General features: G+C 39.8%; 2 protein-coding genes and 1 long non-coding RNA gene across 5 annotated transcripts; 1 reads left to right on the forward strand and 2 right to left on the reverse strand.

Annotated features, from left to right (window-relative positions):
• Positions 1-31,445: 31,445 nt before the first annotated feature.
• On the reverse strand, positions 31,446-210,130 carry hnf4a (hepatocyte nuclear factor 4, alpha). Of its 3 annotated transcripts, none has more exons than XM_072556602.1 (10): positions 210,033-210,130; positions 75,661-75,835; positions 67,268-67,362; positions 53,491-53,597; positions 47,415-47,570; positions 43,249-43,336; positions 42,961-43,113; positions 41,641-41,877; positions 37,240-37,362; positions 31,446-36,409 (listed from the first exon to the last, which is right to left on the reverse strand). In XM_072556602.1, exons 1-10 carry the CDS (start codon positions 210,079-210,081, stop codon positions 36,276-36,278), a joined length of 1,317 nt encoding a protein of 438 aa, XP_072412703.1. In that variant the 5' UTR covers positions 210,082-210,130; the 3' UTR covers positions 31,446-36,275. The 3 variants fall into 3 exon arrangements, with proteins under 3 accessions (XP_072412703.1, XP_072412702.1, XP_072412704.1); XM_072556601.1 differs by lacking the exon at positions 210,033-210,130 and adding an exon at positions 99,367-99,587; XM_072556603.1 differs by lacking the exon at positions 210,033-210,130 and adding an exon at positions 99,557-99,573.
• Positions 136,825-201,978, forward strand: LOC140463013 (uncharacterized). Its single transcript, XR_011954574.1, has 3 exons — positions 136,825-137,028; positions 190,828-190,932; positions 201,076-201,978. It is a non-coding gene; the product is annotated as an uncharacterized lncRNA (long non-coding RNA).
• Positions 210,131-248,519: 38,389 nt separating the features above from the next.
• LOC140463012 (peptidase inhibitor 15-like) lies at positions 248,520-264,317 on the reverse strand. The gene is made up of 6 exons (XM_072556604.1): positions 264,207-264,317; positions 263,713-264,008; positions 259,165-259,283; positions 257,274-257,406; positions 255,603-255,718; positions 248,520-254,774 (listed from the first exon to the last, which is right to left on the reverse strand). Exons 2-6 carry the CDS (start codon positions 263,983-263,985, stop codon positions 254,639-254,641), a joined length of 777 nt encoding a protein of 258 aa, XP_072412705.1. The 5' UTR covers positions 263,986-264,008; positions 264,207-264,317; the 3' UTR covers positions 248,520-254,638.
• Between the last annotated feature and the right edge of the window lie 24,041 nt (positions 264,318-288,358).

A 288,358-nucleotide genomic window follows, 5' to 3' on the forward strand; every position in this document is an offset into this window, starting at 1 on the left:
ACCGGAGCACCTGGAGGAAACCCACGCAGACATGGGGAGAACGTGCAAACTCCACACAGTCAGTCGCCTGAGGCGGGAATTGAACCCAGGTCTCTGGCGCTGTGAGGCAACAGTGCTAACCACTGTGCCACCGACTTGTGCCAAAATTGGAAAAGCCACTTTACTAGTCAAACACCAACCTAACATGGTTATACTCATGGAATCGTACATTACAGACAATGTCCCAGACACCATCGCAACCCTAGTTGTGTTCTATTCTACTACAGGACAAGCCAACCAGAGTAAACCCCTATCCCTTTCCTAGATGAGCCAAATCTGTGTATGCCAAATCCTGTTTCTCAGTTCTAAGCTTTGGAAAAAACCTACAACAATAACTTTTAAGATGAAGTCAATGGTAGGATTTATTATCAACAATACAGGGCAACCTCAATTATCCAAATGACATGGATGGGGAGTATTTTGTTCAGATAATCGAATGTTCAGATAACACAATTTATGCGTGCATGGGAACCTTGAGATCTTGTTCAGATAATCCGAAATTTGGACAATCAGTGTTCTGATAACCAAGGTTCAAACTGGGGGAGAATTTCTTTTCTACTTCATTTACACACACACAAGCATACAAGGTAGAAAGAAAAAGAGAAAGAAGCAAGTTACAAATGATAAATTGCTTTAAAAAAAAATCAAATATGTTGGTATTACCTTATGTGACCTAGTGTCCAGCAAGCCAATGTCCAACTGGGAGTCTGTCAGTTGACTGACCTTGTAGCAGGTCTTTTCCTGGGAGCTGTGATGCAGATAGATAGCAGTGGAAAGTGCAACAATATCTCTTGTACTTGGAGAATTTAGGCTAGCTCGAAAAATAAAGTTGGAGATTCTCTCTGGAAACAAAGTTTTTGAAAGAAGGAGAAATGGAGAGCATGCCTTCAAGATGCTATGATGTGGAGCGGCTCTTCTTGTGACTTTAAGACAGTAGCTGACTTAGAATCCCAGAATTGTAGATTTAAGCAATTCAACCAGCTGATTTGAGTCATGGAACAAAGACACACATAGATAATGTGCTGATGTTGGTTGAATAGTTTGCCTTTAAATTAACAATCTTCGAGGAGAAAGTGAGGACTGCAGATGCTGGAGATCAGAGCTGCAAATGTGTTGCTGGAAAAGCGCAGTAGGTCAGGCAGCATCCAAGGAGCAGGAGAATCGACGTTTCGGGCATGAGCCCTTCTTCAGATTTATTTCACCACTGGAATTAGATTTTTATTGTCACATGTACTCAGGTATAGAAATACATTAGAGTTTTCACTGTAAAGTTAAGGTAACTAAAGAATGATCAGTCATAGAGTCATAGAGATGTATAGCATGGAAATAGACCCATTGGTCCAACCCATCCATGCCGACCAGATATCCCAACCCAATCGAGTCCCACCTGCTCAGTAGCCGGCCCATATTCCTCCAAACCCTTCCTATTCATATACCCATCCAAATGCCTCTTAAATGTTGCAATTGTACCAGCCTCCACCACTTCCTCTGGCAGCTCATTCCATACAAGTACCACCCTCTGTGTGAAAAAGTTTCCCCTTAGGTCTCTTTTATATCTTTCCCCTCTCACCCTAAACCTATGTCCTCTAGTTCTGGACTGCTCCACCCAAGGGAAGAGACTTTGTCTATTTACCCTATCCATGCCCCTCATAATTTTGTAAACCTCTATAAGGTCACCCCTCAGTCTCCAACGCTCCAAGGAAAACAGTCCCAGCCTGTTCAGCCTCTCCCTGTAGCTCAAATCCTCCAACACTGGCAGCATCCTTGTAAATCTTTTCTGAACCCTTTCAAGTGCTGGTTGCAGCACGGTGGGCGGCACGGTGGCACAGTGGTTAGCACAGCTGCCTCACAGCGCCAGAAACCTGGGTTCAATTCCCGCCTCAGATGACTGACTGTGTGGAGTTTGCACATTCTCCCTGTGTCTGCGTGGGTTTCCTCCCACAGTCCAAAAATGTGCAGGTTAGGTGAATTGGCCATGCTAAGTTGCCCGTAGTGTTACGTGCAGGGGTAAATGTAGGGGAATGGGTCTGGGTGGGCGTGCTTCGGCGGGTTGGTGTGGACTTGTTGGGCCGAAGGGCCTGTTTCCACACTGTAAGTAATCTAATCTAAGTTTCACAACATTTTTTCGATAGGGAGGAGACCAGAATTGCGCGCAAAATGTGTCTCAATGTTTTCTCTTGGCCAGAGGTAACTGAAAGCAGTTCAAATCTAATTTTTTTAATGTCAGCTTTAGTTGAAATGTGAATGAGTTTCAGAAAGTCTGGAAGGTTTACTTCAAAGTTCAGGAAGGTTTACTTTAAAAATAAACAAAATTTCAACACAAAAATACAGATGAGAATGCAGTTTTCTTTAGGATTTCTCTTTGTGCCCTCTAGCCATCACACCTTGATCGATTCAAATTTTTGAAATGAATATGTTGTTTTCAAGTTTGGTTATTTGCCAACATAAGGAAGAGATTGTGTACTGTAACAATGGAGGCGATTATCCTGAGAGAGGTGCTCACGGACCATTCTATCTCTTTCTTTTTCTGGGTAATTTAAAATGACCAAAAGTGGAACGTCTGAAAAGTAATAATATAGCATGACTAACTTCTACTATAATATTATTCAAATAAAAAATGAGAAATATACTTTAATGCTATTTTACAAACTAGTCATCAGGTACACAGTAGAAAAACAAAATTTGTGCCAAAACTGCAGTGTCACATTTGTGTATCTAGGGTGTTCCCATTGATCACCAAAACAGACTTGCCTTTGAATCATACTTGGTTTTGTGAGCGTGAAGTATCAGAAAAACACAACACTTTTCACTTCGTGTTCCTCCAGCAGGTGGAACATGTTGGCTGTATTGATCTCTGTAAATCCCAGAAGTTAAATTTCAAGTTACCTCAGTCACTCTCAGACTATGACTTGGAAGTGCCGGTATTGGACTGGGGTGGACAAAGTTAAAAATCACACACACCAAGTTATAGTCCAAAAGGTCTGACAACGACCTGATGAAGGAGCGGTGCTCCGAAAGGTGGTGCTTCTAAATAAACATGATGGACCATAACCTGGTGTTGTGTGATTTTTAAATCTCAAACTAGTTACATAAGAGAAACAACCTTTTTATGATGTGTTGTGAACAGTGATAATGGACGAACAACAATGTGTATGTCGGAGGATAGAAATACATATGGAAAGCATGTTGAATTCTGTTCAGGCTTTATGTTGTACCCTTAGGAGTTTAACCATTAAATCAGACTTGTGGGGAAATTTTTCGGTCATGGAATAAAAGGTACCATAGCAATGTGAGTGCAAAATTGTTTGATAGGAAAAATTGTAATGACTAATGGACATTTTCAGACTGGAGTCAAATAGTATGGCACTGGAAAAGCACAACAGGTCAGGCAGCATCCAAAAAGCAGGGAATTCGATGTTTCGGGTATCAGGAATGTGATGAACTTTTCAAACCGGAGAAAAATTGTAGTGATTGATATTGGAACCCTTGTTTTTTCTGATGTACCTTAATGTACAGGAGACAAATTCAAAGTTTGCAGATGACACAAAACTTGGAAGAATTGTAAATTGTGAAGAGGACATTATAAAACTATAAAAGAAGACAAATTAGTGGAGTGTGCAGATAGGTGACAAGTAAACTTTAGGTTGAGTTGAAGGTTTTGGTAGAAAGAACAGGAGTCAAGGGTTCTACATATATATGTGCAAGACTATTGAAGATTGAAGGGTAGACAGCAGTGAATAAAGCAGATAATATTCTTTAGTTTTATTAATAGGGCATAGAGTACAAAAGCAAAGGTGATATTGAATTTGTACAAGACACTTGTTAGACCTTAGCTGAAGTATTGTATACAGTTCTGCATGCCACATTATGGGAACGATGTGAATATACTGGAGAGAATCCAGATGATTCCAAGGAAGAGAAACTTCAGTTTTGAGGATATATCGCAGAAGTTGAGACTATCCTACTTGAAAAGAAAAAAGCCTAGAGGAAACCTTGAGTGGACTGGATAGAATGAAAACAGAAATTGCTGGAAAGGCTCAGTAGGTCTGGCAGCATCTGTGGAGAGAAATCAGAGCTAATATTTAAGTGACTCTTCCACCGAAGTTCTGTGATTCTGTGAACCATGATGGTACAGAGTATCCTAAATCATCTGTTATGGTGTCTGTAGCTAAATCTTTTACAAACCTCAGTGATACTCCAAATCAAACTTAAGTTCATGTGATCTCTGAGCAAAACATGTCATCACACACCATTATGGGGAGGTGATGGCCTAGTGGTATTATCATAGACTATTAATCCAAAGATTCAGCTAATGGCAGGGGATCTAGGTTCAAATCTTGCTGTGGTAGATAGTGGAGTTTGAATTCAATAAAAATCTGGAATTAAAAGTCTACTGATGATCTTGAATCCATTGTTGATTGTCAGGAAAAAAACCCATCTGGTTCACTAATGTCCTTTAGGGAAGCAAGCTGCCATCCTTACCAGGTCTGGCCTACATGTGATTCCTGACCCACAGTGGTTGTCTCTTAAATGCACTCTGGGCAATCAGGGATGGGCAATAAATGTTGTCTTAGAAGTAACACTCGCATCACATGAATCAATAAAAAAAAACACTTCTGATAATCCTGATATACTGAATATTTCTGAATTATTCTCAGTTGACCTATTTGTTCATCAACAAGAGTGTAAATGTTTATATACAACATTTATAACAAAATACCTTTTAAAGTATTTTCCACAAGAACACTTGTTTGCTAACAGTTCTTCACCCCATGATGACAGGGTTTTCTGCATGTTCCAATCAGATGTCTTTAAAATTTAACAACAAAGGTCATCAAAGATTCTGAGAATTATATCTGAGGAATGCTAATTCACAGACTTTAGTTCCCTACCCTGATTAATAGACCACGTATTACAGCATTTGGCAGAACTTTGAAATACTCTGATAGATGGGTTGAATAGAAGAATGGAGAAAAAGTACATTAGGACATGGTCACAATATGAATTTGGTAGAGATGTAAGTGGGATGATCAACATGCTATGTAAGTCTTTATTTGAAGTGTAAATCCTAACCTTTATTTACCTTTCCTTCTAAGAAAGTTTATAAATTTGATTAACACAAGGTAACCATAATAATATCATGCGTTGCGTGAAGTGTGAGAGATTCTTCCACAACACTTTAAATTATTGATTAGAAGTATTAATGTTATTAAGTTTGCATCACATATTTTTAGAATAAGTTGCAAATCTCCTTCTTTGAATGATTTCCACAATGTTATCATTATATATTGCTAGCACGTTATGCAATAGTCCCAATCCATTTGCCACACCCAGACTGTGTATGTGGCAAATTAAAATGAGCTTTGTTCAGCCCAGTTATATTACATTGTGCTGGGAAATTTCTAAAGTATTACTATTGGGATGCCTATTGCTGCCGACCTGGGAGAAAGACTACATTATCTTTCATAAGGCTATTTTGGAAGAATGATTTTTATAGTTTGATTACTGATAATAGACTATTTATAATGAGTAGGCAGACTAAAGCAACATAAAGTAGAATTTAAAACTAGACAGCATCCAATAGACAAGCATTTTATGAGCCCTAATAAACATATTATCCTATGAATAATATTTTCCTGTGGCACACCGCCATAATAAATGGAAAATTTCAGTTGAAGAACATTTTGACATGCCCATTGATGGTTAATCATGATGATTGGCTCAAAATCTTTTATGTTTTAGTTTTAAGACATTGTAAAAATAGGTTTTTTTTGGTAAAATGCAGCCAATGGACAACCAGAAACCACTGCTCAACAAAACAGTCAAATTGCTGATTTTGGGCTGGATTTTAGTTGACACAACTGGGGTCTCTAGGAGAATAGGCAGAGTACACCTGTTAGTTCCAGCAAAGTGGCCTGACCATATTCAAACACTTAACATGGCCATCAATAGGTCTTCAGAAACCTGGTAGCAGAAGTCCTGAGCATAGTGAGCTGCTAGATATGTAGAGGCCATCAATTTTTCATTTGTTCACGTACTAACCCAAGGCCCAGGATCACCCAGGAATCCCTATGCCAAAACTGAGTCAAGGCGGGATGGGAATAGTGAGAGGGGGTGGGAACAGAGGCAGAGGCCGGGGAAAAGGGTAGTTTTCAGCACCCAATCCCCAACACCCACACCCCCACCCAATGCCAGCTCCCTAACAATACCTGGAAACCGAAAACAAAAACCCTCAAAGAGGCCAGGGAAAAACTTAACATCAATTTCTGGGCTACCATCAGAAAGTACAGGAAAGCTGTAGGTTCCTGATTTAATTCTTGAACAATCATTGTCATACAATAAGTTCAGGGATAAAAGGGTGTCAATTGGCTCATTTTTAATTCTTCAACCACCATTGTGTTACAGTGGGCTTGGGGATAAAGAGTGTGAATTGGCTCAATAATAAATTCTGTGGAATTTTATGTCTGCTTTCCGGGTTTGTTAAAGGGAGTTCCCTGCCCCCACAACAATGAGACAGGGCCTATTCCACAATTTCAGCATAAAACAAAGTTTCGGGAAAAAAATCCACAAGCTTATTAAGCAACTTCCAACAATTCCCCTCATCTAAACAACCTGCTTAACAGTCTGGATTTTAGGACTGACTTTTCTCACTCTTCATAGTTCATGATCATGATAAAGTAATTTTACTTTTTATATTTAGAAACTGCAGGGATACTTATTTTCCATCGGTTTTACCTTTCAGCTTCCAAGTGGTTTAAATTGCTCCCAGCCCCTAGTTCTAGACACTAATTTAGTAATCGTGATGTAATGAAAAGGCAGTGGACAAACGTTTGAGGGCAAAAGAATCTCTGTGTTTATTGATATTGAAAAAAGTAACCTAGCACTACAAGAAAGCAAACGCACTAATACAAGGAAGATAATAGAACAGTACAAGAAAAGTAACACAAAATACCACCCGCCTCCCACTACTAAATTGACTTTGGGGTCTCAGGATTATGCTCATCACTCCTATTGCAGTTTTGAAGTTCGTCAAATGCGATTGTTCTGGCTCTCCGTATCCCGAATGTGTTAGGGGACTGCTCAGGCTAGTTTGAATCTGCTCATGCAGTTAGGTGCATTTTGGATATATCGGGTCAGTACTTGGGTTTTCTCTATTTCTGCTGGTTTATTGAGCTTAGTCTTTGCCTCAGGACTTATAGTGTCACTCAGATTAGTTGGTACTTCCAATTTTGTTGGACTTAGTTTCTTTTTGGCGTGGTTGGTCACGATGTTTGTTGAGGCTTCCCATTGTTTTACAAACACACTCTCAGTGTTTCTGTCTTCTATTTCTGTATTCCCCGATGTAAGGTCAGGGCCTAGAGCTGTGGGGCCCACCCCAATCTCTGAGCCAGTCTCTGGGCCCATTGTCAATGTTTCTTCGTAGGCTTGATTGGCTTAATTGGATTTCTGATGCTTGGAAGAGATTTTGAATGATATTTGATTCTGTGCGATTGCAGCTGTTTTGGCTCCGCACTGTCTCCTTGGGTCAGTATCTTCTATAGGCTGTGTGGCCACAGGCTTGAAGACAGTTTTGCGGCTGGATTCCTTTGGTTTCGGGTTAATTGTCTCAGATTTACTTTGATTGTAAATGCAAAATGTTTAAGTCAATGTTCCCCGCTGGACAGTCATTTCTTTGTAGTTGCCTCTGGAATACTCACTGTTCGATCTCATCACCTGCTTGTGGTTTTTAGTCTTCTGCTGACCCAGTATAGTTTATTTTTAAAGGTCTTTAAAACTCCAAAGCTCTGTCCATAGATTTCTAACACTGGAGATTTTTGCATAATATTACAAAGACCAACTATAGAAAATAAATAATTTCTAAATAGAGATAAATTCGCACACACATACATTGATTCCAAATGATGTTGTACTCACAAATGACCATTGATTCATGAGCAGGAACTCCTTCCTGCCTTCCACACCATTTAGTAAGATCACAGCTGATGTAATTGTGGCTTAAATCATTTTTCTAAAGACCCTCCTTTGTTAGTCAAGAACCTTTCTACCTCTTCATTAAAAAAAATATTCTGTGGCTCTGCCTTCACTGCTTTCTGGGGAAGGGGTGCTAATTTTTCCAGCCATTAATTTGTGTCACTGCTAAAACTTAGGTCCTGCAATGTGTAGCAGATTGCAATTTGTCGGCATGAAAAAAACCCTTTGGCTTCAAAGCAGAAGTAAATGTTATTGGCCACATTGTTCCTGAGACAGCTTCCTTTTGAGTCCCCCTAACAGATGATGGTGGTAGTGCAGTAGCTTGTACAATTTTAAGGAATGTGCACATTTTTTAATGTCAATAATAGTGTCACCCTAGTATATATGCCCATCCTGCCGCAGTAATTACATGCTAATAAAAGAGGCAATTTCCAGTTGGGGTCACTGTTTTCTTTCTTAATTGTATTTCTAAGGATGGGTGATAACTTGCATGTATGAATAGAAGATTAATACTCATTCTTGATCATTAGGTAAAATCAAGACCAAGTGAATTGTAACCTGAGAACAGCAACAATGCTGTCACTATTGAGCAGTGTTAGCAAGAATCACTGAATTGCTATGGTGCAGAAGAAGACCATTCAGCCCATCATACCTGCACCAGCTCTTCAAATGAATATCATTACCTAGTGCTAGTCTCCTGCTTTTTCCCTGTACCCATACACATTACCCCTATGCAAATAATCATACAATGGCCTTTTGAATGCTCCAACTTAACCTGCCTCCACTACACTTCCAGGCAGCGCATTCCACACTCACTGAATGAAAAAGCCTTTTTTTCTTACATTACCCTTGCTGGTCATCAAGCAGACATCTTTCTCATAGTGATCTACCAAGAATCCATTATTGGTCTGTCTTACTCACCCACAAAATCATACAAAGAAACTACAAGCAAGAAGGAGGGACAGCCAGAAAAAAAAACAAGCTCTGAAATGCAGGCAAACAATGGTAGCTGACATATCTGCTCATGCTTTTATCTGGTGGTGAGGTCATGTTAATTTCTTCATGCAAAGAAATTTTAATGATATAAAATTAAGCATTCATTGTCTGGCTACGTTCATTTTCAAAGTACACCATTTTAGAGAACCAGAACTGGTGGGATTCAGCTATGCAGTGACAACAAAGACCATGAGCAACTCTATGGTACTTTAGTACATGGATATAATTCGATAGCTGACAACTGAATAAAAGGAATGTCTATTGGGGTAATGATATAAAACAATATAGTAGCACCAAGCTGTAAAGTAATGGCAGACCAGGAGCAGCAGAGTTGCTGTTGGACCTGAACAGGTAGAAATAGAATGGCTACTGTTGCATTGTTACATTATTGGACTCAGAATAAGACACATGGATTAATGATTCAAATTCCAGTCGAGCAGCTATATTCAGTTAGCTAAATCTGAAACTTAAGGAAGGAAAAGTACCTATAAAAACAGTCATAAAAGCCTCAAAGAAAGTTGTTGTTCTTATAGAGTCTGGCCTGCATATAATGTTCTCATCCACAGCAGTGTGGCTGGCTATTAACTGCACCCTAAAATGGCAGAATAAGTTACATTCAATAAGATGGTTCACCATAACCTTCTGAAATTAGAAATGGGACATAAGTGCTGATCTTACCAGTGATGCCATGTCCTGTAAATGGATTTTTTAAAAGTAGGATTTGTGGCAAAATTACTTACATGGAAAGTAATCATAAGATGGCAAAACTGCCACTGACTGCAAAACTGTCAGACTCATTGCAGGAATGTAAAAGTTGCTTATGTGTGCTTGTTTCCTAGACTGTGCAATAGAATCAAGGCAATCTTGCACAATCTCAAGTCTGAGATTCACAAAACTCAGACAAGTCTTTGAAGCCAAGCAACATAATTCTGGGAGTATTTTCAACGTGAAAAAGTACTTAGTACTGTAACTAATGCTTTAAAGAGTAGAGGTGTGGAATATTTTGATTTGATTTGAGGCAATCTGGCACAGGTATGTTGGACTGAATAGTCTCTTTATTTCATTCTGTATGAATCTATGATTTAATTTATTATGGCGATTGTTGTTCAAATTATAAACTTTGCCTTGAACGGTCAATACACGCTGGCACAGAAAAGATCTGCCTCAGCGATGTGACATCTCTCTCTATTTTATCAGAAACTTTATGGTTCTTTGCATGTGGGTGGTGTTTACAACTGTAATTGCTCTCAACCCAACCCTTTTTATTTGATAGAGTAATCTAAAATGATTACACTCCTTGCAATCAAATATGGCATCTCAGCTTTTTTTTGGAAATCCAGAAAATGGTTTCGTTAAATACACTTTTTTACTCACAGTTGTCTTTATATAACCTAGATATAACATATTTTGGCTGAACTGAGGGAACAGAAAGGAAAATAAAATAAAGCTGGGACATCCATTTATTGGCTGTACTGAAATCTATATTCAGGTATACAAAGTGAGTCAGAAGAGTATACGTCATTTCCAAGTTTTACCATTTTTGTAGTCTAATAACCATAGAAACATACAACATTGGCCCCATCAGGTCTGCACTGACCTATCTGCACTAATTCTACTTTCCACAATGTGGACCATAGCCTTGAATGTTCTGACATTTTAGTGCTCATCCACTTATCTTCAAAGGTTATGAAGTTTCCTGACACTGCTCCCTTCCAGGCAGTGCATTTCGTACTTACACCATCCTCTGGGAGACAACGCATTTTAGCAAGAGAGATTGGATAGATTCTGGTTGTCTCATATACCATCTTAACCCCTTATCAACCTTCCTTGCCATGTTCAGGGATCTAAGTATAAGAGCCCCAAGATCCCTCTGTTCTTTTGAGCTCCCCACTGTCACGCCATTCATTGAGTTCCCTTATTTTGCTACTTGTTCCAAAGAGCATCACCTCACACTTTTCAGGGTTAAATTCCATCTACCACTGATCTGCCCATTAGACCAAATCATCTATATCTTCCTGCAACCAAAGACCTTCTTCCTCAATATTAATTACCTGGTCAATCTTTGTGTCATCTGCAAACTTACTAATCATTACCAGCTCCCCTACCCCCCTTGCCACCCCACCCCAGACACACATACACAGACACACACATTCTCATCTATATAATTTATACATATCACAAACAGTAAGGGATCCAGCATTAACCCCAGGATTTGTCACTAGATTCTAGCCTTCAGTCACACAGACAACTTTCTACCACCACCATCTGTCTCTTATCGTGAAGCCAATTTTGGATCCATCTTGCTAAGTTACCCGAGATGCCATGTGCATTTACCAACATTATCAGTCTCCCATGTGGAACTGACTTTGCTGAAATTCAAACAAACTACATCAATTGCACTCTGCTCATCTATGCACTGATCACCTCCTCGAAAACGTCAATCAAATTTCTGAGGAATGACCTCCCGTTAACAAAGTCCTGTTGACAGATAGGGAATATCTATCACTGACTTAAAGTTTTAAAAATTATTTGTTCTTAAAATATGGGCAATGTAACGTCTTACTACCTTGAGAATATTTGTGATTAACTACATAATATTGGACTGCAGGCCGGATCAGATAAATGTTCTTAAGCTTTTTACAACATTGGTCAACATTTTACAATAAAATAACAACATTTGTGATAATTTCCATCAATTCCAAATGTTAATTCGCAAAGTGCTAAATTTATTAAATTTGAGTCTTGTGGCTTACAATCATAACTCTTTCAGACATGTTATCTAAGAGTCATTAATGCTGTAGAAAGAATAAAGGGTTATATAAAGGGTATGGGCGGCACGGTGGCACAGTGGTGAGCACTGCTGCCTCACAGCACCAGAGACCTGGGTTCAATTCCTGTCTCAGGCAACTGACTGTGTGGAGTTTGCACGTTCTCCCCGTGTCTGCGTGGGTTTCCTCCGGGTGCTCCGGTTTCCTCCCACAGTCAAAAGATGTGCAGGTCAGGTGAATTGGTCATGCTAAATTGCCCATAGTGTTAGGTAAGGGGTAAATGTAGGGGTAGGGGTATGGGTGGGTTGCACTTCAGCGGGTCGGTGTGGACTTGTTGGGCCGAAGGGCCTGTTTCCACACTGTAAGTAATCTAATCTAATCTAATCTAATCTAATCTTTGACTCTAAGCTCTGCATCACTTCATTCATTATTTCTGGTTTCCTCCCACACTCCAAAGATGTGTAGCTTAGGTGAATTGGCCATGAAAAATTGCCCATATTGTTCAGGGATGAATAGGTTAGGTGCATTAGTCAGGGGTAGTAGGGGAATAGGTCTGGGTGGGTTACTCTTCGGAGGATCAGTGTGGACTTGTTGGGCCAAATGGCCTGTTTCCACACTGTAGGAATTCTATGAATCTATGAAGTACATCAAAGCAGCCCCAATCTACTGGTGCAATTGTTTACTGTATAATATTTTAAAGTTGACAAAAATGAATAAATTCAAATAGACTTCTGTTCCCTGGCCAACAGTAGTTCATCGTGCAGTCTGATGAAGAGTCATTGGACTCTAAATGTTAACTCTGCTTTCTGTCCACTGATGCTGCTGAACCTGCTGAGTTTTGCCAGCAATTTCTGTTTTTGTTACAGTTCATCATGACCATTTTCTTCCAAGTAGTAATTCCTAATCATGTTTATTCAGGCAGCATTGCCATGGGATCTCCCAACCTCCCATTATAACTTCAGTGAAAATATTGAAAAAGTTTTGAAAAGTGATTTTATGCCATTTCTGTTAACAATTTACTAACTTTGATCTATGAATGAAACTTTAGAAATGTTGGTAGGAAGTTGTCTTTATGTTCTTTAATGCCTCAAACTCACTTTATAACAGCATAGGCAAGATATTTGTTATCCTGGTAAATTACCGATATGTTAAAAGTATTTTCAATCAATGAAAAAATATATTGAAGTTCAAGCTTTTTATGATGCCTTGTGCCATGCTGGAGGTAGATCCTGCATGCACACTGACAATGACACCAAACTGTTGAAGGCATGCCAAATCATCAGGTAACTCTCAGTGTAAACGCTCTCCAATTTTGCCTTATGGGTGACCCCATTGAAGTTCTCATGTGAGTCCTCTTAGAAGAACACATCTCTGACTGTACCCTTTTGGGAATTAACAAGTAACTTTCCTATCAGCTGACCTGACTGCAGCTGTTTGTGCCCTGTGACACACAATGTGCAGATCCTGAACCTACAATGTTGCCTAGACTACATGTTGTGCTAACATTTGAATTGGAGGCTGTCAGATCAAGTGAGTCCTTTTTCTGCACAGGGCAATTGCAGTTCTTGCCCTATTAAGGCTGAAATGGCTGACCAAGTGGCAGTGCTTGCATAGCTGAAAGCAGACCATGAGAAGAGGATTTGGATGTGGGAATGGGGATGAAGTGGAAATCAAATTATCCGTAATCACTACCATCTGCAGCTCTCACTTTATGCCACATTCGGATGAGGTGGCAGGAAAGGAGGGTCATACGGCAAAAAAAATCATCCTAAAAATACTCAATTGTATCAAATACAGCCATCTCTGTGATTAGCATCCTTATAATCCAAGAGTCAACTCCTGTGGACTTAGATGGTGCTGGAGGACCTCTAGTTCTGATTCTGCTCTGTGTAACCTGGACTTGAAAAACAGAGAAAAGAATATTAATAACTTTTCATGATGTATCTGCTATAACTGCATGTCGGAATGTATGTGGCACCATTGGAAGAAATGTGAGGGAAAGGTAGAGTATTCCCAATGTTAGCCTAATTCCTGACTGCTGGAGACTGCTCATAATTGGGGGTGTCAAGCATTGATGATGGTCAGAGTCCTGAGACACAATCGGTTGGTAACATCATATGAGTATGCATTCACTGACCTTCACCAACTGCATGAGGTCAATGAATTGCTGCCAGGGCCTTGGGATCACAATCTGGGATTGACGTCCCTGGTCACTATCTCCCATTCCATTTTGAAAGGAGTATCTTTTCCATTAGCTCCATCATTACCCTGAATGGAGGCATGGCTTCTGATTTAGTCTCTGGGCTAACACCTTCTGTCGTGAATGCAAGGATCTTCTTTGTGTGTTTCACCATTTAATGTCCTGTTTAAAGCCACTTGTACTAAAGAACAGCAGCTTCTGAAAAATGAATACAGCTCTTTTAACCCTGTTTAGCAGGTGTAGCTACCTAAAAAGTAGACAGGCTAATTGAAGTGTATGCTGCTCTGCTCTCCTTTAAACTAATTGGGTGTACTTGACAAATGCTACATTGAACTGAAGAAGCAACACAAAGGTTGTGCTGCTTGCCTTTATGGTTCTGGGTACAGGCTAATCCCCATCAAAATCACATAAAGAAAAGGAACAGAGAGGGATGTGAAGAGTTATTTTTAACAAATTATGTTATTTATTTCACATGACCACAGCATTATCAGTTCTAATTCTTGGTCAACAATATTGTTTCAGAAGCTCAAGTGCAGAAATTGGTCTTTCGTAAAGGCAAGAAACAGACTAGAGAATTAGTTTCTAAAGAAAGAAAATTGTAATGTAATGTAAAACTTGGCTGCTGAATCTCTATTGCCTGCTTTGCACTTTGCATCAAGCTTATCTTTTCTCTCCATGTGAGGTGCACTATTTCACTGGATAAGGTGAAGAATTTGCTCAAAGTCTGTGCCTGAGCCGTGGCAGTCACTAGAGCCGCCACCTATTTTATCTGAAGATCACTAGTGGACCATGTCTGCAAGGAAGACATTATTCTAATGTCTGTCATTGTGACTCTAGAAGCTGCATGTAGACTCGTAGGTATATATACATGCAAAGGTCCAAATTTTCACCCTGACACCTGGGCTTTCTGGCACTGTAGAAATAGCCAGAAGTTATAAGGTCTGCTCCACACACAGTACTTACCATTTTCACAAGAACGAGAGTGTTATTAAGCTGGGTTTTGTACATGCATGTTTACTGAAACAGCTGGCCACTTAAATCTCTAGCTGCTTCTTTTGAAGTGGGCTTTTGGCATCCCTGTAGCATGGAACCTATAGTATACATGCTCAGAGTATGTTTGAAATTTGTGGGTTCATTTGGGGAGCCAGGGTACCCTTTTGGAGCGATAGGTTACCCCAATGGACATGGTCTTGGCACAGACCAGATATCCTTTGGAGGTCGAGATGTGGTGGGGGAGTAGCTTTAAGATTTCCTTAGAGGGTATGGGCCAGGTATCCGTTGAGATTAGTAACAGCAGAGAAGATTGTGCAAAAAGGTGCATAAACCTGTTGAACAGTCAAATTGTGAAAGAAGTGGCAAACCTGTCAAGAACTGACAAAATGTATTTTTATGCATGAGAGTACTTTACTCAGTAGAGGTTAGTCTGCACTATTGGTTTGAAATTTTCAATCTGGGTATTAATCCCTATTTTTTAATGCAAATCAGACTAAAGATTGCTCACTACCCTTTGGAGGAGTTTTTCAGGTGAACTTCCAGGCCATATGAAACAGAATAGTTACGCCCACAAATCCATTCAAGTAGCAATGGTGTGGGTTTTCAAAGTTGTATTTTATTCACTCATGAAATGTGATCATCACTGGCTAGAGCAGTATTTATTGCCTGTCCGTGGTTGCCCTTAAATGTCATCTTGAATTGCTGCAGTCCATGTACTGCAGGTAGACTTACAATTCAATTAGGGAGGACATTTCAGGATTTTGACCAAGCAGCACTGAAGGAATGGCGGTAGATTTCCAAGTCAGGATGGTGAATGGCTTAGAGAGGATCTTGGAGGTGATGATGTTTCCATGTATCTGCTATCCTTGTTCTTCCAGATGGAAGTGGTTGGGGGTTTGTAATGTGCTGTCTAAGAATTTTCAGTGAATTTCAGCAGCGTATCCTGAAGATGGTACATACTGCTATGACTCATTTATAATGGTGGTGCGAATGGATGTTTGTGGATGTGTTGCCAATCAGGAGAGCTGCTTTGTCCTGGATGGTGTCAAGCTTCTTGAGTGTTGTTAGAGCTGCACCAAGGCAAATGGGGAGTATTCCATCACACTTTGACCTGTGCTTTGTAGATAGTGGACAGGCTTTGGTTACTCAGGAGGTGAGTTACTAGCTGCAGGATTCCTAGTTTCTGACTAGGTTTTGTAGTCATGTATTTATATAGCCAGTCCAATTCAGTTTCTGGTCAATTGTAATCCTCAGGATGTTGATAGTGGGAGATTCAGAGATGGTAACACCTTTAATTGCCAAGGAGTGGTGTTAAGATCGTTTCTTATTGGACATGGGGCAGCACGGTGGCAGAAGCAACATGGTGGCACAGTGGTTAGCACTGCTGCCTCACAGCACCAGAGACCCAGGTTCAATTCCCGCCTCAGGTGACTGTGTTTGGAGTTTGCACATTCTCCTCGTGTCTGTATGGGTTTCCTCCGGGTGCTCCGGTTTCCTCCCACAGTCCAAAAATTTGCGGGTTAGGTGAATTGGCCATGCTAAATTGCCTGCAGTGTTAGGTGATCTGGTAAATGTACGGGAATGGGTTTGGGTGGGTTGCGCTTTGGTGGGTCAGTGTGAAGTTGTTGGGCCGAAGGGCCTGTTTCCACACCGTAAGTAATCTAATCTAATGACCATTGCCTGACATTTGTGTGACATGAATGTTACTTCCTACTTTTCAGTCCAGGCCTGGATATTGTCCAAATCTTTCTGCATATGGCCATGGACTGCTTCAGTCTCTGAGGAATTGTGAATGGTGCTGAACATTGTGGACTCATCAGTGAACATCCCCATTTCTGATCTTAGGTTGGAAGAAAGGACACAGATGAATCAGCTGAAGATGGTTGAGGCTATGAAACTGTCCTAAGGAACTCCTGCAACAATATCCTGGAGCTGAGGTGACTGATTTTCAACACCTCCAACAATCTTACTTTGTGTCATGTTTTCCCTGTTATACCTAATGGCTCCAGTTTTGGTTGGGCTTCTTGATGCCATACTTAGTCAGGTGAGGCCTGATGTCAAGGCCATTCACTTTGTCTGACCTCACCTTTGGAATTCAGCTCTTTTATCCTTGTTTAAACCAAAGCTGCAATGACATCAGGAGATGAGGTGGCCCTGTCAAAACCCAAACTGGGTGTCACTGAGCAGGTTATTATTGAGTAGCTTTATGTGTAAAGGACACACCTAGTCCAAAAGTCTCCATTTGAATTATAGAATTTGGAACGTTCCAATGAAATTAAGTAAAACATTTTGTCAGGGAAAGTTAATTATTAAATAACCTAACTCCTGAGTAACTCTTCAACTAAACCCATGCTTACCTCATAACCCCACCCCACAACTATGCCTCCCCTAAACAATTACACCTTACAATTGCTGACCCAACATCACCCCAAGACCTGACCTTTGCTTCCCCTGCCACTGGACCTGATGTGAAACACTTCCCCTGCCTGCTGCAGTACCCAATGTCCCCCATTCCACTGCTGGAAATAACCAGGAACCCCACTTCACCCCCTCTCCCATTGCCAAAACTGACATGATCTTAGCTGGCATCTTACTCTGTCCTTTGACCAGACTTCAACTGAAACCCCACAACAACACTGGATCTGACTGACCTATACGCAACTGGAACAAAACCTCCCAGACCTGACAGTCATCCTCCCCGATCCAAATCTGGACCTGATTTCTCCCACTCAGCCTGATCTACTCTAAACGTTGCTTCACTTAGTTTGCCCCCTTGCCATCTTGCACCCTGGCAGAATACCCACTTTGCACAAGGCATCCTTCTCACTTGGCATCCTACCCAACCATTGCCCTATCCCCTTCCCAGCTGGCACTCTAATTACCTGGGACCTTACCCACTGGATACTCTATTCGCTAAACACACTACTCCCTGCTGTCAGAATGGAAACATGGCTGCTCATTTCTGAAGAAATGTGGAGATTCTCTAATTCTTAAATAAAGTAAGGCTGGAATAGCAATCTACACGACGCTGTCACTTGTCAAAAATCCAGTCCCTTATTTTTAAATTGTGATGCCTTATTCTCGATTCTTACACAAGAGAAGACATCCTCTCCACATCCACTCTATCAAAGCCCTCAGGATGTCATCTGTTTCAATCAAGTTGTTTCTTACCCTTCTAAAATCCAGCAGGTACAAGCGTTGTGTCTTATAAGAAAATGCACACATACCAGGAATAAAAGAGTCACGTTTGCTCTTTTCCAATCTAAAGGAATCTTTCCCAAATCTAGGGTATTCTGGAGAATTAAAGTCAACACAACAACTATTTAATTCCCTAGCTGTACTGTTCATTTCATGAATTATGATGATGTTTGAGTGATTGACTGCGCAATTTTGGTTCAGCAGCCAAAATTAGGTTCCACATTTGGATAGCAGTGAATGCAAATTGTGTAAATGATAACAATGCTCCACCCACTTGTTATGATCCCAGCTGAAGTTATTACTGGATTAGTCAGATCTCAGACTTAAATTTGGCTTGATAGCTCATATTTAGTTTTTTTTAGTTGTTTAACAGTATGGCCTTTCACTGAAATACAAGCAGGTAACACAAAGACTTGTTTTAAATATATCATAGAAATTTACTATGTAGAAGGAAAGAAGGTAAAATAGAACAAACCAAAACATTTACATGCAATATAATTTGAAAGATTTAAAAATACATAGCAAAAATATAAAGTTGCATCTATTTCACCAGTATCACTTTGCAATACTCAAATACCAGAGAGAATTCCCTTCTCTATTACATTGATCAGGTTTGATTCAATTGTTGCTTTCAATTCTCAGTCTTGAGAGTTTGATAGCTTCTTCCTCGAGTATTCAAACAACTGAGTTTAGACTTTCTCAGCTTCAAATAACCCCTTGTAGGTTCTATCCAAAGTTCTGGTATGGGAATGTTCAAACTAAAACCTCATGCTGAGGTAATCTATTTCTTCACCTTTCTGAACTAACTCCTTTATCTAGGAGAAATTGTTTCATACACCTAACCTCAATCAGGATGCCGGCAAACTGAAAACAAAAAAGTTTCAAACTCTTCATGTTTCCTCTAAGGAAAAGATCAAATCAACCCCTGATCCTTCAAACTGAAAGCAATGTTTACTCTGTGTTTTCATAAAATTCACCCAGTGCAAACAAATTCCCTTAACCACTCCAAGAAGGCTTTTTCTTATACTGGATTAAAACAAAACTTGCATCCAGAAATACTGACACGTCTTATGTCCTAACATTGATCCCAACAGCATCAGACTCAGCAATATCCTTGTTTTCAAGACTGTTTTTGCCATCTCCTCCCTTTTGCTTACTTCCTTAATTATTTACATGTCCATCCTTTCTTAACAGGTCTAAATATTTAGAATTAAGTTTTATTGTCACGTGTACTCAAGTACAGGAGTACAGTGAAAAATTTACAATGTCGCCATTCACAGCACTATCTTAGGTACAGTGTACCTAGGTACAAAATCTAAGGTAAAAAGTAGAAAAATAAAGAAATAAGTTAAAAGTTCAACATTATGGATATTATTAGTCTAATGTAATAAATAAGAAATAAACTTTAAAGTTCCAAATTACAATCCTGCAGTTGCTCCGTGCTGGGATATCCCTGTTAAGGATCGATCTTTCCCAGCACTGGGCTTGATCTCTCTCCCTACAATGGGCTTTGTCTCTCTCCACACTGGACTTGTTCTCTCCCTGGGTTTGATCTTTCTGCACATTGGGCTCCATTTCTCAATCCCCACACAATTGTGGGCGGGGGCACGGTGGCACAGTGGTTAGCACTGTTGCCTCACAGCGCCAGAGACCCGGGTTCAATTCCCGCCTCAGGCGACTGACTGTGTGGAGTTTGCACATTCTCCCTGTGTCTGCGTGGGTTTCCTCCGGGTTCTCCGGTTTCCTTCCACAATCCAAAAAATGTGCAGGTTAGGTGAATTGGCCATGCTAAATTGCCCGTAGTGTTAGGTGAAGGGGTAAATGTAGGGGAATGGGTCTGGGTGGGTTACGCTTCGGCAGGTCGGTGTGGACTTGAAGGGCCTGTTTCCACACTATAAGTAATCTAATCTAAAAATGCACTCCCTTCTCACTGCTGACTACCATCCAGGCTCACTAGCCACCTCACCACAGGCCACTGAAGCCTGTTCTGGTGCTGCTGCAGATCCCTAGCCAATTCCATGATGCTGCCAACCACCAGAGTTTGCCTGGGTCCACCAACCACCTCGTGGCTGACCGCCAAAGTCCCTGCTCTGGGTATTTAGCCGCTGCCACTACCACTCTGTCTCCACGGTTGAGCTCCCTTCACTTAAAAACTTCAAAAAGGAAAAACGTAACAAGAAAAGAAGCAAAACAAAAGCAGTCAGACCTCTTTTTCAAGGGTCCATACCTGAAACTTAAACTTGTATTGTTTGCACTGAACTGTTTATCTGCTGTCTTTCAATTTTTTGCATTAATTTAGATTTTGAGTACATAATAGCTTATTTTGATTCATTCATAGATATGAAGGGAGGATCCACTGACTGAATGAAAAAAAAGACCGAACAGTCTAGCAACCAGGAAAAGAGATGCATCCTGAAAGTGAAAGTGAATAAAGCAGAAGGCATTAGGTAAGCAAAAGAAAGACTTGCATTTATGTTGTACCTTTCACAATGTCAGGATATCTCAAAGTTAAAACTCACACCAGGTTATAGTCCAACAGGCTTATCTGGAAGCACTAGTTTTCGAAGTGCTTCTCCTTCATCAGATAGCTAGTGGGATAAGATCTTAGGACACAACATTTATAGTAAAAGATCAAAGTGTCAGACTGTGACAGACAGACTCAGAATACAGACAGATTGTAACCTCACATGTCTTTAATGAATTGTCTGAGCGGAGATGTCATCCTTTTTTATAAAACCTTAAGTTATCTTGGGAATGTGACTTGAAAGAAATTCTGGGATTTACATATTAATGAATCAAAACCTGCAACCCCTTCTAAGTGATTAAGACTTAACAACAATCTAGGTTTGTTCAATACATTTCATCAGTTGTATAATACATTAATCTTTTATTATTAATTCTGTATCCTATGATCCTTCCCCACTAGCTACCTGACAAAGGAACAGTGCTCCGAAAGCTTGTACTTCCAAATAAACCTGTTGACTATAACCTGGTGTTGTTGATTGTTAACTTTGTCCACCCCAGTCCAACAACAGCACCTCCATGTCAAGGATATCTCAAAACATTTTACAGCCAGTTAAGTACTTTTTTAGAAGTGTAGTCGCTGTTCTGGGTAAGAAACATGCATTCACATGCACACAATAAATAACAATGTACTAAGTATAACAAGCCATCCAGAAGCAGGTGGCAGCAGTGATGGACAGCACTTACTAGCTGGTTGTGTAGTGTTAATGCCACTAGACTAGTGATCCAAAAGCAAAAACAGATATTGCTGCAGAAACTCACTGGGTCCGGCAGCATCTGTGCAGAGAAAGCAAAGTTAACATTTCAGGTCCAAAGACCCTTCTTCAGGTGAAGAAAATGTGCTCCAACCATTTTCTAGGAGCCGCAACTGGAGAAGGGAGAGTGATGGCTGGATGCAGATTGCACTGGATGCTGCCAGCACTATGCACATCCTGGTTGCCAGATACCCCTCCCTTAGAACTTTCATTGTCCCTATCAACTCACACTACGCCAACAACGCATTTCAATCTGTCCCCACAATCTGGAGAGCCAAGACATTGAACTTTATTTCCAACTGTCCTCACTGCCCCAATTCCCTGCCATCACACCTTGCTCATGCCCACCTTGCTCCTTTATGCTGCCCCTGTGGAGGCCCTGGTGGTGGTCACTGGCAGTAATCCCCAACTTTTGTAGTCTACTAAGCTCTCTGATACAATCCAAATTCCCCCCATTCAACTTGAGATTGCATGCTGTCATATTCCTTGTCCCAGCATATCCCCTGCTTGCGCTGGCCTGAAAAGATTTACTGCTAAACATTTTCTGTTCCGTACTGGGATTAATCCTTGGTCTTGAAAGTTCCAAACTCATGGTTGATCCTGGCACAGCCTCTGGTGTCTGTATGCAGACAGTGCCTGTGACTAATAGTACTGGGGCCCTCAGACAGACAAGACAGACCCCCTCCCCTACCTCCAACTGGACTGAGGACAGTCTCCCTACCAGTTTACGACATGTTTATTTGATAGAATGACTGTCCAGTGTGCCTGTCGCACAGGCAGCTGGCACATGCTGGAGGCATTGGATCGTTTTTTTCAGTGTGCCATATAATAAGATGTCCCCAACCCTCTCCTGAAACATTCCAACATTGATAAGCAAGGCCTGCCTGTGTTTATGCACTGAAGAGCCCCTTAAAATGGCAGTAATGACAGTTCTCGGCTCTGCCTGAAGCACCAACATATTGAAAGGCATGGCACAGCATGGCAACGCACTGGAAAGGCATGAATGGTGTGAACATGCAGGTAGGTGCAAATGGGAGAGTGCTAAGAAAGCAAGCGAGCAACCTGGTGATATAGCGTGGTCTATTCCGTGACCCAGTCTATACAAGCAAAGTGTCCTTCCTGCAGCCTTCTCCATGCTAGTTGCTGCTGCACCCTGTGTCTTGTGAGCAGTCTACCAATGTATGGTAGAGATGCCCCTGATAGCTGTGATGGGTTGGCAGATGCTGGATGTTAGTGTCTGTAGATGAAGAGTTTGTGCAGCTCGTGCCCAGTGTCCAAAATGGAGATTATTTGGAGCAAGTGATAAGTGGAATCTGCCAGATTCATTATCAACTTTGGTTTTTGAATCTTACCAAATTTTAGCTTTTCTGATGAGTTTGGCAAGATGGGAGTCTGAATATTAATAAGAAGGCAGGTTGTGGTATTTTCAAGGTGTTTAATAATCAATAACAATTAATCACTGCCAAGTGAGAATCTTACCATGCCACTTGTAAAAAGCATAGTAACTGGAGTGAGATAATCTCAAAGTTGAGATGGGCCTGCTGCATTTGTGACCTGAATTTGCCGCACGTTTCACTATAGGCCATGTCACTCAAACCCGTATAAGAGTCAGCCCATAGGGACAGAAAAAAAAGAGGAAGATTGAAAAACTAAGTATTTGAGAAAGAAAAGGAGTGAAAGACAACAAAAGAAATAATCTTGTTTTTGTGGTCTGGAATGGAAGATAAATTGTGTTTTCATATGCATCATTTTTTTTATGGTGTCAACTTAGTTTATCCATAAAGAAGTTCAACAAAAATAAAACTTTTTTTTGGAGTAGTTCTTTTCTGCTTATGGAAAAAATATTCTGCAAGTTTGAATTGAGGAGTGGCAGGTGAAGTTTAATTTGGATAAATGTAAGATATTGTGTTTTGCTAAACCAAACAAGGGCAGGACATATACAATTAAAAGTAGAGCCTTGGGTAGTGTTGTAGAGCAGAGGGATCTAGGGGTTCAGTACGTAATTCTTTGACGTTTGCATCACGTGTAGATAGGGTGGTTACAAAGGCATTTAGCATGTTTGCCTTCATTGCTTAGATCATTGAATGCAGGAGTTGGGATGTCATGTTGAGATTGTGCAGAATGTTGGTGATGCCCTTTCTGGAGTATTGTGTGCAGTTTTGGTCACCCTATTATAGGAAAAATATTATTAAGCTGGAGAGGTTCGGAAAAGATTTTGCGTGATGTTGCTGGGAATGGAAGGTTTGAGTTATAGGGAGAGGTTGAAGTAGGCTGAGACTTCTTTCATTGAAGTATGGGGATTGACAGGTGACTTTATAGATTTTTTAAAATCATGGGGCGTATGGATGAGGTTAATGGCAGGTGTCTTTTCCCTAGGGTGGAGGGTTTCAAGACAAGGCATTTTTTAAGGTGAGAGGAGGAAGATTTAAAAATGACACTTACATAATCTTACTAAATATCAGAGCTGGAACAAATGACATATTTTTCCTCCCCATTTGTACGTTTGCATGTTCACCACCACCTCCATGGCACCCCCCAGCCACACCCAGTCCAAAACTTTTTGATGCCTCTCTCCTTCCTCTGTATTCTACACAGCAATTTAAAGATGGAGTGAAAATTGATGATAAGAATGGAAAAAGCTTAAGTAGAGTATAATTGACCAGTTAAGCCAAACGGCCTGTTTGTGTGCAATACCCATTGTTTCAAGATAAGATTTTGCTCCACTCGGCATCATTCTAGTTTTGGCATATATCCAGCAATGTCATTTACACAGAGTTTTGCACTTTGTATGTAACAAACTGCCAGAAGAAGTGGTGGATATGGGTACAGTTACAACATTTAAAAGACATTTGGATAAGTATATGAATAAGAAATAATTTGAAGGGATATGGCCAAGTGCAGGCAGGTGGAGCTAGTTTAGTTTGGGATTACGGTCAGCAGGGACTAGTTGGACCGAAGGGTCTGTTTCCGTGCTGTGTGACTCTGTTGATCATTAATTTTGTGGTGACTGATGAATATCTAGAAACTGCAATATGTCTTAGAATGGCAAGAATACATTCTCAGAATAGGTTAAACAATGCTGGGTTTTCATTGTGCAGAAGTTAGAGCCGATTCTTAAAAGCAGTTGCCAAATCTGTTTCAAACATGAATTAGCTTTTTATTCAAATAAATGGAAAATAAACTGGAAAAAGATGAACCAATTGTATCAGCAACTAAATGCAGGCACATTTTAGGATGTTCCAGATAGTCACATTTACTGACAAGATTGTGAAAATAAACTTAATTGGCTAATCATGTCATAAACAAATAAGCTCCATTAACTCTGTCGATGTGGCATTTGTTATAAATGTTATGCAGTGTAAGCATGTTAGCTCGGTCATTGACATTTTCTGCATGTACAACAGATAAGGCAACTCTGATTATCAGTGTTGGAAATTTCAAGCATAGCCTGGATATATGCCAAAACTAGAATGATGCCGAGTGGAGCAAAATCTTATCTTGAAACAATGGGTATTGCACACAAACAGGCCATTTGGCTTAACTGGTCAATTATACTCTACTTAAGCTTTTTCCATTCTTATAATCAATTTTCACTCCATCTTTAAATTGCTGTGTAGAATACAGAGGAAGGAGAGAGGCATCAAAAAGTTTTGGACTGGGTGTGGCTGGGGGTGCCATGGAGGTGGTGGTGAACATGCAAACGTACAAATGGGGAGGAAAAATATGTCATTTGTTCCAGCTCTGGTACTTAGTAAGATTATGGCTAGTCTGATTATGGCTTCAACTCCACATTTACACCTATCTCCATGGCTCTCCTGTTAGTTAATAATCTATCTATATCCATCTTAAAAATATTCAATCACTTTGCTTTTGCAATGCTCTAGGAAAAAGAGTTTTCCTCATCTCTGTCTTAAATATATGATCCTTTAATTTTAAACTAATTCTAGTTGCTCCTAGTCAGAGAAACATCCTTTCAATATCCACTGTCAGGATCTTGTATGTTTCAATAAGGTTACCTCCTATTCTTCTAAGCATCAATAGACCCAAGTCTAGCCTGTCCAACTTTGCCACCGAAGACAACTACCCACCGTCCCACATATCAGTTGAGTGAACCTTCTCTGAACTGATGGAGAAGAAGATCAGAGCTAAAGATAAGATGGGAATCGTACAGAACCAAAGACAAAATGAGGATGGATGGTGGGTTTGGAGCAGAACAGAGGAACCAAGGGTTGGTCAGGGGTGTAGTTTGGAAAAGTTGATGGGGTAATCAGAAAGGATTTTGAGATATTAGAAGGGTCATTGATGTCCAATCACAGAGGTTGATGAATCAAATAGACTGGGTATGGCAGGTAAGTGAAAAGGTAACTAACTGGGTCCAACTCAATCTCATTTCTCTGAACAGATTAATTTCCTAGAATTCAGAAAAATGAGCTGGCCAGAGGTAAGATTAAAGTGGTGGTTAATTGTGAGTCAGGAAGCTTTCTTTGAATTAAATTAGCAACTCCCTTCCTGGCAGTTCATTCCTTCAATTCTGACAATATCATTGTAAATATTTTCTGAAAACTTTCACATGCTTTAGTACTCTTTTCACAGTATTTTTTAATATTCTTTTTGATAGAGACTAGAAATAAAGCCCAATATTTTGTTTGAACTCATTCTGACCAATAACACAACTAATTTGAATTGCACTGCCTCCATTTCTTGTTTTAGCACAGTTACTGTCCACGTACTAAAAACAACATTGTAACTGCATATGTTCAGTCTAATTTTTAAACATAATACTGTATTGTCCATCCTATCTACTGGCCCTCCCAATCTTTGAACTCATCCTCTGTTGATCTGCCTCTCTGTCAACCACCTTACATCAACCAACTTGTTACTTCTCACTCAGCCCTTCTCTCTTTGGACCTTCCTCCTTGCTGTTTCATACTCTAGATCTCCTTCATTCCCTTATTCTGACAGCTTTGATCTCTCAACCCTCACTATGAGCGAGCGAGAGCTTAGGATAGGGCTGGCAAGTTGAAAGAAGGGATAAAGAAAAACCACTTTTTAAGTTCCCTCAAAGAGTTTAGCCATGTTGTTAAAATTCCAGACTAACAATTTTTGATATATTCTCCACTTCTGGTTGTTTGATTATTTAATCTTTTAAACAAAGGCTGTAGTATATTTCCTATTACTCTTGTAGCAATAACTAATTCATACTTTCCAAAAATTCTGTCTATTTTTGAAGATATTGCTATCCACCCATTTTCTGGCACTTTTTAAAATTTGAATGTCTATATAATAATATTGCTAAGCATCCTATCTCCCATCTCTAAGTTCTGATGAAAAGTCACCAAACTCGAAATGTTAACTCTGCTTTCTTCTCACAGATGCTGGCAGATGAGAGTTATGCCAGCAATTTCTTTCTTTGACTCTGGTTTCTTTCTTGGAAGTCTCCCACTTATCTATTATAACTTCATAGAAACCTCAAATGGAACGTCAAAACACAGAAACTGTGATCTTCAACATGTAGATTGTAATCAACTGGTCAACTGGTCTTTGGCAATCACCTCTTCACTTGCCCGTGTTCCCTTGCCATGCACATCTCTGATAGCTGATCTCACTGCCTGCTGCTCCATGACTTCTGCTTCAGGAAACCATGCAGCTAGGCAAAAAATGTATGTTCATAACAGGCTTTACCAGCTTGTTGCATCCTGCCTCACTTTGGTCCAGATGAACTATCATTGCAGTTAAGATACGTTTTGTGGTGGCAGTGCAAAAACATGAGTAAGAAAATATATTAAGAACTGATGTGTGAAGTATATTGCAGTACTAGGAACATAGGAGGCTATTCAGCCCATCATATCCATGCAAGCAGTCTGCAAGAGCAGCTCAACTAGTCCTGTTCTCTGTAGACCTAATAGGTCTGCACAGGCTGAAGAAAAATTATGAAGAATTCTGATGCACCCCAATCTATCAAGCAACATCTGACCAAGGTCCTGGAAACAAATCGTGACCACAGCAGTAACATCTGATGCCGCCACACTCGAAAGTAACCAATCATATTCTGAGGCCAATCTGCAGTGTGACCAGCAGCATAGTAACATCGCAAATACAAAATGAAGCAATGACAATGAGCAATGAACCTGGACAAGTTAAAAAGAAATCAGAAATGTCAAACTTCCATCAGGAATGGTAAAATGTATTTCTGTTCACAGCTAGGAAACATGGGAGTGTTCACTTTATATGTCACAAAGTATGTTGATGAATTAAAAAAGGAAGCTTTGAAAACATTATATTAGGATGCAAACTGATTTCAAGGATAGTTTCCCCTTGAACATCATGCTTTGTACAAGACAATTGATGAGCTAAATACTGTTTTGGAAACTCAACACTCATTTAAAAAAAAATTCAGCAACACATGTTTAAGGCCTGCACTGAAGCTTCCCAATGAAGGGCTCCGGCCCGAAACGTTGATTATCCTGCTCCTTGGATGCTGCCTGACCTGCTGTGCTTTTCCAGCAACACACACTCAACACTGAAACATTTCATATTTGCCATCTTCTGGCAATTCACAAGAAATCATTAATGAGTAGCAAAGTAATTAAAAAGCAATGACTGTGGTCGTTGATTCTTTATCGAAAGACTTTAAGACCAAAGAAGAAATAATGACAGCAATCCAGAACATGTCACCTGCTGCTTCCATGCTGGCAAAGGAGAAGAATTTTAGTCTGAAAATGCCTTTCAGCGGCCACAGCAAGATCTGAAGGATTGTGAATACTTCTCACTGCAGTTCAATGAATCTATCAACATGACCTCCACAACCAACTGATTGTTTTCGTGCATATGGGTTTAAAAGACAACTTAATAACAAGTAAAGAGGATCTTCTCAACCTTTTACTCTTCAAGAGAGAACAAAGTGTAAGGACAAGGGATGAGTTTACAAGAAAATCAAAAGGTATATGCTTGTGAAGAACACTCCAATTCAGAAACTGATTTCCACCACAACTGGTGGAAAACACATGCTTGCACAAATGTGGGCTTTGCTGTAGTTTGCAGAATTGATCCTGATTTCCCTTTTTTTGTCAATTACCTCTGTATGATTAAAGTAAAGTAATAGAATTTTCTCATGTAATGCAAGTTGTTGAGGTTATAAATTTGTTGTGAGCAGGAGTCATTTAGCACTGCTTGTTTAAACCCTTATTTGATAAATTTGATGCTGCCTATTGTGAGCTAATCTTCCATGCTAATGTGAGGAAGATTCTAGAAAAGAATGTTACAATCTGTTGCTTGAAATTGTCACTCTTCTTAATCAAGAAATGAAGTATGTAGTCAGCTGTCAGACAATATTTGGTTGTTCGACTTTGGGTTCCCTACAGACATAATGTCAAAGCTGAACAAACTGAACCATGGACTACAGGGAAAGAAAGGAGATATAGCACTTATCATTAGTGCTGTAAATTCAAACTAGACCAGTGGTCTTCCCAATTAAAAAATAAAATGCTGCCCGAGTCTGGAGAAAGTACGAGAAAAAAAAATCAAATGAAAAGAAAAATGACTCTGTGCACACCTGAAGAAGTTAGCAGAGGAATTCATCATTCTAATTTCAGGAATTAGCTGTGATAGAACTAACCTTCAAACCCGTCCCTACAAGTAGATGTTGCTGGTTTGGCTACCAAATTCCATCGGGTGTGTGATTTACAAAGCAAAGGAATTGATATGGACATAATTACTACGCAAAATGAGCTGAAAGTGAGATTGAAGGATACTGATTTTTAGGGTCTGAGAAATGGAGACAAATACCAGCTTCTATCGTTTTTAAATTGCAATCTTACTTTCATTCCACGTAGCTCGACGAGAAAGTGGTCTCCCGAATGAAGATAATCAGGTCCAAGTATCACACCCGACTCACAGATATCCATGTGATGGACTATGTAAAACTAACAGACTCAAACTACAACTCAGACTTCACGGCACTGGCAGATAATGTACAGTCTCTGATGTCATACTAAAATAGTGAGTAAAGAGCAAAACAAATTACTAGATATATTCGGTTTTATATTTATTTAGCATTAAAAATAAGCTGGTTTTTTCTGTAGTTTCTTAGAGATGGATCCTGGGCTGCATTTAAATTTAAAATGTGATCTTGTACTGAAAAAGATTAGATACCACAGCCCTAGAGAAATGTATTTTTTTATTTACATTTTTATTTTTATTTGTATACATTGATTTCCAGAGCTCTACTATTGCTGGATGAATAAAACAACCCTCAAAATTTATGTCACATGCCCTTATTGTCACTAAGGCCTAAATTATCCAATCTATGGTCAGCATGAACATGGTATGTCTGATTAAAGGGAACACCTTTCCCCAGGCTCATTATTTTCTCTTCCAGTGGTGGGTATACCCATTCAAAAATGGCTTATTCCAGAGGGAATCTAAGTGTAGGTCAAAGTTAGAACTCATGCATTCAAACTTTATATTTATCATTTGAGTAGCAGTAGATCATTCGCACTTTATAAACCCTACTCTAAATGAGACAGATTCTATGAGGACTGAATGATTTACTCTGCTAGATTACTGACCAGAAAGTGAAAACAAAACAGTAACCCCAAGTTTTCTATTTGTGAATTGGGTGTAGCACTTTACCAACCATAAACATTTGAAAAGCAGGTATCCACTCAATTTCAAAATGATTTTATATGAATAATGGGAATGATTGCTTTTAATTTCAAAACATTGTATAGTTTACTTTTGGGTAAGATCATTTTTATTGACATTAATAATGCAATATTACATCATTAAGTTGCAATCCAATAGGGATCATCAAGGTCAAATTGTCCTAATTAATCTCATTAGGAAAGTTCAAAAGTGTGGTGCTGGAAAAGCATAGCCGGTCAGGCAGCATCCGAGGAGCAGGACTTTTCGAGCATAAGCTCTTCATCAGGAATGTGGGGCTGAGAGATAAATCGGAGGGGGGTGGGACTGGGGGGATGGTAGCTGGGAATGCGATAGGTAGATGAAGGTTGGGATGATGGTTGGAGAGGAGAATGGGACGGATAGGTGGGAAGGAAGATGGACAGGTAGTACAGTTCAAGAGGGTGGTGCCAAGTTGGCGGGTTCTGTGATAAGGTGGGGAAAGGAGAGATGAGAAAACTGGTAAAATCAACATTGATCCCATATGGTTGGAAGGTCTCAAGATGGAAGATGAGGCATTCTTCCTCCAGGAGTCGGGTGGCTAGAATCTAGTGTGGAGGAGGCCCAGGATTTGCATGTTCTTCGAGGAGTGGGAAGGCAAGTTGAAATGTTCAGCTATAGGGCGGTGGGATTGATTGGTGTGTGTGTCCCAGAGATGTTCTCTGAAAAATTCCATAAGTTGGCGAGCTGTCTCCCCAGTGGAGAGGAATCAACACAGGGAGCAATGGACACAGTAGATGACTTGTGTGGAGGTGCAGTCCTGGGCCTCCTCACCTGATTCTAGCCACCCAATGCTTGGAGGAAGAACCTCTCCCTTGAGCCTCCCCCACATTCCTGATGAAGAGCTTACACTCACAACGTTGACTCTCCTGCTCCTCAGATGCTGCCTGACTGGTTGTGCTTTTCCAGCACCACACCTTTTGACTCTGATCTCTAGCATCTGCCATCCTCACTTTCTCCTCAATAGGAACATGTCCACACATTGAAATACCATAAGATACAAAATTCATGTACTAATGCACTTACACAGATCATTGATATTAATACTGATGTTATATCTCCAAAGTCTGTCATTAAAGGAATATTACACCATTGGATATGATTGGATAATTATAACTATTGATTCCCTTCTAGTAGCCAAAACAACATTTTCTCTAATGTTACACAATAAAAATAATGAAGTTACTGAAGAATACATCTGATAACTTAATACATCTTTTTATTTGCTGGTGATATTTGCTATGTCATATACTTCCAATGTAGTTCTGTCCAATCGCTGAGCTCTCCATTAAGATATATAGTGCAAATAGAAACAGTGAAAAATATAGAAAAAGATCTTATTTATTATTTCTGTTTTTACATGGTTTAAAGGAATAACAACAATACATTAATAACTACAGTATTCAGGACTGTGGCAGTGTACATTAGGGGCTTAAGGGAACTGTCTTCATTGCAATCAAATATCAATATCAATAGAAATACCTTACACAGTGAAAATTGCAAGGACAAAAATTATAAAATATGCAATGTACAGTTGTGCTAAAGAATTATGTTATTATCTTAATTGCTATTAATCAGTGATATGATTTACAAAAATAATGTCCATTCCATGAAAAATTATATCCATATTACAATAAATTAAGAGCAAATGTCATTATTTGTTCTATGTACACTTTAATGCTACCTGGCTGCAGGTAGATGAAGAACTATTTTCTTTTTTAGAACCTCCGGCAGTTTTGAGCACTAGAACCACACCCAGATGCTGTAAGCACTAAAATAGTTCCATATGTGAAGTGCAAAATCTACAGTTACAAATCTATTAATGTTTTATCATAGGCACTTTTGCTACAAGCAGATAAAAATCAAACTCCTTGTCAATATATGTTTTGCCACTATACTGGGTGGGAGATCAACCTTTTGATAACTGAACAGTGGTTTGTAAGAATATGCATATTATTATTATCAGGCAAGATGTATAAAAGACCATTTTTAAACTAAATTTAAAGTTCAACACATCAGAGAATGGAGAATGGTATATTTTGGAAATTAACATACATATTCAAGTTCTATGTTTTTACAATGGTATTGAGAATTGCTGTCAACCCTAAAGATAATTCTGAGGCTCGAGATAGAAACCTGCACCTGGGATAACATGAGATCATGTTAACTTTTCAGAAAGCTATTGTTTATGATGGGTTGTTTATTTTTGTATGTTAACATTACCACAAGTTTTCAGCTTGTGAATTTTGGCCATGTGTTAACTAACTGGCATTATCAGTCAATAATTTTCATTGAAAGACTATTTCTACTTAATGTACTGGAACATAGGATGCTCAAACATCTGTTGTTGAATGGCTGAGAACACCAGCACCCAAACTTCCAATGAATACCATAAAGTCACCATAGTTCTACTACACCATGTGACTGTCCTCTCATTAGAAAGAGAGACAGCTGGTGGTGGTTTGATCTGAGGGTAACCACACTTCAGGCAAGGGGTTGAGAAGGAGAGTCCTTCATGATAACCTCAGCCAGTGGCAGGAATTAAACCCATGATGTTTAAACCCATGACAAGCAGGTGTCCAGCCAACTGAGCTTAGAGTGTTAGGCACCTAGTAGAATTTTTGGTTTGAACCTCCACCACTCTTTTCCTTTGTGATTTCAGAGTTAACTGTCAGAGGCACATGAGCTGAACTATTGAAAGTGGATTTTCAGACTTTGATGGACAATTGACCCTGAGGGTTCAAGACAGCAATAACCTTCAGGCCATTCAGTCATTCCTGTACCAAATCTATATTTACAGATTTGGTAACTATGACTGTGCCTTTGCCAGGTCACTATCTTTTAGGATGTTCATGCGTTTGCATACTAGAACATCAATGGGCAACTTGCAACATGGTAAAATTTTGTGTACAGTATTTGTTGGATAAAACCACTTAGATTACATTACAAATATTCAATCCATAAATTGTTTAAAATACATGTTGTAAAGTAATGTAACATATTCAATCTAGAATATTTTAAACACTCTATTCATTATTCTATTATAACCGGTGTCTTTTAAATATACTCTTAACAATGCAGTAAAGATTTCGCCACAGTGCTATTAAAACCCTGTATATTAAATAGACCAAATGTTACCCCAGAATTATTTCACAAGAAGGAAAGTAGAGACTGAAGTAATGTGCAGTAGAGGCTTTTTTTTTACACAAAGAAAGAATCATCTTAGTTTAAATAAAATGGCACAAAATAAATATGTTTTTAAAACAAAAGTATTCTGCTAATAGACCTTAAGAAATTCAAAGCACAATCTAGCTGTAATGTCAGAAAGTATTCTTTGCTTTTTTAGTTTCAGTAAGTAGAATAACAATATTTGGGCATATTTGTAATTCCATTGACTGATAAAGCAAAGAATTATATCAAAAAAATTACATTTTGCTGGCATCTTCAGGTCATTTTAATATCTTAAGTTTTTTTAACTTTAAACAAATATGGGTTCCCAAAAAGAGCAAATCTGTTCAGTTTATAGAAAAAAAACAACCTGAATATCATTTGATGAGAGGATCTTTGTATTAAACAAAATATTCCTGAGGTAGTGCATTCTAAAAGGATGGATTAACCAGGGACAGTCAGCATAGGTTTGTTGAGGGAAGGTCATGTTTTACTAGCTGAATTTAATTTTTTGAAGAAATAACAAGGAAGATTGATGAAAGATTGCAATGGCCACAGAATACATAGATTTTAGTGTGGCATTTGACAGGGTCCCACAAGATATAGTTAGAAAAAATTACAACCCATGGGATACATGGGAATGTGTTGATTTTGATCCAAAATTAGCTCAGTAACAGGAATCAAAGGATAGTGGTTGATGGATGCTTTTGAGAATGTGGTTTCTCGCAGTGTTCCACAGGGCTCAATATTGGGCCCCTTGCTGATTATGGTGACAGTTAATGTTTTAGATTTGACTGTAGGAGGCATAATTGGGAAATTTGCTGAAGACAGAAAAATTGGGTAAAAAGGTACATAAATATATATTTATTTACTTATCCCAAACCTGTGTGGGTCCAAGTAACAAGTCTGGTGGAGGAGAAGATACAACAGAATTGTTTTTCATGTTTTTCAAAAGGTATATTTTTACTCTTGTTCATCTACTTGCATTTATTAATGCATTAATGTAATTGGTGACATGATGATAATATGCAAAACCCACATGTTAATGGTTTGTACTGCAAGAAAATATTGTAACCACAGTAACAGAAGTATCGCCTGTGCTCTTAAAGAGATCATAAAACCACCTGCTTCGGGGGTTATGCCCAAAATCCCACTTAAACTGTATTTCTGAGGTTTCTCTGATTGCCTGCTAAAGGAAAGAGGAACAGTTAGGAGAGTTCCCATAGATAGCCTCCTAAAGGTATACAAAAAATAAAAATACATGCAATTACATAGCATATTTCACAACTCCAGGACGTCTTAATCCTCACTTTGATAAAAATTACTTTTCATAAATAGTTTCCATTGTGATGTACAAAACATAAATTGGCAGTTTATTAGTCCTGGCTGTTTTTAATGCATGTGTGGTTTGTGTCTCTCTAGAATAAATGAAATGATACATCACTGCTGCTGTGTGGGGGTAAGTGGCATTTGAAAGCAGGACGTCCTATCTTGGTGTAGGATCCACTTACTGGAAGTTCAGGTAAGTGAGGCTGGCTTAAAACATTTGAATTTAGTGTGTATTGTACACATTCTTGTATCTGTTTGTATATGAAGAATAACTATAATTTACTTTCAGACCATTGGATGAAATTACAGGATCAGCAAATGTCAATACTTTGTATTTGTAGCAAGGAAAACAAATCGTTTAAGTAGACTAAACATTTTAAACATATAAAATCTTTTTTTTCATATGTACATCTACTTAAATTTCAACAATTGAAATGGTATAAAAGAGAATTTAAAAATATGGTACACAAACCTTTGCTAATACTAAATGAAAGGAAGGACATCCAAACTGAATTTATAGAAAAATTCAAAGACTACCAATTCATAAATATTAAAATTGTTTACAGTTCAATAACATAGGTCTGCTCATAATAGGTGTGCACTGAAAATTGCACTGCCAATCGTCACACTCAGAGTCAAAATATTGCAAATTAGTCCTGAGTTCATGTCAAAATCTAGTTCACAGTCGGTTGTGCATCCTGACCATATGTCAGATGCTGAACATTACTTAAGAGAGCCGAGTACAAATGCTTTATTCATATAAGTTTACCAGAAAAAGCTGCTTTTAACTTGATGAATGCTGTGGTGGATAGGATGCAGGGTAAGTGTGAGGTTGTCATGATGACTTCAGCATGAAATTAAGATTGTTTAAACAACCGGACCTCTTTTAGAATTACAGTCTGGTGGACATGACTGACATCAGGGTTGGAGGTTGGAACCAAACAAACTAAGGATTCAAAGGGATCATTTCTGAGATTAAATTGTGAGATGGTTTCATGGGGATATGGCACTAAGAACGAGAGCCAAAGCACAAATGAGAAGGCACAATAACTTGAATATAGTTTGGGGGACCCATACGTAATGTTCAAACAAGTTCAATTTAAAAACTTGACCTGGCCTTTTCACTGATTCCCACCAGATCCCATAGTTGGCTCTTAAGTCTTCCAGTTAAATTCGTGAAGTGATGTTTTTCATGACTGCTGTGTTCTGATGCTGTCTGATGCTCTTCAGTGTCTCAGATGAGTAAAGATTGAGTAGGGAACATCCATACATGCTATAAGCCCTCTACTGTCTTATACTCCATCATTATAATCCCCTTCCTCTGCAAATAACCACCAGGCAACCAGAGTTAAAATCAACTATTAAGTTAAAGGAAATGACTATTATGTATCTTGAATTCCAAATTATTAAATTAATTAATTCATTTTTTTCTATAGTGAAAAGCAGTCTCTTGGATACCTAGGGGTATGGTATTACAATGACAGTTTAACACATATTAACATTAATCTTTTACTTATCTATGAATTCATCTCTGTCATATTTTAAAATGGGACACAATTCTTATAAAAACGGTGTTATCATTAAACAGTTCTCTCATGGTGGTAAATCTGTCAAGTTTTTTACTGATGACTTTTGCTCTGAGATGTTTCCCATCTGTTAAATTGCCTCTTGTTTTGGAATGGTTTGCTGAGGAACTGATGTTGGCGGTTTTGATACAGAACCTGCTACCAGTTTGTATGGCTCTGATGCAGAACCTCCAGGTGGGGAAGGTAATGGAGTTTCAGGTGTGGCTGTGGTGCACATATAAAAGGAAGAGAAAAAAAGTTAGTAATTCTTTTAAGACAACATCAAAAATAAGACAAATTAAAGAAATATATATTTTTTAAAGTTGTCAAATCACGGTAATGATAAATAATAAACCATTATGAACCCTGTTAAACACATCAGAGCAATTGTCCTTATTGTCTTACTGTACCCTCAAGTGTGGGTCGGGTGAAGTGTCTAACAACTTAGCCTGTCTACCAACAGCATGCTAAAAATGTAATTCCTGCAGGTAAGTTAACTCAGTTGGTTAAAGTATGGTGCTTAATAACAATGATGGTGCACTTCACCTGACAAAGGAGCAGCACTCTGAAAGCTTGTGGTTTCAAATAAACTTATTGGACTAGAATCTAGTGTCGTGTCACTTCTGTCCTTGTCCGCCCCAGTCCAACACTGGCACCTCCACATCACAACTTTCCAAATGATCTCTATCCTGCTGTATCCTTTGATAATCTTCCTCACTATCCACAACTCCATCAGTTTTTCTGTTGTATGTAAACGTACTAAACAGCCCACCTATGTTTTCATCCAAATAATTTGTATATATATTACAAACAAGAGAGATCCCAGCACTGATCCTTGCGGAACTTCTTCTGGGACCTCACCCGTGGCTCAAGAGGATACATACAAAGATCCCTTTCATGAACATTTCTGATGAAATTGGTTGTTTTAACAAATCATAAAAACTAAATTAGAGAAGAATTGATATTAAAACATATGAAAAATACATTTTGAGCAGTATAAAATATAAAATAATACTACAGATTGTCCAGTTGTAATCTCAACTTTGAATACTTACAGATCTGCCCATTTTGTACTGGAGCAGGCATTGTGCTGGCTACTATCACATTACTTGCCAGGTGCTCCTGGACTAGATGAGGATGTAGTGAATGGTGTGTGTGTGGCGTCTCATTTGCAGTACCTGAAATATAAAGGATATTTGAGAATCTGGCAAAAAAAAAGAGACTGCTTAAACTTCTGTGGAACTTCTTTAGATTACTTGTTGAATTTCAGTGAAAGAGAAGTAGAAATTTAAATTGACCACTATCCCTCTCCCTTTCCTGCAACACCATTCCTTGCAAGTACAGAATATGTTATATATTAACTTTTACCTTTTCCTTTCTCATTATCAAAGGTCACCAACACTCTTTCCAGGGGATTGAATATTTAGTATTGAAATAACTTCACAGAGTCCATTACCCAGTCACCAAGTCGCCCTTTATTTATATATGCACAGTACACCCTTTATTTACATGTGCCCATTACATTGGCTGTGAGGCAGCAGTGTTAACCACTGCGCCACTGTTTTTTTTAAAAAAATTTTTTTCCACACTACCGCCTAACTGCAGTAGTGCTTATTTTCCCCAGCACCCACGTTGTGTGTGTGCAGGTGCGAGACACAGTGAAATACACAAAGTGCACGAATCTTTATTCATTTTCCACCACCAGGAAGAAAGGAAACACCCGAGTGGCCAGTGACAAGCAGTGCCCTTCACATCAAAGGGCAATGCTGTGTGATCAAACAGTGAAGGGGAGGGCAGGGATTAAGTCAAAATAGAGTTGGACGTGGGAAATAATGCACTCCACTCCCTGCGGCACCCACCTCCCCCTGAAAAACTCCAGAGTGTTGGTGGACACCACGTGCACCTTCTCCAGAGACACCTGGGCTCTAATGTAACCGCGGAAGAGGGGCAGGCAGTTGGCCTTAACGACCCCCTCCACGGACCTGTTTATGGCCAGTTTGATCTCCTGTTTAGATTACTTACAGTGTGGAAACAGGCCCTTTGGCCCAACAAGTCCACACCGACCCGCTGAAGCGCAACCCACCCAGACCCCAACATTTACCCCTTCACCGAGCACTATGGGCAATTTAGCATGGCCAATTCACCTGACCTGTGCATCTTTTGACTGTGGGAGGAAACCGGAGCACCCGGAGGAAACCCACACAGACACTGGGAGAATGTGCAAACTCCACACAGTCAGTCGCCTGAGGCGGGAATTGAATCCAGTTCTCTGGCGCTGTAAGGCAGCAGTGCTAACCACTGCGCCACTGTTTATTTTAAAAAAATTTTTTTTTACTTCCCAAGACAGGCAAAATACCTGAGTGGCCAGTGGCATGCAGTGCCCTTCTTTCCATTTTTTTTCTATTTAACCCCCACACTACTGCCTAACTGCGGTAGTGCTCGCCACTGTTTATATTTTTTTTCTTTTCTTTTTTTCTTCTTTCTTCTTTTCTGGGGAAAACACCCGAGTGGCCAGTGACAAGCAGTGGCCCTTCGCATCAAAGGGGCCACTGTTTATATTTGTTAGTCCAGGCATTCTGATTGGCTCAGGTTGAGGGCGGCACGGTGGCACAGTGGTTCTCCCCGTGTCTGCGTGGGTTTCCTCCGGGTGCTCCGGTTTCCTCCCACAGTCCAAAGATGTGCAGGTCAGGTGAATTGGCCATGCTAAATTGCCCGTAGTGTTAGGTAAGGGGTAGATGTAGGGGAATGGGTGGGTTGCGCTTCGGCGGGGCGGTGTGGACTTGTTGGGCCAAAGGGCCTGTTTCCACACTGTAAGTAATCTGAAAAACAACCCCAATCAAGGATCCCATAGTCAATAAGATCCACTGGTCAGTACAAGTATATTGTACATATTGTTCACAAGTTGATCCATGTTATATTATTTAGTAATTCATGGGTTCCAGGGGTTGCTGGCAAAGTCAGCATTTGTTGACCATCCCTAATTACACTCGAGAAGGTGATGGTGAACCACTTTCTGAACTGTTCCAATTCCTGTAATGTAGGTACACCTATAATGTTGTGAAGACAGGAGTCCTAGGGTTTGATCCAGTGGCAGTGAAAAAGTAATGATCTGGTTCAAACTCAGGTTGTTGTCTGACTCAGTGGAGAACTTGAAAATGGTGGTGTTCCAATATATCTGCTGTCCTGAAGCAGTAGGAAGCATGTCTGAAATAAAATGCCAATATGCTGAATCTATAACATAGGCCTGCATGCAGAATGGCAGAGCAACATGTTGTGCATAGAATTAAGTGATACCAACAGATCAGATCAAAACCCAGCAGTCTTGTTCATCTTGTTCTGAATGTTGGTGAGCAAGTAGAAAACTCAACAAATATCCACATCCTCAATGATGGTAGAGCCCAAGCTGTCAGTGCAAAAGGCACAGCTGAAGCATCTGCAAATATCTTCAGCTATTAGTACCACGTGAAAGATTAATTTCAGTGTCCTGGGGTCTCCAGTATGACAGAGAATGGTCTTTAGACAATATCGCCCACTACTCATGATATTAAGAAATGGCCAAAGAGAATTGATACACCAATGTCCATGTACTTTTACAATACTCAGGCTGTAGCACTATAAGATTTGTGCTATAGAATGAGAGCCAAAACTAGTCACCTTTTTTAAGTACAGTTATATCGATCCAGAAATGTTGAAAATTGCCCAAATTGTCCATTAAAAAAACAGGATAAATCCAATCTAGCCAATTGCCACTCTTAACCATTGGCAAAACGATAGATGGTGTCATTGACAGTGCGGTCAAGTAGCACTTACAGCATTAACATGTTTATCAATACTAATTTTTAATTTTGTTAAGGCAATATGGTTCTAGATCTTATTACAGCTTTGGTTCAAATATAAATAAGAGTTGACTTACAGATAGAGTTGAGAATAACTGCCTTTGGGTAGAATTTAAACCAGTGTGATATCAAGACACCCAAAAAAAAATTGAGGTTTATGGAAATGGGGAAAGATTTCCACTGTTGCAAGTCATACTGAGGAAAAAGCTGAAAAATGTGTTGCTGGAATAGCGCAGCAGGTCAGGCAGCATCCAAGGAGCAGGAGAATCGACGTTTCGGGCATAAGCACCAATTTTCCTGCTCCTTGGATGCTGCCTGACCTGCTGTGCTTTTTCAGCAACACATTTTTCAGCTCTGATCTCCAGCCTCTGCAGTCCTCACTTTCTCCATACTGAGGAAAAGGTGAGGTTGTGGAGGCCAATCATCTCAGCCCCAAGGCATTGACATTGCAGACTCTAAATCCAACCACCTTCAGCTGCTTTATCAGTGGGATTCTCCCCATTAAGAGGTTAGAGTGGGAATGTTCATGTAACACTGCACTGCGTTCAGTACCATTTGTAACTCTTCAGATACTTTCTGGTAACAGTGATGTCTCACTGTTGAAGTTCCAAGTGGAAAGTTACCCTACTTTGGTACCCTACATTTGAATTCTTCACTCTGCTCCCACGCTGATTTTGCTGCCACTGAGATCCAACAAAGCTCAGCAACAGCTCACGAATCAGAACCTCATCTTTTGACAGGTCAGTTTCAAATCTTTAGAACTCAAGATAAAGTTTAAAATAAAATTAGAATGTCAACTCTGCTATGATTTCGTTTTGGTTTTCTTGGTTGGTTTGGAGTCTTCTCATTTGTTTCTCTCTCATTTCCTTTGCTTTCAGATGGTAACTATATAGTAATCTGCCATTCACACCTTCCCAGCCACATCTTTCATTTCTCTTTTTGTCTCCTTACTACACCACTTCCACTTGTATCATGAAACCTTCGGTCATTTAATCTCTCCTGTCTTCCCTGTTATTGTTTTTGCTATCCTTTCCCTTTTGTTTATGTGTTAGAGGTAGTGGTTTAGTGGTAAAGTCACTGGCCTGGTAATCCAGAACCTCAGGCTAATGTTCAGAGGACATATGTTTGAATCCCACCATAGCCAATGGTGAAATTTGAACTCAAATCTAGAACATAAAAGAGGTGGACTAAGGATAATCAGATAACAACTGTTATTTGTTGCTGAAAACCCATCTGGTTCATAAGTTTCCTTTAGGAAATGAAGTTTGCTGCTTTTCTATGATCTGGTGTACATGTGACTCCAGACTCAGAACAAGGTGGATATCTCTTAACTATCTTCTGGGCAATTAGGGATGGACAATAAATGCAGTATCCCATGAGTGAATAATTTAAAAACTCTTCCCAGTTCATTTGAAAGGTCACAGAACTACTTTTCTCTCCACAGCTATTGCCCAGCATGATTATTCCCTGTATTTTCTGTTTATATCTGAGATTTCCAGCATCCAAAATATTTTATTTTTATGTCAATTCAAATCTTGTCCTAATCTTTGGTGTAGGTTCTTTTTTCATAAAACTGCTGTGTAAATCTCAGCGATGTATTGTATTTAAAACTTTCCTTACCTCCCAGCAGCATCTCTTGAAGGAGGTTATCAATTTTAGCCATTCCAAAGAGTTTAACAAACTGGATTTGTTCTATCATTTGCCAAGTGATGCTCTGTAGAGTGGGTAGCAATAGCAACAGCTCTCCAAATCGACCCCGAGAGTCATACTGTCTGTCATTAATATAGTCCTCCAAACTGACTTGCACCTGGAACCGCATACGTTTGATTTTGGCAGGGTTACTGAGTCCTTTGGCATCTGTGAACAGATGTTAATTCGTTATTTTAAAATTGCATTATTTCACCATATCTTTTGGTCTTGAATTCACAAATGAAAGGAAGATATTATCTTGACATAACGTTTTTGCATCTTCCTCAACTTAGGTATTTATTTCAATATATTTTTTGCATGTGTTAAGATATTTGCATTAATGCAACATGATTATGGCCATGGATTTTATGCTTAACCACTGGTGGATTTGAAGGTAGGTAAGGGGATGAAGTGTAAAACTAAATGTATGGCCTTCCTGCCATGTACTGATCTTCTCCTGAGCTCGCTGTAATTATAAGAGAGTGGATTTTGGGGATCAATGGCTCTTGGCTTATTGAGGCCCTGAAGTGTCAATCAGTGCTTGGTGAAAGCCCACGCAATGGCTTTAGCAGTGTGGGCCTACCTTGGACAAGGGTAGTGGGAATAACTCTGAGTGTGTCTTTGGGAGGCACACTCCAAAAATGCAGCAAAGGTGAATTAGAGCAGGACTTATACACTTAATGGTAAGGTCCTGGGGAGTGTTACTGAACAAAGAGACCTTGGAGGCAATGTTCATAGTTCCTTGAAAGGGGAGTCCCAGATAAATAGGATAGTGAAGAACGCATTTGGTATGCTTTCCTTTATTGGTCAGAGCATTGAGTATAGGAATTGGGAAGTCATGATGTGGCTGTACAGGACACAAAAGTGGTTAGACCACTTTTGGAATATTGTGTGCAATTCTGGTCTCCCTGCTATGGGAAGGATGTTGTGAAACTTGAAAGGGTTCAGAAAAGATTTACAAGGATGGTGCCAGGTTGGAGGATTTGAGCTATAGGGAGATGCTGAATAGGCTAGGGCTGTTTTCCGTGGAGCATCAGAGGCTGAGAGGTGACCTTAGAGAGGTTTATAAAATCATGAGGGGCATGGACAGGGTAAAGGTCTTTTCCCTGGACTGGGGGAGTATCATTTTCTCAGTTTGTGAAAAATCAAATATTATTTGCAAATGTCCATTACAAATATCATTTGTTTGAACACCTTATAGTTGCTAATCCATGCAATGGTCTATAATGCTGACATATGCCTGCTTCCCACCTGGATCAAAGAAAACGACTGCTTTCAGGCAGGCATATTCATTGTCATCGATCTGAAGCTCCTGAAATGTTTGCACCAGTTCATCCAGAATTCTAGTTGCTACACGGTTTATTTCCAGCTCTGGGCAATTGCGGGGAATGATGTAGTCATTGCCTTTCAAGATCAAAGCAAACAACATAGATTTTAGGGATATATTTTCAATACTTTGATCAGACTTTACTTTTTGTTTAATAAAGAAATTCAAAGATTCAATAACTCACATAAAGTGAACAAAATGAATGATTTTACCTAAGAGCAGAACATCTTTGTACATCATGGAACGCTTTGCTGCCCCAAGCAGTAAATGCTCCCCAGCATGGGCTCGTAATAAGGCAACCTATTCACATAAAGCACATGGCAATTAGTCATTCTTCATTCCTAATAAACAGCATTGCTGATTACTAAAAAAAAATTAATGAACCTTGTTCCTGAGTATCTCATTAGCTTCCTTGAATGCACATATAATCTATGATTAATTTCTCTTTAAATTATTTTATGGTCTTTGACTCACTAGGTTTTTAGGCAAAAACAATGACTGCAGGTGCTGGAAACCAGATTCTGGATTAGTGGTGCTGGAAGAGCACAGCAGTTCAGGCAGCATCCGAGGAGCAGTTCCTCACTAGGTTTTTAATCTAGGCATTTTAAAGTTAGAATTAGGCCATTCAGAGTGACATCAAAAAGGCACTTTTCACACAACTAACAGCAGAAATCTAGAACTTTCTTTCTCAAAAGACTTTGAAATGTGGTGTCAATTGAGATTTTCAAGGCTCAGGTCAGAAAATATTTTCTAGTTCAAGGGGATCAGGGAATAAGACGCATCGATGGATCAGGGACACATTAATTGAACAACAGAACAGGCTCGGACTGCTGCATTGCCAAATTCTATGCTTATTTTTCCATGAAAGTACAACATGCAACTTCCCACGAAATAGTACGGTGATATGGTATGAATCCATAAACTTTGCTAACTTTTCCCATTAATGCCAGTCTATATTCAATTTGACGTTCTATTAAAAATGAAATTAAAAAAAATCTCTCTCTCTCTCTTGGAACAGCCTGTGCTGAAACGTTGTCACTTTGGCTTCTTGGGAACAGATAGAGCATCTGTTGCAGCACAATCTGTACTAATTTGAGCTTCTTCCCAGTGCTGGCTCCACCCAAAGAACCGGCTCAGTTTGATCAATGCTGCAAATTGTTCTCCTGATTGAGGAATGAGCTGATGCAGAAATTTGTTTATGCAGTGACAAAAGCATTTGTGTTCACTCAGCATGGGTTTTCATCTTTAGCACCTGTTTTGAGATATCCTTTTCATACCATGTTAGATTGGAATGTTTGACAATGCAGTTATGGCATCTCATTTAAAAACTGGGCAGAATACTGCACATGCCAGCACATCTAACATTGTTGAAATATACTTTAGTCATCTCTATTCAGATTTATTTTTGTTAAAGACTGATTTTCTTTTCCAGTAAATAATTCAGACCCAACTTTTAAAGTTACATGATCTTCTTGTCTAAGCATGGCTACTAGTTTTGATCAAACTCTGAACTTGCTGGATCCAGGCCAGATGGGAAAAGAGAAATTACTGCATGATGTTTCTGACTGAATATGCTGGGTAGGAAAAGCAAAATCAATTTTATCTTTCAGTTATTTTGGGAATGAGGCTATTCATCAGTTAAGAGTGGCAAGTGACACAGAAGTGCATGTAATTCATATCTATGGGATGTTCAGATGATCAACTTAACTGTTTTTGTTAATTGTGATATAAATACTAAGATCAAAACTGAAAAAAAAATTGAAAAACAGATGAAAAGGCATAAAGTATAATGCAATAGTCTAACTTCAGGTGTTTCTAAACCCTGAAAGTATTGGATTAAGTCTAATGCATGAGTGGAATAGTTGGAAGTGTGACAAAATGATCCTTCTAGCCAGCAGGTGCACTATCTGAAAAGGTTAAAAAGATGTTTCAGGAAACTGGTGTTATCTAGTTTTTTGGAACAGAAATGCTGATGTGCTCAACAAATCATATGCTTAACAATGAGTGACTTAATACTTTATTTGTCCAGTGTTAATGTTTCTCACACTTGCATGAAGTTAACTGTTAATCTACAAACAATGTTGTGTACAACAACAAAACGCTTAAACATTAGCTCGAAGGAAAAAAAATGTTAATGAGGAAAGTTTTGCCTTCATAGTGAGTTTTCTATTAAGAACACCAATGATAGATTTAGTATTACCTGAGACCATAATTTTATTATTGTAAACTTGCCTTTTGGCTATTTCGACCAATCTTCAACTTAATTCACACTAACCTTTCTATTTCCTGACCTGGGGAACTTCAAGTACCTCAGCCTCCACAAATGTCACTATAAAACCAACTGTAAATGTGAAAGAGTAGTTCAGCATGCAACTAACATTGCCCCACAAATATGTGAGTGAATTTGGGAACTTAGCGGGGACACAGGAGTGAGAGGAACGGGGAAAAGGGGGTCTAAATCAAGCAGTGTCAGCCTAAAATTAATAGGACACTCCATCAACTTCTGTCAAACATTTACTATAGCTTCGTTATAACCTCCAAGCTCTTATAATTCCATTGAATATATTCTGATGCAGTAACATCTGGAACTCTAACAATTCTACTCATTGGAATTTAGAAGACTGAGAAGTGATCTGATTGAAACATATAGGATTCTTAAGAAGCTGGAGAGAATAAGTATTAAGAGGATGTTTCTACTCATGGGAGAGTCTAGGAGCAGAGGACATAGACTCAGAATTAAGGGATGTATTTGGAATTCCTTGCCACAGAGAGCTGTGAGGCAGAGACTTTATGTATATTGAAGGCTAAGATAAATAACTTCTTGATCATTAAGGGAGTCTACTGTTCTGCAGAGAATGCAGGAAAGTGGATATGAGAAATATTGCATCAACTATAATCCTATTGAGTGGAAGTGCCAAATGGCCTACTTATGTTCCTATTTCTTATGTCCTTTACACTCTATGCATTTTGCTTTTCATTGATTTCAAATCACTTCATCTTTGCAATATAATTGTTCTCCTCATACATTCTTCCATAATATCTATTATTTCTTCCTCCATGGGATATCCCAAAGCATCTTTAATCCTTGTATTTAACTGTCTGATTGCAGGCCAGAAAGAATGATATGGATTAACTTGGCTTCAGATATATCTTTTGTCACTACAAGAATGCTTCTGCTCTGTACCTTCACATGCTGTGTTTATGAAAATCACAAACGCAGGGAATAAACTTTTAGAGAACTTTTCTTGTACCTCTTTTTATTGATAGAGGCATGGAAAATTGTGTAATTATTGTCATTGAATTTCTGTGGCGTTTCTGTTAAAGTTAGTAAAGACCAATGGGAGAGCCCTCATGGAAATTCACCTTTTGTTTTAGGTAATCGATTAGTGATTCCATTTCTTGCTGCACTGTTGTATAATTGTTACGTCAATGGGTCACATCTTATTATGTTCATTGTTTTAGTCACCATTACTGAAGTTGAAACATCTTTCAGTTCTTTTTCGATGTAAATCTAGCCTGCATGGAATCCCTGTACACAAAGCACATCGCCTGAGATATAACTTTGAATTAAATATTTTGTCAGTTCAGCTCTGCATTTGTGTGGAAAAGTGAGTTCTGCCGCTATTAATAAGTTAAATCAAAATTCAGTTGAAGCTCAGGTGACTCGACTTTAAGTGAAACAAACACAGAAAATACTGGAGAAAATCAGCAGATCTGACAAGATCTATGAAAGAGAAACAGAGCTAACATTTCAAGTCTGGCATGGCTCTTCTTCAGAACGTCTCTCGCCACAGATTCTAACAGACCTGCTGAGTTTCTCCAGCATTCTCTGTGCTGATTTCAGATTTCCAGCATCCCCAGTATTTTGTCTTTATTTGAGTTTATGGAAGGTTGGGTATTAATGCTTTTCCACCAATGGTGGAACGGTGACTTTGTGGTTAGCACTGCTGCCTCACAGCGCCAGGGACCCAGGTTGAATTCCAGCTTCTAGCAATTGTGTGTGTGGAGTTTGCACATTGTCCCCGTGTCTGTGTGGGTTTCGTCCAGGTGCTCTGGTTTCCTCCCACAGTCCAAAGATATGCAGGTTAGGTGGATTGGCCATGCTAAATTGTCCTTAGTGTCCAGGGATGTGTAGGTTAGGTGGATTAGACATGGGAAATGCTTGGTAGGGAGGTGACTTTTTGGGCTGAATGCCTTTTTCCACACTGTAGAAATTCTAAGGTTCTATTATGAGTTATTGAGTGAAGAAAGTCAAGGTTCGTAATCAATAAACTGATGCAAAAGTCAGTACCACCAACATAACATTGTTCAATTGTAACATTTTGTAAATCTGACTAAAAATAACCATAAAACTGAGTTGATGAAAAGGATTACAAACCTGATCATCCAGTGGTAACTCACAGAAAGCTGGTATATATTTAGCCCACTCTACCAAGACCAAAAGTTGCTGTTTCATAGACTCGCATACATCACTGATTACTGCAATCTTTTTAGACCTGATGTCACAGTTTATCACTGAAACAGGAGATGAGATCTGGAACCACAGAGAATAAAAATGACCATTTAAAATATTAAGCCCAATGTTATGATTTTCTTCAGGATGAACAAAATATTTTCTTGATATCAATTTATATTATTTCACGTGAAAACTTTCTGGTTGCCTTCTTGATAAACATGACGAAGAACAGCCATTGCTTGTCACTTAGGAATGTTTAAATACAAAGTTTGAAAGGGTGTTAATAAATTATATCCAAATTATTGTCTTTCCAGAAACAAGCAGCCCAATTTATGGAAAGTCCACGTTTTAAAGTGAAAAACATTTTAATGAAAAATGGAGAGAGTTTCTTCTCCCTGTCACTATGAACCTGCAAACCACATTCTTAGAAATAATATAGAGTCATAGAGATGTACAGCATGGAAACAAAACCTTCGGTCCAACCCTTCCATGCCGACCAGATATCCCAACCCAACCTAGTCCCACCTGCCAGCACCTGGCCCATATCCCTCCAAACCCTTCCTATTCATATACCCATCCAAATGCCTCTTAACTGTTGCAATTGTACCAGTCTCCACCACATTCTCTGGCAGCTCATTCCATACATGTGCCAACCTCTGCATGAAAAGGTTGCCCCTCTTTTATATCTTTCCCCTCTCACCCTAAACCTATGCACTCTAGTTCCAACCTCAAGGAAAAGACTTTGCCTTTTAGTAATAATGATTACGGTGAGATTAAAAATGGGAGTCAAGATACTGCTATTACATTTGATTTGCTGAACTATGGCTTTTTTATTGAACAAAAAGAAGTGGAATGCTTTCTAAAATCTTTAGAATAATTGAAAGCATTATAGTACTTTTCAATATATTTTACCAGCAGTTTTTTTTTGAATGTTAGTTGAGAACTGATTGTGGTCTTGCTTAAAGCAATATTTCTGTTTGGTTCCTGTGTGAAGGTCTGTTCTGTATTCGTGAAGAACTGTTTTGGTTTGTGCAGAAAGTACTTGATTAATAGCTTGGCATGTGCAAGAAATGTCACTGTGCCTGAAGTGTTTGGGTTCCTATTGGCTTAATACTCAGCAGGTTTATTCGTTTCTTTTGAGATTTTTCAATGAAAATGTTAAAGGGGCCGGGAGAGGAAATTGTCTCAAATTCAAATTTTTTAAATTGGTTTTTAGGTAGTCGCTGCTTAGAATTATAACCATGTCAGTTTTTTTACTGAATTATTTTTGGCTTTTCTTTCTTCATTCACGGGATGTGGGTGTTGCTGGCTAGGCCAGCATTTATTGCCCATCTCTCATTACTCAGCAGGTAGTTCAGAGTTAGCCGTATTGCTGAGAGTCTGGAATCACATGGAGGCGAGACCAAATGAGGATGGTAATTTTCTTCCCTAAAGGACATCAGTGAACCAGATAGGTTATTCCTTATGATTGCATGATGCAATATATTTTCAAGGATTGATGAGTCTTTTTCATTGCTGAAAAGTTTTAGATGGAAGGAATATCTACACACATTGCATCTGTTTCATCTCAGCAACACAGGTAACAGTCGCTCTCTGGTTCATTTCTCAGGGCAATTCCTGACTAACTAAAGTCAATCTGCTGGGGTTTAAACTCAAACTAAACTTGTCAGTCATTATGAAAGTGGTGCATTCTTCATGGCAACATCTCTGCAAATCAGCATCCACTTGCCAGCTAAATAGTATTCTCTTCTCATGGAGTATAAACACGTTGACTTCTCCATATATTGATATTTCTCTTGACAATCAACCTGATGAATGCTAAACTAGAAGTTTCAACAAAACATGTATTTTATTTACCAAATCTCAAGTTCTGTGCTATTTATGACTACTTCTATTTCCAAATGAGATTATTCAGCACAAATAGGGATCCTCTTTGAAGTTTTGGTACCTTGGAGAAAGCATGGGAAAGCCACTTTTGTAGCTGATGCCACTGGTTAAAATTCCTTAAATTAATATTCCATTTTACAGTGTTTGATCACAGAGCTGGAATTTTAATGGAACTTTGATAGGACCCAAGAACAGGAACATTTCCTCCATTCCTTCTGAGTGGTCATCATTTTTGCTGTTAGGCCACGTTCAACCAAGTGTTTACAATGCTGTGCATGAGGGAGTTGAAGTCTTGGAAATTCCTACTGTTGGGTATTATTTCTCTTCAGCACAACTCCACATGACCTCAGTGACGTGGGCTGCATAAAGTGTGTCCCTGCCATGCTTTGGGTGGAAGGATATGTAGTGGAGAGAGAGGAGCTTGAACACCTTCCCAGCTCATTTATTGGCATCCTATCCACCATATGAAAATACATATTTACAGGTCAATTGAGCTGGTTAATAGCTTTCCAATTTAGTTTCAAGCTGATGTCAAGTAAAGTGAACCTCCAGGTAATCAGAATAGTGATGTTATCACATAGGGTAAATTGCCAATCAAATTAAAGTATTCTAACAGATAGTAAAGCAGGAAATAAAATGCATAATTATCTTTCAGTTTAATTAAAATTTTATAGCGAATAAAACAAATAATTTGTTGCATGTGGGGAATAAGGCTGAATCTGAGCTATGAAAACAAACTTTTAAAAGATATGTGTGTATTTATTATAACAATGTGTTCTACATGCAATCCTTCTGCTAGCCAGGATGTCCTTACTAGGCGAAAGTGAGGACTGCAGATGCTGGAGATTAGGGTCAAGAATGCTGTGCTGGAAAACCACAGCAGGTCAGGCAGCATCCGAGGAGCAGGAGAATTGTAGTGTCCAGAAGAGAAAGCTTCAAATTTTACAACTGTTATTAATACTACTGTAAATGCAGGATAATTGTTTATTATGGTGGGAGTTGGATAATGCGATAGAAAGGATCATGTTTTGGTTTAGTATGTAGTCCACTGGGAACACTTATATTGTCTGAAAATTATTTTGTTAATATTTCCTATCAAGAACCAAAAAACGCTTTTGGACTTAAAATATCATGACGGATATAAAAAACTTTAAAGCCAATTAATAAAACTGTGTGGCACAATCTCAGGTTACAACCTTTGGAATTGAAAGATAAATACTCAACATTTTTTCCATTTTCAAGCATGGCATTACAGTTGTTACAAATTACCTATCTTTGAAAGATACATACCACATTGATGGAAGCTTTGCAAAGGACTCAAAGCAGGCAAAACTTCATCTCAGAACATAACTTATTGGTTAAACACTCAGTTATTTAAGGCTGACTTAAATACGTCATGTGCAAAAAGCCTTAAAATGAATCACAAACCAGTGACCTCAGGAAATAATTTAAAAGTAAATGATTATTTATCTGGTTAATCTTATATCAATAGCCATCTTGAATGGCTATATCGACACTAATACATTGGGGAAAAAAAAGGCATGATAGTTTTGCCTAACATTGTCAATCTGAATTCCCCATCACTATTTGTTAATTTGCTAACATGTTCTACTTTGTTATTTGCAGTCAACAGTTTCAATTTCCACTATACTAAAAGTATAGTTTATTAATCATAAAGATGTGTCACTCATTTGGTAAACAATTGGAGTCAGTTATGTTAAGGACAATGACAGTCATTGTTCCTGAATCTTTTCACATCTAACAAACTATGGATGGAGCAGAACAGTCAGCTATAATAAAGGTGAGCAATTGAACAAGCATAACTCAGAAAGTTGTAGGGATACTTGCTAAATACTGATGGAGGAGTAACTGTAAACAGGCAGATTCTTCTTCTCCACATAAATGGAAAGGTTATCTTGTTGAATATTTGGAAAACTTCTGATTTAATATTGGCTGCAGCACAAATAGGTGGATGGTTCATTCAGCTGCAGGATTTATAATAGTGATATTTATGTCTTTGATTTAATATGTGCTACCATAGAAATTTCCAATACAGTTCTATTTTCAACAATTTAGGTTTCAGAAAAGTATGGCTTTAATTATAGCAGAGCTCTTAATCACTTTTTTTAGATCTAAACATCAAAAGAGCTAGAAATTTCCATCTGAGTACAGATGAGATTTGGTGAATACAAATTGAAAAATATACCAAGAATAAAAGGAATAATAAAAACAATTAGATCATTGAAAAAGATAAATGAAAATAGACAAGAAATCATTATTAAGGTGATAATTGCAAGTTTTGGATGTGGTGTACAGCAGTTGGCATTGGATCAGGCAGCTGCCCTATATCTCTCCAGATTTTCAATTCCACTGATATCATTCGGACTTGTCATTATCCCAGAGAAAAAACAGAGTGACAGGTATGGAATATTAAGGTATACTAAATATTAAATGGAGGAACTTTACAAGTTCACAAATGGATTAAGGTAAATTAGGCGAATGGTCCAAGGTTTTGCAGAGGGTATTTAATGTGAACAACTGAGAGATTATTTATTTTGGTTAGAAAGGCGACTTATTATCTAACTGGAGTGAAACTGCAAAATGCATTGCTGCAGAGGGATCTGGTGGCCCTCATGCATGAATTGCATAAAGCTAGAATGCTAGAATGGCAAATGGAATGGATTATAAAAGTAGGGAAATATTGTTACAACTGTATAAGACTTTGGTGAAACTGAGTCTGGAGTACTACAATCAGTTGACCCCTTATATGGGTAAGGATGTAATTGCAATGGAGGCAATTCAGAGAAGATTCACAACATTAATTTGAGAGATAAAAGTTTTGTCTTACGAGCAGTATATCCATTAGAGTTTCAGAAGAATGAGTGAAAATCTAATTGAGGTATATAAAATGCTAAAAGGGATTAAAAAGATAGACATAGAGCGAATGTTCCCTCTGGTGAGGCAATGTAGAATGAGAGGCCATCATTTTGGGCTAAGGGTGACAGATTTAAAACAGGGATGAGGCGGAATTACTTTTCTCAAACGGTTGTGAATCTGTGGGATTCACTATCTGGATTACAGTAGATACTTGTACACTGAATAAATTTAAGGAGGAAATTTTTAATTAGTAATGGGTCAAAATGTTATGAGGCGTGGGATAGGAAAGTGGAGCTGAGGCTGAGGTGAGATCAGCCATGGTTGTACTAAATGGCAGAGTAGGCTCAAGGGGCTGAATTACGCATTCTTATAGTTTTTATGTTCTAATTTTAAAAACAAATAAATAAACAAAGCATCAAATAGAAACCAACTTTTGTTTTACTCATGAAGAGAATGGAATTCATCAAAAGCTATTGCCATTGTATTAGAAACAACTGCAACAGATTTTCCCAAATTTTCAGATAAACATTGCAGTATGGCTCCATTGTTGTTCTGTTAAAGAATTGACTTTAAATATAGAAACTTATGTTTGTGGTACACTTTATTAAAGCAGTTTAAGCAAAAGAAGAAGGCAGGCCTCATGTGTTTACTCTTTGGTTAGTAAATAGAGATTTTGGCTACAAAACATATTTTTCAATTGCACCTAGGTTGGCACCAAATTCAGCTGAGTCAGAAAGTTGTGGATACAGATCCTATTCCAGAAGCTTGAGCATAAAAAGCTAGACTGCCACTTCTGTGCAGGACAAAGGAAGTACTGTACCGATGCAGGTGCCACCTTTTGGCTAAGACGTCCGAAATCTCAGGTTGATATAAAAGAACGTATCACTTTTTGAAGAAAAACATGGAATTTATCCTTGCTGGTGTGTTCAATCAAAAAGCATCAAAAACTATCAAAAAGCATCGCAAAAACATACTTCCCTGGTCATTATCATTTTACTGTTTTTTGGATTGTGCTGTGGATATATTAGCTGCCATGTGCCTTACATTGAGATACTGAATACTGTTTAAACAAATTGCACTTCATATGCTGTAAACACACATTAGAACGTCCCAATGTTTTGAATGGTGGTATAAACATATACATTGCTTTTCTTTTCATAGGTATCAACAATTATTCATAGGAAAAGATATCTATTTGATAAAATAACAGTTAGATAAGCTAAGATTACGGTACCTGACGAGAAAGAACCTCTGCTTGTATGAGTGCATTAATTGAAGGCAAACTGCTGTCCTCATAGCTGGACCGTCTCGTACTTATCCTGTCTCTTTCATTCTGCACAGCTAGAATGAAGATGATAACATTCAAGGCACTTGTACTTTATAGGTGTACATTTTAAATAATATTGTCTTGGAACAATTAAACATGTTGAAGTTTAGATTTAAAAATCAAAATGTTTGGCATTTGAAGTCATGTGTATATTATTGTATGTCTAAATATGATCAGGTTGAACAACATATTAAAGATTAAATAAATATTTTGACTGCTAAATATTTCAGAATATTTCTATCCTCATACTCGGTGATACTGGGTTGTAGAGTATATTTTATATGATCTGCCAGTGGTTTATAATATATGATGAAAAGCCTGAGGTTGAATATTGTTTAATCACAAAGTGGAAGGAAAGCTTTGGTCATTCATATAAATGCTTAATGAGTGATCTCAAAGTTTATGGAGTAATATTGTCCTTGGATATGACTAGAAAATTGGCAGCTCCGTATTAGCATCAAATTACATACACTGCCTAACCTTAAAGTTTTCATCAAAAATTTTTGAGATTAAATATCCCTTTACCTATTCCAACAGGATAAAAATACATTTTTCATCTATTCTCAACACTATCAACAGTGCTGCCTGCCCAGGTGTCCTGATGAAATCCTACCAGTAAGTGGGGGCCTGCAGTTGGCTTTGAAGGAAATTTGTACAGAAATGTTGCTTAAGTGGGGATAGAATGTCACTTAGAGGTGCCTGATAACTGCAGAAACAAGTAGTTTATGGAAGATCTTAGCTCTGATGGAGATTATCAGAATATAAATGTTCAAGCTGAAACAGAGTCTGGATAAATTGCAACCCTCATCAAAAATCTTTAAGACTTTTGCAAAGATCTCTTGGCAATTATTGACAGGAGCGTAGAGAAGCAGCATTAAGAAATGCAGAAAGGAAGTAAATGGGTTGAGAACCTAGACTATGCTGTCATTTGCATAAAGGCACTTGCAGGGACAAGTGGACGGAAACTAAGATTTGGCCAGAATAGTGGCAGTAAATCTTGTGCCTCATACTCATATTGTATCTGCTGCTATCCTATCCAGCTTGGACTGGGTATACAGAGGAAAATTCAGACCATCCAGTTTCTTCCCATTTGAAATGTGATACTTGTGGCTATTAGTGCCACCTGTAACAACCCAAAATTGTTGGAGGATGAATTGGACAACCCCAAAAGCAAACTTGATGATTGTGGTGCATGATGTCTATCAAATTGCCAAGCATTAACTTGCATGATTCCCAACCTATGGTTACACAGCGTTTAGACACTAAAGAAGAGTTTAGATGAATTATTAACCTAACCTAACCTAACCTTTCAGTTTAGGTTTCAGGTAAAGTTGACATGGGACCCTTTCTAAGTGAATTCTATACAGTCAATGGTACTGTAACATGGAAAATTCTGTAATCAATAGAAGGTGTGCAACATCGTATTTCTCACAAAAAAAAAGTGGCTAGCTCTCTTACAGTAGGGAACATCAACAACTCCCATATGCATCAGCAGATGGAAAACTGCAGTATTCTGGAAATACCTCTGGCTTCAGCCTGGATAGCACTCAAGACATACAAGTCTGTCACACAATCACCACCATTAACAATGGCAATACAGTCGTTGCCTTCATCTGGTGTTTCAGTTATAACTACCGCAAGTGATAAATTTTAGTGGTTACTGAAGCAATGAAATCTCAGGCATTGTTCCTCACTGAGGTTCAGGCATAGAATTGCTCCTCAAACAACCCGAGTGGATATATTTCCTTGCTGAGACCCCTTCTCCTTTCCTCCTCCTCTCTGTTCAGCAGCCTGTACTTTTTTTGCATGGTCTCTGTTCATTCTCCAAGTAATGCTGTGTTCCATAGGGAATGCTTACTAGTGCGCCCATGAGCAACCGATTTTTGTGGAAGTCTACGTGTCCATAAAAAGTCCTCTGGCACTCTTTGCTCTTTCTGTTGATTTTTGAAACATGAAACTATTACAAAAAGCACCAACCATTTGTAGATTTGTAGCAATAGCTAGAAATAATCAACTAATAGGGGCGGTATGGTGGCTAGCACTGCTGCCTCACAGCACCAGGGTCCCAGGTTCGATTCCAGCCTTGGGTGACTGTGTGGAGTTTGCACATTCTCCCCATGTCTGCATGGGTTTCCTCCGGATGCTCCGGTTTCCTCCCACAGTCCAAAGGTGTATAGGTCAGGTGAATTGGCCATGCTATATTTCCCATAATGTTAGATGCATTAGTCAGAAGGAAACGGGTCTGGGTGGGTTACTCTTTGTAGGGTCGGTGTGGATTTGTTGGGCCGAAGGGCCTGTTTCCACACTAGGGAACCTAATCTAATATGTGTAAGGGGTTGATGGTTCCTGTAAATAGTGCTGGTTGGAGGGGATTGGGGGTTGCACATGTTGTTGAAAGTGTTTCTAGCTACGTGAGGTAAAGAGAGGAAATGAGCTAGACTTTAGAGTTATCCAATTCCAATAAATTTTTTCAATGGTGCATAGGATCCATTTGCAAGTGTTGCTCTCCCATTTCAGCAGCTGTCAATTATTCTGGCCGTGGGAAGGAGAGCAGCCTTAAATACACAGACAATACATTCAAACTCAGCATTTAAGATTGGTGCTGAGTTTAAACAGACACAGTTTCTGCTGTTCAAAGAGCCTTAACTCTCATTGTGGAAGTCACAAATTTAGGAAATAAGAGTAATCTATCTTGCAGTATGGGAAAGGTCTGCTGAATTGTTATGATCTAAACTTGCTTAATCCCTAACTCTTTAGCAATAACAAGGAAGTGACAACTGTCGGCATAGCCTGGACTGGTTGGACTGAATGGTCTATTTCTGTGCTCTATGACTCAAATAAACGATGGCCCATTGCTGAAATATATCAATTAACAGGCACTTAGTGGAATTTGGAACAACTCACTACCATTTTTTCCTGCAATTTTAATAAATTTAATTGCTAATATTTTACATGGGTTATTATTTCAGCTGAGGCAAAAGTGAGGACTGCAAATGCTGGAGGTCAGAGTCAAGATTAGAGTGGTTCTGGAAAAGCACAGCAGGTCAGGCAGCATCTGAAGAATAGGAAAATTGATGTTTCGGGCAGGAGCCCTTCATCTTTCCTGATGAAGGGTTCCTGCCCGATACTTCAACTTGACTATTATTTCAGCTGAACACTCTATGAATGCTTAGGTGAGTTTCAAAATCTTGACATTAATTTATGTGAATGGAGTCTGAATTCAGATTTTAATTAACAATTCCAAACAAAAACTATTAAAGGATTAGCTGATTTTGGTGTGGCAAACCAGAGTTTATTTTGATAACTGATTGATTCCTTGAGGTGATTTAAAATCTTTGAACACATTTCATGAATGAGCTTTTTCAGTATTAAATGTGCATGAGTGAAAGCTTTCTTAGATTGCTAAAGGTTCACTTTTTTCATTTCTACATGACTTCTGAGGCCTGGATACTAGGAAGGTAGCTATGGAGGTGGGATGATGGGTGCGAGAAGTCATGGAGGTATCATGGAGATATGGAGATGACTTGTAGGTATGAGGTAGTATGGGGTATGTTAAGGCATTAAGGGTGAGTACGAGCTGGTCTGAATGACACACAACCTCAGTGAACCAAGCTGGGCTTTCTAACCAGCCCACACTGGCACTCTCCTGCCTCTATGGTAATCTTAAAATTGTCTCCAGAGCTTTTGGGCTCAACCTGCATATTGGTTGTTTTTCCATAGTTAGGTCTGCTGATTTCCCAAGTCGAACTTTCCACTTGATGATGAAAATATGGCCCAGCATTGGCTGGAAAATTGAGGTCAAAAATGGCACTGTAGGGGCTAATCAATGTTGCACCTTTATTGAGATCTTGTCTGACCTGTTGTGACATTCCTGGCAGATTTATTGAACAGAAGTTTAATGCTTGCACCAATATGGAATCCAGCATGGCTCTTTTCCACAAGTGTGCACACATGCAATGAACAGCATTTGGAGCTCCCATGGCATCCTTAACAGGGACAAATTAGTCCAATTTCTCACTCATAATTTCCAAGAGGACTATTGGCAGAATTCTGGGAGAGGATACAAAGTTTCAATTTAAAAAAAAAGGAAATCTTTCAGGAATGTATTGGTTAAATGTGATTCAAACCTGCTGCCATTGTTTGCGTAATATTTTTCATTGGTTATGCTCACAATAACAAATGCTTTTAAAAAGGACATTTCTTTCAAGAAGCTTTTTGGCTGAGCTCTAAACCCTCAGTTGTGGAAATTCCTCACAATCTTATTCATTAACGTGTAAAAACTTTCAGGCATTAAATATACACAAGCCACAAAATTTTGCAATAATAGACTTTGAATGATCGTTAGAAAATCTGTAACACTGATGCATGCAGGCTGTAATTTGAGCAGTGTTGTTGGATAAAGGAATAATTGGCACCATTATGGGTATTGCTGGCAACGGTAAAAAAATGAAAGTGACAAATGGCATATGAACATTTGTGTAGAAAATCGACATAAAATACCTACTTAAACTGGGCTTCAGATGACAGCGATGAATTATTTAAATTTTTCTCTTGTATAATTTGGGCCCTTTAGTCAGGTTACAGCTAGGTTATTAGTGAGGCATATAGTATGCACTATAAAATATCTTGAGTATTTACAAATAGCATTGGTTAATGACACATCAATCGCAAAATCCAGAATTGTTGTACATCTCTATAATGTGTATAAAAATGTAATCAGTTGGATACAATGAATAACTTTTATGAGAAAAACATAGGAGTGCAGTCAACTGTCATAAAAGCAGTTCTCAAGGTTATGCATTGGTTTATCAGTGGAGACACTGTGTTCAGTCACACAATGCTGCTTTCTGAATGTTTGCTCAGCACTAACTGGTCATGGACCTCAAGTAAAGTCTATTTAATATTAACAGATTTCGGAAAAGATTCCAACAGACACTGGAGATGTCTTACTTTCATTTCTTTAGCTTCTGCTGGACGAGGGGATACAATAATACCAAGGTGTAGAAATTGATTTGCAGCTGAAAGGTTTGTAGAAACCGGATGCAAGAAAGACTGCAGAGATTTCAAAAGTCATTTTATCAAAGTCTGCTAGCTACAGATCCATATTTCATGTGCTCACATGGCTTGTAGGTGAAATTGTAATGAACGTGGTGCCAGCTGGGGAATGAGTGCTCTTGGATGCAATTGCAACAGGAACCAGATCAAGGTTCAGCAGAGGTTTCAGGTATGGAAGAGAATATTGGTGCTCTTGGCTCCAAATCATGGAATGCATTTTAAAAATAAACCACTTCTCAAAAACCCTTTCCAAACAATTTATTTGAGGGTTGTGAGTTAGGCTACTAGTAGGCATGTTTTGGTCTAATACCTGCATGTACTTACTGCAAATTCATTTTTGGAATGCGTTCTAGACTGTAAACAGACATTAGATTGCTGATTAACATATTCAACAATTCCAATTTCTCCATTAAGTGGGAAATGGCACACTCACAATTCTCTCTCTCTCTCTCTCCTACCAGACAAGTTCCTGTATTGTTAGTGAAACACAATTACAAATAAAGTAACATCATTCATAGGTATCCACCAGTTCCCTTGTATAATTTTATATATAGACCAATCAATTCTATACTCCGGAAATGGAGGGTGCAAGGATAGAATTCAAGAAGATGGACTGTGAAGTTATTGAGCAGAAGCCAGGAAAGCATTGGAAGTTTTGCACATTTAGATAAAAGTAGATAAAGGAAGAGATCCTGGTCTGCTGTGGGAGATGAGAGAGGAAATTATGGGAGCCCTGACACAAATCTTTAAATCATCTCTGGCATAGGGAAAGTGCCAGATGACTTCAGAACAGCTGATATAGTTTCACTTTCCAAGAAATGGGATGGGATAGACCAGGGAACTATTGGAGAAAATAGTGAAAGAGAAAATTAATCTGCAGTTACCAAGACCAATTTGGCCAGGGATTGTCAGCATGACTTGTCAGAGAGACTTTGTCATGCCTAACAAATCTGGTGGAACATTTGAGGAAGTGACCAAGTGTTTGGATGAGAATAGGGTAATTGATGTAGTTTATATGAATTTCAGCAAAGCCTTTGACAAGTTCCCATATGGGAAACTTATAAAGAATAAAAACACACATGTGATCCATGGTAACTTGACAAGTTGGATTCAAAATTGGCTTCATGATAGGGGACAGAAAGCTGTTTGCATGACTGGAGCCCAGTGTACGGTGGTATTTCCCCAGGGATCAGTGTTGTGTCGCTTATTGTTTGTGATATTCAAAACTGATGTAGATTAGAATGTGCGGGGGTGGGGAGGGGGCGGGGTGGTCGGATGATAAGTAATTTTCCAGATGACACAAAGATTGGCTGGGTGGTTGACAGTGAAGAGGGAGGTGCTAGGTCCTGGTGAGTAGAAGAAATTAGCCAGATGGGCAAATCAATGGCAGATGAAATTTAACTCTGATAAGTGTGAGGTGATGTATTTTGGAAGAAGGAGCAAGACAAGGAAATACTCAGTGAATGGCAAGACACTAGGATGCTCAAAGGAACAGAATGATCTTGGGATGGTTGTCCACAGATGCCTTAAGGTGGCAAAACAGGTTAGAATCATAGAATCCCTACACTTTGGAAGTAGGCCATTTGCCCCATTGAGTCCACACCAACTCTCCAGAGAGCATCCCACCCAGTCCCTGCATTTCCCATAGCCAAGCCACCTAACCTGCAAGTCTTTGGACTGTGGGAGGAAACTGGAGCATCTGGAAAAAACCCACACAGACACAGGGAGAATATTGAATGTATAGGCGTAAAGTGAGGACACAGGCTGCTAAAGCTTGAGAAAATTATAGATTAGGAATCCTTAAACTGAAGACCATAATGAGGAGACCATTGGAAAAGTTGAAGTGCCCAGCAGTTGAGAAGATATTTGTGTCCGCAGTGAGCAATGTTTCATAGAAAAAATAAGATGTTTTAGTCATAGACCAGATTTCTGGAAGGATACTTGTTCAAGTTGATCAGTACATTAAAGTTCAATGCATTTAAACTTAGCAGAGATCAGTTGTGATGGAATCAATATTGATTAATTTTTTGAAGAATTATTTCATAGGATGTCTGGGCATCACTAGCTAGGTCAACATCTGCCACCCAGCATCTTGTAACTCTTTAGAAGTTGGTGGTAAATTATTTTGAATCCACAGCAGTTCAACTGTCCAAGGTGTAATGACTGTATTGAGGTCAGTCAGATGAACGTCATAGAGTATGAGTTCCCTAATTGGGACTGTTAATCTGGTCCAATCAGAGAACCCTGGCAGACAGGTGAAAATAGGAGTGTCACACATCCTGTTCACTCTGAGAGCTAAATCTGATGGAGCTGAGTCAGTGTCAAGGTCTCTCCACATGTAAATAAAGAGTATCTTGGTGATGGGATACTGGCCTCTGTGGGATTATTTCAGTAGATACACCAACAATGCTGTTAGGCAGGGAAAATTCTAGGCTTTTGCCTCAGCATTAGTGAAGATTTGTCGATATATCTACCAGTTAAGATGGTCTGCAGCTGAAGGGGAACTTGGAAGTGGTGGTCTTCCTATGTAGTTGGTAATATCAGGGAGCATTTTGTAGCATTGGAGTGATTGTAAAGGGAGCCTGTGTCGATGAAGAAATGGGTACAGCGTAGATAATGGAAAGTGGATGAGACAGAGAAAAATGTGAATTGGAAATGGGGGAGCTTGGATGAAGGGATCATGTCATTTTTTACTTTGAATACCATGAAAGCAATGTTGTTATAACATTAACAACAAGAGGAATCTGGTAGAAAGGTTAGAGATGTTGTGATGGATAAGGCAGTCAACTTTTAGGTCAGAGAGGAGTTATCTGAGCTTTTTGGGAAGATTAAAGACTGAGTACTGCATGGAGGTCAGGAATCATTCAAAGAGCAAGAGCTAAGGTCAATAAAGTTCAGGTGAAATATTGCACAATCCATAGAGATAATCAAAACTGATGAAGTTTTTTTGTTGACAACCTGAAAATTGGTTAGAAGACGGAGATCAATTTGAAAGGCTGATGTATTTTAAATGTTTGTGTATACATCGGTGTATGTGTGTGTGCATGGTTACAACTATAGCAAAATATGTTCATTTCATGACCTTGGTTAGAAGTGAAAATAATAAAAATATTTTGTTTATGGGAAGGATACAACCACTAATGATACAGTATTTAGTTTTCTTCATAGACCAACATATTTCACAATTTATCTGTATTTAAGTTAGGTTGAGATTTAGCAAATATTGGCAAAAGGTTGAAAGGAGTTGGACATGTTTAAAAGTTAGCACTAGGCATTGCTAACTTTAAAGAGAAGCATCTGTGTACAGGTACACAAATGATCTTTAGCAGTGCATACTGAACTACATAGACACAACAGAGGAGGAGGTCATTCTGGTAACAACTTAAAAGTGTCTCACATGTTACCATTGGGTAAACTAGTAACCATCATCTAATGAATTTTTATTCTGTTGAAGATTAGGAGATCTTGGCTCAGTGATCCAGTTATTGAAATGACTAAAAGATAAACATAAAAAGCCAATTTGATTGGTCTTGTGAGCCAAACGGCACATGTTTTAAATTATTTACCATAAGTCCAATTTAAATGTTGTCCTCACTCACAGAAATATGAGTCAAATTCCAAGTAAAATTAATTAGTACTTCAAAAATGGAGCTGAGGTGATGCAGCATAACATTTGTTGATTGGTTATGCATAACAGACAGATTCTGTTGTACGTGGTCTTGGAGTCATTACAATACAAAATGGTACAATTTAGCCCATTGAATCTATGCCAGAAATTGAGGGAACGAGACTAAAAACGTTGGTCAGAAAGGATTTATGCAGAATTTCTGCTCTCCATATATATAATAAGTGGGATAAAGACCATGACTTAAGATACCTAGTTCAGGATTCTCTAAGGTTAACATGCAGGTTCAGATGGCAGTTAGGAAGGAATGTTAGCGTTCATTCTGCAATAGCTTGAAAATGAGTGGGGACGAACAGCTAAGGCTGTACAAGGCTCTGGTTAGACCACATTTGGAATATTGCTAGCATCTTTGGGCCCTATATCTCTGGAAGGATGCATCGGCCTTGGAGGTAGCCCAGAGGAGGTTTGCAAGAATAATACTGGGGGAAGAAAGGCTGAGTTTACAAGGATGAAGGGGAATCTCATTGAAACTTACAGAATATTGAGAGACATAGATAGAGTGGATATGAAGGAGTTGTTTCCACTAGTAGGAGAGACTCGGACCTCAGAGTTAAGGGACAGCCCTTTAGAACTGACCTGCAGAGAAATTTCTTCAACCAGATGGTGGTGAAACTGTGCAACTCATTGTCACTGAAGGCTGTGGAGGTCAAGTCATTAAGTGCATTTAAGACAGAGGTGGCTAGGTTCTTAATGATTAAGGGGATAAAGGGATATGCAGAGAAGTCAGCAAAGTGAGTTTCAGAAAAATAGCAGCCATGCTCGAAAGGCAGAGCAGACTAATGGGCCAAATGACCTAAATCCACTTGTGTATCTCATGGTCTTGTGATAAGTATGGTTTGTGAAAGAACCAAGCCTCAGCCTAAATGCTTCTTATTTATTCCTGTTAGTCTCCTTCTCTGAATTTAATTTACATTCCTTTACTTTATACATATTAACTCCTTACAGGATCATCATTTCATGGACACACAAGCTGCTTTCTGATACTTTCCATCATTATCTATTCTGCATGCGTCAGCAAAATTGATGAGAGATGGGAGATGTTTTTCACCATGAAGGTAATTTAGAGCTACTGCTGCTAATCAGGAACGAGACCGTTCAATCATTTTTTTTTCTGTAACCTTAGATACTAATGCTAATTCTAATGCCTCTATTGAAGTCAATGATTACATAAATCAAGAAAAATATAAAATGGATTGCCAATTCACCATTATCCCTTTTCTCATACAGTGGCAAAATTGTATACTCCTGGATGTCTTCTCTAGATTAGTGAAGTGAGGAAGATAATTTCTGGCTGGGACATGTGAAATAATCACTTCTGAAGTTGAGGGCTCCAGATATTTAAAAAAAAATGCTCTTTTTAAATTCAGAATCAAAGTTCAGTTTTAATTTTTTCCAACTATTCTTTCTACTCGCAGCACTTCTTGAGCTCTGGCTTTCTTAAGCCTGAGAAAATTCAAGATATCTCTTTGCATAATTTCTGTGAATAGTTTGAACTCAAGCTGTATGAAGTAGAAGGTTATTAAAAAAATCTCTTTTCAATTGGAGATTTATTGGACTAGTTTAAATATATTTTCTTTATTTCAAGTTAGTGACAATAGCAACTGCTCAATGGGAATGTTGTACATGCAATCCTTCTGCTAGCCAGGATATCCTTACTAGGTGAAAGTGAGGACTGCAGATGCTGGAGATTAGAGTCAAGAGTGTGGTGCTGGAAAAGCACAGCAAGTCAGCGTCTGAGGAGCAGGAAAATTGATGTTTCGGGCAAAAGCCCTTCATCAGGAATGAGGCTGGGAGCCTCGACGGTAGAGAGATAAATGGGAGGGGTGAGGCTGGGGGCAAGGTAGCTGAGAGTGCAATAGGTGGATGGAGGTGGGGATGAAGGTGATAGTCAGAGGGGAGGGTGGAATGAATAGGTGGGTAAGAAGATATACAGATGGGATGGGTTATCCTTAATGTTCTTGTTGAATATAGAGTGCTTTGGATTACCATTCAGTACACATTTGGATTTGTTACTTATTTGTATAGAGTCATATAGTCACAGAGATGTACAGCAAGGGAATGGACCCTTCGATCCTATTCATCCATGCTGACCAGACATCCTAAACTAATCTAGTCCCATTTACCAGCACTTGGGCCATATCTCTCTAAACCCTTCCTATTTATATACCCATACAAATGCCTTTTAAATGTTGCTATTGTACCAGCCTCTGGCAGCTCATTCCATACACACACCACCCTCTGTGTGGAAAAGTTGCCCCTTAGATCCCTTTTAAATTTTTCCCCTCTCACCCTAAGCCTAAGGCAATAGTTCTGGACTCACCCACCCCAGAGAAAAGACCTTGTCTATTTATACTACCCATGCCCCTCATGAGTTTATAAACCTCTATAAGCTTGAAAAAACACAAAAGTTGTCAAATATCATAAGTCTTGCATATTTTTGTGTCTAGTTTACATTAGCAATTAGCAAAGTAGATTGTCCTTCCAATAATCTCATTCGAAGATCTGAATCATATTTTTGTTTGGGTCTTATCTGACTGGGCCCGGTGAACTGGCAGTGTGAATTTTGCTGCTTAAACGCAGCGTAGTATTTGGAAGGGTGGGAAACCTGGCAGAGAAGAAACTGATAATGGCCCAACTGTGTTACTTTAAAAGGAAATGTTGTAAAGGTAGAGAAGTCAATAAAGTAATTTATTTTACAATTGGAAAATTTAAACAAACTCCGAGTGACGAGTTCAAGTTAAAGAAATCTTCAAAGCTTACAAAATAACTTAGATAAAATGGTTGCCATACTTGTTTCCCTAAGTACTTCTTTTAAGTCGTGTTTGAACTGCACATTATAAGCTCTGATTGTCCATTTCTTGAGAGTGGGTCCTGATTATTTCTGGCCAGAGAAGTGGTCATCCATATCAAGACCCCTTGAAAACTAAAGTCTGGGTCTTGGCAGTATTTAGATTCTTGTTTTCCTTTAAACATTTTTCTTGCTACTATCCAGTTCATGTTAAAGAATGACATAAAACCTAGATAAACAGAAAAAAAGGACCCATTCCATTGATGTATGATTGCATCTGTGTTGGCTACTGGAATCAGGCTTTTGTCGGTATGTGGCATTGAACTATACAGTACTGCATACAGAAGGAAGCCATTCATCCTGTTATGCTTATGCCACCTCTTTGGTAGAGCTATCCAAGTAGCTGCACAGCCCAGCACTTTTCAAACAGCTCTACCTTTCTTTCACACATTCATCTAATTCCCATTCTGGAATATTGACCTAAATGTTCATCCTCCTCACACAGGTAGCGAGAGCCAAGAAAATTCCAACTTGATCCAGTTGCTTCAAGGGAAAGTGCTGACAAGGAGGGGATTTACATAAATGGGGTCAGAACAGGCTGTAGTCAGGCAGGCTGACTTGCAAAAGTGTTTGGAGGCAGCTATATGGTCTGCCAGCTGCGAAGGTGGTCTGTTTAAAATGCCCAAGTCAATGTCTTGGGACTTCACCCCAGTTATAACTAGAAGTTAGCCGAAAGGTGACAAACCTATTCAGACTTTCCAGGGTCACTTTTGCCTGTTTGTCCTGTGTCCAGTGTCTGGCCTCCTCAAGATGCATTTTGTCCATGAGAGGGTACGTTCTGAGCCAGCAGATGACCCTGGTTCCAAGGCTAGTCAGTAACCACAGTGGAAAAATATCCCTTATTTATTTGATTAAAGTTAGCTACTTTGCTTTAGCCTTCACTCCTTTATTCCTCACATATTGCCTACGCCTCTGTGCTAAGTTAAGCACCCCAACCCTCTCTCTATGACACTTCATGTCCCCACGTTGGTATTCCTATCCACCCCTATGCCTCCTCATAACATTAATGCCAAGCTATGGCACCTCCACTCATCAATTGTACTCTGCATAGAATTAATGAACTATAGGAACAGTGGGGCATGTAGGGAAAACCTTTGAAAATCATTCTTTCATTAATTTTCACTATGGGTAAATACATTCCTTTTATTCCAGGCCAATTATATTGCTAATCAACTAGACTCTTTTAAATTGTCAACAGTGGAAATTGTAATACATGAAACTTCTTTATTTTTTTGTAAATAATCTGTACAGTTGGCAGAAAAGATCAGAAAGCCAGAGAAGTCAATTAAATAACATTTTCTTTGGGGCTCAAATGGAAATCGAATAGGTGCCTGGGCAAGCGTTAATAAAATGAAACAAGATAAGGAGGACTTTTTACACTTCACAAAAACTTTAAGATGCTGCAAATGACAACTCTTTGAAGGGTTGACACAATTCCATGAAAATCATATAGGAGCAGGACAATGGAACCAGCCAGCTCAGGAATATACGGTGTGAGGTTGTGACCTGAACCAGAGCACACCTTTAAAAGGCCTTGGTGAACACTGGAAACCCAGAGAATAAAATTAGGAATCCAGAATTTGGCTATGGACTCCATTTCCGACTGGTCTCAGAGTCTCTCCCAATGCCATGTTGATCCAACTATTGCATTAGTGCCTTTACTTGAGACTAGCTGAACCTATAGCTGCAACTCCACTGAAATGCATAATTGTATGGTCCTGTAGGCTGTGCAACAAGTTTAGTAGAAATTTGCCAACCCCATGTTTCTGTCTTGCTGCAGATGCAAATTTAACATAAATCCTTTAGGGTAATCTCAAGCAGTAGTGCAATACCTGTGCCAATGTTTGTTCTGCTCTTCATTTTTCTCAAAAAAATAGTATTATGTGATGTAATGGAGCATTTTTCCATTGTTCCAATGAATGTGCAGTAACCAGAACCCAAACTTACATAAATGCTGCAGATTCTGGTTTTATTTGGAATAAGACTCACCAAAGTATTTCATTTGGGATTTGGTTTTGTCTTTCCAGCACAAGAGCATTTCTATATGATGTAAAGACTCCATTGCCAATGTAGCCTATTCTACTCGAGTTTCTTACCTTCCTTTTTCATTCCTGCTCTGAAGCACTTTTTTAATCTGCAGTATCTACATTGGTTTCGTTTGTCCTTATCTACAATACATTGTCTGTTAAACCTTGAAGAGAGCACAAAAAGGTCATATTGTTAGTACAGTGTATTTATAGATGAAGTGAGAGACTTCAAACACTCTTTACAGTTAAACATCAACACCTTTAGCTTGTGCTTTTCTCCACTTCAGCATGCTATAAATATAAGAATCTGACGTGAAACAAGTGTCCACTAACATTTTTAACAGCACAGAATGGAAAGGTAGGTCAGAGTGATATGGGGTGGAGGATGGGAGGGTGCATGTGAGAAGAGGCAGCATTTTGCTATCTATTACTCTATTTTATTGTCTCACTAAGGTTACAAAGACATGAATTATAGCTCCATATGTGTCTTTGAAATATTTTGCTGTGCGAGACACAGTGGGATTCTCAGTTCTTTTTTAGAACTTCAGCACTGAACCTCTGCTGAGAGATTAAATATACCCTGTTATTTGTGGTGGTTGTTCATTACAAGTTAAAAGTTTAATCCTTTTCAAAATAAATTACATTACGAATGGAAATAAACTAAAATCTTTCAACTAAAAGAATTCTTACTTTCTGACTTAATCATTCCTGTAAATTACAGAACAAATTTTTCATTTGAAAGTTTTTCTGTTTATACTCACAGTTCTTAAATAGGCAGGTGTAAGCTACTTTCTTGACAAAATTGATATAAGTATCAGTTACTCTACTACAAACTCACTGACTCCCACAACTGCCCCAACTATACTTCTTCACACCCTGCGTCCTGCAAGGACACCATTCCATTTTCCCAGTTTCTCCATCTCATCTATTCTGATGATACCATCTTTCACTCGAGTGCCTCTGATATGACCCCTTTTTCTTCAATGACAATCCTTCCCCACATTGGTTAACAGAACTCGCAACCAGGTCCAACTTATTTCCCAGACTTCTACCCTCACTCCTTCCCATCCCTGCCAGAAAATGATTGATTTCCCCTTATCCTTCTTTCCACCCCACTAGTCCCTGCATTTAAAAGATCCCTTTCTGCCACCTCTGCCACCTCCAGCAGGGTACCACCACCAAATACACCTTCCCTTCCCCTCCACTGATGGCATTCCACAGGAACGGTTCCCTCCAAGACACCCTGGTCCACTCCTTCATCACTCGTAACACTTCATCACTTCCCCCAATGGAGCTGTCCCATGCAATCACAAAAGATATAATGCCTACTCATTCATTTTCTCCCTCCTTATTGTCTAAGGCCCTAAACACAGCTTCCACGTGAAGCAGTATTTTACTCGTACTTCATTCACTCTAGCCTACTAGTTTGTTTCTCACAATGCAGTCTTCTTTACATAGTGCAACCAAATGTAAACAAGATGATCTCTTTACGGAACACTTCCACTCTCTCTGCAACAATAGCCCTGACCTCCATTTCCAGTGATTGCTATTTCAATGAACCGCCTTGCCTCCTGTGCCAACACATCTGTCCTAGGCCTGCTACAGTGTTTCACTGAAGCTCAATGCAAGTTCAAGGAACACTACCTCATTTTCTACTTCAAATCTTTAAATGCCCTAGGACTCAATATTGAGTTCCACAACTTCAGAATGTGACCTCTGTATTCTGTTTTTCTCACATCCTTACCCTCCCTGGCTGTGTGTTGTATATGTCTTGTCGGCTTTGCTCTCAGTGGATTAGACCCATTTTCTCCTTTTTACCATTAACATTTAAACTTATTTTAAATCTCTGTAATCTCCTTTACCGCTATTATTACTGCCTTTGTCTTTTGCTCTGGGCAAGCTCACTATCTGTTCCACTTGCTCCTCCTCCCCCTCTAGCATAACATTTTCCACCTCCTTTTAAATCAGCAGAAGAGTTATACTGGATTCGAATAAAAACTCCATTTCTCTCTCCGTACATGTTACCAGATCTACTGAGTTCTTCCAGGACTTTCTGTTTTTTTCTCATCTATTTTTCTAATCAACCTGTTCACTGATGTTACTATGCACCTCTGGAACAGGTGGGATTAGAACCTGAGCCTCTTTGTCCAGGGTTAGGGACCCTACCACTGCACCACAAGAGGGCTCCACTTGCTCTTTGGTGGAAATATTGTTATTCTTTAAAGGGAAGATGGAACTTATGCATTGAATCCAAGGTTTATGCTTGAGACACAAAAATAATTAATCATGTTTCAAATTTAATATTTTAGACTTTTGCTTTTCATCCATTTCCCATTAACAAGCTACTGTGAGCAACAATCCCTTTTAACAAAACAATAATGTAGACAACCGCAGCAAATTTCACTTTCCTTGCTTTGTTTCAAAATATTTAACATGTGTAAGATCCGGCTGGAAGTCGGCAAGACCTGCCTTTATTTTTTTTTGTTAATGATGTTAATTTTAATCGAACAGATTGAGATTCATACACTGATTCAACCATGATTGTGGCATGAGAGAGTGCACAAAACTTTAGTCACAGTTGTAACTTGGCAAGCAGTTAAGTAAATGTCATATTTTAGCCCTTCATGTCTGAACTGGTTACAAGAGAACCATCCAACATAATCCCATTTTCCAACTCTTGGTTCGCTTAGGCTTTGGCACTTCAAGTGCATATCCAAATACTTCTTCAATGTGATGAGAATTTCTGCCACTACCACGCTTTCAATTAGTGAGTTTTTAGATTAGATTAGATTACTTACAGTGTGGAAACAGGCCCTTTGGCCCAACAAGTCCACACCGCCCCGCCGAAGCGCAACCCACCCATACCCCTACATCTACCCCTTACCTAACACTATGGGCAATTTAGCATGGCCAATTCACCTGACCAGCACATCTTTGGAGTGTGGGAGGAAACCGGAGCACCCGGAGGAAACCCACGCAGACACGGGGAGAATGTGCAAACTCCACACAGAGAGTCGCCTGAGGCGGGAATTGAACCCAGGTCTCTGGCGCTGTGAGGCAGCAGTGCTAACCACTGTGCCACCGTGCCGCCCACAAGTTCTAGACACCTACTGCTTCAGGGTGAAAGTATTTCTCCTCAACTCTTACTACCAACAAGTTCTTGGCCAAGTTATTCACATCTTTGCTTGGAGAAGTAAGCCTGTCTTTTTCATGCTATTACAGGCCCTCACAATTTTCTTACCTCTATTAAGTCATCTTAGATTTCAGTCTTCTCTGTTTAAAATAAAATAAACCCTGCATACCCAATCTATTTCAAAGCTAAAACTTTACAATGCTGGGAGCATCTTTGTAAATCTGCATTACACCTTTTCTAATGTGATCATACTTATAGGCAAGGAGGATAGTATGGCAGGTAAAGAAAATATGGATTAATAAGTCATTCAACCCCTCGGGTCTATTTTTTTTCCACACATGAAGTACAATTTACCCTTTTATATTCAACCTACCTTATCATGGTTTCTATCTAGAATCCAATCTGTCAGGCAAAGACAAAAACTAAAACAGAAATTGCTGGAAAAGCTCAGCAGGTCTGGCAGCCTCTGTGGGGATAAATCAGAGTTAACGTTTTGGGTCAGGTGACCCTTCCTCAGAATCCCTGTCAGGCAAGGAGCTTGGTTGTGATGTACGTTGGTGAATGGACTGATGTTGTTAACGTTTAAACATGATTACCAACAAACTGAAGGAAGTACTATTGAAAAAGGAAAAAGATGAACATATTCTCTGAACTGCAAGAAAAGAATGAAAGTAGACTACTCCAAAAAGGTAATTTTAAACTACTCCATGATGATCCCTCTCGTGTATGGCAAGATTGAGTATTCTGTTATGTTGTTCTTTGCTAAACCCTCTGTGGGGAATATTAAAATAAATTAATTCAATAATGCATGCCTGCAGTCAAACAAGTATTCATGTTACTCAGTGCAAAACACAGCAATTCCCCAGCTGTGGGGAAAATTACTTCTCATTGCAGGCAGAGAAAGAAACCGTCAGTTACTAAAGTGGCCTAAATTGCTGTAGTTTCAATTGTTTTACTCAACGGTTCTGCAGAATCCAGAGGGCATTAAATTCAATTATTTACTTTGTTGTAGCTTTAATTGCTATTAGGTGCGTGATGGATAGCCACCAAAGACTAATAATTATGATGAAAAATGGAAAATGACTACACACATGGACAGTGAGCTATGTAGCACTGATGCCTTGCAAACCTGACTGTTGTTGAATTACAGTGATGAACTTTTACAGCATTCTGCTCAAATCAAAGGTTGAATCTCCCATTGCAAGCATGAATTGCTGTTCAGACATACAAAACTATCTTGTATTGTTCGTGGAAAACCAGTTGTTGGTATAATAATTTGAACTAGATGGTACCGTATTTAAATAATCATGTTTAACAATGATACACATTACAAATGCAAGAAAGAAGAAAATGAAACCATGCTGAATTGTCTTAATTTGAACTGATGTGAATTTCCTTTGTCTCTGTGTTAAACCAGTTTAATACCCTTTTATATTTTAATAATGTGGAGTATTTTTGTGTATTTCTGTGGCTGAGATTCTGAATGAAATTTCATATTTATGACTGTACAAACTACTTGCTGAGTAGATGGAGTTCTACCTTTATTTCACTACCCTGCAGCAAAATTGTTATAGAGTAATAATTAGTGCTAATCATTAACAGACTGGGGATCAAAGAAGGAAATTTGTCGACATAATTCTCTTAAAACTGAAACTAATCTTTGTAAAAGTCCTTAATTGCTATGGCAGAGTCTATTTAGTTGCTGAAATAAGCCACTATTATGTATCATAGACATATCATAAAGGTTTTATCAATGGAAACTCTTAGCAAAGTTGCCATCTTTGGCTGGCACTAGGTGCTAATAGTAACCTTAACTTGAATCAAGCCATTCCTCAAACACTGAAGTCTGCTTAAGATTATTTTGCATTTGGCAGAAAAATGTAACTGCTTCAAAGGTTAATTGATGTCTTGCACAGTTAACCTTAAGCAAGAAAATTTACATTTGAGTGAATGGAAATTTCTTGAGGTGAACATTTTTTATAAGCCTGTGATTTAATCTCCATTTCAGATCCATTTTGACCTTTGCACCCTGTCACTTAGTAGTGTAAAATAGTTAAGGTAGTGGAATCGGTGTGAGTATTGCTCTGTTTGTATGGGGAATAAAAAGCTTTTTGGAATAATTTGAATTTGAATTTTACAAATTTCTGATGAAGCATTCCACTATAACCAGACATCCAACTCAGAAGCTAAACAAAACAAAAATTCCTTTTCCATTGAACTCATTGAATATCTTGGACTGGGCTATTCTTTTCAGGGCAATTCGAGCCAGAACGTTGCTGTGTTTTGTTTTCATAATTTAGTTATCATAAATGGTTGAATAAGAACATTAGGGATAGCAATGGCCCATTCTCAAGCCTGGTCTGCTATTCAACAAGATCGTAGCCAAACTACACTTGCCCTATCCTTTTAATCTCTGCTTCTTTTAATACCCAAACATCTCTTGGTTTTGAACTCAAATTTAATCAATGATTGGCTATCCGTTACCCTCTGGGATAGAGAATTCCAATGATTCATAACCCTCTAAATAAAGTAATTTCTTTCATCTCAGTTCTAAATGCCTGATCCTTTTTCCTGAGACCATTATCCTTAGTTTTAGACCTTCTAGCCAGGGGAAACAGCCTGTTAAACCTTCTAAAGGTTTTATATGTATCAAAGAGATTACACTTATTATACTAAACCTTAGAAAAGATTGGCTCCTTCTACTCAATCTGTCCCTCTGAGATAACCTTCTCATTCCAAGAATCAATCTCATAAACATTAGTGGCATTGTCTATGGACAGGTATATCTTTTCATTGATTCAGAGATCAAAATTGTGCATGATACTCTAGTCAAGGTCTCTCAAAAACCTTATAGATTTGTGATAAGGTTTCCAAACTGCTATACATCAACTCCTTCCAAGAAATGTTTATATCTGAATTGCTTTCTGAATTGCTTGTATTAACTTCCTACTTGATGATCCCTGACTCCCTCAGAATATCAAAATTTACTAGTCTGTCTTTTAAAACATTGATCTGCTTTTTCATTCTTTTTAGTAAAATGTACAATTACACTATTTACATTTTATTCTATCTTCTACCTTATTGCTCAATCATTAAACTGATCTAGAGTTCATGATGGCTTCCTTGCATTCTCTTCACAGCTTCCCAATGCACAAATAGGATGGGGAGGAAGTGGGTTTGGATGGGATGCTCTACAGACAGTCTGTGTGGACTTGATGGGTCAAATGGCTTGTTTCCACACTAAAAAAATTGTATGATTCTATGATTTTGCTATCTCCACTATTTTAGTCGAGAAGTGTGCAGAGCAAATTTGTTTCAGTTAATTGAGTTTCAACAACCGGGCTATCCATTTGGAGACCTGAGGTGCCTCTGTGATTCTGATTCCTGTAAACCTCAGAAGTGGTCCAGTTGCCCTTAGAGTGTCATGTGTCCCTAATGTGTTCAGAGAGGCACCTTTTGGATTATTGAAAATAGGTGGGAATGAGCCAAGGAAGTGCATAAACCCAATGGAACTACTGAACTGCCAAAGAATTGTCAAACTGTCAAGGGATTTTCCATAAACATTTCTATTAACTGGATTAATACAGATTAATGGATCAGTGCTGCATTTCTGATTTCACAAGGATCCATTATGATAGTGGGGTGCCTTCCATTTCAGCCTGATTAACTGCTTCAAGTTGTTTTAGCCTCTTTGATTTAGGACTGTAATTCCAATACTTGGATATGAATTAAACATTTATTTTTCTGAGGCTTTAATGAAACAAAAGAATTCAAATGCATTAAATGTGATTTGTTTTTGTCAATGAGAGTTTCTTTTTACAGACTTAGAACATTATTTTTCTTTTCTGCCTTGGTTGGTCCTAATGTCTCGTGGGGGGCACGGTGGCACAGTGGTTAGCACTGCTGCCTCACAGCGCCAGAGACCTGGGTTCAATTCCCGCCTCAGGCGACTGACTGTGTGGAGTTTGCACATTCTCTCCGTGTCTGCGTGGGTTTCCTCCGGGTCCTCCGGTTTCCTCCCACAGTCCAAAAATGTGCAGGTCAGGTGAATTGGCCATGCTAAATTGCCCATAGTGTTAGGTAAGGGGTAAATGTAGGGGTATGGGTGGGTTGCGCTTCGGCGGGTCGGTGTGGAATTGTTGGGCCGAAGAGCCTGTTTCCACACTGTAAGTAATCTAATCTAGTCTGCTCATAGTGCATACTAGGTGAGTTGGCATGGGCAATGAAGGAGCAATGGTTGTGGTGAGTCCAGTCATACAATCCTGGGCTGGCATAAATTGGAACTGAGCTATCCTAGGGATTCCACAGCGCTGTTTGATAGACAGTGCCAGGTTTTTAACTCAAAAATAATGAAAAAACACAGAGTATTTGTCCAAGTCTAGATAGTTTGTGACTTGGGGAAAAATGTAGAGGTGTTAGTATTTGAAAGCATCTGCTACCCATGTTCTTCTAGCTGTGACTTTGAGAAGAGCTATAGCAGGAATCACTGTAAGATATTACAGTGCGCCTGGTAATTATGCACTTTGTAACAAACCTTCTCTCCTTAGTTCAGAGATTAAGAAGTTTTGCAAACATCAGACAGAATATTTTGACATTTATGCCAGATGCAGAAGGCATCCAGCACCATTCTTATAGACCCCAAGGCCCCAATATTTATTCAAAGTCATGAAAGAATCAGAAAATGAAAGTTGGATAATAAATCTGTCTGTGACTCCCACATCCCATGAATGAACAAAGAAATATATTAAAAAATCTAGAACATCTTTCTTTCCTAACTCCCTGATACCAACACCACACTGATTGTTTAAATTCCTCCATCCTGTAAGGACTTTCCATTCATTATGTGAGTTGTTGCTTATTTTAAAAGTAAGCTATTTCTCATTACTTCTGTCTTTCTCCCAAGCACAGTAACCAGATAATCATGTTACAACAAATTGGAATTGAGTTATGTATACTGCCGAATATAATTATCGTGGAATAATTTAAATTGAGGGCATGAAATTCTCTTTAACTAATTTGTTAATTTTAGTAATACAACCTAACCAAATAGTCCAAATGTTTGATTACACTGACTTCAATATGTCAAGTTAAGCTATATTTGGGGTATTGTCTTCATGTCATTATATCTATGCATGGGGATGATTAAGAAATAATGTTATTTTGCAGGTCGCATTAGTCAACAAGAACCAAGTTCCTCTTCTTTGCATTTTGTCATTCTTCAATATTAGTCTATAGTGCCAGTGAACACTGACCAATTTGCTGCAAGACCTTTGTGTGGTGCATAAGAAATAAATCACTCAAAGTACTGAAATAGTTTGAAGAATTTTACCTGCAGGAATACATGTGATTTTTTCGGACACTTCGTCTGAAGAACCCTTTGCAGCCATCACAACTGGATGCACCATAATGCTTTCCTGTAGCCCGATCGCCACAAATTGCACATAGAGCGCTCATCCCAATGTTGTTAGAAGAATTCATGTTGGTGGCTTCACTTGGAGATGTATCTAAGAACAAGAGCAGTACATACAGTATTTCTGAATAAAGCTCAAATGCAGTTTAAAAAAAAAGAAGAAAAAAAGGAAAGTTTATAATTTTATAAGTTATAAACTGGATATTCTACAATTTGGAAGGGAATGTGGCCTGTCCTTTGAATATGTTGATTGTCACCATCAAGATCAATATATTCTGGTCTGAAGTAGAGTAATAGGAGAAGAACAGTTCTTGAAAAATCATTTATTTTTGATGTTGTAACCAAGTTTGGGATTTGAACCTGAGCGTTTTGAATGGAAACCTAATGCTTGCAAATCATTTTTTTCTTAGAGTAACTTCAAATTATATAACGACTTGCAAAGAAAAAGCTTCCCCTCTATAATATTATGTGAATAAAATTACACAAAATATAGGTTGTATTTTAATGGAGTGGAGTACTATCAGTTTTCGTGTTAAACAATTTTCTTTCTAAGAACTTCTCTTCACAACTCATGCAGAGAGAATGAGGAAAGGGTTCTTTCATAGACAAAAAGAAGAAAATACAGAACTTAGTTGAAAAGGTTAATGGAATGAAAGAATGCTTCAGAAAGAATTATAGCAACAGTGGTAAAACATAATAGGAACATTTTATTCAGTAAGCAGACAGAGAAGAATAAAATTTACAAAGGATGCAAATAGAACATAATTGAGGACAAGGTGGAGGCAGTTAAATATTTAGAATGGTCATTTATGCAACCATTGAATAGTTCTAGCACAGAAGGAGGCTATCTGGCTGTATTGTCTGTGTATACATTTGTTGCTAAGTTTGGATGTACACTAGTTGTCACATTTGTGTGTACGTTTGTTGTCATGTCAGTGTATACACTTGCTGCATGTAAAACATTTCCCTGATGACACCGTTGGATTTTTTGCCATTCAATTTAAATCAGGTTCCACTGTTTCTTGACATTTTCTGCTCATGGGAGTTTCTCTCAATCTACTTTCTCTAGACCCCTCATGATTTTAATACTTCTCTCAAATCTCCTGTCTTGAAGGAGAACAACCACAGATTCTCTAAAGCATCCAGATAACTGAAGTCAATCATCTCTGAAACCATTTTTGTATATTTTTTCTATCTTCTCCAAAGCCTTCATAACATCTGTAGTGTGGAATTTAATGATTGCATCAAGATTCTTTGGAGAATTAGCAAGAGGCCATATGTCTACTTTTGTTTTTGGGAAAGGCTTACTGTATTAAGAGCACATCAGTTAGTTCAGTGGCCAGCATTGAACCTTTTCAAGATTAAGGAACTTGGAGGAAGCCATAGCTTGAAAGCTCTCCATTCACATCAGTGCCACTGAAAGTGGTGGCAGCTGCCATTCATCCACATACCAGAGGCCCAGAGTCAGTAAAGGATCACAACTAAAGATGTGAGGTCAAGAAAGGGGTTGTGAGCTGGGAATCATGGAATGGAAGTGTTGGATGGAAGGATAGGGGCATAGTACTTTGTACCCCCACCACCTTCACTTCCTTGACGCTGGCTTCCTCAATCAGGCAATGTGCACTTTTGGACAATGGATAGCATTTCTCCCCAGAAGCTCACAAGCAAACCCAAAACAGAAGGCAGATAGCAAATCCCCCACCCACTATTAGTTGATCGTTGGAAGCAGCTGGATAGCCTATTTGCTGAATGCACTGCATCCTTGCTGCAGCATTACAATGATAGTTGTTGGTTGAGCTCTAAAATACAGCTTTGGAGTGCAGAAGCATCCAGTCAGTAGACCAGGAGGGTTCTTGGAGGATGAAGCATGTTGAATGCCACTTCTGAGGGCATGGGTACATGTGGCTCATGCCCACAGAATGTGTCTTAAGATGCTGATGCTTGGTTTCCAACTTTGAGATCAGTTAGAGCAAGCAGCAAGCTGAATCCATTAGACATCCTCTCTGGTTTAATCGTTGAGTTTTTCTAACACTGAGATTGTTTTATTGGCAAGATGGGAGGCTGAGTATTAATGAGGCAAATTGGGCTATTAACCAGGTGTTTAACAAGCAACAGTCACTGTCACTTAACAACTTGCCACAGCCTAATGGGAATGCCACCAGGCTGTTTGTGAACGTTATAAGCTATGATGCAAAGAATGCTCTTGATGTCAAGATGGGCCATACTGCATTTGTAGGCCGATTTTTCACCACATCTCACCATAGTCTCATCACTGAAGCCGCTATAAAATTCCACCCCTGTATTCAGTGCTTGACCAGTCACAAGTATTCACCATGAACTCAAATTAGTTAAGTAAAATTCATATAGTTGATATCAATGAGATAAAGCCAAAGATAGGTTACCTTGGCTCAAAAGTGAGAAAAACAATTATAATCAGTATTATGACATTAATAGTAATCTGGAATGAAATGATAGGCCATGCCTGCCATTATGAAGGAGTCAATCGATATTAGAGAGGTATCACTTGGTTGGAGTTAGGCCAAATGTGCATATTCAAGAAGGGTTACAATCATGGGCACTGCATGCTAATTATCCTTGCCTCCATTCTGTGTAAAATAATGGATTAAATTATCGGGTGGAAGCTTAAAAATCATCTGCACAATAACCTATCGATAGTGTCATCATAGATTCACATATCATCATATCTAACCAAACTTTGAGGAATTAACAACCTATGTTGGTAGTAGAGGCTTCCAAAGGCATTATAAAAAGTCCCCTTTGTAAAGTTATTAGTTAAATTCAAAGGCATAAGATTAGTGTAAATCTTTGTGATGAATGAGAAACTGATTTTGCATGGCTCAGTTGAGCATGTTCAACACAGAATGTCTATCGTGTGCACTAATGATCTGAGAATATTGCAACATTCAAGGAAAAGGAAGTTCCAGCAGTTGCTATGTTCAGTTCTGTCTTATAGTTAAGGGTAGAGCTTGCTTTGAGGTTTTTAAAAAGTTGCTCAGAACAATTCAAGGGTTACTGAACTGTCAATTTTATTTAGTTAGATGAAGGCATTTGAAGGAGAAGTCTTTCAGGTTACTATCAGTCAGGTACTTTGGGGCAGGGATTAAAGGCTACATCTGAAATGGGTGTTACTTGAGCAAAGTCAAGATTAGAGTGGTGCTGGAAAAGTACAGCCGGTCAGGCAGCATCCAAAGAGCAGGAAATAGAAGTTTCGGGCAGGAGCCCTTCTTCAGGAAGGCATCAGGAAGGATTCCTGATGAAGGCCTCCTGCCTGAAACGTCAATTTTCCTGCTCCTCGGATGCTGCATGACCTGTTGTGCTTTTACAGCACCACTCTAATCTTGACTCTGATCTCCAGCATCTGCAGTCTTTGCTTTCACCTAGTTTCTTGAGCAAACTCTGAACAAAAGGATGCAGAAGAATTCCAAGGAGACAGTCGGTGTAGCTAAGTGCTGAGGCTAGGACTCAGAAGACAAAAAAACACTGAGATCTGTGGGGCCTCAGAATTTAATGCAACAGAGAATGGTGTGAATGAAGCCCAAGAGCAAAACTTTCTTGGTGCAGATGGGCATGATTTTGGAAAAAATGCAGAGGCAGAGCCAACTTGATGAAGAAGTTAGTTGTCTGAGAACAAACTGGAATTGTGCCCATGAAGTAGCTGCAGGAGTGCAGTTTCCAGAATCCAAGGGAGTGCAGTCTCATTAGGGAGAGTAAACCATAAGCACCTGAGCAGTCATCAAACCAGTCTACAATGGAACAGATTTGGAGGGAGCTCCAAAGCTATATCTTTGAAAGAGAAGAGTTGGAATCTCTTGTAAATTTTACATGAGATTTGATAACCCATGGAGTTACTAATGTCTGGGGGGAGGGAGGGAGCTTGTTGAGAAATCTATGGATTCTGTCTTGATCACATTTGCTATTTAATGTGCTTCGTGACTTTGTTGACCAGTTTATCTGTTATCTCATGTTCATTCTGGATGCTAGCATTTAAATTACATAGCTTTGTGAATTTTTAAAAAGTTCTCATGGGATGTGGGCATCGCTGTTTAGCCCAGCATTAATTGTCCATCCCTAGTAGCCCTTGAGAAGGTGGTAGAACATAGAACATAACAGTGCAGCACAGGCCCTTCTGCCCTTGATATTGCACTGACCTGTGGAACCATTCCGAAACCTATCTATCCTACACTATTCCATTCTCATTCATATGCTTATCCAATGACCTTTTAAATGCCCATAAAGTTAGCAAGTCTACCACTGTTGTAGGCAGTGCGTTCCATGCCCCTACTACTCTCTGAGTAAAGAAATGACCTCTGACATCTGTCCTATATCTTTCACCCCTCAATTTATAGCTACGTCCCCTTGTGCTAGCCATCACCATCCAAGGAAAAAGGTTCTCACTGTCCACCCTATCAAACCCTCTGATTATCTAATATGTCTCAATTAAGTCTCTTCTCAAAATTCTCTCTGATGAAAACAGCCTCAGACCCTCAGCCTTTCCTCATAATACCAGGCAACATCCTAGTAAATCTCCTCTGAACCCTTTTCAAAGCTTCCACATCCTTACTATAATGCGATAAACATATGAATGAGAATGGAATAGTGTAGGATAGATAGGTTTCAGATTGGTTCCACAGGTCAGTGCAATATCAAGTGCAGAAGGGCCTGTGCTGCACTGTTATGTTCTATGTTCTACCACCTTCTCAAGGGCTACTAGGGGTGGACAATTAATGCTGGGCTAAACAGCGATGCCCACATCCCATGAGAACTTTTAAAAAATTCACAAAGCTAAATAATTATGCAATATTCCAAGTGCAGCTGCAACAGAGTTTTGTACAGCTGCAGCATGACCTCATGGCTCTGAAACTCAATCCCTCTACCAATACAAGATAACACACCGTATGCCTTCTTAACAACCCTTAGGCTGCCTTCTTGAACTGTTTCCATCCATGTGATGTAGGCAATCCAACATAACTTTAACATTTTGTTTTACTTTTATAACATGGCAAAGTAAAATTTATTTTTGTTTGTTCAAAACCATGGAATCTTGCATTTTTTTTTCTTACAGTTAGTCCTGGGATCTTTATCTATTTAAAAAAAAGTATTAGTTACTACCAGATTGAAACGTAAGTTTGACAGTTTAGGCTGGAATTTTAACAGTTCACATATTCCTGAATTTGTTATAGGGTGAGAAACAATGAATGCTCATTAGAAGAGTTCTGAAACAGTGCAGGCAAATATTAATTGGGTTCCTCAAGTATTTACTGTGTCTAATTGACATTACAGTTGAGGACTATATTCAGAACCTCAATGCCATTTAATTGGATTTGATGATCAGACCAAACTGGGAGGAACTAGAGAAAGCTGTTCAAAATTGGAAACAAAAGTATTCTTGGCAGATAAAATTTAGTGCAGAAATGTGCAGACTATAATTCAAAACCAGTAGAAACAATACCATTGAACGCTGAACTGAATACAGAAGGTAGAGACTACATTAGCAGAAGTTGTGAACAAAACACACAATATTCTGGTCAGCTATCATTGGAAAAGTACTTTCAGTTTTAGGTCACCATGACATTCACATGATAGAAGCCAATGAAGAATAAAGGACGTGAAAACTAATCTCTATTAGCAGGCATTTAACACATTAAGGAAATTTTAAATGACTTGGGTATTTCAGGCTGGAAATGGAATCTCTAAGAGGAATTGGTTTACGGTATAGAAGATAATTAACGTCACAGAAGAAGAAGTCCAGAATATTCAATTCAGTTGTAGAAGTTGGAAAATAAGAAAGTTTTTTTCTAGGAAAAGATAACTTCAAGACTGATAACGATTATTTCCTTTCATGCAGTCAGTGTTCAATGTTAGGAATAGACATCTCGGTAGTGAACTGAACATAGAACCATTGCATGAATTTAAAAACATTACACTAATTCATCAATTCATCAGGATTATCATATGCCCCACTATGAATGAATTAATATGGACTATATGGTTTGCTTCATCCATTATAATCTATTGAACTTCTTTATCATCTTTACCATCTACCTATCCTATTTCTTACATTTGTATGTATCTTGGGATGCTTGAACCACCTGCCATCCATCTGGTTTCACTTGTGTATAAAACAGGCAGAAATTTAAGATAAAGCCTGCAATGAAATCCAGTGCAATTTGCAGCCTGGTAAATAAAACGTGTTATCACTAATGGAGGGTACGCAACATTGTGAAAAGTACTGAAAAGTAGTGAAGTAACCCTGTCCAAATATAAGCTGCAAATAAAAGCTGTTAAGAGAAAAAGAAAATCTCCTTGAACCTAATTCTAATTAGGCTGAGAGGTATAAAACTAACACCTGCCACTAGATTCTTATTGACTTATCTGTCATGTTAACTACATTAACCACATTAAAAGGTTAACATATTCAGTGACTTTCTTTCTGAATCACTGCCTATTCATTGCAACTAATTATGTACTTCAGTGAAAAGCATCTTTCTCTTCTACATTTGCAAAATATAGAGGTTAGTTTGTAATTCGTCTGCAAGTGGGCTTGCCATTTCAACTGTCAAATTTCTTGTTAGACAATTCTCTGTTTCATTGTCTCATACTTTGCTAATTTCAAAGACTTTAAAATATCTTATGTTCCATTCTAAAATTAATCAGACTGAAAGCTGGTCAGACATAGATAACTACAAACATACATTTTACATTACATATTATGAAATTAGTTTGGAACCAAATGTAAATTATCAAGAAAATATGGGAAATTATAATCTAAAACTGTACAACATTTTGCAAGCAATTTAATTACAATTAAATAAATATCCTTTTGAATGTGAGGATTGTATAAAGTAATTTTGTGGAGTGACAATCATAGAATAATTTAAATATTTTCAAGAGGAAAATAGCTTTGATAAAAGAAATTTGTTTTAATTTAAGATAACTGTTCAACCAAATTTTTCAGCTAATTTTGTTAATTTTCCCTTTCTCTAGCTCCTCTTTCTCCCTGATGAAGAATCCATTGTTATCTACCAGGCCAGTAATATATACTAGGAGGTTTGTAGTTATACTTTCAGTTGTTTCTAGTTGCAGTTATATTTTTTAAAATACAAACTTAACACTTGATAACTACCTGAGGAATGTTTCTAATCTAAAAGTGATGGTGATTCTTTTTTGTGCTAGTTAAGATGAAGAATAGCAGTATTTAACATGGAACATTGTTTTACTTTGGGGATTCAGTGCTATACTCAATAACTCAATAGCCAGATGTAATATAAAATTCCACAGAACATATATTCCTCTCACTGGTAAATATTTTGCCTTAAGATAAACAAATCTGGTTAGACCAACAAAAGTTTGTCTTTAGATTGCATTTTAATGCTAAAAGAGGAAGGGAAGAATACACCTCACAGTGACAACTCAGTCAGCCTGTTACAACTGGTTAGAAAAGCACAGACTTGGGCAAAATGAAATAATGGAAAAGTTAGAAGGAGATCATATGAGAAATAACTACGGAGCATCCTAACCTGGATGACTAGGCAAAGTGATGAGAAAGTAAGGAAACTAAAGGAGGCATATGATGCATAACAGAATAATGATAGTAATAAAAATCAGGAAGAGTATCTCAAATGCAAGAAGGAGACCAAGGCTAGAATAAGGAAGGCTAAGAGAAAATATGAGGAAAGGATGACAGGCTGCGCTAAGTCAAATAGTAAATGTTCTTTGAATACATTAATAGTAAAAGATTAGTTAAGGATAGAATGGGACCCTTAAGAAACTAGCACAGTAAGCTGCTCACTGAAGCAAAAGTTATGGCAGAAGTACTAATTTAATTCTTTGCTTCTGTCTTTACCAAACTAAAAGATGGTGACAACGGTCGAGTTGAAAATGTAGGGTTGAGCACCTGAATAGCATAGTGATAGATAAAGTAGAGGTGCTAAACAGGCTGGCAGCATTTCAGGTAGAGCAGCTGCCAAGTCCAAATGCATTGCATTCTAGATTGCTAAGAGAGGTAAAGGAGCAAATTGCAGAGCTGCTGACAAAAAATTTATAGGCCTCCCTGAACACAGGAAATCCCCTTCAGGACTGGATGATTGCAACTGTGACACCATTATTTAAGAAAGGAATAAAGGTTAACCCAGGAAATGACAGACCTTTCAGCTTGATGTCAATAATGGAGGCCATAATGTGGGATAAGGTAAATACATATTGAGTGAAAAATAAGTTAATACTGGATAGTCAAGAATAGATCATGCCTAACAAATTTGATTGAGTTCTTTTAAGGTAGGCATAGATGGGCATTATTCAGATTGGAGACTAGTTGAAAGTATTGTTCCCAGGGATCAGTATTGGGACGCTTGCATTTTCTGATTTATATAACAGATTTGGAAATAGATGTTGACGGAAAATCTCTAAATTTGCAGAGGGTATTAAGCTAGGAAGAATAGTGAATTGTGAAGATGATGATGACCAAGTTCAGAGGGACATTGACAAGTTGGCCAAATCAGCAGGCACCTGGCAGATGAAATTGGATTCAGAGAAATGGGAGGAAATGCATTTTGGTAAAAGAAACATGGAGAGACAATACAAGGTCAAGGGTCCAACTTTAAGAGAAATACAAGAACAAAGGTAACTTTAGGGTTCATGTGCATGATTATCTGAAGGTGACCAGGCAAGTTAAAACACTTGTTAAGAAGATGTGTAGGATCCTTCAGTTTATAATAGAGGCATAAAGCATAAAATCAAGCAAGAGATGCTACACCTCTAAAAATCATTTGGAGTATTGTGTTCAGTTTTGGGCACCTTGGAGAGTTAAGATTTGGAATGTGTTGCCTGGGAGAGTAGTGGAGGTGAATTTCATAGGAATTTTCAAAAGAGAGCTGGATAAATATTTGAAAGTAATGAGTTTAGAGAGTACAGAGATAGGACTAGAGAATGGGTAGCTGTTTCAGGAGTGGTACAGACACAGTGGGTTGACTGGCCTCCTTCGGTACTGTAAAATTCTATGATTCTATGGTCTTGGAAACAGGGTTAACACAAAGCTGGTAATCTCCTAATGGGTCATGTGCCTAACCATAAAACCACTCTTGAATTAAGATGGCAATCTCCTATAGAGGGGCCACAGGATGTCTGCAGTGGAAGATTGGAAAAATGTTGCTCTGATGTATTAGGAATGCTATTCTGAAATAGCGAAGAGGCATATCTTTAAGACACATATTTTAGGAGCATGGAGCTGTAATGTATGGGTTTATTAATTCAATGATGGGTGCCTAGTTTCCAGAACACAATGGCCGCTTGTTCTTGTTATTTGGTCTTGGGGCCCTGGAACTTGCACACGGTATCTATCACAGTTAAATAAGGCTAGTCATTGAAGGGTGAATTCAAACCCTGTGGTTTGAGTTTGTCTTTAGCGATTCTTATACTATGCGTCATAATAGAAGAAACCAAGTGTCGTATCATGATATTGAAGAATCTAGTAAATCGTCATTACAAATAACTATTGTATTGTACAAACATTGCATTCCTCAGGTATATAGCATTAAGCTTCGAGTCATATTTCGAGTGTTCCAAGGGAAGATGCAGAATGAGACCTTCTTACATTCAGGTCACAGCTATGAGATAGTGATGATATTATAAGAATGTCTCTTAAAGGCATACTCGCAATGAGACATAACACAACATCCTGTCCAAACACTTACAAATGTGCAATATGTGCAGAAATGATTGATGACCTGGAGTTGGAATCATTCCAAATACAAAGGAAGGTTATTTTGCTTGTTGGTGCTGAAAATTCGACAATCATCAGTGAACAAGCCCAATTCTGACTTTATGATGGAAGGAAGATAATTGATGAAATAGCTAAAGATGTTTAAGCTAGGTTACCTTGGATACCTTGGACTCCAATAATCACAACTATTTTCTTTTGTGCTCCATGTAACTTCAACAACAGAGATATTTCCTCCTGATTCCTTTTGACTGCAGTTCAAGGGCACCTTGATATCAAAAGCAGTCACTCTGATCCCATCCTGGGAGTTTAACTCTTTTGTCTATATTTGAATCAAGGCTATAAAGTGGTTAGGATCTGAATGGCCCTTATAGAACTCAAATTGAGAAACAATGAGCTGTTTATTAATTTGCAAATGCTACTTGATAGCACTGTCAATGGAGCAGTAATTTGATGGGTTATATTTGTCCTGTTTTCTGCAGCAGGACATACCTGAGGAATTTTCCACATTGCTGGGTAGATGCCAGTATTGTAACTGCATGGAAACAGCCTGATTAAGGACATGACTAGTCCTAGGGCTACGTACCATTGAAGAATGTGGCTATAGCAGTAGTTGATTCATTTGTGCTTATCTTCCAAAGTTCTTGAGATTCTAGAATGATTTCTGTAGATTGGAAGGGAGCAAATATCACCTCACTATTTAAGGAGGGAGCAAGGGAGAAAACAGAGAACTACAGACCTGTTAGCCTTACTTCTGTAGTAAGAAAAATGTTAGAATCTATTGGAAAGGATGGGATAGATGGACACCTGATTGATAATGATCTGATTGGGTATAGTTAACATAGTTTCGCAAATGGGAAATTGTGTTTGATGACTTTATTAGAGCTTTTTGAAGAAGCTACAAACAAAATTGATCAAAGGAGAGCCATTGGACATATTATATTTAGATTTTCAGATGACCTTTATAATCCCCACAGAGAGCTGGTTAGAAACATTATGGGATTCAACTTACTGACATGAATTAGTAATTGTTCTCTGTCTGTTATCTAGGGTCAGAATTGATTGGACATTCTCATGTTGGCAGGTTGTAACTAGTGGACTATCACAAGGATCAATACTTAGACCCCAGTTGTTCACAATATCTACTAGTGATTCGCAGTTGGGGTCAAATATAATATTTTCAAAATTTTGGATGATGCAAAGCTAAGTTGAAGAAGAAGCAAAACAGCTTTAGGATGATTTGGACAGGCTTAATGAATGGCTAATGGAATATAGTGTCGATAAACGTGAGGTTATCTACTTTAGTATGAGTTACAGAAATACAGATCATTACAGGCAGCACGGTAGATAAGGATAATAAAATGTTAGTTTTTATTGCAAGAGGATTTGAGTACAGGAGTGGTGAGGTTTGATTCAATTTTATAGGGATTTAATTAGACTACACCTGTAGCAATGTGTGCAGTTTAGGTCTCCTTTTCTCAGGAAAGACATTATTGCCATACATGGAGTGCAACCGAGGTTCATCAGACTAATTCTTGGGATAGCAGGGTCGTCCTGTGAGGATAGATTGAACAAACTCAGCTTAGATTCTCTAGAGTTTTGAAGTATACGAGATGATATCATTCAAACTTACAAAATACTAATAGGGAAAGACAGAGTGGATGTAAATAAAATGTTTCACCCGATTAGAGTCTAATACCCGGGAATATAATTTAAAAGTAAAGGGGATGTCCCTTATGTCCTAGAATCATAGAGCTATAGGGATATACAGCATGGAAACAGACCCTTTGGTTCAACTCGTCCATGCCAACCAGATATCCTAACCCAATCTAGTCCCATTTACCAGCATTTAGACCATATAACTCTAAACCCTTCCTATTCATAGACCCATCTAGATGCCTTTTAAATGTTGTAATTGTACCACTTCCTCTGGCAGTTCATTCCATACATGCACTATCTTTGTGAAAAACTTGTCCCTTAAGTCCTTTTTAAATCTTTCCGTTCTCAACTTAAACCAGTGCCCTTGGGTTTTGGACTCCTCCAACCCAGGGAAAAGACCTTGTCTATTTACCTTATCCGTGTCTCGCATGATTTTATAACTCTCTCTAAGGTCACCCTTCAGGCTCTGACACTCCAGGGAAAAAAAGCCCTAGCCTATTTAGCCGCTCCCTACAGCTCAAACTCTCCAATCCTGGCAACCTCCTTGTAAATCTTTTCTGAACAACCATGATTGTTCAGCAACACTCCCCATGACCTTACCATTAAGTGTATGAGTCCTGCACTGATTTGCCTTTCCAAGATGCAGCACCTCACATTAACTAAATTAAACTCCATCTGCCATTCCTCAGACCTTTGGCTCATCTGATCAAGATCCCATTGTACTCTGAGGTAACCTTCTTTGCTGTCCACTTCACCTCCAATTTTGGTGTCATCTGCAAACTGACTAACCATACCTCCTATATTTACATCCAAATCATTTATATAAATAACGAAAATCAGTGGTCCCAGAACCAATCCTTGTGGTACACCACTGGTCACAGGCATCCAGTCTGAAAAAGGAACCCTCCACTACCATCCGCTTTCTATCTTTGAGCCAGTTCTGCGTCCAAATAACTCCCCCTATTCTGTGTGATCTAACATTGCTAACCAGTCTACCGTGAGGAACCTTGTCGAATGCCTCACTGAAGTCCATATTGATCATGTCAATTCCTCTGCCCTCATCAATCTTCTTTGTTACATCTTCAAAAAACTCTCCTCGACAAAGAGGATTTATTTTTACTTGGAGGGTTGTGAACCTTTGGAATGATCTATCTCAGAGAGCTGTGGAAGCTTAAGGTAGAGAGTGATAGATTTTTGATTACCAATTGTGTACAGGATTGTGGGAATGGTTGGGTAAAAGGCATTGAAGTTTTCAATCAGCCAAGATTGTATTGATAACGTGGCAGGCTCAACAAACTGAATTACACGCTCCTTCCTGTCCTATGTTCCTATGTCTTCAGGACTATTATAAAATATTATCGGGGCCATCGCCTTTATTGTATTTAGTATCTTCAGCCATTTCCTGTTATCACATCAAGTGAATCAAATTGTTTAAAGATTAGCATCAGTGATGCTGGGGATCTTTGGAGCGCTCCATGGATGCCCAGTTTTGACATTATATTGGTTTGAATTCTGTCCAGTTTAGTGGTGTGGTAGCACCCCATAACATGATCTTTAGTGTAAAGTCAGGACTTTGTCTCCACAATGACTGTACAGTGGCTCCTCCTACAAATCATTGTCACGAACAGATGAATTGGTGATTGGTAAAGATGAAAATTTTCAAGTAAGCTTTTCATTCTGGTTGGTGCCCCCACTACCTGCAGCAGATGCAGTGTAACAATTATGTCCTTTTTCACTCAACCAGCTTGGTTTGCAGTGGTGCCACACAGGCACTCTTCACTACGGACATTGAGATCCCCAACATCCTTGTCAAACTCAGAACTTCGTCCGAGTGGTGATCAGCATGGAAAAGTACTGATTCATCAGCTGAGGGAAATTGACATAATTACTTGCAGGTGGTTTCCTTGCATATGTCAATCATGATGCCGTGAGGCTTCATTTTGATTTGATTTATTATTGTCATATGTACCAGATGCAGTGAAAAGTATTGTTTTGCATGCTAAGCAGACAGATCATACCTTACATAAGTAAATCAGGGTAATAGAACAGAATGTAGAATATAATGTTACAGCTACAGAGAAGGATCAGCTCTAGTATATGAGAGATCCATCCGTAAATCTGATTACAGCAGGGAAGAAGCTGTTTTTAAATTTGCTGGAACATGCTTTCAAACTTTTGTATCTTCTGTCTGATGGAAGAGAATATAACCAGGGTGAGATGGGTCTTATTTAGGCTGCTTTCCCAGTCTTAATGACAATTATTACATGGTCATCATAAGGCAAGAACTCTTAATGTCATTATCTGCCATAGTTGGATTAAATCCATGTCCCCAAAAAGTTAGTCTGGGACTCTGGATTGCTAGTCCAATGATATTACAACTATGCCATAACCTCCACAGAGTGACAACTATGAAATGGAAATAATCTAAAGATGGGTCTTGAAGATTTTGAGTGTTGGGGCTGTGACGATTTCCTTTGGCAGCTTGCTTCATTGTGGGATTGTACTTGAGCAGAAATACTGTTGTTATATTATCTTAGAAACAAATAGTCTTAATAGTATACGTGGATGGCTACCTCTTATTTTCTCATAGTTGGAGGGGCACCAGGTACTTCTGCCTGTCAATTCCGACCAGTTCATTTCATATTTTGTAGAACGTGGTCATTTTTCACCCTGCTTTGCTTTTTGACTCCCATTCCAAATTTTTGACCGAGGATGTGACACTGGAGTCTTTCTCATTTTGATTCATGCTAAATTGTGCAGCACCATTTCAAACTACAAAATCTGACTTCTGGTATGATTTTTGTCACATACCTATCTAAATGTTGTCTTTCATGTTTTTACTTTTGATCAGAAGAGTTCATTATTCTGCTTTTCACATTCAGACAGGGCAAGTGTTTTATCTCTTTACTAAGATCAACATCTCTGGGACACCCACATCAATCAACCACACTGCCCTGTGGCCCAACATTTCAACTCCCCCTCCCACTCTGCCAAGGACATGGAGGTCCTGGGCCTCCTTCACCGCCACTCCCTACCACCCAACGCCTGGAGGAAGAACACCTCATCTTCCGCCTCGGAACACTTCAACCCCAGGGCATCAATGTGGACCTCAACAGTTTCCTCATTTCCCCTTCCCCCACCTCACCCCAGCTCCAAACTTCCAGCTCAGCACTGTCCCCATGACTTGTCCTACCTGCCTATCTTCTTTTCCACCTATCCACTCCACCCTCCTCTCTGACCTATCACCTTCATCCCACCCCACCCACCCATTGTACTCTTTTCTACCTTCCCCCACCCTCCCCTCTGACCTATTGCCTTCATCCCCACCCCCAGTCACCTATTGTACTCTATGCTACTTTCTCCCCACCCCCCACCCTCCTCTCATTTATCTCTCCACTCTTCAGGATCTCTGCCTGTATTCCTGATGAAGGGCTTTTGCCCGAAACGTCGATTTTATTGCTCCTCGGATGCTGTCTGAACTGCTGTGCTTTTCCAGCACCACTAATCCAGAATCTGGTTTCCAGCATCTGTAGTCATTGTTTTTACCTATGATCATTACCTTTCGTTACATAATAACTTTGTCATTTCATCTCTCCTGCCTTCTGCCCTATCGCAGATCTTTCCTTTTTCTCTTCCTCACCTCTCACCTCTTTCAATGGCGTAAACCCATCATATTTCTGCCTTGTTTTAGCTCCGAGGAAGAGACCAATTGAACTCAAATTTAAGATTTTCTTTTTCTACAGATTCTGCCAAATCCTGCTGAATGTTTCCAGCATAAAGCATATGCTTAGTTTTTTTGTTAGTTTGTTTGGAAAGAGTTAAGGCATTCTGTTTGCAATACACTCTGAACCTACAGACTCAAATAGTGTGCAGGGCAATGACACATGGCCTAAATACTATACAAATAAATGGACACAAGTATAAATACTGAATATTACGCAAAACCTGTGTATTACTCATTAAGAAAATTGTAGCAACAATGTAGGCTCACTCTGAGTTTCTAAAATTTCATGTCAAATGAAGCTTCCAATTTTAACAGAAAATCCTTATTTGCAGAAACAGGTCCTCCTTTACAATGGGTTACAGTGTAAAGTGCAGCATCAACATACAGTTATAATTATAATTCAGAAATGCCTAAAATGAGTTTAAAATATTGCCAAATCTTGTTTTATTGTTTTACAGATGTTTTTAATAAATATCTCTAAAAACATATAAATATCTTTAAAAACATGTTTTAAGAAGTTTAAAGTTCTCCATTTTTAAATGTCTTTTTATATTTATTTTGGGGCGGCATGGTGGCTCAGTGGTTAGCCCTGCTGCCTCAGAGTGCCAGACACCCAGGTTCAATTCCCGCCTCAGGCAACTCTCTGTGTTGAGTTTGCACATTCTCCCCATGTCTGTGTGGGTTTCCTCCGGGTGCTCTGGTTTCCTCCCACAATCCAAAAATGTGCCGGTTAGGTGGATTGGCCATGCTAAATTGCCGGTAGTGGTAGGTGAAGGGGTAAATGTAGGGGAATGGGTCTGGGTGGGTTGCGCTTCGGCGCGTCGGTGAGGACTTGTTGGGCCGAAGGGCCTGTTTCCACACTAAGTAATCTAATCTAATCTAATATAATTTCTACATTGCCATAAAGCCGTATTAGCAAAATATTCTGAGAAGTACAGATCACACTGGCTGCAATCAATAAGCTTGGATAAAAATAAAAATTCCCAGTTCCCTGTTGTACTCCCACTAATTTATCTCAAATTGCCCCTTTCACTGTTTTGTTCCCTTTGTGATACAGTCCATTTATCTCAACCCCAGATGAGCGTCCTGCTTTCACAGGCCTCCATGGTCTATGTCCTAATAAGCTCCCTCACCATTATGACCTAATTCCTAGGATGACTGTGGCACAATACCTGGACTACAAGGTCACAGATTACTGGACTTGGGGAAGACCAAGCGCTAGACTGATCATGGTCAGCCCAGCCTGGAATTGGATGAGTTCCTTGACTGGGTGTGAAGGTACCTCCTGACTGACTGTGGTCCCACTTCAACTCAGAAAGCAGATATGAATATTTGCTTGACGCACATGCACTGTGTTTGCTGTGTAAGCTGCTAGTACATGCTGTAGGTTTGATGTTGGCCTAGCCCTAGCAAAATGTCCACCTCCTTGCCTGTACAGTGAGGATGACAGGACCATGAAAGTGGTTGCTGCTGCCAAGTAATTGCTGACTTTGTGTCAGGAATTTGTGCTACCAAGTTTCTCAGCAAAGGAGAAGGGAATTGGAAGTGGTCTAGAAGTAAGGCTAGTTGTGCTAACAATGGTATACAAGTGGACATAAATAAGGTAGTTTCTGCTCAATTGTATGAATTGCAAGTTCCTATTTAAAGCATAAGGGGAACTACTCAAATCTTTTCTCAACATAGAGGTTCTGCTTTGCTTTCACTTCCTGACAATAATTTCTTGACCTTTTCATTATTGTCCACACTACAAGGAAAATTCAATCCTATTCTATTTTAACTCCATTATTTTAAATTACAAAAAAACTACTAAAATGGCAGAAAAAATATCTTGCAAATCTATTTACCAGAATTGTTAATAATAACTTTAAGTTTTAGATCTTTATTTTTCCAAGTTAGATGTTCTGAGTTGTAAGTGCAGTCCAGTTTGACTGACTGGACCTGAAGTGAGTTTACTAAGTTCACTGAATTCAACCTGACTAATTCAAAGAATGAACCTTATGAAAACTCAGAGCCATGAACCTTTGCCTTCCTGCTTCATGGCAATGTATTTGAATAGCTTAGGGCTCACCTATCATGTCCTACAGCGGTGTCCTAGAAGTGAGATAATTGACCTCCAACAATGACAACCAGGTATGACTAAACAGCTAAGAGTTTTCCCCTTGATTCCTATTGACACTGCTTTTGTGAGTAGTGAAGGGCAGTCCCTCCACTTCTCGAGTTTAGCTTTTTTGTCCATGTGTGAACTGAGACTGTAATGATCTCAAGACGTGAGGGGATATATTCACTTAATCAAATCAAATCATTTTCTGATAAGTAGTAAATCACTGAAAAAAGTTGATCACCCTCCAGTGTTTTGCTGCCAATGAAATTCTATGATGTTTTCCTGACCATGTGTCAGGAGCCCCAAAGTATAGTGGGCATTTTAAAATTATAATTCCAAAATGGGCTTTTAAAAGATGACTCATATAGTCAAAAACGGTTGTTCTATGCAAGTTAAGTGGCTGTCTGGACAGGGAGAGAGAGAGAGAGAGAGAGAGAGAGACATCCTCTGAATGTCACCTATGGAAATGAAACCTGTGGATGCAAAGGGAACTTCGAAACATTTGTCAAGGGGGCAAGAGGTGTACAATCAAATGGACTGTGATCTCTTGTGACTGTAAAGATAATGAGAAGCTGATGACTTCCTGCCTAGCAGCAAACCATTCCTTATGGTTCATGTACTAAACTATGGACACATTTATGATTTTTCCCTTCCAAGAATCTGCTGCTTGTGAACATTTCAAGACCAATCTGTTTGCGTTTGTGTTTGTTTTTACTTTTTTGGACTCACCTTGTATCTATTTTGAATGTATATGTGTTGCATTCTGAGATCTTCTCATGTTTAGTAATTAATAAACTGGCTCTTTGTTAATTAAAGAAACCTGGTTAAAGTGACTCCTTTTAAAATATTTGTTCACTTGGATGTCAAAGAAAATCAGCCACAAGGGAAAGAATCCTTTTAAAATTATCCCTGCTGTAACCAAGATTTTAGGGTGAATAAAGAAAGGGAGCCAGTTCATCCCTCTTACTGGGGAGCTTAACAATTTGTAATCCCATCTTGAACTGTAACAACTTGGCTTCTGGGTGTAACAGCTGTGATATTCCAACTGTGACAACCATCTTGCAGACTGTAAGCCATACATGAGATAATTACCAGGTGATTTGATTTGCTTTGGTTGGTTGAGTGAAGAACATTGGCTGGGATGACACGTGAACTCCCCCTCTGATCTTCAGTGCCACAGACACTTTGATTCCAAGCTGAGAGGGCAGACAGTGCCAGGGTTAAACACAACACCTGAGAGCAGCCACTCTGAGGCTTCAGACTAGGGCAATACCAGGCTAGATTATCTGCTCAAGTCTTGGGAGTGGAGTTGAATCCACGTCCCTCTGACTTTAATGAGAAAAAGATTCCACTGATCAATGGCGGACATGTGCCAATAACTATAGTTGGTCTGCTTGGCTTAAAGTTAAAAATGCTGACTTAAGCATTCCTCCCATGTTCCTACTTGATTCAGGCCCGTCTCTGGTGAAGAAATTGTGGTATTTTATCCAATTAACAGCCAGCTATAATTCTTGGGGTCAGTAATATACCAAAGTGTGTCCCTGAGACTCTGTCAAGATGTTCTGCCTCAAGAGTGCTAGTACTTGGCTACAAAAGTCCCCTTGCCCGCTAGCAAAAAGCAATTTCCTCCCTTACCATCTCCAGGGAGAGGAACATTGTACCCAGAGAGTTCAATTTCAGAGGCATGTTAAGGGGTATAATGCCGCAGTTTACATATTATTGGCAAATACCTTTCCACATATAATTGTGCATAATCTTTATTGACAGGACTAGGTTCTGGGTAGTGGGAGGAAAGACAAGGAGGTGATAATATAGCAAAGAATATCTCCAGTCACATTTTTACCATGTTCTCATCAGACTTGATGAAAAATTATCTAGCGAACAGTGCAGAATAACTTGAAAATTAGCAAAAATAATTCTCATAAATATATTAATAATCAAATCTAACATACTTGGAATCCAAATAATTATAATCCAATTGTGTGCAACATTTTGAAAGCTACTTTTAATCTATTTCAAAATACAATATTTAAGGCTAACTGAAATAAATCACAATTGATATCGTGAGAGATTCTTGACAAACCTTTTGTGTTTTAAATGCTTAGAGAAAATCTTCATAATATCTACAGCCTGATCATTTTTATCATGCATTAAATCCTGCATTAAACCATTGAGAAACATATTATCTGACAAGAATCCAACCTTAATTTTTTTTTGTGGTTTTTAATACTGACAATAGGCCTAGATAACATACAAGTGAAAGACATTCTTGCATCAAAGTAAATCTACGTTGTGTAGGTTAATTTATTAGCATGGATAATATGCATAACTGCATCCTGTTAACCATTGCCTTTAATGGGTTTTAGATGCAGAAATTAAAAATCAGATTTAACTGCCTTCCAAGTGGCATTAAACTTAAAATTGTAGAGAAAGGGTCAGAAGCCAGAGTATTGTCACATTGACAAAACTGCTCACCTGCATATCACACAAATGTGTAATAAAGGGAGATTCAACAAGAGCAATTTCTCCACTCAAAATACTTGTACTACACTTTCCTTCCTTTTCAAAACGAAGCAACTTAGGAAGAGGGCAGTTTCAACATTTTGGCTCATTAGCAAAATTAGTGTTCCAGTATGCCTGAAATATTGTTAGGGCATGGAATACTGCATTATTCTTTGCTTCAGTAATGTGTATTATCCCTTGTTTATCACCAACATCACCAACAGACCATTTCCATTTCTGAAACAAGTAACCTTTATGGTTTCTCTGACAGGCAATTTTATCAAATTATGGGGATCTTTGTGCAAAATTTCAGAATTATTAGGAAGAGAATAAAATTATTCAAAATGGGCAATGTCAGAGTTTTTCTCTACACATGCCTATTACTCTTATATTACCTTGAATATTGTATAAATGAAAAACAACATGTAACTAATCTTTTTTCAGTACTTGCAATATTTACTCTTTAACAACAGACATTTTAAATTGAAAGTTACAGTATAGTATAACATTTATGTTTCCCATGATCAGAAAGCTCTCAAGCTGCTGAGTCATTAGTTCAGCTCGGAATGCAAAGGTACAGGTCTGAACAGAAATTGAAATGAAAAATAAAACTGTGGTTCTCAAAAGCAACAGGGCACATTTTGAAAGGTCATTTTGGAACAAGTATCAAGAGAAAAAGCATGGTCGTTTGTGAACACAATTCATTTATTCTCAAATTCCACAGAAATGTTAAAAAATGGCTTTAAGGTGGTGTTGTGTTGGGGTCATTTTGTTATCTATTCAAATACATTACAAACTCCACAATGCTGCATTTGATGCCATTGGAGGGAGCTGGCAAATTGGCGTAATGATGAGAAGAAAATGGGCAGGCAATCCTGCAATATCTAACCATTTTATGCCTTCTACCTGCTCCCCAGCTCATCTCCAATGTGCTGGTGAAATCCAACTGTTTGTTGGATTGGGTGGGTACAGTAAACGTGTATCCCAGCCACTCAGCTAATACTTAAGGTGGGGCATGATAAAAATCTTTTCAACTGCCTTACTTGTAGGTGGGCGGAATATGCAATGTGACAGTTATGGTCAGATTCACTTACATCGATCAGCATGTTCCCCTATTTTTTGCAACCTATTGCCTTTCTTTTCAAATCTTTATGATTCTACTTCGAAGTTCAAGAGTCATAACTAAATCCTTTAGGTGAATACATGGACAAGAAATATTGAAACACAATAACACCATTATTGAAATTTGTAGCAAAATGTTACTCTGATATTTGTAACAGTTGAATGGTCCACATTATTGCATATAAAGTTATATGCTTAAATTTTCTCTTTTTTGCCACAAAAACACCACGACCATTTTCATGGAGTAAACATTGAGGTGGAATCTGAACATTCTTCAGCTAGTAAAACTTCCATTCATAGTGAAATGGGAACACATTACTCCATTATAGAAATGCAAATTATAACACCAAGCAAGTTAAGGGATATACAAATCCCATCATGAGCAGTGCACACTTTTTTAAAATACATATGTCCAATGTGTTATTTAAAGTTTAAAAAGTTTGTAATTTTTACTGTAATCAAGACTGGATGATTGCAACAGAAACTTGCCTACATCTAAAAAAACTTGCTGCTTTATTTTTGAGATTTTCAAGCTAGCCATCGAAAAGTATTTGTATGAGATTCCTCCCGCCTTACAGAGACAGAAACAATCAGTTTTACTTTAATCATCATTGGCATGCATCAAACAATCTAAATATCTCTGAATCTGGAAGTGGCAGGGGTTTGGGTAATATGTGTTAAACAGGGATCCTTTAATGGTCAACAAATTACCGATTAACATATTTAATAGAACCCACTGCCTGTTTTAGGTAGCTGCCTGGTATGCACTAAAATGGGCCTGACATATTCAGCAATGGACCCAACATCAGATAGGATACATTTGATTCACTGCTAAATTTATTATGTTATACAATTGTTTCATGCACAAAACATGAGTGCAATATACGTCAACTTCTATTTGGAAAGGTCTTATTGTCAAGCTATGGAGACAAAGGGGAAGATGAGAAGGAGGGCAGCCTTTTGATATGTTAACTGTCATTATTGGCAAAAAACTACTGTAGAATGGATAAATGACAGAATAGATTTAGGCATGTGACATGGGATATTTTTCTTAAAGGGCTAGCTTGCTAAATCCGGTAACTGGAATCATTTGAAAATTTTCCTGGATAAAATTATAATTTATACAAATTTCCCTAATTAGTTTTATTCAATAGAATAGGCTTAGGATTCAAACCTTTTCTCAATTGATTCCTTTAAATAAATTGAGATTTTTGAATATTGTTAGCAGGTGAAAATGTATTTTTTTAAAGAATGTTTATACATCTTTTAAGCCATTCTATCATGCCATAGAAATGCTGCAGTCTGTAGCATTACCTTGCCTACAGCTTTCAGCTAGACTGAGCTACCTGGTGAAGAGATTTAAATCAAGTAAAGGCATCAAATGATCTGTGAGAATTTAAAGGCATATTTGACTGCATCCAAAAATATTTTTTAAAATCTTCCACCAAAAATATAGAAGCGCCCAAATAATAAAAATAACAGCAAAAGTTATTTTAACCTTAAAATGTGGCATTCATCCTAGATTTAGGACCTGGGTTCGGTTTATTTTTAAATAGTAATTTATTGTTATTGTCAAAGTGATTTGGGCAGGTTATTGATCAATCATAAATGTCAATCTTGTTAATTACTGCTGTATCTTAAAACAATGAGAGGAATTAGAATTTCATAGTTTTTAAGAAATGATTTAAGAAAACAATATCAGCAAAAATATCATGAAATTCAGTCCACATTGATTGCTTTTATCAGTAAACATTACTTGATGATTTATGCAGTATTGATAGTTTCTAATGGATTGTGTTCTAATCTTGGTAATTGATTACACAGGGACAGTTTTCAACTGAGATGATCCCATAAACATTTGTGCATAAATTGGCTTCTCTGTTTACTGAAAAATCCCTCTAAACATCTTGCAATGGAGCTTTTAAGTCAGTAGGGTAATTACAATAACTATTTAAAGTCAGTAGGGTCCACTATAGATCCATTATAGCATAGATTATTCCAAATGACTTGTAAAAATTATCCTCACTGAGGTTTGATTTTTCTCTCTTAAATGAGGTAGTAGTTAAAATGGAGGCTGGATTGTCATTTCAAAACCAGAATGAACCAGTGTGTCTCTTGTAAATAATCTTTACTGCATTTGACAAAATGCAGAACACCACCTATTCCAGTTACTCATATTCTGAGGCAATAATAAATTAACCAGAAAGCAAAAGGGTAATTTTGAAATATAATGAGTGTGAATGAAAGCAACTTTATAAGGAGCAACCCCATTTTTACAGAATACTTGAAAAAGTAACATGACTTTCAAATAAATCTTTTATCCTATTCTAAAAGTTAGTTCTCAGAATTAATGTTAGAAATTAAAAATTATTATATGATGGTTTTGTTGCAAAACTCTCACTATTGATTGTTAATTAAAATGTACGAGTAGACAAATACATTGTACGTGATTTTTTAACACATCTGAATGTACAAATAATGCATTTTGACTGTCTTGACTTCCTCAGCTTTAAAAACACAAAAACAAATTTACTTCCAAACAGTCCTTGTTATATTTGTGAAAATATCAAACAGCCTTTTACATGTGTATTCCTTAAAAATCATCTAGACTGTGTGGCACACCAAAATAAGTACAGCTTCTGTTACAAACATTCTAAAGATTTTATATTTGTTTTCAGCATTTGCTATTTATGCAGAAGTGAAATGAAACTCTTGTTTGGAGAATCACACACATTTCCGTTTTAAACCCTGTAGTCTGACAGTAAAATCTTTGGAACTCACCATTACCCATGGCTAACACTTGCATATTCTCAAACTCCAGAGTTGTATAAGCAGGGTCTAAGGCAGCAGTGTAATCTGGCAAGTCCATTTCTATCAGAGCTTTCGACAAGCGCATTGTTACCAAAAACTCCACCAATCCCCCTTTTCACTGAACTTCGCAGAAGGTTGACGACCACTCTACCAGACTTACATTGAGTATCTCTATCAGCTATGATGTTTAACAAGCATCTTACTGAAATGAAGTGCTAGCTAGTGGAGCTATATGCTGATGAGGGGTGGAGGGGTTTTCACGTTAATATTTAATCTCGTCTCCTATCAATACATTTTTTTAAAAAAAGAAAGCACTGATTTCCGAGGCAGCTTATTATTTAATGACATGCAGTTTGCTGATCTCAGCTACTGTTTGCTTAATAATTGTTAGCAAAAGATGATTGGGCTGAGTACATGTTATTATATCACTGTTTGCTCTCCACAGCCAATCCTTACTTTCATGTAGAATTGTTAAACCAAGAAAAAAAGATTTACTTTCAAGCCTATAACAAAACTCTGAAGTACTATATCTGGGTGGAATGCTCTACTCTGGCTGACAATCATTGAAACACAGTTTGTGCATTATTATTAACACACAACAATGATTTTAAACTACTCATAGTTCAGAGAACCTATGTTGCTGTGCCAAAATGGAGCATGTGAAATAAAACTAACAATGTAGCTGTTTATTATTGCTTTCTTGGAACACAAATTTCCCATAAACTTGCAATGTAATGAGTTTACAGAATTCTCTTGAGATGGTTTTTGGTGAAGCAACTTAAAAAAATGTCTCCACAATGCAGATATTTCATAGAATATCTTTCCAACTGTAAATTAGGAGTTGTGGCGGTTATGTAAGTGAAATATGTGCCATGGAACAATGTCTTTAACAGCACAGTTTCTCTCTTCTGCAGTAATCATTAATGACTAAATTTTAATTGGCCTTCCAGTGGCTGTTTGCTTTTGTTAACTATCCAAACAATCCCACCCACTGCACATTCATTTGATTTCCTTTTCCGACTTACAGTGGTTGTCTTCAACTTCCATGTGACATAATTTCTTAGTGATAAATTGTTTCTGTCTAACTTGGTGCTGAGGTATTTCTACCCTGTTGCAAACCAAAATGAAAAAAAAATCCTTCTGCTCTACCTGAATGCAGTAGTGGAACAACTGAAGAAAGATGATGTTGTCGGAATTATTTTGGTTCTACTGTTAAAACATGCTGTTTAGACAAGTTGAAGAAATCACACATACTAAAAACTAGTGCAGGTTCCTCCAACTATGAATGTATTTGTCAGAAGTGCTTTGTGATTGCAACTTTAATGGTGCAATCACTGCCAAGCAGAATTTTTTTTTATCGTTCAGTCAAATTATCTCCATTTTAAGGATTTTATCTTCACCCTGATGTGTCAATGTTCGTAAATCCACTTTGGATTTTTATTTTATTACGTATTGTTCATTTTATTATTTAAAGTATAAATCTGCAAACAACTCCAAGTATTTGTGACGAACATCAGAAGGAAATTTTTTGCCTAGGACAATGTATTGTTAGCTGACGTCAAAACATGTCTCCTTCTCATTTTCATTGTCCTAGTCTGTGAGTTTACAAACCAGTCCACAAAGGTGAAATTTAATCAATTAAACGTAAATAATGAGAGCAAAATTGTGGCAGATGAATTTCAATGCAGTTAAATGTAATGTAATCCATTTTGAATCAAAGTAGGTTAGATCAGAATATTTTTTAAATATTAAAAATTAGGAAAAGTGAAAGTCTAGAGTGATTTAGTGGCCTACCAGATATCACTAAAATGTAATAGTCAGACACAAATGAAACCAGAAAGCTAGCCATTCGAATTATAAAGCTTGAACAGAAAGGGGAGGAATTTTTGCTATAGTTATAGGAGGCTCTGGTTATTCCACATTTGGAGAGTTGTGTACAGTTCTGCATGTGATATCTCATGCAGCATATTTTCTGGATCTGCAGATTGTTAAGGTGCGAAGATGGCCTTGAATGGAGTGATGTGTTCTTCCTGTCGGCTGTGGGAGATTAGGGAGAGTTTCCATGTTTGGTAATGTATTTGGTTGTGAATCCTGTTGTATCGCTTGGATTGGTTGGAACCGCAATTAGAGGCAATGAGGAATTTATAGGAGTCAGGGGGTGTGATGGATGGCAGTTGGGGGAAGGTGGAAAACTGCAGATACACTCAGGTAGATGGGCTACCTCCAGGAAAGTTAGGAAACGTAGGTGGGTAGAGAAGGAGTCTCTTGTGGCTATCCCCATCTCAGACAAGTATACTGGTATGGAAAATGTATGGGAGTGAGAGACTCTCAGTGGATGTAGCACAGAGAGCCAGGTTTCTGGTGCCAAGAATGGCTCTAAAGTAATGAGAGGTACATTAGGTTTGAAGCGATCAATTGTGTGAGGGGACTTTCTAGTTGGAGGCACAGACACACTGTGGCTAGCAGCAAAAAATCAGGATGGTGTGTTGCTGCTCTGGTGCTAAGAGATCAAGGACATCTCGGAGACGGGGTGGAATATTCTCAAAGGGGAGTGGGACCGGCAGGAGGGCGTTGTACACATTCGAACTAATGACAAAGGAAGGGAAAAGGATGAGATTTTGAGGAGAGAAAATAAAAAGTTAGGCAGGAATTTAAAAGTAGGTCCTCGAGGGTAGTAATATCTGGATTACTCCAGGTGCTACAAGCTAGTGAGAGTAGGAATAGGAGAATAGACCAAATGAATGCGTGGCTGAGGAGCTGGTGTGTGGGAGAAGGATTCACATTTTTGGATCATTGGAAGCTCTTCTGGGGTAGAAGTGACCTGTGCTAGAAGGACAGATTGCACCTGAATTGGAAAGGACCTAATATACTGGCAGGGAGATTTGCTAGAATTGCTTGGGAGGATTTAAACTAGTAAGGGGGGGATTGGGGGAGGGTGCTGAACAGGGAGATAATGAGGAAAGAGTTCAGTCTGAGACTGGTACAGTTGGGAAAAGGAGCACAACAAACAGTCAGGGCAGGTAGGAACAGAGCAGAGAAAGAGATAGGACTGATAAATTAAACAGTATTTATTACAATGCAAGAGGCCTAACAGGTAAGGTAGATGAACTCAGGGCATGGTTAGGAACATGGGACTGGGATATCATAGAAACATGGCTCAGGAATGGACAGGACTGGCAGCTTAATGTTCCAGGATACAAATGCTACAGGAAGGATAGAAAGTTAAGCAAGAGAGGAGGGGGGGTGGTTGGTGTTTTTGATAAGAGATAGCATTAGGGAGGATATTCCGGGTAATACATCCAGGGAAGTTATTTGGGTGGAACTGAGAAATAGAAAAGGGATGGTCACCTTATTGGGGTTGTATTATAGACCCCCCCAATAGTTAGTGGGAAATTGAGAAGCAGATTTGTCAGGAGAAATCAAGTTGTTTGTGAGAATAATAGGGTGGTAATGGTAGGGGATTTTAACTTTCCAAACATAGAATGGAACTGCCATTGTGTTAAGGGTTTAGATGGAGAGGATTTTGTTAAGTGTGTACAAGAAAATTTTCTGATTCATTATGTGCACGTACCGACTGGAGAAGGTACAAAGCTTGACCTACTGTTGGAAAATAGGGCAGGGCAGGTGACTAAAGTGTCAGTGGGGGAGCACTTTGGGGCCAGTGACCACAATTCCATTAGTTTTAAAATAGTGATTGAAAAGGATAGACCGGAATTAAAAGTCAAAGTTCTAAGCTGGGGAAAGGCCAACTTTGATGGTATTGGGCAAGAGCTTTCAAAAGCTGATTGGGGGCAGGTAAAGGGACAGCTGAAAAATGGGAAGCCTTCAGAATTGAGATAGCGAGAGTCCAGAGACAGTATATTTCTGTTAGGGCCTAGTTTAGAGTGGTGCTGGAAAAGCACAGCAGGTCAGGCAGCATCCAAGGAGCAGGAAAATCGACTTTTCGGGCAAAAGCCCTTCATCAGGAATGGTGTAGACAAGGCTGGTAGGTATAGGGAATGCTGGATGACTGGAGAAATTGAAGTTTTGGTCAAGGAAGAAAAGGAAGCATATATACAGCAGGGATCAAGTGAATTCCTAAAAGAATATAAAAAGGCAGTAGAAGTATGCTTAAGAGGGAAATCAGGAGGGCAAAAAGGGGACATGAGATAGCTTTGGCAAATAGGGTTGAGGAGAATCCAAAGAGATTCTGCAAATACATTAAGGACAAAAGAGTAACTAGGGAGAGAATAGGACCCCATAAAGATCAGCAACGCAGTCTATGTGTGGAACCACAGGAGATGGGGAGATACTAAATGAGTATTTTGCATCACTGTTTACTATGGAGAAAGCAATGGGAGATATTTGGGGAAATAAATAGTGACATCTTGAACAATGTTCAGAAGTGCTAGATGGCTTAAAACACATAAAGGTGGACAAATCCCTGGGACCTGATCATGCGTACCATAGAACTCTGTGGGAAGCTATGGAAGTGATTGCTGGGCCCCTTGCTGAGATATTTGTGTCAGCGTAGTCATGGGTGAGGTGTCGGAAGATTGGAGGTTGGCTAACATTGTGCCACTATTCAAGAAAGGTTGTAAGGAAAGTCCAGGGAACTATAGACCAGTGAGCCTGACATCAGCGGTGGGCAAGGAGAATCCTGAGGGATAGGATTTACATATATTTAGAAAGACAAGGACTGATGTGGGATGGTCAACGTGGCTTTGTGCATTTGAAATCATTTCTCACTAACTTGATTGTGTTTTTTGAAGAAGTAACAAAGAGAATTGATGAGGGCAGAGTAGTGGACATGATCGAAATAGACTACTATGGCATTTGACATAGTTCCTCATGGTCGACTCGTTCGCAAAATTAGATCACATGGATTACAGAGAGACCCAGCCATTTGGATATAGAACTGGCTTGAAGAAGAAGACAGGGTGATGGTGGAGGGTTGCTTTTGAGACTGGAGGCCTGCGACTAGTGGTGTGCCACAAGGATTGGTGCTGGGTCCATTGTTTTTCATCATTTATGAAAATAATTTGGATGTGAACGTAGGAGGTATGGTTAATAAGTTTGCAGATGACCCTAAAATTGGAAGTGTAGTGGACAGCGAAGAAGGTCACCTCAGAGTGCAGTGGGATCGTGAGAAGATGGGCCAATATGCCGAGGAGTTTCAGATGGAGTTCAGTTTAGATAAATGTGAGATGCTGCATTTTGAACAGGCAAATCAGGGCAGGACTTATACACTTAATGGTAAAGTCCTGGGAAGTGATGCTGAACAAAGAGACCTTAGAGTGCAGGTTTATTTTTCTTGAAAATGGAATCACATGTAGATAGAGTAGGGCAGAAGTCGTTTGGGATACTTTCCTTTATTGGTCAGAGCATCGAGTGTAGGAGTTGGGAGGTCACATTGCGGCTGTAAAGGACATTGGTTAGGCCATTTTTGGAATACTGAATGCAATTCTGATCTCCCTGCTATAGGAAGGATGTTGTGAAACTTGCAAAGGTTTAGAAAAGATTTACAAGGATATTACCAGGGTTGGAGGGTTTGAGCAATAGAGAGAAGCTGAATAGGTTGGAGCTACAGAGGCTGAGGAGTGACCTTCTAGAGATTTATAAAATCTTGAGGGGCATGGATAGAGTGAATAGCCAAGGTCTTTTCCCTGGGTGGGGGAATCTAAAACTAGAGAGCATAGGTTTTAGGTGAGAGGGGAAAGGTTTAAAAGGAAAATAAGGGGTAACTTATTCACACAATGTGTGTATGGAATGAGCTTCCATAGGAAGTGGTGGAGGCTGGTCCAATTACAACATTTAATAGGCAGCTGGATAGGTACATGAATAAGGGTTTAGAAGGATATGGGCCAAATGCTGGCAGATTAGGTTAGATGAACTTAGGATATTTGGTTGGCATGGATGAGTAGAACCAAAGTGTTTATTTCCATACTGTATAAATCAGCAATTAATCAACCATGTATTTAGATTAAAAATCTAACACCTAAAGGACCCCAAAGACATTTAATCTGTGTCGCCTTTATTTTCCTGTCTGTACCAGACACACACTCTGTTTTAAACTTCTTACCTGTGAATGTGTTTATATGTTAGTAGGTAATAAAATTCCATGTTCATTCACTCAAGAGAGGTTTGTTATTGGCTCCTTCACTTTGACTGTGTTAACTATGTTTTTTAATTGAAGTGTAATAGCTGCAGCTAAGCAGAAATAAAAATATTTGCTGTGATTGAGAAAGGTTATAAAGAGATGAGCCAAATCATCCTTCATCATTTGATCATAATACTCTTCCTGAGTGTGACAGCTGACTTTCTGACAGATTTATCAATGCATCAACTATCTCTGTGTATATTGATGACCGCAACTAAAATGACCTGTAGTAGACTGTGTGCATGTCCTCACCCTCTGGTGCCCAATGACACACTTTGTAGAATTTAATTCAGGTGACAAAGGTCTTACCCATTGACACGAGAGCCTGAAAGAGTCCTGTATTGCCTCCTTATGGGAATGCCCGTCATTTTTAAGTGCCTCACTTTTGTTACCACCACTGGGTTGAGGATCCTACCCACTGCGTGTTGTCAGCAGTTCAAAGGAACTGAATGTCCAGCTGCCATCCCCCTAAAACCATTTTCAAATTATAAGTCCCACCACCTGGCACTGAGCATCTTCAAAAGATGAATTCCCCAGGGATCTTGTAAGCTATTGAAATAGGTTTGCAAACCGTGGGATGATCTCTCAGCCATGCCAGTTCCTCGAATGTCTGCTATTTCCAATTATGGGCATCTGTTCCTGCAAGAAGTGTGTCATCTCGGGTGGTGCAATGTGTTAGGATGATGTGTTCCACAGTTAAAAAGCTGTAGATGAAAACTGATATGTTAGTGTGATGCTATCATGAAAGCTAATTGTAAAAGGGTGAGGCGAATGTTGGGGATGAGTCAGTCTTAATTAATGGTTGGTAAGTGAAGTGGATGTGGTCAATGAAGAAGTATAGGATGTAATGGTTCAATTGTGAGGACATGGCATGAGAAAATGTTTTCATCCATTTTCGCCGATTGTATTAGGTCAATGTCCTCTTTGCCACATAAAACCCAGCTCATCAGAGCAGATGGGAGACATTGACCACAACAGCTAGCTACTTCTATTTTTTGAATTCATTCAGGGGATGCAGGTGTTCCTGGCTGGGCTAACATGTAATGCTCATCCCATTGAGTTGCTGAGAAGATAGTGCTCAGCTGATTTTTTTGAAGTCTGTTTGATTGCAGGTATGTCTCTTTAAAGACAGTGTTTCTGGAGTTTGACCAAGCAACATTGAAGGAACAGCAATATGTTTCCAAGTCTGAATGCTGAGTGGCTTGGAAGGGAAGTTGCAGGTGGTGGTGCTCTTATGTGTTTGCTACTTTCACCCTTTTCGATGGTAGTGGTCATAGATTTAGAAGATGCTGTCTAAGAAATTCTTAGTGAATTTCTACAAGGTATCATGTAGATTATCTAGCAACACTACTGCTACTGAGAGTTGGTAGTGGAGGGACTAAATTGTGTGGATGTGGTGAAAATCAAGTGTTCTGTTTTGTCCTGGAGTGCAGTGAGCTTTTTGAGTGGTGTTGGAGCTGCATTTATTCCAAACAAGTGGGGAATATTCCATCACATTCCTGACCTATGCCTTGTAGATGATGGACAGGCTTTGGGGAATTGGGGAGGTGAATTAGATACTGCAAGATTCCTAGCCTTTAACCTGCTCTTGTAATGCCATTGAATATTAGGGGATGCTTTGTTGGATTGCTCTTGGAAATGGTCATTAGCTTCATAATCCCTGCCTAGGCAGCATCCTTGTTCCCACATTTAAAGTAACCACACTCCTGCTTTCTATCTTTTTCACAAACCTCCTAAATTTGTTTTGAAAAGTCTTGTGACTTACTCTCTGGTCTCTTGCCTTTTTCCACTCAGCTTCCTGCTCTTAAATTCTTCTTTGATCATTTCCAAGCACAACATACTTTTGCATTTACAAGGTGCTGACTGCTTGAAGTAATGGAAACTAGTTTAAGCAGAATGAACCTTACATACTGCCGCAAAGAATAAAACACATTACTGCTCAGCCTTTCAGTCCACAAGCCTGCTGGGACACGTGACATCATTATAAACTAAAAACTTTGTCTCGATGTGGTCCATATCCCTCTATTCCCTGACTATTCATATCTCTGTCAAAATGGCTCCACTACTATCTTCTTCTACTCCAATCAACTGGCCAGATGTGGATCTATCCTCAAACACAATCTACATTCCCCAGTTCTTGCCTAATGTTATCATAGTTTCTCCCCAATTTAGTAACTTCACCCAAGGACTACTCTTATTTTTATCCCTGAGTAACTTAAAACTTATGGAATTATGGTCACTGTTCCTGAAATACTCCTCACTGAAATTTTGATTACTTGGCCAGGCTTATACCGGATCTAAAGTTGAGAGTGTGGTGCTGGAAGGGCACAGCAGGTCAGGCAGCATCCAAGGAGCAGGAAAATCAACATTTCAGGAAAAACCCGAGTGTGGCCCCTTCCATGGTTGGACTATTCACGTATTGCTTCAAGAAACCCACCTCGCTGTGCTGAAAAATTTCTACCCCTATCCAAGTCCTTGACACAGAGGGAGTTCCAGTCAATGTAGAAGAAATTAAAATCATCCACCACAATAACCCTGTTGTTTTTACATTTTTCCATATTCTGTCCACATATCTGTTCCTCTATCTCCCACTGACTGTTGGGAGGCCTATAGTGCATTCCCAACAAAGTGACTACACCCTTTCTCTTCCTGAGCTCCAGCCATACGACCTCGCTGGATGAACCTTCCAAGGTGTCTTCCCTCAAGGCCAACATTAGTTGGAGGAGGCCCTTAAATGATCATTAATTGTCTATTTAAAAACCTCAATTGTGCCTGGAATGGAAGGCTGTACTCAACCTTGATTTAATCAGTCAGAATAGGGAAGGTGATAGCCAAAATCTTCTCCCAGTAAAAACACTGTGGCTCCCCACTGCCTATCAGCCAGCTCTGTGGGGATGGGTGAGGAAGAATATGATTAACTTCATCCCACCTTTTCCTACTGGTAAGGAAAATACCAAAAGTCAAAAACAGCAAGGTTCACTTACATAAAATCTTTAATGGAATAAAATGATCTAAGAGACTTCAGAGTTTAGAAAATGGACAATGAACTAAAAAGAAAAGTTTTAGAGGTAGACTATAGCTTGATGAGAGGTAGATTTTGAGGCTACTCTTAAAGAAAGTCAGAATTGGGCAGCACGGTGGCACAGTGGTTAGCACTGCTGCCTCACAGCGCCAGAGACTTGGGTTCAATTCCCGACTTAGGCGACTGACTGTGTGGAGTTTGCACATTCTCCCCGTGTCTGCGTGGGTTTCCTCCGGGTGCTCTGGTTTCCACCCACAGTCCAAAGATGTGCAGGTCAGGTGAATTGGCCATGCTAAATTACCCAGAGTGTTAGGTAAATGTCTGGGAATGAGTGGGTTACGCTTCGGCGGGTCGGTGTGGACTTGTTGGGCTGAAGGGCCTGTTTCCACACTATAAGTAATCTAAAAAAAAGGAGGTGTTAATAAAGGATTATAGGCAAAGCCTTCTAATGTGTCTGTATTACCTCTGTGTTAACTGATATACTTTGATCCCAGATTCAACAATACCTTGAGATAAAAATCACATCTGGATAGAATCTTGAGGCATTAAGCTGGCTCAACAGTTGATACGGGACCCATTCTGCCTCTTCTAGGGAAGGCCTCCCAAGTTACATGCCAATTGGGATTCTACCAACAGGTCTCAACCTAGATTTAAGACCACAACAATGTAAGTCTTGCCCCAGAGAAGGTGCCAGCCAATCACAACAGTGGATCCTGAATTCAGTAGCCTCACACAAAAGGCTCTGGCTGCTGCAGGAAGTAGAGTGTCTGGAGTGACCCAGGACATGGTCAGTGATGTGAAGACAGGTCTTTTCTGATTGGTGAATGTGGAAGAAGGGGTCATAAGCAACTTGGATACTGATTCCCAGTGTCTAATCCCTTGCCCGATATCCTTGATCAGGCACTGAATGCCTTTATTTTTGACAAAGGCACAACAATTTCCCCTGCCTACCCCAAGGTGATGTGCTGCCCACACATAGAAGCGAATGGCACCCTGAATGGTTGCAGCTGGGCTGATAGCAGTGGCAGTGTGCTCAGGATTTTAATCCTTCATTGGCTACGAGTGCCTCAATTGGCAGGGGGGTGTGGTGGGGAAGGTCAAGCATGGGCCTTGCCACCCAGAACTCAATTCAGGCAAAGGCTGGAAAGAGTGAAGCTTGTGTACCTCACTGCCTAATGAAATACCCCTCCTGCCTCTGAGCTAAGCATCTTTGGGAATAGAAGTTTTAATCTCTGGTTCTCAAATCCGTCCGTTGTCTCGATCCTCCCTCTATTTGTTGTTTCCTTCAGCCCTTCAATCCTCTCTAATCTCTCCTCTAATGCTGCCATCTCACACTTTCTTCACCTCAGCATTGCTCTAGTTATACCTTAATTCAGCTGCCTAGGCCTAAGGTAGGAATTTACTCCCCATAAGCCTCTTATACCTCTCTTTCCTCCCTTAAAATGGTCCTGCACCTTTAGTTTCAAAACATGAAATGTGTTGGAACATTTACCAAAATGCAATAAAACATTAAGTTATTCTAGTTAGACTTTACATGGTTGAATTGTGCTTTTCAATGAAGGCACAAAGAGAAACTATATTAGAAGAGGAGAAAGTTGTAATGTAGTTCTGAATGAAGTTGAAGAGGAAAGAAGCCAGACAGAGAAGGATGAAGGAGATTTTTAAACTTGAGACTGCGAGACACTAATATAAAGGAAACCAGCCATTGCTGGCTTAAACTAAATGCTACAAAAATAACTTAGAATGATTGAATAGTGAAATAAAGAAAGATTGTAAACTTATGCTAAAAGAGCAATTGTTCACTTCTCAGCCTGAAAATTTCCAAACTCTCCAAAAATCTCAGTTTGCATGAAAAGGATTTCCTCCTCTACATTTCAGAATTGCAACACTTTTGATGACTCACCCTACCCTATTTGTTTGACTAAGAAAACCTGTAGAAATCACTAGCCAGCCTCATGTTTGTTGTCTAGAGATTCTTCTTTTGAAGTATTTGGTGTGATAAAACTATGAAGTGGGTTGCTTGGAACTGTGTGGAGGTCATTTTTGCATTAATCTGTAGATAACAACTTGGAAATTTGACAAACAATGCTATTTTTCATTTCATACAGTTTATTCTTCTCTGAATCTCAGCTGAAGTGTTACACATGAAAACATTTATTCACTTAAACGCTTAAATTTTAGATTATGTTTCTGTATGAACATACCTGCATCCAAAATGGTTTGTGGACATTTCAATCTGCATTTGTACAATGTTCCCAGAAGCAAGATAAGCATTTCTGTTTGAAATAGCATGCATTTTCTTTTATGACTTAATAAGTGACAGGTTTAACATGATAGCATCCTCATTGGCAATGATCAACTTTGTACAAGCCAATATATCCTTCTTCTACTAAACAGATATTTTGATGTCTATTATTTAACATCCACTTATGGCAATGTTCAGTGGAAATTCCTTTATTTCAAACCTCTAGGACACAGAGCTACGTGCAATTTTAGTGCTGGAGATACTCTATTAGAGCTGTTAAAGCAATTCTAGCCCTGTGAATTTAACTTCCTATGCTGTTTATGAGGGTTTCTAAAGCACATGTATTCATCTTTATGTATTACAACCTTTCTCTCTTTTCAGGCAACATACTAGTATAGAGTTACAAAAAAACTGCACAAGTTTAGGTATTGGGCTATGTAATTAAATACTGAGTAAAAACAATATTGTCCTAACTAATAAAGAATACTTCTGTGATAGATCTTGTGAATTGCAAAATACTAATTTAGTGAATTTTTGCAAAGTGCTACTAGGAGCTCTACCCCTACCACATACACATTCTGCATTTCCTTAATTTTTAAAAATTCATTCATGGGTTCACTGATTAGACCAGCATTTATTGTCCATCTCTAATTGCCTAGTGTCAAGCACATTGCTGTCTGTTTGGAGTCACTTGTCGGTCAGACAAGGTAGGGTCAGCAGGTTTTCTTCCTTAAAGGACATAAGTGAACCAGATGGATTATTTTACACATGACACTAGTTACAAATTGCCATTAGGCCAGCTTATCCTAATTTTAGATTAGATTACTTACAGTGTGGAAACAGGCCCTTCGGCCCAACAAGTCCACACCGACCCGCCGAAGCGTATACCACCCAGACCCATACTCCTACATTTACCCCTTCACCCAACATTACAGACAATTTAGCATGGCCAATTCACCTAACCTGCACATTTTTGGATTGTGGGAGGAAACCGGAGCACCTGGAGGAAACCCACGCAGACACGGGGAGAATGTGCAAACTCCACACAGAGAGTCGCCTGAGGCGGGAAACGAACCCGGGTCTCTGGCGCTGTGAGGCAGCAGTGCTAACCACTGTGCTGCCCACTAAATTTTACCCTAATCCGATCTTTTATTGGATTTAAATTTAACTATCAGCCAAAGTAGGATTTGAGTCCATGAGCTGAAAATGTGTTGCTGGAAAAGCACAGGTCAGGCAGCATCCAAGGAGCAGGAGCAGGAGAATCGACGTTTCGGGCATGAGCCCTTCTTCAGGCATGGACTCCTTTGACATAAATGTGGACTTTGACAAAAAGTATTTGATAAAGTGCTCCTAATGACTTGTTAACAAAACTGAGGAGACTTGGAATAGATTGAGATTTTAGAGAAACTGAGGTTGTCTTCCTAAGAGTGATGAGATTCTTCAAGATTTTATTTTGATGGATAGGGAGAAAATGTTTCACTGGCAGGAGAGATGATAATCAGAGGACTGAATTTGAAGATAAATAGTAAGAGCTTTAAAGGAAATGAGCATTAATTTGTTTCTACAGGTTGTTCTGATCTAGAAGGCATTCAAAAGACATTGGAAACCAATTTAAATGTCATTTTCAAAAGGTAATTAAGCATATATTTGAAAGGACAAAAAAGAGAGAGTTTGTGGAAAGTGTAAGGGAAATTACTGTAGATTTTGCAAACATAATATCTTTGCTTTATACAATTACACCATCACCCCCCCCCAAAGTAGGTCAGCTCAATTTTCAATGATTTTCATCTGAAGTTAATGCAGAATTAAAGTATGGTCAGTAGTCATTTTACTTCATTAATTGGGGATACAGCATCTTAGGACCTCTGTAAGTTTCCCAATTAAGATTTTTTTATTAACATGGAATTCTGTTTCCAGTTTCATGTCTTCCACCTCCATGTGCAAGCCATGTACACACATTTTTTTTACAACAGATTTTGTGCAAAGAATGAAGCAATGTACTGACACCCACGTAGACTTGCATTTACATTAATATTTTTAGTGGAATCTCAAAAATATGCTCACTTTGGATTGTATAATTCTAGTTGTAATTCTGTCCTTGAGAATGCAATATTTTAATGACTGCATTTACTCTTAAAATAAAATTACTTAATACTTTATTTATTTCAATTTGCTAGAAAGTTTCTGCTACGAAAATGTACATGTGTTAATAAAGGATAATTCTTGAAGAAAGAGAGAAGCAATGTAATAATTAACAGGTACAATTCTGCAGGATTCTCTAGAGCATTGAGTTGACTGGTTAGGTTTTGTTACCTTGAGTTTTATTGGGATTTGAATGAACATGTCTGCAGTAATTAAGCCAAGATCATGGAAGAAAAGAATAGCAGGTAACATAAAAGAGAATTTCAATGTCTTTTCTAACACCAAAATAGTAAAACAAAAATCAAAGGAAGTTGCTGATTAAAGACTGAAAGAACACTTTCTGGAGGCAGAGGGCCTACCTAATGTACACAATAAACACTTTGGTCTCATCCTCCTCTTTTGTGAAGTCAGATATATTCTCATATAAAGAATGAGGGTGCAGAAGGGTTGGATAGATAACGCAGTGTCACCTAAAAAGTGTCAGTGCACAAATTAGAAAAGCCATTCAGTTTGAGTGGGAGGAATCTAGGTCACTGAAGAAGGGAAGGGTGCAAGTAGAAGGTACTGTGGAACCATAATCTTTTAATCCTCGTTAGCTTCTGTCGCCTCCGCCTCCGAGCTTACTTTCACAATCAGGACTCCCGCCCACCTTCTGAGGACCCCTTCGCCTACCTCCAACATACTGCATCCACCTGGACACCCCGTGCTGGCCTATTACCCACCCTCGACCTCTTCATTTCCAACTGCTGCCGGGACATTAACCACCTCAACCTGTCTACCCCCCTCCCCCACTCCAACCTCTCCCCCTCATAATGCGCAGCCCTCCAGTCCCTCTGCTTCAATCCCGACCTGACTATCAAGCCAGCAGATAAAGGGGTTGCAGTGGTAGTCTGGCGCACTGACCTCTACACCGCTGAAGCCAGACGCCAACTTGAGGACACGTCTTCCTACCGCCCCCTCGAACATGACCCCACCCCCCATCACCAAACCATCATCTCCCAGACCACACAGAACCTCATCACCTCAGGAGATCTCCCACCCACAGCTTCCAACTTCAGAGTCCGGGAATCCTGCACTGCCCGGTTCTATCTCCTTCCCAAGATCCACAAGCCTGACCATCCTGGCCGGCCCATTGTTTCAGCATGCTCCTGCCCCACTGAACTCATTTCTACCTACTTCGACACTGTCCTATCCCCCCTAGTCCAGGAACTCCCCACATGTGTTCGAGACATCACCCGCACCCTCCACCTCCTCCAAGACTTCTGTTTCCCTGGCCCCCAATGCCTCATCTTCACCATGGATATTCAGTCCCTCAGTTTCTTCCTCTCCCGACATCCCCAACAGTACCCTTCCACTGACACTCTAATTCGTTTGGCTGAACTGGTCCTCGCCCTTAACAATTTCTCCTTCGAATCCTCCCACTTCCTCCAGACCAAGGGTGTAGCCATGGGCACCTGTAAGGGCCCCAGCTATGCCTGTCTCTTTGTTGGCTACATAGAACAGTCCATCTTCCGTAATTACACCGGCACCACTCCCCACCTTTTCCTCCACTACCTTGATGACTACATTGGCGCCACCTCGTGCTCCCGCGAGGAGGTTGAGCAATTCATCAACTTCACCAACACATTCCACCCTGACCTTAAGTTTACCTGGACCATCTCTGACACCTCCCTCCCCTTCCTGGACCTCTCCATCTCCATTAATGACGACCGACTTGACACTGACATTTTTTACAAACCCACTGACTCCCACAGCAACCTGGATTACACCTCTTCCCACCCTACCTCCTGCAAAAATGCCATCCCATATTTCCAATTCCTCCGCCTCCGCTGTATCTGCTCCCAGGAGGACCAGTTCCACCACAGAACACACCAGATGGCCTCCTTCTTTAGAGACTGCAATTTCCCTTCCCATGTGGTTAAAGATGCCCTCCAACGCATCTCGTCCACATTCTGCACCTCCGCCCTCAGATTCCACCCCTCCTGTTGCTCACCTTCCACCCTATCAATCTTCGCATAAACCAAATTATCCGCCGACATTCCCGCCACCTCCAAACGGACCCCACCACCAAGGATATATTTCTGTCCCCACCCCTTTCCACCTTCCGCAAAGACCGTTCCCTCCGTGACTACCTGGTCAGGTCCACACCCCCCAACAACCCACCATCCCATTCTGGCACCTTCCCCTGCCCCGTCAGGAATTGCAAAACCTGCGCCCACACCTCCTCCCTCACCTCCATCCAAGGCCCTAAAGGAGCCTTCCACATCCATCAAGTTTTACCTGCACATCCACCAATATCATTTATTGTATCCTTTGCTCTCGATGCGGTCTCCTCTACATTGGGGAGACTGGACACTTCCTAGCAGAGCGCTTTAGGGAACATCTTTGGGACACTCACACCAATCAACCACACCGCCCTGTGGCCCAACATTTCAACTCCCCCTCCCACTCTGCCAAGGACATGGAGGTCCTGGGCCTTCTTCACCGCTGCCCCCTCACCACCAGACGCCTGGAGGATGAACGCCTCATCTTCTGCCTCAGAACACTTCAACCCCAGGGCATCAATGTGGACTTCAACAATTTCCTCATTTCCCCTTCCCCCACCTCACACCACTTCCTAGCTTCCAGCTCAGCACTGTCCCCATGACTTGTCCTACCTGCCTATCTTCTTTTCCACCTATCACTCCACCCTCCTCCCTGACCTATCAGCTTCATTCCCTCCCCCACTCACCTATTGTAGTCTATGCTACTTTCTCCCCACTCTCACCCTCCTCTTACTTATCTCTCCACCCTTCAGGCTCTCTGCCTGTATTCCTGATGAAGGGCTTTTGCCTGAAACATCGATTTTACTGCTCCTCGGATGCTGCCTGAACTGCTGTGCTTTTCCAGCACCTCTAATCCACAATCTGGTTTCCAGCATCTGCAGTCATTGTTTTTACCTATAAGGTATGGTACAAAAGGGTTAGAAGGTGGCAAATATTGAACTCTCAAAAGTGTGGAATGCAATAAAGTTCGTAACTCTCAGACACTTAACATAATGTTGGTAATGAGGAAAGCTTTACACCCTATAATCCAGAATACCAAGATTGTCACTTGGGGAAAAAAAATGGACTAATAAATGAAGTCAATTGGACTTGTTAAAGACAATTCTTGGCCAACCAATGCCTTTAATGATGTAATGGAAAAGGTTGTTATAAATTAGTGCAATAGATGACATTTAAAATGGACTTATGCAAAAAGTGTTTGATAAACTGCTCCTCATTACTTATTAGCAAAATTGGGGAGACTTGGACTAGATTGGGATTTTAAAGAAACTGAGATTGTTTTCCTTGGAGTGGTGAGGCGTTTCAATACTATATTTTGATGGATAGGGATGAAATGTTTCAACTGGTAGGAGGAACGATAACCAGGGAATGAATTTGATGATAAATAGCAAAGGAGCTTTGAAGGTTGTTCTGCCCTGGAAGACACTGTCTGAAAAGGCTTTGGAAGTCAAGTGAAATGTAGTTTTCAAAACGTAATTATGCATATATTTGAAAGAAGAAAGAATGGCACTTTATGGAAAATGTGGGGGAGAATACCATAGATCTTGGAAACATGATGTCTTTGTTATATGCTCTCTGATTCTTTTACACCTGATATGTAGAAGCCATTTAGATTCTACTCAGAGTAGAAATGGTAGCAGAGGCTTAGATTAGTTCACAGGTTGGTGCAATAGCGAGGGCCGAAGGGCCTGTTCTGCACTGTATTGTTCTATGTTCTATATGTAGGAACACTACTGCCTGCTAGCTCCCTTCCAAGGCATACACTATTCTGACTATTATAGAAAAGCAAAAAGCCTCGATGGAGTGGACATTGCGAAAATGTTTACACTAATAAGAGAGACTAGAACCTGAGGACACAGATTCAGCGTGAAGGGACAATCCTCTAGAACTGAGATAAGGTGGAAAGTTTTCTGCTGGAGGGTGTTGATTTTGTGGAACTTATTGTTGAAGGCTGTGGAGGTCAAATTATAGAGTGTATTTAATACGGAGATGAGCAGGTTCTTGATAAGTAAGGGAATCAACGATTACAGGAAGAAGTTAAGAGAATGGGATTGAGAAACATATCAAATGGCAACACAGATATGATGGGCCAAATGGCCTAATTCTGTTGATTTATATTGTCATCGCAAAGTTTTTATCCTCGGGCATTCGAGAAGGTGGTCTATTGTTAATGGATGCATTCCTGCTAATTTTCCAAAACACCCTTTATTTTAAAAATGTTTCATCAAATTTTCCAAATGGAAAATCAATTTTAAGGAGTAATAATTGGAAATGAATGTATTGGTCATGCTGGAGAATTGTTTTGAACTCTGTAAAGCAGGTCAGATCAGTGTGCATCATTCTCCTTCTGGGTGGGAAGTAACAAATATAAGCCTTCTTAAAAAGAAGGGAGGGAGGCAAAAATTCTCAAAAATCGTTAACAGGAAACTGTGACTAAGTTGGCTTGGTGTTACTTGTGGGAAAGAGGTTAAAATTGATCATGAAAGAGATTCTGGTTGTGCATTTAGAAAATCTCAAGGTAATCAGGAGCAGTCAGAATGGTTTTTTAAAGAGGAATCATACTTAACCAATTTATTGACATTCTTTGAAGGAGTGACATGTACTGTAAATAAAGGGGAAACCTGTGGACATTCTGTATTTTAATGAGGAAGTATTTGATAAGGTGCCAAAATAAATGCTAGCCGAGCCAGTGACACCCTCATTCCAAGAATGAATAAAACAAAAGTCAAAGGTTATTTTTGAAAATAAGAGCTCCAGGTATAGGGGTTCCGTATTAGCACGGGTAGAAGATTGATGGCTGACAGAAAACAATAAGTGTGTACAAATGGTTTTTTGTCTGATTGTAATGAGTGGAGAGCCAGAGTCTCAGCTATTTACAATTTACATCAATGATGCAAAGGCATCATAGCTAATGTGCAGATGACACCAAGGTTTGCCTGAAAGTATGTTGTGAGGTTGACATTAGGAGGTTACAGACTGATATTGATAGATTGGGTGAGTCGGCAAATTTCTGGAAAATGTGGGAAAACGAGAAGTTGTCAGAAAGAATGAAAATGTAGAGAATTATGTAAATGTTGAGTGACTGCAGAATTCTGAGGTGCAAGGGATTGAGGGATTCTAGTGCATGAGTCACAAAATGTTAGTATGTGAGCACAGCAATTAATCAAGAAGACTAATGGGATACAAGTTACGATATGCTTCAGTTATAGAGGAGATTAATGAGACTGTCTGAGCTGCTTTTTGCAGTTTTGGTCTCCTTATTTAAGGAAGGATGTAAATGTGTTGGAAGCAGTTCAGAGGCGATTTTCTGGATTGAAGCCTGGAGTGAGGGTCAAAAAGTGTGGCGCTGGAAAAGCGCAGCATGTAAGGCAGCATCCGAGGAGCAGGAGAATCAATGTGAAGAACACAAGCTCTTCACATTGACTCTCCTACTCCTCGGATGCTGCCTGCCTGCTGTGCTTTTCCAGCACCACGCTGTTTGACTGATCTCCAGCATCTGCAGTCCTCACTTTCTCCTGATACTTGGAGTGTTGTCTTATGAGGACAGATTAGACAGATTGGGCTTGAATCCACTGGATTTTGGAAGAGTGAGGGGTGATTTTACTGAATTCCATAAGATTCAGAATAGTCTTGACAAGGTTGACATGGAAAGGATATTTCCTGTTGGTGAGACCAAAATGAGGGAACACTATTTTAAAATTAGGAGGACAACCTTTTAGAGCAAGAAGAGGAGATTATTTTGTTGTCAGAGGATTTTATAACTTTGGAAATCTATGCTTCAGAAGGTTGTGAAGGTGGAATCAATAAAAAAAAAGGCAGAGTTAGATAGTTCCTTTGGCAGGGAATCAAAGGTTATCAAGGATGGCTTGGAAGATGGAGTTCGAAACATAAACAGATCAGCCACAGTCTTATTGAATGGTGCAGCAGTTTTGAGGGACTGAACAGCCTTCCTTTATGTTTCTATAATGTATGCTTCTATTTGGTATGTTTCTATATTAATTCCCTTCTTAACACCATTGGTGTTCCTGCACCCCAAGGACTACAGCTCACTACCACTTTCTCGAGGACAACAAGGAACGGGCAATAAATGTTTGTCCAGCCAGCAATGCACATGTCCCATGAATGAATTAGAAAAAAAAACTATAGAAAGGACAGCAAATCTCTGATTTAGTAAATATTTAGCAGTTCAGTGAACAAAGCATTAACTATGGAGCGCATCAGTCCTGAGTGATACGTTGTTAGAGCTGGCATCCTTCAGATAAGAATTAAACTGAAGACCTGTCTGTCCATTCAGGTTGAAGTTAATGATCTGGGGACAGGTTTTCATTCTTGAGGCAGGTAGAAGAGTTGAACATTTCCTGCATCACCTCTACCTGCCTTAAGAAAAAGTGCCTTGCAAGTGATTTTGAGACAAGTTGAGAATGGTAGAGCGTGGGGATCCACCCAGTGGTGTATCAGGTTGTAAGTTTGCTCACTGAGCTGGTAGATTTGTTATCAGACATTTCGCCACCATGCAAGGTAAGATCATCAGTGAGCCTCCGATGAAGCATTGCTGTTCAGTCCTGCTTGCTATTCATGTGTCTTGGTTTGTTGTGGTGGGTGATATCATTTCTGGTTCTGTTTGAGAGGATGGTAAATGGGGTCCAAATCAATATGTTTGTTAATGGAGTTCCAGTTTGAATGCCAGGACTCTAGGAATTCCCATGCATGTCTTTGTTTAACCTGTTCCAGAATGCATGTCATAGTCATGGAGATGTGCAGCACGGAAACAGACCCTTCAGTCCAACCCATCCATGCCGGCCAGATATCCCAACACAATCCAATTCCACCTGACAGCACCTGGCCCATATCCTTCCACATCCTGCCCATTCATATACCCGTCTAAATGCCTCTTAAATGTTGCAGTTGTACTAGCCTCCACCACTTCATCTGGCAGCTCATTCCATACACGTACCACCCTCTGCGTGGAAAAGTTGTCACTGAAATCTTTTATATCTTTCTCCTCTCACCCTAAACCTATGCCCTCTAGTTCTGGACCCCCCAACCCCAGGGAAAAAATCTTATTCTATTTACCCTATCCATGCCCCTGTTGATTTTGTAAACCTCTATAAGGTCACCCCTCAGCCTCCAATGCTCCAGGGAAAACAGCGCCAGCCTGTTCAAGGTGTCCCTATTTCTCAAATCCTCCAATCCTGGCAACATCCTTGTAAATCTTTTCTGAACCCTTTCAAGTTTCACAACATCTTGAAAGGAAAGAAACCAGAATTGCACGCAATATTCCAACAGTGGCCTAACCAATGTCCTGTACAGCCGCAACATGACCGCCCAACTCCTGTACTAAATACTCTGACCAATAAAGGAAAGCATACCAAATGCCTTCTTCATTATCCTATCTACCTGTGATTCCACTTTCAAGGAGCTATGAACCTGCACTCCAAGGTCTCATTGTTCAGCAACACTCCCTGGGACCTTATCATTAAGTGTACAAGTCCTGCTAAGATTTGCTTTCCCAAAATGCAGCACCTCGCGTTTATCTGAATTAAATTCCATCTGCCACTTCTCAGCCCATTAGCCCAGCTGGTCAAGACCCTGTTGTAATCTGAGGTAACCTTCTTCGCTGTTCACTACACCTTCAATTTTGGTGTCATCTGCAAACTTACTAACTATACCCCTTATGCTCACATCCAAATCATTTATATAAATGACAAAAAGAAGTGAACCCAGCACCGATCCTTGTGGCACTCCACTGGTCACAGGCCTCCAGTCTGAAAAACAACCCTCCACCGCCACCCTCTGTCTTCTACCTTTGAGCCAGTTCTGTATCCAAATGGCTAGTTCTCCCTGTATTCTGTGAGATCGAACCTTGCTAACCAGTCCCCCATGGGGAACCTTGTCGAATGCCTTAATGAAGACCATATAAGTCACGTCTGCTGCTCTGCCCTCATCAATCCTCTTTGTTATTTCTTCAAAAAAACTCAATCAAGTTTGTAAGACATGATTTCCCCCACAGAAAGCCATGTTGACTATCTCTAATCAGTCTATGCCTTTCCAAATATGTGTACATCCTGTCCCTCAGGATTCCCTCCAACAACTTGCCCACCACTGATGTCAGGCTCACTGGTCTATAGTTCCCTGGCTTGTCCTTACCGCCTTTCTTAAACAGTGGCACCACATTAGCCAACCTCCAATCTTCCGGCACCTCACCTGTGACTATCGATGATACAAATATCTCAGTAAGACGACCAGCAATCACTTCCCTAGCCTCCCTCAGAGTTTTAGGGTACACCTGATCAGGTCCTGGGATTTATCCACCTTAATGCATTTCAAGATATCCAGCACTTCCTCCTCTGTAATATGGACATTTTCTTGTATTGTCCTAGTCAAACTGGTGTCCTTCTTTGTTTGTATAGGTACGAGTGATAGTTAGTCATGTCTTTTGGAGGCTAGTTGGTGCTCATGTATCCTGGTGGCTAGTTTCAAGTCCAATGTAATGTTTGTTGTGGTCCTTGTAGGGTATTTTGTTTATGGTGTTCGTTCTGCTGGTTGTTGGTATGGGCTCCTTTTAAATTCATCAGGAGCTGTTTCAATGTGGTGGTAGATTTCTGGGCTACCATCATGCTTAGGGGCCAGAGTAGTCTGGTCATCATCTGATTTGTCTTTGATGTATGACAGGGTGGCTAGCGTCTCTGGGTGGATTGTGTCTTCTTGTTGTGCAGGATTTGGCGGACTGTGCTTATCGGGTAACTGTTGTTCCTGAATGCATTGTCTAGGTATTTTTCCTTGGTTTCTCGTAGTTCCAGGCTGCTGCAGTGTGTTGTGGCTTATTTAAATGTCCTGATGCAGTTTCATTTGTGGGCATTGGATGAATGCTCCTGTAGTTATGTATCTGTTCAGTGTGTGTGGCTTTCCTGTAGACACTTGTCTGATCTGCTCCAGTGGAGTCCGCTAATTCCTGCCAAACCGGAAGTGATATCACCCACCACAACAGACCAAGACCCATAAATAGCAAGCAGGACAGAACACCAGTGCTTCATTTGAGGCTCACTGATGATATTACCTAGCATGACGATGAAACATCTCAGAACAAATCTACCAGCTCAGCGAGCAAATTTACAACCTAATGGTATCCCCTTGCTGGTGAACAAGTGTGGTCTGCATTTAGGCTGGCCAACCCTGGAAAAGGTTCAGAGGCAGCCCAGTGCTATAGAAATTTATCCCAGTATAAATACTAACAGGCCTTCCAGCCCTCACCTCTCATACCCCCTCAAGTGCAGATACTGCCCTTTCCTTATCCATATCGCCTTATTCCACCAAGGCTCTCAGGCACTACAGTGCTTTGTAAATTACAAGTCTAAATGAAATCTCTCTGTATAGATTTAATAAAAGAGTTGACATAGAATATTATAATTGATTTCAAGAAAAATGAAATTCCAAAATAATCACCACTGGATTAGCCACATATTATGCTGTCTAATTTAAATGGTAATGGGTGGTGATCAAATTTCATTCCTGTTGAAGTTAAAAGATACTCCCTATATTTTCTATAATATCTGTCCAGTAAGTATTTGAAGGTATGAAGTGGAATATTACCCATTACTTCTGTGAAGCCTGCCATAAAGGATCATTATAAACTTTTGAAAGTGAGAACAATTTTCATGGAGCATATTATTAAAACAGGCGATAGCGACATTGCTGATGAAAACAATTTCTCCTTGGAAAATCAAGCCAACAAGAAAAGCACTTTGTAAAAGTGACACAGGAAGTGTACTTTGCTACGAAATAGTTTTTATTTTGCTTACATGTTATTAATTTTTTATTCACATTGTTAGGTGGAAAGACAGCTACTAACATTTAGGAAAGTTTCTTGTTCTCATTGAACGAAAGTTTTTCAATCTAATGTTTACTAGTTTCATTTAGTTGAATGAAAATAAAGTTTTATTACTCTGCTCTATTGCTCTAACTACAAACAGCCAATTTGTACTTTCCATCTTGTGAAAACTTGAATAAGCTACCAACTAAGGAGGTAGTGAACTTACTTTTACAGCTTTTAAAAACTAAAACAAAATTATTAATTTTCTGTCCAGTATTTCCATGTCATTGCAATTGTTTTTGGGTTCTGTTGTAAAGGGGAGCCATCATGGCCACACTAATTCTGTTAGCCACAACTGCCTCATCAAAATTGAGAGACAACTTAAGTTACATTTATATTTTAGCTTAAACTCAACCTCAACCAATGAGTTCATCTCATTCTGTCCGATACAATGGGAGAAGAGAAAGTCCCATTCTTGCATCATCTTGTCTAGCAGGATCTCCAGGATCTTTACCCACTCTATGGGGTGCTGATTTCTGCCAGTTTGCTCAGCGCAGGACAAGGTTAGGGACTGTGCAGAGCAGCTACAGACTAACAATGTTGTTCCAGGTGCCCAGTGGGCTTTTAACAATGGCACCAGCCCAAGGATGCCAGTCAGTTCTGGAATATCCACCAAATAGAAGTGTTGTGGGAATCTTGCATGGTAAGATGGGATGAATGTCGATGTGAGACACGGCACAGGGATGTGGTCAGTAATTAATGAGATGAGTTTGGTAAGATAGAGCAAGAGAACTTGCTGGGCCCATGACAACAAAAAAATTCAATGCAATTCAAATTCAGTCAAAAAACCATAAAATTCAGCCTATCAGAAATAGTGAGTTTTTGGTATTGAAATCATAATTTCAATTGCAGAACTGTGAGGGGCCACCAAAATAAAATTGAAGATCAGAGTGGAAACACTGCTTAAGAGAAATTGGCTGCAGCTTTTCCCCTATCAGCTCCTACTCAAATGATTGAGAACATGAGGCAGAAACTGGTAATTCTTCCATGAACAGTGGTAAAGTTATGCAATAGCAACAGGTATGTTAAGCAAACAAGTACAAGTACAAGTTGCTACACATTCGTCACTGTTGAAAAGAGACTATTTTCAAACATATTCCACACAAAATCACTCTGAGCAGAAAAAAAGCACACAACAGAAGCTTAAAAGCAAAGTGAACATTTTGTATGAATGCTGGGTATTCCATACCAGGGAGCAAAGCAAGAAAAAGTCTATTGATCAATGTACAAAGTCATTAACTCAGCTGACAAAAAGAAGTGTCCATTTGTGCAAGGAACAGATGAGCTAATTAGAGACAAGATTATGTTAGGGATAAGGGATCTAAAAGTGAAAGCGCCCCTATTGAGAGAGGATAAGTTTACACTCCGGAGAGCAATTGACCTCTCCATAAAGATCAAGGTTGTAAATCAACAGCTAGAGCATATTCATTGTCGGACAGACCTGCTCTTGCGTTCTGCTGGCAGATGATCCAGGTATCCAGGGCACAACAATCACAGACAAAGGGCAGGCTGCAAATGTTGCAAAAGAAATTAACTACATTATGCGATTGACAAGATGATGTGTCTAGCATGAGGAAAGTAATGTTCTTACTGCAAAAAGCTGAATCATTTTGTACACAAGTATATGGCTGAAAAGAAGCATATAAGCAGATACAAATTGTCACTGAAGATGGCAGCTGAAGATTTTGGAAGATCACTATATACCATATAACAGATTGTTTAGTTAGCTCAATATTTGAGACATGGTTTGTCCATATTGGAATTAGCATGGCAGAAGGAGCACATTAAATCAACAAAAAGTGTCCAGATAAACATTATTAGAAAAGCACAGCAGGTCAGCAGCATCCGAGCAGCAGGACAGTCAATGTTTCAAGCATGAGCCCTTCATCAGGAATGTGGGGGGACCTGAGAGATAAATAAGGGGTTGGGATGAGGTTGGAGAAAAAGGTAGCTGGGAAGGCGATAGGTGGATGCAGGTGGGCAGTGATTGTGATAGGTCGGTGGGGAGGGTGGAGTGGATAGGTGAGAAGGAAGATTAACAGGCAGAACAGGTCAAGAGGTTGTTTCCAAGTTAGAGAATTGGATCTGGGATGAGGTGAGGGGAGGAGAGATTTGAAAACTGGTGAAGTCAATGTTGATGCCATGCGGTTGAAGGGTCCCAAGATGAAAGATGAGACGTTCTTGCTCCAGTCATCGGGTGGTTTGGATTTGGTGGTGGAGGAGGTCCAGGATTTACATGACCTTGGTGGAGTGGGAAGGGGAGTTGAAGTGTTTGTCCACAGGGCGATGGGGTTGTTGGGAGCTTGTGTCACAGAGATGTTCCCTGAAATGCTCTGCGAGTTGGAGAGGCGACCACATTGAGAGCAATGGGCACAGTAGATGAGGTGGGTGGATATGCAGAAAAATCTCCGCTGGATGTGAAGAGATCTTTTCGGAATGGTGGTGAGAGGGGAGCTGTGGCTACAGGTTTTACACCTTGTGCAGTGGCAAGGGAAGGCGCTGTGTGTGGAGGGTGGGTTGGTGGGGGGATGTGGATCTAATGAGCAAGTCATGGAGAGAATGGTCTCTGCAGAATGCAGATAGGAATGGGGAGGGATACACAGGACCATTACACCTTGGTGAATTGACATCACGCAGATGAAAACCAAGTAACATGAACACAAACATAGCATAAAGAGCAGAATTATTTAAGGACTTCTGGGTGAAATCTGATGGGGTCTGAGTGACATGGGCTATGGTGAGATTTGTGGCAGAATCAAACAACAAGTCCTGCAAAGGTCTATCTCAATGTAAGAACATCATTTATGTTTGTTTTTGCTAAGCAAGGAGGCAAATTTGTTACTTCTATGCTTCTCCAATCCAGGAGATGGATCACTGTCAGTCCTGTGTCCCAATAGCAGCTGGTCTATGGGATAGGGCTACCACAGTTATGTGTAGGCTGGTCAGTCGGGTCATTTAAGGAGGTGGGCCACAGTCAGTCCAGAGTATTACTGATGACGAGTGGTCCTCCGCCGCATGACGGAGAACACACATTGGGGTCATTGCCACAAATGTATCTTCAACTGGTTTTCTTCTTTCTCCCCCTCCCATTGCATCTTAGTGTAGTCCCAGGTTTTAGAGATGGAGTGAGTGCTTGGCAGTGATGCCCATTAGCCCTAAAGATTTAGTCGGGTGATCCCAGAAACGTTTATGTCTGGATGGCCCCAGACATAGTCTCTTTGCCAGCGACAAGTGAGCCCTCCTCCGCTTCAACTGCCAAGGATTGGAGGTGGGTCATCAGGATGGATGTGGAGGGGCCAGTCACCTCTGGAGAATCCTGAGAGAAGAATTCTGAGGGGTCTTTGTGCAGTTCCTATGTACCTCGTAGCACCTCCCTAGATTCTTGTGAGGAAGAGGCACCTGTATTCTCATCCTTAGTCACCATGCCTTCAGTTCTGAAGACCAATGACTAGGGGCAGAGAGTTCAGGTATGTGTGCCTTCCAGCAGACCATGAGGGTGCTGGGCCTGAACCTGCGTAGTAGCCATCAACCTGACCATAGAAGCAGAAGGACTGTCACATGACCCGCTGCACTCCTGCAACTCTGGGAAATGAAAGCTATTGTGTCCCACATACCTGACTGCCTGTCCTACATTTCCTTGTGCATTCTGATAAACATGTCTGATTGCTGACACCACAGGGTCTTGTCCTGCCTGTGGATGAACAAGTTCCCTGAGTGCCAGAGACATGAAATGTTTATCTTCAGCCAGCTGTGCAGCTGTACTCCTCAAATGTTCTAAGGCACCGAGGTGCCAGTACCTGGGCTGCTGGGATTTGTAGGAGGCAGCCTTACTGATGCTTTCTCAGAATCTCCATACTCTCACCCTTCGAGGAAGTGGCTCCTAGCGGAGTAGCCGTTTCTCTGATGTGGTAGTGGGCATGCAGGTTTCACAGCCAGTGCTGAGGAGAGGTATACAATGGATGAGACTAACAGCAAGGTGTATGTGAGAATTATAGTGGAATGGAGAACAGTACTTTCTCAGTAGGCAGGACATCGACGTCTTGACATCCCACAGGAACATTCTGATCTTTTCCTGTAAAGGTCAGGATTCTCAGCTTATAAGAGCCTAGGAGTGAAAGTTTGTGCATCCTTCACCTCTCCAGGTCCTTTCTACCTTGTTGCGGGCTGTCTTCTCCTGGAATGGGAGAAAGGGAGCGATTGAGTGAGATGAAAGTGAGTGAGATGACTGTTAGTGCTGAGACAGGTATTCAAAAAGTGGTGAGGTGTCCCAAGCAGGTGAGGAGGCAACACAGAGATCGTGTAGGGTTAGTGGTGTGGGAGATTGAATGGGACTCTGAATGAGGGATTATGTTGCAGGCAGTAGTGACAGTGGCAGAGCTTGAGCCTTGTTGGGAGGTTGGTGCAGTAACAGAGATACAGTAAATGTGAGAAAGCAGAGGGAAGTGTGTGTCATTTATCCTAGTGGAGTAGAAAAAGTCATAGAACTTCTCACGGCACTGCAAGCCATTACCACTCCCTCCATGAGATGGCACTAACTTGGGTGGTGACCTTGGGCCAGGCTATAACGATGTGCAAGGGCTTCCCCTGTCAGTCCTTTGGGAAGTCAATGTTCTTCGTTTGTACTACCATGTCCCCCAGAAACTCCAGGTCCTGGGTGACAATCATGGTGCCAATTTCCCCTTCTCTGACATGTTTCAATTATATCCTTGACCAAGCAGGGCAGTTTGAGTTCTGCGGAAGGATCATCAGATACGAAGCATTAACTCTGATTTCTCTTCACTTTCTAGCAACTTCAGTTTTTGTTTCAGCTTCAGATCCTGCTAACTGTTAAACCATGACAGACACTAAGTGAAAGGTAAAAGTCACCATCGTCACAGAGGTCCTTGCGCATTGGAGACCGATGACTGACTGGTGGTGGGTTTGACCTGAGAATCACTGTGCTTCGGGCAAGGGCAAGGTTGAGAAGCTGGAACCTTTGTGGCAACCTCAGTCGGTGTGGGAATTGAACCCACACTGTTGCTGTCACTCCGCATATTGAGATAGGGCTGTTCGATTAAGGACAAAGTAGCATATAACCATTGACCTAACTACTGCAACTCCTGGAGGAAACATGTTGGCAATTATTGCAGTGGTTCCAACTGAGGTGGTGACCATTAGCAGATCTGAAACCATTGAGGGTCACACAATCCTCATTGCTCATCTTCCTTTGTCATACATTACCTTCCCATCAATGGACAATTTTTTCTGATTTTACCCATTGCAAATGCTGTAAACGTACACTGGCTGCTTTCCACCCCTCTCCACAACTCCCTGCTCCTTTAGGTATCCAAGAACTGCTTAGTGTAAGAATGGGAACAGAGTGATGAAGAAGAAGCAGCACCTCTGATACTCATGTTCTCAGCCACTAACTGTCATAGTGACACTTTGCATACTTTACAGTACAGCATAGTGGTGGATGTCACTTGTGGCTTTCTGCAGGGCAGACCACAAGGTCAGAGTACATAGATGTGCAAAATGTTTGCTGCAGAAGATGCTGATGAGCACTGTTTGTTTTCCCAGAAAAAAAGGCTAGTGGGTGTGCACAAAGGATTATGCCAAACCAAGAATGCTCTACCTCTATTGAGTTACTAATTCTATTCAGTTCAGATTCAAAGTTTTAACTCATATCTTCCAGAGCCAAAGCTGCTTCAGATGTCCTGCAAGACCATTTCCAGTCTCCTGGACTGAAAGACAACAGCATCCCACCAGACATGTTGCAACTATGATAGTAGCACTGTAGAGGAGCACTATGACAGGCATTGGCACACAGAAGACAGACACTAAAGGAATGCATGGGAGTGAATGGTTGACATCTGTGTGCAATATGACATGATTTTAATTTTAAACTTGGTTTGGAAAGTTAATTTTTCAGATCATGTTTGTGTTATCAGTGTGACCAGGCAGATAATGTGATGGGCAGTGACAGACATGAGCTCTAGCACTGTTGGTCAATAGGGAATTTGGGTTGCAAATGGTCAGGTAACCCTACCAGAGGGGGCTGTGTTTGTTTCCTCCTTCTTTGCTTCTTTTCACCACCTCAGCCGGTCACCATATAAATACTTTTTCTTTATAATGTTGCAAGATTGTGTAGCTTCAAGATTAGGGTGATGCTGGAAAAGCATAGCAGGTCAGGCAGCATCTGAGGAGCAGAAAAATCGATGTTTCAGGCGAAAGCCCTTCACCAGGAATTGCCCGATTTTCCTGCTCCTTGCATGATTTCTGACCTGCTGTGCTTTTGCCGCACCACTCTAATCTCTAGCATCTGCAGTACCTACTTCTGCCTAGATTGTGTAGCTTGACCAGTTGATGCTGTGACAGTTGTTAATTTTACATGTTCCAGATTCTAGCATTCCACTTGCAACATGAAGAATTCTTTCATCATGTCATGCTTCTTTGGCAGTAACCTTACAATTGTGCCATCTTGTTCTTGATCCTTTCCCTAGTGGAAACAGTTTCTCCCTTTCTGCTCTCTCCATACCCTTCATGATTTTGAACATCTCTATCAAATTCTCTCTTAGCCTTTTCTTCCTTAAGGGAAATTATCCCAACTTCTTTAATCTCTCTATATAGACTTAACACCCTCATCTCCAGAAACATTCTTGTGAACCTTTTATTGCACCATCTCTAATCCCTTCTCATCCTTCTTACAATATGATTCGGAGATGCTGGTGTTGGACTGGGGTGTACAAAGTTAAAAATCACACAACACCAGGTTATAGTCCAACAGGTTTAATTGGAAGCACACTAGCTTTCGGAGCGACGCTCCTTCGTCAGGTGATTGACTGTAACCTGTTGGACTATAACCTGGTGTTGTGTGATTTTTAACTTCTTAAAATATGGTACACAGAAGTGGAGGGATTTCTCTGATTGATTGAGGCCAAATCAGTGTTTTGTTCAGTTTTAATAGAACTTCCTTGCTTTTCTAGACTTGCCCAATTGATGAAGATTAGGATACCATAAGTTTTATTAAATACTCCCTCAGCCTGTTCTACCACCTTCAAAGATTTATACTCATATATAACTAGGTCTCTCTGCTTGTGCATTATCTTTGGAACTGTACATTTTATTTTGTCTTGTCTCATGGTTCTTCCTATCAAAGTGAATTGCTTCAGATTTTTTTGAATTAAATTTCATCCGACACTGGTCCATTCATTTACCAATGTGTTTATGGTTGTTTGTCATTCTAACCCAGCTCCTTGTGCTTCACAATACCCCCAGGTTTTGTACTATCAGCAAACTTTGAAATTATATCCAGTATTTCAAGGTCTAGGTCAATATAGATAACCATGGTAGTGTCAGTGCATAGAAGCATAGCACCTTAAACAATGCAAGTTCAGAAGTAGCCCCAAAATGGTGTTTTGATCTATTTTGAATCTACCTATTTTTGGGAATGAGCAGATTCTTCCATCTGAATCGATAAGTCTGTCACACACACAATAATGAGGTTCAAACCTTTTTCATATTGAAGTGCTGAGCTATGGCCAGCTAATGGAACCAGGCACCTCACCAGAATGTGTCCCTTTGGTAAATAGTTTAATTTGACCAGAATTGCCAAAAGGTTGGGAGTTTCAATCAGGTTGGAAGGCCCGTGGTAGCTAACCTTAACAGGTATATGTTGGGATTGACTGGGAGAGCAAAGGTTGGAGTCTGGGTGGAGGTGTGGTAGAGACAACCATCTGGATGGAAAGGGCATTGAGGTTAGGAGTATGAGCACTGGCTGTAGCTCACCATGTGCTTTATATTGGATCCTGCCTGAATGTTCATTTTTTAAAAACTGGACAATACACTCATGTAAATTTCTGTTAGTTGTGCGGCCACCTAAATGTGTACACTGTCAATGTGTAGGTGTGTCTCAACTAGAAAATTGGCTGGAGTACAATTTTAATGGAAATAATGAAAAGTGGTCCTCCTGACCACATATTTGCAGGATGTGTCCTGTTGCAACCACTACTCAAACTCCAATTGTGACTTCACTGCAGTTCCCACTGATCCTGTGACATCCACTTCCAACTACCAACCTGATTATTGCCACTACTCCGTCAACTTCCACCCACATTCCAGGCTTAGGTCCTACCAACTGATCCCTGCACCCCTCTACTAGCCATTCCTCCTGGCAATCAACTGGCCTTTTGAGCCAATCACCCTCATCTCCGAATGTAATGTGCTCCCTCAGGTTACTTTTCCAATGAGGTAAAAACAATGACTGCAGATGCTGGAAACCAGATTCTGGATTAGTGGTGCTGGAAGAGCACAGCAGTTCAGGCAGCATCCAAGGAGCTTCGAAATCGACGTTTCGGGCAAAAGCCCTTCATCAGGAATAAAGGCAGTGAGCCTGAAGCGTGGAGAGATAAGCTAGAGGAGGGTGGGGGTGGGGAGAAAGTAGCATAGAGTACAATGGGTGAGTGGGGGAGGGGATGAAGGTGATAGGTCAAGGAGAAGAGGGTGGAGTGGATAGGTGGAAAAGAAGATAGGCAGGTAGGACAAGTCCGGACAAGTCATGGGGACAGTTACTGAGCTGGAAGTTTAAAACTAGGGTGAGGTGGGGGAAGGGGAAATGAGGAAACTGTTGAAGTCCACATTGATGCCCTGGGGTTGAAGTGTTCCGAGGCGGAAGATGAGGCGTTCTTCCTCCAGGTGTCTGGTGGTGAGTGAGCGGCGGTGAACGAGGCCCAGGACCTCCATGTCCTCGGCAGAGTGGGAGGGGGAGTTGAAATGTTGGGCCACGGGGTGGTGTGGTTGATTGGTGCGGGTATCCCGGAGATGTTCCCTAAAGCGCTCTGCTAGGAAGCGCCCAGTCTCCCCAATGTAGAGGAGACCGCATCAGGAGCAACGGATACAATAAATGATATTAGTGGATGTGCAACTTTTCCAATGAGCTGCTCAGTGGCTCAGTGATAATGGGGCTTGAGGCCCACTTGTGTGTATGTGTTACACCTATCAATTCAGGTGAAAGGTCAGTTCCTGCTTCATCCAACTCCCAAATTGGACACATTTAATTTTCTAGACAAACTGCTTTAAAAACTTTATGTAACAATCACAATGTTGCAGTGGCTTATTTTCAGAAAGTAAACATATGTCCTTTGTTCAGATGGTGAATCATTTAAAGATCTGATCACTTCTTCTTCATCTCATTGCTCTGTTTTATAATCTTAAGTTTATTTTCCACATCTACACAAAGCAATGTCTATGTTATTCATTGCATTGTCCTACACAATGTTTGTGAGCTTTTAGTTAACATGAAATGCCCAGCCATATCATTTAATCTAGTTCCAGATAAAATTTGTTTTCCTATTTCAGCTAAGGGTCTTTTGTCTGCTGTCTGATTCTGCAGGCATCTTCCTATTCATGAAAAGGTAAATCACTGTGACTTACATGCAGTCAATTTGAAGCTAATCATTGGAACCTGATGGGGCATTTTGATCCTGCTGTCATCTTTTTCATAAAGGGAAAATACTTGGAACATCGAGAAAGCTGTGTCGAAATCTGTGATCTGTGCCTTGGGGTGAATATTTCAAGTGCCTTTCTTTCATTTTTCTTTGCCTGTTTAATAGAAATGAAATGCAATGGCCCTGCAAAGCCTTGGCAACTTCATTTTGATCACCAACAGGGGCCGTTTGGTCCTGCTACATTGTGCACTGTCAGTGAGATGTCTCCTGATTTAAACATCCATGATGGCTGAGAGTGTCATGATGGTGCAGCAAAAGCCATTCCTGGCTATTACACAGGCTGCAGTATCCCATAAAACTGTTACTGGTTCTGTCATGCCCTTGAGAAGGGTGGGGGGAGCAAAAGATTTTACTTGCCTCTTTCTCCCCCCACTGCCTTGGTTCTCACCCCAGATTCCACCCTAGTTCCAGAGATAAAACCCCCATGAGAACTAATGAAGGTATACCAATCTTCAGAAAAGCAGAAGTAATTGGTGCTTCAATGTGACATAGGACCTATATGGTTTCCAGTCCACTTTGTAGCCACTCTGCCTCCCTCTCACCTGATAATCAGTGAGTATGTCCAGGAAGGGCCAAAGGATTTATTTTGAATTGAATTGAATTTATTGTCACATGTACAGAGGCACAGTGAAAAGCTTTGTCTCACGAGCAGTACAAGCAGATCACAGAGTTAAGTAGCATAGTTAAGTAAATAATAAGTAAATAATGGCAAAAACAAAAACACAGGTAAAGGTGAGTTAAGAGTTTGTGAGTCCATTCAGTATTCTAACAACAATAGGGTAGAAACTGCTTCAAAACCAGCTGGTGTGGTTTATGTGAGACAGCAGACACACCGGTAGCTCAGAGTTAGTGTCTGATAAGAAAATATTGATGCCCCATCTGGCTGCCATTTAGATGTAAGAGATCCCATGCCCTATTTGAAGAAGAGCAAATAATACATGTATTGTGCTGAAAAAACATTCTTTCATCCACCAGAATAAAATGCTATTTTGGAGTTAATTCTTTTTTTGCTTGTGGCATCTTGGTGTTTGCAAATTTGTTTTTGCTTTTAACTAAATAACAAGTGTAATTCATTCATGGTGAATCATTTTAATTGAGTTATTGTGAGAACATGAACGGCACTAAATAAATGACAAATTCTTTCTTTCCATAGGATTTGATGAACCCAAACATGGCCAGTGTATGCAAGACGATATTTTGAAATTAATTTTCTGAACATAGACTGGGACTGGCATAATGTTAAGGGTTTGGATGGGGAGAAGTGTATTAAGTGTGTACAAGAAAACTTTATTATTCAATCTGTGGATGAATTTAACAGAGGAAGAGCAATACTTGACCTTCTGTCGGGGAATATGGCAGGGAAGGTAACTGAGGTATTAGTAGGAGAACACTTTGGGGCAAGTGAAATTATTCAATTAGTGTTAAAATAGTCATAGAAGAGGATAGAACTGATCAAAAAGTTAAAATTCTAATTTGGAGATTGGCCAATTTTGACTGTATTAGACAGGAACTTTCAAAAGTTGATTTGGGGAGGCTATTTGCAGGGAAGTGGATGGCCAGGAAGTGGGAGGCCTTCAAAAATGAGTTACTGAGAGTTCAGAGTTAGGATGTTCCTGTTAGATTTAGATGTTTTTCAATATTGTCACTTGTACCTAGATACAGTGAAAAGTAGATAATGTCACCACGTTCCGGCGCCATCTTGGATTACAGAATAAATTACTGAATAAATTGTATAAATGATAAAATACTGAATAAATTAATATTAAATTGATATTAGTAAAACTGAAACAGTTTCAAAAGTTCATCTTTCCCTCTCCATAGACTTTACCCTCTTTGCTTCTCCAGTTGTTGCTTTTTGACATCGTTTCTGGGATCCTGACAATATGCTCCTTTTATACCACCACCAGCACCAACGCTTCCATGTCTGAGCTGGAGACGGTCACACTCTGTGGGTCCCCCACCTCCTCTGATGTTGGACATCAACTGATGGGTCCTGGTTCCGAGTTGAATGATGGGGTCCCGGCTCGTCTTCCAATGCCAAGATGGAGCAGGGATGGAGCTACACCGGGGCCTGGCCTCCAGCAGGAGGACATCAGGAGAGGCATTGTCCAATCGAAACAAAAAAATGTTACCGAACTGGAAATGATGCCATGTGGATGTGGCTGAACCCACTGTATGAGCCATGAGCTGCCTATCCCTGTGCTCAGGAGCCAAATGCTGCCGACACCACTGCTACCATCTTGATACTTGTTTGTTAGTGTGAAAGGCAAGGGTGGTAGGTGTAGGGAATGCTGGACGATGACAGAAATTGAGGTTCTGGTCAAGAAAAGAACGCGACCCATGTCAGGTATAGACAACTGGAAGGTAAAAAGGGGACATGAAATAGTTCTGGCAAATGGAGCGAAGGAGAATCCAAAGAGATTCGATGAGAACATTAAAGGCAAGAGAGAAACTAGGGAGAGAATAGGTCCACTTAAAGATCAATGTGGCCATCTATGTGTGAAACTACAGGAGACGGCTGAGATGCTAAACAAATATTTTGCGTCAGTATTTACCGTAGAGAAGGACATGGAAGCTAGGGAGCTTGGGGAAATAAATAGTGATGTCTTGAAAACATCTCATATTACAGAAGAGGAGGTGCTGGGCATCTTAAAATGCATAAAGGTAGGTAAATCCTTGCAACCTGATCTTAGACCACTGTGGGAAGCGAGGGAAGTGATTACTGGGTTCATCAACAGACATAGGTGAGGTGCTGGAAAACTGGAGGGTGGCTAATATGATGCCATTGTTTTAGATCGATTGTAAGGAAAAGCCAGGGAACTAAAAATTGGTCAGCCTGACATCAATGGTGGGTAAGTTGTTGGAGAGGATTCTGAGGACTGGGATTTACATGTAATTGGAAAGGCAAGGACTGATTAAGATAGTGAACATGGCTTTATGCATGGGAAGTTGTGTCTCACTGACTTGATTGAGCTTTTTGAAATGGTGATGAAGAGAATTGGTGAAGGCAGAGTGGTAGACTCTGGCTGTACGGACTTCAGCAAAGCGTTTGACAAAGGTTCTGCATGGTAGACTGGTTAGTAGGATAGATTGCATGGGATTCAGGGGAAGCTAGCCAATTGGATACAAATTCAACTTGATGGTAGGAAACAGAGGGTGGTGATAAAGGGTTGTTTTTCAGACTGAAGGCCTGTGTCCACTCGTGTGCCAGAGGGATCAATGCTGGATCTCCTGCTTTTTATCATTTATATAAATGATTTGAATGTGAACATTGGAGGTATGTATAGTTAGCTTTCAGATGACACCAAAATAAATAGTATAGTAGACAGTGAAGAAAATTATCTCAGCGTACAATGGGATCTTGATCAGATGTGCCAGTGGGCTGAAGATTGGCAGATGGAGTTTAATTTACATAAATGTGAGGTGTTGCATTTTGAGAAGGCAAACCAGGACTGGACTTATGCTTTTAATGGTTTGACCCTGGGGATTTTTGCCGAACAGACACAGGTGCATAGTTTATTGAAAGTGGAGTTGCAGGTAGACAGTGCAGTGCTGAAGGCTTTTGCACACATGCCTTAATTGGTCAAAGCATTGAGTATAGTTGGGATGTCATGTTGCGACTGTACAGGGCATTAGTGAAGCCACTTTTAGAATACAGTGTACAATTCTCGTTGCTTTTCTATAGGAAGGATGTTATTAAACTTGAGAGAATGCAGAAAAAATTGACAAGGATGTTGCCTGGAATAGAGAATTTGAGTTATAAGAGGCTGGATTAACTTTTTTTCCCTGGAGCATCAGAGATTGAGGGGTGATCTTATAAGGGTTTATAAAATCATGAGGGGCACGGATAGGGTGAATAGCCAGTGTCTTTTTTCTAGGGTAAGGGAATCCAAAAGTGGAGGGCATAGGTTTAAGATGAAAAGGGAAAGATTCAAAAAGGGCTTGACATGTCGTTTTCATGCAAAAAGATGGTGCATGTGTGGAACAAGCTGCTAGAGAAAGTAGTAGAGGAAGATACAACTACAATGTTTAAAGACTTCTGGATGAGTATTTGACTAGGAAAGGTATAGTGGGATAGGAGCCAAATGCTGGCACATGGCACTAGGTCAGATTGGGATGTCTGGTCAGTGTGGATGACTTGATCCAAAGGGTCTGTTTTCATGCAGTATGACTCTATGACTGTAATAAATAGGTAACAGCCCTAGGTGATGACATTTTGTGGAGATCCTCGGTTGTGACATTCTGTAATTTTCATTTGTAGCCATTTCTGTTTGGTTGATTGTTTGTTTCTCACTACTATGAAATCACTCTTAATAACTTTCTATCAGAGTTAAGAGTCAAAGAACAATTGTAGATGAGGATTAAGGTCAATAAGCACTGTCGTTGACTGATGCAACTGTTTTTTCTTTGAAATTACAAACTCCAGTTTGTGAACAAAGTCCTGTCTACTTTGCTATATGAGTCTCCAACCACTGACCAAACTCCAGGTGAAACAACTGCCGAGTTCTGCTTTCCCAGGCACACTGTTGTACTCGCTCTCAGTCTGTTGCCATTGATGAACTTCGAGGAACAAAAGCAACTGCTACACAGTAACCTACTTTGTGGAGATTGGGATCTGAAGTATTACAGAGAGAAACATAATTACATATAACTGGGAAACTGATCATGATTTCTCAAACAAAAGGTACGTTTCAAACAAAATCTACAATAAATTCAAGAAGCAATCCCTTCCCTTGCCTGTTTTATTGATTTTGTGCTTGCATTAGCAGTTTTGAGCAGTTACATTTAGTAAACAATCAGTCTGTTGTATATGACTGATTAAGGGGTTTGTGGAAACAGCGCTTCACGTGGTTAACTGATAACTAAGAGGGAACTTCATTTTATAAGAATACTTCCAAGATTAATGTGGACAATGTGGATGTTAATTGATAATCTGCACAAGTAGACTCCAGACAACAAAATGCTTTCAGGTTTTCAAATGATTTGATGAGTTTGAAATAAAATGCAAGTAGCAAACAATGCAGCTGCCTTAAGTTCCTCAACCTTTCACATAGTAGTTCTTGTTGACGTGTGAGATTTGGACAACAGCTTCAGCTTTGCAGTAGAATAACTGTAATTGGTGGTCTATTGGTGTGATTATTTAGCCATTATTTACTTATTTGTTTGACTTATAATGTTATGTGGAAAATGAAACAGTGTGGCACCAACCAACTTGTGAAAATGTTGTTTTCCAATAAGTTAGTTGTCCTTGGCTAGACTTCAAGAGAAGTTCAATAAGGTAAAAGCTTGGTAAATGTCTTATTTTTGTCAATTTTTGATTGCTCGTTGGTATATGAGTACACAAATCACATGACTTTGACAACCTCACATCATATACCACTCCAAGCTAAACAAAATCAACATAAATGTCTCTTCACTAATTAACCTTTGCAACAGCAACAGTCCATAAAGTAATTTCCTAGAACCCTGATAGCTACATTCATTCCCAGGATGAACAAATATTAACATGTTTTGCAAATGTTCATGGTGAAATGTTTTTCTTGTGAAATCCAAGTGAAGGGTCCAGGCCTAAATGACAGGACAACACCGAAGCTGAAGGGAGCAAGAGGAATGGGGCAAGTTTAAAGGCAGTTGGCTTTTAACACAGTTGGAAATTTGCACAAATCTTAGGTTTTTTAATATGTGATTGTAATTTAAAAACTGAAAAGAAGCACTTGCACTTATGCAGCAACTTTTGTGATCCAAGGATGTCCCCACATTTTACAACCAATGAAATATACCCTGATGTACAGTCGCTGTTTTAACGTAGGAAATGCAGTCATCAATTTTGCACAGCAAGGTCTCATGAACAAGAATACGATGTTGATCAGATAATCTGCTTCTGTGATCTTGATTAATGAATAAATATTGGCCAAGACACCGAGAATACCTCCACTACTCTTCAAAATAGTGCTGTGGGATCTTTACATCCACTGAAAGAGGCAGGTATGGGTACATCATTACATGCAAAAACACACTTTGAAATATGACACTCCTTCAGGACTGAACCAAGGTATCAGCTTCAACTTTTGTCCTGGAGTAAGACTAGAAAATATAGTCTTCCCACCAACTTGATGGAAGAGTTCCAACAACTGATTCATGGTTGACGTGCATACATTAACTTACATGTAACTAAATATTATAATTAATGGAATTTTATAGATCACCTTTGATAATTACTGCATAATTTGCTATGCCAGCAATGATTTTAAAATCCATAGTACCTTAGAAGGTGCTAGATTTTGACAGGATTTAATTGGTATAATAAAGTTGGCTAAATAGAAATATGTAGGATAATATTGTAATTTTGAACCTTCTGTGTGGTGTTACCCTCAATAGGAAAGTAACTTGAAGATTCAGGACTATATGAATCATAAAACATTAATTGCAGGCACATCAAGTAATTAGGAAAGCAAAACGAATGTTATAATTTGTCAAGGGGATAATTAAATACAAAAGTTGGGAGATGATGCTTCAGTTATATAGGCCACCAGTGAGACTGTATCTGACTGTTCAAACTATTAATCACATTATTTAAGGATTGATGTAAATATGTTGGAATAGGCGAGTTGTCCTATGAGGCTTGACTTGTATCTACTGGGGTTTAGAAGAGTAGGGGACAACTTGATTGAAATTTATAAAATCCGAAAAGGTCTTAACCAATTAGATGTAGAAAGGATATTTTCGCTTATGGGAGAATCTAGAACCAGTGGTCACTATTTAAAAATCAGGAATTACAACTTCAAAACAGAGGGTAATGAGTCTTTGGAAATCTGCCCCTGAAAAGATTGTGTGGAGTCCTTGAGTACTTTTAAGGCTGAGGTAGTTTGATTCTTGTTAAAAGGGGTTTTAGTGTCAACAGAAACAGGAAGGAATGTGAATTTAAGGTTACAATCAGATCAGTCAGGATTTTATTGAATAGCTGAACAGGCTCAAGGGCTGAATACCTATTCATGCTCCTAATTAATATGTTCAATTGTTCATATTATAGTTGTATCTCTATGTTGTGTTCCCATTAAACATAATTCTCTACTGAGACCAAGATTGCAGAATCACTCTTATGTGCCCTGTATACCTTTGACATTCATAAACTGCAGTTACATTTCCATGCAGAAGCATTGAAACAAAACCAATGGCACATCTTTGGATTGAGATGCCATTTTAACTGCAGAGTATATTAAAGCTGGGTTGTAGGAGGTGGTTCACATGGGAGAAGGAAGGATTTATATAGCTGGACCTTGACAAAATGTGAGATATAACTGCGGCATGTTGTGGGTTTGTAACATTTTAGTCTCACAACAAAGTTTATTTTTTAGTCTCGCTATCCATATATATATAGGAAAATGAAAGTCATCCAGTGAGTGTGAATTCACTGATCTATGTTTCCTAACTTTAACAGTACTTGTGCAGAACTCCTTCCTGGCAAGGAAAATCCAATCACAACCCCCAATATAACTGGGTGGTGCCATTTGCACTTTGCCCACTATAGTTATGGGCCTCAAACCAACAATGGTGTATAATAGCAGTCTTAGCACCTGACTAGGTTTCTGAAAGGCAAGCAATCATTCATTTTCTATGGATCATTATACAGCTTTGATGTAGTTATCTTTCAGACATTACAATTAATGCTATTTTAAGTACTTGTAACCATCATAAGCCTTTCATAATCTTATTTTGAATATAACATTGTCAATAATATATCATTCAGCATGAACATAAAACTTCATTATAATCTCCTATTTCAATGAAAACCAAAAGGAAAGAACTTGCATTGCTAAAGCTCCTTATAGCAGGAGATTAAGCAAAAGGCAAAATAGGTTAGCACAACCAGCAACACTTCCAAACTTCAGTTGAGTGAATACTTATAGTAGCAGATTTTCTCTTTTTTGCCAGACATAGGGTTGGTTTTTACTGTTAGTAAGATTTAGGCTTCTTTTTTAATTTGCTCCCAGACTTGTGTCATCTTAGTGCAGGCATCTTGCTTTGCCAGCACTTGCTTTGGTAATGTCCCACTCATATTGTCATTGTGACTGCTTATTGTTCATTTATTTAATGTATGTGTGTGTGTCAAAACAACATAGATCATGTCTTCCTATTTCTAAAACTAGACCTTGATTTGATACTTTGGAGTTTTCTATTTTTGTCTTGCTGAAGTGGCAATGGCAAGGTACAGATTGTAATGATAAAAAGTTGGGACACTAAAAGGGGTTACCTTGAACTGGTTCATCTGGGAAAGAATAGGTTTTAGAACTATAGAATTTGCAGTTCAGAAGCAATTCAACCCATTTTACCTCAGGAAGTTCTTCAAAATATAGCTTTCTACATAAGTTCTCAATTTTACTTTGTTTCCGGCTTTGCATACCGATTTAAATTCTTTCTTTTCAACTACTTCTCTTCTGACTCTCATTTAGTAACCATTTATGATAAAGAGTTTCAAAAATGATCAATCCCTGTGTTATTCAGATTTTAAGCTTATGTATGATTCATTGGGGTTTTAAAATAGTGTTTGTAGCACTGTGGCAGACTGTAAAATTTCAGCTATCTTTTTAGTGGATCTAATCTGTTTTGTGGTTCACTATTGTGAAATTCAAATGGGTTAATTTGCAAAACAGCTGTATTAGCTGAAAACCTGAACTATTGTTGAGCGGAACAGAAATTTCAGCATATTATCTCCCCAATTTTCTATTCATTAAAATATAGATGTTCTACATTCACAAAACGAATCAGACCAGATGTTAACTAAGAAAATCTGCAGGATATTAATTACAAAAAGCGAAAGAAAAGTTTCAACCCCAACTGTGTTGTTAGGCACAGAATTCACATATGGTAGGCTGCAAACCAATAGTAAACCCAAGTTATTTTTGATGATCAGAACTCAGCTTATACCCACAAAACACAATGTAGAAGTTCATCTAAAGTATATTTTGCTTCTTGGTATTAAAATTTCCTACACTACACCATAACTTCAAAATACTTAAAACAGTAAAGTGTAAAGATATTTTCCATCTGTTTTCAATTTAACACAACAAACACACTCATCCTTGTTGAAACACTGACAGGAATGCACCTTTGCAATGCAGTTTTAAATTGACAAAACACATTGAAAAATATGGGGAAAGTTCAGGTTGTAATCCATGCTGCACTTTTAAAGTTGTCCAAAATGCTACAACTTAGGTTTTATGTGGGTTTTTTTTAACTTTTGCCAATAAAGTAGATCAAGAAATTTTGACTCATGTGTCTATTTTACATTTCAATTGATTGATTTGAAGGAAATGAAAATCCTGAGAGATTTAAAGCAGTTGGCCAATTTGAACTGCTGGAGTTGCCAGAAATGTTCAGAAAATTGAATACAAATCATATTAATAAAAGATACAAATTTAAATTTTTGGAAGAAATGAGTTAGGTTTGCAATGAATAGATTGCTCATAATGGGATTTTTTTGTGTTACATGACTCCTTTTTAAAAACATATTGCAATAATTAAAAATGTTCTGGTAACCTTTTGTTAGCAAAATAATAAAGTTGTTTCTTGACTCTAGCTTTAAGTTATTTCTTGCTTATATCAGTATAGTTTCTTGAAATTAGAAATAACTAAATAATGATATTAGTAGATGAACACCCAATGTATTTGCCTGCTACTTTAACTGAAACAGCCTGTCACTCTTCTTAAGACAACATGTTAATGGAACGCAAAGAATAATTTGAAGATTTTGCATTCAAATTTAGTCACTGCCAGATGGAATTAGTTTTTACTTACAGTAACTTGAATAAACTTTAAAGATATCTATTGAAGATGATAACTCAGATAATCTAGAGTTAGTATTATTTTCCCTTCTGTAGTTCTGGTACCAGGGTCTAATTTATCAGTTTGTGTCCCACATAAAGAAATGGTCTATTGAGATTTGTGGCTCAGGACTTGCCATGCTTAAAGCTGAAATGCTGTCAATTTTCATTATTCACTATCAAATTATAATCATTCTGCTTATTCATCAATATAAATCTTCCAAAAATGCGTTAACTAAATTGAAAATTTTCTCAATGTACCTCTGATTCCAAACCTCTTAAATGGTTTGAAGGCTTAACTTTCCAAAAAAAAAATCTATTATGATCAAATACTTAAAGCATTAATTACATGTCAGACATGTACACTAGGTGGGAGTAAATCAGATTATAGGGTACGGACAATTCATAGCTATGCATTTAGTAGAATGCTGGTAATTCTTTATCAGCTGTATTAATAGGTATTATTTTATGTGGGAAATATATGACTCGCTATAATATCAGTGCAAAAGCCCATAGAATGCAAATGAATGGGAAAGTGAAATGTCATGAACTATTGGCATTGTTAATTCACAGTTTAGAGCAAAATCCAGCCCAAAGAAAGTAATGGTCAAAGGTTTTGTATATGAATGTGGATTATAAGTTGTGCTTGATGATAATATGGATCAAGTATCAACGAGGAATCAAATATGCATACATGTAGTTGACATTTTATTACAGACTAAGCATATCACATATGTTTAATCCTCATTTATACCTTAACATCCAAAATGAAAAATGGAGATACCCAGTACATCTTATAGCTTCCAAAATATTCCTGCAGTAATCAAAATCTGAATCTATGTCAAACAGAGGGAAAGAACATCTCCTGCTTCTTCAAAACACATCAGTTCAGTTTTTTTGATCCTTAGTACAGTATAAAAAAAATCCTCATGCTTCCCACATCATAAACTAAAAACAACACTGGATAAATTTTCTACTTCCAGCTCGAGTAGAAAGGCTTCATGGCAATGAGTGTGGTGTTTCCTCAGAAATTATACCCGGCCAGCCTGAAGTCATCTTCAGTACACATTCATGGAGAATTCTTTGCCCATAGACCTTGCTGAGGGATGGTGGAGGGAATTGCAAGAGGTATAAATTGGTCTGCAATTGCAGTTCTTGATGTCTTGATTTGATATTTGAAGTGGTAGCTTAATTTTGGAACAGATAAATGCATTGCCCAGTCACCATTTCATTTTTAAATGTATCATAATATTGTGGGTTCTTGGTTTCCCTTATCTGCTATTGTATTAATTTTGAAATTATGTTTCATTGATTACAGAATTAATTCACTAATCTTGTTGGACATGAATTATTTAAATATAAATCACTTGTTAGTAGGGAAATTGGATTAGGTTAAAGGTTCTCATATATTGACAAAGCCCAATTAAAGTGACCCCACGGTGCCCTCATTCACCTCTCCTAATGGTATAACTGGGATTATTTTATGTGAGACTATTCCTGCACTGTGTATTTTTTATTTGATAAACTGTAGTATTAGAATAATACAATTTCTGCTGTTAAACATACCAATATAAGACCTCCAACAACTTTAAAGAGCTTTCAGGAGTCAATAGTTAACACACTTATTCATAAGATATATATTTTTTTGGACAAGACAGTATTGGAAAGACTTATGGCCTAGATTTCTTAAAAAATCTGTATTTTTCAGTCCCATTCAGCACATGTGTGTTGACAGTTTAGCGATTTTCATGTGGAACTTTGGTTAATTTAAAACTACTGGATGTGGTCCAAGTATTTTGCAATATATTCTCAAATAAGATTGATTGGTCATTGCCTAATACATGTTTTCCGGAGGAAAACCACGTAATGGCTCCTTTCTTGCACAATATATGAAAGTTATTACAAATTTCTGATGCATTTTGTTAATAATCTATTGGTACAGCTTACCTTATATGTTAAACTTTCTGTTCTAATGTTACAATGCTAATGGAGCTTAACTCCTATTCTACTCACTATATTGTAATGTGTGACAACTTTAAGTCCTAAATTTAATAGGGATGGTATATGATTCATTTTATTATGTTGATGATGAAATTGTCAACAGGAATTGCAAAACAATATTATTTATGAATCTTTTCTACATTGATTCTTAGGATGTGGGCAATGCTTACTCTTTATTCTTCACCTTTTGTTCCCTTGAGAAGCGGAATGCTAAGCTGGCTTCGTGAATTGCTGTAGTCACTGTAGCAAATATACTCCTACAATACTGTTAGGAAGAGAGCTTTAGAATTTTAACTCACTGATGATAAAGAACAAGTGATGTATTCCCAAATCAGGTTAGTGATGTGACCTGGAGACCCGAGACCTGGAGGTGATAATCACATGTTGTTCTAATTTTTCTAGAAGATAGAGGTCATGGGTTTCGGAGGTGCTTTCAAAGAAACCTTAGTGAGATTCTGCAGTGAATCATGTGCAACATATTGCAGCCACAGAATGCTGGCTGAAAAAAGAAGTGGATATTTAAGTTTGTTAATGGGGTAATGATCCTGCTTTGTTCTGGATAGTCTTGGATCTTCCTGAGTGTTGTTGCAGCTGCCTCTATTTAGGAATCTGGAGAGTATTTCATTACTCTCCTGACTTATTCTGAAAGATACATTTTGAGCCAGTTATCTATTGTTCGGGAGAGAGTGCTTTGGTTATTCATCTTCAGGACTTACCATATTTTAATAAAATAAAGCTTTCTGATAAAATGACATTGATCCTTTGTGGACTATCTTATAAAGTTCTTATAAAGTTTATATTTTGCACTTTTTACACTAATATTTTTATGAATAAATCTACTATGGCAGGTTAGCCCATATTTATTGATCACTGATGTTATATTAAGCATTGCTCAGATTCTCAGGAAATGTGGAGGGCATGGTGCATATTTTCAAGTTCTGCTCCAAGGTACTCACCATCCTTACCTGGTACTATATCACTCTTCCTTCATTGCTGGATAAAAACCCTGGAACTGCCTTCCTAAGAGCACTGTGACTATATCCACCCCAGTACATTGTAATGGTTCACAAAGGTAACTCACTGCCACTTTCTCAAGGAATGGACGATAAAAGCTGCCCTAACCAATGATATCTCAATCCATGAACAAATAAAAAATAGAAACAACTCATTAAAATATAGGAAATAGCACACCACAATAGATGATCTATTTCTAGTTCCATGACATTTTTTTTATATTGATACCAAAATATTCCAGCCCCAAATTCAATATCTGACCCTGATCCTAAAGAATCTTCTTGGGTCAGGTATAAGCTTCTTAATTAAACTGCGATTGACAGGCACCTGTAGGATAAGGAAACACTCAGGCTATTAGCTGCATAAAACGCTGAAAGTCTATTGAGTTGTAGGTTTGTCCTATAAATAAGTAAAAGCAGCCAGTCCACCCCTTTCTAAACATCACTTTGCATCAGGATCATACTCCAGTTTTAAAAATATCCACTTCAACCTCTTCAGGCCACAATCTTGGCTGAATTCCTCAGATAGTCCAATCACAATAGAACGGAGTTAAGCATAGTTTGAAAATGAAAGATACAGGAACTCCTGAGATCAGCAACGGTTCTGAAACATACCACAAAATAAACTGAATACAACACTACAAGCATGCATATCTGAGTCAATCCCAACCTCACCATCAAACCTGTGGATAAAGGTGGTGCAGTGGTTGTTTGGCGCACTGACCTCTATACCGCTGAAGCCAGACGCCAACTCAAAGACACCTCCTCCTACCACTCCCTCGACCGTGACCCCACTCCCCCATCACCAAACCATCATCTCCCAGACCATACAGAACCTCATCACCTCAGGAGATCTCCCACCCACAGCCTCCAACCTCATAGTCTGGGAACCCCGCACTGCTCGATTCTACCTCCTTCCCAAGATCCACAAGCCTGACCGCCCTGGCCGACCCATTGTCTCAGCATGCTCCTGCTCCACTGAACTCATCTCCACTTACCTCGATATTGTCCTATCCCGCCTAGTCCCAGGAAGTCCCCACATACGTTCGAGACACCGCCCAAGCCCTCCACCTCCTCCAAGACTTCAGTTTCCCCGGTCCCCAACGCCTCATCTTCACCATGGACATTCAATCCCTCTACACCTCCATCGCCATGACCAGGGCCTCCAAGCCCTCCATTTCGTCCACTCCCGACGTCCCCAACAGTACCCTTCCACTGACACTCTCATTCGTTTGGCTGAACTGGTCCTCACCCTTAACAATTTCTCCTTTGAATCCTTCCACTTCCTCCAGACCAAAGGGGTAGCCATGGGCACACGTATGGGCCCCAGCTATGCCTGTCTCTTTGTTGGCTACATAGAACAGTCCATCTTCTGTAGTTACACTGGCACCACTCCCCAACTCTTCCTCCGCTACATTGATGACTGCATTGGCGCCACCTCGTGCTCCCGCAAGGAGTTTGAGCAGTTCATCAACTTCACCAACACATTCCACCCTGACCTTAAATTCACCTGGACCGTCTCTGACACCTCCCTCCCCTTCCTGGACCTCTCCATCTCCATTAATGACGACCGACTTGACACTGACATTTTTTACAAACCCACCGACTACCACAACTACCTGGATTACATCTCTTCCCATCCTACCTCCTGCAAAAATGCCATCCCATATTCCCAATTCCTCCACCTCTGCCGTATCTGCTCCCAGGAGGACCAGTTCCACCACAGAAGACACCAAATGGCTTCCTTTTTTAGAGATCGCAATTTCCCTTCCAGGGAGGGTTGAAGATGCCCTCCAATGCATTTCATCCACATCCCGCACCTCTGCCCTCAAACCCCACCCCTCCAACTGTAACAAGGACAGAACCCCCCTGGTTCTCACTTTCCACCCTAACAAACTTTGCATTAACCATATCATCCGTCGGCATTTCCGCCACCTCCAAACAGACCCCACTACCAGAGATATATTTCCCTCCCCACCCCTTTCCACCTTCCGCAAAGACCATTCCCTCAGTGACTACCTGGTCAGGTCCACACCCCCCCCAACAACCCACTCTCCCATCCTGGCACCCTCCCCTGCCACCGCAGGAATTGCAAAACCTGTGCCCAAACGTCCTCCCTCACCTCCATCCAAGGCCCCAAAGGAGCCTTCCACATCCATCAAAGTTTCACCTGCACATCCACCAATGTCATTTATTGTATCTCTGCTCCCGATGCGGTCTCCTCTACATTGGGGAGACTGGACGCCTCCCAGCAGAGTGCTTCAGGGAACATCTCTGGGACATCTGCACCAATCAACCCCACTGCCCCGTGGCCCAACATTTCAACTCCCCTTCCCATTCTGCCGAGGACATGCAGGTCTTGGGCCTCCTCCACCACCACTCCCTCACTACCCGACACCTGGAGGAAGAACGCCTCATCTTCCGCCATGGAACACTTCAATTCCAGGGCATCGATGTGGACTTCACCAGTTTCCTCATTTCCCCTTCCCCCACCGTACCCCAGTTCCAACTTTCCAGCTCAGCACTGTCCTCATGACCTGTCGTATCTGCAAATCTCCCTTCCCACTTATCTGCTCCACCCTCCTCTCTGACCTATCATCTCCATCCTCACCCCCATTCACCCATTGTACTCTTTGCTACCTTCCCCCACCTTCCTCTCTGTTTGCTACCTTCTCCCCAACAACCCCCCCCCCCCACCAACATTTATCTCTCCACCCTGGAGGCTTTATTCCTGATAAAGTGCCTTTGCCCAAAACATCGATTTTCCTGCTCCTTGGATGCTGCCTGACCTGCAATGCTTTTCCAGCACCACTCTGATCTAATATCTGAGTCAAAGCTGAGTTATTGAAAGTTCTAAAAGAATCTTGCTAAGACAGGGTGCGTATGATCTGGAACGTCCACAAAATGTATGAAACTTCTTTTGCCTATAAGTACATTATTGAAAAAGAGTGATTCTTCTTAAAAGCCTCATCAACAGTGGGGGGTTTCTGGATTGAAATAAACATCTTTGATATGTTTTTAATTGGCATTGACAATAGTTTCTTGCCATCATTCTGCCCATAGTCATGCAATTCTTCTGGTGGAGAGATCAAAATCATTTAAAGCACCAACAATCACAGTCAAGTGGCACAATGGGCTAGTCAGCAAACCACTAATTGCTCATGTGCATAAGCATTGGTAATAATTTTTTCCTAATATCAAACAAAATTTCTTACATATTAATCAAGTTTAAGGGACAGATTTGAATGTCCTGACACCAGAAGTGTAGCAATATGAAGGACCAACAAAACCAATGAAAATCAAATACAAAATGGAAGCTCTTGAAGAAGTATGAACAGATGCAAAGATGAAGCTATGTCAAACAGATCTTATTGATTGATTTGAGGTGGTAACTCAAAAACTGAATCAGAGAGTATGTATGGATGTTATTTATTCAGACTTCCAAAATGTATTCAACATGAGGAAATTGTTGACAAAAAGTGCATGAACTGGATTGTAACCTATTGGTGTTAAATTGAAAGGAGATAGAGTGAATAAAGTGAATGAGTATGTACTCAAATTGGTAGGAAGTGACCATTGGCATCCACCAGGGAATGGAGTCAGTTTTCTGACAACACTGAGGTATGGAGCACTATGTGTCTTGTAGATGGCAAGAGAAGTTTGCAAAGGGATCAAAGAGGGTAGAGGGAAAAACTATGGTGAATACATTTATTTTGGGAGCTGTGATGTCATTTACTTTGGATGTCCTAAAAGCGAGGTACAGAATATAATTTTAAGGGGCTGATGGTCTGTTGACTTTTAATTCAAGTTGACTTGAATACCAAGGATTTGAAGTTATTCTTGTAGTTATCTGAAGCTTGGTTAGACCTGAACAGAATACTCTAGTTATTTCTGGCACTGGATCTCAAGGAGGCCTTAGATTCAATAGCAGTACAGGTTCAATTCAATTATGAGGGCAGTTTGCAGAGTTTATGGTATTTATTTAGATGACTGCTCCCGGTACATTGTAATATTTGCTACATCCACCAAGTATTGGGTAGAGATTGTTTGAGGTTGTTCATTGCCATCTATTCTCCTTTGACTTGGGCCTATACAGTGATTAGTGGTAAAGTGTACACCACCTTAGATTACCTACAGAAGGGGCACTGTTCTTGGATGAAGAGAAGGTTTATTGCATGGCAGCAATAAGTACAACTACATTTGGTCAAGTATAAATTACTAGCACATTAGAGAGTTGGTACAGATACATCTGCTCCCTCCGAAAGCTAGAGTAAAGGTCCTTGTCTCCACCTGCAGAATGTATGTGACATCAGTCGAATATTTTAATAGGGTGAATGAGTTAGAAAGCCTCTGGTTGGAGAACACAGCAAAAGGAAAATTATCTTAAGTTTTGAGATGGTGGTGTAGTCAGAAAACATTTGTTCCCATAATGGCTTGTGGAAATCTGGTACTCTTATTTTAGTGTATTGAAAATTTCAAAATTGAAATCGGCAGGTCTTTAATTCGGAAAGATATTTAATGGTTACAGAACCGATGCTACTTGATGGAATTAAGGGAAATGAACAGGCTCAAGGGGATGGATGACCTTTCATGTCTTTTTCTTGAGACAATTATATGTGTCATTAATAAACCAGCATACCCAATGATTTTAAATAGTTTATTTTTAAAAAGTCCTCCAGGTGAAACCAGAGCAGCGTGGCACAATACAGCATTATCTAGGCGCATGGAAAAATGTTATGACCCTGCTTCAGCATTACATGTGATAGAGATGATGAAATGAGTAACCTAAGCAAGATTGGTGAGATTGCCATTTTCTTATTTACTTTGATTTCCTACATTACATCCAAATGTAATGAGGGAAGTGTAAATGAACATACGTTAGAGTAAACATGGAACATTTCGGAAGGTGGAATTTTCGGCCAACTATGAATCGCCGTGGAGCATCTGCTAAGGCAACTGTTACAGTCTCTGTTGACATTTTCACCACCCATCACTCAAACTTCAGTAACTGGACTTCATCACAATATCAATCCAACTTTAGGAGCACAAAAATGATTATCAATCAGAAGGTCAGTTTGAGCATCTTCACTACTGTTATAAATAATCCACAAAACAAGCATTCAACTTTGATGTGAATTCTTACACAGCTTAATAGGAGAATAGAGTTACATTTATTAGATTGTAATACTGGTTGATAATTCATAATTACGTTATTATAATTTCATGTTAATCAATATGAAAATGTGGTTTCAGCAAACAAATCAAAAGAGGACCGTTATTAGCGTAAACGACATTCAAGTTGCACTTTTGGCCTCGAGAGAGCTCCCAGTTGTGGTGAAATTGGTGGTAATGGTGGATAACCTTATGTTTCAAACGCATTAATTCCCATTTCCATGGGGATGGGGAATGTTTCAGACATGCATGTTTTACACAGGATGATACCATATAAATTAGCTTCCACTGAAGTGGAATTTTGCTGGCCTTGAGTAAAACCCAAAGTGTACAGATAAGACCTGGTAAAGCAGATCTGAATTTTGCTGGTGTATTTTCAAAAGTGCCTCTTTGGAAATGTAAAGTACCTCTGGATTAGGTCTCAGGTGACCTTTCTAGAAGGTAGCGTGCCCTTGGTGTAGGTAAGATGACCACTAAGGGAGATAACATGCCTTTGGAATTGTAGACATAAACATGTATAAAAAAACGCACTAATTGTCAAGCTCATTGGAGTTCACAACAAACCTGTTGAAATCAATAGTCAAAACTGTTAGAAACATCTGTCAAAAGCACTTGTGAAAGGGAAAGCTGTATAAGTATTCAGAAATCTCAGCCTTTAAACCTTCGAATAAGTGATTGAAGATTATTAAAATAATAGCTGGTTATTTTTCATTCCATCTGTTGACGTCAGCCTGAGGATTATCATTACTGGATTAGAATGACTGATTCCACAGTCATCCATCTTAATAGTAAAATGAATCCCAGTTTGATTGGCAGCTACAAGTAGTTTTAGAAACCTTCAACACTATAAATCCAACCCAATCTAACTAATCTCCAAACTCTGAGACCCAGGTCTCTGCTCTGCTGTCTGCAACTGAATCCTTGATTTTCTGCACCACAGACCACAATCAGTGCGAATAGGTAACAGCACCTCCTCCACGACAATCCCCAACACTGGCACCCCACAAGGCTTCATACTCAGCCCTGTAATGGTGAGGCTGAAGGGATGATCCCTATTTCCTTCCATACTTTTGAACTTTAGACACAGTACCAGATCCATGATACAGAACGATCACGTCCTTCCGATAGTGTGGCAACTAGAACTGCAAACCACATTCAATCTATGGCCTGATCAATGTTTTATACAGTTCTAACAAGATTTTCTAGCTCCTATGTTCTAAGTGCTGGCTAATGAAGGCAAACATTGTGGATGTCTTCATCACCAGTGTACCTGTGCTGACACCTTCAGGGATCTATGAACCTGTACACCATGGTCCCTTTTTCCTCAGTGCTCCCTAGGGACCTATCATTCATTGTGTATGATCTTTTCTTATTGGATCAGCTCACACTTCTCAGGATTAAATTACATCTGCAATTGCTGTGCCAATTTATCAGCTGATCGTTATCAGACTGTAGCTTGAGACCATCCTACTCATTATCAACAATTTTCCACAACATCAATTTTCATCTCTTCTGCAAACTTGCATGCCCTCTACATTCCCATCCAAGTCATTAATGTACATAAAAAAACAATAAAGCTCCCAGCATCGAACCATTGCTGGTGCAATCACAAAAATAATCCTTCACCATAAGCTTCTGCTTCCTATTTGCAAGCCAATTTTGGATGCAGTTTGCCAAATTGCCTTGGATTCCATGGGCTGTAAGCTTTTGGACCAGTGTTTCATGTGGGATCTTGTCAGAGGTCTTACTAAATTCCATGTAAATCACATCAACTGCACTACCCACATTATGTGGAGGTGTCAGTGTTGGACTGGGGTGGACAAAGTTAAAAGTCACATAATGTCAGGTTACGGTCGAACGTGTTTATTTGAAGTACAAGCTTTTGGACCACTGCTCCTTTGTCAGGTAGGATCATAGGACACAGAATTAATAATAAAAGATCAAAGTGTCATAAACTGATGTGATATATTGAACAAACCTAGACTGCTGTTAAGTCTTTAATCACTTAGAATGTTTTGCAGGTTTTGATTCATTAATATGTAAATCCCAGAACTCTTCAAGTTAAATAACTTAGGGTTTTTTTTTTCAAAAAAGGTGACATCTCAGCTCAGACAATGCTTTAAAGATATGAGGTTAGGGTCTGTCTGTATTGTAACATTGAATTCAACCAGTTCTATTTCCAAAGTAGAAATTTATAAGATGTCACATGGGCTGACTGGCTTCAGATTGTGTACTATAAAATAGAAGCTAAGTTTGGTACCCAAAGGGAGGGCCTCAACTGGGACCTTGGGTTCATGTCACATTACAGATGATAACCATTGCACTACACACACACACACAGATATTCCTACACACAGAAACAGGTACACACAGACGCGCACACAGACACCCACACACACCCTTATAGACACACACACTCCCACACATGCACCCCCTCACAGACTTAAGACACTCTGCACTCACTACACACACACACTTTCTCACACTCACAACCCCCACCCCAGACAGATACACACACACAGACAGACAAAGACCCACATGCACACATATATTTTGTGTGGTGAATTTTTTTGTACTTGCAGAGTTACATTGCACTTTGCTCAAAAACTACATACATTCATGTAGAACTCTGAGCTCAAAAACTGCATGAATTTATGTAAAACTCTGTTATCTCACTTTTTAGATTGGAATCAATCTAAACATCAGGTCATAGACAGAGAACACTGGGGGTTAACACCTTCAACATATTGTCTAGCTATCACCATTGTTAACAGCTAACCCGAGAATGCAACTTTAAAAAAAATGGGTTTTGTGATTTACACATGAAAGAAGTGAAACTATCACTGTATTCTCACAGATGAAAGGCTTAACAGACAATCAATTCTTCAATGTATAATATCAGTTACATCACACTGCAAATTTTTGCAATAAATTCTGTGTTACGATCGAGCCCTCCACAATCACCTGATGAAGGAGCTTCGCTCCGAAAGCTAGTGTGCTTCCAATTAAACCTGTTGGACTATAACCTGGTATTGTGTGATTTTTAACTTTATAAAATAGAACTTATCTGCAAGTACAAATCTACAAATGCAAATTCACCTCATAGACATATGTATGTAAATTCTGTATCCTATGATCCTGCCTCACCAGCTACCTGATGAAGGAGCAGCGCTTAGAAAGCTTTTACTTCCATTGGACTATAGCTTGGTGTTGTATGATTTTTAACTTTGTTCCAGCACCACTAACCCATAATGATGACAGTCAAGTAGCCTAGGCAGTGAGATTCTCCATATTTGCAGGCTTCTGTCAAATGCAAGGCTATAACCTGGTGTTGTGTGATCTTTAACTTTGTCTACCCGCATTGATATATCCAGTAACCTTTTCAAAAACTCAATTAAATTAGTCAGACAGGATCCCCTACCAACAAATCTGTGCTGACTATCCTTGATCAATCACTGCCTTTTCAAGTGTTGAGTAATCCTGTCCCTCAGAAATTTTTCTGATGGTTTCCTGACCACCAACATCAGACTAATTGATCTATAATTAACTGCCCCATTTCTGCTGCCCTTCATGAACAAAGTAACCACATTAGCTATCTTCCAGTCATCTTCCACTTCACCTGCAGCCATATATTAAATATTTCCACCAGGGTCGCAGCAATCTCCTGCTTTCCCTGTTATATTAGCCTGGGATGCATCACATCAGGCCGTGGGGATTTGTGCACCTATACACCTGCTAAAATATTTAACACCTCCTCTTTTTTAATCTTAACATGTTCTGGAAGCTCACTGTCCCCACTGAAATCCCCAACTACATTGTCATCCTCCTTGCGAATACAGATGAGAAATATTTATTTAAGACCTCATCCATGTTTTCTGGTTCCATGCACAGATTGCCCTTTTGGTCTCTAATAGGCCCCACTCTTTCCTCTTGCTCTTAATATACTTATAAAATGCCTTGGGGTTTTCCTTAATCCTATCTGCCAAAGGTATATTGTGGCCCCCCTCTCTGTGCCCTCCTAATTTCATTCTTAAACATCCCCCTCCACACTCCATATTTCTGCAGGGCCTTCCCTGTTTTTAACGTGTTGTACCTGATATATGCTTCCTTCTTTATCTTCAGCAAATTCTCAATATCCCATTCAGGTTGCCTGGGCTTGCTGCCCTTGCTCTTCACTCTTAGAGGAACATGCTGGGCCTGAACACTTACTACTTTTAAAAGGACTCCAAATTTCCAAGTGTATATATACTGGCAATAGCTGCCTTCAGTCTATATTTGCCAGAAACTGCTAAATGATTTTGAAATTGGCCCTCCCCAATTTAGATAATTAACCTCCGCAGTATCCGTATGCCTTTCCATACTGACTTTAAAATTTGGTAAAACAAGGAATGCAGATGCTGGAAACCAGATTCTAGATTAGAGTGGTGCTGGAAAAATACAGCAGTTCAGGCAGCTTTTGCCCAAAATGTCAATTTTCCTGCTCCTCGGATGCTGCCTGAACTGCTGTGCTTTTCCATCACCATTCTAATCTAGAACCTGACTTTAAAATTTGTAGAATTATGGTCACTATTCCCCAAAATGCTCACCCACTGACACTTCAACTGCTTGACCAGCTTTGTTCCCTAGCGTTAGGTTTAGCACTGCCCAATACCCAGTAGGACTTCCTATATAGTGGCACTAAAAGGTCTTCTCGTTGCACTTTAAAAATTTCACATTGTCCTATACTTTCCCACTAAGATCATCCCAGTTGATGTTGGCAAAGTTGAAATCCCTGACTGCTATAACACTATTCCTCTCATACCTCTCTGTCATTTGTCTACATATCTGCTCCTCTTACTCCCTGAATGTTGGGAGGCCTGTAGTATAATTGCAACAATTTTTAAATATCTAAGCTCTTACCGATGTGCCCTCATTTGAAGAACCTTCTATGACAGCTTCCCTCATTACTGCAGTGATGGTTTCATTTATCAATAATGCAACACCCCAGCACATCCCCACCCTCACACCAGAAACATCTATACCCTGGAGCTGCCAGTCCTATTCTTTCTTCAACCATATCTAAGTGATTGCAACAAGATCTTATTACAATATATCTTCTTCCCTTGCTCTTCTGAATGGTAGTAGTTATGGGTTTGCAATCATACAGACTTAATCTTGGTTCAACTATAGTGGATGATCTGATTACAATATAGATTTGGTTCTCACTCATAGTTGATTAAATTTGAATATTTCTGCAGATGTTTTACCACATGAAGAAAATTTCACCAGTTTCCTTTTGAAACGGATCATGGGGACTAAAAGAAGTTTAGTTAAAATACAAGTTCTTTGATAAGGTCACCATAATGCCTTGGGGTTTTCCTTAATCCTATCTGCCAAAGGTATTTTGTGGCCCCCCCTCTCAGTGCCCTCCTAATTTCATTCTTAAACATCCCCCTCCACACTCCATATTTCTGAAGGGCCTTCCCTGTTTTTAATGTGTTGTATCTGATATGTGCTTCCTTCTTTATCTTCAGCAAATTCTCAATATCCCATTCAGGTTGCCTGAGCTTGCTGCCCTTGCTCTTCACTCTTAGAGGAACATGCTGGGCCTGAACTCTTACTACTTGATAGGAAAAATAAATTTTAATAATGCTTTGAGTTTCCTTCAATTTGCAATAATGAAATAGGAGGAGGAGAGTGAGTGAGGGTAATGCTGTTGATGTTGTGTCCATGATTTTCCAAAAGGTATTCTATGCAGTGCCACACAACAGACTTGTAAGAAAAGTTATAGCTCTTGAAGTAAGTAGGACAATAGTAGGAACATGGATGCAAAGTTGGCTGAGCTATAGGAAACAGAACGATGTTTAATGGATATTTTTCAGTATGGAGAAAGGTTTGTAGCAGGGTCAGGGATTGGTTTTGGAATTTAGATGCACCTGATTAGATTAGATTAGATTCCATACAGTGTGAAAACAGGCCATTTGGCACAACAAGTCCACACCAATCCTCTGAAGAGTAACCCACCCAGACCCATTTCCTGACATTTACCCCTGACTAATTCACCTTACACTATGGGCAATTTAGCATGGCCAATTCACCTTACCTGCACGTCTTTGGACTGTGGGAGGAAACCGGAGTACCCAGACAAAACCCACTTGATGTTCAGAGGACAATTTCAGAGTTTGCAAACGATGTAAACTTTGAAGATTTTAAGATGTGACAAGGACAGTGCAAAACAACAAATGGATATTAACAAGTTAGTGGAGTGTACAGATAGGTCACAGATAAAGTTCAATGGAGAGAAATATAAACTGATTCATTTTTGGTAGAAAGATCATAGAAATACAGTATAAAATGAAGGATGTTATCCTAAATGGGTTTCAGGGTCAGAGAGACCTGAAGCTTTAATGTGCAAAAATCACCTCAAGTGGCAGGACTTGCAGGACCAGCACTTAATAAAGTATTCAGTATCTTAAGTCTATTATTAACAAGGAGGAATTTGTATGGACCTCAGCTGGAGTATGGTTCAGGATGCATACTTTAGGAAGAATGTGAATGCAGTGGAGAGACAACACATAAAAGGTTTATGAGAGTGGTTCCTGGGAGGAGAAACTTTAGTTTCTGGTGTGATGGTGGGGATGTTGGAGAGGTGGGACATTGCATAATTGATAAATCAAACCATCCTGTAGTAATGAGGGAGGCATGGTGGCACAGTGGTTAGCACTGCTGCCTCACAGCGCCAGAGACCTGGGTTCAATTCCCGACTCAGGCGACTGACTGTGTGGAGTTTGCACATTCTCCCCGTGTCTGCGTGGGTTTCCTCCGGTTTCCTCCCACAGTCCAAAGATATGCAGGTTAGGTGAATTGGTCATGCTAAATTGCCCATAGTGTTAGGTAAAGGGGTAAATGTTGGGGAATGGGTGGGTTGCGGATCGGTGTGGACTCGTTGGGCCGAAGGCCCTGTTTCCACATTGTAAGTAATCTAATCTAATAAGGAGGATGCCTTAGAAGGTTTGTTAAATGAGGGCATCTGGGTTAAGAGCTTAGATAATAAACATTTTGTTGCAATTATGCTACAGGCCTCCCAACAGTCAGGGTGCAAGACGAGCAAATATGTAGACAAATCACAGAAACGTGTGCGAGGAATATGTTTATAGCAGTCAGGGAGTTCAAATTCGCCAATATCAACTGGCATGTCCTTTGTGTAAAAGGATTGGACAGGGTGGAATTTTTAAAGTTCATGCAGGGGGACAATTTGGTGAAGTTGGATCTATTTCCCTTGGAGACAAGAAGTCTTAGAGGGGATTCGATACAAGATTCATAACTATGAGGAGCTGGGCAAAGTAGATATTCAATCAGCTGGACTGGGAACAGAGGCAAGGCATTGACAGGCAACATTTTCTCATTATGTAGCTCTATTATAGACCTGATTCCAGCATTGAAAATCTAGCCTAAAATACTATAAACAATAGATATAACTAATACTCCAAAATAGATATTAAAGTCATTCTGGATAGGTACTTTCAAAGTGCTTCACAACCAATGAAGTATTTCTGAAGTGGAGTTATTATTGTAAAATAAAAGATTATTAATATTTGTAAAAAAAAATTAAGGTAACTAATTTGCTGTAGCATAGTGTGCAAAATATAACTAAAAATCTTAATTATGCACTTAATCATTAAAAACTACTTATACAAATGAACCAATGCCTCCTTGAAAATAACAAATGCCACTATCTAAGCTAATCAACTCAAACTATGGAACTTGTTAGTATCCATTTGTTGTTTTGCACTGTCCTCGTCACATCTTAAAATCTTCAAAGTTTACATTGAGTTTTGACCATTATCTTATCAAGCCACTGGCTGTAAAAAATAACATATGCTCTAGCAAAACAGGATCTGGAACTATGCCTCCTGTTTTGGAGAAAGTAGCAATCAAAAACTATTTTCGTAGAACTATTTATTTCCTTATATGGGTGTAACAAAGGTGCTGAATGTGTAAATTCCAAAAGCTATTTCCTTTTGTTGATGTGCTACAGGTAAGTCACATGCTAAACAAATGTTTCCCAGCAACTACAATGCTACCAGTAAACAGGATCTATGCAAAATAGTGAAAATAATGAGACCGTGTTCCTCCAGCACCAAGGGTGCTACATGGACAGCATAACTATATATATCATACATGGCATAAAGTTCATAAGAAGTACAAAACACACAAGTTATAGTGTAATAGAAGAATGATGTAGCAATTAAGATACCACAGAGCCATAGATTTTTGAATTACTGAATTACATTTATCATGCTATCAACTATGTACTTCATACCCTCAATTAGTAAATATCCCACTTATTTCTAGTTTCTGAATGTTCTAAGTTATTACATTTACTGCTTGTATTTCTGTGTGTAGCCATGATAAAACAGAGGAAAAACAATGACTGCAGATGCTGGAAACCAGATTCTGGATTAGTGGTGCTGGAAGAGCACAGCAGTTCAGGCAGCATCCAAGTAGCTTCGAAATCGACGTTTCGGGCAAAAGCCCTTCATCAGGGATAAAGGCAGTGAGCCTGAAGCGTGGAGAGATAAGCTAGAGGAGGGTGGGGGTGGGGAGAAAGGAGTACTCTATGCTACTTTCTCCCCACCCCCATCCTCCTCTAGCTTATCTCTCCACGCTTCAGGCTCACTGTCTTTATTCCTGATGAAGGTCTTTTGCCTGAAACGTTGATTTCGAAGCTATTTGGATGCTGCCTGAACTGCTGTGCTCTTCCAGCACCACTAATCCATGATAAAACAGAATTCAATTCCTAGTTTACAGCAGGCGACATGGTGGCACAGTGGTTAGCACTGCTGCCTCACAGCACCAGAGACCTAGGTTCAATTCCTGCCTCAGGCAACTGTCTGTGTGGAGTTTGCACATTGTCTGCGTGGGTCCCCTCCCACATGCAGGTTAGTTGAATTGGCCATGCTAAATTGCCCGTAGTATTAGGTGTAGGGGAATGGGTCCGGGTGGGTTGCTCTTCAGAGGGTTGGTGTGGACTTGTTGGGCCGAAGGGCCTGTTTCCACACTGTAAGTAATCTAATAAGAGAAATGACTTTATTCGTAAGTGATTATTTTACTATGATAATGACTGATTCTGACATGTAGTAATGATTACTTTTATTTCTTTATTTTTCTAATTTATACCTGAGATTTTGAAACTAGATATCTTTGTACATAACTATAGTAGAGTAGAGAATAGGTTAGCTTTTATTTGTCATTTCTACCATATGCAACTGGATACAGTATAAATGAGACAGTGTTCATCCAGTACCAAGGATGCTATGTGGATAACATAACTATACACATCAGACATGGCATTAAATGCATAAGAAGTGCAAAACATGCAAGTTATAGTGTAACAGAAGAATAATGGAAAATAGACATTTTTTTCCAGCACCAATATGAAAGAATTTCAGATTTGAAAGAGTCTGATTATACAGTGTTAAGGAGCCTGATGGTTTGGGGCAAGGAATTGTTGCACAGTCTGGCTGTGAAAGACTGTACACTTTGGTATCTTCTGTAAGATGGCAGGAGGGAGAGTGATAAGGACTCTAATGCTGATCTTTTAACGTAATTTTTGCATTTTTATAATTTATACCCAATATTTTGTACCTGGGTATCTTTGTACCTAAGATGGTGCCAGAAATGGCGACTTTGTACACTTTTCACAGTACTCATGTATCCCTTTACTGGAGTATGCGTGACAATAAACCTAATTCTAATCCTAATTCTGGGATTAGTTTTGCAGCAACCATTCATTTCATTGTCACTTCAGCAGTCAATGACACTGATAGAAATACTTCTATTGCCTTTATGATGACACCAACTTCAAGCAGAGTAAAATTTTAGATTGTTGTACCATTTTTATTATGAATACGTCCAAATACTGTACAAAATAACATTAGCTGAATAGTACTGTATATATTTACAAAATTAAGCTTCATAGACCAGATTTGCAGGATTTATTCTGATTTAATCATAACAAAAGTTTCTAAACCCTGGTGCTCAGAAATAGGGAAATTCAACCTGTCAATCTCCTTCAAACATTGTGTGCATAATGAGAAAATTACAAATAGTTTTGAAGGTTTAGCTTTTTTTTATCATTCTTGATGCAACAATTGGCACAGACAAATGGACTGAATGACCTCCTTCTCAGCTGTATTTCTTAGGATCATTCATAACGCGACAGTACTATTTCTGAATGTTATTAGGGAGACGTTTTGACCCTGTTATGTAAACATGTGAATCACACAGAAATTAGTGTTACAATTATCAAATTTATACCAAAACGTATCTGTCACTTGCCAGATACAATGTCATTACCAGAAGCTTCTATTCCAATTTTCTGTGCCTGATCAGTAAAAAACTCCTTTATAAAAAGATGAAACTTTGCTTTGAAGCTTACAACAGATTGAGCCTTTAACTCCATGCAATAGGCTACTGAAAGAGTTAAACATCTAGCAGGATTACAAATTAGGCCTGTGAGCCAATAGAGTTCATCATAACAAGTATGAGACACAATAGCCCATTCTGGTAAATCATTATAAATTTAGTAGAAGCAAGCTGGCACTAAAAAGAACACCAGAGGATGATCAATAAATCATGCAGCACATTTTATATTTAACTTAACAAAAGCTTTTAATTGCCTTGTTTGTGAATGCTGAGTCAGATAACTCTGTGTCAAAAATGCATCTTAATGAAACACAAAGAGTTCAAGTATAACTTGGAATTACTGCTAACAAAAAATTCTACAGCAATCCTATACTTTGTCATAATCCAATTTGAACAGAGAACTCTTAAAAGCTGCAGTTTGAGTACACAGAAAGTTAAAGTGAGTGTCCTGTTAAATGTTTAAACCAAACCATTTTGCAAATCAATCATAGATTTTGATAAAGAAGATCAATTATTAACAGGAATGCCGCTGACACTCATTCCTCTGCTTGATGACTGAACACAGATAAGTGGTAAGCATTCATGTATCTTAAGTTGTCAATACTCTACTCAAACATTTAAATAAAAAATCTTTTTTGTACACAGAATACTGAGTTACCTAGCCTGTGATTTGAAATCCTTTTTTTTAAATATAGGTGTTTTGACTATATTTCAATGTGAAAAATATCATGTGATAAGAATGTAATTTCTATCACATCTAATAGATCAGACCAAATATGAAGTCAAGGTTGGGTATTACCAAACACACAGAATGAACATGCTATCAATGTTTACTAAGCCAAGAACATTTATTTTATTATAGCCATCACCTTCTAGATATTAAAGATTCCTGAATATTCAATCCTTCTTTCTAGAGTCATACCTTACTGAGGTTTGTACAGTTCCTTGAAGTATCCAATTCCAAAAATGCTGATCATCTGAAAAGTGGGTTGCATTCAGTAAACTTGCTGTCACAGACTTATTTGTGAACACAATGTTGATTATTTTATCAACATCCAACCTATTTCTTGATGATATAGCATTCCTTTTTGGTTTGAAGTTTTGTATTGCATACATTTCTTTAAACTGTAAAACTGAAAATTTATGCGCGTTGCAAATGATAAAATTATATCGGTCATCTCCATCGTCTGTTTTCTGATGCTTTGACCAATCAGTTATTTGCCATGGACTGTTTTTACATTAGTCGAGCTCACATGGTTTAAATTTATCTAATTTCACACCAAACAATCATGACCTTTCAACTGCATGCGGAAATATACCCAGTCAGGATAATTGAATGATTGGCAACTTTAGCAGACATAGGATACATTTATCTTGGGGCATTTAAATGCCCCATGTCCCAAGGCAATAAGATAATGCTCATCAGTAAAATAAGAATTGCTTTCAGCCCTTTATGTTGAAATAGATTCAGACACTAATGTACTAGCAAAGTTTTGTTTACAAAATGAAAAATTGACAAGGCATGGCTGGCCCACAAAATTTAGGGCAATTCAAATCTAGCCAATTGCCACCTACTCTTAATCATCAGCAAAGTAATAGATGGGGTTATCGACTGCCCCAGCAAAAAATACTTACTCAACAATAACCTATTCACCAATGTATAGCATGGTTTCAGCCATGACAATACCATTTCAGCCCTCATTATAAACTGTGTGCAAACATGGATAACAATTGAAATCCATAGGGGAGGTAATTTGATATCAAGGCAGTGTTAACTGAATCTCATTGTGTACAGGTGCATCAAGGAGCATTAGTAAAACTGAAAGAAAGGTGGCTTTGGTTGTTGGAGGCCAATCATCTAAACTCAGCATATTCAGCAGGAGTTAGTCAGACCACTCCCTAGACCCAACATCTTCATGTGCTTCATCAATGACCTTCACTTCTTCAAAAATTCAGAAGTGGGGATGTTTACAGATGATTCATCGGTTCCATTCACAACTCATTAGATACTGATGTAGTTTGCACCTGTACACAATGAGATTCAGACAGTATTCAGGTTTGGGATAGTAATGTGGTGACTAATGTGTGCCACACAAATTTTCTTTTCCTTTTCTTTCATGGGATGTAGGCATCTTTGGCAAGGCCAGCTCATTCTTAATTGTCCTTGAATTGAATATTTGCTGGGCCATATTGGAAGACACTGGGTCTTGAATTACAGACCACAGAAGAATTGTAGATTTCCATTTATCAGGTGAATTAATAAAACTAGATGGAATAATTGGTGCTCGGTTCATGGTTGCCATAACTGAGACTAGTTTTCAACTGCAGACATAACTGAATTTGAATTCCACCAGCTTTAACAGTAGAATTTGAACCGATGTCAGCAGAGAATTAACTTGGACCTCTCAAGTTCAGTGATAGCAAAGCAATGCCGTAGTTTTTGCCTATCTCCAAAAAGGGAAAGACTCAAAACCTCTGTTTGACATTTCATTGTTAATCAACTATAATCAACATTCTCTGTGTTACTATTGACCAGAAACTGAACTGACCTTCCATATACATTGTGTGGGGAGTTGGTCAAAGACTATGAATTCTTCATCAAGCAACTTTCTTCTTCACTCATCAAAGCCTGTCCACCATCTAGAAGACACAAAGCAGGATTGGAGCGCCGTCAACTTGCCTGGATGCATTTAGCCCCTACAACACTTGAGAAACTCAACACCATCCAGGAAAAAGGACTCAGCCTGCTTTGCATTCCTTCCAGCACTAGGATATGTTGGCTGCAATGTGCACCATCCAAAAGATACACCACAGCAACTCACCCAGACATCTTCAGTTACACTTCCCAAACATGTGACCTCTATCACTATCAGAAGACTGTTTTAAGAAAACGGTATGGTTGGAAGTATATTACTGTTTTGTCATGATCAGAACTTCAAAATCCTGAACGCTCCTTTGCATATACCACTTTGATTGTATATTCTTGTGGACGCCAGAAGTTCACAAAGGTGGCACTATCACCTTCTCAGGGGCAGTTAGGAATGGACAATAAATGCTGCTCTGTCCCCTAGTGTCTGTGCTCCATAAATAAATAAATAATTGTTGTAATGTTAGCAGGATTAATTAAACAGAAAGCATTAGTGCGCTTAGACCTTCCTGACTGTTTTTATTGTGTGCAACAGCAACCACAAGAGGCCTTTTGATTAAGCAATCAAATCTCACACTTACAAAGTAATTCCTTTAAATGCTTTACAGCAAACACTTAGATTTACACAGAAATCATGTTTTAGACGATGCTAATGACAGAGAGCTTTCTACCTGTGAGACATTGGATGAGTTGATAGGACTGACACGATGTTCATTCTTCTGCTGTGATTCAGCAGCAAAGGCTTCCAAATTGTCATTGATACATTAATGCCCAGCAAGCTTCTGAAACTCTCTATTCAAAGGTTTCAAGGCAAATGATAGATCCGGAGCGTGTGGGCTGTAAGTATAATCCTTTAATGCCTGTCACACTGAGATTTGATTGGGGACAGAAATGAATAGACTAATAGGCCATAATGGAGCACTTTATTGTATCATTCAACAAGACTTCTGACAGTTTATCCATAGGTTAGAAATGTATTCAATATTAACCTTCTTTTGACACGGGGATACTTTGAATTATTGCGTGACTTCTTAAACCTATTTTGGGGTGGCACAGTGGCTCAGTGGTTAGCACTGCTACCTCATAGCGCCAGGGACCTGGGTTCAATTCCAGCCTCTGGCGACTGTCTGTGTGGAGTTTGCACGTTCTCCCCGTGTCTGCGTGGGTTTCCTCTGGGTGCTCCGGTTTCCTCCCCCAGTCCAAAGATGTGCAGGTAAGGTGAATTGGCCATGCTAAATTGCCCATAGTGTTTGGTGCATTAGTTAGGGACAATGGGTCTGGGTGGGTTACTCTTCGGAGGGTCGGTGTGGACTAGTTGGGCCGAAGGGCCTGTTTCCACACTGTAAAGAATCTAATCTAATACAAACAACAGGGAAGGACAAAGTTGGGGTCGAATACTATTGATTAACTTCAGGTCACTTGAAAAAATTGGGTTTGTTGTTCATTGTTTTGTAATGGGTTTTTACTGAAGAAAGTTTATCATTCTAAGTATTACCACTTCATTCAGGATCCTTTATGTCTATTAACTTTAGTGAATTGAGTTTATTGTCCCTCCACTGAAAAAAATCTTGTTTTTCCCTGCCTCCAGTTTAAAGAAATGCATTTTACTAAATTGTATAAAAAATGTTACAACTACTGTCTTGTCAGCCTCTTTGTTCTTATTTTGAAAGAGCCTGATAGCAGGCATTGTGTTTGGAGTCCTTTTAAGAAAGTGCTTCATATTTGCATATTTTAGGAGTGCAGCTCAAAGTCTTCTTCCACATTTATGTTGTATGTGGATCAGAATTTAAATTCATCCCAGTAGAAAAAAAAGATTTTAAAACCCTAACATCACTTAACAAGAAAAGAAAAAGTGAACAATCGTTTAAGATCAGGAACACCAAGTTCAGAAATTCCATCTTATGGAAATGGTTGTGTTCAGCCAGTTTGATAATGGTGAAGTATTTGTTTCGAGTGAGTAAATCCTTCTCTGATTGTCAAGATATCTGTGCCACTTACAAATATGTTTACAAGACAAATGAGTAACTAGTGGGTCTAAGTGTGATGCTGTTTGGCAGGTTGTTGCAGCCTCCATGGGTGGAATGACCTGTTGCCACAATATAGGGATTCTATGATCCTATGAATAATGCATACTTGCTTTCTCATGCCCAGTGAGTCGAGGAACAGATAGTTATTTATATTGTACACAATGAGGAAGAAGACTACATTTATCATTCCTCTGGTTCGGCAGAATGACAGGAAGATGGAGTGGAAGCTGTAAAAAGGTCGAACTCTGTGCCATCTTGGAACTGTCTGTCAGAGCAGCCTATGCACTAAGCATCATAATGTACATCTGCATTCGAATTCTCCTGTCGCCTCATGAAGTTCCTTATCTGACTCTGTAGCAGAACTTATCCTTCCTCATAGCATCTGGGGAGCTGGCACAAAAAGCATCCTTTCTAACCCCTACCCCCTGCAGCCTGGTGATTCACAGCCCTACTCAACACTAGCGTCTAAAGAATGAGAAGTGGCAATATCTGAACTGATGGCTGTGTGTGTGAGATCAAACAATGAGGTTCCATTAGTGCTGATCTGCTTCTTTCTTGCCTCCAGCTGTGGCTGCTGAGGCTGGATTGCAGAAAATTAGAAGCAGGAAGTGGTCGGAAAACAACTATTCCATGGTCATATCATCAGCAGCTTGCTCAGCATGTCAGATCGCAGGATGAGGTTGAACTGGCATTTGAAAATGGCAGAAGCTTGGCACCAGCCTCAGTGTTGCTGGTGACACTGGATGTCACAGGCTATGTTGCAGCAACTGCCATGGTGGAAAGAGCCATCTTCTCCAGGAAATGCAGGAATCCTTGTTCCCACTGGGGTCCACTCTGCTCACTTTCACTGTGTGTAATCCTATCTGCAAGAGAAAAGGAAGAATTTTGGTGCGCGTGTGCTGTACATGTGAGATTGGGTTCATTGCTGGATTTGCGAGCATGAAGTGGAGAATCTGAATGCTTGGCATGATGCCTGAGAGCCACGTGCTGTGTATGGGCTTCAGGACCCTGGAACAACCTTGTGATGATGTTCCCATGCGGACAGAGACAGAACACGTAAGAATGTGATACACTGGAAGAATTTCACTAGAAAAATGAACACATGAAGAAGATAGTTTAGTTCTTAATAATTATAATTATAAATTCAAACCTGATATATCTATGATTATCATAAATATCAATATTAATATTTAATAAATAATCATAGAACCTTTACAGTGTGGAAACAGGCCATTTGGCCAAACAAGTCCACACTGACCCTCCAAAAAGTAATCCATCCAGAACAATTCCCTACCCATTATTTCCCCTGACTGATGCACCTATGGGCAATTCAGTGCGGCCAATTCACCTAACGTGCACATCTTTGGACTGTGGGAGGAAGCCAGAGCACACCCACGCAGACACAGGGAGAATGTACAAACTCCATACAGACAGCCACCCAAGGCTGGAATTGAACCCAGGTCCCTGGTGCTGTGAGGCAGCAATGCTAACCACTGAGCCATCATGCCACAAATTGGCTTGCTTGAAGTCTAAGCCTGAAGACAATTCTTGACATTGTCTTCTCCCCAACCAGTTGGTCTTGATCCTAAACACATTGTGCAGCATCAAACCACACGATAAAAGACTAGGTACTGGTTATAGTGTATGTTAGGAGATGTGCACATCAGGCAGTCTGAGAAAGTGGAATGAAGGGTCAGGGATATCATGTAAAGATATCTTCATGTACTTGACCGCCCATGTGAGATTATTAGATTTCTTGTAGTGCTGCTGCTAGGTCCTTAGAGTCAGACACTAGGAATTAAAATCACTGCATCAATCATTTTTAATTAGGTGCCCCTCTGGTACCACACAAATCATAACGTCTCTATAAATGAACTTGTTTAGTTGTATCCTGCAGCACATCCATTACCCTGAACCCTCTTTCTCGATGTTCTATTTTCCCTTCTTGCAAATTGCAGCATCAATATTCAGCAGCTGCGTCCTGTAACATTATCCTTGCAAAAAGGAGAAAGAATAGGAGCTGGCTGCATTTGGTGTTTTTGTTGCCTGGGTCTCTGATGAGAGTAAAGGCAACTGATGGTAAGCCAGATATTAACTGTACGGCAGACATTAACTCTATGCTACAATCATGGAAAAGAGGAAGCAAAAACAAACGTCCACTGTCTACTTCAACAGAACTCACTCAGGGAGGTCACAAAACATGAGCTTTGCACCCAAATCACAGTAGAATCCAAACTTAAGTTCAAAATACCTGGTAAATATGATACTTATTTTAAACTCTTGTCTGATATTACATCTGTACAGTACCTTGGTACATTTTCCATGTTACTATATGCATTTTAAAAAAATTATTCAGGGAATCTTGGTTACAATGACTGCACCAGTATTTGTTGCCCAGCCCTAATAGTCCATGAGAATAGAATGGTGAGCTGCATTCCTAAGCCACAGTCATCCATTTGGTGTGGTTACCCCAAGGTGCTGTTAGAGAGTGAGTTCAAGGGTTTTTGATCCAGCAACAGTAAAGAAATAGTAATATCTTTCAGATTCAGGATAGTGTGCAGATGAAGATGAAGTTGTGGCAGGTGATGTTTCCATGTATCTGCTGCCCTTGTCCATCTAGATGGTAGTGATCATAAGTTTGAGAGATGCTGTCTCAGTAGGTATGGTGAATTTCTGCATGGTGCATCTTGTAACTGGTACACACTGCAGAACAGATTTGGTGTTGGAGGGAGTGAGTGATTGTGGATATGGTATCAATAAAGCAGGCTTCTTTATCAGGGAGTCTATCAAGCTTCTTGAGTGTTGACGGAGGTGGTGTCACCCAAGAAAGTGAGGAGTATTTCATCACACTCTTAACTGGTGCACTGTCAATGCTGGACAAGTATTGAGGAGTCTGGAGGTGAGTTACAACAGGATTCTTATCTTTTGACCTACTCCTGTATTCACAGTATTTATGTGGCTAGTCAAGATCAGTTCCTTCTCTAAGTCCCAAGATGTTGATAGCAGGATATTCAGTGATTATAATATCATTGAATGTCAAAAGATAATGTTGGTACCCTCTCTTGCTGGAAATGGTCATTGCCTGGCACTTGTTAATTGGCACATGTCTGTCCAAATCTGGTTATTGTCTGGTCATGCTGCATTTGGGCAAGGGCTGCCCAAAAGCAATCATAAATTATGGTGATCATTGTACAACTATCAACAAATATTCCCATTTCTGGCCTTACAATGGAGGAAGAACATTGTTGAAGTAGCTGAAGACGGTTGTGCCTAGGAAATGTCTTGGAGAACTTCAGCAATGATATTCTGGGGCTGAAATAACTGACCTCCAACAACCACAACCATCTCATATGTGCCAGGTATGATTCCAACCAGCAGAAAGATTTTCTCATGATTCCAATTGACTTCAGTTTTGCAAGAGTACCTTGAGGTCACACTCGGTCAAATGTTGTTATGATATCAAGGGCTGTCACTTTCAATTCAGGTCTTTTGTTTATGTTTGAACCAAGGTTGTGATAAGGTCAGGGGCTGATTGCTCTGGTGGAAGCAGTGTCAGTGAGTCCTAAGTATGTGCTGCTTGATAGCATTGTTGATGACACCTTCTATCACTTAACTGATGACTAAGAGAAGGCTAATGGAGTCGTAATTGGCTGGGTTGGATTTGTCGTGCATTTTGTGCACAGGAAATACCTGGGCAATTTTCCACATTGTTGAGTAGATGCCAGCATTGTACCTGTACTGGAATGGCTTGGCTAGAGGCATTGCAAGTTCAGGAGCAAATGTCTTCAGCACAACTGTCAATCCACAGCATTTGTAGCATCCAGTGCTTTCAACGATTTTTTGATATCATGTGGAGTGAATTGAATTATCTAAAAACTGGTACCCATGATGCTGGGGACTTCCAGTGGATGTTAATGCAAGTAATTGTCCCAAGGACAATATAATGTATATCACTTAAGACTGGAAGAAAATGGACTGGACAGAATCCTTTGTTTAAGATAATGTTTCTGATGGAGTTAATGTCATGTTAGGTTGGCCACACCCATTCTATTGCTGTCACACCCAAGTTGTGAGCGGAGGCAAAAAGTTTTACTCTCGCTGCATCAGGTCCTGATATTTATTCATGCATGTTCTTGTACATTTTGCTAATGTGCAACAAATCTACTGGTTATCTAAGAACAGTGACCCTTTGTTGAAACCCTGTGTTTGTGTATCCTCCACAACTAATCACAAGGTCGACCCAAAACAGAGCAGAGACAAAGACTGTTTGATGGCAAAAGAACCCAGAGCTGGTATGACATACTGGTAGAGTTAGCAATTACTACAAACATCAGGAGTAATCACATAGAAAAAGATCACATGGTTGCATCTGACCCTCACTACAAGGTGAAAATATCCAGAAGAAAAGGGAGAAATTCAAGCAAGTGAATTTAATAATCTAAGAGCAATATTGGTTTAAGATGATACAGTCAGCAGCTGAAATACAAATAAAGAGAGACAGCTGCAACCATGGAAGCACCAAAAAGATAATTTTAGCCCTCCAGAAGCAAATCTTCATCAGAAGCTGTTAAGAAGTTCTGGACCAAGAGCATGGGCTGGGAAAAGGGGAAATAAAACCTGGCCACGCTTAGAAAATGCAGTGACCTCAGAGAAGGGAGTTTTGTAAGGGGCATCTGAAGGCTCCAGAAGAAAAAAGTTAAAAACCCCCAAGGGTAAAGGAATACCTGTAATAAACAGTTCAAAGATCAGACAGGGAAGGAAAGGAATGGCAAGGGATGGTTTCTTCTCACACAAGGAGTGTTAGAGCCTCAGACTTCAGACTCCACAATACACAGCTACAAGGAACAGTGAAAGGGCCAGTAAGGGATCTTAGATTGAGGCTACCAAATTGGAAAGGCCTCAGCAATTACTTATGCTGACAATGAACTAAATATGAGGAAATCTGATGAATGAGTCCAGCAGAAGGAGAAAAGCCAGGCAAATTAAAGATTTAAAAGGACCATCATCAATAATTAATCTGTGAGGATATAGAAAGATTTTTAAAGGCTGCAGACAGAAAAGTTATTTAATATTTGTGTGAAAGTTCTTGGTACGTTAGACCGTGAAGGGTAGGAAATTTACTTCGGATTAAGCAGGAACACTCCCTTGCCTTACCCAAGACAGGAAAACATCAGGGTTTAATTCTATCTGATGGGTAGATCAATGGCAGATGGATTTTAACCTTGAGAAGTGTGAGGCAATGTACTTTGGCAGAAGTAACAAAGTGGGGAATTTAATCAAAGTTAATGAATCATTGGACACTGGAAAGCTCAGAGGAACAGGGAGATTTGGGGTGCTTGTCCAAAATCGTTGATGGTGGTAGTAGTCAAGAAAGCTGATATAGTCATAGCATCCATTTTAAGAGCAGATAGATTATTTTGGAGTGGTACAAAATCTTGAATAGGCCATAGCTGGAGTTCTGTGGGCAGTTTTGGTCACCACACAACAGGAAGGTTGAGATTGCAGTGGAGGAGGTACAGAGGATGTTGCCTGAATTGCAGCATTTTACATAGAAAGAGAGGCCAGAGAGGCTCACGTATTTTCTTTCAAACAGAGAAAGCTTAGAGGTGACCTAACTGAAGTGTTTATGATTATGAGGGAAATGGTCAGAGTGGATAAGAAACAGCTGATCCCCTTATTTGAAGGGTCAATAACCAGGGGGCATAATTTTGAGGTGAAAGATAGAGAGTTTAGAGGTGACTTGAGGAAATCTCTTTCACCGAGAAGGTGGAAGAGGTCTGGAATGCATGACCTGAGAGAGCAGTAGAGGCAGGAAGCTTGATAATCTTTTAAAAAGTATGTGGCTGAGCACTTGAAATGTTATAACATTCAAGGCTATGTGTCAAGTGCTAGAAAGTGAAATTAGTATAGATAGGTCAGCACAGATTTGATGGACGAAAGGGACTCTTTGATGTTGTAAGACAGTATCTACCATTTTGATCACTTAAAATATGGAAAACTATGAAAATGTCTGGGGAACATAATGATTAGTAGAAGGATGCAGTGTTGCAAATGAACAGACTCAATTCAATTTAGAATAGTATTGGTGAATGCAAGAGCAGAAGCTTAAAGAACAACAAAGTAAAAGCAATATTATACAGATTTATAAAAAAAACTTTACAGTAATAAGATTGATTAGCACACAAGAAGAAATTGGAAAGAAGATATAATATTTCCTAGCAGATTCAAGTTCAATTACAGCAATGGACTGTACAAAATCCAAAATTGTACTGTATGGGACCCAACAGTTCTTAAGGTACAGCAATGCCTCAAAATCAAACATGAAATATGGAAGTAATACATTGTTATAAAGTTGAAGAAAAGGAGGTGGTTACACATGCAAAGACCTTTAATATAGTAACCTCTTATAGAAAAGATAATTGAGGCATTTATTGGGGAAATTAGTGATCCCAATGATAGAGTATTCACAGAATTTGTTTGTGCTAATGACCATGATGTTGAATTGAAGCTTGATACAAGTGGCTAGATCTATATCCTATCAAATAGGTTACCATGGCTGAAGAGAAAGAAACTACAGAGATGAGACAGTTTGACATTGGTTGAATAACTATGAAGACCATAGGAACACTGCAAATTACACAACAACACAATAAGACAGTTGACATTTATAATTTTTTTTTCACAATCAATAATCTTCAATTTTGAGCTAACATGCATATCATAACTTCAACTTCCTTCAGAGAATATGAGCTTGACTGCCTTTAAGAGAACAATTGGTCCAGAAGGAAACATCAAATTATTGATCAAGAAACAAATAGTTTTAAAAAATCTTTCATAAGACCAGCTATAATCATGGCGGAATCCATTTGTTGAGATGACTGACAAAGGCATAAAAGAAATGTTCCACATCACCGAGAAGAAACAATGGTCAGCAAACTAAAACAAGGTCAATCAAATGTGTCACAAAGGCAAGAGTGACCAATGCTGTGCCACCATTATGTTGAAGAATGGCCAGGTCAAGAATCCAGCAAATTAGGCGAGGAAACATACTCTGAGTGCCAATAGCATTTCAAAATCATGGATGATTAACTAGTGAATGACAAAATACTAGGTTATTCCTGTTTCTCCTTGGGAAAATATACAGAAAACGAAACACTAGGGACACTTAGGCGTCTCCAGATGTAGAGTAGGGGCTCAGTAAATGATGTGGTGACCAAAGACCTTAACAGAGATTGAAATATCATGTATCATTGACAATCTGCAACTGAACAGCATTGTCAAATCTGGAAAACACCATCATTCCAGGGAAATCAGAAGCTAAAACTCTGCTAATCCTGAATAACCAAAGGATAAAACAGTCAGGGAGAGGAAGAGATAAATAGCATAACTGTTACTGGAGAAAATGTATTGGGGAAACTAATAGGTCTAAGAGCTGTTTGGTTACACCCAACATATTAAACAAAGTAGCTACAGAAATATTGGATGCACTTGTAGTAATCTTCCATGACGCCTTAGATTCTGAAAAAGCCACAAAGGATTGGAAAATTGCCAATATAACATCTTCATTCAAAAAGGGGCAAGAAGACAGATTTCTGGGCCAATTAGCTTAACATTTAGTGTCATGGAGATGTATAGCATGGAAATAGACCATTCAGTCCAACCCGTCCATACCAACCAGATATCCCAACCCAATCTAGTCCCACCTGCCAGCACCCAGCCCACATCCCTCCAAAGCCCTCCTATTCATAAACCCATCCAAATACCTCTTAACTGTTGCAATTGTACCAGCGTCCACCACTTCCTCTAGCAGCTCATTCCATACACATACCACCCTCTGTGTGAAAAAGTTGCCCCGTAGGGCTCTTTTATATCATTCCCCTCTCACCCTAAACCTATACCCTCTAATTCTGGATTCCCCCACCCCAGAGAAAAGACTTTGTCTATTTACCCTATCTACGCCTGTCATAATTTTGTAAACCTCTATAAGGTCACCCGACAGCTTCTGACGCTCCAGGGAAAACAACCCCAGCCTGTTCAGCCACTCCCTATAGCTCAAATCTTCTAACCCTGGCAACATCCTTATAAATCTTTTCTGAACCCTTTCAAGTTTCACAACATCTTTCCGATAGGAAGAAGACCAGAATTGCACGCAATATTCCATCAGTGGCCTAACCAATGTCCTGTACAGCCGCAACATGACCTCCCAACTCCTGTACTCAATACTCTGACGAATAAAGAAAAGCATACCAAATGCCTTCTTCACTATCCTATCTACCTGCAACACCACTTTCAAGGAGCTATGAATCTGCACTCCAAGGTCTCTTTGTTCAGCAACACTCCCTAGGACCTTACCATTAAGTGTATAAGTCCTGCTAAGATTTGCTTTCCCAAAATGCAGCACATCACATTTATCTGAATTAAACTCCATCTGCCACTTCTCTGCCCATTGACTCATCTGGTCAAGATCCTGTTGTAATCTGAGGTAACCCTCTTCGCTGTCCACTACACCTCTAATTTTGGTGTCATCTGCAAACTTACTAACTGTTCCTCTTATACTCTCATCCAAATCATTTATGTAAATGACAAAAAGTAGTGGACCCAGCACTGATCCTTGTGGCACTCCACTGGTCACAGGCCTCCAGTCTGAAAAACAACCCTCCACCACCACCCTCTGTCTTCTACCTTTGAGCCAGTTCTATATCCAAATGGCTAGTTCTCCCTATATTCCGTGAGATCTAACCATGCTAATCAGTCTCCTCTAGGGAACCTTGTCAAACGCCTTACTGAAGTCCATTATAGATCACATCTACTGCTCTGCCCTCATCAATCCTCTGTGTTACTTTTTAAAAAAAACGCAATCAAATTGGTGAGACATGACTTCCCACACACACAGCCATGTTGACTATGCCAAATCAATCCTTGCCTTTCCAAATACATATACATCCTGTCCCTCAGGATTCCCTCCAACAACTTGCCCATCACTGACGTCAGGCTCACCGGTCTGTAGTTCCCTGTCTTGACCTTACCACCCTTCTTAAACAGTGGCACCACGTTGAAAGTTTTAGAATTATTATAAATGGTGTAATAGCATTTACAAATACATAATATAATCAAATTCTGTTAGAATTATTTAAGGAGATATCAAGCAGGATAGATAAAGGGAAATCAGTAGATGTAACACGTCTGGCTTTCCAATAGGTGTTTGATTTTGATAAGATACCATATATTAGGTTACATAATAAGATAAGGACCCATGGAGTTTGGGGTGGTATGTTAGCATGGATAAAGAACTGGCTAACTAATACAAGTTGGAGAGTTGGGAAAAGGAGGGGCATTTTCAGGTTGGAAACCTGTAGTTGCTGGAGTGCCAGAGGGGTCAATACTGGAGCTGCAATTAATTATAATATACATTGACTTGGATGACACACTTGAGTGAACTTGCCAAATAAGCAGGTAGTGAGGATGACACAATGAGTCTACTGAGAGATATAGGCAAGTTAATTGAATGGACAAAAACTGACAAATGGGATGTAATGTGCGAAAATATGAAATTATGCACTTTGGTAAGAAGAAGAGGAGCTAAATATTATTTAAATGGTGAAAATCTACAAAAAGCTGCAGGAACAGAGGAATTTGGGTAACATCATGTGTGCCTCACAAATAAATCATGTTTAAGTGTTCAGCAGGTAAGAGGGAAGGAAAATGGAATGCCAACCTTTATTTTAGAGGACATGGACGATAAAAATACAGAAATCATGTTAAAAATGACTCAATGCACTAGGCTGAACAAACCAGAAAACTGTGGTTCTGAGGAAGGGTCACCAGACCCAAAGCATTAACTCTGACTTCTCTCCACAGTTGCCTGCCAGACCTGCTGAGCTTTTCCAGCAATTTCTGCTTTTATTGGCAAGAAAACTATGAACAATTTTGGAATCTTTGTCGATGGAAAAATATACTTGCATTGGATACAGTTCAAGAAGATTTATTAGTTTGGTCCTACATATGGAGGGATTTTCTTATGAGTAGGGGTTGACTAAGTTGGGTCTGTACACATTGAAGCTTAGAAGAATGAGAGGTGATTTTATTGAAGCATCTAATGTTCTTTGGGGCTTGACAGGGTAGATGCTAATAAATAATTTCTCCTTGTGGGAGATGTGTATGTGTCAGCGCCCTAAGGTCCTAGTAATTATGCAAAACATAATTGTGCTTTTTGCTCTCAAGCAATGAACATTATAGCCAAATAAGAACAGTGCCTCTTTGCATTAGGCCTAGACAAAGCAAAGAAAAAGGAGAATCAGTGGCAGTGAACTACTTTAAAAAAACCCTTACTCACTACCATATACTGGTGGAGGTGGTAATTACCACAAGGTGTCAAAAGCAGTCATCTGCGAAAATATCACAATGAAAATGAAATTTTTTACTGACCCCTTTAAATTGTCTCAGTGGGTGTTTTTCCCTCTAAATGTATGTTCAGCTATGAGAGATTAAGTTAGTATTGGCTGAAGAGTTCAGGTCAAAAGTCATGCCATTCGCGTCTCTATGTTATGGTCCTCTATTCTATTTTCTTCTAGCACTCAATTCTAATGCCTATAATAGCTATTCACCCAAATGGGTATCTGGTACAGCCAACATCAAATATATACTTGTTTGGCACAGACAACATTTTGAACTCAAAACAACAACCATAGCACAAAAAAATTAGTGACATACGCAATTTAATTTTGTAGAAATGACAAAAAAATATAGAAGGTCACAGCAGCACATCAGATGAAGTGAAGATAGTATTGTACAGTGTCTCGGAGATGGCATTTGTAATCAAAATAATATGAAGTTGGATGTGGTGAAAGATGCTATTCCTCCCATTTAAAATGGACTAAAAAAGCAAAAGAAATTGAGAAAAAAACATTGAACAGTGAGGCTTACTGCTACTTCAGCTGGCTTTCAGTAAATTGGAAGATTTAGCGATTCTATATTCCAAATAAATGTGATATCAATAACAAAATTCAGTGTTAAAAATCTTTTGTGAATTTTACAATTGATGTTTTAGAAACCCTAAATGTTTTGGGTTTTTTCTTTTGCGATACGTGACATCATGCCATACAAACAGAGGCATTGTTTTAAAATTGAAAATGTCCATACAGTGTCAAATGGATTCCCAATCTGTAGCCCATCTGTGTGTCAGCAAGCAACTTTATATACTGTAGCCTGGTTAGGTTATCATGCATGAAGTCTTTTGAAGATGGAAAGATGCCAAGGCTTTCCATTGTAGCTTACACGTGATTTGTGTGTCCTGCTGCATGTTGGGTTTGCACGTGAACCAATGAAAGCTGCAAAATTGTGTATAATTCAGTGAATAGTAAACAACTGAATAGATCAAATGCAACATATTAACACATGCAAGCTGATGACACAAATGATAAGTGATATTATGTGTTTTTTGACTCTCTTGACGTATGCTGTTTTGTGCATCAGTTATTGAATCACATGGGTAGTGTACACAGCCTGGTGGTTGGCATGCTGCACTACTATCCTCCAGCAAGAAAACCTCAGACTGTCAAACTGAGAAACATTTATTGCACCCAAACATTTTGAAACAACTTCACCTGTTGCCCACAGACTCCCATCTCCTGCCTCCACATTTGTTTTATGTTAAACTTCCGTTTTGCTAGCCACTTTGTTCTCTCATTTGGAAAAGCTGGAATTAACTTAAATATTTTCAGTCTTTCAAAAAGTGACATTATAATTTCTCAAGTATTCCGTGAGTGTTTGTTATGGAGCTCATTTTGGAGAGAAATCCCTGCAGGATCATTCTGGTAGAACTTCAGTTAGCAGCTGAGTTCACTTTAGCCTTGCCACTTCATTGCCACGATCAAATGATTTACCCTTGAACTTTACAGAATTTCATCAGCAGAGTCTGAGGTTCTGCTTGAGCCATTTTTTGAAGATGTTTTGTAATTTCAGTACTAGTTTATAATTTGCCATTTTAGCCTTTTTAAAGTGCTGAGGCTGACATTCCACTCAGAATATCTAACACCTAAAAGTTAAAGTGTTAACTCTTCATAAACAGGAAATGTGAACTGAGATTATTGTAGAAAGTAAATTCATACATATGCATTGCTAAAACGATGGAAAATAGGCAATAATTTTAAAGTATAAGGCATTATCATTACGTATGACCTGACCTTTTAAGTAACTCAATTTTCAAGCTAAGATCCTGCTCTTATTAGTTTTGTTGCATACTTTGCTCCTGTTCTGCTTGCAATAGTTTGTATTACATGGAATGTTATGCATCTATCTCATGGGTTCTAATCCCATTCTGGGGACTGGACCAAGAAATCTAAGTTAATATTTTAATATATTTGCAAGAGGTTGCTGCACCATTAGATCTCTTACCTTTTGGATGAGGTATTAAATCAATGGACTTACATTGGACAGGAGAACTTAAAATGCTTAAACATCTTGGGATGAAATTCTGCAAGCGTTCTCCTGCTCTGCTCCTATAATTTTAGATGAGGACAGAGAGAAACAATGGAAATAACAAGCAATACTTTTCCAGAATTCCTGCTGTTTCTCTGCTGAGGTTGAGATGAACAATCAGGAAAACATTTGTGGAAATTAATCCTGTTTTATTCAGAGATGAGAAAATAGCCTAAGATAAAATTAGCATAAAATATTATTTTTTAAAATTCAGCAAAGCTCTTAGAAGCAATGAGCCAATCAATCCTTTTTTGTTTATTGTAAACTGGAATGTATTTCACATTATTTTATGACTAATAGGATGTTTAACCTAAAGTTCCAAAACTTTCATGTGAAGGTGAGGTGGTACTGACAAGAGAAAAGATTTTGGGTGTACATGAAATATTCTGGAATCATATTTATCGGTATTCTGAATGTAAATTCCCTTTGATTTGTTTAAAAGGTATATCCAACACCCCAAAATGATGTAAATCTGCAAAAGACATAATAATGAAGACAAGAATTGCTGTTCTCAAAATTACATCATTTACACCAGCATTACAGTTGATCTAAGTTATACTTGTGAAAAAACAGGAAACAGTAAAAATCCATTGTCTTTGACTATCTTATAATTACATTGAAAGCATCACTTTTGGCCAAGGTGAATTGAAATTGCTGTGGAACTAAGAAAGAATATCTACAAACCACCTTTCAGAAATTTTGGCAAAGATTTCTTGTCACATCTAATCCATCGGACCTGGAGCTCTTATTGTGGATTCCCTAGCAGCATTCCAAATATTTTTTTTCTGATGAAGCCAGTGCAGGACCAGGTAGATGAGGAAATGAAAATGACATATAGGATCAGCCTGAAACATAGGAGATAAAGACCACTTAGTGGGTGCACATTGACCACAGTCTGTGGACTGCTCTCTTAATGATGTCTTCGAAGAGACCCACATAAGGAGGCAATAAGTTGACATAGAATTCTTTCAATCCTCACATCACTATATGGTTTTTACAATGCACACATTTAGTTCCAGCATGCTTTTCACAACCAATCTAGCTACTCCTAGTATCTCTTACCTTTTCTTAAAACTATCTTAAGTGATTTGTCAAAACAATGCTTAAAATCCAGAGACGTCAATTATGTTTGAGCCCTTAGCTCAGCATTCAGATGTAAGGGGAGTCAAAATAGGCCCCATCACTACTGAAGGTACATGGACAACTTGGTCCCGTATTCTGTCACCATATAAGCAGTCCTCTGAGAGGATTGTCTAGGGAAGTAACATAAAATATCAAGACGACAGAGCAATGTACCGTAAAGACAGACTCTGGTTATACTACTTGAGTTGGTCCTGACTTCTGAGTACGTACTGATCAGCAGAAGTCAGGCCTAATGTCTTGAATTAGATTGTGTACACGCTGAGAAATATTGCCTTGAAACTTGCAAATTTGTGTCTGTATCATGCCTGCTAAATGCTCCTCAAAGACCAAAAGGCTCCCGATCAAAGCATCCACTTTGGCTGCTCTGATTATTCTGTTGACCTTTTGCGGAAGTGGTGCAGATATTCAATATCACCTGCAACAAGAGGTCATTGATATTGAACATTCCCATGACAGTCTGTCTATTTCTGCCCTCTGAAAGAGTCCTCAATGATTTTGTGTACATGTAATATTCATCTAGAGCAGGAACCCTAAAGCCCTCAGACTTAGTATAGTTTCATTCTTTATTATTAAATCCTGTTTCCAAATTTGATGCTTCCAGTACCATGAGGGTAAGGAAGAGGAATGTCACACAAACAAAAGAATGGCAGAAAGGGGTCAGAGGAGCAGATAATTTACCTTTGTGCATTTCATTACAATGCAAAGATATTCTGGATTTCACAACGATGGCATTAACAATTTGATAGATTAGTATTTCAGCTTCGCTTCAAGAACTATGTTAAGAGTGTTATGTAATATCTTGGTAGAATTGCTGCTTCTGAAAATGGCTTTATTGATGCCTGAACTTGTTTATGTAAGCATCTGGAATAACTCATGTTAACTACTCTTTGAAGTCATGTGAAATGTTATGGAATATATGGATGTCTGGTAAAAATAACATTGCTCATTATTTGAGGCACATTATTCAGACATGAAATGGGGTGAAAATTTCTGCTGCTTTGATCTGTGCTGGTAATGGTGAAAAAATTGGGAAAATGAAAAAAATCAGGTTCTTGACGTCAAGAACAAAACCTTCTAATTTTCCCCTTTGGGTTTAAACAGCAAGTTCTGAATTCCGTTCATGAGCAGTGATTACCTTACTTCCATGCACTTATTTCTCAGGATTAGTTAAACTTGCTTCATTGTCTGTAGTTCTCAGTTCTCCATTTCTTCACCAAGAAACCATATTGCTCTTGTCTGGGCAGGTAGCTCACAGCAGCAGCTCACTACTTGCTTCTCTGGGCCTTCTGATAATTCCATCTTCACCATAATGTCCCTACATACCCTATGGACACTGTCAACTTCCACCATCTATCTCTGCAAATGAGCATCAGCAAACCGCCAGCCCCATCAACTCACACACCACATTTTTCCTTTAGGACTTCACTTTGGAGCTCAGCGCACTTACGAACTTACACACCTCTGCCAGGTCGCTTTGCATTCAGGGACACAAATGCATGTCGATCATCTACATACAATGCATCTTATGGCTCCAAGTTTACTTTCTTAGCACTCACTATTTAGGCTAATTGAAGGCTGCCATTCTCAGTGTAGAGGGTGAGGCACACAGCTTGTCACAGTTTGGTGTATTGAACAGTCAAGGGGATGAAAATGTTGCTGTATGGCACTATGCTATGCCAATATCACATATACAGTATGTATCAACAGTTTATGCAACAAGCACTCTGCATGTGCTTCAATGAAATGGCTATGTCTAAAACTCAAGGGGGACCAGTCCTTTCTTTGGTTAAGAGGGATTATGGTCAGTCAGGCGCCACCTCTATAGTCAGTCAATTCCTTCCCATTCCAGTCCAGGGAGTTGATTACAATCAGCCCAAGGGATCACAAGTTTGGCAGTCAGGGTGCTGCAAAGATATCTATTCCACAAGAGGGTCAAGTTTTCCTGCAATTGGACAAAGGGAAGGACTGAGTATAAACACAATGGATGAAAGAAAAGTTAATTGAGGTGCAGGAGCAGCAGTGGTGAGGTGTCCCCAGTGTGAGAGTATGAAGTGCAGTGATCAGGGAGGATGAGGTTGATCAGAGCATCTGGGTGGTCATGAAGCATGGAATAATGAAAGTTCTCATCCATGAGTCTCCAAGAGATGGAAGTGCAATGGTAGAGCTAGAGTAATTGGTGATTCTGTAATTGTAAGGTAACAGAGAGAAGATGGTGACAGTTACCTTTATAGAGCACAGGAGATCATTAAAAGTTTCTTAACTGGTATGTTATTTTACACCAATGTAAACAAAATGACCCTACCTCATCAATCTTTCGCAGAGGCTGTAATTTCACAGTTCTGGTACGATCATTGTTAACAAAATTTTGCACTTTCTCCACTGTTTGTATGTCCATTATCTATGAGAAAACTAGGACTTGCACAGTGCTGTCTGACCAGAGTTCTTTGCCAGTTGAACATAATTTAAAAAGTGAGGTTCTTTAACCCTAAAGTAAGTTCCATTGCTTTGTTAATTGTTTTGCTTGTCTGAAATGCTATTTTAATGGTTTGTTCAGTTGTACCTCCAGGTCCTTTACTTTTTTTTAGTCCACTTAGTTTCTCACTTTCTGTGGTGTAACTGAGGTCTCTGTTTTTCTTATCAAGGCAGAATTGCACAAGATGAAATTCAACGTGTTCAGTAAAGAATTGTAATTGACTCAGTTAAAAGGATCCCTTGGCTGTAAAGGGTCTTGGAAGATGGTGTAAGATGTCTGGATCTAAGCAATTGAGGAGGTAGGCTTGTTGCTTCTCTGAGGCTGCTGAGCAAGCATACAGATCCATTTTAGAGAACGGAGTGGTGCAATGAAGCAACCACTACAAAATTATTACATGCAGCATTGCTGAACATGACAAAAGGGGAGGCTGCCTGTAGCTATGGGATGGATTTGGTGAGGGAGGCAGAACAGAAAGTGAGAGCTCGCTACTGCTCCCACTGTCTCAGCTCATTGAATCAAGCATTAGATGGCCTATTGGCCAGTTGGAAGGCAGATGCAAAGGATTAATGAGGCATCTGGCCCAGGATATCACAGGGTTAGATGGGTTATGCTATGAACAAGAAGTGAGGTCATGGCTAAAAACTTAGAAGTTTGCTCTCTGAATCTGGTTTCCCTTTGTTTTCATTGCAGGCTTAGGAAAAAAACAAACAATCAAGCTCAAAAATCATACATTACTGCATCATCTGCTGCTGCAGTGACCATAATCCCAGTGGCAGGCGTTTGCTTCCTCTGTTGTGTTATAAATCTTTATTCTTGCCATAAATACTTCCTAAATTTTTTCCCATCTGATGCACAGGATAGGCAGCAGACTGGAGAAAGTGGTGTCGCATTCTAAGAACTCTTTTACAAGCTCAATCAAGGGCCATTGAGGGTGAGGGTGGAGGCAAGCATTAGGTGAGGGCATGCATTGGCATAGAGGTAAAGGCAAGACATTTTAAAGTTATTGCTCAAGATATTCTTGCACCCAGACTATGGCTATGATTCCTCTGATGGGCCATGGCCCATGAGTCATCGAGAAGCTGTCCAACTCTTTAAAATCTGTAGGGGGTGAGTAAATGTTCATCCCTGCAATAGAGCTGGCCATTTTGGAATTATAGATTGAAGGTTCATTGCATTCTTCATCAGTACTGGTGAAAGTTTGGGATAGTAGAAGTCTTTGAATGGGATCTCCTGACCATTTTATAGATCTGTGGAGTCTCTATGATCCTGAAAATATTCAGGCTCTTCTTATAGAGTTCCAGGTAGTGTGCATCCACAAAATTTCATAGGTAGTTGCTACATGTGTGTGTGTGTCAGGGCTTCATGTTGGCCTAAAATGCAACAGGAGCAGACATCTTAACACTTGCTGCTGTTGTCATTGGAAGATCTCACGATTAACCTGATTCTGTCTGACCCGTCTATTTCTAGCTTTGTCTGCTTTTATTTAAGATTTGCAGCATTTTATACTTTCTACTATGAAATCAAGTTTATTTCATATTTTATCAGTGTATGTTGTAATTATGTGATTAGTGAATTAATAAGCTGCATATTTCTTCTGAACTGAACCATTATCACAAAACTATAGAAGAACTTAAAATAGCAACAAAGAAAAGGACATTCTCAAAATTCCAACCCAATCTCCTGTCATAACTATTGCAGTTTTCTGGCTTTTACTGCCATATTTTGCAGTACCAATGGCTTGTGGCTTGTGGTTGGAGTAATCATGTAATTTGAGGGATTTCTATGTATAACTATAGGGTTACTTCTTGTGAATTTAGGTTTGTACTTTGAGTTACTAAGTGGTGGATTTTCAGTATATCTGAAGTTATAAATGAGCTTTCAAGTATTTCTGTAGCTTCAATGATTTGTTTTAAAAACAGCTTTTGAAGACTTGCTTCAGAGTGAACAGGTTTCGAGCATTCGTTAATGCTAATCGATTCCTGTTTACTGAGATTACTTTGTTGCATTGCAGCACAAAAGAGGCTTGTTGGAGTCTTATGGAAAAGCTTAAAGACACTACCCATAGGTGTTTGAGGAAGTTGATTAGTTTCATTTTTGACTTTGAGTGGGTTAGAGTGAGAAGCATTAGGTAAAACCCTGGAGCAATCATTTAAAGCTGGGTACATTTAAGCAGGTGTATGATACCTCCAAGAAGAAGCAATTTTCATCTTTCTACAGGTTGAAGCCACAAGACTTCAACGTAATAAGACATGAAATACAGGACACCAGTGTGAGTGGTGTTTTAGGTAGTGTAGCATTGGTGTGTTTTGATTATTATATAGAAACTGTTTTATTCCTTTTAGATTTATAAAGAAATGTTTTGGAATTAATTGGGTTTTACTTGTACGGTGTTTTAACAATCTATGAATGTATATTGTGAATGCATCATTTGGATTGTTATTTATATCTTCATTTCCTTTGTTAATAACTTTCCATTTTATTGTTAAAGTAAAATCTACAGGAATGCATGTGTATGTTCCAGCACAGACCATTTTGATAAAGCCAAAATAAATAAAAATATGATTATCAAACTAAGGATCTCAATTGTCCAGTAATAACATCAGCTGGGATATTAACAGGGTAGAAAGTTACCATTAATCCTACTTTCTGTGCTGATTCTAAAGTCCTATCTAATTTGCAGTGGTAGAGCAAAAGCCACTATTGAGTCTTAACAAGAAGAGGTACTTAAGAAGTAATAATAAGGGTTGCTTATTGTGTGACAGCAAAGGGTACAAGTTACATTCACTAGTTAGGCATAATTACAAAAACTATCAGGAGCCAGAGGTGACATGTTTGCCTCCATCAGGACCTTGTTTTAGACTGCCTCTTCTTCACTCAAAGATTGTGACATCAGTGAATTGGGTAGAGCTTAATCTAGCTTCAATAGTAACTCTATCAGAACCATTATCTAATACAACATTTGCTTCCTAACCCACCAGGTTTCACTTAGAGTCATAGAGATGTACAGCATGGAAACAGACCCTTCGGTCCAACCCGTCCATGCCGACCAGATATCCCACCCAAACTAGTCTCACCTGCCAGCACCCGGCCCATATCCCTCCAAACCCTTCCTATTCATATACCCATCCAAATGCCTCTTAAATGTTGCCATTGTACCAGCCTCCACCACATCCTCTGGCAGTTCATTCCATACACGTACCACCCTCTGTGTGAAAAAGTTGCCTCTTAGGTCTCTTTTATATCTTTCCCCTCTCACCCTAAACCTATGCCCTCTAGTTCTGGATTCTAGTTCTGTCAGATCACCTTCCAACATTGCTATCACTGACAACTTCATCACCAAACCAAATGGATTTTGCTCCACTCACCTCTCTTTTGCTTTCCAGAGATTCTGTTTCCTTTGTGACACTCTTATACCTCTATATCTAGCTTCTATTTCCTTAGGATCTTCCTCTGGCCCAGACTCCTTCTGAGTAAAGTGTAAATTAACTGCTATTTTATGATTGACTGTTGGGGTTTCCCTATTTATAATCTCCTTTACAGTCTGCATTTCCCAAGTCTGTTAATTCTTTAGCTATTCCCCCAGCCTTTGTTTTCACAATACCTTAGTGTATGTCCCCATTTTTTGCTAAAGATGCAATACCAGTTCTTTCACTTCCCTTAATTTTCCCTTCTGGGCTTGTCTGCTATTTTTACGTAAACATATTTCACCTCACCTCATCTGTGCCTGCCTCTTATTTACCAATGAGGAGTGAGGAAAGTATGAGACATATTGAAAGCATGGTTAGACTTAGCATAATCTTCACATCAATAGACTTCTGAAGTGAGGGGATTTGTCATAAGGCAATCCCTGCACATGTCCAAGTGGGATTATTTTATCCTGAAAGTTAACTAAGTTTATTCAAATACAAAAAACACATTTTATAATATCCTGGAAATAAAGATGCATGCCAGAAAGATACACGGGAAAAAAGTGTTTTGACTCCAAGAGGAAAGGTTAATTTAGCGGCACTGACTCCTTATCACTAAGGATTGAATTTAGAAGACAGAAATTTAGTAGTTCATAGATTAAATACATTTCATTCAACATTTCATAAGTTGTAATCCTCATTATGTCTTAGCTAAGCAAAGCTTCATTTAAATTTAAATTACTTTTAGATCTACACTTGATTCATCACATTGAAGTTCAATTTTGAGTGTGATTCTACAGCTGTGGTCTCCCTTTTTCAATACTTGTTGTTTCTTATATCATCCATCAATGAACTTTTCTGTTTGTCAATCCAGAATTGAGGGCGTTAGCAAATATACAGATGCAATAAACTTGGAATAATATTTGAGCAAAAATTGAACAGGATGTAGTAATTATAGAAATTAAACATGAACAATGAACTTTGCATTTCGAAAGCTATGTCTTTCCCATTGGCAATGCTGCTTTAAACAGGTTTCAATTATATATTTGATATATCATGTTAAAAATGTTTTTCCGATGCATTTCCATTGCAATGCTGAATTTTACTGGCTACCTTCTGGACCGGAAAACTGGCAGGTATAAGTGTAAATTAGAATGTCATGCCATTGGCATTGTGGCCCATCTGCCCCACCCCAGTCTTATGGGTGGCAGAAGAGGCTTCCAAGAGCTCCACCCACCCACAGCCAGTCAAGAGAAATTAATGCCTAATTAAAATCATCCCATCACCACCTCAGTCGGTGTTTGGAGAGGCCTGTGCCAAAGTGCACAGCGGTGGATTAAACCTGTTGATGAGTGAAAGAAGTTTGCTTACTTCATGCTTCCTGTACCAGTTTTTACCTTTCTGCCTCCACCCTTCTCCCATTCCTTGTCCAACATGCCCCCTCCATCTCCCTCATGACATGGCCTGCCGACCTGACCCTGAGGAGATCTCAGTTTGGGGCATCCATGATTCCCTTCCTGCCTGGCCACCTGCAATTCTAGCAGTGGCCTCCGATTGCAGTGTGGAGCATAGCTGGCCGGATCCGATTGACTGGCATATCTATGAGGCAAGACCTCCTCCTGGAGATGGATGAAAGCTTTATGATAATTATAAATTTAAAGTGGGTCAACTCTGCTCAGCTGAGCTTCCTTGAAATGTACATTTGAAAGCATAAAACCTGTCCTCACAATATAATGAAGACCAAGATTAAAAATATAATATCAAGCAAAATTAATCAGGTCTAGGGTGAGTGGTTAGCACTGCTGCCTCACAGCGCCAGGGACTCTGGTTTGATTCCAGCCTCAGGCAACTGTCTGTGTGGAGGTTGCACATTCTCCCCGTGTCTGCACGGGTTTCCTCCGGGTGCTCCGGTTTCCTCCCACTGTCTAAAAATGTGCAGGTTGGGTGAATTGGCCATGCCAAATTGCCCATAGTGTTAGGTGTAGGGGAACGGGTCTGGGTGGGTTGCTCTTCAGAGGGTCGGTGTGGACTTGTTGGGCCGAAGGGCCTGTTTCTACACCGTAGGGAATTTAATCTAATCTAAGTAAATAATCCACAAGAATATATGAACAAGAATAGGAGGAATCCATTCGCTGAAGTCATGGTTAATCTGATAGTGGCCTTATCTTTACTTTCGTGTCTGACCCCCACAATCCTCAATTTTCTTGTAGATAAAAATCTTTGTGAATCAGCCTTATATATGTTCAATAATCAATTAATTGATCACCATGAATACTAGAGCCATAAAACTACATATCTTTCTAGTCAGCAAATAAGGGAGCTGTTTGAAATACAGAGAGCAATACAGAGAACCACAAGGCTGATCTCCAGTGTGCAGAGATTGGGTTAAGATGGTAGTAAGCTGTCTTCCTAAACCACTGTAGTCAGTCTGGTGTAGGAACACACACACTGCTGTTAGAGAAGGAGTTTCAGAATTTGACACAACAACAATGAGTATCAGTGACATAATTCCAGAGTCAAGATGGCCAGCAGCTTAGATGACATCTGGCAGATGGTGATCCTTGATCCTGTGCCCTTGTTTTTCAAGGTGGTACAGATCATGAGTTTGGAAAGTAATCTTAAACTGCCTTGGCAAGTTGCTGCATTGCATCTGATAAATAGTGCATGTAGCAGTGATGGTCGAGGGATTGAATCTTTAAGTTGATAGATGAGGTTTCAATCAAGGAGGCTACTTTTTCCTGGATGGCCTAAAGCTCCTTCAGTGTATATTGTTGGACCTGCACTCATCCTAGCAAGTAGAGAATTTTTCATCCCACTCTTGATTTTTTCCTTGAGATGGTAGACAGGCTTCTGGGAGTTAGGAAATAAAGCCATTTTCAGTGACCATTCCTACTTCTAACCTTAGGATAGAGAAGGCATCATAGATGAACATGAAGATGCTTGGCCCTAGGATGCCATACTATGATCTGTATTTCATCCACAGACAGAAATATATACAGTCTGGCAGATTAAGAGTAAAGATATAAACCAAAATGTTTAACATCAGTGTGGTACTGAGAGAGGGATGCTTTGTTGGAGATTAAATAGAATACTAAACCAGCTTCCTCTCTGTTTTTTCAGCTGAATAAAAATGTATTATTTCGTTAAGAACAGAAGCGTTGTCTTTGTATTTTGGCCAACATTTATCCCATTAACCTAACATCACTGAAAAACATCTGGATATTTATCCCGTAACATTACACTCTGTGCAATTCTGTCATGTTTTATACAGCACTTCTGCAAAAAAAAGGCAACACTTCAAAAGTATTGAATTGGTGTTAAGCTTCATAAGATGTTCTGATGTTGTGGAAGATGAAATTATTTCTTTTCATGTTAAACAGGTTATTCACAGTATTCGGAGCAAAGAGAAAATTTATAGCAAATTACAAACTTTCTTGAAACAACAAAATGCTTCTCCTATGTTGCCACTCAACATGAAACTTTGGCCTGTCATGTTTAGAGAGGAGCTCTACTATTTTCCCATGTTGACCTCAAAATGACTGCTGTCTCAGTCACACATGCATCTTGCAGAAAGAAAACAAATTAATATCCAAATTTCCAAACTCCACCTTAAAGTCACTACTACTTATTATATAAGTTAATAGTTCAAAAGGACAATGCGGAAATTCACCCAATCTAATGATATAACATAGTCTTTTGTGAGGTGAATCAGGCAGTTCTCGCACAAGGTCCTAATGAAGACAAATATGCTGTCACTGGCTCCTGATAGTCTTTGTAATTATGCTTAACTAGACAAGTGATGTATTGTAATCACACAGTTAACTATCGCTTCTCTGTAAGATGGGTTCCTCTCCTTGTTAAGACTCCTTAACCACTGATAATTATAGATCAGCCCTTTAACTCACCATGTTAATACTGCACCGGTGAACTGGTTGATTAGAAAAATATTGAAGGAGAATTAAAAGCTCTTGTGGCACAGGGGTAGTGTCCCTATTCTAGGCCTCAAGGTCTGGGTTCAATTCCCAGAAAAGAGGATTGATGGCAGCACCATATCACCATCAGCCAGAGCCTAATGTGACAATACTTATAAATCCTTTAAACTATGTCTTTTCTGTTAAGGGAATATGCACTCTAAGAGTATTCCATCCACAATTTGAAAATTGAAATCACTGAGGTGGACAGTTACATTGAGCAGAATTATACCATTCTCGAGATTTTCCATTCTCTGCTTCTGGTTAAAACATTAAGGGAGTTTGTCAAAGGAAAACTGATCTGTAGCTAGTTAACAGTTAATCAGAGGCTGGTTGCTTCCCAGCACTTTGAGACAGTGTTGAGTCTTGTTGGATCAGCATTTAAGTAGGTGTTAGGGAGTCTTAAACCAAAAGAGAAATGCTGGAAAATCTCAGCAGGTCTGGCAGCATTTGTAAGGAGAGAAAAGAGCTGACGTTTCGAGTCTAACTGACCCTTCAGGGAGTCTTGTTCGGTGCTAAGCTAGAATGATCTAGAAAGGGTGGGGGGAGGGGGAAGTAGGATTACAGTTTGGAAGTTCAGTGGGTGGAGGGTACCTTTAAGAGCTAACAACTTGGGGGGCTTTAGATGGCCCGTGAAGAAGGGATTTCTTGCCCTGCTACACCCTCATGCATGGAAATTTGCTGGGCAGACCACTTGGCATTAGTCTACCTTGATGCTAGGTAAATCACAGTGGTGGAGCAATGAAACCCTGAGGTGGAAATTTACTGCCCACTCAAGGGCGTTAATTGGCTCACTGGTGGGGTTACTTGGCCAACATTGTGCCCACTGGTAAATGTGCTACAGGGGGCAGGAATATGAGTAGATACATGGAAGGCACCAACTGGAGTTAACATGTCCTCCCTCCCATTGGTGGGTGAGACCACATTAATTAGATTACTTATTTAGATTACTTACAGTGTGGAAACACGCCCTTCGGCCCAACAAGTCCACACTGACCCACCGAAGCGCAACCCACCCAGACCCATTCCCCTTACCTAACACTATGGGCAATTTAGCATGGCCAATTCACCTAGCCTGCACATTTTTGGACTGTGGGAGAAAACTGGAGCCTAATATGGGAGGAAACCCATGCCAACACGGGGAGAATGTGCAAACTCCACACAGTCAGTCGCCTGAGGCGGGAATTGAACCCGGATCTCTGGTGCTGTGAGGCAGCAGTGCCAACCACTGTGCTGCCCATGGCATGAAACATTAATGCTAGAAAATGTTCTTATCTATCTCAAATCAATTTTCAATAACTTATCTTGGTCTCTGACATTTTGGTATGATTTCTTTCAACATGAGCACTTCTGAGTAGATGAAAAACAAATTAACAAATCTCCTGGAGAAGTGTTCCCAATCAGCCAGAAGACATACAGCCTCCAATAATACAAGTGATTGAACTATGTAATGTACAATGCTTCTCTTAATGCCAGCCTTTCATCATTCCTTCATACACCGTTTAGAACCTTGAGTACCTTATCTTACACTCCATACACTCCAGAGCAGTAGCATTGAGACATTACTGTCTCAGTTGTCAACCTGAGCTGAAGTTGTATCTACAATTACCTTTGTTACTCAAATCTAGATGAAGGTTCTCCTTAACCTTTCAGTAAGAGAAGACACTCAGTGTCAGTGAAACTGTTAGTAATTTAGGGATCTGGAAAGGGTGAGTAATAGATATATAGAGTATGAAGTTTGAAGATGTAGGTAGGATGAGGGAAATGAGCAGCCCATAAGACACCCAGGTTGAAAGGGCCCATGCATAGGCGGAACTGTTGCTATCATTCTGTCGCACAACCTTATTGCCTGATGGGAAAGATTATGTTTCCAAATTTAGTCCATTCACTCACCATTCACCAAAGAATCTGTGTTCACCTGCAGGAATGGTTCGCATTAGAGTCACCTACAGAACCAGGGATCAAAATGTGATTTTGAAGAACTTGTACAAGGTTTATTGAAGTACTCTGGAGCGTTCTTGAAGATGCGGTGAGTTTCTGGATTTAGGTAGAGTTCCTGCATTCAAACAGACGGTACAGAGCAGTACCTGCCCTCACAAAAGCTGCAATAGATGTGGGGACTGCCATGACACAAGCAGGAGATGGAGCAGAGGCTGTGGAGAGGGTAAATTCTCCCCAGTGACCTCTACCTTGTTTGAGCAGCAGTCCTCCATACTCTTTGACAGTAGCAGGAGTCTGTCTAAGGCTAGTCAGTTAATGTACTTCATTGTACATGACCATCTGTATTCTCCCATATGCTGTTACATCATTATCCTTATTTGAGTCCTCTTTAATAAAATTCATCGGTCTCTATTAAAATGGCACATGAGCCATCCTTTCCTCCTGGAGAGGCTACAGCTCTCATGCTTAATACGAAGCACATTCAAGCCAATATCTGAGCTGGTGGCTATCGTATCAATGCTGGGGATTTTCACCAGTGCTTTCTTTTGTCACTCTGAGGCTGCTTTAGCTGGGCTGGTAACAATTGGATATCTGAGAATAGAAAATCAGAAGGGGAATGCTGTGGGGAAGGAACAGGGTGTTGTCAGAAACAGGAGGACCATGTTCATGCTATCAGCAGTTTACTCATCATGACAGGTAGCAGGAAAGGGTGAGCTGAGAGTTGAGAAGGCGAATGAGGTAGGAACATGCTGTATCCACAATGACCAAGGATGATGGGCTCTGCCTCAGCTAACCTCAAGATGTGGAGAACCATCTCCTCTATAAAAAGCATGAGGTGCAGGAGTCCGTTTCTCCTATTGGCTCTGCTCTGCTCCCTTCTATTATGTGCCATGCTGCCCTGCAAGAGAGAGAAATACTGTCAGTGATTCTGATGCAACATTTGGGTGATGTGCCTGTCATAACTGAATAACTGGAGGTTTGTGCAGGGAACAAGAGGTGACTGAGACCAGCTGCTGTGGTAGTGTTTGAAGGTGAAATATCTGAATGTTAGGCTTGAGTATTGAGTGCCAGAAGCTGCCGCTGAATATATGATGCATTGAGTCATGTAATGGGCTGGCGGACAATAGTTGGGAAACATCATAAGAGGATGTATTCACTGATCTTGACTTGCTTTATGAGTTCATTAGACTTCTCTGATCCTGTTATATCCTCAGGGACAGATGCCAGGAATTCATCTTCTTGGCCACTTGTTCTCAGTATGTTTCTGCAGGTGGTCCTTGAGGGTCTGATGTTCACTCGAGCTACCCTTAGCATCTTGCATCGAACCCTCGTCCAGACCCCCACCCTCTACAAACTGCAGCCTCTTTATTCATTCCCGGGATATGGGTGTTGCACGCAAGAACAGAATTTGTTGCCCATCCCTGACTGTATTTGAGCAGAGTCGATTCCAGAGATATTTCAGAGGACAGTTAAGAGTCAACTATATTGCTGTGGATCTGGATCAGGGCAGCATGGCAGATGTCCTTCCCTAAAAGATGTTACTGATGGGTATTTACACCAATCAATGTTAGTTTCACTGTTACCAGAACAGAGAATTTAACTTGTGACCTAGAGAATTAGTTGGGGCCTAGAAATTGACCGATGAAATTTTGCCTCCTGTCCATCTTCACCCGTAAGGCTGCAGGCCCTTCATGGTCCCGTTTCTTTTCTGGAGCACTTCATTCTCATTGTCCACAATTGCAGCAATAATATTCTGTCGAAGTCTGCTGTAATTCAGTTATGTTTTACAATCTAATATTGGTTCAATTTATCTGCTCCTTTAAAAATCCTGAATAAGTGCCCCCCTCTTCTCTTCACCAGAATGAACAATTCAAGACACTTCAACTTTCCTTCAGTTTTAGATCATTGAATATTTCCTGTTAATTTGATTTTGTTTTATGAGTTACAGCCCATTTCTTGGAAATTCTTCAATAACGCGATCGTTGTGTTCTTGTTCAACTCCGCATTCTAGAAAAATTTCACTTTTGAAACAGTGCTTAGAGTGTTGGCGATGTAATCACTTTACAGCCAATACATGGTTTAAAAGTTTGCGCTTTAGAAACAGTGTCCCCAACTCATCAATTGCATTATAACGAATTTGCGTTAACAAAACACACGTTATAGCAGAACGACGTGGGATTCAAGACCTAGAAAGTAAACAGTAAAGAGGAAGACTTGCATTTTAATGACTGTCAAATATCTCAAACCAAGTTACAGCCAATAAAGTATTTTTAGAAGTTTAGTCACTGTTGTATTGTAAGAACCACATATTCAAGTTGCATCGAGCAAACTCTTACAAATAGCATCATGATAATGAACTGATGATCTGGGCTATTTTTGTTATGTTGACTGAGGTGTAAATATTGTCCTGCACATTGGAGATAACTTACTGCTGCTCTTAAAAGTAATGCATGGAATCTTTTATAATCAGCCAGGCAGCCAGATGCAACCTTGGTTTAGTCCCTCAGCCAAAAGATGGGATCTCCAACTGTATTAATATTTCCTCAGTACTTCATTGGATAGTGAAACTTGATAGGTTCTATAAATGAGATGAGATTTCAATCTGGAACTCTGTGATTCTGAGGCAAGAATGCTATTAGCAGAAAAACAATTGAAACAGAGTCGAAAAACATGGTGCTGGAAAAGCACAGCAGGTCAGGCAGCATCTGGAGAGCAGGAAAATTGACATTTCGGGCATAAACCTTCTTCGGTGCTGCCTGACTTGCTGTGCTGTTCCAGTGCCACACTTTTTGACTCTGACTCTCCAGCACCTGCAGTCCTCACTTACTTACTGAAAACAGTACCCCAAACCAAATGATATCTTGTCCACCTGCTCTACCACCTGCTAGAGTTTGTGCTCTATACTGCTATGACAAAATATATAGATTGCCTTTCTTTCTAGTTTAATTCACTCATTCACAAAACTCCTTTCCTGTGTTGAGCCCTAAGCCTCAGCTATTTAGTTTATAACATTCCAATTCATTCTTCACTTCAGTGGAAATAAACAAAAATAGAAGAGATACAGAGCAAGCTATCAACCCATTTTGCATCATCACACAGTCAAAATGACTTCCTTAGATTGTCAGAGGTAAATTTAAAGTATTTTGATTAGATTCCACTCTGAGCAGTAAAGCAATGGTAGCAATGGTTTATTTAACTTGCATTTGCTTATGGATCTGTGTATGGAAATTTATTGCCCTTAAAATACCAAAATCATGTAGCACCTACAATGGGAGATCTTGTATCTCAATGAATAAAGCAATTAACTATATATCTCATGAACTAATCAGATTGAAACATCATTAAAGAGCAGCACAGAGTCTGAACTAGGAAGTGTCAGTCTTTTTCTAGTACCTTGATAATTGTGTCAATGCTGTTTCTTGCTCTTACCCTGAATTGGAAAACGTTGGCAGCTTTGCTTCCAACTTCTATCTTTCCCTTACCTTCACATGTCTCGTTTCTATTCTTCCAATCACTTCCCAGACTTCTCTGCCTCCATTTCTGGAGATACGTCAACAAATACTCTTTATAATCACACTCACACCCCCTGCTGTCTTGACTTTTCATCTTCTCAGTCTATTTCCTCTAAGGACTCCATTGCACTCCTCAATTTGTTCTTCTTTGAGGCATTTGTTCTCATGATGCAAGCATTCCCAATGGTACTTTGAATATGTCTTCTTTCCTCAATTGAAGATTCCCCAAACTATGGTTGTCTAGGTCTTCGATCATGTTTGTCTCATTTCTGGCACTTCTTCCACGCCTTTACTTTCCTTCAAGAACATAAGGTTCCCCATGTCATCATCTTCCACTCAACTGGCTTCTCTATTCAATGGACCAATCTCTGTCATTTTTGCCAACATTGGCATGTGCCACAATTGAACTCATTTTCCCCTGTCTGCTTGTCACAACATTCTGAGGGAACCATTTACCCTACAATATCATGGTGTACTTCCCAATTTACTCCAGCATCCAGGCTCCTTCCCAAAGAACCCTTTCATATAAACACAGGAGATATAATATCTGCTCTTTTATCTCCACTCTCTTTGCCAGTCAAGGCCTTAAGCACTTCTTCTACATGAGGTATTAATTTATTTGTATTTTTTTCAGTTTAGTATACAGTACATGCTATTCTCTCTATTACGGAGATTAAAGTGGAAGAGCACATTATGGAATGTCACCATTCAGTCCACAAGCAAGACCTTGAGATCCCCTTAATCTGTGATTTGACTGCTCCACCTTATTCTCAGTTGACATCTCCATTGTTGACCTCCTGTAGTGTTCCACTGAAGCTCATGGTCAAACATCAGAACTTTTTGGACTCAATGTTGTGTTCAATAATTTTGGATCATAATCTATACCTGCAGTTTGTTTCCCATCCTTTGTGTGTTTGGATCTGCTCTTTTTTTTGAGTTTGAACAGCAGCTGTTTATCATCCTGTAATTCACACCTCTGCTCAACAGATGCTTTGTTTCTTTGCTTATGTCATTACCACTCCTTTTGGCCCTGCACTATCAACTCTTTTGTTACTTAACCTCCCTTTTCTTGATTCTCTTTCACCCACCATGATTTAATCTGTTTGAAACATTTCTAACATTTCCCCATATTCTTGAAAGTTCACATAATTCCTGGAGAGTAAACCCTCTTCATCTCTCTATAGAGATGCTGCATGCCCTGCTGGGTATATCCAGTCATTTCCTGTTTTTATTTTATATTTATTTTAATTAGAACATTTAGTTAAATGTCAAAAGGAAGTAAAAGAGAGGGAAAGTAAAAAAATCCACCAATTAAAATCTGAGCAAATGAGACTTCACACTTACAAGCTCATTTTCATTGCTAAAGAAGCTGCTTGGCTGTACTTAAATTCTACCATGCCATGGAAAATTAATTGTCCTGGAGTGGACAAGATCTGTCTTTTTGTGACAAAGTGGGTCTAAGTAGAGAATTTGTCATGCCAAATGCAACATTTGAAAGTTGAGCAAGAGAGCTAGATGGTATTTATGCAAAACTAATGGAAGACTGCATCTTGGAAAGCAACATTTAATTTTACCACTTTTCTATGTAACAGCATCTGCCAGACTTAAATTGTCATCTAATGTAAACATAAACAATGGAAAGTGTCATTCGCTTCACTCCATGTTTCTCAACTCAGTCTAGGTCCCTTTAATAGATTATGTGGAGAGCAAGGCAGAAATTGAGAGTATATGCACATTGACAATATATTAACACACACTTATATGTCTGTACATATGTATATATGTGAACATTATATTCAATTCAGTCAAGGGAAGGTAGATATCCAAAGTGTCAAATGAATAGAGTGTAGCTCCTAGTTATTTTCTAGTTCAGTCAATTGCAATTGGTTGCTTTACCGTTCTAATTCTGATTCTAAATAACAAAGCAAGTAAACTGTCATGTTGAGGTTGCATCTTAACACAACAAAACAAAATTATTTTTAAAAAAAATATTATGATATTTTGCTTTGTGTTAATTTTAGTACTTCATTATTGACATATTCAACTTATGCACATGGGAAGACAATGATGGATTGAATAGAAGGATGCTGCTTTTTTTAAAATAAAGGTAAACTTCCTGCATACTAAGGAAATTGAGAGACTGCAGTGTGCTCTGTTTCTCAGAGACATGGCTCACCTTATTGTGCCTTACAGCCTGTGGGTCTCTCATTTCACTGAGTGGACTACTCAGTGTCCTCAGGCAAGGCAAGGGGTGGTGGGTTCTGCCCCCCTATCAACACCTCCAGGTGCTCAGTCATGGTGACCCTGGTGAGTTACTGCTCTCTTGACCTCGAATATATCTTACAGTGAAATGCTGGCCCTACTGCCTGCCACAACAGTTTACTTCAGCTATCGTGACAGTAGTCTACGTACCTCCCTAAACAGAAGTGAACAGCACACTTGATGAAGTATATAATGCTGCAAACAGTCTTGAGACAGAATACCCTGCAGCCTTGTTCATTGTAGCCTGTGAGTCCAATCTGGCCAACCACAAGAATGGCTTACCAAAATGCTATCAACACGTCTCCCAATATCCTTGATTGTTGCTATATCAAAGATGCCAACCGCTCCATCGCACCAACAGATCACAACACTTTGCTCCTCCTCCCAGGTCACAAGCTAAAATTGAAGATTGAGAATCCAGTACAGAAAGTAGTGCAGTGTTGGTCTGAGGCAACAGAAGGGCTTCTCCAGGACTGCTTAGTAGGTATACTGGTCCATCAAGAACACAGCAGCCAACCTGTACGAGTGTGCCACTACCATCACAGACTTCAATAGTAGGTGTGTAGAAGACTGCATACCAAAGAAGTTAATCTGAGTGTTCCCCAACTGGAAACCATGGATGAACCTGAGAGATTCATTCCCTACTGAAGTCTAGGTCTGAGGCTTTCAAGTCGGACAACCCTGACCTACGCAGGAAATTTAGGTAGTCTTTGCCAGGTCATCAGAGATACCAAAAGGTAATACTAAACAAAGCTTGAGACCCAGAATAACCACATGGATGCCCATCATTTGCAGTAATACTGACATGGCGTAACAGACCAAAGCTGAAGAGAATTGCTGGCAACAATACATCCTTACCTGATGAGTTCAATGCATTCTATGCTTGCTTTGAACAGAAGGTCAGTGGAAAGATGTTACCTGTTCCAACAGCCTTAGGTGCATCTGTACCCACAATCACCACCACTGACATTAGATCAGCCTTCTTGAGAATGAACGCAGTAAAGGCAACTGACCTGGATGGAGTGGCCAGTTGTGAACTCAAATCCTGTACAGACCAGCTGGTGGGAGTATTCACTGATACCTTTAACCTCACCTTACTATGATCTGAAGTCACCACCTCATTTAAGAAGATCACTATCATCCCAGTGCCTAAAAAAAAATCATGCAGTGTGCCTCAATAACTGCTGCCCGGCAGCTCTGACCTCCATAAGTATGAAGAGTTTCGAGAGGGTTAGTCATGGCTCACATTGACTCCAACTTATCAAATTGCCTTGATCATTTTCAATTTGCACACTATTGCAAGGCCCATGGCAGATGCCATCTCTCCGGCCTGACACACTTCCCTGGAACATCTAGTTAAGAAGGATACCTACGTCAGGATCCTACATATTGACTACAGCTCTGCTTTCAACACTATAATTCCAAACAAACTCATCTTCAAACTCCAAGACCTAGAACTCAGCTCCCCTTTTGAAATTGGATTCTCAACTTCCTGACCCATAGATAACAACCAGTAAGAATAGATGACCACACCTCCACAATAATTCTCAACACAATACCCCACAAGACTGCGGACTCAATCTCCAACTATATTCCTTATGCACTCATGACCGTGTGGCCACATTCCATCTAACTCCAGTTACAAGGTCACTGATGACACCATCATTGTAGATTGGATCTCAAACAACAATGAGACAGAATACAGGAAAGAGATTGCGTGCTTAGTGGCATGGTGTAAAGACAACAATCTCTCCATCAACATTGGCTGGTCATTGACCTCAGGAAGTGGCGTGGAAGGTACACCTCTGTCTGTATCTGTGGTGCTGAGGTGGAGATAGTCAAGAGCATCAAATTCCTGGGAGTGATGATCATCAACAATCTGTTCTGGTCCACACAATTGATGTGACAGTCAAGAAAGCAGAACCCACCTCTACTTCCTCAGGAGGCTAAAGAAATGAGCATATCCATAAAGATACCTACCAATTTTTATAGATGCACCAGAGAAAGCATCCTATCTGGATGCAACACAGTGTGATGTGGCAACTCCTTTTCCCAAGACTGCGAGAAACTACAGAAAATTATGAACACAGCCCAGTCTATCATTGCAAAACAGCCTTCCGTCCATTGACTCCATCTATACTTCCTGCTTCCTTGGAAAAGCAAGCAACATAATCGAAGACCCCTCCCATCCCCAGTTATACTCTCTTCTACCCTCTTCCATCAGGCAGAAGATATAAGAGTTTGAATACACATACAAATGGATTCAAGACAGCTTCTTCCACACTGTTATCAGACTTTTGTTTGAATCTCTCAAATGTTAATATTGATCTGTCTCTCTGCACCTTCCCTGCGGCTGTAACACTGCACTCTGTTCTGCTATCCTGATGCACTTTGCACAGTACAACCTGCCTGTATATCATGCAATGCAACGTTTTTCACTGTATCTCAGTACATGTGAAAAAGAAATAAATCAAACTCAAACTCAAATTCCACTGCTGTCTGTAGATTCAATTTGATCATTATCAGTCTTACTGCTGTCATTCACACTGAGGGTGGTTCTTTCCATATGCTTATTTTTTTCAGTCTGTGCGTAATGTGTAAATTACGTAGGTGTAAAAGATACTCAAATGAAATGTATGATACATTTGCTGTAGTTAACCATTCCTTCAAAAATAAATAAATATAAAACATGTAGGACCTAAATGTGGTTCACATTCAATCAAACTGAAGTCAAGCTAGAGTCCATATTTTTACTTTCTAACTTTGCATTTTGCCAACCTGCCCTGCAGTATCTCTTGGGTTAAGTCGTTTTAAAAAATGCCTTCAGGACCCTTTTAATGTAAGTACATTAAATATACCCTGCCCCTTATCCAGTCATGTAAAACACGTTTTACAATCAATCTAAACAGCCTGTCTGTTCATCCTTGACCCAAGTCAGGCAGAACCTTATTCCAAATTAAATCTAAGCATTGACCTCACTGCAGTCAGGCAAAATCCCACAACTTTTTGCAGTAAATCAGAATAATTGGTAACTTTACCTCAGTCAGGAAATATGCATTGGTCTAAACTTTCACTGTGGGTTTAATACATTATGTACATTTATTTGTGCACTGACTTATTTTCCTGTCAGCAGGCACAAGCTGTGCCCAGTTTTACATCCTGAACTGTGTTCATAAGATTAAGCAGCATGAATTTGAATTCATTGGGTTTAACCTCTGTTTCTTTTTAATAGCTATTGAGTAAGTGAAGGCTCAGTTTAGAAATAACAAATTTGAGCAACATTTGTCAGGTTGTTTAATTGGAGAATAACAAACTCAAATGTTGAAGAAATAGTTTTATGAAGCAAGTAAAACTTGGACACAGTTTGTGAATAAATTTCACATTACTGTGATCATCAATGTTCAGACTACATATATTGACTAGTTTACATCCTACTGATTTTAAAGTTTAAACTATCAAAACCAGTCAGGGAGTTACTACGTTCAATATTGCTGTAGTAAAAGGGCCAAAGGTAGCATTCACAGCATTGAAACAAAACCACTAAGTTAATAATAGTATTGTTTAACATTGATTGAGCCTTTCATTTTCTCAATCACTAAGTCCACTAAGTTAGTAACCCCAATGGTATCAGCATTTAAAATAAATAGTTAGAACATCCCACTAAAATAGACAAAAATATTGAATACATGTTCAACTTAAAGATGTATTATCAATTTCATTTGAAAAGAAAATGAAATATCCACTTTAAATTGCATGTAGTTATAAATTAGAACCACCTATGGATGAATTCTACAATGTGTTCAAAGTTACAAGGACTTACATTCTAGGGGAAACCAACCTTTTATGATTGAATTACTGGCCCCTTGTGATTGCTTCAATAAATCTTTAATGGAGTTTCTGAGGTCAGTGAGTTTCTGTGTAAATCTCCACTTACTTTTTACACCTCAATTGATTTTGCATAATAGTAATGCTGGATAATGGAACACTTTTTCACATGGCCATTCTAGCTCAGCATCCAGTGTCGCCAACACAGTGATGATAAAATGCAGATTATACATTCTGGGATATATAAAGGACCTAGATAGTTTTGTGCTAAGGACTGGATTGAGTCTGTGCAAGTTAATTTTGTGTAAGTTCTTTACAGCTGGAGAGGAAAATGAACTGCTATACTCTCAATCCAGACTGGGATTGAGCCTGGAACCTCAAAGTTGAATAACTGCTGCACATTGCCAACCCACCAAGATTGGGCTGAAGTCACCAGGACTTGAAATAAAACCTCTTAGAGCACTCTTGGAAACAATGCTAATCTGGACATTGAATAAGAACACACAATATTAATTATTTTCTTGTAATACTTCCATTTATTTGCTGTAAAAAAAAATAAAGATGGGAAAACAGCTGTTGACAAGCAGTCAAGAATCACTCAATTAAGTAATAATGCACCTTTTTGCTTTCAGGGTTGTGTTGAGAGCAGAATGTGGTGCCATAGGACTGGACGTCTTTGATCACAAATGGAAGGATTCTGGTTCAAAGTAAATGGAGCAGGAGATCATGTGATATACCTTCCCGAGAATATGATCAACTAGGGTTGGAAATTCTATTCCACTTGCAGTTCCTCGACTTTACGAATCTGAGTCAAATGGACCAGAATTTCTTTCTGATGAATCATAAAGGGACTAGAAATAGAAGTGTCAATAGTAGTGGAAGGAAATTTGGCATTTTATATAACCAAAATAAAAGAGATCTTATCTGGACTGAATCACCTCGTGTTAATCAGAAGATTTAATATTGTGATAATACTGAAACTGTATTTTGTATGAATAAATATGATTTTTGTCCATACCAAGCCTCTCCTCCCACAAAAGACTGTTGTTAATTATACCATAATAGATTGCCCAATACTGAAACCTCCATCAGCATACATTTATATCCAAAAGTAAAATTTTGTGTGTACAACTTTACTGCTTTTGCCGCTAGTTTTTAAAATGGGTTTCAGTAAGGCCATGTTCCCATTTCAACAACTGAAGTATGTTTATGGCCCTCTGCTAAACCGTTTTGATGTACATTTGTTTGCTTTTGTCTGTTGCTTCTGTTGACATTAGGCTACCATTAAGCACATATGGTTTGTATAGAATGGTTACATCCTCACTAAAACTTCACCTTTAAAGGATATTGCTGAGAAGTCTACTGTGGCTGAGCCCAAGGGTGTACTTTGTGGCCAAGGATAAATCTTCATGTCAAGAAGCACTGGCTCCACAAGATATATTAATTGATGTCTTCCATTGTTCTGTTTGTTTCCTCCTCTACTGTGGTAGTTTTGTCAGTAGATTTTCTTTCCAGAATGAAAGAAAATGATACCATATGGCTTTATTTGCTTTTCCAGTGCAATAAAGTAACTGATCAAATGGCTAACTGCAGTAAACAATATTGCTTCTTGTTCTGTTTCTCCATCTGCACCAAAATGAAGATCATTAAACCAGTTGCAATCTTCCTTGCCTATAATCAGTTGCCATCCTGCACATTTTCTACTCTTTACAGCCACTCAGGATTGTAATTAAGATGTGTTGCTTATTGTCCTACTCTAAATCAGCCTCTGTCAGGGTCTAGAGTCACTGAATAATACAGCACGGAAACAGACCCTTCAGTCCAACTCTCAAAAATGTGCAGATCCTCTCTTTCTTCCTTTAATCTTTAAGCTTTAAACTCTTGACTTTCTATATATATGTTAGATTATTTATACATTATTTCTTTTTTCTTTTGCCTTGGTGTTGTTCTGGCCTTGAATCTTCACTTTAGTGTCAAACTAAAACTCTCATTAGAGAAATGATTTTAACTAGCTGCATTGCCAGCATAGATTAAAGTTCCGTAATGTTTCTAACACTCAGGATTCTGGCTGGTGTAACCATTGAACAATCTTGCTACTTTCTGAGCAGGCCAGGCTTATCTCTAACTGATAGCTATGACATCCTCAAATTTCATTGGGTGGGAAGATCACAGGAAATGGTGTGTGAGGACCCATAAGTGGGCAGCAAAGCTAGGGCACAAATGCTGACATTCTAAAATAAACGTATACATTTCCACCCAATATTTGGCCGAATTGACTCGCCTGCTGATGGGCAGGAGTGGAAACTTGGTGCAGGAGTCCATAGTCTAGCCAGAGTGGGAGGCAAGAAGAAGCAGAAATGAAGGATCCAGAGTGATAAGAAACCAATGAGAATGATCAAGAGGGTAGGGAAAGTAAGGTGACATCCAGGAGAGGTGTAGCCTGGCACAAGGGAGATTTAGCTTCCTATCTATGGGTGACCTGCATACCCACTCAAAAGAACAAGTTAATATTGGGTCCATTAAGAAGGTAGTGAGATTGGAGTAGTTGCGTGAGTTCAGTTATTTTAAACACCCTTTTGACAGCAGGAGGCAACTAACATTAGAATGGTAAAGGCAACTAACATTAGATCCCTTCTGGATATAGGGGAAAAAAAAGAGAAAAACAGGCCTGGCTATTTACACAGGAGAGTTGTTTAGGTGAACATGGGGGTGGGAAAAGTTTCTGATGGGAAATCCAAAAGGATGAGTTTTAACTCCACAGTATTTGTCTTTTCAGAATTTCTTCTCTGAACTTAACCTGATTGTTAGGCTTGGCTTTCAGTAATTGTGTGGGGAAGATTTGGCAGCAAGCTGCAGGACCTACTAAAGCCAATCACGGATTGTGGGAAGGGTAAGACTGGAGGTTGCAATCCCAGAGTGAGTGGGTATCAGATCCTGAATCCCATAATGGGGTGACCTAATCCCCAAACCGAACATAGCCAATTTCCTAATGATATCAGATCTATAACACCAGGAAACTTTGAAAGACAGGGTTCAGGTGCAGGGAACTTGGCATGTGCTGAAGAGTGCAGGCCTGAAGCAGTGTTGTGAAGACCTATGCCTTCAGAAGCTACCTTCACCCTTGTTCAGTTGTAAAATCTCCTGAAGTCAGGGAAACCTGGCCAGTAACGTAAAACCTACAAAGGAAGTTAAATTAAATGCTGAAAGTCTCATTAAAATACTTAAAACTCCAACCAGACTCTTGGAAGCATGATTATCTACAGCTATTTTTCTCACCTCTGTAAATCCTAATGTTGATGGATTGGCATCAAAGCACCAGGGACCTGGGTTCAATTCCAGCCTGGGTGACTGTCTGTGTGGAATTTGCACATTCCCCCTGCATCTGTGTGGGTTTCTGTTCAGTGCTCTGGTTTCCTCCCACAGTCCAAAGATGTGCAGGTTAGGTGTATTAGTCGTGCTAAAATTTCTGTCGTGTCCAGGGTTAGATAGGCTTGGGGGATCAGCCAAGGTAAATGCAGGGTTATGGGATAGGGTGGGGGACTTGATCTGGGTGGGATGCTCTTTGCAGGGTTGGTGCAAACTCAATGGGCTAAATGGGCCTCCTTCTACAATGTACAAATTCAATGACTCCATGAAGAGCTTTCTGTTGTCAAACTTTCCCGAATGTGTTCTTTCCACATAACTTCTTTTGAACTGATACATCCCCATCAAAAGTTTGAAACAAGCACCATCTGCAATAATTCCTATGAAGAATCATGTCTTGCACATTAGCAGCCTGCCTGGGTTTAGGAACTAAAGGGCATAGATTTTGAATTTAGTAGAGATCAAAAATTTGAAAGATGCCAACAAGGAATTAATATCTCCAATGTTTACTCCAATGCACAATGACAAAATCTACACCCTGTCTTAACCATTATGTGCAGATTGTAATGCCCTCCACGATTATGGAAGGCATTTAATTGGGCAGAAGCACAGCTAGTGAGGAACTCACCACTTTGCTGCCTCTTCCTCTGTAGACTTTAGGTGGTACTGCCTTCCTGTCTCATCACCAATTTAAGGTCTTCAGTGGCCAATTAATGCCCAACTAAGGGTATTCACTCAGCAATATTTAGAGCAGCCATGTCAGCATTGCTTGCTAGCTCCCAGGGAGTGTCCTTCATTTAGAGTATCCCCATGCCCATTCTGCTGGCAGTCTTTTTCCCCTAATCCACATCCTGAAATTCCTCTTCCACCATTACTTGCCTGGGTCTCTCGGTCATCCTTGGTCATGGCTGGTGGTTTTCCAACATCAGTCACTGTCTTCCTGGACAGCCTGCCAAGTCAATACCTAATTTTCACTTAATATCCTCCTATAAAGAGGCAACATGAAGCTTCAACCACTCTGAAGTCGATATACATATCTGTCCTATATATGGGAGATCGCACACAGGAACTAAAAATCTGTTGACTATGAGCACTGAATCTTCCAAATGCAAAGTATACAAGATTTATAGCATTGTTATGACCTTGTTTTGTTAAAGTTCAACTGTTGGTCCTTTCTCTACAGTTGTTACTATTCTGTATTCCTGATAAGGAGGATGCATTGCAGGTTTGTTAAGTCTGTTGATTATTCAGCCCCTATTTAAGTTAAACCTAAGAGTTGTTGCTTGGCCAGCTGGATGGAAATTCAATTCTGTTGTTAAACCTAATGGATCATGTTCCAAAACGAATATTTAATCCAGCCAAAAGCAGTTTATATGCCAGTAGTTAATTAGTGCATTACTAAAATTTGAAGTTCTGAAGCTCAGAATCCTAAATACATGTTACAATCCACTTATGAAAGTAATGCTGCTCCTACCATTTCAAATAGATTTCCTTTCTAATTTATGAATCTGTGACATAGCTTTCATCTAGTTGTTAAGCTCATGACATCTTCCCTATAAAACTGTTCAATAAAGATTTATCGTGAGTTGAAAATGAATACACAAAGTACAGCTGAGATTTAAGTGACAACTTCAATTTAGCAATAAAAGGGCCTGTAAAATATATTTTTACAAGGTTTGAAAGCTTTGACCATTTCTATTTTCATGAAGCTTCAGTAATTGTGTGCTGAACATTTACCATTGATTTAACTGTTGTTAGTTGGGTCACAGCAGGGCAATGGTGGAATATGGGTTTGGACCCAATACTGATGTGGAGGACAGTTGCATGGTTGAGGTGACAGGGTACTGAACAGTTTTGCTTTATGTTGTTAAGTTTTAACCCCAGTGTGCAACAGATTTCTTGCCCAGAAGTCAGTATTAATGGCAAGCTTGGCTTTTAATAAGGCTGGGAAAACTCTGACGAGAACTTCATGTCTGATCTTGGGATCCATGTACTTGATGGTGAAAGCTTGAAGTTCTGGCTCCTCCTGGCCCACAGCAGTGCTGCTGTAGTTATTTTCCTTCCAACTCTGTCCTTGCTTCCCATTCAGCTGTTTTCCCACACTCAAAGCCAAGGTTGGCCATTGTTAGATTGAAGGCTGTGAACCTCATTGAAATATTTACATTGCCTCCATCTCCTGGGTTTGAGCTAGATTTAGGATCCATAAAATATGATGCCAATCCACTTATCTTCTATGATTTGAATTTCCAACTTCTATAAGTGAGGCCAAAAGAGTAAACATCTTGAGGGACTCAAGACTTGGTTGCATTTCCCAGTGGCCAACAAAGGCCTGGTGAAAACTAAAATGTAGCTTTAAAGGATTGGATGTGGATTCCTATTGAGAAAGTACTTACAGGATTTTTGGTTGATGAAGGAAACTGCTAGATGCTGGTTAGAACAATGACCTCCAGCCCAAAATATTGATATGTATCTTCCAGAAGATTGTTTGCAATCTCATGGAGAAATCCTCCACTGTGCACATGCTTTTAGCATTCCATGGCAAACTGAAATCCTTCATTGTGTCACACTAAATATATCCATCTATTATGCTCAATTCCTAATGGTCTCACCATAGAATCCCCACAGTGTGAAAACAGGCCTTTTGGCCCAACAAGTCCACACCAACCCTCCGAAGAATAACTTACCTAGACCCATTCCCCGAACCTATTACTGTACATTTACCCCTAATTAATGCACCCAAACTAAACATGCCTGAACACTATAGCATAGTCAATTCAGCTAATCTGCACATCTTTGGTTTTTGGGTGGAAACCAGAGCACCCAGAGGAAACCCACGCAGACACAGGGAGAACATGCAAACTCCACACAGACAGTCGCCTGAGGCTGGAATCAAACCTGGGTCCCTGGTGCTGTGAGGCAACAGTGCTAACCACTGAGCCACCATGCCATCCAGTCTTTGAATCTTTCTGCAAACAAAACTCTCAGTTTCGTATGATATGAAGTGGATTGAGCCCACACGACCAGCAGCCTGGGTTCTTTCATGTTCCAGTTGTAATATATAAGTCTAATGAGTATTATATTCAATTGAAAAGAAAGAAGGACTTGCATTTGTAAAGCCGATGAGCTTTGAAGGACAATAGCTATTATAAGAAAAGGTAACATAAAGTCACCATAGTCTTATCAGATCATACAGCTACGGTCTTATTAGAAAGAGATGACTGGTGGTGGATTAACCTGGAGGTTACCAAGCCTTGGTGATGGGAGAGGTTAAGAAGCAGAATTTTTCATGGCAAGCTCAGACATTGCAGGGATTGAACCCATGCTGTTAGTATTACTCTACATTGCAAACTAACTATCCAGACAACTGAACTAACCAACCCTCAGGGACACAGCACACTAATTTACACTGATATAAGGATACCATGGAGAACGTGTCTTCCCACCACCACCCCCAACCCCAACCCACTTCTTTGAAATAGGGCCCAGAATCTTCTCCTCCTCCTTGAGAGGGTAGATGGCACCTCTCATAAGACAGTATTTTGTCTGTACTCTATGTGAGCATCAGCCTGTTTTTAGCATTCAATTTTCTGGAATTGACTTGAATGAACAACCTTCTGATTTAGAGGTGAGTGCTATCAATGAAATTGGGGCTGACATACACAAACCAAAATTTCTCAGTAATACACCAAGTTTATTTTTCAATGAATTTGCAGTACCAGCAAACATCATCACAAATAGTACTCCTAACTTAATATCATTAGCCTGTTAATGTTGTCAATTATCAATGGCACAATATATGCTGAGTGGCTTCAATACTGACCGTTACAACAATGCAAATAAAGCACCAATAACAAATGAACACACTGTGTGTTAAACACACGTACAGTCTTCACTTGAAAGTGCACCTGTTTTAGGTGGGTGAGCAGCTTGAATTAGAAACCTACCTGTTGCCTAGAGATAATGTCTGGGGTATTTGATGGGTTTCATTTAATTCACACTGTCTAATTTCCTGTTGGTTCTGGGTGAAATGTTGGCAACAGCAGAAAATTGTGGGGTCTACAGGCCACCTGCCAAGATAAGGTGAATGGCCTCACTGACTGCTGTGATCATCTTGGAGGAGTCACACAATCACAAAGTGAACTGAACATGGCATGAGGCGATGGGGTTGGATGTATGATTGTGAGCTTAGGCAAGGGAATTATCCCCTGCTGTGCCCACAAGAAACATGAAAAATAAATATAAAAATTTACTATTTTGTGATTGTTCAGGCTACTGGATACTAGTGAAATCAACAGAATCTGCCATAAAATGGTACCTTCTTGCTATGGTTAGATGAACCTACTGCCTGCACAGTTGAGCAGGTTAATATTTCAGCTGGACAGTTCCTTGCGGCTCCTGGGTGAAAGAAATGACTTGAATAGATTCTTGGTAATGTTGATGAGCAAAGAGATCTCTGTGTCCAGGTACATAGATCCTTGAAAGTTGCCACCCAGGTTGACAAGCTTGATAGGGTTGTTAAGAAGGCATAAAGTGTGTTAGCTTTTATTGGTAGAGGGATTGAGTTTCAGAACCATGAGGTCATGCTGCAGCTGTACAAAACTCTGGTGTGACTACACTTGGAGTATTGTGAACAGTTCTGGTCACTGCATTACAGGAAGGATGTGGAAGCTTAGGAAAGGGTTCGGAGGAGATTAACTTGGATGTTGCCTGGTATGGAGGGAAGTTCTTATGAGGAAAGGTTGAGGGACTTGAGGCTGTTTTCATTAGAGAGAAGAAGATTGAGAGGTGACTTAATTGAGACATATAAGATAATCAGAGGGTTAGATGAGTTGGACAGTGAGAGGCTTTTCCTTGGATGGCAATGGCAATAGCTAGCATGAGGGGATGTAGCTTTAAATTGAGGGGTGATAGATATTGGACAGATATCAGAGGTAGTTTCTTTACTCACAGAGTAGTAGGTGTGTGGAACGCACTGCCTGTAACAGTAGTAGACCTGCCAAATTTAAGGGCATTTAAATGGTTATTGGATAGGCATATGGATGAGAATGAAATCACGTAGGTTAGATAGGCTTCAAATTGATTTCACAGGTCGGCGCAACATCAAGGGCTGAAGGGCCTGTACTGCGCTGTAATGTTCTATGTTCTATGTTCTATGAATGCTTCTAATTGCCTAAACAGCCTGGTTTTTTTGCCTGGCTGATGGGATTAAGCGCTTCCCCAAACTATCATTGAATGATTATAGTACTGAAGGAGGTCATTTTTCTCATCATCATTGAGCTGGTTCCCTGGAAAAACACCTCAGCTAGTCCAATCACCCACTTTTTCCAGATAGTTCTGCAAATAGTGTCTCATAAAGTGCAACATTGTATTTTAAATAATAAACAATAATATCAGGAACAATGCAAAGCACTTAATCAGTTGAGGGGTTCACATAACCACCAACACTGATTCAAATGTGATTTTGTATCTACGCATTGAGAACACCTTGTAAAAATACTGCAAGTAACCATTATCTCCTCACAACTTAGATGCTGCTGCTGCTGTTGGCAGATAGCATTGTATTATTATGCGATACTGTACATAACTTCCATGTTTTCAATTCTAGTTTAATGAAGTTTTTATATGTTAAAACGCATTTCAACAAAACATTGTTTGATTTCAAAGTAACAACACTTTGGAAGAAGGATTTTTACAATGATTAGTTAGTTGCTGCATTTACAAAGACATGTCAATGAGACTTAATGTTGTACCAACAAACTCGCATAATTTCGTACTATGCCAATATATCCATTCATCAGTCGTTCTTTTAAACTCAAGTATAGTTCAAGTGTAAAAGTATTGTTCAATGGATGATACAAAGTATTGAAATAACTGCAAAAATGTTAATCTTACCTGACAGAAATAGGTATGAGAAGATTGCGTTTTACTTTGCAAAGTCACAGTAATGCACATATAATAAAACTGTGACCGAAATGAACACAAAGACTCCTGTTGCCATGGAAGACTTTGCCACATTAAATTTACAACAGGGCTAAAAGACCAGCTGATCAAATGGCTCTTAACTATAAGTGACTATGTAACAGCTTCGATCACAGAAATCAATATTAGATAGTCCATGCTGGGGAAGGGAAAAAAAACAAAGACATGTTCCAGAGCTTACTGAAGACTTTTAATCCATGTTCTTCATTCACATCTAGCCAGAAATAAAAGATAAAATTAAACTCACCGTATGGAATCTCCATATTTGTATTAGTGTGTGTGCTTACGTTAACCATCCTTCTCTTTGCTGGACTCTGAGTTTTAAAACTGTGGCCACAAGAAGTTTTGAGGAGTAAAAGGAAAGTTAACAAAGACTATTTCACGTGATTTTCGGTGTTACGAGTGATTGTGTGTGTATTATGTTATCATATTGATTCTTCTAATCAAGCCTAATGTGGGTGGGGATGTTAAACAGTAACCAGGCTGTTTTGGAAGAGAATCTATAAGGGAGCAGTTACTATGGCAATCATGAGGTAAGACAAACTAAAACAAAGCTGTATTAAAGCTTTTATTGTTGTGGCTTTTAAATTTCATCCTGGCATTTATTTTTTAGATATTTTTCTGTATGTGTTTTTACTGTAATTGTGCTGAGACAATCCCCTTAGTAACAAAGCCTTTCAAAGGTGTAAAAGACCCGCACAATAACTTTTGGCTTTTCTTAAAAGAGAATTGCTCTCATTAGTGAGCTATTCTGTTTATTTTATCAACAAGAATAATTTCTGGCTTCTTAGGCAACCTTTCAATTAATTTTAAACTGCTACTGCAGCTGGGATCTGTCAAGTAATTCACATACCTGATTATTAATAATTAGTAAATAAAGCTTAAATTGATCATTTTCTGATTGACCAATAAATATGTAACCCTGATAGAACTTCACATTATTAGAAAATAATTGGAAGGATATAACTAGAAGGTTGTATTTTAAGTGACTGATATCAAAATGAATTAACCAGTCTGTTCCATATAGGAATTTTTAAAAATCAGGAATTGATCAAAGTAATATGCAATCTCCTCTGGCAATGAACTTGCAGATCGCCCAACTACAAGTTGTAATTATTAACAATCCAAATCTGCATATGACTTCTGTTTTCTTTCCAGCATGCATCCATCCTCCACATCTTTAAGGTACTTCATGGCCAAATAAGTTGAGTCACTGTTATCGCTGCAGGCAAACACAACAGCCAATTTTTACACAGCAAGATTGACAAAGAAACATAAGAAAAATGGTTGTTTCATTTTTCTTTGGTGGTGTTAGTCAAAGGATAAACAGTTGGTAGAACAGTGGCAGATCTTCAGTTTTCATATCAAATAGCTCCATGGGATATTTTACATTCACCCGAGTAGGTACTTTGCGGTTTAGTTTAATATCTCACTGCAACAATGCAACACTGCTTCTGTTTGGCACTGAAATATCAGCTGAGGTCATGTGCAGATATCCCTGGATGGAGTTGAACACACAATAATCTGACTCAGGGACGAGTCCTACTGAGTCAAACTGTAATTCAGTAGTTTGGTAACCAGCTACTCATACAGAATAACATATTTAACTCAGGGTCCAAATGGAGGCAGGAGCTGAAGAAAATGGATCTGGAAGTCCTGCATTTCTTTCCAAGCTTGCCAATTTTCATGAGGATAGGTGGGAGTAGACCCTGGATCCTATGTAGTCCTATTCAGAAGGCAATAAACAGCAAGTGTGGGCTGATTACGAGCCCATCTTTGGTAAATATTTTTAATTTTTGGGAGTCAGCTTGAATATTGCTGCGCAATGGTGTTATCTCAACTGTGTGGAGACATGAATCATAGTTTGGGGATGGGAAGAGTTTTAAAAGTAAGTAAAATGGTTTTGCTCCCTACAGAGTTCACCATGTCTTTACTGCAGCATGAGTTCTATCTGTGTTTATTAAAATGAATCATGGCAATGTTGAAAATTGGACGATGTAACATTCCACGAATCAATATGTCTGTCAGATTGTTAATTCTGGCAAACAGCAACCGTCAATTAAAAGATCAACATTCTAAATGTAGAAAAGTTTGCATTTGTGAAAATAGTAAAATATAGAATACATCTTATAGAATTGAAAGTAACGCATAGCATGAACATAATCGTTTCAGCTTTTCGTGTTATTTTTATGTGTTGACTTATTGTCTTGGCATCTGTTGCGAGAGCATTTCTGAAGTCAGTTTATTTACTTGGGTAAGTTATAAGAGTTTTTACAGGTAAATTGTCTAATTATTTTACAAATACTTGACTTTGTTCACAGCTGATTTGAAGGGTCAATTTGATTACTTGGGGAGATTTATGGGCTATTCAATGGATTCTAACTGTTACAACAGACTTTGGAGTTCTGTTCATAAGATGGAGAATAGGGATCCATTTGAGAAGATGCATGTGAAGATGAGGGGATAATGGGTTGGTGGCTTGTGGGAGCGTGGGTGACAGTGAAAGGATCATGTGAAAGGGTGGCATGAATTGATCAGAGTTTCATTGGCAACTCAACTGGCCATTAAGGGCCCATTTAGCCCAAAGGAAGACAGGTGACCTGATATGTACTGTGGGTGATGACTTGGTGGACACTCACTGCCATCTTAACCCATTCTTGGTTAGGGGATGATTATGAATTGTAAAATTCTGGCTAAGGCATGTCTGTGAGAATATAAAAGATATCAATTCAAATTTAACTGAGGACACAAATGAGAAAGCCACCCAATGAAGCACAAGGTCAGTGCAATAAAAGCATGGGCAGCATTGTCTCTAGGTATGCTTCAATCAGGAATTTATGCAATGGTGTATGACATGTAGTCATGATGGGTATCCTTGTCCCCCAGCAAGCAGCTGCATAAGGCCCTTTGACCGTCAAGTGCACAAGGTACACAAGAGTGCTCCAAGGTATAGGAATTGCACACACAGCAGACATATACCTCCAGGAAGTCGTAACTGCCATCGGAGATTACCTGAATATTTATTTCAATTGATGAATCCTGTAGCCTTGTCTCACAGCTCTCACAGTGCCATGAGTATAGGTGATGGGAGCCCGCACTTGGGGGAAGCCAGTTACATTTCTGAATCCTACTTCCCGGGCTGCAACATTGATTTCATCATGGGGATCAAAATAAACTGATGTGAATTTTTACAGATGGCATCAATCACTATCCTGATGCAATTGTGGGTGCAAAACTGAGACCTGTAACCTTCACAGCCACTGGGAGAGGATGGCCCTTCACTCATGATTCCCTCAGGTCCCACTCCAGCATTCAGGACAGTTTTGTCAGAGTATCCCAGGACTTACAGATCCTTCTGTGATGCTGTGCCTCACTTATGCTGAAAAAATGAATTTGGGGGAGAAACACTGGTGGTCCCCATACATTCTGACAGATCCTGTGGCTGTAATCTCTGCCTGAGCTGGGTGTTTGTTGGTCGGTGCAGTGTTTCCTGTTGCTCCTGAACTTGCTGTCAGTCCTGCTTCACCTTTCTAGGAAGGCAACCATACTGATCAACATCCCACCAATGGCAAGCAACATAACAGACATTGACCATCTCCAACAAGAGAAAATGCAACTGTTGTATTGTATCTCCCAGATAGCATCCGTATATTATTAAAAGACTCCCATGATATCATCAGTGTCTCATAATTTAACCTGAAACTCTCAGGCTCCATCTGAATTCAGGCCAATTGAAGCATGACCTGCTACAAAATAGCCTCAATACTACCCAAAAACATGCCTGTGTATGTAAATGTAATGCTTGTAATAAACTTTCCATTGGATCTTTCAGTACCACACTACCAATGTTTTTTTTCTGTCGTAAGGGATAAATAAGTGTTGTCACATCAGATAACAAACTCCAAGGGAGACAAACAAAATGCAAATCACTAAGAAATTACCTTACTTTAAATGGCATTACCATTACTGAATCCCTACTATCAACATCCTGAAGTACAATTGACCAGAAACTGAATTGCACTAGCCATATAAATACAGAGGCTACAAGAGTATGTCAGAGCGTAAGGATTCTGTGGTGAATAATTCATCTTCTGTCTCCCAAATGCCTGTCCACCATTAACAATGCCTCATCCATTCGGGAGTGTTATGATATACACTTATCCGGATGAGTGCAGCTCCAACATCTTTCAAGATGCTCTACACCAATTAAGACAAAGCAGCTCACTTATTGATGTATGATTCACGATCTTGTGATGATACTATAGTTTTAAGAGGTGTATTTTGTCCTGGTCTTTTTTTACAAAGAGAGACTGAGACGGGTATTGAGCTTTTTTTAATCACCTAATAAAGTAAACAGTTTGAGAGGCCTTGTTTTTTTTAACATTGGAACAATAGAAACAGCATGAAGGGGTAGGGTGAAGCTCCCACAGAACCAGGATTTTAGTTGAACTTTCAGTAGCTACTGGGGTTTGGAAGCTGCTAAACTCTCTCCCTGCTACAGAAAACACTTGCATCCTCTCTCTGTGTTTTCTCTTGATGTTCTATCCTCTTGGACTGAATTAACATTGTATGTGAGACAATCTATTTTACTGAGTTTGCCTTTGCCAAGGGTGTGTTTGTGAGATGTTACTATTTTGGAACAGCTAATCAGTGCTATATTATCTTCTTAAGTATTTCAATTGAGTTACAATTCAGCTAGTTTTTAAAGTTCTTATTTTGTCTGTATTTTAACTCGAGTATAAGAATGTTTTGTTTCAAGCCTGGTGGTTTGACCAAATGAATTGCCTTTTAAAATAAGAAAAAGTCGAGGTCTAGGCTATCTTCTTAATTTAATTTGAGGGAGTTTGGTCTGGTCCATAACAATCTTTATGATGCAAAATGGCAGCAGTGTGCCATCCACATGCTGCACCACAGCAACTCATCCAGGCTCCTTCAAAAGCTCCATCCAAACTTGCGACTTTTACCATGTAGAAGGACAGAAGAAGCAGATGCATGGGAATACCATCTCCTGAAAGATTCCTCCCACGCCACACACCATCAAGCTATAATGCCGTTCCTTTACTGTCTCTGGGTCAAATAGCAGAATTCACTCATAAGAGCACATGGACTGTGGTTAAAGAAGGCTGCTCACACCACCTTCTCCAGGTCAATTAGGTATGGGTAATAAATGCTGGTCTACCTATTAATGTCCACATCCTATGAACAAATATAAATTAGATATTCGCTGATGATTCATCAATGTTCAGTTCCATTTACAATTCCTCTGGTAATGAAGTACTCAACAAAGCCTGGACAACAGCCTGCCTCAAAAGTAGCAAGTATTATTTGGATACATTAGTGCCAAGTAAGTTAATACTCCAGTAATAAGGTTTAACCAGGTCCCTTTGACATTCGGCAGCATTACCATTATGGAATCCTTTGCCATTGATATCCTGCGGATCACCAGCGATCAAAAGCTCAATTCGACTTCCACATAAATGTTGCAACAATAAAAGCAGATCAGAGCTTGGATATCCTGTGTTGAATAACTTACCTGATTCCTCAAAGACTTTCCATCACGTGAAGTCACTGGCCCAGATAAGTGCAGCTGCAACTGCACTCAAGGTCCACACCATTCTTAGACTAAAATCATTTTCTTTATTGGCACCTCAACCATCATCTTAAACATGCACTTGCTCCAAACATGGTACATTGTGGTTGCAGTGTATAATGTCTACAAAATCCATTGCAACAATTCACCAAGATATCTTCAACAAGACATCTCAAATCCATGATCTCGAGAAGGCACACAAACATAAGGGGAGCAGGCTCATGGGAGTCTGCAAACTCCCTTTCAAAATCACACATGATGCTCACTTGGAAATATACTACTATTTCTTCATCATCGCTGGATTCAAAAACTGCAAATATTTCTTAAACTGTGCAGTGTGAGTACCTACATCACATAATGTACGACAGTTCAAGAAGACAGCTAACCAGCACTTTCTCAAGGATGTTTAGGATGGACAATAAATGCTGGGGGAAGTAAGGCCCATATCCCAAGAATGGACAAGTCTTTCTCAGTCATTGAGTCATAGAGATGTACAGTACAGAAACAGACCTTTCGGTCCAACTCGTCCATGCTGACCAGATATTCTAACCTAATCTAGTCCCAATTGCTAGCACTTGGCCCATATTCCTCCAAACGCTTCCTGTTCATATGCCCATCCAGATGCCTTTTAAATGTTGCAATTGTACCAACAACTTCCTCTAGCTGCTCATTCCATACATGCACCACACTCTGTGTGAAAATGTTGCCCCGAGGTCCCTTTTAAATTTTTCCCACCTCACCTTAACCTATGCCCTCCAGTTCTGGACTTCCCCACCCTAGGGAAAAGACTTTGTCTATTTACCCTATCCATGTCCCTCAAGATTTTATAAACCTCTATAAGGCACCCCTCAGACTCCGCTGCTCCGGGGAAAACAGCCCAAGCCTATTCAGCCTCTCCCTATAGCTCAAATCCTCCAACTCTGGCAACATCTTTGTAAATCATTTCTGAACACTTTCAAGTTCCACAACATCCTTCCGATAGGAAGTAGACCAGAACTGCTCACAATATTCCAAAAGTGGCTTAACCAACATCCTGTACAGCCGCAACATGACCTCCCAACTCCTATACTCAATGGTCTGGCCAATAAAGGATAGCATACCAAATGTTTTCTTCACTATCTTATCTACCTATGAACACTGAAGCTGCACTCCAACGTCTCTTTGTTTAGCAATACCCCACAGGACCTTAAAATTAAATGAATAAGTCCTGCCCTGATTTACTTTCCAAACTGCAACACCTCCCATTTATCTAAATTAAACTCCATCTGCCACTCCTAAGCCCGCTAGCCCATCTGATCAAGATCCTGTTGTACTCAGGGCTAACCTTCTTTGCTATCCACTACACCTCCAATTTTGGTGTCATCTGCAAACTTACTAACTATACCACCTATGTTCACACCCAAAATCACTTATATAAATCATGAAAAGCAGTGGACCCAGCACCTATCCTTATGGCACACCACTGCCACAGGCCTCCAGTCTGAAAAGCAACACTCCACCATCACCCTCTGTCTTCTACCTTGGAGCCAGTTCTGTATCCAAGTGGCTAGTTCGCCTTCTCTTTCATGAGATTTAACCTTGCTAACCAATCACCCATGAGGAACTTTGTCAATCGCCCTACTGAAGTCCATATAGATTACGTCCACTGCTCTATCCTCATCAATCCTCTTTGTTACTTCTTCAAAATCTGAATCAAGTTCGTGAGACATGATTTCCTACACACAAAGCTATGTTGACTATCCATAATCAGTCTTTGCCTTTCCAAATACATGCAAATCCTGTCCCTTAGGATTCCCTCCAACAATTTGCGTACCACCAGTGTTAAGCTCACCAGTTTATAGTTCCCTAGCTTTTCCTTACCACCTTTGTCAAATAAAGGTACCACGTTAGCCAACCTCCAGTCTTCTAGCATCTCACTTGTGACTATTTTTGATTCAAATATCTCAGCAAGGGGCCCAGCAATCACTTCCCTAGCTTCCCACAGAGTTCTAGGGTACACCTGATCAGGTCCTGGGGATTTATCCACTTTTGTGTATTTTAAGACATCCAGCACCTACTCCTCTGTAATATGGGCATTTTTCAAAACATCATCATCTATTTCCCCACATTCTATATCTTCCATGTTCTTCTCCAATGTAAACACTGATGCAAAATACTCATTTAGTGTCTCCCCCCATCTCCTACAATTCCACACATAGACTGCCTTGCTGATCTTTGAGGGGCCCTATTCTCTCCCTAGTTACCCTTTTGTCCTTAATGTATTTATAGAATCCTTAACCCTATTTGCCAGAGCTATCTCATGTCCCCTTTTTGCCCTGCTGATTTACCTCTTAAGTGTACTCCTACTACCTTTATACTCTTCTAAGGATTCACTTGATCTATCCTGTCTATATCTGACATATGCTTCCTTCATTTTCTTAACCAAAACCTCAATTTCTTTAGTCATCCAGCACTCCCTACACCTGTCAGCCTTGCCTTTCACCCTAACAGGAATATAGTGTCTCTGGATTCTCATTATCTCATTTTTGAAGCCTTCCCATTTTCCAGCCATTCCTTTACCTGCAGACATCTGCCCCCAATCAATCTTTGAAAGTTCTTGCTTAATGCTGTCAAAATTGTCCTTTATCCAATTTGGGACTTCAACTTTTAGATCCAGTCTACCTTTTTCTATCACTATTTTAAAACTAATAAAATTATGGTCACTAGATCCAAAGTGTTCCCCCATAGACACCTCAGTCACTTGCCCTGCCTTATTTCCCAAGAGTAGGTCAAGTTTTGCACCTTCTCTAGTAGGTGCATCTGCATACTGAATCAGAAAATTTTCTTGTACACACTTAACAAATTCCTCTCCACCTAAACCTTTAACACCATGGCAGTCCTAGTCTATGTTTGCAAAGTTAACCCCCCCCCCCCACCATAACCAACTTATTATTCTTACTGATAACTGAGATCTCCTTACAAATTTGTTTCTTAATTTCCCTCTGACTATTGGGGGGTCTATAATCCAATCCCAATAAAGTGATCATCCCTTTCTTACTTCTCAGTTCCACCCAAATAACCTCCCTGGATGTATTCCCAGGAATATCTTCCGTAAGTACAGCCGTAATGCTATCCCTTATCAAAAATGCCACTCCATCTCCTCTTTTGACCCCCTTTCTATCCTTCCTATAACATTTTTATCATGGAACATTATGCTGCCAGTCCTGTTCATCCCTGAGCTATATCTCTGTAATTGCTATGATATCCCAGTCCCATGTTCTTCACCATGATCTGAGTTCATCTGCCTTCCTTGTTTGGCCTCTTTTTTCAAAATAAATGCAGTTTAACTTATCAGTCCTACCTTGCTCTCTGCTTTGTTCCTGCCTGTCCTGATTGTTTGACTCACTCCTTTTCTCAACTGTTCCAGTCTCAGATTGATCTCTTTCCTCACTATTACCCCAGGTCCCAGCCCCCCCACCTTACTAGTTGAAATCCCACCGAGCAGCTCTTGCACATCTCCCTGTCGGTATATTAGTCCCATTCCAATTTAAGTGCAATCCGTCCTTCTTATACAAGTCACTTCTACCCCAGAAGAGATTCCAATGATTCAAAAATGTGAACTCTTCACCCCTGCACCAGCTCCTCAGCCACAAATTCATCTGCTCTCTCCTCATATTCCTACCCTCATTAGTTTGTAGCACCAGGAGTAATCCAGATATTACTACCCTCAAAGACCTCAATTTTAAAATACCTGTCTAACTTTCTATATTCTCCCTTCAGAATCTCATCCTTTTTCCTCCATATGTCGTTAGTTCCAGTGTGTACAACGATCTCCTGTTGGTCCCTCTCCCCTTTGAGAATATTCTGCACCCTCTCTGAGACATCATTGATCCTAGTACCAGAAAGCCAACACACTGTTTTGATTTTTCGCTGCCACCTGTAGAAATGTCTGTCTGTGCCTCTGAATAGAGAGTCCCCTATCACAATCGATTGCTTGGAACCTGATGTACCCATCATTGCATTAGAGCCAGTCTTGGTACCAGAAACTTGGCTGTTCATGCTACATTTCCCCTGAGAGTCCGTCATCCCCTAGATTTTCCAAAACAGCATACTTGTTTGAGATGGGGATAGCCACAGGAGATTCCTGCACTACCTGCCTCCCTCTCCTACCTTTCTTGAAGTTAACCCATCTGCCTGACTGTAACTGTGGCTTTTCTCCCTTCCTATAACTGCCATCCATCACACCCCCTAGCTCCTGTAAATTCTGCTTACTCCACAATGTGATTTTTCCTTTCTCTTTGACTTGGCTGCATTATTACTCAAGTTGATTTTGTATTTGCTGGTCCACAGTATGTCCACTGCGAATAATCAATTACAATATCTAAAGTAAAACATAATGGAGAGATAGCATAAAAAAAGACACACAGAAATTCATTGCAAAATTTACACAACATTAAGCCAAGCATATTTACCTTGCAGCTCTATTTTTGGGACCAAGTAACTTGACAGCATGGTTGGAAGGCAAGTTAAAATCAGATTTTAAGTGATTCACACAATGGCTACCAACACAGAAAAGAATTGTCAAGGTCCTAGATGAAGGTTGGTTGCATGTCCTCTTGTTTAGAGAATGACATGTAAGATCAAGAGGCTTTAGGAAATGAGAAGAAATCATTTGAAAATTCTTCGGGTGGTCGGTAAGATGAAACATTTGGCTGTTTTGTCTACTTTAGGTTCAATCTACTAGTACAGTAAATGAAAGAAAATATATTCATATGAAATAAAAGTTTCAGGAAATAGCTAATGTTTAGTTATATTGATTGGGATTACCTTTAGAAATCTTTGATCTGTTCAAGATATTCTTTTGAAATAGGGAGATGCGTTGAAAGGAGAGTCTACAAAAAAATGTAGATTTAATATTTAAAGGTCCTTAAGTGAAGTCACTACCTATAGCCTGTTGAAAGGAAAAGTGCACGTTTTCCATGGGTTTAAATTTGTCAAACCCACACAGCCTGTTGTTTAGGGAGCACAAAACAAACACCAGCCATGACTCACATGATGCGAATTAAATTTCCTCCAGACAAAAAATAATTACCTGAAAATGATTGGTGTATTCAGACGGTGCTCCAAGTCATGAACAAGAGTATCTTTCTTCAACAATTCAATCACTTGTGCATTTCCAGTTGATTTACATTAACCTGTCTTGTAAAGAGTTAAGTTCTCTGCTTTGGCTCTAAAAAAAACCCCACAGGTTTAGAATCACACAATGTTTCATGCTATGTGTTATCAAATTCAAGGATTTCACATTAATATTTTTGGCTGATGTATGGTCAGAATTTTAATTAGAAAGCTGGAAAATGGGTCATCTGCCTCATTTTGTAATTAGAAATGTTAATAGCTAGTATACCTCTGCATTTACAGACTGCAGTGCATAAGGAGCTTGTCACTGGTATTAATTGCCAATTGCAAATACCTCTCTGCTTTCTGTCACAAAAGTTGGTCCAAGGAGTGCAGCACTCTGATAATTTATTGTGAACAATCACAGAATTGTTATGGTGCAGATGAAAATCATTTGGACCATCATGTCGGCACCAGTTCTCAGAGCATGTTGACTTAAATTTTGAATTTTAAATTTAAACTTTGACCAGAGCATGAATTCAATCTTACACTGATCCAGATTATCATATAACAGATTATTATATAGCACAGATATACCTCTGCCCACCAGCTTGAAATGCCTTAGAGATAACAATAGGCCTGAGATTCTATTTAATATGGGGTGCAGTCTCAAAACAACGTGGGCTATGGCCAGATTTTTGAGAGATTCATGCAAGAAATCCAATTAAATTAATTTATAAAACATAAAACATAGAACATAGAACATAGAACAATACAGGGCAGAACAGGCCCTTCAGCCCTCAATGTTGCGCCGACATATGAACTAATCTAAGCCCATCACCCTACACTATCCCATCATCATCCACATGTTTATCCAAGGACTGTTTAAATGTCCCTAATGTGGCTGAGTTAACTACATTGGCAGGTAGGACATTCCATGCCTTTATCACTCTCTGAGTGAAGAACCTGCCTCTAACATCTGTCTTAAATCTATCTCCCCTCAATTTGCAGCTACGCCCCTTTGTACAAGCAGATGTCACCATCCTAGGAAAGAGACTCTTACAGTCCCCCCTATTTAATCCTCTAATCATCTTGTATGTTTCTATTAAATCACCTCTTAGCCTTCTTCCCTCCAATGAGAACAGACCCAAGTCTCTCAGCCTTTTGTCATAAGACCTTCAGACCAGGCAACATCCTGGTAAATCTCCTCTGCACCATTTCCAATGCTTCTACATCCTTCCTGTAATGGGCCAACCAGAACTGTACACAATACTCCAAGCGAGGCAGCACTAGCGTTTTGTACAGTTGCAGCATGACATCACGGTTCCAGAACTCAATCCCTCTACCAATAAAACCTAACACACTATATGCCTTAATAACAGCACTAACAACTTGGGTGGCAACTTTCAGGGATCTATGTATATGGACACCAAGACCCCTCTGCACATCCATACTACCAAGAATCTTTCCATTGACCCTGTACTCTGCCATCCTGTTATTCTTCTCAGAGTGCATCACCTCACATTTAGCTGCATTGAACTCCATTTGCCACCTCTCAGCCCAATTCTGCAGTTTATCCAAGTCTCCCTGCAAGCTGCAACATTCTTCCACACTGTCCACCATTCCACCAACTTTAGCATCATCTGCAAATTTATGAACCCATCCACTTATGCCTGCATCCAAGTTGTTTATAAAAGTGACAAACACCAATGGTCTCAAAACAGATTCTTGTGGCACACCACTAGTAACCGGACTCCAGGCTGAATATTTTCCATCAACCACCACTCGTTGCCTTTTTACAGAAAGCCAGTTTCTAATCCAAACTGTTAAATCACCTTCATTCCCATGCCTCCGCATTTTCTTCAGTAGCCTATCATGTGGAACCTTATCAAAAGCTTTGCTGAAGTCCATGTACACCACATCAACTGCCCTATCCTCATCCACATGCTTTGTCACCTTCTCAAAAAACTCAATGAGGTTTGTGAGACACGACTTGCCCTTGATGAATCTATGTTGACAATTTCCAATCAAATTGTTGCTTGCTAGATGATTATAAATCCTATCTCTTATAATCCTTTCTAAAACTTTTCCTACAACAGATGTAAGGCTCACTGGTCTATAATTACCTGGGTCATCTCTACTGCCCTTCTTGAACAAAGGCACAACATCTGCAATCCTCCAGTCCTCTGGTACTAACCTGTAGACAATACCAACTCAAAGATTAAGGCCAAAGGCTTGGTCATCTCCTTCCTAGTTTCCCAGAGAACTCTCTGAAAAATCCCATAAGCCCACTTATCTACTTTCACACATTTTATAATTGATAAAACCTCCTCCTTACTAACCCCAATCCATTCAAGTCTAATAGCCCGTGTCTCAGTCTTCTCCTCTACAATATTCACCTTTGAATGAGTGAAAACAGATGAGAAATATTTGTTTTGCACCTCTTTGAACTCCATAGGGTCCACACACAACTTCCCACTTCTGTCTTTGACAGACCCTATTCCTACACTAATCATCCTTTTATTCCTCATATATCGATAGAAAGCTTTAGGGTTCTCCTTTATTCTATCTGCTAAAGACTGCTCATGTCCCTTCCTTGCTCTTCTTAACTCTCTCTTTAAATCCTTTCTAGCTATCTGTAACTCTCCATCTCACATCAACGTCACATAAGCCTCCCTCTTTCACTTAACAATTTCTTACTAATTTCGGTAGTAAACCATAGTTCCCTCACCTTATCACTTCCTCCTTGCCTGACAGGGACCTACCTATCAAAGACACGCAATATCTGTTCCTTAAACCAGCTCCACATTTTGATTGTCCCCATCCCCTGCATCTTGCTACCCCATTCTATGCCTCCTAAGTCTTGCCTAATTGCACTATAATTGCCCTTCCCCCATCTATAACTCTTGCCTTGTGGCATGTACCTATCCCTTTCCATCGCTAAACTAAACATAACCGAATTATGGTCACTCTCTCCAAAGTGCTCACCTATCACTAAATCAAACATCTGGCCTGGTTCATTACCAAGTATCAGATCCAGCGTGGCCTCCCCTCTTGTCAGCCCTTCGACATACTGTGTCAGGAAACCCTCCTGCACACATTGGATAAAAACTGATCCATCTGACGTATTAGAGTTATGACATTTCCAGTCAATGTTGGGGAAGTTAAAGACCCCATAATGACCACCCTGTTCTAATCACTCCTGCACAGAATTGATTTGCCAATCCACTCCTCCACATCCCTGGAACTCTGCGGAGACATATAAAAAAACTCCTAGCAGCATGACCTCTCCTTTCCTGTTTCTAACCTCAGCCCATACCACCTCAGTAGACAAGTCCTTGTTAAATGTTCTTTCAGCCACCGTTATACCTGCCTTGACTAACAAAGCCACACATCCACCTCTTTTATCACCTTCCCTGATATTAATGAAAGATCTAAACCCTGGAACCTGCAACATCCATTCCTGACATTACTCTATCCATGTCTCAACAATGGCCATGACAACTAAGTCCCAGGTATCTATCTATGCTGCAAGCTTACCTACCTTATTCTGGATACTCCTGGCATTGAATTAGACACACTACAAGCCAGCTTGCTATCTGCCAGCACACTTGTTTGACCACGAAATCCTGTCCATGTCCTCCCTACTCTCATCCACCTGTGTACTGGAACTACACCACAGGCTCCCAGCTCCCTGTTGAACTAATTTAAACCCACCTAAATAGCACTAGCAAATTTCCCACCCAGGGTATTAGTACCTCTCTGGTTCAAGTGAAAACCGTCCTGTTTGTAGAGGTCCCACCTTCCCCAGAATGAGCCCCAATTATCGATAAACCTGAAACCCTCCCTCCTGCACCATCCCTGCAGCCACGTGTTCAGCTGATATCTCTCCCTGTTCTTCACCTCACATTATGTGGCACGGGTTACAAACCAGAGATAACGACTCTGTTTGTTCTTGCTCTCAGCTTCCACCCTAGCTCCCTGAAATCCTGCCATACATCCCTATCCCTCTTTCTACCTATGTTGTTGGTACCTATGTGGACCACGATTTATTATTGTCACATGTATACAAATACAGAGAAAATTATTGTTTTGCATGGAGTACAGACAGATCATACCATACTAAGATCATAGGGTGATAGAACAGAGTGAGGAACACAAAGTTATGGCTGCAAGAAGGTGAACATGGTTAGTCATTTTACTAAACTTAGAATTGGAGTTTAAAGTGCATAATGATTGTAAGAACAAGATCTATTGTAGAGATCTCGCAAACAGTTACCCTGTATCCGGACCATCTTGATTGCATTTCTCATGGCTAACTCACCTAGACACCTAGTTTCTGGACACTACAGACAATTTAGCATGGTCAATCTACCTAATCTGCACATCTTTGGACCATGAGAGGAAACTGGAGCCAACTGGAGGAATCTCATACAGACACAGGGAGACGATGTAAACGACACACAGTCACCCTGACTGGAATCAAACACAGGTCCCTGGCACTGTGAGGCAACAATGCAAGGCCTCTGAGCTGCTGTGCCATCCACAGTGTCTATTTGGATTCTTTTAGGAAAGTCACACAACTAGGCAGATTGATTCGAGCAAGCAAGTTAGGCAACTAATAAGGTTGGAGTATTCTGACAGCAGAGTAGAAGGAGTGTGGTGCTAGAAAAAGCACAGCTTCTGAGGAGCAGGAGAGTTGACATTTCGGGCAGGACCTTTCATCTGCCCGAAAAGTCGACTCACTTGCTTCTCAGATGCTGCCTGACCTGCTGTGCTTTTTCCAGTGCCACACTCTATCTACTCTAACTCTCCAGCATCTGTAGTCCTCATTATCTCGAGGTATTCTGACAGCAGCCAACCAGGAAGTTTAAATCACTAATTATCCTTCACTTTTAATTTACATTTTCAGCTAGCAAAAATAAATAAAGTTAATTAGATCAAGATAGAAGCTGAAATATCATAAACAAGCTTAAAAACAAAATTATTGTTCTAAAATGCATACTTTTGTCAATTTGTTTTAAGTATAATCAGAGGGAACAAACATTTAAAAGTCACCTGGAGAACTCAAGCAGAGATTTCAAAACAGCATTAAGAATTCATGCAATTATTCAGGTGCAGATGTGCACACAGATCACAATCTAATTGCCATAAAAATAAAAATTCAGTGGAAGAAAATCAAGAAGGAAAACCAATAGCCAAGTGAGCTGGAGAAAAGATGCTGAGCACGAAGGGGGTCAACTTTTCTGAAGTGGTAGAGAAAAGGTTAGAAATATACAACAGCTGAAAAAGGAATTGTTAAAGCCAATGGGATAGATTGAAAAATGCGATCTTAGAACATCTAAAGAAAATATTGGTATTATCACAGAGGGGAAGAAAAGAGAAAACCATGGGTCTCAGAGAAAATGCTAAATAAAAGAATACTAAATGCTAAATAAATTGAAGAAAATGGAAGGACAAAAACAATTGATGAGTGTAAACAATTAAATAGAGAGGGTGGTCAGGAAGGCAGAGTTGTCGGAGTAAGACGCGTATTGTAAGAGAATTGTAAGAACTACAAAGAAAGAAAGAACAAATACACTGGATGATAAAATAAAGTAATTGACTGGAGGATGGAGGGATAAACAAGCACAAAGATGAATTGACAGTAGAGATGGGACCCGTTTAGAGAACCCAAATATGTAAAGGATGGATAGAAAGTGAACATTGAGGACATGTATGACAACAATGGAAGGACACCAGACCAGGGCTAGAACCTGAGAAAGGCAACATTTACCATGATGATCTCAAACACGGTTTTCAAGAATTTGAAATATTTAGAGCTGTAAAGAAACTCAAACCAAAAAAATGATCAGAAAGTTGTGATGGAATCCTGCAGAAATAATAAAAGCAGAAATCAAAAGAATTACTTAATTTGTGTAAGATGTACAACAAGGCAATATGATTGGAAGACATTTGTGGAACACTGGTCTCAGTTGAGAAAGAAACAAATACCAAAAAATATTGCACCAAGGTTTTGATGACAAAAGACACTCAAGATGATGTTAAAGATTCCAATAAATAGAACAGAAGCCACATCAGCTGTGGTCAAATTTTGAAGGAGATAGACATGAGTTTATGACATTATAAATCACTACTTGGAAATGCTTTCAACAAGGGAACTGGCTTAGATTTTATTATGTTGCTTCCTCGCCTCCCTTGCCCCTTTTTATAAACGTCCTCCCTCCTCTCCTGAGACCTTTGACTGCATGCTTAGGTATATCTCTACATGTGCTGATTACCCTCAGAACTTAGTCAAATGATTCAGGCAGTGAATAGTGACAAGCTATTCAGCCACAGACAGAAATGCTCTCACCTCAACCATGTCTCACCTCTTAAGCGTAAATGTGAACCGGGCTACCGATCAGATATAATGAGCAAAGCCAATCTGCCCCTCCCTTCTCATGAAGATAGAGAGCAAAGATAGTGCCCTACAGCCACATCATCCATGATGAAATAACACAGCATAAATCAAACATGAAGCATTTTCCTTTAGCATTACTCAATTACTAGCAACCTTAACCAGACGTTGTGCACTCTGAATGTGTAAGTTATCTTCAGATTTATGAACAAAAGTGCAAAATAATGTAAACCTGTGACATTAGATAAAATGTAACAGAATAATGATAATGTGCGTTTCATTTCTGCAAATATTTATTCTAATTTATTCTAATAATTTATTCTGAGTGGGCTCATAGTTGAATTGATAAGGTTTTATAATTCAAAGTTTGTGAGAAGATTTGTAGCTCGGGTGCTTGTTGTGGTTCTGTTCGCTCAGCTGAGAATTTGTGTTGCAGACGTTTCGTCCCCTGTCTAGGTGACATCCTCAGTGCTTGGGAGCCTCCTGTGAAGCGCTTCTGTGATCTTTCCTCCGGCATTTGTAGTGGTTTGAATCTGCCGCTTCTGGTTGTCAGTTCCAACTGTCCACTGCAGTGGTCAGTATATTGGGTCAAGGTCGATGTGCTTATTGATTGAATCTGTGGATGAATGCTATGCCTCTAGGAATCACTGGCTGTTCTCTGTTTGGCTTGTCCTATAATAGTAGTGTTGTCCCAGTCGAATTCATGTTGCTTGTCATCTGCGTGTGTGGCTACTAAGGATAGCTGGTCGTGTCGTTTCGTGGCTAGTTGGTGTTCATGGATGCGGATCGTTAGCTGTCTTCCTGTTTGTCCTATGTAGTGTTTTGTGCAGTCCTTGCATGGGATTTTGTACACTACATTGGTTTTGCTCATGCTGGGTATCAGGTTTCATCAACAGATGCCTAAGGGAAAGACAACGGAACGAGGACATGCCGCAACCCAAGGGACTAGCCACACTACCATACATCAAGAGCATTTCCGAACTAACAGCCAGACTACTGCGACCACTAGGACTCATAATAGCACACAAACCAACAGCCACTCTCAGACAACAACTCACCAGAACGAAGGACCCAATACCCAGCATGAGCAAAACCAATGTAGTATTCAAAATCCCATGCAAGGACTGCACAAAAACACTACATAGGACAAACAGGAAGACAGCTAATGATCCGCATCCATGAACACCAATTAGCCACGAAATGACACGACCAGCTATCCTTAGTAGCCACACACGCAGATGACAAGCAACATGACAACACTACTATTATAGGACAAGCCAAACAGAGAACAGCCAGGGAATTCCTAGAGGCATGGCACTCATCCACAGATTCAATCAACAAGCACATCGACCTGGACCCAATATACCAGCCACTACAGCGGACAGCTGGAACTGACAACCGGAAGCGGCAGATTCAAACCACTACAAATGCCGGAGGAAAGATCACAGAAGCGCTTCACAGGAGGCTCCCAAGCACTGAGGATGTCACCTAGACAGGGGGCGAAATGTCTGCAACACAAATTCCCAGCTCGGCGAACAGAACCACAACAAGGTTTTATTATTTCTTAGAAAGTGGAAAAGATGTGGTGTCGGTCGTTAGAAAGTTGTGCCCTTCTTCCACTCATTTGTTCTGAGTCAAGTAATATCTCACCATTTCAAGGTCAGTTAGAGTTTATGTTTGCCTGTGTTGCTGACAACACACAATTACTTTGAAATATTTTGACAACCTAAAAGCATGAAAAGTTCGGTTCATAAACAGCAGAAACTTTGAAAAGTTTGGTCCTAGGATTTAGCTCCTCGATAATAAGTTAGGAGTCATTATCAAGAACGCATACATTTCTCATTTTGGAGAAGCATGAGTTAGTATGATACATCCAGCCAAATTTGTTAAAAGTATCAGGCAAGAGGATTACAGTGTGTTAATCCTCCACCAGTTAGCTGCAGCTATCAGTGTTATGGGCAATGCTCTTGTTAGAGACAAGGGTAAATGTCAGTGATTGAGTATAATGCCTTTGGGTGATACATTGGCCATGGCTGAATAGTTAAAGTTATGCGGAAGCAGCACAAGGTAGATATGAGACTGGCACCATCGAAACAATTGTGCAGTTGAGGTGGATATGTCATGTAGGCATGGGTGAATACGTTGAGCAATGTGAGAAGCTGATAGCTCAGTGGGTATAAGCTGTCATGTGAAGATAAATTAATGGACCTTGACCATAAATGTATAGTCATTAAATTTCTTCTGACATTGTCACCTGGCCCTAGTCTACAACAGTGACACCCCTTGCTACATGCGCCTAATCCCTTTGGAGGACCTGCTTTGAGGGTATCCTGCACCCTACCAGTTCTTTCATTCTTTCTACCACTTTCATGATCATTTCGAGTGAAGCAGTGAATCAGGGAGCATTCTCTCTGGTTGGTGTTGCATTTCCTTTGTTCAGATTTACAGCAATAGAAATTGTGATACTCTCCTGTAATCCAGGGCAGCATCCCTTTAAGAGAGATATACTGACTTTAAGAGTTGGATTCTTGTTGAAATGTGTGCTGGGCTTGCATTCTGTATGCAGTCAGGTGACAGCATGACTCATGCTAGATCACAAACTAAAATCATTCAATTAATTAAGCAGCATTAAATTTACAGGGAATAAGGACAGGCTGGTCAAGAACCCCAACCTCTGTACCATAAACTGATTTTCTCCTATTCCTAGCCCAGCGATTTTAAGAGCAGAAACAGAAACCTGGATGGAATTGAAGTTCAGATTTTTAAAAAAAATTTTTTTTATGTATTATTGGTTGAATATTTAAGGTTTAGAACTAATGTTCTGTTTTGGATCTTATCAAATAAAAAGGTAACTTAGGAACAATGCCTGAATGTTGTTTGGTGAATCGTTAACTGATATACAATGAAACTTAATAGATTTATAGTTGTGTGAGATTTACAGGTCTCTACCTCACCCATGATAAATGTCACCATTTTAAATGATTATATAGCAAACAAAGTTAAGTGTCTGACTTGTTTACAATGTTATGGCATGATTAGCAATTGATATCAGGCTTACGGACACAACCATGTATTAAAGAGTTGGATATGTATGGAATATTGCATGGGAACAGTGGTCAAGAGTAGGGTAAAGAATTTTTAAACAGTCTAATGAAATTAATTTTAAAGAGTTAATTAAATTTGTCACACAATGTAAAATGATCTACAAATCTGAGGCAGTTAACATTTGTAGCCTAATTGAATGAATATGATTCATCTTGTCATTGGATCTGGGCTAGCATTCACTTAACATTAATTAAGTAAAATTGGCAAACTATGTTTTTTGGTGAGCTCTTTAGAGAGAAAAGTACGTATGCTTTGAAGATTATCCATTTGGACTGCATGCAACTATGTCCTTTCCATTAAAAAACCATTGAAAAGGCTCTGGATTCACAAACTCATGGAAGATGGTGCAAACATCCATTCTATTTGATTCTATGTACTTCTTAAAGAATGCTCACAGCGTGTTTACACTTTACAAAATGTTGAAATTCTGGTTTAGGACTGCATTAAAAGCAGAGTTATTATTAGATATTTACTAATACTACAAACATACATGACAGTATATACATCAGTGTTTACTTTTACAGCAATGCAAAATTGCTGACTTGAAATTTTCTGTTTCCATGGGCATAAGCAGAGCAATCTGAGCAGACAGATATCTAAATATACAAGAGAATATCCTTCAATGAGTTTCAAGATTGTTTCAGCGGCATGGTGGCTCAATAGTTCGCACTGCTGCCTCACAGCGCCAGGGACCCGGGTTTGATTCCTGCCTTGGACAACTGTCTGTGGAGCTTGCATATTCTCCCACGTCTGTGTGGGTTTCCTCCGGATGCTCCAGTTTCCATCCACAATCCAAAGATGTGCATGTCAGATGAATTGGCAATGCTAAATTGTCCACAGTATTAGGTGCATTAGTCAGGGGTAAATGGGTGGGTTACTCTTCAGAAGGTCGGTGTAGACTTGTTGGGCTGAAGGGCCTGTTTCCGTACTGTAGGGATAACCATCGCTAATCCACCTAGCCTACACACCCCATGACCCTATAGGACACTTCAGCATGGCCAATCCGCCTAACTTACACATGTTTGGACTTTGGACATATTCAGGGATGCCTGGAACATTATTTGTAAGTTATGGTTCCATAAATATGACAATGTCAGGCTTTTGTTTGATGAGTCTGTGAGACAGCTCTCTCAATTTTAAAATTAATCCCCAGATGTTAGTGAGGAGGAATATTTAGGGTTGACGGAACTGTTTCTGCTGTTGTCTTTTCCGGTGCCTAATTCAATGCCAGGTGATCTGTCCAGTTTCATTTTTTATTGAGACTTCATAGCAATTGACACAACTGAGTGGTTTGCTAGGCCATTTTAGAGTGCCATTGTATTCAAACATAATGCTGTTGGTCTGGAGTCATATGTAAGCCAGACCAGGTGAGGATTGCAGATTTCTTTCCTTGAAGGGCATTAGTGAACCAAATGAGTTTCTCTGACAATCAACAATAGTTTCATCAGCAGATTCTTAAATATATTTAGACATATTTTATTGAATTCAAATACCACCATCTGCAGTGGTAGGATTAAAACCCAGGTCCCCAGAATATTAGCCTAGTTTCTGGAATAAGAGTCGCAATACCACTAAACCTTCATCTCCCCAATATTCTTCCAAACTAAATAAATGCGACTATAACTAACTATCCACAATGAACCAATTCAACAACATTCAACTATGCTAATCTTTCCACTGGAAAAAATTAACTTTTCAAATCAGTTTGATAGATTAGCAAATTGTCAGATATGGAAAGCGCATGTATGAAGATTTTACATATCCTCTGGATTGTTCAACAAAACACATGCAGAATAGATTAGCACACAGGAAGAACATCAGATCATGTGTTAAATATACATCAGATTCACTAGAATAAAATTACATTTGACAAGTTCCTAAAACCAATTTTTCATTCAAGAATAATAAGATACTACACACTTCAATAGCAAACGTCAACTCTCGAGAGTTGATTGCTTGTACTTAGAAATCATTAATGAAATTATCTGAATTATGCAGCAATAGAAGTGTACAACAAAAGAGTTCATTGGTGGCAGAATTGTTATTGGCCTTAGAAAAATCAGTGACTGAACTTTTTCAATTAAACGTGGATCTAATTCCAGAATAAGCATTCTAAATATCAGTGGTCACAGAGTCTAAAAATAGTTCATGAGTTACACTTAATACAGAACATTCTATAGTATTGATTACTTAAAGAACAACAAACCACCTAAACAGAGGAGACAGATGTTTTGTCTGAGCAATGCACACAAATGATAGCATCAACAAAAATCCTGAGAAATCTAATAAGCAGTATCTTGTCACAATTATAGTTCCAAACTACAACATCAGCGAAAACAATCTTCTATCAACAACATATGCAATGCAGCAAAAGAGGTGATTTCTCAAAGATGTGAAGAACATCCCAAGCAAAAATCAAATTGTCTCCAACACAAAATATCTTGGAACAGATTCTTTCAGAACAGGTTAATACTATAAGGGAATAAGCTTGCTCACATGAAGAACAGCTACCTAGGAAAACAGCTATCGTACTCTTTTATAGGACAAAATAAAAAGTCGTCTGCTAGATTTGGCAGAGGTCATCAACCTAAGTGATATCCAACCTAATTTTAGCTGGTGCCAATGTCAGTTATCTCAAATGATATCTCATAGTTAATGGAGATGAACATTTTAGCACTTGATTTAAAGCCATGTGCCTTGAGAGGGAACATGCCCACACAGTTTACACTGATATTCAAGATCACAAATATGATAATAAAGCATACATTGTCAATATCCAGCATCTTTCCCGATTGGTTAAGAAGGCATGCATCACTCTCAATCATTGCTCTGAGTGTAGGAACTCACACACATTGCAAAGCATATTTCAGTACTGATATTCCAAATATGTTTTCTGGACTGGGAAAGCTGACAGTAGAAGCAAAGAAACAAGTGGTCAATATAGGCATTATCTCCCTGACTGACAACTGAAAAGTGCTCACTTACAGTCCAGTCCCCAAGTCCAATGTTTTTATACAAATTTGTGTGGATCTCACACAGTTCAATACAGCAGTTGCTAGAGAAATTCATCCTGTGTCTACAGTGGATAGAAATTGGGCTAAACATCCCATAATAAATGCAATCTATTATTGTGATTTATGGGATTTAATCAGCTTTTTCCCCACTGTTATCAGATTTGTGAACAGATCTCTCATATACGAGGGTTAGATCTTTGTCTGCATCTTCTCTGTAGCTGTAACACTATATTCTGCATTCTGTTCTCTTACACAAGGTATGATTTGTCTGGTTAGACAATAGACAATAGACAATAGATGCAGGAGTAGGCCATTCTGCCCTTCGAGCCTGCACCGCCATTCAATATGATCATGGCTGATCATTCCTAATCAGTATCCTGTTCCAGCCTTATCTCCATACCCCTTGACTCCACTATCAATACATTTTCACTGTATTTCAGCATGTGACAATAATAAAACAAATCAAATCAAATCAGTAGACCATTTACAACGCTGGATGATCAATAAAAGAATTTGGCGGACCCTCTAAGCATGATGTCTTGACTCCCCACTACCACCGCTACTTCTTTAGGTCAATACTGTTTCAATGGACTGGCCTTTGGTATCGCTTCTGCCACAGAGAGTTTCCAATGCACAATGTCCAACATTTCACAACGACTACTTGGCATCCATTACCCCATGAATGATATCCTGATCCATGCTAAAAAGACTCAGCTCCACAATATGAGAATAAATGATGTCCTGAAACATTTACAAGCAACATGTCTTATACTGAATGTCAAATCAAAAGATTTCAGTCATTCTTTCGGTCATATCATCAATGAAGATGGGTCACAAGTTGAGATCCATAAAACTAAGGCTTTTAACAACTTTTTGATTTGAAGCTGGTTCTGGGTTCAATCAGTCAATTAGGTACATTTTTACCACATCTTGTCTTAAGAAATTATAAGCATGGTATTAGTTTTGGAAAGCAATGGACAGCATTTCAGAAAATTGAAGACACACTGATCTCCACTGGTCTCTTAGCCATCTACCTTATACTAAGATTATTGCTGTGGATGCCTCTGCCATAGCTATTAGGGTGGTTCTTTTCAGGGACTGCCAGCACAATGTTGAAAACCCATGTATTATACTTAATGGACGTTATCGACAAAGAAAACTGACATCTATAAAGTCATTTCAATTGTTGTATGGGCCTGTGAAAAATTTTGTGATTATACTCTGAGCTTAAAATCATGATTGAGACCAACTATAAATATTTGATCTATTTGCCAGATGAGAAAAAGTTAGAATAATGTCTCCTTTCATACAGTACTTCCACCTCAGATTTATGAGGTTCTCATACTGGTTGGCAGATAGGAAGTAGTGAGTTGGAATAAGTGGGTCTTCTTCAGAGTTACAGTCAGTGATGAGTGGGGTATTGAAGGGTCCAGACCTGGGACTCCAGCTGTTCACAATATACATTATTGTGATTTGGACAAAGGAGTTGAATGCACTATCCCCAAATTTACAGACAACTGTGTGGCAGTGGGTGCTGTGAGGAGAATGTTAAGAGGCTGCAGGGTGACTTGGACAGACTAGCTGATTGAGTACATAAAGCAAATAAAATATAACATGGATAAATGTCAGATTATCCATGCTGGTGTCAAAAACAGGAAGGCAGATTATTATCTGAATGATATCTGAATTTAGGAAAAGGTGAGGTGCAACGACACCCTGGGTGTGATGGTGGAACAGTCGCTGAAGGTTGGCGCGCAGGTACAGCAGGCGTTGAGGAAAGCATGGTATTAGTTGGTCTTCATAGTGAGAGAATTTCAGCATTGGAGTAGGGATGTCTTACTGCAAGTATACAGGGCCTTGGTGAGGCCACACCTTGAGTATTGTGTATAATTTTGGTGTCCTTATCTGAAAAAGGACATTCTTGCTATTGAGGGAGTTTCTGGACTGAGATAGGAAGAAAGACTGGATTGACTGGACTTGTACTGACTGGAATTTAGAAGAATGAGGGGGGAATCTCCTCATATAAAAACCTGATGGGACTGGACAGGCTAGATACAGGAAAAATGTTCCCGATGTTTGGTAAGTCCAGAAAGCACCATCTAAAAAATAAGGGGTAAGCCATTTAGGACTGAGATGAAAAAGAATTTCTTCACTCAAAGAATTGTGAACCTGTGGAATTCTCTCCCGCAGGAAGCTGCTGGGACCACATTGTTAGATATATTAAAGAAGGAGCTGGACATGGTCTTTACAGCTAAAGGTATGAATGGGAATGGTGAGAAAGTTGGAGTGGGATATTGAATTTGCATGATCAGCCATGATCATAATGAATGGTGGCTCAAAAGGCCAGATAGCCTTCTCCTGCACCTATTTTCTATGTTCCCATGTTCCATACAGAATTTATTATATCCAAAGCAAGTATCATATGTTGACCTGTGCTTTTCCGAGCCACAGTTGGTCTACTCACATGACATTGATGCGTTTGGGACTGAAGCATACTCTTGCACTCAGGAAACCACATTATAGAACATTGAACATAAAACATAGAACAATACAGCGCAGAACAGGCCCTTCGGCCCTCAATGTTGTGTCGACCTGTGAACTGTTCTCAGCTCGTCCCCCTACACTATCCCATCATCATCCACGTGCTTATCCAAGGATTGTTTAAATCTCCCTAGTGTGGCTGAGTTAACTAATTGGCTGATCAGGCAGGGCATTCCACGTCCTTACCACTCTCTGAGTAAAGAACCTGCCTCTGACATCTGACTTAAATCTATCACCCCTATCTTAGCAAGCCTAGAGAAACAAGTTTATCATCATCAAGAAGGAGCAAAAGACAGATTCTAAGTGCATTATTCTGCACAAGTACTTGATACAAAAATGGCCCAGAGCTCAGTTCATGGATTGTGCCTTAAAGGTTTACTTCAACCACAGGAAGAGCTTTCCTATTGTCAAGCCTTTCCTGATTTTTGATGTTTGATTAGTAATTCCCTGTTCTTTGCAAAACAATATGTTTCTGAGGATTCACCAAAGGCATTGAGGAAAACCGAGTGCAGAGTTAGAGCTCTTGGAGTTCATTGGTGACCGAATTGCAAAAGGAACTTAATGTCAATTATAATACATGTGCTACACACAGCCATGAATGACAGGAGCCTTGCTTCCCAATAGAATTTCCTGATGGACCCCGAGCCCATTTGGGAACAGGTACATTATGTACAAATGTCATCCTTGTTTCATTCTGGTTTATGGTTTGTGCTTGAAAAACTAATATTAATAACTACTGAAATGGTTGTGAGAACCTTAACGATACTCACAGTATAATAGGTATCATTGTTTCTGACAATGATCCACAGTTTACTAATGACATGTTCAAAGTATTTGCAATGATACTGGGCATTCAACATGTCATGCATTCACCTAATTAACCACATATTAATGGAGAGGCAAAATGAACAGTTCAGACAGTGAAAAATGTGCTAAGAAAACTCCAGATTTACTTAAAGCTGTGGACCATTACTACTCCACCCTACTCTTCTCAGGGCTGCACCCATCAAAACTGCTGATGGCACACAGATAAAAATCTCAACATTCTATTTTTCTAAGTAACTAGCTTCCAAAGGATAATAGTAGGGTAATTCAGATCTCTTCCCAGAAGGAATGTGAAACTCAAAGTGGTCAGCCACAGAACCACAATAAATGTAATATCACCAAACATTGCCTGTATTGTGCATGGACAACCAGTCTAGACAAGGGACTTCCCAGCAAGGATGCTGTCAGAGAGCAACTAAAATGGCAAAATCAATCATAATTTTGCATCACAACCAAAGGCTGTATCCATCGCAATTGTCAGCACCTCATCTCATTTTGCCAGCTTACCTAGTGCAGGAACTACCCGCTTAACTAGAACAAAATCAGACAGCACCAACAGTGTGCCACAAAGTATTAGTACCTCTGATTAATCCTTTGGTTCATACTATTTATTCAGAGCCTGTGAAGGTTTCAGAATGATTGAATCTCTAATCAAATGAAATCCAGCAGAGAGCAAGCAAATAATCAACTTTACCTCAGGAGTTTCTATACCTCTCTATAGACTTGTCTTACCCAACTATTGACACAGCTGAACCAAGTCAAACACCCAGTAGGAGATAAGAGTGTTATGGAAAAAATGCATAGTAAAAGCTGTAAGAATAAGTATTCTGGGTGTGACGATATTTTGGCTTTAAGAGATGTATTTTATCCTGTTTTTTTAAAGACAAAGGTATGGAGCTGTCTCTTCCAAGCCAATAAAGTCAACAGCTTTGAGGCCTTTTTATTAAAAGTTAGAACAAGAGAAACAGCATGAATTGTAGAGTCAGGGTCCTACAGAACCAGGGTTTTAGTTTAGTTTTCAGTTGCTGGGGTTTTGAAGCAGTTGTGGAAGCTGCCATACCTCTCTCTCACTACCAGAGTTTTCTCTTGCTGTTCTTTTTTCCTGGACTGGAGAAACCTCGCATGCAAGACATTCTATTTTGCTGAATTTGCTTTTGCCGCGGATGTGTTTATGGGATGTTACTATATTGGAACAGTTGCTGTTTAATAGTTAAATAATCTATTATTGTATTAAATTTTTCAACACATTTAAAGTTATATCAATTCTTTTTCCTTTTGTTTGTATTTTAACTGTAGTGTAAGAATAAAGTGTGTTTTGCTTAAAGCTGAGTAGTATGCCAATCGAATCACATCTGGAACACAGTGCCTTATACTTAAGATAAGATAAAGGTTAGGGCCTAGGCTATCTCCTTGATATATTTTGAGGGGGTTTGATCTGATCCATAACATGGTAAACTCACTTGAGTATAAATATAGTTGTGAATCAATGATGGGCAAGTAAAGCTTGGGAAGGGATATTGTGTTAGGGCTCCAGGACCATGAAACATCCTCACTGTGATGTTAAGGAACTGCATATCACTGAGTGTAAACAGGACATGTAGGTGGAGTTAGAATCATTCAGCCTAGAAAGGTTCAGAGAACACAAGGGAATGAAGACACAAAGAATATAGATTAGTACTTAATGTAACTTTAAGTCAGAGCACAGTGCATCTATGATTATCATGCACAGAATTATTTAATGTTAATGTATAGATAGTATTACTTAGAAGTCTAAGCTTGAAAGTATTTCTTAATTTTGCCTTCTCCTTGACCTCTTTCTCTTGAACCAAAACTCATGGGTATAGCACCAAACTACACATGCAAAGGTCCAATGAGCTACACACCAATCTGATTTGGAAATGTATTACCATTACTTCATTATCACTGAGTCCAAATCCTGAACTCCCTCCTTAAAGCACTGTGGATGTATCTACATGACCGGAATTGCAGCAATTCAAAAAGTCAGCTCAACTTCACACCACACTCCAATGGGCAAGTAGAATGGCCAACAAATACTGGTCCAGCCAGTGATGCTCACATCCCATGAATGAATAAAAAACTGACTAAGCCTTTTGGTTATTTATCTAAACCCCTTTACAGAGCGATCTTTGGCAGGTAAATAAAGACCTCTTAGACTGCCTGGAGATCTAGCTGCCCAGGCAGTAACCAATGAATTGTCTCCAGTTAACTTGTGGAGCTTTAATAGTGTATTAATTTATTTAATCAGTGTCCTATAGCATGCAGTGTGGTAGACATTATACCTACTCACCTCCTCTGAGAAAGTTAGTCAGGTGTGTTATGGAGCTGGGCCACTAGCATTGTATCGCTGTTTTTGGTGCCTGTCCATCAAAACTCCAATAGGGCCTAAAATCAGAGCCCTTAGTCTTGTTACAGAGACTACTTCAACTCTAAAGATTTGTAAGCAATATACATTTTCTTGAAAATGTTTAACATGCGTTTCCCCTCAGTGAAACTAAATGGCTGACAAACCAAATCAATAAGCACATTACCTCAGCATGCTCTGATTTATGAGGGTGTGAGCGATAGCATTGGCAAACAGCTTTTATTGCAGCTCCTGGATCATGTTGTCACGCAAAGCTTTAATTTATTGTGACCAATCCACAGTTCAGAACTGAAGGTAGGGAAATTGACCTAGAAATATAACCATCACTGAAATACAAAAGTTGTCTCATTATTTTTGCAAAAGGAAAGCCCCTCTCTCTACACCTCTCAAAAGAATGACACTAAAGCAGCAAATATATTTGTGTCACAGTCTACCATTTATGAAAGTGTTATAATGTCACGGCAATAAAGATTTATAACATATAATGATTTGTTGAGGGGAGATTAGTCACTCTAAACACAATAGGTGAAGTGTTATTGTGTTGGTTAAAAGTAAGAAGAAAAGTCAAGAGTTTCTGTCTGGGACAAAATTGGCAATTTAGGTACAAATTGCAATTAAACTGCTGTTAGTTTTGAGAGGCAACAGTTTTCCCTCATATTTCTGCTCAAATTTATTGGTATATTGCTGAGCACAAACTTACTGTGCACCTATGTAATAGGGCAATGTATTAGAATGTAATTTTATGAAAAAGCAATTGTTCTTTATGTTTAAGTAACATGTTGCAACTTTATTAATAGTTAAACTGATTTTATCTCAAAATATAAGCATTTTATTGACAGTGCTTTGCCTATCAACTGTGAGCAACCTGATTTTAAACAACTGAAACAGAAGTTAAAAACTGTAGCGAACCATTTACTCTTTGCATTGACAATAGACAAGTTCTTGGCTTTTTTTTATATATATAGTCATGTTTAAAGGCTTTTACAACCTGTCTATTCATGTCCTTAGTCTAAAAAGTATGATATAAATTGTATGGTCTGGAAGCCTTCTCAGAGACCAGAAATTAAGCTTCAGTTAAATGAAATCCAAACTCAGCTCATTCATCCTGGAAGCAGATTTCACTGAAGCTCTCTTTACCTTCTGGTACTCGACAATGCATTACTCTGTCATGCTGTCAATATCCTGATCCTCATTCTTAAAAGATTGCTGTTGATCCCTTGATTCTTCTGCATTCAAGACATCCTTCTTTGGTTAGTACTGAAGGAAACAGTATTCAACAGTAATACAGCACAGCTTTTCTAGGCTATAGTGCAAGTCCCATTGGAGTGGCTTAGGAATCAAAACCTCACATTGAGGAGGTCTATGTCTGTTTCAACCTGGTGGAAGCATATGAAGCATTGTATCTTCATCCTGTATCAGTCTGAGGATTTAGTAAAGGTTATATGAACCACCTTTGAAGGGGGTAGTCCTTGACACCCATCAGCCATCCCAATATGGCTTAAGGAAATTGAAAAGAAACAAGAACCTGTGAATTCTGCAGTTTAAGTGTCAAGGCAGCTCCCTTCAAAGATGGTTCATGGCATCTTTAGTGCAGACTGGCAATATTTGACATTGATGATCACTTATAATTTCAGAATTGACACAGCGGAAGTCTTTTCTGTTGATGAATTCCGCAGTTAAGGGATTGGATGCTCTCAAACAATGTGGGTGCAGTCTATGCATCCTGCATTTGGCAGAATCCTGCAAACATGGAGAATCCTACTGCCCAGGCTGCTCGACTATCATCATTATGGGAGGGTGATATGAAGAACTGCAAACAGGAGAAAATGGTATCAGTGATAGCCTAGGTGCATTATGGGTCAAGGATTGGGAAATACCGCACAGATTCCCAGTTGCTCCTTAAAATGAACTGTTACTATTAAAATTCAAGGCAACGGTGAGCTTGATAGTGAGCAGAATTGGATAGCTGCTCAGTCCTTTCAAGTGCCAGAACTCTTCCAGCAGATGATACAGTTCAGCAATGATAGCCTGGAACATCCCGAATTGGTTCTTACACTGTCTTTCAAAGAGTTGAAGTCTTCACAAAACAGTGAAGCCTGTAAGGAATGATTAGGGCAGTACGGTGGATATATTCTATATGGACTTCAGTAAAGCATTCAACAAGATTCCTCACTGTGGATGTTAGCAAGGCTAGATCACATGGAATACAGGGAGAATTAACCATTTGGATACAGAACTGGCTCAAAGGTAGAAGACAGAGGGTGGTGATGCACAATTGTTTTGCAGACTGGAGGCCTGTGACCAGCAGTTAGTCATCAAGTTCAGTGCTGGTCCACTGCTCTTCATAATTTATATAAATGATTTGACTGTGAAGGTACGAGGTATGGTTAGTAAGTTTGCAGGTGACTCCAAAATTGTAGGTGCACTGGACAGCAAAGAAGGTAATCTCAGAATACAACGGGACCTTGATAAAATGGGCCATTGGGCCAAAATGTGGCAGATGGAGTTTAATTTTGATAAATGTGAGGTGCTGCATTTTGGAAAGGCAAATCAAGGTAGGACTTATACACTTAATGGTAAGGTCCTCAGAAATGTTACTGAACAAAGAGACCTGGGAGTGCAGATTCATAGTTCCTTGCAAGTTGGGTACTAGGTGGACAGGGTAGTGAAGAAGGCATTTGGTATGCTTGCGTTAAAGGTGAGTGCATAGAGTATAAGAGTTAGGAGGTCACGTTGCTGTTGTGCAGGACATGTGGGCCACTTTTGAAATACTGCATTTAATTCTGGTTTCCCTGCTATAGGAAGAATGTTGTGAAACTTGAAAGGGTTCAGAAAAGATTTACAAGGATGTTGTCAGGGTTGGAGGATTTGCTCTTTTGGGAGAGGCTGAAGCAGCTGGGGCTTTTTTCCCTGGAACTTTGGAGGCTGAGGCCTTGTAGAGGTTTATAAAATTGTGAGGAGCATGGATAGGGTGAATAGCCAAAGTCTTTTTCTCTGGGTTGGGGTGTCTAAAACTAGAGGGCATAGGTTTAAGGTGAGAGAGGAAAGATTTAAAAGGGACCTAAGTGGTAACTTCTTCACACAGTGTATGCAACGAACTGCCAGATGACGTGGTGCAGGCTGATACAATTACAACACTTAAAAAGGCATCTGGACAGGTATATGAATAGGAAGGTTTTAGAGGGATATGAGCCAAATGCTGGCAAATGGGACTAGATTTATTTAGGATATCTGGTTGACATGGATAACTTGGACTGAACACTCTGTTTCTATGCTGTACAGCTCTATGACTCTATGTCACAGGATATCAACACTCTACTCCTTTTCCTCTGTGGTTTCTCACTTGCTACCTCTCCCTCTGGATACTATGAGGCAGTTGCTAGAAGTTACTGTTCCTGCTTGGGCTTGCTGACCAAGTTGTAACTGCTGTCTTCAAATTTGAAGCAAGGCCACAAGGACTCCAGGCACAGTGATGTTCTTGTCAAACTCATTAGCTGAAAGCTCTGGGGCAAATCAGAAAGGTAACAGAATTTTATTGCAGGAGTATCTGAGCCCTTACATCCATCATAATGAAGGCTCATGTTATGCCTTCACACAGTGTGGCTTGGAAGCTTTCCAAGGCTATCAGTGTCATGTCTCTATTAGGACCAACAAAGTGTGTCATTCTATCAAAAAATATGTATCACGCAATCAAAATTTAGGGAAGTAGAATTCTTCCACTAAACCAACAGGGTAACATTCTAGCCCTTTCCCCAACATCATCCTCCTGTCCCGCTGTTACCCCATCCAGCACAAGAATGGCACCTTTTGCACATCACAGAACAGTACAGTGTGTAACTGTGCCAGCTCCAAAACAATGTCTTCCAGTCATAGCCATGGAATGTATTTCTGATATAAAAGGTTTTGGTCACACATTTAAGTACATTAGTCTGACTATATTTGCTTAGCTGACATGACAAGGAGGCTATTACTGTACACAATAAGTTGTGTGCACAACAACTCCTAATTGCTTGAGGCAGCAATTCTCACTCTACATTCTTGAGTAATGAATGATCTGCCAATGAAATACAAATTGAAATCGAATAAATTACTGAATTACTGCAGTCACAATTATTGCCCCGAGAAGGATGTCACATTTCATAAGTTTCACTCCAACACCCAAAACACTAAATAGTATGTGAAGTGAAGCATGGGTGGGATTTACTGATGTGCAAGGTTATGGGGATGTAAAGCAGGAGATTGGCATTACTGCACCCACTTTGGTGTATGTGGTCAGCAATTTTGTGTAGTTATTGTGCATTCTGACACGGCAATGTTCCAACTTTGTGTTTTTGACAGTAAGTCCCAGGATGATCCCCTGCCCTTCCATGCTGTCTTTTGTGTTGCTGTTCTTGTGTTTCTGGTGACCTTTCAATTTCCCCATTCTTTTGAGCCTTTTTAAATCATTGTTAATATTCCTATTTTATACCTAATGCCATGGCTTTGTAAATTCCCATGCCCTTGTTGGCCAGACATTCTTCTCACATAAAGGCCAAAGTGACCACGACCAAGTCAATTGCCCATTCTATAGCTCTCTGTAGTCCTATGCTGTACAAAATCCCACTCTTTAAACTTAGACTGCCATTTTCATTGTAATCATTTCTCAGTGACGCAGTTAATGGGCCCCATCCTGAGAAACAAATTTCTGAATTTTCCCAGGATTCCATGGACTACAAACTGATAAATCCTCTGACCATTATTACTCAAATTCCTAGGATTGAAAAGTCTAGGCAGGATAACCCCAACTGAGCGTGCCTCGAACTCAAGACTAATGCCTCCACAGTACCTTGTCTAACCTAATGTGATCCCTGCATTTGACATGTAGAGCTCACTGTGGCTCAATCCCTTGTAATAGATCCCTGAACTCATGTAAGACTGAGGTTCCGACTAATCATTGCTAATACCAGGACTGGAATAGGATGAACCATAGTCCACCCTGACCCCACTAATGATGGCTCCACTTTGACTATCCGACATGGCCATTTCCTTGAAGAAAGTGTAGTGTGTTTGTCGCGTATGCTGCTGGCAGATGCTACAAGTCTAACATCGACATAACCCAGTGCCATACAGTGATTGTTCAATACTCCCCATTGTGACAAGCTAGATTTGTCTCTGCACTAAGAAATGTCAGCCACAGAGGGTGGCAATCTTAACTTGGCACTAAAAAGCATGGGCACTAAAAAGCTACAAAGACCGCCAGATTCTAAGTAAGCACAGGTGAGTACTAAGAAAGCAAGCTCAAAGTGCAAAATGCAACCTGTGCAGATGCATTAGATACATCAATGCATAAAGCAATCTAGAGGAAGTATGCAAGTCATTGGTGTCCTTTAGGCCCAAAGAGAAGAGTTGACAGCCTGAAGTGATGCGCGGTTTGGTCAGCGAGCTGCTGCAATGATAAGGTGAAGCTAGTAGTTTAGTGATACCCAGTTGAGTAGATGAAGGATTGACGAGGATATGACCATGGAGCATGCGGGCTGTTGCTGTGAAGAAGCAATTGGAGGATAGCCAGGACAAGCAGCTAACTACTCAGGTTTATATGTTGGGAATATGCACAGCAGCATGGTGGCACAGTGGTTAGAACTGTTGCCTCACAGTGCCAGAGACCTGGGTTCAATTCCCACCTCAGGTGACTGACTGCTTGGAGTTTGCACATCTCTCCCCGTGTCTGCATAGGTTTCCTCCCACAGTCCAAAAATATGCAGGTTAGATGAATTGACCATGCTAAATTGCCTGTAGTGTTAGGTGTAGGGGAATGGGTCTGGGTGGGTTGTGCTTCGGCATGTTGGTGTGGACTTGTTGGGCTGACGGGCCTGTTTCAACACTGTAAGTAATCTAATCATCTAGTTTCCCAGTCAGGGAGAAGCGAAGTGGAAGTGACCATAAAGTGAGATGATGGAAATAAGGTAGTCACCACTCACTGGTAAGGTTCTAAATTGGCCATTTATGGCTTGAGGGATAAATCAGGAAATATTTTCTTGGGATTGAGAATTATAACTTTTCATTCACATCTTTTTTCTTACTTTTCTCAACATTACTCATGCCACACTGAGGAGGGGAAATTCTGCACATTATGTTTTTAACTTGCACACAGAAACCTGATATACACTGAACATTAATTTGCACATAATATCCCATGATCCTTCTGCCTGCATGGCAGATTTTGGGCAAAATTGTTTTGAAAAATTGTTGTGACTGAGTGGGAATTCAAGTCTTAAGTATTTAATAAAATAATTGAAGAAAATAGATACCGAACATCTTCAATTTTAATCTTTGCATTACTTTTGGTTGTCTTATATTTGTCTGTACTACTGGAATGAGCCTCTGCAACCTTTGCCTCAGGTTTTGCCAATGGGCCAAAGAGCCTCTTTCAGCACTGCATAAACTCACTAACTCTGTGAGTTAATGTACAGTTGTGATTACTGACATATGTTGTGTCCTGTTTCCTTTTTCTTATCTCTGCACATTTCTCCCCAACGCTTCATTATGGCAATATCTCTGCTGTTGTTTGCGAGGATAAGTTTAAATGACCCCGCATTCATTGAGAAAGTTGATCGCTTCATCATGTGCCAGAAGTATATTCACATCTGAAGTGAGACAGAGGAAAGAGAGTTAGCCTTTCATATAGGTGAGCAAAGCAAGGGAAATAATTGGTGCAAGCACTAGCAGTTTGTATAGTTGTCTAGTTAAGACAATATAAGAGAAATGAAGGAGAGAGTGTGAAGAAATTCTTCATGACGTCTTCTCCAATTTTGTTTGTTGATCTAGCCATGGCTCTTGATGGCTTGTGATAGCCAATATGTTTTCTTTGGACTTTGGACAATGTGGTTATACCAGCTGGTTCAGCTTTATATACTGAGAGTTTCCTGTCCAAAGTTGTGTATAATATTTTCTTGCAAGAATGAAAGAAATGTTGTTCAGTCGTCCAGAACCTGAGTATTGCTCAGAAAAGGCAGGCAGTCGAAGCTTTTCATTTTGTATTCACCAGTAAGTGCAATATGTAAAGCTTCAATAGCATGTGTTTTTTTTGTCTGCAATACTGAAAGTGTGTTAGTGACAATCTTGAGAAGGATTTTGAGAATGTGCTAAGCATGGTCATATCAGTATATAGTGCAACAGATATGAAGTATGTTGTGTTTGTCTGTTTCTTGTACTTAAAGCAATCATATATTATTGTGTCATGAATCCATTTTGAGGGTTTGTTACTTGAAGCTAATATAACATACAGGTACAGGCAATAGGAACTGGGAGGTTACATTGGCACATCTGACCTGTTACATTCTGTCTGCAAGTTCACAGATTTATCCATCACATTCTGTCTCATGATGGATGGGGATAAGCAGCAGTTTAAGATATGCTCTCTTAAAAGTGCGTGAGCATCATGTAAGGTACAGGGAGGTGCGCACTGCACTAGCAATGAGTGTGAGTCTGGGGAGAAGGATGTAGAGTGAAATGTGATGCAAAGTTTGTTGGAAAGTGAAGTGAAGCTTGGGAGGAATTTGTGGTTGTGTAAGGATATGGGGGAGAAAAGCAGGAGATTGGGATTAAGATGCTTATTTAATGAGCTGGTTCAGGCAAGGCGTGCCAAATAGTTTCTTTCTACACTGTAATCCTTTTGTGATTTTTGTGAGTAGTGAAGGTGAACAGAGTGAAGATAAGACAATTCTTACTGTGACAACTTTCTTGAGCTCATTGAATGATTTATGACATTGTGGCCATTGTAGCTAAGCTCTCAGTAATGACCTTCTTGGTAAACTGTTCCCATTGGCAACACAGCAGTTGCCTGAAAGGCTTTTTTCATAGGGGGTTGTTCTCTCCAGTACATAGACTGAACCCTGGCATCCAAGACAGTATTCAAGAAGATGACAGATGTATCTACAATCATGCAGTCATTTATCTGCAATCAAATGAACAGAAATCCTGATACCTAGCCTCCCAAACATGAATGTAGCAATGAATTGCAAAGGTACGGATGGCTGCACGTCTAGCTTGTGAATATTACCATGCATCTTGGAACAACACTAACAAACAGCTGCAGCAGTGCAACAGGACACAAGTTATTTTCTACTCCAGTAAACTGCTGACCCCCAAAAAAAATCAAATTGCACATTTTTTTTCAACTACTTGTTGAGTGGCATGCACGCATTTTACTGGTTAACCATGAATTACTATTTTGGAGTGTGTCTTGGGTATAGGTCTGATGGGAAAATGCTGCTGTGTTTTAACAGTTATTCCTCAATATGCAGGTGGCTGAATAAAGACATTTTTTTAGATTAGATTACCTACAGTGTGGAAACAGGTCATTTGGCCCCACAAGTCCACACCGACCCTCCGAAGAGTAACCCACCCAGAAACATTTCCCTCTGACTAATGCACCTAACGTTATGGGCAATTTAGCATGGCCATGCACATCTATGGACTTTGGGAGGAAACCAGGGCACCTGGACAAAATCCATGCAGACACAGAGAGAATGTGTAGACTCTACACAGACACTTACTCAAGGCTGGAATCGAACCCAAGTCCCTGGCACTGTGAAGCAGTGGTGCTAACTACTGAGCCAACCATGCCACCCATTTGAAAGCTCCTTTCATTCTAAGTTAAATTTATTTGGTGTTCTGTTCATTATAACTGTAAACAGGCAAGTGAGCAATGATTCCCTAATATTTTTCATGGAGTTTGTATCACATGGTACTGATCTTTGTTGGTACAGATGTGAGATAAGTCAATTGAGGAAAGCCTCTAAAACCACCATTTTTATAATGATTTCATTTACCAATAGTAAGTGAACTGTTCCGCATATTGCTTAGGGTACTTCGAGGATTTTATGTGACGGTTGCAATCTGTCTACCTGTTAGGTAGAGTCATACAGCTTAATCACATTAATTAATTAATTACATCCATCAGGAGAGTATCGAATCAGTTAGTAAGATAAATGCAGTGAAACATGCAATGAAAAAAACTTTTTGTTTACTCTACAGTGTCCCTATGTTGGGATCACATAGCTATTTGTGGTATTTGTCAACACTGTGCTAACTTGCTTTGCATTTCCATTCATACTTTTTCTCAATAACATTTTTTCAGCAAACTATCTCTCACAGTTTTCCTTTCTAATCTTTTTTTTTGTCTTCACTAAGAGAACATAAGATCTGATAGTAGAGCATACATGAGTAAGGAAATAACTTCTAAATGAGTCAATGTTGATATTGCATTAGATTCACTCAGTTATTTGGTATCGCACTCAATGAATAGAGGTAGTTAAGATCTAGATGAGTTCTTGAGAGGTGCAGATGTGTTCAACTAAGCTCCTTCTAGTCCCAAGTACTTATGCCTTGCAATTCAATGTAAAGTCTACCTATAGTTATCATGCAATAAATTCCCTGGATGTGTAAAACAAGAGTATCCATTGTTTTGAGTCACCAGCAGTCAACCTCTACCATTCATAATTATACAGACTCTGGACTGAGTATAGAGAAAGAATTGGTGACAGAAAATTACCCAAACCAATATATGAACAGCTCTCTTGGAAAATGAAATTGTCATGCCATGGAAGAAACAAAGGAATAATGACATAATTTAGATCATTCTTCCCCTTTCTTAATGCCTATACCATTGAGAGATGTTTTGAGACTTTCCAAATAGGTTATCTGCTAATCCTGTGAACTGAAGATTTACTACTGGCAAGGAAATTGAGGAATCAATAAAGAAAACACAATTAATTGCAGGACATAAAAATAACACAAGCACGAATATATACTTGCAATTTATTTTTGTTTTGGTAATGAAAGCAATTACAAAAGGAGAAGTTCAAGACGTACCTTTATATTTGCTTTCCACATAATACTGCACGTATGGTTTACAGTCACACATACAAACAATATTGTCATTTTAGAACAAACAGCATACTCTAACTTCTACTACAGAGGTTCAGGGTCTCCTGCACTCCTCTTGGACCTTGCTGCTGAAGGAAGGACATTCCTACAATTTATTGCCTCAATTGCGCCACTCATTAGATTTATCTGAAACAATCTAGGGGAAAGCAGTGACACAGAGATGTCAGAAGTCCAGGCTAACACTCTGGGGACATGTTTCAATCCGATCAAAACAACTGACAGAATTTAAGTAAAAAAATAAAGCTAAAATTGAAAGTTAGTCTTATGTTGACCATGAAACCATTGTCAATTGTTGTAAAAGCCCATTTGGTTCACTGGATTTAGTCCTTTAGAAGGAAATCTGCCATCTCTACCTGTTCTGACCTACATGTGACTCCATCTCATGACAATGAGGTTTGCTCTTAAACGTCCGCTGAAATGGCCCAGCAAGCCATTCAGTTATGTCAAAACAGTACAAAATTTTTAAAAAGGAAATAAACAGCACTGTGGATGTACCTCCTCCACCTGAGTTGCATGGACCACAACATTCCTTATATCTTGTCTAGAGCAGTTAGAGGTGGGCAATAAACGTTAGCCTGGCCAGTAATTGCAACTGAATTAAAAAAGAGTTGCCAGGTTTGATAATGCCAGTAATATAAGGAGCTATACAGATATAAAAATAACTATGTACAATTTATAACAAACAGTTGCTAGATTGCTACACACATTTCACCAAAAAGCTGTCCACATTTCATTGAGCACATTCATATTATGAAGCAATTCACTATCTATGCAGCAATCCATGACTACAGCCTGCTAACTTGAAACCAATATCTACTGTTCTTAAGCAGAGTGTTTTTAATTACACAGAACATGTAACTATACATTTATTTGTCTAAACAGGCATTGTTTTACATGACAAATTATGGTCCACTGTCAACACAAATACAAATGTTGAAATTTTTGCCAGCGTAATTCCATTGAAAGACTATTGTAAAGTTGTTTGATTCGCTTTTCTCACATGTAAACAGATTGAAAGTATTGAAGCTATTCATGCATAATTAAGTTTCGAATGAACTATCTTGAATTTAATTATCTGACATGGGCCAATAGTCAAAACAATTTTAGTAGTCGTTTTAAATATAAAGATTAAAAGATTGCCAGTGCTGACCAATGTATAATCCAATAATGACTAATATATCTGATTTTCAATGCATAGATATTTATAGATTTCCATCTGTAAAACTGTCAAATGAACGGTGGTTACTATAAAAACTGACTAGTATGAAATTTATTTAATTAGATAGACCAAGTAATTGAATATCAGTTGATGTGGTTTTGACACTATAAATCTTTATTTACAGTAATGCTAAAATCATCAAGGTTGCTGCTGTATTTAATGTGCTACTTTGGCAGTGTTGATGGGAGTGGCAATTGCCCGAATCCATATTGAAATGACTACAGTCACATCAATGTACTACCTGAATAACACAATCCACAACTGCATTTATCCCTGAAACTTGTTTCCATGCAATCCCACCCAATCTAATACCTACTTCCATTCATTCCAATGGAAAATTGGACAGGCACTAATCAACACTGCTATGCTTCCGTTTGATTATCTCACTTGCCTTTGTTTTTATGATGAAAACTGGTCATGCACAATATTCAAATGAGAGGCTGTGAACATATCTATCTTCTTCCAAATCTAGCTTAGTCTTAAGCAGTGAAGAAGTATACAGGAATCCAGAGCAATTTCCATCATTATTTCTCTGGCCTTCTTGTTGGGCAGCTTCTCATCTTTATTCAATATAATCCACAATTACCCACGAAGATCACTCTTATTCTTGGTAGATTTGATTTCATTCGAGCATAAAAGATAAAAGAAGGACAAATTTTCTCTAACTTTCAGCTGTTATCACTCTCCCTTTTATTATTCTTCATGTGTGGCTAAACAGTCTATGTTTAAAGAAATAAAAAGACATGCACTTATACATTAGGCAAAAGTGAGGATTACAGACGCTGGAAATCAGAGTCTAGTTTAGAATGGTGCTGGAAAAGCAAAGCAGATCAGGCAGCATCCGAGGAGCAGGAAAATCGACATTTCGGGCAAAAAGCCCTTCATTATTTTGCCTGAAACGTCGATTTTCCTGCTCCTCGGTGACCTGCTATGCTTTTCCAGCACCATTTTAATCTATGCACTCATACATTGTCTTTCACTTCTGGACATTTCAAAATGCTTTATAACCAATGAATGGCTACTTGAATATAACCACTGCTGTAATGTGAGCACATAAAGGTCATTCAAACATTTGGGAACTTTTGACAAATGCTCCTAATCCAAGCATTCCCAGCAATTGTTCACAACTATTTGCCATTTGCAGCACTAAATATCATTGATCAGCAGAAGCGTAAGTCAATATTTTCCAGTCCAAGCATACTGTTGTGACTTTTGACACATGGTTGCTCCAGCTGAAATTGGCTAAATTGCTTAAAAAGCCAAGGGAGTAAAGCTTAAGTTCCCACCATTGAGTGGATTCACTTACTGAGTTATCAAGACAGTCCTGACAAATTGTCATGACCTGTTTGAATCTTATCAGTTAAGTTCTCAATTTTTAAATGTCTTTTTATATTTATTTTGGGGCGGCACGGTGGCACAGTGGTTAGCACTGCTGCCTCAGCGCCCAAGACCTAGGTTCAATTCCCGCCTCAGGCAAATGTCTGTGTGGAGTTTGCACATTCCCCCCCGTGTCTGCATGGGTTTCCTCCAGGTGCTCCGGTTTCCTCCTACAGTCCAAAAATGTGCAGGTTAAGTGAATCGGCCATGCTAGATTGCCCATAGTGTTGGGTGAAGGGATAAATGTAGGGGAATGGGTCTGGGTCGGTTGCTCTTTGGAGGGTCGGTGTGGACTTGTTGGGCCGAAGGGCTTTTTTCCACACTGTAAGTAATCTAATCTACATGATTATTTTTATTGAATTCTGCTATCGCTATAAGATTTGTCTGATTGATACTACTGTGTACGCAGTGTGCAGACCTAAAGTAAGATGCCACTTTTGCGTAAATAAGCAAAAGCGCAAATCCTTTGCTTCCAAAAATGCCAAATATACTGTTCTAATCTGCCTGTAAGCAAGATCTATTACCACTAGGTGGCACAGAAGACGAACATTAAATAAAACTGAAATGGCTGGAATATTTGTAAAGAGTAATGTTAGGTTACTGATGGAGATACAAACCTTACAGTAGAACTGAAAGCAGGTAGTAAATGACCTTATAGTAGAATTGCATAGGGCAGGGGTCAAAATGCATTGCACTTCTTCCTTCCACTTCCTCCTCAGTTTTATTTTGTTCAATTCCTTTGAGTGTTTTATTTACATCAAAAGATCCTAAGAAAACAGGAGCTAGAGTAAGTCATTCAGTCCGCTAAACCTGTTTGAAACTCAGTAGGATTGTATCTCCCAGTCTCCATTTCTAATGAAGGGTCCACATTAGAAATATGACATTCTCGGATTTCCTTGCAGATACTGGTAGACCTCCTTGGGGAGAATCTTATGGAAGCAATAGGATTCTCAGCCATCTGATGAAGAGTTGGCAGATCACTCAGGTTGCCTTCTTTGGATAAGGTCTGTCACACAGGCAATCAACCAGCTAAAGGTAAACCTTCCATAGGATCAGGAGCTCAGGAGATGGGAAACCCTGCCACCAGAAGCTGCCAGCTAATTTGAGCCCAGCATTTCATTTTACTCGGCAGTGCTACAGATAAGTGGCACGTTGTTATGGAAAATATATCCATAGCAGAGCCAGAATCGCAAAGCAACCAAGGTAACTGGTAAATGAGGATAGGTGAGGTTTCGCTGGGTGGGGTTCATAAAGAAGAGGGGTGTAGGGGATCAGTAGGAATGAGAGGGGGTAGCTTTTAACAGGCACTTCTTTCCAATGCCTGGATCCCCTCATCAGAGACTGTCTATAAATTAGGGACTCCCCTAACAGACCTCAAGCAACTCACTTGAGTCTACTTATTGAGTTCCTCACTGGCTTAAAATTGGTGGGGGCTGGAGGAGGCCCTTAAGTGAACTGTACTTTCTCACTTACGTGCCTCAGTTGCTGGTAGGGCAGGAAAGGTATCCATTAGCCCGTCCACCATGGACTTAACCTGAGTGGAGGCAGGACAGTGTCAGTGCTCTCGACCCATCGCCATCCCACTCAATTAAATGCTGTCCCCATCTCCAAAGTTGGCATGGGGTTGGGGGATGAAAACATCACCCAAAGTGTGCTTCTTTTTAGCTTTTTTGTTTGTGTTTCATCTTCCAGAATTTGCAATGTCTGTTTTCTTTGTCAAGAGTTTCTCATTTACACAACAGACCTTCCTGAATAGTGGCAATTAAGGATATGATAGACTCCACAGCACAATGTACTTAAACATAAATGGGAGCAGGGTTGCTGGAGGGTTCATACTGATTCATTATATAGTAGAAACTTCTGACAAACTCTCAAGCTGACTTTAAACTCTACTGAGCATAAGTCTCTGAGGTAGAAGATATTTCTAAGGGACACCTTAATTTGCCACTGTGCCCAGTTAAAAATTACGGACAAGCAGTGGATAAAAAAATGATTCTATTGACCTAGCTACAACTAATTAATCTATCTCACCCTAAATTATTTTGTTGTGTCATTATAATGTATACATCAATGAGGAAAATAATACTCTAAGGCCTCTATTTTCCACTTTGAAACCAAGTGGTGCATTGCTGACTGAGGGAGATTCCAGCTCACTGTTTTAACATACAGTATCAAGCGAATATACCTAGTTCCACTACTTGATCTCACGAATAATTTATAATCATGAAGTCAAACATTCGTGGTGACAGTGAATCTTTAAATTTATTATAATTTAAGTGTGCTTTATTTGGTTGTAAAGGACAGGGTCCAACTGACACATGTAGCAGCTGTACAAAGGTCTAAGTTGCATGTCTTGAAATGCACTTAATATTTAATCTTAGTCCAGTTACAGTACAACTGAAACTGCATGCAATAGATAGCATGTTTCCATTTCCAATGCTGATGTTTTTATTTGGAGAACTATATTTTAATTATTGGTTTTCTACTCAGCTAGGAGGCTATGAATACCTTCGATAAAAAAATGGCAAGTAAAATATGAAGTTTCTTAGTCAAGGTTCAATTTCATCCTACACTACAGCTACGATCATCTTGAGATATCATCAGTGTTGTGATTTGTCCAACAGAGGGCAATCTTGATTTTGCACTTTTCACTGTGTTGTTTTTCGAGACTTACATTTAAGTAAGTTCACAGTAAGTGTAGCTGAAGGATTAGCTTGAATTTGATATATTCTATGAAATTTAACATATTCTACAAAGTTATACGTACTGAAATTTTAAAGACTGCAATACAATATTTTATGCAGTTGGAGATTTCTCCCCACAAATCACTCTCCTGCACACTGTAACTGAACAAATTATACATTTGTATGCAGGAAAGAGTTAAGTGACTACCTCATTCATAGGGAGGCAAAAATTTCAACTCATGTTCAACACACACATAATTGTAAATATACTTAACAGTCTTCTGTTAACTACGCCATCAAGAACTTATTGCTTACTTTGGAACTAACTGACATATAATAGTCATTGCCACTGTTGCTGGTTGCCTGGGATACGGGAACATAGAAACGATTCGGATTTATGATGTGTTTCTTTTGAAATAAACTTGTACAATCAAAACCATCTTTCCAAAAGTCTGAAAATCATTCCTGATTTGTCAGAGGTAATGATCTTGTTCATTGGAAAATACATTACCTTTGAAGAGTCACATTTCTATTTTGAATAAGCATGTCCCACTGTACTTTTTGAGGCAATAGTTAGAGGTTTTCTTCCGATTATCATTTTCATTGAATTAGTTGGTTCATATATTAGCTCTAAGTAGGAAACCAGACACTCATTAATCTCTTACTACTGTCAAAACAATGTACAGAAGACAAATTACTTGAATGGGAACAACCTATTTAACATGACTCCTGGAACACAGAGATTGTTACTACAGGAGCCTCCATAGCTGGGTGGGCAAGCTGAACATGGTTTCCCTGTTTTATATGGAGCTTCTCCAATCCAGTTTCCCCTGTATTAGAAAAATATAACACATGAATCATGTTAATATGTTTGTTTTTTACAATGTTATAAACTTTACAGGGTTCAATGCTTACTTCCATGCACCATTCCTTCTAATAGGACAATGACTCAGTTTTGCAGCAGTAATACCAGTGAAACCATTAGCGTTCATCTGATTTATTATTCTGAAGTTGACAGCAATTTCTCAAATATACACATGCACAGTGAAACATGGAAACATACTGTTAGTCGTTCTATGCTTGTCCATGGGGTTTCTCCAAGGATCCTGGATGTGCTAATGTAAATCTGAGCTGCTAGTGTCCATGGTGTGCAACTGTGACATGTTGACTTCTTAAGAGTCATGTAAGAAGTCATGTAACTATTAAATCATTTTTTATAAGCTCCTGAGTAGCAAAGATTCAACAGTTCATTTCCACCTTTTATACTTTACCATTTCATTTTAATGTAGCATAAATGACACCTCACAGAAGGTCAGATAATGTAAAATAGTAAATCTCTATATCAGTATAATTTAGTTTAGTGACCTGGATCAATTTTAAATGTAATATATTTTTCACTGTATGATATTAGTGTTATGTAATGGCCCTAAGAAATATTGAAATTCTGTGATGGCTATTGACATAAGCATCGGCTACAAACTCAAAACTTTACCAAAAAAGACACATATTTTGCATGATGTTACTGTTCATTTTTTAAAATTTTGATTTAAGCAGGGAAAACATGTCAAATTAACTTGTGTTAAGTTTACTTTTGCTGTGATAAGACATTCAAGCATATGCATATAATGGAGATAGTTTAAATTAAAACTTTCACGTACTTTATTGAATAGTTGCACACTAAGAAGGTGGTGTGGGGCCAAAACGAACCCCAGACTTTCATGTTATTGCAGGTGTGGACAGCACATCCTATTCTGTTTGATGTTGCCCAGACCATCTGAAAAGTAAGGGATAATCCTTAATTAAATTAAGTTTAAAATCTCTGTACTGAGTTTAGTAACCAAGGTACATCATTAACACTTCAAGCAGGAGGGATTAAAAATACATATATTTCATTAATGAAACAAATTTAAAGATTCTGTTGCAGAAATATAAAATGCATTGCTTGTAATTATTGCCTGATCAAACATCTCATTCCTTCTTTTTGAAAGGTTAGCTCAAGCTGATTAGACTGGTGACATTCCTCAATACTTACAGCACCATTTATATTTCATCAGAAGAGATAAAATGGTAGAGTTCAGATGCAAGGATCGCATATCTTACAAAAATATAAAAGGATTTTCAAGTGTCACGAAGAATGCCACTGAAAGCAATGGAACAGAATTTTACTGTAACAGTTTGATATATTCATAACAGTGAATTCTAGAAATATGCAGCAGGCATTCATAAGACTAAGATACTAAGATATAGGAGTAGAAATTAGGCCATTCAGGCCATTTAGTCTACTCTTACATTCCATCATGGCTGATAAGATTCACAATTCCACTTTCTCACTTTCTCTCTATAACCCTTGATCCCCTTGACAATCAAGAAACTATCTACCTCCTGAAATATACACAATGACCTGGCCAGACCCAGAGTCCTCAATAATTCCTCATGTGTTAAGCCTTTCATTCCTGGGTCATTCTCATGAACCTCTTCCGGACCCGCTCCAGGGCCAATATATCCTTCCTGAGGTATGGGTCCAAACATCGCACACAATACTCTAAATGTCATCGGACCAGAGCTTTATAAAGCCTCAGAAGTATATCCCTTCCTTTATATTCTAGCTTTCTCGAAATAAATGCCAACATTTTATTTGCCTTCCTAACTACCAACTCAAACTGCAAGTTTACCTTATGAGAATCCTGGACTAGAACCCCCAAGCCCCTTTGCACTTCAGATTTCTGAATTTTCTCCTCATTTAGAAAATAGTCCATCCCTCTATTCTTCCTACCAAAGTACATGACCTCACTCTTTTTTGTATTGTATTCCATCTGCCACTCTTTTGCCCACTCTCCTAACCTGTTTAAATCTTTCTGCAGCTTCCCTGCCTCAAAACTACCTGTCCATCTACCTATCTTAGTCTGTGGAGACAAAAAAAAGGTTAATGTTTCCAATATAGAATGTTCACCAGAGCTAGGAACAGTAAGATAAATTAGGTCCTTAATATGATTGAACGAAGCAGAGGTGAAAGATACATTTGGAATGCTGCCTCTCATCAGTTTGTGGGCTGAAAATCCAGCAAAACCTTCCTTTCAAACAGCTGGAAAGAGATGAAAACTGCTTTACCTCGTTGTCCTGCCAAACATTTCCAGTAATTGCTATTTATTTTTTAACTTTTCAGGACATTGAAAACAACTGTAGCTGTTTGATACCAGAGTTAAATATCTATATTAACTTATTGACTCACTAATGGTTTCCATGATCCATTTCCCATTGTAACACTATATGCTGTAATTCACTGCAAAATCATTAGTATCTTTTATTTAAATAAATTATTAGTTTAGTACCTGAGTATAATGGGAGCAAACTGCTCCCCTGCATTTATTGGGGCATCTTAGATTGCATTCTCTTGGATAAGGAAAGGAGTAATAGCGTACTTCATCATACCAAGATCTTACAAGGTCTAAAATAGACCGATAGCTGGGAAAAAACAAAACAATATTATTTTCTGATATGATACCTGAACATAGCTGAAAAGAAAAAAAATGTTCTGAAGCTTGTCACCTTATACTTATCAGGACAATCACAAGAATGCCAAATTCCAAATAATCACAACAACTTGTACTATAGGAGAACGTCCCTCTTGGCTGGTCATCTGGTTGAGACAATGCAGTGAAGAAAGCAACAGGAATATATTGGCTTTTCAGGGTCTTGGGCAAGCTTATGCTTAAAAAATTCCTTTCACATTAATTCTGCACTCAAAGTCTCTCTTGAGATGAAACAGTGCATGTGTTGGTTGAGAAAGTCACTACAGGATTCTCCACTATTATCTACTGCAAGCATACCTTCAATGGTGAATAGACACTTTGGTATTCATATAGCTTCATGTTCTATAAGGTTGGCATTATCATCAGTCTTATAAATAGATCGACATCTATTTGCTCACCTTGCTAATATGACTGTGGGACAAGGAGTATCCTAATCAGATCGTCATTTTCACTACACAAGTGTTTAAATGGGTCCAAGGCCATCACTTTTGAATCTGAAAAGTGCCCTTTCTATATGAAATTACTGTGGAAAGGTAAACTCTCTTTCAAACATTTGATCAAAGATTTTGAAAAGAACAAGTCATTTTGCTACTATTTACATCACTTACTGCAGTTTCTTTTTAAACTATTTTAAATTCAGTCAATATAACCTGTGCATATAATATTTCATATTTCTCAAGAGCCTAGTGACATTTTGGAGAAAGTGAGCACGGCAGATGCTGGAGATCAGAGTCAAGAGTGTGGTGCTGGAAAAACACAGCAGGTCAGGCAGCATCTGAGGACCTGCCTGACCTGCTATGCTTTTCCAGCGCTAGTGACATTTTACTTACTTACAACTGCTTTGAAGAAGTTGATCTGGGTAAATTCTGCCATCCGGACTCCTCTGTAATCCACACTGGGTGTAAACTGAAACAGGAGTCAATTTCTCCTGAACCCTCTTTATCCTTAATCATAACAAATAATCAGAAATAAACGCTGGAAAACTGGGAGCAAGGAATAAAATCTCAATAGTAGTTAGGATTCTGTCAGACCAATGGGCATCTTGTCCACTAGTGAGGGAATTGTTGGGGAGCCTTGCTAATTCAATGGGTGAAGGTCCAACAGAGTCAAGCGCACTTTGGGCATTTAAGTGGGCATGATCAGACCTTCACAGCACTTGAGGTGCACAGCTATAGAAGCCCCAGTGGGAGCAGTAGCAACTGGCAGCAATGCAATCACAGAGGTTGCAAATCCTGAATTGCAGGATCCAGATAAAAGGCAAAGACAGGATGGGTGGGAATGGTGGGAGTGAGTAATGGAGGATTTATTTCTTTCTTCCTGACTAAGAGAACACACACCTACCCCATGACACTCACCTAATCATGTTCACAGATAAAGAATGGTCACTTGAGTGAGAAGTTGGCGAAGTGTATTATGGTATAAAGAACTTTAGCTGAGTTAACTTAAAAATAATTAACTTAAAGAAATATTTAATTACATCTAAGAGTTTTATTTGATCACAACATATTATGTGAGACATCTCACACTCAGAAAACTAACAACTCCAGCCATGACACATCTTAGCGTCTCTATCCATCCCAGAAAAATCAGACAGGCTGTAACACAGATGACCAGCCTGTAACTGCTAGCTTTCTGCAGACGACAAACCATTCACTTGGCCTTAATTATGGAATGGTCCTCCTTTACTCACCTGCCTGATTGAATAGACATATTTTGACCAACAAATCTCATCAAGCTTGGTGGCCCATGATCCCATATACAATGTGCTGCCCACGCCTCAGCAGACTTTGCCAGTCTGTCATCCCAGAGCTGTGAAAGAAGCAAATTGAAATGATAAATTTCACTTAATATACTGAATTCAGAATATATACTGCCTGATCTAAAGAACTCTAGATTAATGCAGTATATATGTACTTGATATTCTGAATTGTTTTAAGGAGCTCAGGATTGAGAAGAAGAATCTATAATTTAAGATTCCTAAGCTTCCCTTGTAGGGATTTGAGAAGTACTCTTCCTCCTTTTACTGGTCTGAATGCTCCTCTCCACTGTCTTCAACAGGTGAGCAAGCTATTGCAATTTCCAACTTGGGCTGGTGAGATAAAATTGCATTGAGGTCCATCTGATATCATTATATGATATTATTTCTCAGGGTTTTTAAGCTGCAATGGCTGTCGTGAAACCATCCAGCGCATTGATTTGACCTATGGCCTGTGAAATGGTGATGGTTAGAGTTGACCAACCTAATACCACTGTTTCTCAATAAAAACTGAAAGAACTGCAGACGTCAGAAATCAGAATCAAAAACTGAAATTGCTGGAAAAGCTCAGCAGGTCTGGCAGCATCAGTGGAGAGAAAACAAAGTTAATGTTTCAGGTCACTTCTCTCCACAGAAGCCCAGACCTGCCAAGCTTTTCCAACAATTTCTATTTTTGGTTACTACTGTTTCTCAGCTTGTCCCTCAGAATACCACAGCAATGAGAGGTGTCATGAGATTTTCCAAAGCAAACTCCAAAAATATAGCCAGCAAAGATGATAACAAGAACAAACTACCATTAGACTGTGGAAATTTCCTCTCACAGTGTTAGCCTTCAGGTTGTATCTATGGAAACCATTGACTAATTGAAAGAAGTTATCAGTGGCATGAGTGATCTGACAAATGGATGAGCATACACAGGTCTGTTTGATTTTTGCAACTATCATTCCTGGCTTTTAGAAATGTGCCACTTCTATAAAGATTGAATGTGCTTCTTTGAACTGCTAGAAGTTCTGGCAGCCATTACCAATTCTCACTTTCACCCAATAAACCCAATAAAAGAATTTTGAAGATGTGACCTAAACCACATGTAAGAAATTGCTCAAAAAGATTGAATAATGAAAACTTGAAAAGAATTAATTCATATTGGACACGTTTAATTGCTCTTTTTGTTTTATTTATGAACTCCCATTCTTCTTTCCATTTCTCTAGATGACAATGTAATTTTAAATGATTTTTAAAAATTCAGGTTGCTAGAAAGCAAATATTATTTTAACCATGAATGATGATATTTTGCCAAAACATTTATTCAGAACAGAAGCGATCATGATAATCATATTTATTTACTTTCCGGTAAGGTGGTGATGGAGTAGTGCATCTGAGCCCAGGGCTCATCCATTCCATCTGCTTTTCTTTTTGTTTCCTTTCTTTAGTTTCTCTCTTCTTTCATTCCCTTTTCTCTTTTTTTTTTGCTTACCTCCTCAGTGAAGGGCACGGTGGCAGTGTTGGTGAGAGGGTCCAGCGGCACTGACTCATGGCTGCTTCTGCGGAGGTGAGTTTGGATTTCTGGTGGCATCTGAGTCGAGCACAGTTTCACGGAGGTGACAGCGGAGGTGGGTTTAGGCCCAGTATGACATCTGGTAGCATCAGCAGCAGCTGCATCATTGAGCTGGGCTTTAAGTGGACTCATGGTGGTGACGGAGTCATGTTTGGGCCAGTGCGGTACCTGGTGGTATCGGTGGCATATGCATTGGCAAAGTCCAACAAGGACTCATCATGGCAAGGCTGTCGTGGAGACGAGGTGGCACCAATGAGTGGCAACGTTTGTTCCAGCAGCAGTGACGCAGCCAAGGGGACTTGTGCTTAGACCACAAGGTGCATGGTCCATGACTGAGCACTTAACAAGAAGGACTGTAAAGTTCGACACTTCCTTTATTTCTTCATTTTTCTGTCTAATATTCTATAGTTTGGTTTATTTTTCTGTTTTAAGATGGCGCCAATGAGTGGTGAAACTATACAACATTTTTCACTGTATTTTGTAACAAGATACATGGGAAAATAAATTAAATTAAATCAAATTTAGCATCAGTAAATCATGTAGAAATTCTTTTAATCTTAGTAATGCACAGAAGATGGTTCACACATTAGGATATATTGATGTTGAATTTCACAATAATTTGTACTATAATAAGATCAGTTTCTGATTGTTGCTTTATCTTGAAAGGTGGTTATGGACTGACAATTAATACATAATACTCATGTTACTTTAAATAAGCAATAATAAAGTCTGAAGTTGTTTTGAAATTTTATTCTTTCAACCTTTCTTATCAGTGATATAAATAAAATGCAATTTTAAAACATTTTTATTGCTTTTAATCTTCACCTTTCATGGTCTGGTTTGGTCTGAGAAACACTATTTTTCCTTACATTTCATTCTTCAGACTTAGTGCTATTCAATAATAAATCTTCAGTTTGGTTGTTAAGGAGGTGCCAAACTTATTTGTTCTGTTCATGCAGGTTCCAGATGCGCAGTTTCCAGCCCCCACTTACTGCAACTTGTCATATAAACGCTCATGAAATAAAGATGCATTGGAAAAAGCCAGTGTAACTTTTCGTTGGCTACAGTAAAAATTAATGGATAAGCAGGAGGCTGGGAGAACACAGCAAGCCCGGTAGCATCAGGAGTTGGGGAAATCGACTTTGCCGGTGTAACCTCTAAACATTGGGCCATGGTTGATTCCATGACTACAGTAAATGGCGCAGGGAGTGTTCTGAGCTGCCGTGGGTTACTGCTGTATCAACATACCACCAGGAATATATTTCCCTCCCCACACCTTTCCGCCTTCCGCAAAGACCATTCCTTCCATGACTACCTGGTCAGGTCCACGCCCCCCTAGAACCCACCCTCCCATCCTGGCACTTTCCCCTGCCACTGCAGGAACTGTAAAACCTGCGCCCACACCTCCTCCCTCACCTCTATCCAAGGCCCTAAAGGAGCCTTCCACATCCATCAAAGTTTTAGTTGCACATCCACTAATATCATTTATTGTATCCATTGCTCCCAATGCGGTCTCCTCTACATTGGGGAGACTGGGCGCCTCCTAGCAGAGCGCTTTAGGGAACATCTCCGGGACACCCGCACCAATCAACCACACTGCCCCGTGGCCCAACACTTCAACTCCCCCTCCCACTCTGCCGAGGACATGGATGTCCTGGGCCTCCTTCACCGCCGCTCCCTCACCACCAGACGCCTGGAGGAAGAACGCCTCATCTTCCGCCTCAGAACACTTCAACCCCAGGGCATCAATGTGGATTTCAACAGTTTCCTCATTTCCCCTTCCCCCACCTCACCCTAGTTCTAAACTTCCAGCTCAGCACTGTCCCTATGACTTATCCAGACTTGTTCTACCTGCCTATCTCCTTTTCCACCTATCCACTCCACCCTCTCCTCCCTGACCTATCACCTTCATCTCCTCCCCCACTCACCCATTGTACTCTATGCTACTTTCTCCCCACCCCCACCCTCCTCTAGCTTATCTCTCCATGCTTCAGGCTCACTGCCTTTATTCCTGATGAAAGGCTTTTGCCCAAAACGTCGATTTCGAAGCTCCTTGGATGCTGCCTGAACTGCTGGCTCTTCCAGCACCACTAATCCAGAATCAACATAAACTGCCTAGCAGCGCTGGAACACATACTTCCCTCTATCCTCTGTGGTATCTGCAGAGACCAAACCTACAGGCTTTGAAGCAAGTCTTCATTTCCTTATAAAGATGTCCTGAGAGTGACTCCAAATTGACAGCGAATCTGAGTCAAAAATTATACTGTTCGCATCCCTCCTGGGACTGTCTCTCTCCAACATTCCATATAAAAAATATTCAGGCAATGGGAAATTCCTACTGTCTAAACATTTCTATTTAAATTGATTGTGTGTCTGCAAACTTTCCAAAGCTGGGCACTTAAAAGTCCCATTGAAATGTTAGGGGACTGCCTTCTTTTCCCTGTTCGAGAGATCATGGTATGGAGATGACGGTGTTGGACTGGGGAGGACAAATTAAAAAAAAACACTCAACACCAGATTATAGTCCATCAGGTTTATTTGGAAATTCAAGCTGTACTTGTATCTAGCTAGCGAGCTACCCGATGAAGGAGCAGCGCTCCGAAAGTTTGTACTTCCAAATAAACCTGTTGGACTATGACCCCGGTGTTGAGTGATTTTTTAACTCTGTGATAGATTAAACGGTGAATCCAGATTAGGGATTCGCAATTCCAGTTTAGAGCAGAGGTTTGGACCTACAGGTCGGAGCGTGAATACACCTGGCTCAGTGAACTTGGATAGGTGCAGGGTCAAAGCAGAACCTGTTTCTGCCGTGACAGCACTCTACAGACCAAACAAGTCAGGCAGGGGGTTACCTCAACCCCATTCAGCTCCATTTCCTTCCATAAGCAGCGAGGAGTGAAACGAAATTGATTCAGAATGCCACTCACCATGTACTCCATGTTAGCGGCAGGAGGGAAGACCTGCGACCGAACCCTGTTGTGGTAATCCAGAATCACGTTGCGGTCTCTGGGGGAGATCTGCCGCTTGCGTCTGCTGCGGGGAGCCCCAGGGGCCGATAGAAACGTTCTTCCTTCAGGGTTGGCCTCGGCTGTTGGGTGCACCGTCAGATCGGTGACATTAGACAGCACAAGTGCGCCAGACTTCTGAATGACCCACAACAGCAAGGTGGTCAAACACAGGCGGATGTGTAAAAGGTTCATTCTGAATATCTAACCTGGGCCTCCTGTTTAACATTTGAATCAAATACAAATATTTTAAAAATCTTTGAGATTAACTTTAATATTCGTTTAAAGATGTGCTTATTTGATAAATTTGAAATTCAAGCAATTTACTTTTTCTTTGCAAAATCAAGATTGATTTAGCTTTAGCAATGAAATATCTCAACTACATTTAATCGACATACCAACTCAGTGTCACATACCTAAGTCTGTTAACCAAGAACAGCAAAGATCTAAACTGAAGCCTGGCGTTTACAAACACTCCCAGGTCCAACATGTGGTAAGGAAGTCGAATCCAGTCAGTTGCTGCAGACTTCTGCTGTGATCTGACACATGGACCTGTATAAAGTTCCCCGGGGAAACGTCAAAGTGTTTGAAGACCTGTGATAGGCTATGGGAGTATTTAGAGTTTCCTGTCCATAGCACATCATCACTTTCTTACAACTCAACGTTTATGCATTGAGTACTCACAGTGCATAACATGGAAGACATCAGGAATAAAACAAAACTGCTACCCCTACTGATATATGCTATTATCCAACCTGATGAGATTAGGTTTAATCTACAGTTAATTTCAATGTGACATTGGACCTGAACTCAGAACAAGACTTGCATATTTATGTATGTCAATATTCCTAAAGATAAAGTAAGCTGAGCATAAGTAATATTTATTGTGGTTGGATTCGGCCATTAGGAGGTTATCATGTGGATTTGTGCATCTTCGTTGAGTAGTTTCCTTTCTAACATATTCCTTGAAATTATCTGTTTACCTTTTACATCATCCAGTGGTAACCTTCACACAAAGAGGATAGTGTTCCTTTAGGAGTACAGTATACAGGATAAATGCTCTTGGTCATGTGCACTGGTGTAATAAAAAACAAAGAAACAGCATAGGAACAGACCCTTTGGCCCACCAAGACTGTTGCACCACATGAAGCTTTTCTAAATTAAAAATCTTTTGATTCTACACAGTCTGTATCCCTCTATTCTTTACATATTTATATATCTGTCGAAGTGTCTCTTAAACATTGCTAATGCATCCACCCCACCACCTCCTGTGACAGTGCTTCCAGCCTCTGTGTAAAAGTCTTGCCTCTCAAATCTCCTTTAAACTTATCCCCTTTTACCTTAAACCTACGTACCCGGGTAATTGATATTTCTCCACTGGAAAAAAAGCTCTGACTATCTATTGTATCCAAGTGTCTCAAAATTTTGCAAACCTCTATCAGATGGCCTCTAACCCTTCAATGTTCAAAACAAATCAAGTTTGTCCAATCTCTCCTCATAGCTATTATCCTCTGAGCTAGGCAACTTTTGGTAGACTGTTCCTGTGCTCTCCCCAAAACCTCCACGTTCTTTTGGTGATATGGTGACCAGAACAGTACACAATATTCCAAATGTGGCCTAACCAAGGTTCTGTACAGCTGTAAGTGACTTGCCAATCTTTATCATGATTGATGAAAGCAAGCATATTATATGTCTTCTTGACTACCTTATCCATTTGCGTTGCTACTTTCAGGGAACTGTGGAGCTGTAGGCCTAGATCCCTCTGTATGTTGGTGCTACTAAGGATTCTGTCATTTACTATAAACTTCCCTCCTACATTAGATCTTCCAAAATCCATCACCTTGCATTTATCTGGATTAAACTTCACATGCCATTCCTCCAGCCTATCTATATCCTGCTGTATCCTCTGGCAATCTTCCTCACTATCCACAACACCCAGAGTCTTTATGTCATCTTCAAACTCACTAATCAGGCCACCTACATTCCCCTCCACATCATTTATACATAGGGGTATCAGTAGCGACTATTGCAGAACACCATGATCACAGATCTCTAGTCAGAAAAATATCCTTCCACCGCTACTCTCTGTCTTCTGTGAAAATGCCCGTTCTGTACACCATGGATCCCATGTGAGTTCACCTTCCATATCAGCCTACCATGAGGACCTCATCAAAGGCCTCACTAAAGTCCACGCTGCCTTCATCAATCATCTTTGTCACTTCCTCAAAAAATTCAATCAGGTTTGTGAGACATGACCTTCCAAGCACAAAGCTAATAAGTCCATAATTTTCCCAATGTGAGTAAAACTCATCCCTAAGGATTTTCTCCAATAATTTCTCTAGCATTGACTTAGGGCCCATTGGCCTATAATTTCCCAGATTGTTGTTATTGCCCTTCTTAAACAAAAAAACATTGTTGGCTGTTCCCCAGTCCTCTGGGATCTCTCCTGTAACTAAAGGGGACACAATGATTTTGTACAAGGGCCCAGTAATTTCTTCACTTGCTTTATTCAGCATTCTAGGTTAGATCCCATCAGGTCCTGGGGACTTGTCTACCTTAATGCTTGTGAAAACACCCAACACCTTTTTTGCATTGGCACGCACTAGAATTTCAACATACCCCTCCTCAGACTCGCCATCCACAATGTCCTTCTTCTTTGTGAATACAAATGCAAATCTTTCATTAAGAATCTCATCCATTTCCTTCAGCTCCAGGCATAAATTCCCTCCTTCGTTCTTGAGCTGACCCACCATTTATCTCGTTACTCTCTTGCTTCTTATATTCATATAAAACACCTTGGGATTTTCCTTCATTCTATTTTCTAAAGTTATTTTATGGCCCCTTTAGCCCCCCTAATTCCTTTATTTGAGTTCTTTTCTGCTATCTATGTATTTTTCTGTCTGTGTTCAGTTTCCTAAACCATGCAAATGCCTCCTTTATCTTTTGATTAAGCTCTCAATTTCTCTTGTCATCCAATGGTCCCGAATCTTGTCATCTTTAATCCTTTGTTTTCACAGGAACATGCTGATCCTGAATGTTAATCAAATGGCCTTTAAAAGATTCCCACAAAACAGAAGTGAATAACTGTCCCTCACTCCAATCTACATTCCCCAGTTCCTGGCTAATATTGTGGTAGTTGGCCTTGCCCCAATTTAGTACCTTCACCTGAGGATTATTCTTCACCTTACTGCAAGCAACATAAATCTTACAGAGTTATGATCGCTGTTCGGGAAATGTTCCCCCAGTAAAACTTCCATCATCTGACTGGGCTCATTCCCCAATACCAGGCCTAGTAAGGCCCTTTCCCAAGTTGAACTGTTTACATATTGCTTCAAAATATCATCCTGGGCACATCTAATACCTCCCTCCCACCAAAGTCCTTGGCACTAATTGAGTCCCAGTCAACATAAGGGAAATTTAAATCACCCACCACAAAAAAACCCTATTGTTTTGACAGTTTTCCATAAATTGTCCACATAACTGTTTCTTTATGACATGTTGCTTGTCAAAGTGATTGCACTCTTCCTAAGGCTGAGCTCCATCCAAAATGCCTTGCTGGATGAACCCTCCAAGATGTCTTCCCTCAGTATAGCTATGATATTGTGCCTTATCGGTAATGAGTCCGGACACTACTCCCTCAGTCTGAAAGCCTGGTTCCTGAGCAGTCAAGCCAATGCCACTTTTTGAGTCATGACAACATGTCTAGAGCTCTGCCCTAGATTCATCCCCAGGATAACTCTGACTGACTCTGCTTCTCAGTTAATTATCCTATTGCTGCTGTATTTGCTGTTCACCCCCAGGTTCACTCATTCATCCTATCCCTGCTTCTGCCGCTGCTGGCACTAACTTGGGTCTAGGTCATGTCTGTGTGTTGTCTGAGTGCAGGAAAATCAAATGCAAATTCCAAAATGTACATCCATTCCTCACCTCATGAATTTCCTGTTTTTGTTGTATTCGATAATTCAATACATATCTGTGCTTGCCAGGAAAATGAAAACTTCAGCAGCCCAAGATGGAAGTGAGCAGTTTCTGAGGTGAAAGAGACTGGTGATTTTTGAACCTAGATTTCTTTAAGACAGGTTGATTACAGGTGGAAATGATGCCTATTTCAGTTCCCATGTTTCCTCAAATTGGAAGAAGACACTGATCTAAGCCACGCTAAGTATTGTAAAACTTAGCAAAAGAGCAAAATTTCCTCAACAACAGTCAGGCCTTTTGTAACACTATTCTGAAATTTGTCAGGGATTTAATGCTAGCCCAGCCAATGATGCAGACATTCCATGAATGGTTAGCACAGCCTCACAAACCAAGGCCCTGAGTTTGATTCCAGCCTTGGGTGACTGTCCGTGTGCTTTCTCCAGGTGTTTTGCTTTCCTCCCACAGTCCAAAGATGTGCAGGTTAGGTGAATTGACCATTCTAAATTGTCCTGTAATGTCCAGGGATGTGCTAAACATGTTAACAAAAGTAAATGTGGGATTACAGGGATAGGGTAAGGGACTAAGGTGGGAAGTTCTTCAGAGGGTTGGTGTGGACTCAATGGGCTGAATGGCCTCTTTGTGCACTCTAATTCTACAATTCTCTTCTAATTCTATGATTTTGTCCATTGTAAGGAAAGATATTTCTTTTTTCCATTTTGGTCTATGAACTGGAGTGGACATCAGGCATTGCTATATTGCAGGAGAGTTCTGCAGCTTGCAAGTTTGACTGAATCACAAATGTAGGTATACAAGACAATATTGCTTTTGCAGAAGTAGAAGTATTACATTATTGAGTGAGAGCATCACCAGGAGTTTTTGAATTAAAAGTAAACTGCCTGACAATTGACCTTGGATTAATCCAGGTGAAGTTTGTTATAGACTGGTGGGAGCACACAGTCAAAACTATCCATGAAGTCAGCAAGCAGAATACATTATTATTTCTTCTCTCTGTGCAAATAAGAAGGGAGGGAGAAAACAAGAAACTTAAAAGTAATCATTCTAAAATGAGAAAAGACTGAGTTCCATCTGATCATGGATTGAAATAGAAATCAACCATTACTCTACAGTTGTTAGTGTGTCATTATTGCTAAAATCAGAAGAACTGTGAGAGACAACTTAACCCATACTAGTTGTGTGGCTACTTAGATCCTCGGAATTTTGTTTTTTCCTCTGTCTATACTTTCCACCCATAATGACTTGTGTCAAACCATTTGTCTTTTTTCTGTCTTATTCATGAATGAGGTGAATTGTTTTAAAGTAGTTTAGTTTAAGTCACACCACAGTAGATTAGTAATCCTTTTTGTTCTCATTTATTAAAGAATAAGTATGTTTCCAGTAAACTTTTCTGTTTACGTTAAAACATAATGCAACTGATTTTGGCTTGTCTAGCAGTCAATTTGGTGTTTAAATTGGATGTTTACATAACTTTAATAGCTTTTGGAACAATGGGGCTCAACTCTTGACATTTTCTTCTCAGTTAAGTCTTAACCCATGCAAAGTGGATACTGCTTTATATCACCAGTGAACATATGCCATCAGGTTTTACAAGTGTTTCAATGGAGTTTCACTGTAGCCAGCAATACTTGTGGTGAATTCACAATTGTATTGCTCACAATTCTCTGGTCAATGATTTTAATATCCTAGGCATAATTTGTGGAACGTTGACCTTGCAATGCAAATGCATTGTAAGGTGTTTGATGATGTTTCTGCTTTTGGTGCAAAAATGACATGTGCATGATTTTATCCCCACAATTAATTTTAACAGTATATTGGCCACCTTTGTGTGTGGCTGCATCAAGCTGTGTGTGAGATCCCCGGTACGCAAACACAAATTGTCATTACGTACTGAGGTTCTACCTGTCCCCATCCGGTGTTGCGAAGGATGGGCCTGGCCTCACTGCCGAGGAATGCTTCAAGTAGTTGGACTGTTCTGTATCACCTGTCCTTCGTAGAGAAGTTTATGAGGAGAAACACCTTTGACCACAAGTCTATCAGGAAGTGGTCAGCACGTAGTGTCCTTGAGACCCTTCGGGAAAAGGAGAGGGTGGATCCTGTTGAGCGGTCCCCTGAGCAGACTGTCAAAGCCATTTGGCAGAATGCCTCATCGCCAAAACTTTCCAACAAGTACCAAGACATGGCTTGGCTGGTGGTAAGAAGGGCTCTGCCTGTGAGATCCTTTACGCACGCCCGGACTCTCTGCCGCACCGCACGCTGCCCTCGAAGTGGCTGCAGAGGGGATGGGACTGTCACACACCTCCTTCTGGAATGTGCCTACACAAAGGAAGTCTGGAGACGAATGCAGTGGTGTTTGTCGAGGTTCGTCCCGAGCAGCTCCATGACGCAGGACTCCTTTTCCCCGGGACGCACACCGAGACGAACATCAACTGTGCCTGGAGGATCATCAACTCGGTCAAAGACACTCGTTGGTCGATCTGAAACCTGTTGATCTTCCAGCTGAAGGAGCTGACCCTGACTCAGTGTTGTGGACTGGCTCATTCCAAGGTCCAGGACTACATGTTGAGGGACGCGCTGAAGCTTGGGGCAGCTGCCACCAAGGCACAGTGGGGAAAGACCACCGTGTAAGGTCTGCCTGCCAAAGAACAGGGGGCCCAGGCAGTAAGTGGGCTCCACTGACGCCTCAGCTAAATATATGGATAGTAAATGTGCAGACCTATATATATGAATGATTTCTCGATTTCTTTATGCAAAGAAATGGAATGTTTACGTATGTATGGCATGACCAATTGTACAGATCTTCAAAATATTTTATGAATAAAGTATATTTTTGAAATAAAAAAAATTAACAGCATATTTCCTTGAGTTTGCACTCAAGTACACAAACATAACACTGAATCTGAAGCCCACCACAGACAAGCAGAATTGAGCAGCATTTTAAAAGGTATTTCCTTAAAAACTTGATTTTAAAAATCCATGATATACTTGAGTGGTTTCCTGATCCAGTTTGATGAACAAAAGCTGAATATGGGCCTATCAAAAAGAAAAATCATTTTTAAATACACAGTTGGTCTACGACATGTGAGTAACTCAGTCTCAAATTATTGAAAACAATTTCTAAAACAGACCATTTATTCACTATATTGTAGGTAAAAACAAGGGCTGCAGATGCTGGAAACCAGATTCTAGATTAACGTGGTGCTGGAAAAGCACAGCAGTTCAGGCAGCATCCGAGGAGCAGGAAAATCGACGTTTCGGGCAAAAGCCCTTCATCAGGAATAGAGGCAGAGCGCCTGCAGGGTGGAGGGATTACAGAGTTGATAGACATTCTACAAATTATGAACAGAAAGTATTAATTTCTTTGTAGACTTCAGCATAACCTAACAATTGAAATTTGATTAAATTACAGTTCAGGAAAAGTTATGCTATTCTAAATTCTGTATTTCTGTTGAGGTCTTTAAGTCTCTTCCAAGGAGGTTCACTGGCTGATTCCTGAAATGAATGAGTTCACTCCTGAGGAACAGCTTCACCTTCATTCATTAAAGTCACCATAGTCCCAGAGGATTGGTTTGTTATGTAGAGTGATGCCTGTAGTGCAGGTTCAATTCCCATATTAGCTGAAGTTACCATGACAAACTCTCCTTCTCAACATTTCCATTTCCCTAAGACATGGAGACCCTCAGGTTAAACCACCACTAATAAAAGAGGAGCCGTATGATTCGCTGGAACTATGGAACTTACCTTTCCTCATTAAAGTTTAAAAGAATCAGGGGTGAACTTGTTGAAGCAATTAGATTCTGAGGAGGCTTGACCAGGTAAATGTTGAGAAGATGTTTCCATTAATGGAGGAATGTCAAACTAGGGGACAGTGATACAGAATGAGTGGGACTTTCATTTAAAACTGAGATTGGAAGGAATTTCTTGTCCCAGAGGGTAGCAAACATCTGGGATTATGTACTCCAGACAATTGTGGAAGCTAGATCACTGAAAGTATGTGAAATATTTAAAGAACAGGGAATCAGATTTCTGAAGCATTGATGAATTGAGGGGTATGATGAGCTGGCATGAAAGAGGGGCTAAGAATTGGGACAGATCAAGATGATCTTGTTAAAAGGCAAGGCAGGACCACATTTCACACATTTGATTGCTGAACCCACTCTGCTGCCTACTACTGAAAGGTTGACACAGAGGCTTATGGTTTTTCTTTACAGTTTCTGTCTTCCTAGCTCTTGTTCTTTAACATAAGGTCAACTTTACATTGTATTATATTACTCACAATACTGTTATTTGGTATTATGTTTATCTTATTCTCTTTTCTTTTAATTTTTAAACATGTTTTCTTAATTCTGTCCACATCAACAGCAGTGCTGGTGATTTCGGAGCCAAGGCTCATTTCTTCAAACGGATTTTGATTGGTTGGCCATCATTTCAGCTGCTTGAAACTCAAAATATTCTCACAACCATCGGTCCAACTAGATAGATCTGTCAACCCTGTTTTGGAATTAAAGCTGGAGCCACATAACAAGAGATTTCATTGCCATATCCACATAGTGGGTATTATATTGAATATATATTGTTCATACCTTCCTAGAGACTGCTTGCCAACGATGACAATCTGAAATCAAGTCCCATCAAAAATAAAAAAACAGGTCAGCAACCTAACAGGACTGGTTAAAATGAATTCCAAGGTTGCTCATTAAAGATCGATTTACATTGTATACTGACTGCTAACATAAATATTCTGCAATGTTATCTATTTCTAAAATTGCAGTTTGGATGCTCCTTTATATTTATTACTCAGTTGAATATGGAAGCAGTGTACATTTACTGACATAGTGTGGAGCATATTTGAATGCTTACAGCAATTCTTGATTCTTTGATGTCCTATGTTGAGTTTTAGTTTATTTAACATATGAGATGGTGAAGTAGATATTGTAATTTACATAGATTTCATTACTGAGAGTTTACCAAGAAAACCTGCTCATTTACATAAGTTCCTCAAGCCTATTCTAATTTCCAACTTTTCATCTTGCCATACATTTTATAATGTCCAACATTAGTTTAATGCTGTAAGCATATACTTATAAAAATATAATTTTAAAAATATACTCTATTGGTTTGTACTGTGGATTGAATTATCTAGCATGCAATATATCATTGCGATTTCACAGAAAACCTTTCCTACGCAATAGATAACATAAATTGCAACAACAATATACTTTATCTAATAGCAATTATAGCAACTTTAATGCAGCATTTGATTATGTCACAAATTATATAAAACTTTGAAAATGATTTGTCCTACTTCAAGAAATCCAGTGAGTTGCAGTAATATAGACTAGTCATATCTCAGGCTTGATCTTCAGGTGTGTTGATTTACTGTTGAGACACAACACACGTGTTTTAATAAATTCTATACTCTTAGGAAATTTCTTAATCCCAGCAGCATTTAAGGGTTTATTGCAATTCTGAATTAAATTTAATATCATCAAATGGCTACTTGGTACATCTCATCTCTTTTACTTAACTCTTATCCTTAGTGGTATCAACAAATGAACCACATCATTGAATCAGTTATTTGGATATTTCATATTAAAACTGATGACACTAATATGTCAAGCTGTTCAGTTTCAACGGATATTTTGGCACTTTTTAACTTAACATTGGTGTCAACCATGCAAAAGTTTAAAGAATTTTTAAACTTAAATTACATCTAATACAAATTGAGTTTCCAGAATCTTGGTCAAGCCTTCAAAGCTACGCTGCTCTAGAAACCTGCTTTATTCAAAAGCTGGTCACAAGTCCTGAATGAATTCATCATCAGTGGGAATTTTCAGTTGCAGTTGATTCTAGATTATAGTGGTACTGGAAAATATATCATAATAAGGTTCATGTCAATCCTGATTATGTAACTGATCACATGACTTTGATATCACAAAGAGAGAAGACACCAGTCTAAAATAAGCATTTGAAAACAGAAGTTTTAGAAAGTACACAATTGAGCTGGATTTAACTTTTTCCTATCGACAGATGTAAATAAATGAGCACAAGCAGCAAGCAGCCTAAGGAACAATGTATATGCAGAACCCATAGCCAGGGAACTCCAGACATCATAAAGCAATGCATTTCATTCTTTCTGCAAAGGAATTCACATTCTTCTATTTGGGAACTGCTTTTATTTTGTAATATTTTATGGGTATAAAGACAATGGAGATTCCCAGCACATATTAAAATGTCACATCAGTAAAACCATAGAGTGACCCGTATAAGCATAGTGTAGCTAAGAAAGCATGATGTTATGTCACAAATTGCATTTCCTTAATTGCATTTCCAAACGCCCTTTCACTAAGCATAGAATGTTGTGCCAAGTGAAAAATACTCTACCCAGTCAACAGCATATGTTAAAGTATGTTCTGTCTATTGGCAGAGAGAAGAATCAGATATGTGTCAGCCAAAACAACTACAGGAGATGTTGAAAAATCAGATGGTCTTATACACTGCGCATTGAAGGAGTAGAATAGTGAACTTTTTTGTTGAAATGAAATTCATACCTAATCCATTTGTAAAATGAAAAGTTAACATTTCACTGCAGTATGTTTTTCTTTTGATATAAAATTTCTGGCTTGATCTCTTAATAATAGCATCCCTGAAATATTCCCATATTACTCATGAATGTGGGAGAGAGTATCTATTTCTTACTTGTTTTTCAGTGTTTTAAAGGGGCGACAGCTTCATAAAATATTTTGTCCAATATTTTCTTGCTCGGTGAGGTTTTGAAATGCATTTCATAAAACTAGTGCGCTTTTACATGTGAAACAGTTTTATAATGAGTTATAACAATTTTATGATTTAGCAAGGGAGTTGTGTGTTTTTTTCAGTCCTGTCAATACATATATTTTTGTTTATGATGTGTCAATACTTATGTGCAAAATACTAAGACGCTGAACACATGCTTCACTTTTCTATCCTGGTAGATTGTTATTAGTTTGAGGTGCAAATGTAAGGGACAATAATAAAAGTATTTCATGCCAAGAGCAATAAATTACCACCAGTTTTAAAATGAACTATGTAATGGATGGATGTCCAGTTCATTAAACACGTATTTTGTCTAATGAGAACCTTTAAAACATAACGTAAATAGACAATTCAGATGAAGTCAGCCTGTATGACCTTCATGGTTCACATGACAACCACAAAATTCCACCTTCAAACTCTTGACTGAGTAAGGTCATATGCCATATGACATGCTGCAAGAAGTTTTTGTTGGGTTTAAATGGACACTCAGAGAATTACGCCATTGATAAATAAACAATGGTCTGGTACCTTTATAGAATGTAACTTTGAAGTTCATCCAAAATGTGTATATTTTTCTAAGCAATGGAGATGAAGCAGCAACCCTTGGGTTTGAAGTTAAAGGAGTAAGAGGTTGGCAGGGCAAATATCTGACCTCACATGGAAGAGATTCAGAAAGCCAAGGACCATGTTCATAGACATGATTGCATTTTGCACCAGAACAACTTGCACACAGAGTCATAGAATCATAGCAATGTAAGCACGGAAACAGACTCTTTGGTCCAACTCATCCATGTTGACCAGATATTCCAAATTAATCTAATCCCATTTGCCAGCACATGGCCCTAAACCCTGTCAGAGGGCTGAAACTCACCAGAAATTGGCTAAGTATAATCTGTGTTGAGTTTCATGGAGGGTTTTTCCTCCATGAGGCTAAGCAAGTTTTCTCAAGTGATTATTGCAAAGACGTCTCATTAATAAGTATCATGCCACCATCGCACTGGTCTCATCTGATGCTAGTCTGATTCTCCACTCACTGTAGGCAGAAGTGCTTACTACTGCCAAAATATGCCAGGATACCTGGTGAACTTGAAACATCAGGCATGCAAATGTTTAAGTGACGGCAGTCCATGTACTTGCACAACAGTCACTAACCAATACCTCTCACAGCTGATACTTCCTTACATATGCAACCACACATTCCTATCCTTATTGCCGGTTAAGTACAAGGCTACATAGTTCACCTGCCCTTAGCCACATCCCATCTTACATAGCTCTCTAAGTGTCTAGTACTTTATCCCCAATGCTCATTGTAGCCTTGCATCTTATCATTGTTCCTTTGTGAGAGCATCACATACAGGAGAGCTTTCAATCACTTCAAAAATTCACTTTGATTCATCAACACCAAACTGAATGGAAATCAAACAAACTGAATTGTATTTTCTCTCAGACAGAAACAAACTGCTAGAATCTTAAGCACCAATAATTATACAGCCAATGAGAGATCACAGCACTCAGCTTCAGCTACTGAACCCAGCATCAGTTAAGGCCTGTCTGTCTCATAGCAACAAACACTGTTGCAGTATGTCATGCACAAGTTCGCATTCCTCCTGTGCAAACCACTCAACTTCTTCCTCAGGAAACTGCTAATGCTTTCCCAGCTCATTACCTTCCATTGCATCCCCACTTTCCCTGCTCAGGTTGCAGCACATTCTATTCAACGTATAAGTATGTTTTATTCAGACTGCAAGGACCCCACTGCCCGTTCCAAGCAAAGGAATCTCATCATCAGGAGCATTTTTGTCTGCTTCACCATGTCCCTGGTCAAAGAATGGGAAGCACTGTATCAACACACAGCCGCAGTCAGAGGGATGCTTAATAAAATCATCAGCCATGGTCACAGATGGTATCTCCTATCACCCAGTAGCCATTGTTATAAGCCATTTGGACCATTAACGTGACAAGAACATGAGAATTCTCAAGGATATACAGACATCATGGCAACTAGCAGGATACCTGACACAAACGTCTTAGATTTGGTACTGATGATCACAAATGACTTACAAATTTGTGGGCAGCATGGTGGCTCAGTGGTTAGCACTGCTGCCTCACAGCACCAGGTTCCATTCCAGCCTCAGGCGATTGTCCGTGTGGAGTTTGCACATTCTCCCTGTGTCTGCATGGGTTTCCTCCGGGTGCTCCGGTTTTCTCCCACAGTCCAAAGATGTGCAGGTCAGGTGAACTGACCATGCTAAATTGTCCGCAGTGTTAGGTGAAGGGGTAAATGTAGGGGAATGGTTTGGGGTGGGTTGCTCTTCGGAGGGTTGGTGTGGGCTTGTTGGGCCGAAGGGCCTGTTTCCACACAGTAAATAATCTAATCTAAAAAAATTAATGGAATAGATCCATTTTCTGTTATTGTACTCAGCTGCATTATGAAATGTTCCTCTCAGCATGACACGCATACAGTTAAAGATTAATGGTCAGTAATGTGAGGTTTACATCTTTATATTGATAGTGTTGACATTTATTAGTCATAGTCTACAGCATGGAAACAGACCTTTCAATTCAACCAGTTCATGCTGAACATAATCCCAAACTAAATTAGTCCCAGGAGATATGGCTCCTGGCACATATCTCTACAAACATTTCCTATTCATGTGCTTATCCAAATGTCTTTTAAAAATTGTAATTGTCCTGGTCAACAAGAGTTGAAAGTTTAGTGTCAAGGCAGAGGTCAACATTATAAAGATATCACGATAGATGTAATGGGGGTTGGGGGCACATTATTTGTAGTTTTTAGTTATGCAAATTGCTCTATTAACTGTCAAAGGGAAGCCTTCAGTGTAATTTTACAAATCATATTCCTGCATAATGACGTTTTGATACAAATGAATCACTTGCGTTCACACTATCCACAATCAACACCGATTTTCTGTCTTTTCGTTTTAAAAAATGCAAAATCCTTGGGATCATTCACTTCTGATATGTATTCCTGGTGAATGAGATTACATGGAAGATATCACTCAAAGCACAAGATAAAAGAAACAGAAACTGTTGGAAATATGCATCAGCTATGATAGCTTGGGGATATAGGGAGGAGCCATGCCAGAAAAACTCCCCACTATATTCTCACCACCAGGGGGTTTCCCTTGGATTGGTGGGGTCCCAGGTCAGCAGCCTGGTCTGTGGAGGACAGTAACCAAGTTAAGCTAACTTTAAACAAAGTAGGGCCAACTTGGCAGGTATGCTGGTAATTCACTGCTGGCAGGATGCCACTATCATCCCCATGTACGGAGGTTACCAGCTCAATGGGGGTGACCTCCTAATGATGGGTTAGATAGCCATCACAGCCTTAGTGCTGGAGTCTCCATTCACCAAAGAGAAAGCAGTGTCAGAGTCACAGAGGTATACAGCATGGAAACAGACCCTGCAGTCCAACTCATCCATGCTGAACATACATCCTAGATAAATTTAGTCCCTTTGGCCCATATCCCTTTTAACCCTTACTATACATATACCCAACCAGATGCCTTTTAAATGTTGTAATTGTACCAGTCTCCACCACTTCTTCTGGCAGCTCATTCCATACAAGCACCACTCTTTGTGTGAAAAAGTTGCCCCTTAGGTCCCTTTTAAATCTTTCTCCTCTCACCTTAAACTATGCCCTCTAATATTGGACTCTCCCACTCTGGGGAAACGACCTTGTCTATTTACTCTATCCATGCCTCTCATGATTTTATAAACCTCCATAAGGACACCACTCAGCTTCTGACACTCCAGGGAGAATAACCACAGCCTATTCAGGCTGTCTCTCTAGCTCTAACGCTCCAATCCTGGCAACACCCTTGAAAATCTTTTCTGAACCCTTTCAGGTTTCACAACATCCTTCCTATAACAGGGAGAACAGAACTGCACATGGTATTCCAGAACTGGCCTAACCAATGTCTTGGACAGCTACAACATGACCTCCCCAACCTAACACTCAATGCACTGACCAATAAAGGCAAGCATACCAAACATCTTGTTCATTATCCTATCTACTTGTGACTCCACTTTTAACAAACTATGAAGCTGCACTCAAAGGTCTATTTGTTCAGCAACATTCCCCAGGACCTCATCCGGCCCTGTTTGCCTTTCCAAAATGCAACACCTCACATTTATTAAGTTCCATCTACCACTCCTTAGCCCTTTAGTCCATCTGATCAGATCCCAAAGTACTCTGAGGTAAACTTCTTTGATGTCCACTACAACTCCAGTTTTGATGTCATCTGCAAGCTTACTAACCATACCTCCTATTTTCACATCCAAATCATTTATTAAAATGACAAAAAGCAGTGGGCCCACTACTGATCCTTGTGGCACACCATTGGTCACAGGCCGCCAATCTGAAAAGCTACCCTCCACTACCACCCTGTGTCTTCTACCGTGGAGTCAGTTCTGTATCCAAATGGCTAGTTCTCCCTGTATTCCACGTGATCAAACATTTTTAACCAGTCTACCATGAGAAAACTTCTCGAATGCCTTGCTGAAGTCCATATACATCATATCCACTGCTCAGCCCTCATCAAAACTCTTCGTTACTTCTTCAAAAAAGTCAATCAAGTTAGTGAGACACAATTACCCATGCACAAAGCCAAGATGACTATCTCTAATCAGTCCTTGCCTTTCCAAATACATGTAAATCCTGTCCCTCAGGATTCCTTCCAACAACTTGCCCACTGCCAATGTCAGGTTCACTGATCTCTGGCTTTTCCTTACCATCTTTCTTAAATAGTGGCACCACACTAGCTGACACACAATCTTCTGGCACCTTATCTGCAGCTATCGATGCTACAAATATCTCATAAGTGGGCCAGCAATCACTTTCCCAGCTTCCCACAGAGTTCTAGTGTACGCTTGATCAGATCCCAAGGATTTATCCAAATTGATGTGTCTTAAGCCATCCAGCACCCCTTCCTCAGTAATATGGACATTTTTCAATATATCACTATTTGTCTCCCCATGTTCTGTATGTTCCATATCCTTCTCCACTGTAAACACTGATGCAAAATACTTGTTTAGTATCTCTCCCATCTTCTACGGTTCCACCAATAGTCTAACTGGCTGACCTTTAAGGGGCCCTATTTTCTCCCCAGTTACACTTTTGTCCTTAATGTTTTTGTTGACTTGTGTTGTTGTACTGATCAGGTGCACACTTTGGACTTCTACCATTCAAACTTCCTTCATCCCAACTTTCCCTGTTTAGTGACCAGTTTAAATTATATCTACTTTTATCCAGTCATATGTATTCTGCAGAGCAGACCAGTTTCTTAATTTGCTAATAAGCTAATTTTCAAAAATATTGACCAGTTCTTTCCATTTGAGAAATAGAGAAACACACATTTATTTATTTCACATTTATTTATTCATGCATCAAAGCTACATTGATACACCCTAGGAATCATGGAACTACATTAGTGAACAATTGTACAGAGAGATTTAACTCTTGAGTGTAAGGGATGTTGGATCTAATTATAGAAGTTAATGAACCTGAGAAAGCAGACCATTAACTGTGAAACAGTGATTCTGTTGATAGGAACAAAAGGGGCAAACATACCAGAAAAAATACATTGAATATTGTTTGAAATATTTGATAGCATTTATTCACTTTTGGAATGTCTTGCAGCCTGTCATTTTCTTTTCTCAGTACGGAACATAAAGAATCAGTTGTTCATAAATAGTTGCCCAGAAATAAATGTTAACAGACACATGTAGTTTTCTGCACCAAATATACAGATAAAGCAAATAGTGGCACTCTGATTGTAAATAGACTCAGTAGAAAGTAATCTTGCCAATTTGCAAACATAACTGAAAAAGCTGAGCCAATGATTTCATGACATACCTGTCTGTCAACTCTAGTTAGTGGACTTCTGCTAAAGAGAATGTAACTCCAGAACTTGATGTTAAAATACTGAGCATTCAGTAATGTGTAGGGTAATCAATAAAAGCAAGAAGTTCCAATACCAACTTTATTAAAAGCACACCACCGTCAACAAAATTATTGATTTTTAATGTGACAATTTCTGTGTACATCAGAAATGCAGGATATGTAGTTTTATTCAGAAAGCATTCAGAAAAACACTGGACAGGAGACACGTTGCAAAAGCACTAGTGTACAGTACAGTATATGATTAAAAATAACAGATTTGATTAAACAAAGTTGCTTGACAGAAAATAAATTAAAGATTAGTATTAATAAGCATCAAGCTTTGGGTATTTTGACAACTTCAAATCAGAAAGCGTTTAGAAAAAAATTAAATGTAAGCGCTAGGTTTTTTTACCAAGCTGGATTCACCGAGACCTACATTGAAAAAATAGTAGTAAGCTAAAAAAAATAAATTCAAATGAGCTAACAGTGAAGTTCTTTCCACACAGAAACAGTAATCAAACACATCAGCCTGACCACTAAAGTAGAAACAGATAACTGTGAGTGTTGCAAATCTGAAATAAAAACAGAAAGTGATGGAGAAACCAAATGGGTCTGGCAGCATCTGTAGAGAGAAAAACAGGTTGAATGTTTTGAACCTTTGTCAGACCTGCTGAGTCTCTCCAGCATTTTCTGCTTTTATTTGAGCCTGATTCCTTTTGTTGAATAATAAACATCTTACACCCATTGCTTGGAAATCTTGGATTCCGTCAGCTGAACAGAGCTTTTGTGATTATGTGCTTCCAATTTGTTGTGAACACAGGGAGACAATATAAGAACAAAAAGACAAGTTAACTTTCATCTTCATCACCTCAACAACCATTCACCTATCATTAAAAAAAACTCATCAGTTTTCATTCCTTTTTCTCTCAGTTGCAATCCAGGTAACCAGAAACTCTTTAAAAACTTCCAGTGCTAGACAACACACCCCTTGATATCTCAGTACTCCGAGCCCACCATTCACCATTTGGTATATATTAATCATGGTATACATTAATAGCTAGTACTTACATTAGTGTACAATAATGTATCCCAGTTGAGTGGAGATTCACAGCACACAATGCCCAAGAACAAAGATTGGAGAAACCATACAGAATATTTGCACCCCATCAGCAATATCTATATTGAAAAATTCATTAGTACAAATTGATCAGTTGCCTTTTGAATTTGCATTTATATTACAGGCAAAGCTGTTGTCAAGGCCCATAGAACAATGCACATAATTCCAGAAAAATAGATACATAACTAAATTGATGTATGAATTCTGGCCATAAATAGGTTTATATGAAAATTGATATAAATTCTGTGCAATTTATCTTTATTTTTAATTCACATACTTGAACAATCATATTGTTTTATACAGCATTTTAATTGACATGTTTGATAATATTTGTTTAAAAAGCACTTACAATTTATTCATCCATTGGACAAAGGTGGACAAAGTTAAAAACCACACAACACCACATTATAGTCCACCTGATGGTCAGCTACCTGATGAAGAAGTAGCACTCCGAAAGCTTGTGCTTCCAAATAAACTTGTTGGACTATAACCTGGTGTTGTGTGATTTTTAACCCCCAAGTAAGACAGTGTATAACAATGATATTTTAAAATATAAAGTGATGTTATTTAAAATGCATAAGATTCTAGTTGTTCTTGCCCTTTTTGTGGATAGCAGTTTAGTGACTCAGTCATTCTGTGCCTCAAGGCATAGCTAGTATTACTGCACTGACTACATAAAGCTTCCACAGAGAACCTCTGTGCAAGTGACCTCATAGCACATTTTATCCTTTGATCTTAATAATTATGTTGTTTGGAGCTGGGCTTCATTGAAAAAAATTAAGCATCACCAAAGTGCAACAATTCAGATAGTCCACACCAGTCCACACCCAATACATCACCCAAGAAAGGCAACATTATATATACCAGCACATTGATGAACACTTACAGTTGTAGGTGAGACAAAGCCAGTTCCATGTCCTCCTGCTGCCTATGAGATCATGGAGTGCCTTTGTGATTTTGGCTTATAGGTGACACTTTTAATGTCCTAAGATTGCCTTGTTTTCACAAAGATGACTGTGATCAATTTGTAATGATTAATAACATGGTTAAGATGCTTGTGAACAGGATTTGTCCACCACAGAGTTGAAAAGCTGGAAAAGCACCGCAGGTCAGGCAGCATCTGAGGAGCAGGAGATTCGACATTTCAGAGTTGTATACTCTATGCATATCACATGTAGGGAACTGTACTTACTGAAGTTTTCAACCTGTACTGTGTCTGAGTACTGCAATTGTCTTTAGATTTTCCATTTCTATTGCAGTTGGGATTAGGATGAAAGGTACACAGGTCGTACTTGGCACAATGACAACCTTGCTGCTCCCTTCCCCCCCAAACTTTCATATCCCCTCCACTTTTGAACTGTCTGTCGACATAAGCAGTACTAAGTTTCCACACATTCCCAATGACTCTTTCATTTGTGCCTTCATTGCCCATGTGCTCCCACACTAACATATTGAATTTGTGTGTTTTTTACAATTATTGACCCCCTCTCCCTCCCAGCATGCTGCTTCCAATCTCCACAATTGAATGCCTCAACTCCCCTACCTCAGCAGTGACCCCTGATAATCCACTTGACTTTTGCTAAATAGACCCCACCCTTTCACCAGCTTGGATGGATAGATCTGGCTGATGAGAGATTGGGCACCTGGCTCATCTCTGTACAGCTCCTGACTGTCTAAGCACTCATCTGAATCGTTCAATTGGATTTGCAGGACAGATCCTGGATTACTCCTAGTACTAGGAGAAAGTGAGAACTGCAGATGCTGGAGATCAGAGCTGAAAAATGTGTTGCTGGAAAAGTGCAGCAGGTCAGGCAGCATCCAAGGAGCAAGAGAATCGATGTTTCAGGCATAAACCCTTCTTCAGGAATGACAAAGCTGTGCCAACGGCTAAGATAAAAGGTAGGGAGGAGGGACTTGGCGGGGGGGGGGGGGGGGGGCATTGGGAATGTGATAGGTGGAAGGAGGTTAAGGTGAAGGTGATAGGCCGGAGAGGGGGTAGGGGCGGAGAGGTCAGGAAGAAGATTGCAGGTCAAGAAGGCGGTGCTGAGTCCGAGGGTTGGGACCGAGATAAGATGGGGGAAGGGGAAATGAGGAAGCTGGAGAAATCTGCATTTATCCCTTGTGGTTGGAGGGTTCCGAGGCGGAAGATGAGGCGCTCTTCCTCCAGGTGTCGTGTTGCCATGGTGTGGCGATGGAGGAGGCCAAGGACCTGCATGTCCTTGGCGGAGTGGGAGGGGGAGTTAAAGTGTTTCACCACGGGGCGGTTGGATTGGTTGGTGCGGGTGTCCCAGAGGTGTTCTCTGAAATGTTCCACAAGTAGACGGTCTGTCTCCCCAATGTAAAGGAGGCCACATTGGGTGTAGTGGATGCAGTAAATGATGTGTATGGAGGTGCAGGTGAATTTGTGATGGATATAGAAGGATCCCTTGGGGCCTTGGAGGGAAGTGAGGGGGGAGGTGTGGGTGCAGGTTTTGCATTTCTTGCAGTTGCAGGAGAAGGTGCTGGGAGTGGAGGTTCGGTTGGTGGGGGGTGTCGACCTAATGAGGGAGTTGCAGAGGGAGTGGTCTTTCCGGAATGCTGATAGGGAGGGGAGGGAAATATAACCTTGGTGGTGGGGTCTGTTTGGAGGTGGCGGAAATGACGAAGGATGATACGATGTATCTGGAGGTTGGTGGGGTGGTAGGTGCGGACCAGTGGGGTTCTGTCCTGGTGGCGTTTGGAGGGGCGGGGTTCAAGGGCGGAGGAGCGAGAAGTGGAGGCGAAGCGGTGGAGAGCATTGTCAACCACGTCTGAGGGGAAATTGTGGTCTTTGAAGAAGGAGGCCATCTGGGTTGTTCGGTATTGGAATTTGTCCTCCTGGGAGCGGTGGAGGCGAATGAATTGGGAATATGGGATGGTGTTTTTACAGGGGGCAGGGTGGGACGAGGTGTAATCTAGGTAGCTGTGGGAGTCAGTCCGTTTATAGTAAATGTCCGTGTTGGGTCGGTCGCCCAAGATAGAAATGGAGAGGTCTAGGAAGGGGAGGGAGGCGTCTGAGATGGTCCAGGTAAATTTGAGGTCAAGGTGGAAGGTGTTAGTGAAGTGGATGAACTGTTCAACCTCCTTGTGGGAGCACGAGGTAGCGCCGATACAGTCATCAATGTAGTGGAGGAAAAGGTGGGGGGTGGTGCCAGTGTAGCTGCGGAAGATGGACTGTTCCACATACCCGATGAAGAGGCAGCCATAGCTGGGGCCCATATGGGTGCCCATTGCTACTCTTTTGGTTTGGAGAAAGTGGGAGGATTGGAAAGAGAAGTTGTTCAGAGTGAGAACCAGTTCAGTCAGTCGAAGGAGGGTGTCAGTGGAAGGGTACTGGTTGGGTCGGTGGTAAAGGAAGAAGCGGAGGGCTTTGAGGCCTTAGTGATAGGGCTTGGAGGTGTATAGGGACTGGATGTCCATGGTGAAGATAAGGCTTTGGGGGCAGGGGAAGCGAAAATCCCTCCCCTGTCAGCATTCCGGAAAGACCACTCCCTCCGCAACTCCCTCGTCAGATCCACACCCCCCACCAACCTCCCCTCCCCTCCCAGCACCTTCTCCTGCAACTGCAAGAAATGCAAAACTTGCGCCCACACCTCCCCCCTCACTTCCCTCCAAGGCCCCAAGGGATCCTTCGATATCCATCACAAATTCACCTGCACCTCCACACACATCATTTACTGCATCCACTGCACCCAATGTGGCCTCCTCTACATTGGGAGACAGGCGGCCTACTTGTGGAACATTTCTAGAGAACACCTCTGGGATACCCGCACCAACCAACCCAACTGCCCCGTGGCAGAACATTTTAACTCCCCCTCCCACTCTGCCAAGGACATGCAGGTCCTTGGCCTCCTCCATCACCAGACCATGGCAACACGACGCCTGGAGGAAGAGCGCCTCATCTTCCGCCTCGGAACCCTCCAACTACAAGGGATGAATGCAGATTTCTCCAGCTTCCTCATTTCCCCTTCCCCCATCTTATCTCGGTCCCAACCCTCGGACTCAGCACCGCCTTCTTGACCTGCAATCTTCTTCCCAACCTCTCTGCTCCCCAACCCCTCTTGGCCTATCACCTTCACCTTAACCTCCTTCCACCTAATGCAATCCCAACGCCCCTCCCCCAAGTCCCTCCTCCCTACCTTTTATCTTAGCCTGGTTGGCACAGCTTCCTCATTCCTGAAGAAGGGCTTATGCCCGAAATGTCGAGTCTTCTGCTCCTTGGAGGCTGCCTGACCTGCTGCACTTTTGCAGCAACACATTTTTCAGCTCTGATCTCCAGCATCTGCAGTCCTCACTTTCTCCTAGTTGATTTTAACCTACTGTGAATCCTCTTGTAAGGATGCCTTCCTTGAAGAAGCTCTCTTCCTCCTTCTACAAGGATCTCAGTGAGTCCCTCTCTCACTGCACTCCCCAGGTCATCTCCTCTGCCCTGAATCTCTTCAGCCACGTCCTCAAACAGACTCACTACCACAGCCACATCTCCGTCCTCAGCACCTGTCTACAGAACCAACTGACCCCATATGGACTCCGGACTATGTTCAGACCAACAAAATTTGGACCCAACAGGACAACCATTACCTACAACAAATCCGATGCCTCCAGCAACAGACCTCCCTCCGGATCCTCCGCTCTACGCTTGCAGCCATGCGCCGCTACCTACGTCCCCTGCATCAGCCCTACCCCAGCCCAGGACAACACTCTCACAGACCTGCAAAGGACCTCTACTCTTCTTCATCCTCAGAAGAATCCATACACTAAACAAACAGTTCTTCCTAGCCATATCGGAAATTAAAGACAGTAAGTACCAAAAACTTTCATATACTTACCCCCACACTCTGGATTCTATCAACCGTTCCAGTATCTTCTATCGGCCTCCGGAACCGCTGGGGTGCCATTAACCATGCGGCCACTGCAGCAACCGCCGCCGTGAACCATGACCTCACTTCCACCCCCATCGACTATGCAGCCTCCGCGATCGCTGCCTAGACAACCGCCTCCACGATTGCCAGGAAGACCATCGCTGACAGATTCGCGGCCTCCGCGGGGTCCACAGTCACCAGGAACAGCACCGTTTCTGCCATCGCTGCATCCACTTCCGCCCCCGGAGTGGCCGTCACTGCATCTACTTCCGCCCCCAGTGATGTCACTCACCTGCACAACAACCACGCCGCATGCATCTCTGCCTCCACGCTGATCTCCGCCCCCGCGCCGATCCCCGCCCCCACACCTAACCCCGCCTCCAAGCCGATCTCTGCCCCATGTCGATCTCTGCCACCATGCATAACCCGCCCCCACACCCAACTCCGCCCCCACGCCTAACTCCACCCACATGCCTAACTCTGCTCCCATGTCTAACCTCGCCCCCACTCTGAGCTCCAGCCCCACAACCAGGTCCTAGCTCCCAGCCCTGCCATATTTTCACCATCCCTCCAGACTTCCCCCTCTCTGAGGATGAAAGATCAGTCCTCAGCAGAGGCCTCACCTTCATCCCACTACGCTCCTGGATTAACGAGTTCAACACGTGGCGAGACATCGAACAATTCTTCTGCCGCCTTCGCCTCCGTGCCCACTTCTTCAACCAGGATTCTCGCCCAAACTCTGACGACCCCTTCTCTCACCTCCAACACACCCCATTCCACCTGGACACCCCGTGCTGGCCTCTTACCCGCCCTCGATCTCTTCATAGCCATCTGCCGCCACGACATTGACCGCCACAACCTGTCCACCCCTCTCACCCTCGCAGCGTGCAGCCCTCCACTCCCTCCGCTCCAACCCCAACCTCACTATCAAACGGGCAGACAAGGGAGGCACGGTGGTAGTTTGGCGCACCGATCTCTACACCGCTGAAGCTAAACGCAAGCTCACGGACACCTCCTCCTACTGCCCCCTTGACCATGACCCCACCCCCCACCACCAAACCATCATCTCCCAGACCATCCATAACCTCATCACTTCAGGGGATCTCCCATCCACCACCTCCAACCTCATAGTCCCACAACCCTGCACCATCCGTTTCTACCTCCTGCCCAAAATCCACAAACCTGACTGCCCTGGCCGACCCATTGTCTCAGCCTGCTCCTGCCCCACCGAACTCATCTCTGCATACCTCAACATGGTCCTGTCCCCCTTAGTCCAAGAAGTCCCCCTCTTAGTCCCCACCCACGTTCGAGACACCACCCATGCCCTCCACCTCCTCGATGATTTTCGCTTCCCCGGCCCCCAACGCCTTATCTTCACCATGGACATCCAGTCCCTATACACCTCCAAGCCCTATCACTAAGGCCTCAAAGCCCTCCGCTTCTTCCTTTACCACCGACCCAACCAGTACCCTTCCACTGACACCCTCCTTCAACTGACTGAACTGGTTCTCACTCTGAACAACGTTTCTTTCCAATCCTCTCACTTCCTCCAAACCAAAGGAGTAGCCATGGGCACCCATATGGGCCCCAGCTATGGCTGCCTCTTCATCGGGTATGTGGAACAGTCCATCTTCCGCAGCTACACTGGCACCACCCCCCACCTTTTCCTCCACTACATCGATGACTGTATCGGCGCTACCTCGTGCTCCCACAAGGAGGTTGAACAGTTCATCCACATCACTAACACCTTCCACCTTGACCTCAAATTTACCTGGACCATCTCAGACTCCTCCCTCCCCTTCCTAGACCTCTCCATTTCTATCTTGGGCGACCGACTCAACACGGACATTTACTATAAACGGACCGACTCCCACAGCTACCTGGATTACACCTCCTCCCACCCTGCCCCCTGTAAAAACGCCATCCCATATTCCCAATTCC

Source organism: Chiloscyllium punctatum, chromosome 37 (genome assembly GCF_047496795.1).
Source record: "Chiloscyllium punctatum isolate Juve2018m chromosome 37, sChiPun1.3, whole genome shotgun sequence".
In the NCBI taxonomy this organism is placed as follows: domain Eukaryota; kingdom Metazoa; phylum Chordata; class Chondrichthyes; order Orectolobiformes; family Hemiscylliidae; genus Chiloscyllium; species Chiloscyllium punctatum.

What these genes read in the sequence shown, in the direction of transcription:
- hnf4a (XM_072556601.1), bottom strand. Translation starts at nt 99,481, where the DNA reads ATGCGCTTGTCGAAAGCTCTGATAGAAATGGACTTGCCAGATTACACT. An exon ending in AGTGTTAGCCATGGGTAATG is followed by an intron (nt 75,836 to 99,366) that starts GTGAGTTCCAAA and finishes TCTTGTTCTTAG; the next exon opens with ATACATCTCCAAGTGAAGCC. An exon ending in AGTTACCACTGGATGATCAG is followed by an intron (nt 43,337 to 47,414) that starts GTTTGTAATCCT and finishes TTATGTGAATAG; the next exon opens with GTTGCCTTATTACGAGCCCA.
- LOC140463012 (XM_072556604.1), bottom strand. Translation starts at nt 263,985, where the DNA reads ATGAACCTTTTACACATCCGCCTGTGTTTGACCACCTTGCTGTTGTGG. An exon ending in CCGCTAACATGGAGTACATG is followed by an intron (nt 259,284 to 263,712) that starts GTGAGTGGCATT and finishes CTTCTTTCACAG; the next exon opens with CTCTGGGATGACAGACTGGC. An exon ending in TTTGCTCCCATTATACTCAG is followed by an intron (nt 255,719 to 257,273) that starts GTACTAAACTAA and finishes CTTACTTTTCAG; the next exon opens with ATGGTCTGGGCAACATCAAA.